Source organism: Pyrgilauda ruficollis, unplaced genomic scaffold (assembly GCF_017590135.1).
Source record: "Pyrgilauda ruficollis isolate IOZ18807 unplaced genomic scaffold, ASM1759013v1 scaffold161, whole genome shotgun sequence".
NCBI lineage: Eukaryota > Metazoa > Chordata > Aves > Passeriformes > Passeridae > Pyrgilauda > Pyrgilauda ruficollis.
In genome coordinates this window covers 726,462-996,035 of record NW_024514876.1, presented here as the reverse complement: position 1 = coordinate 996,035, position 269,574 = coordinate 726,462, and the positions used below count along the sequence as shown (strand labels likewise).

General features: G+C 54.2%; 23 protein-coding genes across 45 annotated transcripts in view; 8 read left to right on the top strand and 15 right to left on the bottom strand.

Moving 5' to 3' along the window:
- LOC121351043 (keratin, type I cytoskeletal 17-like) overlaps positions 1-1,299 on the bottom strand; it is a 5,633-nt gene extending 4,334 nt beyond the window's left edge. The window contains exon 1 of the mRNA XM_041462881.1: positions 622-1,299. Within this exon, the coding sequence (XP_041318815.1) occupies positions 622-1,299 (678 nt within the window). The remainder of the gene's footprint in view (positions 1-621) is intronic.
- Positions 1,300-8,207: 6,908 nt separating this feature from the next.
- LOC121351044 (keratin, type I cytoskeletal 9-like) lies at positions 8,208-13,635 on the bottom strand. Its single transcript, XM_041462882.1, has 9 exons — positions 13,045-13,635; positions 12,873-12,955; positions 12,065-12,221; positions 11,491-11,652; positions 11,087-11,212; positions 10,243-10,469; positions 9,638-9,945; positions 9,083-9,184; positions 8,208-8,233 (listed from the first exon to the last, which is right to left on the bottom strand). Exons 1-9 carry the CDS (start codon positions 13,633-13,635, stop codon positions 8,208-8,210), a joined length of 1,782 nt encoding a protein of 593 aa, XP_041318816.1.
- Positions 13,636-22,716: 9,081 nt separating this feature from the next.
- On the bottom strand, positions 22,717-26,761 carry LOC121351053 (keratin, type I cytoskeletal 10-like). The gene is made up of 6 exons (XM_041462904.1): positions 26,273-26,761; positions 25,315-25,397; positions 24,649-24,805; positions 23,689-23,850; positions 23,108-23,233; positions 22,717-22,947 (listed from the first exon to the last, which is right to left on the bottom strand). Exons 1-6 carry the CDS (start codon positions 26,759-26,761, stop codon positions 22,717-22,719), a joined length of 1,248 nt encoding a protein of 415 aa, XP_041318838.1.
- A 4,561-nt stretch (positions 26,762-31,322) lies between these two features.
- LOC121351087 (keratin, type I cytoskeletal 19-like) lies at positions 31,323-36,175 on the bottom strand. The gene is made up of 8 exons (XM_041462947.1): positions 35,606-36,175; positions 34,601-34,683; positions 34,109-34,265; positions 33,745-33,906; positions 33,182-33,307; positions 32,851-33,077; positions 32,420-32,565; positions 31,323-31,669 (listed from the first exon to the last, which is right to left on the bottom strand). Exons 1-8 carry the CDS (start codon positions 36,173-36,175, stop codon positions 31,644-31,646), a joined length of 1,497 nt encoding a protein of 498 aa, XP_041318881.1. The 3' UTR covers positions 31,323-31,643.
- Positions 36,176-42,979: 6,804 nt separating this feature from the next.
- Positions 42,980-46,325, bottom strand: LOC121351090 (keratin, type I cytoskeletal 19-like). Its single transcript, XM_041462952.1, has 7 exons — positions 45,801-46,325; positions 45,377-45,459; positions 44,990-45,146; positions 44,743-44,904; positions 44,317-44,442; positions 43,995-44,221; positions 42,980-43,067 (listed from the first exon to the last, which is right to left on the bottom strand). The coding sequence occupies exons 1-7, from the start codon at positions 46,323-46,325 to the stop codon at positions 42,980-42,982; spliced, it is 1,368 nt and encodes a 455-aa protein (XP_041318886.1).
- Positions 46,326-52,113: 5,788 nt separating this feature from the next.
- LOC121351101 (keratin, type I cytoskeletal 14) lies at positions 52,114-66,130 on the bottom strand. Of its 4 annotated transcripts, XM_041462975.1 has the most exons (10): positions 65,821-66,130; positions 63,955-63,961; positions 55,947-56,259; positions 54,278-54,360; positions 53,847-54,003; positions 53,440-53,601; positions 53,234-53,359; positions 52,921-53,141; positions 52,550-52,599; positions 52,114-52,361 (listed from the first exon to the last, which is right to left on the bottom strand). In XM_041462975.1, the coding sequence occupies exons 1-10, from the start codon at positions 66,107-66,109 to the stop codon at positions 52,264-52,266; spliced, it is 1,506 nt and encodes a 501-aa protein (XP_041318909.1). In that variant the 5' UTR covers positions 66,110-66,130; the 3' UTR covers positions 52,114-52,263. The 4 variants fall into 4 exon arrangements, with proteins under 4 accessions (XP_041318909.1, XP_041318908.1, XP_041318906.1 ...); XM_041462974.1 differs by lacking the exon at positions 63,955-63,961 and having other exon boundaries at positions 55,947-56,235; positions 65,832-66,130; XM_041462972.1 differs by lacking the exons at positions 63,955-63,961; positions 65,821-66,130 and having other exon boundaries at positions 55,947-56,456.
- Positions 66,131-85,228: 19,098 nt separating this feature from the next.
- On the top strand, positions 85,229-86,419 carry EIF1 (eukaryotic translation initiation factor 1). The gene is made up of 4 exons (XM_041463018.1): positions 85,229-85,400; positions 85,719-85,882; positions 85,971-86,072; positions 86,201-86,419. Exons 1-4 carry the CDS (start codon positions 85,370-85,372, stop codon positions 86,243-86,245), a joined length of 342 nt encoding a protein of 113 aa, XP_041318952.1. The 5' UTR covers positions 85,229-85,369; the 3' UTR covers positions 86,246-86,419.
- Positions 86,420-90,450: 4,031 nt separating this feature from the next.
- On the top strand, positions 90,451-91,699 carry LOC121351136 (gastrin/cholecystokinin-like peptide). 2 transcript variants are annotated; one of them, XM_041463024.1, is made up of 3 exons: positions 90,451-90,700; positions 91,208-91,408; positions 91,525-91,699. In XM_041463024.1, exons 2-3 carry the CDS (start codon positions 91,210-91,212, stop codon positions 91,647-91,649), a joined length of 324 nt encoding a protein of 107 aa, XP_041318958.1. In that variant the 5' UTR covers positions 90,451-90,700; positions 91,208-91,209; the 3' UTR covers positions 91,650-91,699. The 2 variants fall into 2 exon arrangements, with proteins under 2 accessions (XP_041318958.1, XP_041318957.1); XM_041463023.1 differs by lacking the exon at positions 90,451-90,700 and having other exon boundaries at positions 91,153-91,408.
- Positions 91,700-92,558: 859 nt separating this feature from the next.
- Positions 92,559-99,090, bottom strand: HAP1 (huntingtin associated protein 1). Its single transcript, XM_041462982.1, has 15 exons — positions 98,994-99,090; positions 97,040-97,116; positions 96,827-96,943; positions 96,629-96,729; positions 96,314-96,422; positions 96,099-96,177; positions 95,873-96,003; positions 95,724-95,798; positions 95,501-95,638; positions 95,357-95,424; positions 95,112-95,279; positions 94,584-94,897; positions 94,278-94,496; positions 93,755-93,857; positions 92,559-93,047 (listed from the first exon to the last, which is right to left on the bottom strand). Exons 1-15 carry the CDS (start codon positions 99,088-99,090, stop codon positions 92,660-92,662), a joined length of 2,184 nt encoding a protein of 727 aa, XP_041318916.1. The 3' UTR covers positions 92,559-92,659.
- A 6,093-nt stretch (positions 99,091-105,183) lies between these two features.
- LOC121351125 (junction plakoglobin) lies at positions 105,184-122,676 on the bottom strand. Of its 3 annotated transcripts, none has more exons than XM_041463010.1 (15): positions 122,614-122,676; positions 113,084-113,316; positions 111,877-112,130; positions 111,421-111,659; positions 110,839-111,040; positions 110,300-110,444; positions 109,709-109,812; positions 108,423-108,761; positions 107,842-107,997; positions 107,580-107,699; positions 107,283-107,433; positions 107,053-107,174; positions 106,673-106,712; positions 106,211-106,378; positions 105,184-106,026 (listed from the first exon to the last, which is right to left on the bottom strand). In XM_041463010.1, the coding sequence occupies exons 2-14, from the start codon at positions 113,307-113,309 to the stop codon at positions 106,233-106,235; spliced, it is 2,244 nt and encodes a 747-aa protein (XP_041318944.1). In that variant the 5' UTR covers positions 113,310-113,316; positions 122,614-122,676; the 3' UTR covers positions 105,184-106,026; positions 106,211-106,232. The 3 variants fall into 3 exon arrangements, with proteins under 3 accessions (XP_041318944.1, XP_041318942.1, XP_041318945.1); XM_041463008.1 differs by lacking the exon at positions 122,614-122,676 and adding an exon at positions 122,532-122,557; XM_041463011.1 differs by lacking the exon at positions 122,614-122,676 and adding an exon at positions 122,450-122,473.
- LOC121351076 (basic proline-rich protein-like) lies at positions 113,500-124,089 on the top strand. Its single transcript, XM_041462935.1, has 4 exons — positions 113,500-113,595; positions 120,802-121,056; positions 121,947-123,243; positions 123,986-124,089. The coding sequence occupies exons 1-4, from the start codon at positions 113,500-113,502 to the stop codon at positions 124,087-124,089; spliced, it is 1,752 nt and encodes a 583-aa protein (XP_041318869.1).
- An 876-nt stretch (positions 124,090-124,965) lies between these two features.
- P3H4 (prolyl 3-hydroxylase family member 4 (inactive)) lies at positions 124,966-129,069 on the bottom strand. Of its 2 annotated transcripts, XM_041462980.1 has the most exons (8): positions 128,531-129,069; positions 126,978-127,127; positions 126,692-126,863; positions 126,492-126,620; positions 126,239-126,384; positions 126,069-126,155; positions 125,793-125,934; positions 124,966-125,704 (listed from the first exon to the last, which is right to left on the bottom strand). In XM_041462980.1, exons 1-8 carry the CDS (start codon positions 129,038-129,040, stop codon positions 125,694-125,696), a joined length of 1,347 nt encoding a protein of 448 aa, XP_041318914.1. In that variant the 5' UTR covers positions 129,041-129,069; the 3' UTR covers positions 124,966-125,693. The 2 variants fall into 2 exon arrangements, with proteins under 2 accessions (XP_041318914.1, XP_041318913.1); XM_041462979.1 differs by having other exon boundaries at positions 126,692-127,127.
- Positions 129,070-130,551: 1,482 nt separating this feature from the next.
- On the top strand, positions 130,552-136,913 carry FKBP10 (FKBP prolyl isomerase 10). The gene is made up of 10 exons (XM_041462870.1): positions 130,552-130,990; positions 132,242-132,387; positions 132,700-132,889; positions 133,293-133,438; positions 133,543-133,732; positions 133,942-134,087; positions 134,571-134,760; positions 135,363-135,505; positions 135,664-135,827; positions 136,535-136,913. The coding sequence occupies exons 1-10, from the start codon at positions 130,770-130,772 to the stop codon at positions 136,718-136,720; spliced, it is 1,722 nt and encodes a 573-aa protein (XP_041318804.1). The 5' UTR covers positions 130,552-130,769; the 3' UTR covers positions 136,721-136,913.
- A 961-nt stretch (positions 136,914-137,874) lies between these two features.
- NT5C3B (5'-nucleotidase, cytosolic IIIB) lies at positions 137,875-142,621 on the bottom strand. The gene is made up of 8 exons (XM_041462934.1): positions 142,405-142,621; positions 142,182-142,280; positions 141,696-141,765; positions 141,249-141,295; positions 140,725-140,810; positions 140,472-140,559; positions 139,226-139,390; positions 137,875-138,892 (listed from the first exon to the last, which is right to left on the bottom strand). The coding sequence occupies exons 1-8, from the start codon at positions 142,405-142,407 to the stop codon at positions 138,752-138,754; spliced, it is 699 nt and encodes a 232-aa protein (XP_041318868.1). The 5' UTR covers positions 142,408-142,621; the 3' UTR covers positions 137,875-138,751.
- A 1,804-nt stretch (positions 142,622-144,425) lies between these two features.
- On the top strand, positions 144,426-147,103 carry KLHL10 (kelch like family member 10). Its single transcript, XM_041462871.1, has 3 exons — positions 144,426-145,617; positions 146,047-146,196; positions 146,704-147,103. The coding sequence occupies exons 1-3, from the start codon at positions 144,454-144,456 to the stop codon at positions 147,073-147,075; spliced, it is 1,686 nt and encodes a 561-aa protein (XP_041318805.1). The 5' UTR covers positions 144,426-144,453; the 3' UTR covers positions 147,076-147,103.
- A 271-nt stretch (positions 147,104-147,374) lies between these two features.
- Positions 147,375-153,563, bottom strand: KLHL11 (kelch like family member 11). 9 transcript variants are annotated; one of them, XR_005954754.1, is made up of 5 exons: positions 153,049-153,563; positions 150,201-152,864; positions 149,640-149,675; positions 149,369-149,403; positions 147,375-148,855 (listed from the first exon to the last, which is right to left on the bottom strand). XR_005954754.1 is itself a non-coding variant. In XM_041462869.1 (2 exons), the coding sequence occupies exons 1-2, from the start codon at positions 153,561-153,563 to the stop codon at positions 151,268-151,270; spliced, it is 2,112 nt and encodes a 703-aa protein (XP_041318803.1). In that variant the 3' UTR covers positions 147,375-151,267. The 9 variants fall into 9 exon arrangements, 1 of the variants encoding a protein (XP_041318803.1); XR_005954756.1 differs by having other exon boundaries at positions 147,375-147,767; positions 148,768-148,855; positions 149,369-152,864; XR_005954752.1 differs by having other exon boundaries at positions 147,375-149,403.
- A 1,084-nt stretch (positions 153,564-154,647) lies between these two features.
- ACLY (ATP citrate lyase) lies at positions 154,648-180,564 on the bottom strand. Of its 4 annotated transcripts, none has more exons than XM_041462957.1 (29): positions 180,458-180,564; positions 175,124-175,293; positions 173,661-173,783; positions 172,217-172,279; positions 171,486-171,676; positions 170,474-170,553; positions 169,896-170,026; positions 168,124-168,242; positions 167,489-167,625; positions 167,033-167,094; positions 166,751-166,868; positions 165,918-166,072; positions 165,038-165,128; positions 164,594-164,623; positions 162,770-162,911; positions 160,859-161,027; positions 160,399-160,503; positions 159,978-160,174; positions 159,742-159,823; positions 159,288-159,398; positions 158,639-158,766; positions 158,353-158,446; positions 157,949-158,103; positions 157,447-157,597; positions 156,800-156,943; positions 156,506-156,619; positions 155,937-156,019; positions 155,626-155,702; positions 154,648-155,471 (listed from the first exon to the last, which is right to left on the bottom strand). In XM_041462957.1, the coding sequence occupies exons 2-29, from the start codon at positions 175,280-175,282 to the stop codon at positions 155,377-155,379; spliced, it is 3,306 nt and encodes a 1,101-aa protein (XP_041318891.1). In that variant the 5' UTR covers positions 175,283-175,293; positions 180,458-180,564; the 3' UTR covers positions 154,648-155,376. The 4 variants fall into 4 exon arrangements, with proteins under 4 accessions (XP_041318891.1, XP_041318892.1, XP_041318894.1 ...); XM_041462958.1 differs by lacking the exon at positions 180,458-180,564 and adding an exon at positions 179,734-179,821; XM_041462960.1 differs by lacking the exon at positions 180,458-180,564 and adding an exon at positions 179,277-179,429.
- A 168-nt stretch (positions 180,565-180,732) lies between these two features.
- On the top strand, positions 180,733-191,648 carry ODAD4 (outer dynein arm docking complex subunit 4). Of its 2 annotated transcripts, XM_041462962.1 has the most exons (12): positions 180,733-182,047; positions 182,691-182,822; positions 183,204-183,357; positions 185,556-185,617; positions 186,293-186,449; positions 187,763-187,987; positions 188,301-188,508; positions 189,984-190,070; positions 190,265-190,461; positions 190,627-190,727; positions 190,941-191,019; positions 191,451-191,648. In XM_041462962.1, the coding sequence occupies exons 1-12, from the start codon at positions 181,940-181,942 to the stop codon at positions 191,519-191,521; spliced, it is 1,581 nt and encodes a 526-aa protein (XP_041318896.1). In that variant the 5' UTR covers positions 180,733-181,939; the 3' UTR covers positions 191,522-191,648. The 2 variants fall into 2 exon arrangements, with proteins under 2 accessions (XP_041318896.1, XP_041318897.1); XM_041462963.1 differs by lacking the exons at positions 185,556-185,617; positions 186,293-186,449.
- A 243-nt stretch (positions 191,649-191,891) lies between these two features.
- Positions 191,892-197,928, top strand: LOC121351093 (2',3'-cyclic nucleotide 3' phosphodiesterase). Its single transcript, XM_041462956.1, has 4 exons — positions 191,892-191,950; positions 193,874-194,543; positions 195,072-195,214; positions 195,755-197,928. Exons 1-4 carry the CDS (start codon positions 191,948-191,950, stop codon positions 196,205-196,207), a joined length of 1,269 nt encoding a protein of 422 aa, XP_041318890.1. The 5' UTR covers positions 191,892-191,947; the 3' UTR covers positions 196,208-197,928.
- DNAJC7 (DnaJ heat shock protein family (Hsp40) member C7) lies at positions 197,865-219,331 on the bottom strand. 2 transcript variants are annotated; one of them, XM_041462954.1, is made up of 14 exons: positions 219,206-219,331; positions 211,819-211,907; positions 211,451-211,575; positions 211,251-211,364; positions 210,858-210,932; positions 209,166-209,284; positions 207,790-207,943; positions 206,492-206,656; positions 205,361-205,452; positions 204,265-204,338; positions 203,781-203,927; positions 203,441-203,593; positions 202,906-202,968; positions 197,865-202,594 (listed from the first exon to the last, which is right to left on the bottom strand). In XM_041462954.1, exons 1-14 carry the CDS (start codon positions 219,298-219,300, stop codon positions 202,557-202,559), a joined length of 1,503 nt encoding a protein of 500 aa, XP_041318888.1. In that variant the 5' UTR covers positions 219,301-219,331; the 3' UTR covers positions 197,865-202,556. The 2 variants fall into 2 exon arrangements, with proteins under 2 accessions (XP_041318888.1, XP_041318889.1); XM_041462955.1 differs by lacking the exon at positions 211,819-211,907 and having other exon boundaries at positions 219,206-219,326.
- Positions 219,332-219,553: 222 nt separating this feature from the next.
- Positions 219,554-221,661, top strand: NKIRAS2 (NFKB inhibitor interacting Ras like 2). Of its 2 annotated transcripts, XM_041462970.1 has the most exons (4): positions 219,554-219,725; positions 219,882-219,959; positions 220,057-220,123; positions 220,505-221,661. In XM_041462970.1, the coding sequence occupies exons 1-4, from the start codon at positions 219,632-219,634 to the stop codon at positions 220,599-220,601; spliced, it is 336 nt and encodes a 111-aa protein (XP_041318904.1). In that variant the 5' UTR covers positions 219,554-219,631; the 3' UTR covers positions 220,602-221,661. The 2 variants fall into 2 exon arrangements, with proteins under 2 accessions (XP_041318904.1, XP_041318903.1); XM_041462969.1 differs by having other exon boundaries at positions 219,562-219,725; positions 219,882-220,123.
- Positions 221,662-223,332: 1,671 nt separating this feature from the next.
- ZNF385C (zinc finger protein 385C) lies at positions 223,333-266,837 on the bottom strand. Its single transcript, XM_041462967.1, has 9 exons — positions 266,805-266,837; positions 262,972-263,220; positions 234,291-234,433; positions 229,730-229,840; positions 227,566-227,737; positions 226,853-227,182; positions 225,264-225,451; positions 225,003-225,101; positions 223,333-224,710 (listed from the first exon to the last, which is right to left on the bottom strand). Exons 2-9 carry the CDS (start codon positions 263,216-263,218, stop codon positions 224,486-224,488), a joined length of 1,515 nt encoding a protein of 504 aa, XP_041318901.1. The 5' UTR covers positions 263,219-263,220; positions 266,805-266,837; the 3' UTR covers positions 223,333-224,485.
- Positions 238,522-244,001, bottom strand: CUNH17orf113 (chromosome unknown C17orf113 homolog). 2 transcript variants are annotated; one of them, XM_041462966.1, is made up of 4 exons: positions 243,924-243,990; positions 243,136-243,225; positions 241,621-242,245; positions 238,522-240,689 (listed from the first exon to the last, which is right to left on the bottom strand). In XM_041462966.1, exons 3-4 carry the CDS (start codon positions 242,137-242,139, stop codon positions 239,157-239,159), a joined length of 2,052 nt encoding a protein of 683 aa, XP_041318900.1. In that variant the 5' UTR covers positions 242,140-242,245; positions 243,136-243,225; positions 243,924-243,990; the 3' UTR covers positions 238,522-239,156. The 2 variants fall into 2 exon arrangements, with proteins under 2 accessions (XP_041318900.1, XP_041318899.1); XM_041462965.1 differs by lacking the exon at positions 243,136-243,225 and having other exon boundaries at positions 243,924-244,001.
- Positions 266,838-269,574: the final 2,737 nt, after the last annotated feature.

Genomic DNA, 269,574 nt, shown 5'->3' with positions numbered 1-269,574 from the left:
TATTGAGAGAGATGAGTTTATTGCTTCCAGGTAAAAGAAGGTGCCTTTACTGTTAAATATCCAATAAAAATACCTTGTTGGAAAGAGTAACTAAATTAACTCCTCATATTCAATAAAGAAAAACCAGACAAACAAAAAACTCCAACCCAACCAACAAAAAACCGTGGGAAAGCAGAATCTCCATTACTTTTGAGAACAGCCATGTTCACACAAGAGATACATGACTGTTAAATGTCTGAGGGCTGGAATGAGACTAACTGCACATGCTGGCTCATCCTGTATATTCACAAAAACATCCAATTAATATGGCAATAATAGCACAACACCAGCAAGGATGAAGCCTGCAGTTCAAGACTGAAGAACGAGTGAGCAGCAGCAGCCCAGCATTGAAGGGAGCATGGCACGGGCCATGTGATGGGGCACTGGTGCTGATCTGCCTCTGCACCCAGCAATGCTTCCTGCACCAAATACACGTGTGGACAGCAGCTGGTCCCCACACCACTCTGCTTCCTGGCCAAAGCCCAGGAAGGGGAATATCACCCCAAACAGGGTCCTTGTGCTGCATGAGGAAAGCGCCATTCCAATAGGAACCTGTTCCCATTTAGTCAAAGTACATCATACCTGGTTTTGCAGCTCTTCAATTGTCCTGTAATATTGGCTGTAATCCTTGTTCTGAGAGGGAGCTTGACTTTTGTACCACTCCCTGATCAGCTGCTCAAGTTGGGAATTTTCCTCCTCCAAGCGTCGCACTTTATCCATGTACGACGCCAGGCGATCGTTGAGGTTCTGCATGGTCAGCTTCTCGTTTGTGGAGAGCAAGCCAGAATCCTCCCCAAAGCCCATGCCACCAAAACTGCCTCCTCCATAGCTGCCACCACCACCAAAGCCACCACTACCCCCAAAGCCACTAAATCCACCTCCTCCATAACCACCTCCCATGCCCCCAAATCCACCCCCTCCTGATCCAAGTCCTCCTCCCATACTTCCACAGCTCATTCCTCCTCCATAACTGCCACCACTCATTCTGCCCCCATAGCTGCTGCGGCTGATCCTGCCACAGCTGCCACTGCTAAAGCCTCCCCCATAGCTGGTCCTGGAGCCTCCTCCACCAAAGCTTCTCCCAGAAAAGCCCCCGCTGCCTCCAGAAGAGGTGTATTTTCTTGAGGACACTGAGGAGTATCCACCAGACCTACCCCCTCCACCACCTCCACCACTGCATCTTCCACCACCACCACCTCCTCCTCCTCCTCCACTACTAATTCTAATGGTACTGGTCGAAGATTTGGTGCCACAGCTCATGGTAACAGCAGGCAAGAGACAAACCGCAACCCCAAATTTAGCTGCACAGCCTGATAAGCTTCAGGACTGCAAATGTTCATCCCCAGCCCTCTCTATTTATACATTTGACACTGGGTGTCACCATCAGGGTGTTTCCTTCTCCCAGGGCATTTACCAAACTTCTTGTTTGTGCCAAGAATAATTTGCTGAACAGTATTTTTGTGCAGCTATCTCGGGCAATCCAGCCCACATCTGGGCTTCTGAGGCTTGGATGAATTTGAACATCTCACTTCTTTTGGGTGACATATTCTTTTCATTGAGTGGTTTCTGGAATAGGTACTTCCTCTGCTAAGGTTTTGTAGCTGCTATTGCTAAAGATTGTTTTGTTCATTGTTTGTTCTCTTTTGTTCTTTCCAACTTTGTGCATTTCAGATTTTCTACACAGCTTATGTTCCGTTTCTCACCATCCGTGCTAGGGCAAGGGTTTTATTAATAGGATTGTGTGACTTGTCTGTGAAGACTGAACTCCTGTATTCCTGCCAGCACTTAGAGAACATCTTATTTAATATGAGCAGGCTATTTCAAACAATGCAGAGGGATTCTTGTTTAAAAATTAAAATCCCTCCTTTGTGAAGAAAGCGCTAAGGCAGCTCACAACCAGCTAAGTCCTAGAATTCAAAAAGAAAAATAATACTGAACTCTTTTCATCAAAGCACTGTTGATCTAAAATAGAATGAAGATCAAGGATGTGTTAATTGTATTATAAAGTCAATTGTATCCCAATTAGAAGTTGTTTTATTTCAGACAATGATTTAAAAACTAGTGTGTGGGAAGATTTTTTATCATTAATATAAAGCAGCTCACTCTCTCTATTGTTAATGTGTCAAATATTGTAGGTGATAAAGTAATTATATCTACTGTTCTTAAAGCAAAGATCCTTGAGATTAAAATAGCATCCCAAGAGAAAAGCTGAAAGACTTTTTATACAAATCAGTAAAAATCAGACTGTTGAGACCACAAAAGAAATTACCCCACACTTCCGTGTTGCCCTGATCCCCAGAAGCTGACCCTGGGTGGAAGGGTTTCCATCCTCACTAGGTAGGTTGGATGCCAAAGCCAAGTGTCTGAAGGCAGATGTGCAAATTACAGCACAACCCCAGCATTTGTGTCTTGCTATAGATGGACCCACAGTGTCCCCATTTTGCCCAGAAGAACGTGCACAGTTTCCCAGTGACAGTTCTGTTTTTTCTGAAATGTCTTCATCTCCTGCCCTCCTCTCTGTGGGGTTATGGAGCCTTTAATGACTGTAGGGAGTTATGAAATGTAGCAATCTCCCCTAAACCTCAGGTGCAGGAGCAGAGGGCTCCTCCAAGGAACTGCCATTTGTGCTCTGCTCTCCTTCTCCCAGCCAGGACCTCTTGCAGATGACAATGCAGCACATTGATTTCCAAAGGCTGCCTTGGTGGGATGTTGATTGTAAATTCAGGATTATTTAACATTTCCTGACCACATCCTTTGTGCTGCCATGTGTGCACCAGCATTGCTCTATTGCTGCTTATGCAATTGCTTTCAAAACCTCCTGATTTTATCTTGCAATTTGATCTCTCAATGGCTGAAAGATGATGAAAGATTCCGAGCACTTTGGTGATGGAATAATTTCTCCTGATTCTCAGCTGTAGGCTGGTAGTGACACCTCAGCAGCATAAACAGTTTCTGGGCTTTAGCACAGTCTGTTATTGGTGCAGAAAGAGGGAGTTTGCTACAGGCAAAATGGTTTTTCTTTTTTTGTGCTGTTTTGCCTCTGGGTCTGGGTAATGCTGCTTTGCTCAGTGGGACCCTTTGTCACAAACTCTGCTGTGGTGAGTAAAATTGATTATCATTTTCAAATTCCCATCAGTGATTCCAGGGATATTCCTTAGACATGCTTTTCACAGCCAAGATAGAAGAGCTGTGTGTTTGTTAGTGATAGTAAATACAAAATTCCCTGGAATTATTAAAGAAAGAGTAAAAAAATTGCCAAAATAATATTTTAATCCTTCTGACAATCCACATTATTTCCTATTTTATTTACTGGTGTCTTTTTCCATATGTAACTATTCACAGCAGGGATTTGTACATATGGAAGAGTTCTTCTGATAAGGGCAAGTTTTATTTCAGGCTTGGAAAATACTTTAAAAAATAACAACAATGAAAGGAAATAAAGGTTCAAACCACTAAGGGTGGACAACTTTTACTCACCTTGACATTTCATTTTAGCTTTGTGTAGTTACCACTCTTTGTATATAAAGGAGGATCACAAATCACAGAATTTGCCTGTAGATCTAAGGTAACTTTTAAGTCACATGCTCATAGGGTGCTCTTGTTTTGTCTTTAGCATTGCTGCTATTTCATTTGTGGTAGTAGTTCCACCTTGATGTGGAACACCTTGGTTTACAGGAACCCTGCTGGCCATGAGGCTGGGCCATATCCCTGTGTATTCCTGGAGCTGAGGACTGCCCTTGGGATGTTTGGTTTCTGTCACAGTCACTGTGTGTCTCTCTGGAGCAGGACACTGAAGTGCCTGAAAAATGCAGGTGAACTATGAATCCTTCATCCTCCTGTAGAGTTGCACACACTGAATTCCCTCCTGGCTGATTTTTAAACATTTTTTGATTATTAAATATTTGACTGTGCAAATACTTGTAAAGCAGAGATCTGTTCTGTGGACAGAACGAATCTTTCATTTCTGAGCTCATCAGAAGTGCCTTTAAAGATTTTGTTCTCTGATGCTTTTCACTAATATATTATATAGATGGTGTAAATTTACAGAATTACCTAAAAAGGAACCATCAGGTTTAGGACCATCTCTCATCTGTTTCCCATATGTGATGCACAGTTGAACCATTAATGTTTCTGTGTCGATGCAGCATCCATACCTTATATAACATTGCTGTTTCCCAATGGGAGCAGAGGAAGGACCTTTGTTACTCCAGTCACCAGCAGTGCCTGGCCTGCAGAGTGCTGGAATGTTCCAGTGTGCTGCCTCTGCTCGGGCTCAGCCCAGCCATGTTCCTTCACTCTCACTCTGTTATTGCTCTCCTTTTAATCAGGCCGCTGTGATCCTTATCAAAGTGACTTCCAGCCATCAGAGTGGTGGCAAACCCTGGCAGCAGCCCACGCTGCAGAGCTGGGAGACTTCTCCTACAGGCTGGAGCTGCTGCATTCCAAACAGACCTGGAGAAAATGTGTTCTCCCTTTTGTGCTTGTGTGCTGAAAAATTGAAACATTTCCCCTTAATTCTATGTCATTCTGCTGCCTCAGGCAACTACCAGATTTTCTTTTCATCTATTTAATGACCTCTTCCCATCATTCTTACCAGAAATTTTTATAAGAAGAGAGGGTCTGTTTTCACCTCAAAGACTCCTCATTCCTGCTTCAGCTCAGAACGTTCTAGTGAAATCGCTGTCGTTTCTGAAGAAATTCAAATTAGACCCAGCAAAGCAAACAAGAACTCCTAAGGCAGCAGTGGGCTTGCCTGTGAAGTTTAAAACCTCCAGCACTCTCCCAGCATGACCTTTTGTGCAGGATAACCTGGACCTTCCATGCAAGGAGGCTGATGGGAAGACCAGCTGTTCCTCAGATCCCAAAAATGCTCATGTGGGTTTTGCCATGTAGCTGTGAGAGCTGTGGGTCAGGGTGTGTGTGCCCCAGAGCTGGGGACACTTTGCAGGCTGTTAATTCCCTCCTGTCAATGTTTCTAGCATTTTCTGAGCCACAGTCAGAGTGGTCCCACTGCCATTTCCCCAGTCTCCTACAGGGTGAAGGCAATTAGATTGGAATAATTCCTTTTGTTGGTACCAAAACAGAACAGCTGGAGGGCATGGTCAGAGCACCTGCCAAGGTTCCTGCCTCTCTCTGAGGTTCAGATACCTGAGTCCATTTGGGCTGTGCAGCCTCATGGCCCCTCAGAGCTGTGGCACCCACACCTGGCTGGCTCTGGTCAGTGCCGTGCCCTGTGAGATGGCACATGGAGAGTGGCACTGCTGTGGCACCTTCTGCTACTGCAGCTCGTGTGAGTGGGGAAGGAGGACATCCATGGCATCTGCTGTCCTTGCAGCCTAGCAGGGGAGGAAGGTCCTGCTGGGCTGAGCTCTGCAGAGGATTTCCACACTCGGGGACAGCCCAGGTGGGCTCTGCCTTCCCCCACAGCACAGTGATGTGATGTGCCTGCTGCACTCGTGCTGCAGCCCATGAAGGTGGCCTGGGAAGCATTTGCCAATTAACAGGGCTGACAATGAATGCTCAACAAAAGAGACATCAGCACAATATACACACAGGCAGTTTGGAAATGACATCTGTGCTTCCAAATGGACACATGGATTGCTTGGGAGCTCTGAAGGCAAACACACAGGAGTGTGTGCACGTTGCTTTTTGCCTAAGGTTGCTCTGAAGGTCTTGTTCCAACACGTACCACAATTACCTTCTCAGAGCACTAATAGGAACACCAGATAAGTATCCGAATTGCAACACTTTGTGCTCATAAAATTAAAGCTTATTATGCTGATTAGTGACTAATGAGATGCATGCAATTAAAAAGTGCAAAGTTCTCCTCACCCCTCAGTATTGCTGCTGCCCTACTTTGAGCCTGCCCTAAGCTTTGACACCTGACACTACAATGTTTGTATTTTTTACTCCTGCTTTGCAGTGGTTTGAGTTTTCCAGCTCTGTTCCTCCATGTAAACCTGCTTTCTCAGTAAGCAAGTGCCAGTGATAACCCAGGTGCAGATTTTGTAATCCAAAATGTCAAAAGGAAAGAATCCTTAAAACTGGCTTTTTCTTCTGGGGTCTGGTAAGAAACCATCTCATTTTAGTCTGCTTTTTGTCTGTAATGAGTGCTAATGCCATGATTCAGTAGGGGGTTTTGTGAGTTTATCAGTGGTTTGCATTTATTTTGTCACATACCATAGCATGCAATAAACCATATTATGAAGCTGCTTTACCTTGTAGAAGATGCAAACTCATTAAATGTATAAACATTATAAAAACATCTTGTTAAGAAAGCCACAGATTTTAGATAAGGAAAAGCCAGTACAATCAATGCTGAGTAGCAAAAGTAGTAGTGTATTATTTAACCTTATGGCTCAGAAATTGTTACTTACATCAAAATAAGCATTTAAATCAGCAGCAGAAGTGCACTGAGTATTGCAACACGCTGCACCCTGGTACATGTCTGTGCTCAGCACTGGGTTCTCAGCCCCTGAACTGCCTCACTGCCCTTCCCACGCTCCAAATTCCAGTTTCTGCTTTGCTCCCCCAGGGGTCAGTTCAGGAGAATTTCTTCTGCAGGGTTAAATTCAGAGATGCCTGATAACCAGCACTAAAATACTAAAAGTAAGTCATATTTTTGGAAAGAAGGACAGGAGCAAGAGGTGTCAGTGGTACCACAGTGGCAGAGAGCAGTGAACTCCAGCATGGACAGGCTGCTCCTCTGAGTAAATCATATCCCACCATCCCAACAGCCCCCTGGGTGTCACTGTGAGGCCAGGGGCCAGGTGATGGCCTGTAAATCACCATGGGACAGCCAGGAAGCAGGCACTGAGCAGGAACATTTTTGAGGTTAACTTGGCAGGCTCCTAGGGGAGGTATGACAAGCAGGGCTCCTGGATTGGGAGTATTCCTTAATTTGGGCTGCAGGTTGAGTACCCTGGACAGACAGGTCTGAGAAATAGCTGTCACCACGTGCCAGGGGTGGAAAATGAGCAGAACAATTAGAGAAAGAAGGCTTGGGGGACAGGTAGCAAAACAGAGACAAGTGTGATGTGATGCTGCAAGGGGTTAAAAATGAAGAAGGTGATTTTGCAAGAGGTGGGAGTTGGGGGTATCCTGACAAACAATCCCCACCATTGCTGTGTGTCAGGTCAGGTGCATCAGCACGTGTTTGTGTGTGAGTCCTTCATGCAGGTGAGCTGGTTCCTCCAGTCTCTAAAGGGACACTGGTCAGGAAAAAAAAATCAGATTTTTTTTTTGTTTTCCCCAATCCTAATTAATGGCTGAGAGCCCAGCATAAGGCAACACTGTGAATCACTGGCACAGATCTGCCTGGAACTCAGGAGTTTGGGATTCCTGTTCCCACGGTCTCCCACTCAGTCTGGGTTTCCCAACATTCTCCCATGGGTGATGCCTTCTTCAGAGGGAAAAAACAAACCTCATGGTTGTAAAACTGAAAAACTCATAGAGTGATTGTTCTGTTTGGGCTTAAGCAGGTGAGGGGAGAGGCGTGCAGGAGAAAGGATGAATCTGTGAGCAGGTGGTGTGTGAGAAACCCTCTGGTTTATTTTCAAGTGAGATTCCCAACAGAGATCATATTTTCAAGAGGTTTTATAGGGAATAGTCAGTTCCTTAAACCCATCCTCTTGTCCCTGATGGAAGTCAATAGCAGAAGGGTTTTGACTGAGTTTCCTTTCAACAGAGCATTGTTCCTGGCAGTGCAGACTGCAAAGTTTTGCCCAGTGAGTCTTAAGTAGTGAATATGTCACAGATAACTTTGGGTCTTATGGGTTATCTGACACATCATTGTGTATTCCACAGGTAGATCTTGATATCTGTTACTGATTCAAACAAAAATCTCTGCTAAAGGAACTTGGACCAGACACAGCTTTCTGGTTGCATCAGAGAGAAGCAAAGATTTATTAGCATTTATTCCACAGGAACACCAATCACGGTAGAGATTAACTCAGGTAACAGTGATTTGGAGCAGAAGCACAGATGGAGGAAGCAGACAGGACATGCAGAGAGCTCTGAAGAGCCCCTGGAGTGAGCAGTGTTGAGTAAGTTGGACAAGTGTTCACTGCTGCTCGTGGCAGGGGACGTTCAGCCTTGCTCAGTAGAGTCTTGCTTGGTCCAAAGGCCTCACTGGGAGGTTCTGCAGTGGAAGATGCTGGTCTTGCTGATCACTCCTCAACCTTTCTAAAACTCCCTGTTGAAAGATGGAGGAAAGAAAGAATTTTTTTTAAGAATTCAGCATTTTTAACCTTATGTTACTTCCTAAGTATCATCTGTGCAGTTCTCAGTGCATCGGGGTTGTTCCCAGCCTTCTGGAAAGGTCCAGACAGTGTCACACCTGAGTTTGTACAGTGTGTGCAGATTTAGCAATTAACTACCTGGATCTGCTTCTGTTCTCAGCCATGGCAGTGCAAATTACTTTAATTTAGTGTGGCTGCAGCACTACAAACCAAATACAGGTGAACTTAGAATCTGCATTTGTGTGTGTACAGATATTTACAGTAGATTTTTATAAGTTAAAGAGAGATGGCACATAATATGCTTTAATCTTGCCTACCAAGCATTAATATATGTTGGAGTGTTGCAGGGCAGAGGGGATGTTTGATCCGAGGAATAAATTTTCGTGTAGGAGTTTGCAAAGCCTATGTAGGAATTATTTAAAAACTAGAGCTCATCTACACCAAATTTTACCAAATAATCTTCCTCATGACACAAAATGCTCCTGAATTCACTGTCTTGTTTTCAGCATGGGGAGCATCTGTGCAGGGTTCCTACTGTTTGCACTGATGGCTTCAGGCCCTTTGGGTGAGAGCCAGCTCCCATGTCATGACTGACTGTCAGTCTGCAATGGAAACTCTGGGGCAGAGCCTGACTGCACCTGGTCATTATAAGGAGTAAATGGAAACCTCAAAGCAGGACCATTTTCCATCTTTTCATAAAAAATCAGAAGTGGAATTGAATCTTTCTAAAAATTTCATCTTCCTGCTCATTTTCATCACTTTCAGGCTTTTGTCTGAGGTGCTGCCTGGACCTGGGCCCTTACCCCGTCTCATGTGTTTTATGGCTTCAGACACTTCCTCCATGGTTGCTCCTCTCTCCAATGTTTTATTTCCTTCCAGGCAGAGCTTCATGTTTTCAGCACTTCCTGGAACCAGAGCCAGGAAGTCAGATATGGATCAGACCCTTTGGTCATCTCCATCTTTTGCTGCTTCAGTATTTTGCAGCCAATGCCCCTTATATTTTAAATGTTTTGAGTGTTCCTATTATTCTACCCTGCTTTAAACAACCCCTGCTTAATGCCAGTCACATTTCTAACATCTGACTTTCCTAGTTCCCTGCATACTTTGGATTTGGCACCATTTTCCCTTTTCCCCCTCCATCTCCTCTTTTCACCCATCCTCTGACACAACTCTTCATGCCATCCTTCGTGCTGCTCGTGTTGATTTGTCACTATCTAAGAACAAATGTCAGAGTGGCCTTAAAACAAGACTGGGAAAAAATTAGTAAAAATATTTCCAGGAAGGAAGTAGTTATATCCTTTCCTGCTATTCAGAGAGAATTGTGGATTGCAGGATGTATTTTTTAATTCCATTTTTACCTGGGCTTTCACAAGAGTCGCCAGGCTGGGACTGGGAAGATGAAGAGCGGGAGAGGCAGGATTTACCCCCTCCTCCTCCTCCTCCACTGCCACCTCCTCCACCTGAAGTTTTACCACAGCTTCCACCTCCTGTACTTCCTCCACTCCCTCCTCCTCCACTTTCAGAAGAGGAAGTTCTTCCATAGGATCCTCCGGTTTTTCCTCCGCTGCTTCCTCCACCTGAGGACCAACAGCTTCCTCCTCCACTACTTCCTCCATGACCTCCTCCTCCTCCTGAAGATCCACCACCAGCTGCTCCCTGTGAAGTGCTGTAAGGAGGAATGGGTGTGTTATTTCCTTTTTACCTTTCATTTTCCCAAATAATGGCACTTCCTGATGTGCCATCGCTTCCTGATGGCACTTAGGGGAAGAAATGGCAAATTACAATTCTAAACACTTTTATAAAAGTACAGCTTTGCATGCTGCCAGCCAAGATTTAGATTCCATGTTAATTCTTGTACTTGTAGTAAATATGTTGATAATTAATCCCTTGCACCAGTTCCTAATGGAAATATTCCTCTTTCCCTGATGGCATTGATAGAAAGTTAATTAACTGTTGTCTGTACCTAATGCCATGCTGCCCCTCCTGCAGCAGTGCCCGGTACTGCTGGATCTCCTGCTCCAGGCGGGTTTTTATGCCCAGGAGCATCTTGTACTCCTCGTTCTGGCTCTCCATCTCACAGCGGATGCTGGCCAGCTCCTCCTCCAAGGGCCCGATCATGCCCTGGATCTGCTGCAGCTGCATGTTGTAACGGCGTTCCGTGTCTTCCAGGTTGGATTTCTGAGAGTCAATCTGCAAAGGGAAAACAAAATGGGAATTTTTTGTTTCTGGGAATGGGGCAGGATTAGATCATTCCCATGCCCAACATGAGAAAAGTCCCACATGGTGTCAGATGTGCCAAGGATCCTCACTAGCTGTCAGACATCCTGGCATTCCAGCAGCTTCTGAATTCTTTGTTTACCAGGGGATTATTACTGTGCTGGGAAGGGCCCAGCAAAGGAGGAATGATGAGGAGGACTCCATCTTATCAGAAGGCTAATTAATTACTTTATTATACTATATTACATACGTCTAAACTGAATCTGCCAAGCACTCACTCTGCACACAACTGCACAGAACTGCACTCATCTCCTGACTCTCCCTTGACTCTCTCGTGACTGTCCAGACACACTCACACTCTTGGCCCTGATATGCCAAGGGAGCAAAACACCATCACTCTGGGTAAGCAATCTCCATATTGCATTCTCCTTTGGCACAACACAGGCACAGCAATGAGATACACATGGTGTTTTCTTTCTCTGATGTTCAGAGAATGTGAAACCCAGAAATATTCTTGGGAAGAATTGTGCCTTGCTTTTCTCCGTGAAGAGAAATGTGGCGACAGGGGATGAGGAGCAATTGTTACCTACCAGACTGATCTGCGACTGCAGCTCAATTTCCAGGCTCTGAAATTCACGTCTCAGCACAGAGATCTTTTGGTTGCTTGATTCTATTTCCTGGCCACTTGAATGGACTTGTTTACTCACTTCTTCCATCTGAAAAAATTAATGTAGGGAATTGCAGTTTCTGAGTTTTACTTAGAGTGCCAACATGGCAGTTTATCATGGGACCATCTGGAACACAACAATTTGCAGAAGGGCCACTGGTAGAATGGGGCTGTTAAACTTGCTTGTGTGGCTCTGCCAGAGCAATTCAAGCCCACTTGTGATTTATTTCATTTTGACCAAAGGGACTCTACTGTTATTTTGTAAAATCAATGGATGTTGTGTCATTCCTTTATAGGAAATTCTTAACAAGAGCTATCACCATTTACCTTGCTTTCGTACCACTTCTCAACCTCTGCACGGTTTTTCTGAATAATAGCTTCGTATTCTTGCCTCATCTCATTCAGTTTTTTCAGCAGATCCTCTCCTGGAGCAGTGTTTATCTGCACATTCACGTCCCCATTGGACTGGGATTGCAGCAGTTTCATTTCCTGCAGAGAAAACCCAGGCCCAAGGACAATGAACACAAATTGAGCTTTTCAACAACATATATATGTATATATATATATATGTGTGTGTGTGTGTGTGTGTGTGTGTGTGTATGTATATGTATGTATATACATGTGTATATATATGTATATATATATATGTATATATATGTATGTATATATATGTATGTGTATATATTTATGTATATGTATATATATGTGTGTGTATATATATATATAATATATATATTTGGAGGGTTTGTGTTGCAGTTATTCAGCCTTGACTTTCCAGTCATTGCTTGTTGAGAGGGCTGAGCTCAGGGGCAGCCTGGAGCAGCCTGGCCGTGCCCCTTGGTCACTGTTGGATGTCAGCTTCCCCCATCTCCAGTGTGCATTTCAAGGAGCTGGCTCTTACCTCCTCGTGGTTCTTCTTGAGGTCGATGATCTCCTCCTTCAGAGACTCAAACTGCATTTCCAGGTCGGACTTGGTGAGGGTCAGGTTATCCAGCAGGGGCCGCAGGCTGTTCAGGTCGCCCTCCACGTTCTGCCGGAGCCCGCTCTCCATCTCGTACCTGGCCAGGGACAGTGCACAGAGGTCAGCCCTGCTCCTGGCACCTCGGCTCTCCTCCTAACTGACATTATTTATGGAAAATTCACCTATTCCAGAATCACTGTCTGCTTTTGTGTCTGTACTTTGGAGTTTGCGGCATCTCTCAGCCGTCAGAATTAGGAAATCATCAATATTTAACATTTAATGTTAAGTTTAAGCCAATACTTAGTATTTAATTAATAATATTACTTAATAACATAAAGTTATTGCTCTTTATACTAAATAAATACAAAGTTTAATACTAATATCAAACTTTAATATTAAAATGTGTTTCGTGGTCTCCTTCCTTGTCTCTTCTTACTACAATTGTGTGCACATTCCATCTCTCTGGTTAACCTGACTTTCAGTGACAGAAAATACCAATTTTTATTTTCTTATAAATAAAACTTTTTGTGAGCTCTGGCTCTGCAACCATAGGCAGCATTCCCATCAAAGACCACTCTAGGAATACTGAAAAATTTGAAGTTTCACAAATTATTTCAGTTGTGCTGCCATGGAAGCAGGAGGAAGCCAAGTCCCTGTGATATTTGTTTATGGAATGAATCTATGAAACTAAGTTCAGGAAAACAGGAGGAAGGAAGTCAGTGCCTGTAAAAGAGCAACATATATTTACTTTATTCTAAAGTCTTCTGCAGTCATCTTTGTGTTATCCAGGTCCAAAAGTACCTTATGGGTTTCCACAGCTGCAGCCACAATCTAGAAGAGACACAACACGTTAGGAAAACATTTCCTGTGAATCTCTCAGTCTGTCAGTGCTTCAACTTCTCCAGCAAAGAATATCCTACCTGCTTCTGAAGTTCTTCAATTTGTCCATAATAGTGGCTGTAGTCCTTTGGGCCAATAGGACCTTGCTTCTGGTACCACTCCCTGATTAACTGTTCAAGATGAGCATTTTCCTTTTCCAAATTCCTGACTGTCTCCATGTAGGAAGCCAGGCGTTCATTAAGGCTCTGCATGGTCAGCTTCTCATCGTAGGAGAGAATTCCCACATTCCCTCCATGGAAGCCACCACTGCCAAAGCTGCCACCACTGAAACCAGCCCCACCTCCACCAAAGCCCCCAGAGCTTCTCCCAGAGCTGAAGCCCGTTCCCATGCTGCTGTGGCCCATTCCCCCTCCATAACAGGCACCACCCAGGCTCCCTCCACAGCTGCTGCTGCTCATTCCTCCTCCGTAGCTACTGCGCCTGCCATAACCACTTCCTCCGCCACAGCTGCTCTGGGAGCTTCCTCCACCACAACTGCTGCCAGAAAACCTGCCACCACCACTTGTCCTGGAGGTGACTGTCCTCGAGGAGGCCGAGGAATGAGAGCTGCCCCCTCCACCGCTGCTCCCCCGCAGGCAGCTCTTCAGGGGCTGCTTGGAGCCACAGCTCATCGTGGCAGCAGCAAATAAGTCAGGTGAAAAGTCAAAGCTGGTCCTACAGTTGTTCTGGAATCATAGCTCCAAGTTCCAGCCAGCCTCCTCTGCATTTATACCTGAGACAGTGGGTGTCACCGTGGAAGGGAGTACCCGCTTTCCATGTGTGGTTACAAGCCCTAATTTGCCAAAAGGAGATGCTTGGCAGTGGCAGGAAGCTTAACCCTTCCTCTAAGTGTTTGTGACCTTTTGTTTATTAACACAAAACATGTAATTTCTGTTGGGTGGCTCTGAATTAGGGAGATCTCTGTTGAGATCTAGTGCACTGGCTCACAGTCACCCGAAACAAACTCATCCCACTCACCTCGTCCTGGTCACAGCCCTCTCAGCACAGCACCACACTGCCACAGCACAGGACAGCAGTGGATGTTCCCATCTCTCTTCCAATGCTCAGATATTTGTCAAGGAATTCTGGTTGTTTTTTCTATAGCTAACTGAGATTTTCATAGGTTTATCATTATCCTATGCTGCATACTCCTTATTTGCAATCCTTTATTACCTTTGGAAAGCCCAGTGCAGGATGCGTGTTGTGGATACACAGAACCACTCTGATTTATTTGTAATATCTCATAAAAACTCAGTGAATAATGGCGAATATCACATGTCAGCAATTATTTCAATCACACCTCTATAATTGTGTTTTATAAATAACGAATTAATTGTGGAAAATGGTATCACAACAACTGCAGAGCTGCTCTGTGTCAGGCTGAGGGAAGGAAGTGTGGCAAGTTGTTGCAGGGAAAAACCCTTGCTTGGGCCAAGTGGAAGTACAGGGTGGTTGAGAGACCTGGGAAAGCTTTGAGGCTTGGGGCTGGTCCCTCCTGACAGCTGGGAGTGTCATTGGTCATGCTCCTGAAGGGGATTCAGAATTTTATCAGGATGTTTTCCCTATGCAGCACAAATACAATACTTGGATGAGAAAGGTAAAATTCCTGGTTTGGGGATTAAGTCAATAAACTACATCAAAACAGCATTTTTCCTTCAGATTTGGTTTCCATTCACAGACACAGCATGACCAAAAGTAGGAAATATTTGTTGTGTTCCATTTTCTTCTTTTAAGACTGTATCTTTGCCCAGTGCAGTGGATAGTTCAGCTGTACATCTGCCCTGTGAGCTCTCAGAGCACCCTGAGCCTCAGACTGTGACATTTCTCCCCTGGGTACCTCTCCTCCTGCCCAAGAACCTGATCCTTAGCAAATCCCAGTTTGTTATCTGTCTCACCTTGTAGGTGGAACTGGTGTGACACCCAATTTCCGGTATTGATTTGGGATATTACTGTTTTCTCACTCAGCCTTTGTGGTGGTGGTTGTTGCTAATTAGGTTTTGTTTGTTACAGCTTTGTTTGTGGAAACAGCTTTTGGTAGAGGCCCCTCCCAGCACACCCTGGCCCACGCAGAGGACATGCCTCACCTTCCACCTGCTGCTCCACTTCATCTCTGGAACATCTGAGGGAGCAAGGCTTCCCCTGCATTGCAGAAATTTCAATGGTTCACCTCAACACTCACTGGAGTCTGGGGGATAATTTTCTCCAGTGAGAAATCCTTTTCTCCCAAAGGGAATGAAATTATTTTGTATACTTGCAGCTACTTTGGCTCAAGAAGCACCTGGGTCATGTTCCATTTAACTGTTGCTTTGACACCCCTGGTACAGAGACATGGGAACAAATCAGTGTTGCTCTGTATAATTCTGAAGAAAGGGTTTGTTTTGTTTTTCAAATCTGGAAGAATGTTTATTACATCTTCTGTATCAGTCATTTCTTTTATGAATGACTTTAGGTTTTCCTTTAGGAAGACCAACATTCCTGTCTTCCCTTAACAAACGAACATTTTTGGATGGTTTGAATATCGGAGAGGATGCTTGTGTGCATAGCTTCATTTTTAATACATGAAAGGAAGATTTCTTGCCATTTTCCCCCTAGAACTTGTGCAGGCAATGTGCTTCAAGAGTGAAACTTAGCTCCTTAAAACTGATGAAGCCTGACAGATCCATCATGTCTGGAAATCCTGGCCAGGATCAGAGATAGAAGTCACAGAACAAATGGTTCCTGAAAGGAAAGTTTTATTTCAGAGCTGCTGTAAGGTGGAAGCTGGTTTATGAGGTGGTAATTTTCTCTGCAGTTCTGTCTCATTGTATTGTCCTTGCAACACACTGAGCTTCCTGGGTATCTTAGATCATGTTCCAGCAAAATCCAGAGATGCTGCTGAAGTGCAACTGGAGGCCTGGGAAACCTTCACATAAAAGTGATTGCAGTAAACTTCAGGAGCTGGAAGGATCCCCAGCAGTACCTGTGAAATGGGAGAATGAAATGTTACAGAGTCTGGGGCTGGTGCTGCTCACTGCAGCAGAGCCAAAAACTGGGATGGGGGGATGGAGGGTTTGGGGGATGTGGAGGAGGAGGAGGAGGAGTAGGCAGGTGGCTCCACGGTTCTTTGCAATGAGGCCTCTCCCTTTTCCAGTGATGAAACTGTTACGAGCTCTGCCCAAAGTGGAGGATGGACTATTTGAGCTCTGCCCAAAGTGGAGGATGGACTATTTGAGCTCTGCCCAAAGTGGAGGATGGACTATTTGAGCTCTGCCCAAAGTGGAGGATGGACTATTTAAGCCTGAGCGGCTCACCCAGCGCCGGCAGGAATTCTCCCGGGATGGGCAGGAATCCACTCAGCATTTCAAAGGCCGGGTTCCCTTGTGCTCTGCACGGCCCAGATGTGCTTTGGCTGAGGCTGCCGGAGAAATTTTTCCTTTGGGAGCGTGGCAGCAGGAAGGGGCTGTGGATGGGCACGTGCCAGCTCCTCTCAGCCCCCAGGACCACCTTCCCCAGCTCCACACCCTCCCCACACTGTTGTGTTTGGGAGAAACCACTGAGGCTGCTGAGCACATTTGTGGGGTCACAACTGGACTGTTGTCCCCCTTTCTGGTGCTTCACTGGGATCCTTTTCCATCCTTCCTGCTTCTGGTCAGGTCTTGTTGGAAAATTCAATTCTTGTATGTTGCTACATAGAGAAAAACTGTGAAATATTTACCTGGGGAATATGACTCATTGTCATAATTATATGTTATAAAATAACTCCCATTATATGATCATCAAGCAGTTTTATTAGCACCAGATAATCCCATAGGATTTCTCCATAGTAGAAAAGAAAGCCAGACCGTGCAGTGTGACTGCGTTGGAGGGTGAACATCATTCTTGTTTGCATTCTGCTCTTCATTCCAGTGAGCTTCAGCTGCCTGACACTTACCATTAAGCTGTTCTCTTCCCCATTAAAATTTAAATTACTAAGATTTTTTTCTTATCCAATAAAAAGCTAGATGTTTGGAAATGGAAAAATCTGATTTAGATCAGTTGTAATGCATTAGAGCTCAATCATGCTTATTCTTTCAATAGTGGATTAACTGAAAGTTCCAAGCAAAAAGTAATTCCTACCCAACAATTCATAATTGTTCACTCTGTAGTGAGAGTACAATGTGTTTGGAATCTTTTGTCCCTCCCACTAACACAGCTGTGGGTGCCTGGCAGCAGTTCCATCCAGAAATATTTGAGGCTGAAAATGCTCAGTTCCAACAATTTCCCGTGAAAAGTGTGATTTTCTATAAATGTGTTTTTATAATTAGGAGTAACTCTGTCAAAAGATGGTGCCTCATTCTTCTCCAGGCATGGGGCTCCTAACCAGAGTGCTTGGGTTTGTTCCCAAACCCAAAACACACAGCATTGTTTTAGATCTCAGTGATATTCTGTGAAAATCATCTGCAAGTGGTGGCCTTGGCAGTGCTGGGTGAAGGGCTGGACTCGAGGATCTTAGAGGGATTTTCCAACCTAAATAATCCTGTGATTCCCTTCTGCCAAAAACTATTTAGGCTCTATTTAAGCGATGGGTTTTAAAATATCTGTTTTGAAGTGAGAAAGTCCCCACCTCTCCTGAGCTATTCTGCAAGACAGGGTGTAATCTTGGTGTCCACCCACACCCCAAGGTGTGTGGCCACAGGAATATCCCTGGAATCTGTCCTGTTGTGTCCACTGGTGCTAATGCAGCATGTCCACCCACTGGTCAGTCAAAGCTGGACTTGGCGTGGACAGGTGACCTGGGGAAGGACAGTGGGAGAGTCCAGGCAGCAAACATCCCTCCTTTAGGAAAAGCATAATTCCTGCCTCCATTCTGCCCGATTTGTTACTCATTCACTGTTGCAGAGCCGAGCAGTGATGAAACATTAAAGAGCACCTTCAAAAGCTCCACCACCCAACAGAGCGATGGTGGTTGTGATAGGAGCAGTAATTAGGTGAGTCAGAGCTGGAAGAGACTTTCAGAACACAAACCCTTTGGTTTGGAGCTGCTTCACTGTGGGTCCCAAACAGCCCCTGGCCCGGCTGTCTCTCTGGGGTCTCAGCTGCAAGACCCTCATTAGCAAAGGGTCATTACAGCACATTTACAACCCCTGAGGAGACGCTGGCTTTCACTGTGCTCCCACCTAACGACACAATGCAAAATACTCGGGTGCCGTTTGGAAAACAAACAGGTATTGGCAAAGCGGTGAGCGAGTTTCAGTCTGGTGCCCATCCCACACACCCCCACACGGGAGAACACCTGGGACCTGCGGGAGGCAGGGGGACACCTGCACCATCCCTGAAGCCACAGGCAAAACCTGGTCACAGCAACCTCACTGAGAGTGTGAGCATTAAATTGCGGGGAACTGGAGCGGGATGCCGGGGCTGGTAGCGCGTTCCGTGTCCGGGGCACTGCGGTGTCCCCAGCGCATCCCGCAGGCACCGCTTCACCCGGCTGGGAAGGGACGAGCCGAGACTCCGGCAGCTCTGTGGGAGCCGAGTGCCCTCTAGAGAGCACCTGCAGCCCAGGGCCGGGATCGTTCACCCTGCATCTCCAAAAATTCTCCAAATATCCCGTGTGCTGACACGCAGAATGTGTCGGGATCCCTCGGCATGGTGGGCGAGGAGCGCTGCCCACCCCACTGCAGGGCAGGGGGGCTGGACAGGGCTGAAATTGCTGCAGATCGTGGATCAATGCGTTTTTATATCATTTTAATCACATATTATTTTACTTCTGTTGGATAGGCTAACAGCAATTACTTCCACTTAGCCACAGTCAGAATTAGTTCTCCATTAACTCAGCGTCTCTGGGCCCCTTAGGAAAATGTAAGCTCGGTTTTAAGCAGAGTTTCAGACCTTGTTTTCACACCTGGGGCAGAGCAGGGACTGGACAGGCTGGGGACAGGACAGGGCTCGGGACCAGGACACTGTTTCCTTGGGATCTGCCAGCTGGGAACAGCTGACACCTGATGGGGAGAGCTGGGAAGTGCCAGGATTCCCCAGGCACTTTCTCCATTTCCTTGTTTTTCAGCACAAGAAGCATTTGCAGGCAGTCAGGATTACTAATTATTTCAGCTGCTATTAAATTTTTATGTGACTTTAAATACAGAAATACAGTGTTATTGGCAAACCTCGGCTTCAGGCTCGGCCCAGACTGGACAGTTTTTGGATTGACCAGTTTTGCCCTGTATTCTCAGGCAATCTCAATGTCTCTGTCCTCTGGAGAAAAATAAAATAAAATAAAATAAAACAAATCCAACCCAGTATAGGTATTTTAAATGTCTCTTTCCTCTGGGAAAAACAACCAAACCCAACCCAGCGTAAATATTTCCACAGGTTCTTCATTCTGTGCTACAAGAGGGGCAGTGCCGATGGAGCAGAAGGTGAAAAGTCAGATGCCAAATTCCCAGGATTTTAGTTTAGATGAGCATCTGCCTCTCGCTCACGGAGGATCTGATTCACGCTGTTCTGCTGGGAGGAGCGAGCAGCAGCTCCGGGGCGTTGTTCAAGGTTTTGGGCAGGGAGAAATTCGAGTGTGGGAAGAGCAGGGGGAGACCTGGCCCGGCCCCACCAAGGCAGCGCTGCCGGCAGGATCCCCGTCCGCTTCCTCCGCTGTCGGGATGAGCATCTCTGGTCGCGCCCGTCCCCGCCGCCAGGGATCACCCTTGTCCCTTCTCCGCTTCCTCACAGCCAAAATTCCGCCCTCCCTCTGCCGCTTCTCTGCTCCAGGTTTATTGCACTGCAGGAACAGGTCGGAGCAGACGCAGAAATGCTCTTTTGCACGCGTGTGCCACAGTCAGGAGCGGCACTTGGAGAAATGAATTTGCCTCTATGTTTCGAATGGTTTTTAATTTCTCAGCAAAGGAATCCAAAATATTCCATACGTGTTTAGGTGTGAGGAATCTTTGTACCGTGTCACATGAGGTACAAAACCGGCTTCCAGGCCATCAGCTCTTTCCGTCCTGTGGGTGTCTCTGCACAGCTGTGGATGCCCAGTTGTCTGAAGAGCAGAGGAGCTGAGGACATCTGCCACCTCAGCACCTGCTGCCCTGCTGACACTGTCCTCGCAGGGTCCCTCCCCGGCAGTGGCTGGACACTGAGGTGGGGCTGCTCTGCCGAGGGGCAGCCCCCTGCTCGGACGTGCTCACACGAGTCCGGGAGACAGGCAGGGCCAGGAGACCCTGCTGGGATGTGTGTGACAGACATCATGCTCCCCAGTCTCGGGTTTCCTGCTCTTGGGATGACCCCGAGAGTTCTTTTTTTCCCAGCCCGATGGTCGAAGAATGACTCGGGATTCTTCAGCTCCTGTTCACAAGGTTGTTTATTTTCTATTATCTAAAATATTTTTTCTCAGACCTTCAGAGGTCTGATCTGTAGGTCTGTCAAGGGCACACTGCCTGCCCCTGGGCTGGTGCTGTCTTTTTATACTAAAAACTATGTGTACTTTATTTACAGTTATTTTCCAGTACCTATTGCCTATGTTAGACTGTCTACTTCTACTCTAAACCAATCTAAAAATGCCACCATCACCAAGAAGATGGAGGTTAGGAAGAAGAAAGAAGAAGGACAGGGAACGCCCAGATTCCTCCATCTTGTGACTCCAAACCCCATTCTAAAAATCCCAAAATTCTACTTTTCACCCTGTGACAACTACTTAAACTTTTGTGACTTGTAATTCTTCATACAAAGTTGGTGATTTGCTCCATGGGTTAAGATGGAAATCCCAAGTGTCTTTGGCTTCCTGCCAGGGTCTCAGAGCCCCTGCCAGGATCTTGAGCCATTCAGGGCACCCAGAGGGGTGTCTTGGGTTCTGACACACCAGCACATCTCCCAGTTTAACACCTGACACATCTGGAGAGCAGCTGGAGATGTGCACCAGAGGTGGCTGCTCAAGTGGTACCTGTGTGTGGATACACACCTGCCTGAGCCTTGGAAATTTCTGCCGCTGTTCTTTCACGGATGAGCTCCAGCTCTGCTGGCCTGTCTGACTCCTCCTGTGCCACACAGGAATGGGCAACATCTGCCTCAGGCTGTGACAGCAGGGAGGAGCTGAACAAGACCTGCCAGGTCAGCAAGGCCACTCTCTCCTGCTGGCAAGGCAACTTTGTTCCCAGTGCAGGATGGTCCTGACCAGTTTAGGTGCCCCTTGCTCATGATCAGCAGCTGGTGCTCGAAAGAAACTCAGTTTCAGACACAGGTTCTTGATTGCATTAGGCAGAAGCAAAGTTTTATTAGAGGACATCTGCCACCTCAGCACCTGCTGCCCTGCTGACACTGTCCTCGCAGGGTCCCTCCCCGGCAGTGGCTGGACACTGAGGTGGGGCTGCTCTGCCGAGGGGCAGCCCCCTGCTCGGACGTGCTCACACGAGTCCGGGAGACAGGCAGGGCCAGGAGACCCTGCTGGGATGTGTGTGACAGACATCATGCTCCCCAGTCTCGGGTTTCCTGCTCTTGGGATGACCCCGAGAGTTCTTTTTTTCCCAGCCCGATGGTCGAAGAATGACTCGGGATTCTTCAGCTCCTGTTCACAAGGTTGTTTATTTTCTATTATCTAAAATATTTTTTCTCAGACCTTCAGAGGTCTGATCTGTAGGTCTGTCAAGGGCACACTGCCTGCCCCTGGGCTGGTGCTGTCTTTTTATACTAAAAACTATGTGTACTTTATTTACAGTTATTTTCCAGTACCTATTGCCTATGTTAGACTGTCTACTTCTACTCTAAACCAATCTAAAAATGCCACCATCACCAAGAAGATGGAGGTTAGGAAGAAGAAAGAAGAAGGACAGGGAACGCCCAGATTCCTCCATCTTGTGACTCCAAACCCCATTCTAAAAATCCCAAAATTCTACTTTTCACCCTGTGACAACTACTTAAACTTTTGTGACTTGTAAAGTTGGTGATTTGCTCCATGGGTTAAGATGGAAATCCCAAGTGTCTTTGGCTTCCTGCCAGGGTCTCAGAGCCCCTGCCAGGATCTTGAGCCATTCAGGGCACCCAGAGGGGTGTCTTGGGTTCTGACACACCAGCACATCTCCCAGTTTAACACCTGACACATCTGGAGAGCAGCTGGAGATGTGCACCAGAGGTGGCTGCTCAGGTGGTACCTGTGTGTGGATACACACCTGCCTGAGCCTTGGAAATTTCTGCCGCTGTTCTTTCACGGATGAGCTCCAGCTCTGCTGGCCTGTCTGACTCCTCCTGTGCAGGTATGGCTCGTCCTAATGACCCCTCCACCAGTTCCAATTCCTCCTCCATGACTAGTGGGATAAATTTGGTGAGAGAAATAGGGAATTTTAGAACTTTACGTGACACTGCTGACTGACTACATGACACAAAATCTCAAACTATGGTCTTTATAAGTGTTACAGTATTTTACATTAAATTTTCCTTCACTTTCAGAGTTGCTTTACATTTGTGCTCCCTCTTGGCATGGACAGTTCTCACCCATCTCACTATAAAAAAGGGACTGTCACAAATGCTGATATAATGCCAGGAGTGACATTGTTGTCACCAGCAGCTAACAGATTTGGTGTTCTACTTTCAGATCCCGAGGACTGGCATTTAGTTTGGATTGGAATGTTCATCACAAGGAAATTGTTCATGAGGCAACTTTTTAATCTCAGAGAAAGCCTCAAGAAGGACTGAAGATCAGGTGGGATACCCAATCTGTAATGCAGATCCCTGACATTTTCATTTATTCTCTAGTGGATCTGGAGAGGTACTTACATGAGGTCCTGCTGTCCTCCTTCCAACAAGCACCGGTAGGTCTGGATCTCCTGCTCCAGGCGGCACTTGACGTCCAGTAAGGTCTTGTACTCTTGGTTCTGGCACTCTATTTCTGCTCTTATTTCAGCCAACTGCTGCTCCACACACGTGATCTGGTTCTGTAGCTCACTGAGGAGACTGTTGTACTGGCACTCCGTTTCAGCCAGAGATGATTCCAAGTTATTTCTCTGATAAGATAAGGAAAAAAACAACAGTCGTTTTAGTGTCACCCTCCAGTCCAAAAATGAACTACCATTCACCACCATTGTGCTAGTTGGTGGGTCTGGCTGTTCATGCTAAGAAACCCAGCAGTGACCAGTTGGAGCTGTGAGTCAGCTCGTCACCCACCTGGCTGAGCTGAGCTTGGAGATCGATTTCCAGGGCTTGCAATTGGCGTCTCAGTTCAGTCACCTGGTTGTTGCACGTCTCCACCTCCTGACCGCTCGTAATAACCTCCCGATTCACCTCCTCAATCTGAAATCACCAATCCAGGATAAAGAGCTTTAGGGATATCTGGGTATCCAGGGAAAGCTTTTACAGGAGCAGAACATGGTGAGTGTTCAGCAAAAGGAAACAGGGAGCAGGGCAGGTTCTCTGTGCACAGGGTGTTCCCTACCAGCTCCACTGCTTGTTCTTTTTACAAATCCCCTTAACCTCGTGGCTATTAAATCTCTTTAATCCAAATGTGGAATATCTCTGTTCCAACAACACACCACAAGCCTTGTGGCAAATGCTGCTGTTCCAGATGGGACATAACAAACTGGTCAGACAGGCCTGTGGCTCCTGTGGAACACAGGGTATTATGAGTACTGCTCTTGGGCTTCACTGGGAAGGAAGAACTGCTTATTGTCTCCATGCCTGGTCTCTGAAAGGCTCCTGGGCCTGGGGCTGTGTGTGTCAGTCTGATTTGCAGCACAAAGGTTGCTTACCTTGCACTCGTACCAATCCTCGACTTCCTTGCGGTTGCGCGCTATCAGTGTTTCATACTGGCATCTCAAATCCTCCAAGATTTGCCTGAGATCTGGTCCCGGGCAGGCATTGACCTCCACACTCACATCTCCAGTTGATTGTTTCCTCAGGCAACTCATCTCCTGGAAATAAATCCCAGATCAGATCATACTGGTTTTTGGAAGGCAGCACAGAAGAGCAAAGCTCAGTGGCCAAGAACTGCCCTCCCTGTGAGACCTTCCTCCCTGCTGTGGCTGTGAAAGGCACAGGAGGATGGTGCAAGTGTTTGCCCAAGGAATCTGTTGGCTAATTTGTTTCTTCATCCACTGGAATCAGCAGCAGCTTTCCCCTCTCTGGAGCTCCCAGTGTGAGCACAGCCCCAGGAGCATCGCTGCTCCTGCCAGAGCTCCCTTCCCTTCTGAGGCTGAGTAGTCTGAGCCCCAGAAAGTTTGGTGAGAAAGCTGTGGCCTGCAAGTGGACAATTTAAACTCCAAGCACAGTGGCAATGCTTTCTACCAGGACCATTGTGGTGTTGCATTTTAGTTAAATGGTATGCTCTGTCTCACCCCTCGAAAATGTACGGTTTATTCCAAGCTGTGTTGCTGCCCTGGATTCTCATGTATCTGTAACCCCATTGGCCCAAATCTTATTCTGCTCCCACTTTGAATCTCCCTCTTAAGCTGTGTGAGGTGGACCAGACTCTCTTGGCCCTTCTCCCCCTAGGCTCTCCCTCTCTCCCCCTCCCTTCCCCCTTCTCCCTCAGTAACCATGCTGCTCCCGGGGGTGGGACCCCCAATAAACCCTCATCTAATCAGCACCCTCAGAAGCCGTGTGGAATCTCCTTGCCTGCCTGCTGCCACCAGCGAACACACAGCTTGGGGAGCCCCCTCAAACCAACTGCAACAATCCACGATGCTCGCAGGGGAGAGGGCAGGACCTACCTCCTCATGGTTCTTCTTCAGGCAGCAGAGCTCCTCCCGCAGCGACTCCAGCTGTGCCTCCAGGTCAGACCTGCACAGCGTCAGCTGGTCCAGCACCTGGCGCAGCCCGTTGATGTCGGCCTCCACGCTCTGGCGCAGCGCCAGCTCCGTCTCGTACCTGGGTTGTGTCAGAAAGCACATTTCAGGATGGGGACGTGCCACATGGGTTCTGTTTGCGCCACGATCTCCTTGCCCAGCTCCATGCTTTGACCTGCATTTTGTTGGATTTCTGCATGCCTTGGATTTCCGCACCACTTCATGTCATTACATGAAAGCTTTTCTTTCTCAGGTTTTTTTTCCCTGCTCCTGCTCACTGTATATTCGGTATCACTTACTCAGCTGCATTTCTGCTTTGTTGATCTCATCTGTGCTGGTCTGGGGTGAAAATGGGCCACTCCCTGAGCTGCCTGTCCCCAGCCTCACCACAAACGCCGTTGCTAAATGTTTTACCCAAGAACACTAATTAAGGGAGGGCTGGTGACCAGGAGCAAAATGCCTTTCATCATCCTGCCCTACCAAAGTGGTGTGGAGAGACGTGTCTGGAGCCTCTGTAATTAGTGCTCTGAGCCTCCCAGGGAGGTGGAAAGGAGCAGGGGGGAGGCAGCAGGTTCTTAGAGGGGCACTCACTTCACACGGAAGTCATCAGCAGCCATCCTGCTGTTATCAATGTCCAGGATGATCTTGTTGTTATCAATGGTTGCGCAGACAATCTGGAAAACAGCAAACCATGAGAGATGTCTCCTCTCTCCTGTTTTACTCCATAGGTTTTTCTGCCTTGCAATTAGGTAGGAACTCTTCACATTTCCCTTTTTCTGTTACCTTCTTACCTAAGTAACCTTGTCCCTTGAGCAGAGAAGTTGAAGGACGTGGCTTTGCCTCCTTTACTCACAGAAGAAAGGAGATCAACCACATAGAACTGGGAATTAAAGAGCTGTGGGATGGGACTTCCCAGTTTCAAGATCTGAAGGCAAGTTCCAAAGAGGCTTCAAAAAATAAACCGGAAGAACCTTCCTTAAGATAGTAAATCTCAACTGACATTCAAGCTGGCATGTTCTGGGCTTCAGATTTAAGGACCTTCAGGGAACATGGAGGGAAGGTGTCTTTAAGCCTTAGGATCAGCCGTAACTTTCATTGTGGACTTACTAATATTAGGCTGTTTGTGTCACTGTGACAATCAGTTTCAATTCTCAGCTTTCTCACCTAGAGATTTATAATGTTTCATTTGATAAAGCATCCAAACTGTATGTTTTTGATTGTCCCATAATTTGCTTTGCTCTTCCTGTGGGGCTGACACCACTACATTTCCTCAGAGTACATTGGTAATATTACATTGATAATATTACATTTACAATTGTATAGTCAAATACAATGTACCAAAGCATCCTTTTCCTCTTTCAGAGCATTTTCCCACCCATACCACCTTACAGCACGCACACTCAGCAATATCTTTGAGGAATTTGCTAAAATTTCTGTTTGCAAAGACATTCACAAGCACCAGAGCTCCCTCCATCAACTGCAGTAAGTTCTAAACACAAACTCAGGAATAAGCTTTCAAAAGGGGAGGAACAAGCCGAGGGGGGATTACCTGGTTCTGAAGATCTTCAATCTCTTTGTAGTAGCAGCTGTAGTCGCGGGGCTCGCAGGACAGGCCCTGTGTTGCGTACCACTCTCTGATCCTGCACTCCAGCTCAGCATTCTCCTTCTCCAAGCACTTCACCTTGTCCAGGTAGGAAGCCAGGCGGTCATTGAGGTTTTGCATGGTGACCTTCTCATCGCAGGACGAAAGCAAGCAGTCGCCACCAAGACCCCCAACAACCACCCCACCTCCGATGCCAAACCCGAGGCCATTGCCATAGCAGTTGCCACCTCCATAGCTCCCACCAGCCAAGCTACCAACGCTCAGTCCCCCTCCATAATTCACTCCACCGCAGTAACTCCTTCCAGAAAAACCTCTGCCACTGCCTATGCCAAAGGAAGAAATCCGTGCTCCACCACCACCACCAATGATGCAGCTGCCACCGCTGCTCCTGCCTTTGCTAGACACAGTAATAGTCTCCTTAATGTTGCAACTCATGGCGACAGCGGTTGGAAATGCAAGCAGAAGCCCAAAGCAAGATGCACAGCTTGATACGAAATCAGACTGCAGGCTGGCCGTGGCCGCCGATCCCTATTTATACCTTCCACAGTGGGTGTCACCACTGCTGCTTCTTCCCATGAGGCTGGCTACTCCAGCCATTGGTGCCAAGAATAATTTCTCAAAGGGAAGGTTCCTTTCAAGAAGCCTGGTAGACAAGGAAGATACTTTACATGTCTCTTGCTAATTTCAAAAATACATTAGCAATAATGTTTTATGAATCATCAGCTTTTTGTTTATGATGCAAACTTACAGCATTAAGCCAGGAAAAACACTGTCCTAAATTACATACCAGGAAGAAATCATTAAAGGTTATTGCATCAAAGAGGTCTTTATCTCTCATTAATTTATTTTCATTTTATTTTGACTTGAATAAGCAGTTTTGATGCAAGGTGCTGAGGTTGGAATATGTAAGATGAAAAAGAAAGAAGAAATACCAAGTTTGCTTTTCGAGTGATGTATGAAGAATGATGTAAGAACTCTGGAAAGATCAGAGACACGGAGATTAACCTTTAAATCTCTCCACTGCCAAAATGACAAATCCAAAGCACTGCTGTGAGACAAGTGAGACCAAGGAGGGATCTTGTAATGGGCACGGATGAAAGGTTCTTCATACATGATTGTGGCTCTCCAGTAATCCACAAAGGATTTGTTTCATTATGTGGAGAGTGTAAAGGAAGGTAAAAGTGCTTTAAGTATTTCCTGTTGTTCAGTGAAAGATAATTTCTGCACTTCTCCTCATTATGGATTGTAATTGTTGCTGGGAAAGGGTGGTTTTGAAGCAGTGGATGGGAGTAGAAACATCCTATGGCAAATTTCTCTGTCAATACAGGCTGCATTTTAATCAGAGCTTTGAGATTGCTGTCCTGGGACATATAAAGACAGAATTCCTGACAGAGCTGCAGAGCAGTCACTGCCCTGTGCACTTCTACCTGGGCTGGAGAAGCTGGATTTGCTACAAACTAGAGGCTCTCTATCAGTAATGGTTCTAAATCTTAATTAAGCAAAGAAAATAAAAAGTAAGAATCCTTTTGCACTTTTGTAATCAAAATTCAGGCTAAGCTTCTTTTCATGAGATGTTTTGCTGAGGTTCCAGAGCACTGGCCTCCCTAGGGAGCCCCTTTCCAGTGGCCATGGAGCAAGGGGCAGGCATTCCATGGCTTTCTGAATCCAGCTGTTCCTTCTATGAAATTCTCCAAACCTCCTTCACCAGGGAAAAGTGAGTTCAAACTCTTGTTGAAATCCTCACTCAGTGTCAGGATTGTGGATTGGAATAGCTATTGTTATGGCACGTAAATGATCCCTTTACTTAAGGACTGACTTATCCCAGTATTCATGGATTTACCAACATTTTATTACTCTTATTTCTCTTGGAAAGATGTCTCCCCTTTTCTTTGCCTCCTTGGATGTTCCTTATCCATGCCATGAAAGGCAGAAGCATTCCAGTGATCTCTCCAGCAGGCTGGAGACAGGTGTGGAGAGGCTTCCCAAAGTGATTTACTCCAAGCTGGCCGAGCTGCAGCTGACGCACTGGGCCTCCCTCTGGACCAAAACACACAGAAATAAAACTCAGAATAGGTAAAAGCTCAAACAAAGTTATTGTGCAGAGGAAGGAATCACCAGATTTCATTCCTAGGACTGGAGAACATAATTGGGAGTCAGGGTGTGGTGGCAGGAGAGAACCGAAACTGCTGTAAGCTGCGTCGCTGGAAGCTTCGCCTGCTCTGCGGATGATTCCTCAGGAATTTCCCAACAGCTGCGTGCAGCAAGCATCTCCTGAGTGAGCACACATTCCTTCCCCAGCCCCGCAGTTATCACACGGGCACATCAGTGTAGCTCAGGCAGAAACACGGGATGACTTGTACTCCGTGGGAGTGGAGGGTGTCTGCAGGCTGGGGACGCTCCTGCCCGTCCCAGACACCTCGGTCCCCTCTGCCCCCAACAGCTCTGTGTGCCTGCAGCAGCCCCCTGTGCCCAGGAGCTTTGCTCTGCACACACACTTCCCTCTGTCTTGTTATTTTTCCTGTTTGTCTCCAGGAAATGAGAGCACTAGATAAACCAAGACAAAACTAAGTAATTGTTCCGAGACCTTAAAAAATTAAATTAAGCTTTCCCTCGTGTTTTCATTCAGTTATTTGAACTCATGAGCTTCCTGGGTCTGTCTCATCAGCACAAAGGAATAGGGAAATCTTATGGAAATGTAGCTTCCAACGTTTGCAGCTCCATAATTTGCAGCTCTTTAATAAATGAAGTGTTTCCAGGGTGTTTTCTGCTGGGGAACTGTTAATCACAACCTGCCTCTCCTGAGCTGCCTTCCAGACTCATCCCAACTTGTAGGTCCACAAACAACATCAGAGCGTCCCAGAAGCTGAGGCTGTACCCTCCAGGGGCTTTCCAGAGGCATATTCATAATTTCTGGATCACTAGAGTCTTTTTCTGGCCGTGTCATTAGTTCTCTTTCACCTCTCAGGAATTCAGGACAGCTCCTTTATGAAAGTGGACCTGCTGGATGTGGTGGAAAGGGTGGGAAGGTCTTTGATATGAGCTCAGGGAATCTGGAGGAGCAGCTAGATGTCAGTAGCAGTTCGCAAGAGGAGGAACCAGCCCACAGCTGGTGGGAATCAGCTGGGGCTGCCAGCAGAGACTGGGAAGCTTTTACCTACCATAGGTAGCCAGGAGTTTCCAGAAGACTGGAAACTGGAAGAGTGTCAGTGCAGTGTCTTTATATTTCTAGAAACAAGAGTGTGAGGACTCAGATTGGGAAGGATTGAGGCCAAAAAGGGCAGCAGTGGGTTATCTCACTGCCTGTCTGCACTGAACAAGGCAGGAGCAGACAATGGGAATGGAAACGGAAAGATTTGCTTTTCAATTTCTCAGCCAGAGCTCTGAGAACAACTAGGATATCCACTTGATCCAACACAAGGAAATTTGCCATTATAGACACTATTTGTATCTCTTTTGATCTCTTGTGAAGCACTGGCCATACATGAAGAATTCTTCAAGTCTCCATCAAGTCTGGGGCTTCCTGTAGGGCTGGAACTAAACTTTAAATAAGGCTTAATTTAGTCTTGGTTTAAAAACTTCTACCTTTGGCCACTCCTCTGAGTCATTGCAGGTGTTCCAGGACTGCATTATCGTGTCTTGTCCATGGATACTATTAGTGTCTGGTAGGTGAAATAAAGAAATATCACTGAAACATCTTCTCTCTGTGTCCTCTCACAAGGAGAAGGGCACCTTTCACCTGCTCCCTGAGATATTAGTGGTTGAACTTCTTCAGGCACTTGCTACCATGTTAAGTAAATTTCTGTTTCATCAGAGAAATTGGTGTCTTTATAAAAGAACAGGCAAAAGAAAAGTGTGCCACACTATACTGTATGTCCAGTCCTGAAGTGGTTTTGTCTTTGTACCTGCTCTCCTCCTGTCCTGAGTCTGGCTGTTCCATAACCTCCAGCCTTTGATGGAAAAGGAATAACCAGGAGTTTTGCTTTACTGGGTCATCTCACAGGTGAATGTGACCTTGTAACAGCCACACCACTACCAAAACCACCATTGCTTGGCTTTCTGGACCAACAATTTAATCCTCAAAACACCCTCATAATACTTTGAAGTGCCAGTTGTCCAAAGCCAGAGTGACTCTGCCAGCTCACCGTGGCCCAGGGCTGCTCTGGCAGGTCAGGGCCAGGACAAAACCAGCTCAGCACCAGCTACACAGCTGCTGGTCAAGGCCAGGGAGGGCCTGACCTGCCTGCTCTGTGACAGTTGGGTGGCTCTGGGTGTCCAAACCGAGTACCTGGCTTTTTTCTCAATTCTGTTCTCTCATAAGCTGCACTTTTTCAGTTCCCACTCTGCTCTCTGCAGCTCCCCAGACAAGGTGTGTTTAACGCAAAGATGATCTTTCAACCACTCTTGATATTCAGGTTGAAACTCTTGGCAATCAGAGGATGACCAGTAAATGACTCAGTCACTGTGTGAAGAGAGGAGATAAAGCTTTTGCCTCCAGTCCTTTTCCCAGTGTGAAGATTCCCATAGAATGAAAGGGATAGGTTTGAATATGAGCTGTGTCAGCAGAAATTGAATCAGTTGTGGAGACCAAGATTTCATCCTCAACAGTCTCCAGGCTGTGGGATGGAGCATGAGAGGGCTCAGCCCAGATCCATCAGCACTAGACTGGGACCAAGGCAAACTGTCTCTGGATGTTCCATCACTGACTTTCAAAATTCTTCTAAAACTGTGTTTCAGCCCAGTGCTGTGTGGGAAGGACACCAGCCTCTGCCTGAGCTGCCTGTCCATGGGGGCATGTGTCACACAGGAATGGGCAACATCTGCCTCAGGCTCTGACAGCAGGGAGGAGCTGGACAAAACCTGCCAGGTCAGCAAGGCCACTCTCTCCTGCTGGCAAAGCAACTTTGTTCCCAGTGCAGGATGGTCCTGACCAGTTTAGGTGCCCCTTGCTCATGGATCAGCAGCTGGGGCTCAAAAGGAACTCAGTTTCAGACACAGGTTCTTGATTGCATTAGGCAGAAGCAAAGTTTTATTAGAGACATTTTTCACCAGCAGGTACATAAGTGATCATAGCCCTGGCTGACTACAGCAATAGTCTTGGTGCTGGGCCACACACAGCAACACAGACTGAAAAGCAAATAGCAAAATAAAGCAGAATGTGGCTCAATGCTCTGCTCATCCCTCTGACACATTGCTTAGCATGGCTGAGCAACAGACGAGCACGCTCCGTGCTCTCTGCAGACACATGCACTAAATATTCTCTCTCTTCATCTGTAGCTCTGCTTCAGGCTTCTCTTGTTGGATATTCTCGTTTCTCTGCTTAATCACAAATTCTTCGGCAAGGCACTGGAGAGATCAAAGGAAACATTACTGTGTTTATAGCAAAAATAGATTCTTTCCCACACTGTCATTCCCTACACGTGATCGTTTCACAAGCCAATTCAATTAGAATTTCAGATAAATACTGCCCCTTCCTGGGAAGATCTGATGGCTCCTGCCAGCCTGGCAGATGGATCTGTCACTGGCTGCAGCACAGACTGCCTCAAAATGCCAAAAGGTGGAAGCTGCTGCAGACACTGCTCCAGCAGTGATCTGGATGAGGGAATGGCATTGGGGTCCTTGATAAATCAATGCCCCTGCTCATGTCGTTCTCCTGGACCAACTGTCACTATATTTCCTTCTTTTCTTTTCAGTTTGGCTGGAAGTTTCCCTTTGAATTAGGGCTACTAGTTATCTGCCAGTATTCCCACGATTCCTGCCTTTTTTTTGCCCACCTGATTTCTGAGTACATTTCTTTTATCCCACATTTCACATCAGTCCTTCCTCCATGCTCTCCATGGCTTGCCTGCCTGCTGGCTCTGTTCCTCTCCCTTCTATCCCTCTTTTCTTTGGCAATTCTCAGCAGAGTCCCAGCTCCCAAAAGCTCTCCTCTCAGCCACTCCTCTGTTGCTCCTGTCCTATATTTCCCAGGGGCCCCACAATAAAACTTTCAAGTAGCACCTGTAAGCTACATAGGAAAGATCTTTCTTCCAGCCCATCAGTGTTGCATTAGAGCAGAGAAGACTCTGGAAACGTTTAGAGTGGAACAGTTCTTACCTTGGATCTCCGCAGCTGCACAGGATGGGATCTGGGCAGACGAAGTGTAAGTGTGGCTTGTCCTAATGATGCCTCCTCCTCCTATCCCACTGCTTCTTGCAACTCCTCCTCCTAGACTTGAAGACTGACCAATTCCTCCTTGCTGACTGAGGAGACAGGAAAATAACATCTTAGTGACAGAAATGACAGATAAGATAGAGCTACAGATTGTCAGCATCGCTACTGCTCTCAGTCTGCTTCCCTTTTCAGCAGAAAATTGGCAAAATGTTGCAATTCTCCTTGTGGCACCAATACCACCTTGACACCAGGCAGGCCAAATAGGTCAGTAAGGGAGAAGGAGCTCAGCAGGTCCTTCACTTTGCTCTTATGTTGAAATAACCAGGACACAGGTATTTTATTGTATTTTTTTGCTGTGTCTCAAGCCCACTTACATAAGGTCCTGCTGGCCGCCCTCCAGCAGGCAGCGGTAGGTGTGGATCTCCTGCTCCAGGCGGCACTTAACGTCCAGCAGGATCTTGTACTCTTGGTTCTGGCACTCCATCTCTGCCCTCAGGTCAGCCAGCTGCTGCTCCACGCAGGTGATCTGGCTCTGCAGCTCAGCAAGGTGGTTGTTGTAGCGACACTCTGTCTCCGCCAGCGAGGACTCCAGATTGTCCCTCTGAGGAGCGACATGGGACATAAGACAAATACAGGCAGGAGAAACGCTGCATTTAGCTATGACTTCTGTGAGATGGATGAGGTTTGCACCAGCTCGTCACCCACCTGGCTGAGCTGAGCTTGGAGATCGATTTCCAGGGCTTGCAATTGGCGTCTCAGTTCAGTCACCTGGTTGTTGCACGTCTCCACCTCCTGACCGCTCGTAATAACCTCCCGATTCACCTCCTCAATCTGAAATCACCAATCCAGGATACAGAGCTTCAGGGAACGTGCAGTATAAGTTGGACCAAGTATTAAGGAAAGAGCAAAGAAGTTAGCAAAGACATGAAACAAGAAAGGTTTGGGTGGAAACTCTCATCCTAATGGTAGTGTAAACGTGGCTGGTCATTCCTCTTGCTTTTCTAATAATGCTGCTTCCAGATCTTCTCACCACTTACTGTTTTGTAGAGAATTCTTACTGCAAGTCCCACCAACATGCAGCACTTCCTTCAGCCCATGACAAGGACACAGGGTGGCAGTGTCCCTCCCTTGTGTCACTTGGTCAGTGTGAACAAACACTAAATATTCTTACAGTCTTTTGTGTGGTTTTTACATGCAACAGATCCCTGTGGGATGATTGCCGGGGTGTTAGCCAGGGAAAGACAGAGCTGTGGGAGTTATTTACTCACCTTGCACTCGTACCAATCCTCAACTTCTTTGCGGTTGCGTTCAATCAGCGTCTCATACTGGCACCTCATCTCCTCCAGGATCTTCCTGAGGTCTGGGCCAGGGCAGGCATTGACCTCCACGCTCACATCTCCAGTCGATTGCTTCCTCAGACAGCACATTTCCTGGAAACACCAGGTCAGGTTTAAAACAAAAGAAAGAACTGAGGGAGCCAAGTTCAGAGCCCTTCAGAGCCCTTCTCTGATGAACCTGCGCAGCTCCAGGGTCACACGATGGTCTCCATCAACCACTGCCCTCCGCAGCAGCACCCCGGAGTGATGGATCCCACAGGAGCGAATGCTTTGTACGGGAGAGGGCAGGACCTACCTCCTCATGGTTCTTCTTCAGGCAGCAGAGCTCCTCCCGCAGCGACTCCAGCTGTGCCTCCAGGTCAGACCTGCACAGCGTCAGCTGGTCCAGCACCTGGCGCAGCCCGTTGATGTCGGCCTCCACGCTCTGGCGCAGCGCCAGCTCCGTCTCGTACCTGCCAGGGAGGAAGCAAGAAAGAGCAGTCAGTGTCTGACACCACCAGCATTTCTGAGCTCTGACAGGAAAACCTTCCCCTCTGAAAGGCAGCACATGCTGGAACAGCAGCTTGGCTGAACCCTCACTGCTCCCAGTCTGCAGATCCCTTCTGCTTCCTTTAATGTCTACTCTAAACCAGCCTGGCATCCCAAACTCCCCCTCCTGGAACTGCCTCTAATTAGACAATGGATGAGAGAATCCTTCTGCACAGCCTCCAGCCTGTCCTGGGTCACAAGAGAGCAGCTGAGAGCCCTGAGGGCGGTGACAGAGGAGGGGACAGCCCCAGGTACTCACTTCACTCGGAAGTCATCAGCTGTCATCCTGCTGTTATCGATGTTCAGAATGATCTTGTTGTTGTCTATGGTTGCACAGACAATCTGGAAAAAGAACATTTGTTCCTGGTCTCTGCTCCTTGTCCTTGGGCTCAAGGCACCCACTGCCTGGTGCAACTACACTCTCCTTCTCCCCCTCTTTTTTCAAAATCCTGGGTATTATGGATGGGGATCTGACAGGTGCAGCACTCTCAGGGATGTTCAGGGAAGGGCAGTGAAATCATTAAAATTATAACATACATGGTTCAGGTGCAGAGAGTCCAGGAGGTGTAATTACTGTCCAGCACCTGTTACAATCCACCTCAGCCTCTTAAATCTAAATCATGAGATTTAAAGTTTTATTTCAAGAATTAATGATGTGCCTATCTTATTCAGTCCCTTTCCTGGATTCTTTTCTCTGTATTCTTTGTGCATTGACATCTTAAATCTTTGCCAAACACTTTGCAAAGATTTTGAATTTTAAATTGCCCATTCTAAATGTGTTATGGCCGTGTTCTCTTTTTTCTTGGCTTTAATTAGATGTTCTATATTTCCCAATTCTACATGAAAGAGTAAACTAATAAGGAAAAGGAAATAAAGTTTAACTGAAATTCTGCAAGACTGATGACAATAACATAAATTCAGGCAAATTAATGTGATCCATTATTTATTTATCTTTTAGTTCTTTTCTTGCCATGTATCTATTTGACCACCTTGGCACAAAATAAATTCATAAAGACTACTGAGCCCATCCAGATGAATTCCACGAAGTAAGATTTTCCCCTTCAATATGTCTGATGAATAACAGCAACAGAGACAGCCCACAAACTCTCCAGTTTGAGGTCTGGACTTTCCACAGGCAGAAGCTGTAATAGCTGCTTGCAAAAGGCATTTTACAATGATTTCTTACTCCCTATAATGGACTGAGTTATGAACCAGCACCAGAGAGAGCCTTGCAAAGGAGAAAGCAGCTGGGAGGGGATGTTACCTGGTTCTGAAGATCTTCTATTTCTTTGTAATAGCAGCTGTAGTCCCGTGGCTCACAAAAAGGGCCCTGCTTGGCATACCACTCCCTGATCCTGCACTCCAGGTCAGCATTCTCTTGTTCCAGGCACCTCACCTTGTCCAGGTAAGAAGCCAGGCGGTCATTCAGATTTTGCATGGTGACCTTCTCGTCACCAGAAAGAAGAATGCCATCACCAGCAAAACCACCTCCACCAAGACCCATACCCATGCCACCTCCCATGCCACCGCCAAAGCGAGCGCTGCCACCACTGAATCCCATGCCTGGACATCCTCCGAGGACAGCGGCTCCTAAGCCACCTCCATAGTTTCCACCGACCAAACTGCCGGTGCTCAGCCCTCCTCCGTAATTCACACCGCCGCAGTAGCTCCTCCCGGAAAACCCTCGGCTACCGCCTATCCCGCAGGTCGTGTATCTTCCAGAGGAGACCGAGGAGATCCGCGCTCCGCCACCACCACCGCCACCGATCACACAGCTGCCCCCGCTGGTCCTGCCCCTGAGAGAGCCAGTTGTCTGCTTAATACTACAGCTCATGGCGAGGCCCAGCTGCAGCGCCAACCCACAGCCCAAAGCAAGATGCAGAGCGTGATACTGAGTCCGACTGCAGGCTGGAGGCTGCTGCAGGTCTCCATTTATACCTTCCAGAGGGGGTGTCACCTGTGGGGTGTTTCTTCTTCCCACGGGGCTGGCTAGTCTGGCTGTTTATGCCAAGATTAAATAGCCCATAGGCAGTTTCCCTCTAGAAATCCCAGTTCACAAGGAAGATACTTTACATGTCAGCAGCTTATTCCAAAAAGTAAAATAGTGTTTTATGAGTCATCAGCTTTTTGTATGATGCAAACTTTGCAACAAGTCAAGAAAAAAAGTTGCCCTAGATTATGTACAAAGAAGAACCATTGGTATTTATAACATCAAAGTGCCTTTTATCTTTTATTAATTTGTATTTATTCTTAGTCCAATAACCATTTTTATATCACATGGTAGAGCTTGTGAAACAAAAAATGGAAAACTAATAGAATTTCTCACTTTCTGAAAAGTGTGAACAGTTGTGACTGTAGTAGAGAACAGACCACGAGCACTGTGGTGTGGATGTTGGTCACCTGGCACAGCTCTAATACCTGCTCTATTGTGAGACTTCCAAAATCACTGAGGTAAATCCCCCATGGATTTAGTTTCCTATTTATAGCTTAAATGTCTTGACACAAGAAGTCAAGTTGCTCACACTGCGAAGCTCAGGCCTGCTCAGTGTCCCCTGTGCATGAGTGACACACGGGTTGATGTCAACTGCATGAAGGACCTTGCTGAAGTTATTTTTCAATTGCTTTAATTGCTGTCCATGCTTTCTCAGTTTGTGGTGACGATAGATAAAGACAGAGATGACAGGAAAGGGAGTATCCACAGGTGATATATCCAGATCCCTGGACTCAGATGGGACTCCGCAGGTCTTTGCCATTACGAAGATTGTGCTGTGCACCAAATAAGAAGGAGAAAAGCTTTCTGCATTTCTTATGGAGTTTTTCTGAGCAGTGGCAGGCATCAGCACAGCCTGGCTGATCAGAGGAGCACAACCTTCCAACCAGGCAGGCAATAGCCAAGGGAGAATTCAGAGAACTGGCTCCACCAGTGCCAGTGTCCTTCTCCAGCTGCCTCTGTAATGAGAGGATATTCCGCTCTCCGGGGGACGACGGCTTCTGTTCCCTACAGCGTGGAATTTCCACGCAGCTCTTACTCACAAAGCAGCCTTTGACTGGAGGACGTCCATATGTACAGGAGCAGTTGTGACAGATCCCTGTTGGCAGTGAGGGTGACACTGAAGGAGCTCTGAGAGCAGCATCACCCCTGGAAGGAAGAGCAGAGAAAACCAGCGCTTATACCCTCAGCCACTTTTACTCATCAGAAGTTGGTGACTGCTGTCACCATGGTAGGAGAGTGTCCCCAAGCACATTTAGATAGGATCATCTTCACACCAGCATGAGTTAAAGCTCTCCACTCTCCAGTGGGATAATTTATTTCTTTACTTAGATCAAAAATGATAAAAAGCTGCCTACCCAAGGCTGGCGGCATCCAGGAATATTCATTATTCATATGGTGCAGGGAAATAACTTGCTTAAGGACAGAGCTGAAGTCTGTCAGAGCTCAGATTCCTCGCTGAGACTGCAGTGCCTGAAATACAAGTCCATCCTCCCCCAAGACACAGCCCCTGTGCTCCCCACACAGCCTAAACTCACAGTCGGGAAAATCAAGAACAAAAAGGAGGAGAGGGAGCAAATCTGGCTTTCATCCGTCATTTTGAGGAATATAATTGAAGACAGGGTGTGGCTGTTGGAGCCAAGAGAAATTAATATAATGCTTGCTTGGAGCTTCGCTTCTGCTGGGGAGGTTTTCATGAGTTACCCAAGAGCAACCTGCAGAGATGGGGCTGGGGGTGCATTTCTTTCCTTTGCAGAGCGTTGGGTTCAGGAGGAGACCCTGCAGATGTCGGGCATTTTTCTACAGGTGGGCATAGAGCACCCACCCCTGCTTCCTTCAGCAGTTCTCTGATGGGAAGAAGGAACAGGTCGTGCTCCACAAAACAAACAGCAGCAGCACTGTACAGCCTTTCACTCATGTCCTGGTGGAATGGTCCACAGACTCTCAAATCCCAATTTACCCATGAAGATTAGACATGACCATACAGTTCTTCTCAAGAACTCATATTTAGGATGCAGTTGCATTCTTTGGAGTTTTTCTGGGCTCCTGCCAATGTCACTGGGGCATGGAACATGTGTTTGATACAGCAAATGCACCCAGCAGCCGGTCCCTGACTAACCTGGTTGTATCTTAAACACAAACTGTGGTGTTCATGTCCTCATGGCCATGTCAGGGCTCCAGGGCTCGGCACTGAGACAGGCACAGGCTGTGTTCCCTCAGTGCTGACTTTTTTCCCCACTAAACTGATTTATTTACCTCCACTTTTGTTATTACTGTGTTCCTGTAGCCTTGGGACACAGCCTTGAGGCAGAACAGAGGGAAGGGACTGTGCAAGTCTAAGACATAAACGTGTCCCTAAAGTATTTACAACCTCAGTGTAGACTGGAGGAAACAATTGGTTTCAGGTGCAGGACTGGAGGAAACAACTGGTTTCAGGTGCAGGAAGCCACAAGAGGCCCCACAAGAGGCCAGGACAATCAGCAGTGGTCGCTCACAACATCAGTGCCACGCTGCTGAGTCTTGTGGGCTTGATGGATGAGAAGAGAGAGTGAAAGGGGAGGAAGAGGGGATAAGGGTGAATTTTGGTGCCCAGGCATGGAGGAGGCAGGAGGATGCCACATTCCCAAGGGGTGCTGTGGGCAGGACAGTCTGGTGCTGTGGGAGCTGTGGCTGTCGCTGTGCCCAGCCCGGCTCCACACGCTCACCTCGCTTTGCTTATCAAAGCTGATAATGTTTTCTTGTGTCAACTACAAGAAAGGTGTGTCTGGTTCAACAGAACTTTGCTTTCATAAGCATTGCCTCAGTGATGTTTGTGCAACCACACTGGAATATGATTTTATCTTGTCACTTGTAATTACCATTAATAATTTGCATAATGGCCATTAGGCATCACTTATTAAACTCTCCTTTGATGTGATACTGAGCCGGCTCCAGGCCCCATACTCCCATCTTTCAAATGCAGACCACGACTTTTTCCTGACTAGTGACTCACTGGTTTATACCACCATGTTTAGCCAAATCCTGTAAGGCAACTGAAATAATTACCACAGTGGGTTTGGTAACAGCACAGCCTTAAATACGCCTTGGAGACCGAGAGCTTTACTCTGTTTCAGCTTCTTTCTTGCTGAGTGTTCACATCTGCAGACTCTGAGCATTTGCAGTGCTGAAGGAGAAGTCCAGCAGGACATGGAGCTGGACACAACCAGGTTTCTTCCTACCAAAGTTCAGTCTCCCCTGATTCACTTGATGAAGAGTATTAGATCCTTCCAGAACCTGCCAGGTGCTGACAGTGCAGTCAGGCCTCCAGCAGGTGCATCTCTGGTGGCACTGGAGGTTATCACAGCAGAGGAGAGTCCTGGAGAACTTAGGACATATGGGAGTTGTGATGGGTGATGAAACTGCAGCAATTCACTGCATGGAGAGCTGAGCACAGTGCAGGACAGGAGGGAAACCAGGGCTTCAGCCTGTGGTCTCTGCTGCAGAGCCACAGGATCAGGTCACAACTGGACAATCTGGAGTTTCAGGTACTTCCTGCACTCAGGCACTGTCCAGTGGTGCAACAGAGCCAGGCAGGCAAAGATGCAGGGCAGCCAGAACTCCCCAGACTGTCTTCTTTTATCTTCAGATCATACTTGTGCTAAAAAGTCTCTTAATTTCAATACACTTTCAATATATGGCTCATACTGGTAGTTTAGGTTATATTATTCAGTGCACTGAACTGAGAAATCTCCTGTTGGGTTACAACAGCAATTTGCTCATCTCTTGTAATTCTTTACAAATGTTACATAGCCAATAAACAAAAATCTAAACGCCACAAATAGTTACTGTGGGTGTTAGTCTGTACCTGTCTGCATACTGTATGAAACAGACTTTTGTAGAGAAATTACAGTTTGTGCATCACAGCAGAACATGGCCTGCTTTTCCAAATGCACTGTGCCTGTAATCAGAGATAATTGTCTGTGCCACGCAGTCTGAAGCTCATGGCTGATTTCCAGCATTGGTAATTTACAAAACTATTTGTTTTCTTCCAATTTCTTCACTGCTCCCTTAAACCTCTGGTGTGTTAATTCCTCAGGGGTTTTTCCTGATGGTGGTGTAATTCCCATGTTCCTGCTCTCTTACAACACAGACGCATCTGCTGGAGCTGTCACAGTGCGTTTCACTGTCTGCTTGCCAGCCCAAGTGCTGCTATCAGCCCTGCTCCTTTTGGGGGCATCCACCCTTGCTCTTTGTATCCTTGGGTTCCTCTCCCTGCCCTGTACCTTCAGCCCAAGTCTCTCTGTCTTGAAGTTGCTTGTTTGTTCTTGCTTTGCAAGATTTGCATGTCACAAGAGGACAGAGCGAGCTCCTTTTGAGCTGCACAGCCCATGAGCTGCTGTGCAGTCCAGGTCCCAGGTCACTCCTGTTCTGCTGTTCCATGCACTGTGTCCTCCCCATTTCATTTATTTTCCCTTCCCTGTCTCTTCCTGTGCTGTCTCCACAGCTGTCACCATTCCCCATCACTTATAAACACTGGGCAGGGAAGGCAGAGTTGTGTTTCTGCACAGATGCAACGCAGTGACCTCAGAGGTGCTGCGTCAGCACTGAGGTGGCTTAAATCACCCCAAAATGCTCTGCATAATTAGTGCTGCAGGAATGGGAGATGCAGAACCGAGCAGGGAAAGTAACACAGAGCTTGTCCAGGAGCTCATTAGAGCAATTACTCCACAGGGCTAACAAGTGTCCTGGACAGAGCCCAGGAAGAGGCCATGGCCGAGCTGTCTGAGCTGTTTCTCTCTTTAGAAACAGACACTAAATCAGACTCATTGTATTCCCCAAAGCCTTATTGTTAGAAACCTTCATGTCAGGCCCCTGTCTAAGGTCAGTCACCAAACCCCATCCAACATCTCATGAGAGAAAGAGCCCCACAGTGAGGAGCAGGGGCTGTGCCACCACTCCCAGCCCATGGCTCGGACGTTGCTGCCAGCGAGGAGGGACAGGCTGGATCCTGAGCCTTGGCTTGCACACACAGCAAAATGCAGTTGTGTTCCTAAATGTGTTTGCCATTCCCTTCTCTGGACTAATAAAATGACAACAGCTTTTTTTTTTCTTTTTTTTTTTCTGTCTGTCTGTTTATTGTGTCTCGCTTTTAAAAAAATTCTCTCCCACATATTAATTTGTCTCACCCTTTTATCTTCCCACATGTTGCCAGCTGGTTCTTCCTGTTTGCCTTTTTTACAAATCCATTTAGAGGTTCTTTATTTAGTGTTTTCTCTGGGAATTGTTTTCCTCCACCAGAAAGGTGTGGAGAGTCCAGCAGAGCCTGGCTTTCAAAATTCCTGCTTTGGTATTATTTGAGAAATCTTGTTGTTCTTGATTTTATCCTGTTAGAGTGCATCTGTAATAACTCAAAGGTGTTGTGTATTACATTGTACTATGTGATATTATGTATTATATTACATTTTATTATATTATATTAGCATATGCCTGCTTAAGTGAAGACTCCCTTTTCTTTGCAAGGTCTCTCTCAGTCGCAGACTGTCAGTCAGACAGCCCTGAGATCCCTCCCTGCCCTCTGCCCAGCCTCCCTGGGTGTTTCTTTCCTCACCACCTTCTGCTTCATGTCTTGGCTCTTGCTTCCTTCTCTGGTAGCAAATATCCCTTTCCACAACATCAGCTGCTCCTTCTCTCCACCCTCCATCCCCATCCTCAGCCTCTGAGCTCAGCTGGAGCACTGATGGGAACATGGCTTGTTTTCCTTTTTCCCTGTAGTGATTGCTGTGTGGTTGGAGACTGAAGGTGGATTCATAATCTGTATTTTTTAAATACTTGTATATTGATTTACTTGTAGAAATTATTTCCCAAGGCTGTATCAGCAGGAGCAAAGTTTTATTGGAGACAAGCCTTGGTTGCTGTTGGAGAATGGCCACAACCCAGGGAAGCCTGGGTGAGGGGCAGTGGTGGGATCAGAGCAGGGTGGCCAGGAGGTGCCATCCTGCAGAGTCCCTTTGACTGCTGCTGGAGCACAGCTGACAACTCCCAGGTTATTTTTGCCTTGTTTTTCCAAAAGACTTTTGCTTCAGAGAGCTCCTCAGGGGATGTGCAGTGGGGCTGGCAGGGACTCTCTGGTCTGCAGTGACCTGAAGAAGAGGGGGAAGAATTTTTTCAGGGGGGTCTGCATCCTGTGCCTTTCTCTTACACCACTTTGCTTTTGTACTGACCTTTCTCTTTCCCTCTTCTCCCCAGCTTTGCTAAATTTTATCCTTGTTGAAAGACTTGTGACTGACTGATTCCCCTGCCAGTTCCTCCTCCCCATGTTGTGCTGAAAGCCTTGTTTAAACACACATTTACTGCTGGGCACCCCCCAGTGTCAACACAACTTCTCTGCAGAGGTTTGTAAATAAATATCCCATAGCTGCATCCCTTATCTCTGCTTCCCACCGCAGCCCAGTCAATCCCAGTGCCCTACCACCAACAGTCACAGCTGTGATCCCGAGCGTCTGACTCCAGCCCAGCCTCTCTCCAGGGAAAAGCCCCTCCAGCCTCTCTTCATCACCCAGAAAAGCCTGGAGACCTCCTGTTGTGCAGGTACCCAGCACTAAAGAAGCAGTTCATGGTCCCCCTTCCCTGGAGGCCCCCTCACCTGACAGTCCCTGGGCTGCCCAGGGCTCAGGGCAGGCAGGGCTGGCACAGGCTGGCTTTCAGCCCCGCGCTTCTCCCAGCTGCTGCGGCACCGACTCCTCTTCCTGCCGACCCTCTGTGGAAAAAGACAGCTCTGGACACCCAGGCCGCCAGCACTGCCACCCTGGAGGTCTCCCCCTGCCCTCCTCACTGCTTTAGCTCTGTCTCTTCAGTCACAGTCACAGTTCCCCCTCCCAGCCCCGAGGTCAGCTGCAGCCACCACCCACCTCTGTCCCTCACCTCTGTCTTTTGGCACATGATGCTTTTCCATCTGGCACTCAGGATTACTCCAGGCAAGCACCAACAGTGCCGCTTCAGCCCTTGCAATAGGTATTTTGGGACAAAAACCTGATTTTCTTGTAAATAATTTAGGACTGGAGAGTCCAGAGGAGCCCACATCAGGGCACCACCATTCCAAAGCCTCCTCTCCCAACAAAACAAAAGGAGTAGGTGGGTGCTCAGGGCAGTTTTGTGTGTGTGCAGCCATGTCTGGAATTAACAGCCTGCCTGTTTCAAAACCACAGTCAATGGAAGGCAAGGCAGAGCCAGCTGCTTTGCATACAAATTAAACTTCCAAAACTTTAATTAAACTTGTTGTGCGAAACTGAAAATGTTTAGATAATTCATCGTTTCAGTTAATTTACCTGCTAGTCCCTAATCCTGTCTCATTCTGGCAAGCCAATAAAACTCAGTTACATGGCTGTTTGTCCAGCTGCTGGTGAAGTTGCCCTTAAAGAGCTGCTGAACTGTGCCAGGAGCTGGGACAGCTCTGGTGGCTCTCCCAGCCTGTTCCCTGGCCCAAAAATTGTTTTTGGTGTGCTCCCTGGACATTTATCAGAGCCAAATCCTCAGATGCCTCATGGTTTTCTAATCAGCCCTGTCTGGAAGCAGGTCAGCACTAGCTCCTCACCACAGTGTTGCTTTTCCTACCAGGATCACGAATTTTCATATCCCTGTAAGGCAAAGCACAGAGATTTTAGGGTGCCCAGCTCTGTTTGCATACATGATGTCGTGTTGGCCACCCTCCAGCAGGCAGTGGTAGGTCTGGATCTCCTGCTCCAAGCGACACTTGACGTCCAGAAGGGTCTTGTATTCCTGGTTCTGGCACTCCATTTCCGCTCGGATCTCAGCCAGCCGCTGCTCCACGCAGGAGATCTGGTTCTGCAGCTCAGCCAGGTATTTGTTGTAGCGACATTCGGTCTCCGTCAAAGAGGATTCCAGGTTTTCTTTCTGAGAATAGAACAAACACACAGGTACCTGGGTTTGACACAAGAACAGCCCTGCTGGTGGGAGCTGGAGCTGTGAATCCTTGTGGCATCGCCTACCATAGTGAGCTGGGCTTGTACGTTGATTTCCAGGGCCTGCAGCTGACGTCTCAGCTCAGTCACCTGCTTGTTGCTCGACTCGATCTCCTGGCTGCTTGTGACAACCTCCAGATTCACCTCCTCCACCTGCAAGGTCAGAAAAGAGCGACCCTTTCCTCACCTCCCCACTGCATCTGGTGGTGTCCAGGACCTCCCCTCACCCTGCAGTGCCCCAAGCACGTCCAAGGCTGACACCCTGTTTATTCCATTCTGACCCAGTGACCCAAGTGGTGGTGCCTCTGCTGTGGATGGAACACAGAAATCAGGCAGTACAATTAGATCTGAGCACATCTGTGACACTTGTTGTTATTAGGACACCTCTTAATCGCTCATTTTTTCCCTTCCCCCTTGGGGCAGAGCTGGTGCAGCTCTGCAGACACGAGGTACCTTGCAGGCGTACCACTGCTCCGTCTCTTTGCGGTTGCGCTCCATCAGCGTCTCGTACTGGCACCTCAGATCCTCCAGGATCTTCCTGAGGTCTGGGCCAGGGCAGGCATTGACCTCCACGCTCACATCCCCAGTTGCCTGTTTCCTCAGACAGCTCATTTCCTGCAGGAAATACGTGGCTGTATCAGTAATATCCATCCACCCTTGGGGAGACTTTCCTTCTTCTCAACTCCCTGAGAGAGCTGACCTCCTCGTGGTTGGTCTTTAGGCAGCACATCTCCTCTGTCAGAGCCTCACACTGCAGCTGCAGGTCGGTTTTGCAGCTGGCCAGCTGGTCCAGGACGGGCCGGAGGTTGCAGATGTCGGCATCCACGTTCTGCCGGAGACCACACTCGGTCTCGTACCTTAAACCACAGGCAGCAAACAAAGGTCAGCCCGGCAGCAAAGCAGGGCAAGGCCTTCAGTTGAGGTTGGGGGAAAAAAATCAGGATCAAGTTCTTTCACTTCAGAACATTGCCAGTGGTATCAGAGATCTGTTTTACTATGCAGTGTGACAGGCAGAGGGTTGGCAGGGGGATCTCCCCGTCACCCCCTTCACCTGCCCTTCCATGGGCCAGCAGGGGACTATACTCACTTCACTCTGAAGTCATCAGCAGTCATCCTGTTGTTATCAATGTTCAGAAGGATTTTGTTAGTCTCCATGGCTGCACACAGGATCTGGAAAAGAAATTGTAGAGGAATATGTGGGCTTGCAGCTTCCTGCTTCCTCTGCCTCCAGAAGACTCTGGAGGAAACACCTACCTGAGGTATTTTATAATAATTCCATATATTGGGGTTATTAACCAGTTATGTTGCATCACAGCAGGGAAACCCATGCGCCAGCTGTGTGGACCTGGCCTTGCTGAAGCATCAGTGCTCAGTAAATGCAGGATGCCCCCTCCCACAGACCATCATTTCATATAAACCATTGCTTCAGCTGCCCTTTGACAGGGCTCTGTGCACATGTGAAAGCAAAGCCCAGAGAAATATTAGGATTTTCTTAACAAACAAGGGTTTACCTGGTTCTGAAGGTCTTCAATTTCCTTGTGGTAGCAGCTGTAGTCCCGTGGCTCGCAGATGGGCCCCACCTTGGCGTACCACTCCCTGATCTTGCACTCCAGGTCGGCATTGTCCCCCTCCAGGAGCCGCACCTTGTCCAGGTACGAGGCCAAGCGGTCGTTGAGGTTCTGCATGGTCGCCTTCTCGTTGTTAGCAAACAGGATCCCATCCCCACAGCCAGCCCCAGCCCTGGGGAAGCCACCTCGAGTGCAGACGCCTCCTCCGCTGAATCCCAGGGCAGAACAAGCCCTCTGGCCGGCTCCGAAGCTCCCGCCGGCCGCGCTGCCGGCGCTCAGCTGCTTCCCGAGTAATCCCTCGCTTACGCTGCCGCCGGAGAAGCTGCCAACCACAGCACCCAAGTCATAGGCAGCGTGTCTCCCCGAGGAGGCAGAGGAGACCCTCCTGGCAGTGCCAGCTGCGTTGCTGCCTGTGCTGCCCCTGCCCTGGGTGCAGGTGGTGACGACCTGCCTGACAGTACAGCTCATGGTGTGGGTGCGGAGCCAGCAGAGCCCAAGGCAAGCGCTCAGGTCGCTGCAGGATCCAACTGGGATACCTCTGTCCCCTGGTCCTCTATTTATACCAGTCCCTGTGGATCGTGCCACTGGAGAAGGGTTGTTTATTCTTCCTCCTTGTGACCTGGCTAGGAGGTGTTTTCTTTTTTTTTCAGCCGGAAATAATTCCCCAAAGGCGTTTGTCTCCAGAAATCCCACAACAGAAAGATGCTTTGGTTAACAGAAGCGTGTTTCAAAACTACATCAAAAATGTTACTTCCTGAATCATCAGGTCTGACTTGTGATGACAACTCAACAACAGTGACACAAAAACCCGACGATACCCAAGAGTGCCCGGGGAATGAAGCACCACAGCAATTATCCATCCCCGCCGTGGGCGAGTCTACCCGGAAAGTGAAAGCTGTGGGAAAGGCACCCTATCTGACAGAGCCTGTTCGACCCCTTTGTGACCAGAAACGAGGGTGTCCCCTCACTCAGCTGGCCTCAGTCCCTGGGAGCAGGGCCAGGAGACCACCCTGGGCCTGCAGCGAGGGTCTGTTCCATTCCACGTGGCTGTTGGAGTGAGCCCCTGGTCTGGGTCTTTAGACCTCAAATGCTCCAGGAGAGCACAGAGGAATATTGCACTGGAATGTACCAGGGCTGGTTTATCCCTTCTCTTTATTCTACATCCATCAAAACATCCCCTTGAGGAGGTCTGGGTCGTTTTTCTGCTTTCAAGGGTGGACAAAATAGTCAAGTATTAATCCAAAATATGAAAGGATATTTGCTGGACACCAAACATGCAGTCCACTGAATATTCACTGCCACACAGGATGTTTCATAAGATTTCTGAAACAGTAATGTAGAGAATTTCAGGAGATGCATGACTCTACAGAAGTCTGATCCAGTTCCAACCAGCGCCATGAAAACTCTCCAATACAATCTAGGTGTTAAATTTAGAAAGGACAATAGAAAAGATCTTTTTAAAAGTTTATTAAACTAATTTTTTAGTCCTGGAATGCTAAATTGAGGAAGAAGGGAAATAATTAAAATGTTTTGTCATCGGAATCTTTCATTTTATTAATAACATTAATATAGCAATGCTAATATTGGCTGGCTCTCACCCACATGTGGTTCCTCCTTGGGTTTGGCATCCAGGTCACCTGGCCATGTGGCATAAAGAATGTGTCAGGTGCAGCCTGGCTCACAAATACTGCTTCTGCCATTTGGGCAAGTTCATTAAGCTAAATTTTATCTTGACACTGCAAATCCAGCACTCCTGAACTGCGGGGTGGTTCTGTGGGTGCCCATCCTTTGTTAGAGCCATCGTCAGGAAGGGAAGCTGGAGTGCTCTGGTGCCACAGTGGTGGCCAGAGCCTGCCTGGAGCCAGGGATCAGGGTCAGGCAGGGCTGCCTGGAGCCCACCTGCAGCCTGGTCACAACTGGTCTTTTTTCTACCAAAGAATTATAAAATTACTGTGGAGTAAACATTTAATTTCATTTAATTGAGATTTATATAGTCCTTCATTTTTCAAGGCCAGGTTGGATGGGGCTTGGAGCAACCTGGTCCAGTGGGAGGTGTCCCTGCCCGTGGCAGGGGGTAGAATGAGATGGTCTTTAAGGTCTCTCCCAACCCAAACCATCCTGTGGGATTTTTTCAATGAGGAAAACACCCACAATGAGTAGAGGGGTTTTTTTCAATTACTGCAAACTAAGCAGAGATGTCCATATCTTTATTTCTCTTTCTTTTCTTTTCTTTTCTTTTCTTTTCCTTCCTTCCTTCCTTCCTTCCTTCCTTCCTTCCTTCCTTCCTTCCTTCCTTCCTCTCTTTCTTTCTCTCTCTCTCTTCCCTTCAGACTTTACCAAAGGTGATTAGAATTCCTACAGCTTTTGTAAAGGAGAACAGTAATTTTTTACTATTTTCTTGGAATTGTGTGCTCTTCATGGCAGCTTTTTTCCTTTCCAAAATTCAAAACTTTATTTAAAACCAGCTCTTGCTTTTACATCAGAACAAACCTCAAGCCCTGCCAGCAGTCACAGCCCTCATTTTATTAAAGCCATTTTCACTTTGTGATGAGGAGACCTGCTAATGATGGGATCTCCATGCCTAATGGAAGGCTCTTTCCAGAATTAGCTTTGATTGACTTCCTGGCTGGAGTCTGCAGACGGAGATTTGCTCCCCACATCCTTGCAGGCAGCCGGGGGCGATGCTCTGATGAGCTGTCCTTGGCTGACTTGGGAGCCCCTCGCAGGCAATTGCTGCAAAAAGCCCCTTGCTGCACCCCAAGGGAGGAAGGGGAGCAGAGGAATGACAGGGGAGCAGAGGAATGACAGGGGAGCAGAGGAATGACGGCTCATGAGGATCTCCCGTGGGCATTTCAGGAACAGCAGCACAGGTCTGACCAGGAAAAATTACTACTTCGAGTAACAAATGAGCAGAAGAGCCTCCCCCAGGCAAAGGTGTTGCTCCCATGTAATGAGCTCTGTAAAAAATAGAAAGGAAGGGATTATTTTTCAGGTTTCCATCTGCGTCCTGGGCTGTGTGACAGAGAGTGGGGTGGTGGCAGAGGATGGACATGCTGGAGTTATTCCCAAGAGTCTTCTTCCCAAGAGCAGGATTATCAGACTCAACAGGGCAATGGAAATGAGAAAGATTATATTTCCCTGCAGGGAAATCCTTTGGGAGTCTCAGGATATCTTTTAAGGCTGAGGACTGTTTCTTAGGCTAATGCAGATGAAGTTTAATGTGCCCCCAAGAAGGAGATCCAGCATTTCATGTTACTACAAACACTCCCTGAATCACCAGGTGTTTTCAGGTCCAAGAGAACTTCCTCGGGGACTCAATGACTCAGACACAGCACCAAACCCCAAATCCCTGCTGATGCCCAGGCACAGGAGGGCCAGGAGAGGAGCTGGAGCCAGGCACTGCCAGCACCTGCCAGCCTGGCCAGGGACAAGCTCCTCTCTGCTCACTGCTGCTCACTGTCAGCTGAATTTCCATGTTAACCTATGGAAAATCCTGTTGTTCTCAATTTACTAAGTATTTACAAAGTATTTGCTTATCTGGCTGGTGATGGACCTGTCACACCACTTTCTGTCAGCCTGTTATTGGCTGTACTGAGGCTGATCTCCATCTTACTGGTGACACCAAGTGCTCCAGGGTCTGATCCCAGCTTTGCAAGTCACCCCAGGCAAATCGTTCAGCTCCTCCAAATCTCAATTTCATGCTTTGTAGGGTGGAAAAAACAATAACAACTATCCTCCTCCTTGAGGGTGTTGTAAAAACAACTGTCTGAGGAGCACATGGGGCGTTAGAGATGGGAAAGATGGCATTTAATTCAGTATTATTCATTGTCAGTGTTCTTGTTGTTTTATATTAGTCTTGACACAGGCACATCCCATCGATTTCTCTCTATGTCTCCATCAGGAAATACTTTTACAGGATGTTCATAGTTTCCATTTTTGTTGTCCATAAAGTTTCACCATCATTCACTGAGGTCTTGCCTCTGTAATTCCTAACTGAATCCTAGAAAGACCTTCTTTTCTTGTACTTGCAGCTTGCAGCAAATCTGTAAAATGCTCTCCAAAACCAGTGTTTGTCCATCTCTTGGAGATGCAATTTGTCCATGTTTCAGACACAAATGTGTGTAGCAAGGGGTAAATAACAAGCAATAAGTTACCTTGTAGTTCTGTGGTATTTTCCTTCTTCAGAGCACTATAATGTCACACAGAGACCATTTGTGCTGAGCTTGGACTTTGCTCTTGCCTGTGATAACAGGGTTACACTGAGCTGTATGCAGAATTAAAGCCTTTTTCATTGATGCAAATATGTGTTGATGAATATCCCCTGATAAGGTCCTCCCAGGGGAACTGAATCCACTGATTACAAACCAGGCTCTTCCATCAGCTCTCCCAGCTGTTTCTCCCAGCTCTCCTCAGGATTTCATCTCAGGCTGCTCCTGCTGATTCCTGTAAATATCTCAGCACGGGGTGACAGATCCCAGAGATGACTGAGTGTTCTGCTGGATCCATCTCTCCCCGTGCCCTTTTGGCTGCAGAAGGGGCCACGTCTCTGTGCTGCCAGCAGAGCAAATTAGTCTTGGACTGACGTCTTCTTTTAGCCTCCTACTTATATTTAATCAGTTATATTTGTGGTTTGCAGAAAGCTTTTCAGTGTTCATACACTTGGGGCATTCTGCAGATGGTTCAAGACTTAAAAAGCCATTTACAGCTAAAGTATAACAACTCTCTTCTGATGCCAAAAAAAAAATAAAAATAAAAATTAGCAGTTTGCTCAGAATTTCCAGCCTGCAGCTTTGCCCACTGCCAGAGAATCTTAAACAGCTTGAGGCTCAGGTACATTTTTCCTTTATCTGCTCTTCATTTTTGAGATAGCTCTGGTTTGCTTGGCCTGGAAGACTTTCCCCAGGGAAGGTCTGTCATCCCAGCAAAGGGAGAAGCACAATACCGTCCATGAACTCTGCACTCTGCTGTGTTTCGTTTCCTGCCCTTTTCTGTAATTACTGAATGATGATACAGGGTGATAAAATCTCACACTCCCTTCTCTGGAAAGACCTGGCAGGTTCCCCACTTCTTCGATCTCCTTTGCCTGTCCTGTCATGCCCAGCGTGACATCATCAGCTCTTTCCAAAGCTGCTGGGGCCAGGGAGCACCCTGGGGAGTGCTCATGGGACTGTGATGCTGTGGGGAGACTCAGGGAGGATGAATGAACCACTGATCACCCAAAGGATGAGCGAGCTGAGCCTCAGCTGCAGGAGCCTCTTGTCCATTGCTATAAGGGAAGCTGATTTAATGCAAACTGTTCCCTCTCACTTTGGTCTGAGCCCCAGATCTGTATCCTTGAGGTGTGGGATGGACATAAGCTGATGCACAGGGCTCCCAGCTACCACAGACTAAAAAGCATGAAGTTGGGTCAAAGTGATTCCATCAGGCTTTTGGCTCTAAAACGATTTCCTCTCCTCTCTGGCCCTGCCTTGGTCGCTCTCCAGCAGGCGAGTGGGCACAGGCACAGCCAGAACCTGCTGCTGCCCAGCTGAGTCACTAATCCTGAGCAGCAGCTCAGCCTCAGGCGTCATTTCTACCTTGTGTGTTTCAGGAAGGGTTTTAGCAGTGATCTGTTACACACGACAGTGATAGAAATTATTGCTGCTCATCCCTGTGCAGATTAAGCAATGGTTACTTTAGTTCCTCAAGTGCAGCCCTGGGGCAGCATGAATAGCTCTGTAAAAGTTTTGTGCCTGATAGTGTGATTTAAGAGTCAAAAGAGACAGAAGGCCTGTAGGGATGAGGTTTGCCAACCAGCTGGCTGCTGGGCTCATGTCTCAGAGAGAGCACCTGACAGCAGCAGTCTTGCTGAAGCTATCCAAGTTCTGCTTACAGGAGAAAGTGACTTTTTATGATCCTAAGAGTTAGAGAACTGAGCTTTATTTTGTTTGCTTTAATTACCAGTCTTGTGGCACACTGACCTCAAACCTCATCATTCCATAACTGCCTTCATTTTGTATCACACAGTTTATGTCTTAGCCAATCCCATGTACTTACAAGCACTGAGTTCATTAGAAAAAACTGTCTCCAATTATGTTCATCCCAGGCAGAGCCCCTGTCCCTCCAGGTGGAGCCCATGTCCCTCCATTCCCCTCCTCTCACTGGCTTCTTGTGATTTCGTACTTTCCCTGGCAGGAACACAGAACCCAGAGGCTTTGAGGGATCACATGTCAATGATCAGACAAGTCTGCAGTTGCACGAGCGAGAAGAAAAAGCTTTATTAAGTGTGTCCAGAGACACCTGCATGGAATGAGAGCAACACATGAAGAAGAGCAGGTGAAGAGAGCATTTGGGAACACAACCCGACCACGCATGGCCTCAGGCACTTCTTGGCTTAGCCTGATGCTCTCCCGAGCCAGGGGCTGTCCTAGCGAGTGGTGAGGGCGACCTGCTCCCGGGAGGAGACCACCTTCCCGTCCTGCACCTCCTCGACGATCGTGCGCACCTGGCGGGACGTTGTCGTGACTGCAGAGGAAAGGGCGACAATTATTCACGGCAGGAAGGAGAGAAATTGCTTAAAACATTATCACATATTGCACATTCTTCAAGAGCTGGTGGGAATTCCAGAAGGGAGTGGAAAATGCTGCTTTAAGCAGCCCTGCTTTGACTGGGAAGGGGAGAGAACCAGGCTGAGAGGAAAGGTGGGTTCTTACCATCTCTGCCAGAGTGTGAGGACATGGCTGAGGAGTACTGGGAGGAGATGCTACAAGAAAAGCACAAAACCAAAGAGATGTCAGGGACAAACATTGCTTGTTGCTCCTACACAGGCTCTGTGTCCAGACAGGAGAAAAACAGAGGAGGCTCATGGAGATAAAAGTGTTGCTCCACTTGGCCTCTCCTGAGGAATGGAGGAACCACAGCAACATCCCACTACCGCCAGACACCAGGGACAGAGCACTGGGCACCCACAGCTGGTGTGAACAGAGAAACCAGCCCTGACAGCTATGAGGACTGACACCCTTGGCACTTTGTGTCTATGACCCATCTCCTCCCAGCCTTCCTCCCAGCAAAGCCCCTCACGCACTGGGCGTCCTCTCCCTCCAGCAGCCGGCGGTACGTGGCGATCTCCTGCTCCAGGCGGCACTTGACGTCCAGCAGGACCCTGTACTCGTGGTTCTGGCGCTCCATGTCGCAGCGCAGCTCGGCCAGCTGCTCCTCCACGCCCGTGATCAGCATCTGCAGCTGGGCCAGCTGCGTGCCGTAGCGCGCCTCGGTGTCGGCCAGGGTGCCCTCCAGCGCCGCTTTCTGTGGGATGGGCACAGGGATGAGCCCACAGGATGGGCTCAGGGTGCAGCTCAGTGGGCACAGCCCTCATCCCAGCAGCCCAGCCCTCGTACCGTGCTGAGCTGCGACTGCAGGTCGATCTCCAGGCTCTGGATCGTGCGCCGCAGCTCCGTGATCTCCGTCTTGCCGCTCTGCAGCTGCTCCGTGTTGATGGCCACCTCCCGGTTCAGCTCTTCTGTCTGCAGCGAGGCAAAGCCGTGCCCTCAGAGCCCTGGCAGCAGCCACGGCCCCGGCCCCGCGCTCAGCACCAGCTCCTCACCTTGCTGAAGAACCACTGCTCGGCGTCCCTGCGGTTCTTCTCCGCCAGGCTCTCGTACTGCTCCCGCATCTCCGCCAGGATCTTGGTCAGGTCGATGCCAGGAGCAGCGTCCATCTCCACGCTGATCTCCCCACCCACCTGCCCACGCAGGGCAGTCATTTCCTGACACAAAGAAGACACAACACACGTCAGAGTGACATGGCATCTTCCCATGGTGAGAAATTTCTTATCTGCACCCAGCACAGGAACCCCACAGACTTCCTGCATGTCCTGCCTGAAGGGATTATTTCTCTCCCCCTTCATGCTCAAATGTGTCCTGACAGCCTTGATTCCAGAGACTCCTGGCTGTTTTCCTGGTGGACAAGGAATGTTTATAGATCCCAATTTGAGCCCAACTCTCTGCTCACCTCCTCGTGGTTCTTCTTCAGATAAGCCAGCTCCTCCTTCAGGTTCTCAATCTGCATCTCCAGGTCGGCTCTGGACAGGGTCAGCTCATCCAGGACGCGGCGCAGGCCGTTGATGTCGGCCTCCACGCTCATGCGCAGAGCCTGCTCCGACTCAAACCTGGGGACACACACACAGTTGCATATACCCACCTGATGCAGCATTTTTCTTGTCTTTTCCTTCCCCAACTCAGTGTATTTTTGCCAAGAATCTTTAATTCCATGTGCATGCACAGGTCTCACAGTGCAGAAATAGCAGTGCTGTGCTCAGGAAGAGATGAACTATTCCCAAATGTCCCACTCCAGTGGAGCAATCCCAGGTGCAGGTAAAAAGAACCTTGAACAGCCTGGCTTTCCCCCTTTTTCACAAAAGCTCTTGGAGGTGTTGGACTCACTTGGTTCGGAAGTCGTCTGCTGCCAGCCTGGCATTGTCGATCTGCAGGACGATGTTGGCATTTTCAACAGTTGCAGAAAGAATCTGATGGGGGATAAGTGAAAGAGTTAAAAAGTAATTTCAAACAGTCTGAGTGATCCCATCCAGAGAAGGACTGGAGCAGCACTGGGCCATGGGGCTGGACTTCCATGTGGGCTCTACAAAGAGGGAGAGGGGGTGCTCGTTTCCATCTCCCAGCAGCACAGGCTCGGTGCCCTGGGAACAGTGCCCTGGGCATGTCACCCTGCCCAGGTGGCACCTCCAGCTGCTCTCACCATGCTGAGCCCTGGCAGCACTCCAGCCTTTGGGAATGGGTGCAGCCCAGCTAGGAAGGAAAAAAGGGTTGAGGAAGGAAGGAGTGCCTTGTGCCTACCTCATTTGGCTTTCATAATTACACCTGAGGTGCAAGTATTTGCTCTGACATTATGAAAATGATTGGCCATTTAGTGAGCAGGAATTTCTGTAGCCACGAGCTAATGAAGAGCTGTAAATTCTCCTGCTTCAGGGGATATCCAAGGAATAATCCAGGAATATTGATGTGGTCATTTCCCAGCTGAGGGGGGAGAGGGAGGGAAGGATCTGCCTTCCCCTGGATCAGGCGCAGAAGGTTTCTGTGAAATCCAGCACTTCATCACTCAAACCCAGAGACAGCTCCTGCCTCCAGATGTTTCACCAACATGCTGGAATCTGCAGAGGAACTTCCTGCATCAAGGCAAGCCCTTTCTCCCAGGGTGAAGCCCAAGAAATTTTAGGAATGTGCGTTCCCCCCAGGGGCTGACCCTGCCCCATTTCCCAGGAATTTATTCTTACAGACCAGGTATGACATTGCCCAACCGCCCACACCTCATTCCCTCAGTGAGCCTGAGCTCACTGGGGATGAGTGATAAGGGCTGAGGTGGGCAAGCAATGGCAGGCCAGGGAGGGATGGGCAGATTCTGGTGTTTTGGCTGAAGGACTTTTGTTTAAAATCATCCAGGGAGCTGCTAAGAATAAAGAAATTACCTTGGCCATGACTTCATCTGCTGCATTTTACAGCAGGGCACACACCTGATTTCAGCACCTACCAGAGCCCAGTGTGTTCCAACCCTGGATTGGACTCTGTGTCTGCAATTCCCAAAGAACAACCATCCCATAGGACAGTTTCTTTCTATTTTAACCTCTACCTTTACCCTCCTCACAGGATAGGGGGGAGAAGTCTGATTTGTAGGATATTTGTGAAAATGACAATTCATCTCCATCTGCATCTCACTCAGCACTGAATAGGGCCAGGACATAACAAGTCCTGCCTGCTGAGAGCTCCATCAGGAGCCTAACAGGGAGCAGCTATGGGGCACAAGTGTTCAGAAGGAAGGCAGGAGGTGACAGTGTGGCAGCAAGTATCATCAGCTAACCTGAATCTATCTGCCTCCTTTCCTGCCCCATCTTTCTCCCTACACCAGAACAGTCAAGAGAAAACCCATTCTGGTGCTGGTGATCTGCTATTCATAGTGACTGTTATTCCAAAGCTCTGGTTTTCATTTCAGACTAATGACCTGCTATTTGATAAGCCTCTCCCCTCCAGCTGTTACCAACAAGGTCATCTCTTCACAAGTGACTTTGATGAAGATGTCACATTAATCCCAGCATCCTACCTTGTTCCTGAGCTCCTCGATGGTCCTGTAGTAGGGGCTGTAGTCACGCTCAGGACCAGGTCCCTGCTTCTTGTACCACTCCCTGATCTTCACCTCCAGGTCCGTGTTGGCCTCCTCCAGGGCTCGCACCTTGTCCAGGTAGGCGGCCAGGCGGTCGTTGAGGTTCTGCATGGTCTCCTTCTCCCCCGCCGGCAGGATGCCGTCACCGCCTCCAAACCCTCCAAAACCTCCTCCAAAGCCGGCCCCAAAGCCGGCCCCATAGCTGCCCCCGAAGCCCCCTCCTGCGCTGCTGCAGTAGCTGCCCCCAAAGCCGCTGCCGAGCCCCGAGACCACGCGCGAGGAGACGGAGTAGCTGCCGCAGCCCCCGTGCACGCTGGGGGCCCGGTACCCTCCTCCCCCGACACGCACGGAGGAGAGCCTGCTGGAGCCTCCCCCCAGGCTGCCGAAGCCCTTGAGGGACGTGGAGGAGGAGTATTGCCTGACTGTGGTGCTCATGCTGGAGGCTGGACGTGCGGGCACGGGCGGCTCGGCGGCGCAGCAGCAGCAGCAGCAGCAGCGAGTGCTCGCTCCCCTGCCTCGGGGCTCTTTATAGCCCGGCCAGGAGGCGTTGCCTCACTTTTTTTTTTTTTTTTTTTTTTTTTTCTTTTTTTTTTTTTTTTTTTTTTTTTTCTTTTTTTTTTTTTTTTTTTTTTTTTTCTTTTTTTTTTTTTTTTTTTTTTTTTTTTTTTTTTTTTTTTTTTTTTTCTGCATTCCCGACGATTTTCATCACTCAGAAAACCTGAGCCAACTTCCAGAATCGTCATTTTCGCCTTTGTTCTAGTCATGCTTTTTGTCATATTCCACTTGAAGCTTTTTCTCTTACAAAGGGCATCTTTATGCTTCTTCCGTTTCCAAGTAAATTGTCAGGTGTGATTAAAAGGAGGAGGCTCCTTGCTCAGGGCTACGATTTAATTCCCTCTGCACTGTGAGTTTTGAAAGAGAGCGGTGCAGGCAGCATTTGAGGGAATAGCTCAGCATCTCTTCTGCTATGGCTTTTTGTCCCAGCTACAGTTTCCTGTCCCTGCTTGGGCTGCACACACACACCTGCAGGGACAGCAGTCGTGTTGTGAGGCCCTGAATGCACCTCCAAACCCCGTGAGTACAATGGTGCTGGAAGGAACTTGGCTCCCAGTCCTGGAAATACAAGTCCGCTCTTTTATCCGCAGGGAGAGAGGGATGATCAGTCGTGAAAAAGCAATGAAAAGGGAATTTGTGCTCCAGGGCTCACTGGAGTCTTCACTTCAGAGACCACCCAAGAGTGGGGGACTGTGGAAAAGTGATAGGATGGTTTGTTTTCTTTGTGAACAAGCACTAGCAAACCATCCCAAAAGGACAGGGCATGGTAGTTAGCTAGAAATTATGAGATCTCCAGGGAAAATCTGGGATAGCAGAAAGTAGATGAAGGACATAAGGAAAAAGCTCCTGGTGTTAAGCCCTGTGAACAGGAGCACAAAGCTGACAGGAGCACAGCTCAGCAGTGCTCAGTGATGTCTTCTGTGATGTTTTTCTGCCAGTTGTGAGCAGGCAGGACAGCTTCACTGTGAGTTTGGAGTTTACAGCTCCCACCTAAACGGAGCTTCAGGAGAGACAGAGATTGTCTCTGGCAAGCAAAAAGGTTCCAGAACTGAGCACAGTGGTGTGGCCAGGCCCTGCTGACCCACAGCACAGGCAGCACCCACCAATCTGAGTGTGCCTGGCTCATCCTGCGGGGTGTGGAGGGGAAGGGATTGCTCATGTGTGCACACGGTGGATTGTTGGGCTGTCTCTGCAGACAGGCCCCAACAGCCCCTTCCCAAGAGCCAAGTTCTTCCTTAGATCATTTGCCAAACGAGGGGAGAAAGGGTATGGAAGGAAGAACAAAGGTACATTGCTAAGGAGCTCAAAGGGCACAACTCCCTCCCCTCCATCTGCAGAAAGCTGGAGACGGTACAGCAGTGGAATGTGTCCTTGGAATATCAGGAGTTGGCTGCTGTGCAGAAGTGGTTCCCTATCTTCCCATTTGCTACTGGGGGATGGAGACAAGTCTGTGCAGCTCAGAGAGCTGGAGGATCGGGGTCCCTGGAGGACTGGAGTCACTGGAGGTTCAGGAACCCTTGGAGGTTTGGGGTCCCTGGAGGTTCGGGGTCTCTGGAGGTTTGGGGTCCCTGGAGGATCAGGGTCTCTGGAGGTTCAGGGTCTCTGGAGGATCAGGGTCCCTGGAGGTTCGGGATCCCTGGAGGATCAGGGTCTCTGGAGGTTCAGGGTCTCTGGAGGTTTGGGGTCACTGGAGGTTTGGGGTCCCTGGAGGATCGGGATCCCTGGAGGATCGGGGTCACTGGAGGATCAGGGTCCCTGGAGGATCGGGGTCCCTGGAGGATCGGGATCCCTGGAGGATCGGGGTCACTGGAGGTTTGGGGTCCCTGGAGGATCGGGGTCCCTGGAGGATCAGGGTCCCTGGAGGTTTGGGATCCCTGGAGGATCGGGGTCACTGGAGGTTCGGGGTCACTGGAGGTTCGGGGTCCCTGGAGGTTCAGGGTCTCTGGAGGTTCAGGGTCTCTGGAGGATCAGCGTCTCCTCCGTGCTGGCTCTGGCTGTTCTGTCCCCTGGAGTCAGCGTGTTCCTGTCGTGTGAGCGCCAGGCACAGCCCCAGGGGACGCCCACTCGCTGCTCGTCCTGCCCAGGTGCAGATGGAAAAGGTGCAGCAGCGCGGGGGCGGCCGGGACGTGTCTCTCCCAGGAATGTGCTTCGTCCCCAGCTTCATTTCCTCACCTCTGCCCGGGCAATGCCGCGGTTTGTCCTCTCTGATCGCAGCAGTGATGTGGGGAAAGGGGAATGCCGGAGACAAAACCAGTACAGAGCCCCTTTGTGAGTCCAAACGCTCAGGCTTGCCCTGAGCAAAGCCCCTCAGAGTGGCACAGTGTCACACTGTCACCTATGTGTCACACAGGTGATTCACGGCTCTTCCTCTATGTGGAATTGCCTTTTCTTTCATCTTTTGTTTGCCATTGATCTGCTATGCCATAAAAACACACGTTGCCCAGAATATCTGTGATACTTTGGTAATGCCACAGGGCAGCAATTGAAATCATGAGCATTAATTAAGACTTAAAACTACATTAACCACTCAAGGACGTTATTTCCATGACCTCCCATTGAACACAACCACAAGGACTGCATGTTGTTTCTATCACACCCTTTGAAGTAAAAGGCTCAGTATTAAACCAGATCCTGCCTCTCTTCTTGAGCACGTGCACGCTGTGAGCCCATTTTTAATATTATTCAAAATCAGAATTCCAGTTCTGCAGCATAACAGGAACTTCATGGTAGCACAATGGTGTTCCAACATACAATTGGTCTTACTTTGGGGGGAAAATGGAGGTGAACTTCTGGCTCCAAAATTACATATCAGCAGATGCTACCTGGATAAAACCACTTCCCCTCTTTTTATATATTTATAAAGTTTGCCCTGGAGTCAAATTATCATTAAAAAGTTCCCTAAAATGAGCTGAAAACCACGCATTAATGTCTGTTTCTAAAGTGGTCTTCTCTGTCAGAGGAATTCAGTGTTGCCTGAGAAGTCAAACCATCTTTCTGAACTAAATTCCCACTTTCTGAGAGCTGCCTCAGGCTGCCACTGCCTGTCAGCGTGAGCCACCCCTGCATCTCCCTCCTCTGTGGGGTTTCCTAAGGTCAGGACTAATTATTAATGCTCAAGGCAGGAGAAAATTGACATCTGTTTTCCACACCTCCCTCACACTGTGCAGGAATAATTAAAGCAAAGTGTTATTTGTTGTTTCTATAGGAACACAGGTGTGCCAAGACTTTTACAGGAGGAAAATATAAAGCAAGGGTGAATTCCAGAGAGGCACCTCAGCATCCCTGCACTGGGTGTTGCAAGGGCAACAGCCAGAGGGGCACAGGCATGGCAGGGGACTCAGAGGAGCTGCAAGATGTGTTGGAGGTCCCTGCACCACCTGTGGGGACAACAGGGTCCCTAAGAGGTGACCTGGAATGGGGTGTGGCCGTGCAGGCTGTGACTGTCCCAACCTTTCTCAGGTATCTGATCTTGAGTGATTCAACCCTGTTTTTACCCAGCTCTGGGACATGAATTCCCCCAGGGAGGGTCCCTGGGCTGCTCTGGGCTCCCTCCTCAAGGCTGAACCGTGGAGGTGCTGGGGCTGGAAGTGCCTCAGGTTGGGAGGGTTGGGAATTGTGCTGCTGCTGACCTGTGGGTCAGCCATGGAGCTCCACGGGGATGTGCAGCAGCCTTTATCCCGACCCCGCTGATGAGCTCACGGATCATCAGCACCAAACTTCAAACCAGAACTCGGTCTCCTCTGGCCAGTGGATGCTGGGGATGCACAAGGGTCCCAGGGGTCTGCTCCAAGGGGACAGGGGGACACAGCCCAGGCTCTGGGCAGAGCTGCAGGGCAGGGGCATGGGGGTCCTTGAAACTGTGGAGCCCTGCCAACCTGGCTGCAGGGCAGATGATGCACTGCAGGCATCATTCCAATGTTTGGGGAAAAATAAAGAATGCTCTCTTATCTCCTCCTGCATTCCAGACAGATTTCTGGAGAAGGGTCATAAAGATGTGTGGCCAGCTCTGCTCTCACTCTCACTTTAGTTGCGCTGCTCTGATTCATTTCATTGAGTTAGAAGCTGGATTTACAAAGTAATAAATGTGTCAGAAAGCAGCCAAGAATGTGTCTGAACTGGCTTTCCAGGAACGCTGGGCCGGCTGACGGCAGTGGGAACTGCTGTGTCAGGAGCAGCCACCGGCAGCCGGAGAGTGCCACAGGAACTCCCTGAAGAATTTTAATCCTTTTTCTTGCACAGACCATACCCTCCTCTTCCCATCACTGTTTTCTTCACCCTTCAGTGGTGCCTTTGGAAGCAGGAGCCCAGCTGAGCTGAGTGTGCCTGTCTGGGGGGACAGCAGCCCTCCTGACAGATCCCTGTCCTGCCTGCAGCTTCAGACCATTTCACCCCAAGGTTTGGGATCCAGAATGGGGAGCAGCTGCTGGGGGAGAGCTGGGGCGTGGCATTTGCAGGGTCCTGTCTGCATCACTTGGGCTTAGTTCACTTGCTTGGCCTCTCTGGGTTAAAGCTTCAGCACTGCTGTTGCTGGGCATTGCAGCAGAGCTTTGTCCAAACAGGTATTCTTACAGGCTTCATCTGCCAAGACCTGTGGGATCAGCTCCTTTCTAGACTCCCCCTACACCCTCTCCCCTGAAGCTGCCAGGTCTCAGGAGTCACAGGGGTGTGGGTGTGCAGGCCCCACCAGCAGGGTACCAAGGATGGAGAAGGTTGCTCCATCCAGGGAGGAGCTCTGACCCACAGCTGCAGGGGTGGGACAGCCCCAGAGCATCGAGACCAGACCTTGGTTTGCAGGACTGCAAAGAGAAGCTTTATTTGATTTCTGTGTGTGGCACAGAGCTGAGAGAAGGGTGAGAGAGGGTAAGGAATGGGGTAATAGTGGGAGAAGGTGCTTTTGGTGATCCATATGGCAAGAGCACGTCAGCTGGGATCTGCTTTGCTGTGCTGGGCGAGGTTTGCAGCAAAAGAGGCAGTGCCTCAGTGGGCAGCCTGGGTGATCTGCTCCCGGGAGGAGATCACCTTCCCATCCTGCACCTCCTCGAAGATGGTGCGGATCTGGCGGGTGGTTACTGGTCCTGCAGTGGGGAAAGAAGGAACTGTTACTTCCAGGGCAGCAAGGAGGAAGTGTCTTAAAGATCTTAGAGATTTGTTACTACAATAATCACATCAGAAACCCAATATAGCACCACATTCCCACTGCTAAATTGTACAGATTCAGTCTGTTCAGATAATTTCTGACACATGTTTTGTTATATCATAATACTTGTTATATAATAAATTTGTTATATCATAAAATTTTGTACATAAGTTCAAATTTTCAAAATATAATCAAATAGTAACTTTAGTAGAAAAGTAAAAGGAGTCTGTGCTAAGAAGGTGGATGAGGGTATGAGAGCTGTGTATGATCAGAGCTTCAGCCAAAACCTGTTCTTACCTTCTTTCACAGGCTGCGAGATGTAGTGGGAAGACATGCTGTGGGAGGAGAACAAGGAAAAGGAGGTGAGAAACAGGAAAAAGTGAGTAATCTCCAAGATGAAATCATCATTTAAACCCTGCCTTTATATTTTGTACCAATACATGATTCAAATGCTTCTGGAAACCACCAGTGTACCAACTGAAGGAAGAAACTGTTAAGGATGGGTGTGTGACACAGGAGTTCAGACACCAGTGCAGCACCCACCAAGCTGCTCCCTGCCTGGGATGACACTGACATGGAAGGATGGCAGGCAGAACCCAGGGATGCTGCAGGGCTGTTACAACCACTGGGCTGTTGTGGACTGGTGGGACTGTAAAGAGAGACCCCGTTGCATGCAATGGGTCAGGGAATGCACTGAGAGAACCCTCCAGGGGATGCAGGTGGTTCATTTTCTGTTTCCTCTGCTGTGACCCATCTCCTCCCAGCCTCCCTCCCAGCGAAGCCCCTCACGCACTGGGCGTCCTCTCCCTCCAGCAGCCGGCGGTACGTGGCGATCTCCTGCTCCAGGCGGCACTTGACGTCCAGCAGGACCCTGTACTCGTGGTTCTGGCGCTCCATGTCGCAGCGCAGCTCGGCCAGCTGCTCCTCCACGCCCGTGATCAGCATCTGCAGCTGGGCCAGCTGGCTGCCGTAGCGCGCCTCGGTGTCGGCCAGGGTGCCCTCCAGCGCCGCTTTCTGTGGGATGGGCACAGGGATGAGCCCACGGGATGGGCTCAGGGGGCGGCCCAGTGGGCACAGCCCTCATCCCAGCAGCCCAGCCCTCGCACCGTGCTGAGCTGCGACTGCAGGTCGATCTCCAGGCTCTGGATCGTGCGCCGCAGCTCCGTGATCTCCGTCTTGCCGCTCTGCAGCTGCTCCGTGTTGATGGCCACCTCCCGGTTCAGCTCTTCTGTCTGCAGCGAGGCAAAGCCGTGCCCTCAGAGCCCTGGCAGCAGCCACGGCCCCGGCCCCGCGCTCAGCACCAGCTCCTCACCTTGCTGAAGAACCACTGCTCGGCGTCCCTGCGGTTCTTCTCCGCCAGGCTCTCGTACTGCTCCCGCATCTCCGCCAGGATCTTGGTCAGGTCGATGCCAGGAGCAGCGTCCATCTCCACGCTGATCTCCCCACCCACCTGCCCACGCAGGGCAGTCATTTCCTGACACAAAAAGAGAAATACGTCATCATGCAGTTCAAGAACCAGCATATAAAATGTTCCTCTTCAAAGAGAGTTCTTCAGGAAAGCGAGCATTTGGGGGCTGGTCAAAAGGGAGCAAATTGGGGTATTTGCTCCAGGACCACAAATAAAATAATTCAAATTCTTGTGAACTCCCCACTGCAGTTAATTCTCCAGAGAATAAAGCAGTGCCTGTAGCTGCTTCATTTCTCAGGGAACAGACCTTCCCAGCCAGAAGCTGCAAGGGTTGTTAATAAACCTCTGACAGCCACAGTGGGTATTACTGATGTGGCAAGTGGTGAATGGGAGTTCCACAGGCTCCAGGGAGGATGTGCTGCTGTCCAGAGTGCCTCACCAGCACTTCTCACCTCCTGCCCAGCAGTTCAGAACTCAGCATAGCCTTAAAGGCTTGACCACAACTCAAATTTCAGTGCCCGGGGTGGCCTTTTCAGAGCCCAACTCTGTTCTCACCTCCTCGTGGTTCTTCTTCAGATAAGCCAGCTCCTCCTTCAGGTTCTCAATCTGCATCTCCAGGTCGGCTCTGGACAGGGTCAGCTCATCCAGGACGCGGCGCAGGCCGTTGATGTCGGCCTCCACGCTCATGCGCAGAGCCTGCTCCGACTCAAACCTGGGGACACACACACACACAGGGTCAGCAAAGCTGCACCAGCCCTGCCAGCTGGGCACACAGCACCTGGCTTTGCTGCCTGCTGCCTCCACACACTGCTGTTGGCATTGTGGCAGAGCTACATGGCCTCATTGACAATTTTCCTAAGGGGAATTCTGAGCAAAGTGGGAGGAAACTGATAAAGTGTCCACCTGAGTCCATAACACCACCCTGCTCCTGGCACCACCAGGCCTTGGTACTGGCCCTGGGCTCTGTGGAGTTGCACACACACATTAAGGGCACAGTGAGGCACAGGGCAAGGTCTCTGAACAGGCTGTACCAGAGATAAACCAGCAACAGGAATAAAATGGTGGTTTTGGATGGAAGCAACATAATCCCTGGGTGCCTGTAAGGCTGAGAGAACCATCTGCTTTGGAAATTGCACCCTCATTTTGAAGGCTTTGCTTCCACATTGCCTTTCTGGGGTTTGGATGGGGATTTTCTTCTCATTTCATCAAACTTCCCTGCAAGCTTTGCTTCATTTTTTCCAGGAAATGTGTCTTACTTAGTCCTGAAGTCATCTGCTGTCAGCCTGGCATTGTCAATCTGCAGCAGGAGGTTGGAATTGTCCACTGTGGCCACCAACACCTGGGCAGTGAAAGATAAAAGAGTGTCACAGGAATTCCTCCTGGCTGAGTGTTGGGACAGGAACAACACTTTTGGGGAAGTTTGGCATTTCCTTAGCAGAAGTGTGTCTGGAATCAGGACAAGTGAAATGCAGCTGAGACTGACTGCTGGTTACTCCATGACCTCCCTTTCCAAAAATCCATCACTAAGTGATTCAAAAGGCAGAGTGAGGCCACAAAAGATGTGTGAGATCTGATGGTGGCCTTTGTTCCTGTCCTCCAGGGCAGGTGCTGTTTGTGGAAAGGTCAGAGGGACCAGAGGGGTGTCTGTGCTTGGCACACCTTGTTCTGGGGTGGATTTAATTGGTTGGCAACAGAAATGGAGCAAAAGGCAGTGAGCAGGTGCCTACAGATTCTGATTTTCATATTACCAAAGTAGGAGCAAATAACCCACACTGGGAGGAGAACTCTGTTGAGGAGAGGGGGGGAAAAATGAGCTCCCTGCATCCTTTGCCAGCACTCCTGCAGCTCCAGCTGCCCACAGCTTCTGGAATCCCTGGGGGTAATTCATACATGGGAAGTAACAGAGAACAATGTAAAATCGAGCATTTCCTCCAAAATGGTGTGCTGGGACTCAAATCAAACAGAGAGGAATCCCCCTTGAGCTGCCTGGGCTGGGGACTTCGTACCAATTCCAGCCCTGAGGCAGTAATTACCAAAAGAGGCAAAAACCTCGTTATTGGTCAGTTCCAACCTTTTATCATCTAATTCTCCTCAACAGGAGGAGCTGAAACAAGTTTGCAAATTCTTTGCCTGAATGTTTCCAAATATGACATCAGTGTTTCACAGTTCGCCCAAAGCTGCAAATTTCCCTGCACCTTAAACTCCCAAGAACCCACATGATCAGTGCAGACTTGTCCTGTTTTCTTCATTTTTGTGTTACGTCCTCTTAGATCTGTTCCTGCCAGTGAAAGCTGCCACTTGTCCCACTCGGGAGGATGTAACCAAAAGCTGTCATTGAGACATCTCTAATTCCCAGCCGGGCACTCCACACATGCCACTGGGACACTTTTTACGACATAATTACAGAGGTAACAGTCATTGTCTCTGACTAATTACAGAGGTAACAGTCATTGTCTCTGCTTCCTCTCTGACACGCGACATCCCACTGTGATAATCCCAGCATCCTACCTTGTTCCTGAGCTCCTCGATGGTCCTGTAGTAGGGGCTGTAGTCACGCTCAGGACCAGGTCCCTGCTTCTTGTACCACTCCCTGATCTTCACCTCCAGGTCCGTGTTGGCCTCCTCCAGGGCTCGCACCTTGTCCAGGTAGGCGGCCAGGCGGTCGTTGAGGTTCTGCATGGTCTCCTTCTCCCCCGCCGGCAGGATGCCGTCACCGCCTCCAAACCCTCCAAAACCTCCTCCAAAGCCGGCCCCAAAGCCGGCCCCATAGCTGCCCCCGAAGCCCCCTCCTGCGCTGCTGCAGTAGCTGCCCCCAAAGCCGCTGCCGAGCCCCGAGACCACGCGCGAGGAGACGGAGTAGCTGCCGCAGCCCCCGTGCACGCTGGGGGCCCGGTACCCTCCTCCCCCGACACGCACGGAGGAGAGCCTGCTGGAGCCTCCCCCCAGGCTGCCGAAGCCCTTGAGGGACGTGGAGGAGGAGTATTGCCTGACTGTGGTGCTCATGCTGGAGGCTGGACGTGCGGGCACGGGCGGCTCGGCGGCGCAGCAGCAGCAGCAGCAGCAGCGAGTGCTCGCTCCCCTGCCTCGGGGCTCTTTATAGCCCGGCCAGGAGGCGTTGCCGGCGCCTTTCGACACCCCTGACAGCCAAAGCCAAATTCCAGAATCATCATTTTCCTCTCCTTGATTTCACATCTTTTGTCACATCCATCGGCTCACATGGCACCTTCTTCCTCTTTGATTCCCAGCACCTGGCGTGGTCCAGGTCCCTGCTCCGGGCTGTGTTTTGGCATTCCCGGTGTCCATTCCAGCTCCACCCGCTGCTCCCTCATGATTAACACAAGTGAATCCTCTGTTATCCGCCAAGTCACCTGCAAATATCATTGCAAACATCTACAAATCTGTTTATTTGTTTTATAAAGAGTTTAAAGCCAAAGAAAGCTGCCACTTAAGAGCTCTGCACATCCATAATCTTTGTAAAGTCCAAGCCAAAGCCGGATGGAAACTTTCCTGCCAGGACCTTTATTGCAGGACAAGCACAGACCTGGCAGGATTTGTGTACTGATACAGGATTTGGCAGAAATCTTATAGCCCAAAAGAGAATAAACTCCAACAATTTCTGCTTATGTACCAGCCTGAGCTGAATTTCCCTACGGAGACTGGAAAGTCCCTCCAGTGGTGGGTTTTCAGTCACTTTAAAGGGCAGATGAGTAATGTTTCCCAGCAGTACCTGCTATGCTCCATCACCTTCCCCAAATCCCACACAAAAAATCCTGTGCCACAATTTCTGCTCTCTCAACACTGAGGCAGGGTTTAATGCTGAAACATTCCAAATCAGAGGAGAGGAACTGAAACTCTACCAGACACAGCCAGAGCACGTTACTGCCATTCCTGATGGGAAGAGAAGGATCAATCCTTATCAATGGGAAGAGTAGGATAAATCCTTATCAGTAGGAAGAGTGTGATCAATCCTTATCAGTGTTTGTGCTCTAGGCTTTTTCCTACAGATTTGCAGCTGAAGACAGCGATGCCAATGGTAGCAGGAGCAGCATCACCTCTATCAAAAGTGTCCAACACACCCAGCACTGGGGGTGAGGAGCCTGCAAACACCGAGAGTTTCACCACACCAGCACGGAGGGGAGGCACAGTGCTGGCCACACCTGCCCCAGGCTACTGAAGGACTGAGCAGAATGATTACAGCAGCACAGCTGGACAGGTATTGGTGTGAAAAAAGCAGCAAAGAAGCAGGAAATGTGGGACTGCTCTGTTTTATTCTTATTTGGGATAAAAGCCCATTGCTGATGTGACACCAGCTCTTGTTGTGCGCAAGAAAATCGCACACCCAGCCTGGCCTGCCTGGCTCCAGCCATGGCATTCTCAATAAAAGAAGTTATTTTAACTTTTCTCAGAGGTGCCTGTGAGGTAGTGAAGGAGTTATAGGGATTAGGAACCCTTTTGTGTTCTCGCTCATGTTGTGATCTCCTTCCTCCCCAGCCCCCTCCGGCTGTTTTCACATTATAATGCACTAACAGATTTTGGAGGTGCTCAGATGTTCCCAGAGCCTCACCCTCGGTAATTCATGCTGCCTCCTTTCTTTCATGTTCCCCGAAGGACACAGTAACAACAAGGCTTTATCTGGCTCCCGTTGGATCTCAGGACTTCACAGCAGTCACGCTCCCTTTAGCAGCTCCAGGGCTGTGGGGTGACTTTCTGGGCAGCCACCAAGGAAACAGCTCCTCTCATTCAAGGGCTCTGCTCCCTGGGCAGCACTGCCTCACGCCCATGGGCTTCAGATTTGGAATTCTGACTCCCCAAGCTGCAAAAACTGGGAGTTTGGAATGCACACGTTCCCCATCCCTCAGAGAGCTGGGGAAGGAGGGGACCTGGGCACAACCCAGCACTGGCAAAGGGCAGAGTGAGCAGAGGACAGGGCTCAGCTCCCAGCACCATCCTGAGTGTTGATCAGCTGTTCTTGGCCCGTTTCCCTCTGCAGTGGGGGGTACAGGATTACCCAACAGCCTTCGTGTGAGATTTGTGCTCCAGAGCCATCCTGGGCCACCCCTGCTCCCAGCTCTTCCAAACGTGCTCACTTTGCTCATGTTTGCTCCAGCAAACACCCTCCTGCTCCAGGCAATTCCCTCCTTGGCCCTGAGCCTCCCACATGGGTTTAAACCTCTGCTGGGAGGTCTGACCCCCCTCAGGTCACCCTCACATTTCAGGCCAAGTTGCGAGTCAGCCTGAAGGTGACAACTGCCCTCGCAGGAGGCAAAGCCCTTCCACAGCCCGCAGGAAGGGGACACCTGGCCTCTTCACAGCTTTTCTTGTATATTATGAACCTCAGCCCGGGTTTCAGTTCTTTTACCATGTGTGGCAGATGTCAGACAGACAATCTGGAATTTGTCCTGCAGTATCAGCTTTTCCCGGGTCTTTTCTGACCAGTGCTCAGCTGCTGCCCTGGCCCTGGCTGAGCTCCTGAGCAACAACCCCAGCCCCACTCTGACATCAGGAACCCCAGCACAGAGCTCCCCTGGGCTGGCTGCTGATGGGACATCAGGACACAGAGGAGCAGTCCTGCTTCAGCTATTTCATGTTACCAGAAGAATTCAATCTCCCAGGCTTTCCTGAAGCACTCACCCACAACAAATTCCCTTGAGATAAAAGAGAAAAAGAAGACATCAGGAGATGGTATCGGAGTCTGTTCCAGCAAGAAGCACGCTGGAGATGCTATCTCTGCCTCGTGTGCTGCAGTGGGGAGGAAAGGGCTGAACTCCTTGGTTTGCACTGGAGGGGAGGTGACATTACCTGTTGGGGTGACCACGCTGCACCCGCAGTGCCCAGAGTGGGGAGGGCTGCTGTGACACAGCCACGGTCAGTGTGTTGCATTTACCTCAAACAATAGCAGCTAATTGTGCTGCTAATGTCATGAATAAGAGCTAATTAGGAGTCATTGCGTTTCCCCTGTGGGCCAGCTTCTCCCAGTGCCTTCCACAGCAATTCCCAGCTCGGTGGGAACTCGCTGAGGGTTGCAGGTCTGGGAAAGGAACGTTCCTGAGTGTGAGAAATGGCAGCACAGGCTCTTCCCCGGCCGACGGCTGTGCTCTGTGAGTTCGAAAAACAGAAAATAGGGAACAAATATATCAAGGTGTGGAGTGACAGATGATGTCTTTGTTTCTATCTCAGCTGTCGATTCTTTACCATCTGCCAGGACGTGTCCTGACGGCCCCCCCACATTATGTGGAAAAAGCCATCGCAGATGCTATTACCATGAAAGGAAAGAAAAGGTGCCTGTGTGCAATGGAAACTCCCTCTGCGCTGCCCGGGGCACATTGCCATCAGCCAGCGAGCCCAGCCTGGCTGCCCGAGCTGCAGGGTGGGGCTCAGGGGTGATGCCACCCCCTTTAATCCCTCCTGCCCACACCAGGACACTGAGATGGACAGCACAGCCCGGCCCGGCTGCTGCAGAGGGGAAGAGGAGGTAAAGGAGGCAGCAGGGAGAAGAGAAGGACAAGGGGAGGGACTCTATTGTCCCTCTCCAGGCTCCAAACTGGAGCAATGAAGTCAGATATTGCTGTGCCACTGGGACCCTCCACCTGCCCCACTGGCAGCCCCGTCAGGGCCACTCTGGGCTAGTGATGAGCTCTCCTCTCCTCTCCTCTCCTCTCCTCTCCTCTCCTCTCCTCTCCTCCTGTGAATGTGGAACAGGGTGATGTTCCTCCGTTTGGCCCAGCTCCTGAGTGGTTTGCAGAGCATCAGGTGAGGTCCCAGCCCTGTGTCACTGATGCTTCATGAGCCACCTCCACCAGTGAGGGCCATGAGGGCACAGACCTGCTCCCCAGCAGAGCCCCTCGCTGCCTGTTTTGGCACAGGGTGCACCAAGGGGATCCCTCAGAGTGACTCCCAGGGAATCAGCACTGCTGACACAGCCAGCCCACAGCTCTGCTGCTCATCCAAGTGCCAGGCAGCGTGGGGCAATGGGATCTCTCTGCTGCATTCAGGGATCATGGGCCCATCTGGCACAGATGGTCTCTCCACAGTTGTTGAAGCTCTTCCCCCCAGTCCCTGTGCAGTTGTTCATCCCCGTGGCCACCAGGCACGGTGACAGCCCAGCCCAGGCTGAGCATGGCCTCTGTGCTGGCACATCCTAGCCAGGAGGATCCTGAACAAATTGTGATCACCGCTCCAGCCTCCGAGGGCTGGCTCAGCCCTCCTGCCTCTGCCTGGGGAGCAGGGACTCACTCCAGCAAGCCCAGTGCTGAGCAGTTTGGCTCCCTGAGGGCTGTCTCTGGTGACATCCCAGCCCGTACAGTCCAGCCTGGTGACAATGGTCACAATGACAATGGTGACAAGAGCAGATCTGGGGGTTCCCTTGTCCAGAGCTGTGTGGGACCAAGGCTCTCCCTGTGAATCTCCCCCAGCTGCAGAGGTGTGACCAGGGTCACTCTGGCAGGCAGAAGAAGGACAGACAGACATACCTCAGGGCTTGTTTTACTCAGACAGAAGAATATTTCTATGTCTGAGCAGAGCCAAAGTCCCAAGCCACCAGGAATTGCTTGAGCTCCATCTCCATGACAAACTCCAGCCTCTGGAGTTTCCCACGTTAGCTTTTCAGCATCTCTCTTCCAGGTAGCAGCAGCTCTTGCGTTTTCTCATGCCTCATTCCTCGGTGTGGCAATAAAATCACACCCTGTCTGCTCATTCTTCTCCCCTCACTGAGCATGGCAGAGCTGGCAGGGAGCCACAGGAACATTCTGCTGACTGTGGGCAACAAACAGCAGCTCCCACACTCATCCTGCACCCACACCACCCTCAGGGCAAGGTCTTCATCCCGATGGGAATCCCGGCTTGGGACACCTGTGACGTTGGTGGTGGGGTGAGGCAGGTACCAGCATTGGCCTGGGGACACTTGTGCTCACAGAAGGGAATCGTGATTTAAACCCCACTCTGAGGTGAGGCCAGTCACACCAAAGGACCCAGGGGGATGTGACAAACCTGCTGGTGGTGACAGGGGCTCCACCAGCCCTGTGACTCCTCCACAGGAGCCTCTGCTGGCATTAAGTGCCCTCCTGCATCCAGGCCTTGTCCTGGCCCCACGCAGACCCTCCCAGCAGCACAGCCCTGCTGACCAGGAGGATGGGCAGGAGCAAGGGGAACAGCCCCCACACACTGTGATTTCCAGTCCCCACAGACTGTGATTTCCAGCCCCCACAGACTGATTTCCAGCTGCCCCCAGGGAAGCCCCTCTCCTCCCTGGGACCCCAGCTGTGGTCCCAGTCCCCTCTGGAAGTGGGCTGTGGTGTGGCCCCTCAGGTAGGACGTGCTGTGTGCCCTGGATCTCTCTGCCCTCCCTCTCCCTTGCTCCTCGAGGGCTGATGGTTGTGGCAGGTGTTGCCCTTGTCACCTTGTGCACTTGAGGGGACAATGGGGCCGTGCTCCCAGGAGGCCACCAGAGCTGCTGGGAGGAGAAGGGGCTGCCCAGCCCTTGTGCTCAGGAGATGTCCCCCAGAGCAGTCCCTGTAACCGGGCTGTGCTGTCACTTCCCACACCATGGTAATGACTTGGCTGCTCCTTAATCTGTACTTGGCAGGGAGTTTTATTAAGTCATTAACAAGACTGAAACAGGCAGTGCCTACCAGAGGCCCCTGGCAATAAAACTGTCCCATCCCTCCCTGGGTCCCCCCCCCAAGGCCCTGAGCCCCCACCCCAACCCTGCTAAAGCCCCTGTTGGGACCCCATTCCTGCTCCTGCCATGCCCACGGCACTCCTGGCCAAGTGCCACTGCTCCACCCTGGAGCTCTAATGACACTAATGATTTTCTGAACACGAGTTGGGAGTGCAGAGCCAAGGCCCATCAGCCGTGGCTGGCAGGAGGTGATGGCTTGCCTGGGCCTGGCACACGCTGGCCCTGCTCTCGCCCGGAGCGCGGCGGATTCTCCGATACGTAACACTAATTACACGCTGCAGCTCCTTAAGAGATTCACCTCTGTTATTATTCTCTTAATCCAAACCTCTGGCTCAGCCCAGTGCTGCAGGTCCAGAAGAGGCTTGGGATAAGCTCTGCACACTGCTCAGTGCATGGATGTAGTTCTGCACCTCCAGGGCTGGGCTGAGGCTCCCGGGCAGAACCAAATGCTGGGAGCCCCGGTGGTGCCAATGGTCCTGGTGGCCCTCGTGCCCCAGAGTCCCACTGATCCCGGTGGTGCCAATGGTCCTGGTGGCCCTCGTGCCCCAGAGTCCCACTGATCCCGGTGGTGCCAATGGTCCCAGAAGTTCCCATGCCCCAGTGTCCTGGTGGTCCTGGTGTCCTGATGGTTCTGATGGTACCTATGGTCCCAGTGGCTCCCACGTCCTGGTGGCTCATAGTCCCGTGTCCCGGTGCTGCTGGCGGTCCCAATGCCCCGGTGATGCTGCTCACCCCGCGGGAGCCCCGGGTGTGATGGGACTGCAGCTGGGCATCTGCGCTGGGACCTGCCCGGGGGAACGGTGCTGGGATCCCGCTCTGGGCTGTGGGCCGGGACAGAGGGACCCGGTGGGACCCCTGGGGCCGGGAGGATCCGAGGGGACCCGGTGAGACCGGGGGACCGGTGGGGCCGGGAGGATCCGGGGGTCCCGGAGGTACCCAGTGGGACGGGTTGGGACCGGGGGTACCCGGTGGGAGCGGGAGGACTGGGGTGCCCCGTGGGGCCGGGAGGATCCGGGGGTCCCGGTGGGAGCGGGAGGACTGGGGTGCCCCGTGGGGCCGGGAGGACCCGGGGGTCCCGGGGGGAGCGGGAGGACTGGGGTGCCCCGTGCGGCCGGGAGGACCCGGGGGTCCCGGTGGGAGCGGGCGGGACAGCGGCGAACCCGGCCCGGGAGCGCCGGGCGTGCCCGGGGAGCGATCGCTGCGCACGGGCTCCCCCTGCTGGCAGCGACAGGCGCGGCGGAACGGGAACGGGAACGGGAATAGGAACGGGGATGGAAATGGGAATGGGAACGGGAATGGGGATGGGAATGGGAATGGGAATGGGAATGGGAACGGGAATGGGAACGGGAACGGGGATGGGGATGGGGATGGGAATAGGAATGGGGACGGGAATGGGAACGGGAATGGGAATGGAAACGGGAATGGGGATGGGAACGGGGATGGGAACGGGGATGGGGATGGGAACGGGGATGGGAACGGGGACGGAGACAGGAATGGGAACGGGGATGAGAACGGGGATGGGGATGGGAACGGGGATGGGAACGGGGATGGAAACGGGGATGGGGACGGGAACGGGAACAGGGATGGGAACGGGAGTGTGGGGCAGTTCTGGGGTGTTCAGGGGGTACTGGGGTGTGCAGGGCTGTTCACAGGTGCCCTGTGGGCAGCCGGTCCCTGCCTGCATCCTGCCCGCGCTGCCCCCGCGCCCCAGCAGCTCCTGAGCCCCGGTGCCGGTGCCGGTGCCGCACGGCCGGGCCGGGTGCTGAGCCAGCGCCTGAGTCTGGCCGGGCAGAGCCGGGCGGAGAGGGGAGGAGAAGAGCGTGATCAGGTGTGTGAGGTGAGCACGCTGCTGCAGTTCTGACACGCACCCGAGGCTGCTCCGCACACACAGGCTACCGGGAGAGCCCCTCTGGCACCGGGCACTGCCCCAGCCCCGTGCCCGTGACCAGCCCCAGGAGCACAGCACAAGGGTGAGAGCCCGGCCTCAGGGCACTGTGCAGGGCTCCTTCCCGAGTGATTCCCCTGGGGATGCCCCCAGCAGGCTCACCCCGAGCCCCTGGCCCTGAGATGCCGCTGAGCACTGCTCCGTGTCTAGCTCCTGCTCCTGCTCCAGTTCCTGCTCCTGCTCCTGCTCCAGCTGCACAGGCTCCCCTGAGATGGGTCCCACCCTGTCAGTCCTGTGCAATGTCCCTCAGTTTTGACAGCCCCGTGAGCCAAGACCCTTCAGAATCCACTGCCAGCTGCCAGGAATACGTGCACTGGCCCAGTGACGACGTCCCAGGGATGATGGCAGTGGAATTGGCCAGGGTGAGGGACACCAGGGGCACAGATCAGACCAGCAGTGCCCTCAAACTGTTTTCCCAGTTTGCTCCCTCACAGAGCCAGGGAGGCACCTTTCTCCGGGGTCTGCTGAGACCCTGGGAGTGGGACATGCTGGGATGCCAGCAAGGTGTGTCCCCTGGGGGAGAGCAGTGTCTGGCCGATCAGCCACCCCAGGTCCAGGCTGAACACGGGGTCCCGGAGCTGCAGAGCCCAGTGCTGTGCCCCCACCCAGCAGCTCGCTGCCCCCGCGGGCCCCGTGAGTCACGGCACGCATTCCTGGGGCAGGAGGGGACATGTGAGCTGCAGGGACAGGCCGGCCGCGTCATCCCCTCCCTCCCATGCCCCGGGCCGGGGCGGCCCAGCTCCAAGCTGAAACTTGTCTGACAGTAATTACAGGGGAGACGAGCACTTCAGAGGATTTACATTCCTTTTGGGCCACACCTGGGAAAGAACTTTCACCATCAGCCAGTTCCTGAGAAATAACTTTCCACCTGCGTGGCCCAGCCACAGCCCTGCCCAGGGAGCCCAGTGGGGCTGGGGGGCTCCTGCCAGCCCCATTTTGGCTTTGTCTCTCTGCAGACAGCCCCAAATCCCCTCCTGCTGTCCCCAGAGCTCCTGCAGGCCGGGGTGCTGGTGCCTTCTTTCCCTGTGTGGGGTCAGTGCAGCTCAGTGCCCAGCATGGCTGGGGTCTGACCATCCTTCCCTGGGGGTCAGAAAGCGTGGTTTTGGTGACTGGAAGCTGGGGTGAGGGGATTGCACCAGTGTCCCCAGGAGATTGGAGTCACATGGGTGGCCAGTCAGACTCTTCAATTGGAGCCTTGTCAGGAGGCCTTTCACCTTTGCTTTGGCTAAGAACAGCTCCCCAGTGACTGCCTGGGACCCAGGGCTTTGACCCAGGCCATTGTGAGGAACTGGGGGACTCGGGGGACACATGAGGCTCACTGGGTGAGGGGCCATATCTGCTCAGGGCATTTCTGTCACCCCCAGTGACACACAGCCTTCCCAAATTACAGACAGGGCTGGACCCGCTGAGACCCTTGGACACATTCTGTTCATCCCAGCTGGGAAAGACCTGAGATCCCCCCATTCCTGGGCTGTGTCTCTCCATGTTCATGGCTAACAGGGAGAGCCCTGTTACCCATGAACATGGAGAGACACAGGCAGCCAGTTCCTGAGCCAGCTTTGCCAGTGTCTCCTGCCTCCTCCTCCAGCCTCTGCTGTTTCCCACCCTGTGCTGGTGACCCCTGGGGGATCCCTGGGAGGCTGGAGCTGCTCTCCTGCCTCTGGCCCTGGCCCAGCTGTGCTGCAGCAGCTGTGGCAGGGCTCTGAGCCCTGACCACTGCAGCTCTCTGCCCTGTGCCGTGGCTCACTGGCAGCACCAGGGACACGGGTGACCCCAGCCAGGCCAGTGTGGCACACGGCACAGTGTGGCACTGCCGTGCTTCATGTCCTGGGCCTGGGAGTCGAGCTCCATGTGCAGGGCAAGTCCTATGGCCAGGGCTGCCCCACATCCACCCTGTGGGTCCCTGCCTGTGTCCCCTTATGGCCAGGGCTGCCCCACATTCACTCCTGTTCCTGCCTGTGTCCCCTTATGGCCAGGGCTGCCCCACATCCACCCTGTGGGTCCCTGCCTGTGTCCCCTCTCCATGTCCCTTGCACTGCTGACAGGGCACTGCCACACCAGCCCTGTGGGGGTTCAGAGCAGTCTTTGCAGGGTCCCGGGGCTCTCAGCTGCAGCCCAGCGAGGGCAGAGGGGCCATTTCAGCCTCCAGGAGCTGCTGGGAACTGGCGGCGTCAGCACAGCACCGAGTCCAAAGTGTTTTGCAAGCAGAAGGGCGCGGGTTCTTTCCTTATTTGGCACACCTGGCTGGGGCACACCTGGCTGGGGCACACCTGGCAGCGCCCGCTGACGCGGGATGGGGACGGGGCAGGACCCGCCTCGCTAATCACAGCCCAGCGCCGGGCGTGGGGACACGCCGCGGCAGGGACGCGGCCCCGCAGCCAAAACAACGCCGGTGACACACCTGCAGCTCAGCCCAGCACCCCCAGCCCGGGGGTCTCCTGCCCTGGGGGTCCCCTGGGGCCGCTGGGCTGTTGGCACATTTCTCTTGACAAAGAAAAACAAAACACAATTCTTGCCAAGAATATTTGTGAACGTCACATTCTCCGAACATCCGAGGAAGAAAACACAATTCTTATCTCGTTTGCTATACCTGTGTTATACCAAAATAGAATAAAATATAAAGATCATTTATCCAAAGTAAGAATGTACTGTTTCCTTGGCCTATCAGGGCCAAAAAAGTGTATGTGTCAGACTGCCACAAGACAGTCATGAGAAAATCAGAAACAAGTGCAATTCTATGCAGTTGTGAGCAAGGGTGAGTGTGAAGCAGATTCAGTTTAGATATAATGCATATAGCATAGTATAATAAAGTAATTAATTAGCTTTCTGATGATAGAGTCAAATATATAATTTTCTCTCCCTCACCCACCTCAAAATCACCCTAACTTCGATACTGGGCAGCCCCTGGTCCCTGTGCCATGTTTGTTTCCAGCGAGGCTGGCAGGCTCAGGAAGAGCCCCTGAGCAGGGGAGGCTGTGGTGGGGAGTTTATTCCTGCTCCTGGGTCAGGAGTGAAGGAAAAAAAAAGAGAAATGCAACCAGAGTCTGCCCTGGAGCAGGGGGACAGCTGGGGAGCCAGGCAGTGCCCACTTCTGATCTCAACCCTGCAGGGTTTGAACACCTGGCCCAGCCTGGCAAGAACCTGCTGTAGGGTTGGGAGGTTCAGGGCCAATATTAGCCTTGGCACCCCAGCCCTGGCCTTCCCTGTGCCCCCAAAATCCACTTGATCTGCCAGCCCTTGCTGCCCCACGCCGGTGCAGCCACTGTGGCTCTGCCTCAGTGCAGGACTGAGCCTGGGGCACAGGCACAGCAGAATGTGGAGCAGGGATGTGAAAGGCTCCATCTTGACCTGGTTTTCCCAGGAAGCTCCATGCCAGGGGGTGAGTGCTGCCAGGCAGGCCACGAACACGGCAGCTGAGCAGTGCTGTTCCATGGAAATGCCTCTGCTTAGGGGTCCCTGCCATGCCATAGCCAAAAGAAGGGGCTGTCACCGAGTGCTTTTACAGCTGCAGCCCCAAGGCAGCGCCTGCTGAGGTTTCCCTGTCCCCCTGCCAGGCTGGCACTTGTGGTTTCTGAGATAAGGTGACCAGGCAGCTCTGGGATAAACACACTGCTCCTGCACCTTCGGGGTGCCAGGGGAGCCCCAGGAGTGTGCACAGCACAGGGGGCCGGGCTGCACAGCCACAAACACGAGCTGTGGCTCCCAAGGACCTTGAGCTCCCCAGGGGCTGACGTCCCCTCGAGTGTCCTCTGCCACTGTGCCCTTCCCAGACCAGCCTGTCCCAGCGCCTGTCTGCCTTTGGGAACGGGACCACTGGGACCCCAGAGTGTGGCCATCCCACCCCTGCTCCCATCTCCAATTCCCAGCCCGACAAGGGAGTGCCACGGCCGAGTGTTTCGTAAGAGGCAGATCCCTGCGGTGCCAGCATCATGCCGGGACGGGCAGCCGGGCTGGGCTGGGCTGGGCCGGGCTGGGCTGGGGCTGGCAGCGCTGGCCCGTGGCCAGTGTTTGGCCCTCGGGGAGTTGGTGTAGGCAGCGATGAGTGTGCCCGGCCGCGGGGCAGGGAAGGGGCCGGGCTGCGGCTGGAGCTGCGTGGGGATGCGCTCACACCCCGCCGGGTTTTGCCTCGTAAGGGAAATACGAACCGGAGCGAGGCAGGTGCTGACCAAGGTGTTTGGCCTGACCTGCCCCTCTCTCTGCTCGAGTCAGCAGAGTGGGGACAGCTCTGCTCTGTGCTCATCATTCCTGCTGCTGTTACCCCAAAAACCTCCTGGCCCTTACCCCCAGATCAGCAAGAGCTGGATTCAGCTGGATCCATCCCTGTCCCACCAGGGCAGGATGAAACCCCTGAGCTGTCTGGCAGCCAGGCTGGCTCCTCCCTTGGAACAGGGAGGGCACAGGGGCAGTGCACAGTGGGCACTGCTTCTCCAGGCAGGGCAGGGGCTGCTCCTCTCAGGGCCTTGCAGCCCCGGACACGGAGAGCTGCTCAGAAAGGTTTGTCCCCTCTGCCCTCGCTGTGCCAGCACAGGGGACTCTGCTGTGACCCTCTTTGTGCCAGGCAGCATTGGCAGCACGGGGCAGGTGTCAGGGCACCTGGGAAGGTCTCCCAGTGCTTCCCAGTGCATGTGGGTTGTTCCCGTTGCTGGGCACCCACCATGGCAGGAAAGGGCCCAGTGCACCCATCCTGTGTCCAAAGACATTGCCATGCTGGGGCTGGTGATGAGCTGGCACATGCCAGGAGCCCAGCTCAGGAGGGCCCTGCCTGGCACACAAGATTCCAGCAGAGGCTCATCCCAGGGTCTCTTCATGGCCCAAATTCTCTCCCTGGCATGGAGCAGGGAATTCCTTCCAGATTGGAGGGGACCTGCCTGGCTCAGGCAGAGTGGAAGGGCAAGAAGAAAGCAGGGGGCTATTATATTTACAGAGGACCTCCGTGGCAGGGAGGAATGATGAATGTGACTCCATGTTCTCAGAAGGCTAATTAATTACTTTATGATACTATATTATATTAAAGAACACTATACTAAACTATACTAAAGAATACAGAAAATATACTTAGTCAATGCTAAAAAGAGAATAATGAAAACTCGCGACTCTTTCCAGAATCTTGACACAGCTTGGCCTTGATTGGCCAGAGTCAAAACAACTCATACCAAAATCCAGTGAAACAATCACCTGTGGGTAAACAATCTCCAAACACAATCCACAGGTGAGCACAACAAATAAGAAGCAAATGAGACAAGAATTGTTTTTATTTCTCTGAGGCTTCTCAGCTTGCCAGGAGAAAAATCCTGGATAAAGGGATTTTTTCAGAGAATGTGAATGCCACAGGAGGCAGCAGAGCAGGACAGCTGCATTGCCCTGCCCAGATGGATCATGGAATCATGGAATCCCAGAAGGGCTTTGGTTGGAAGGGAAGCTCATCCAGTTCCTCCCCTTGCCATGGGCAGGGACACCTTCCACTAGATGAGGTTGCTCTAAGGGCCCATTGAACCTGGCCTTGAACACTTCCAGGGCTGGGGCATTGGGAATGGGTGGAGCAGGGCTGGAGCTGTGCAGGGCAGCACTGGGAGATGAGTTATGTCTCCAGCTGGACCCCGTGTCTCAGTCTGCTCCTTGCTGTGCTGGCTGACTGGATTTGCTGCAGCACAGGAGCTGTGGGAGCTGAGCCTGGTACCTTTGCCCCTTCCTGCGGCACTGGAGCAGTTCTGTGTCCCATGGCCCAGGCGTGACAAACTACAGCAAAGCAGGAGGGGTCTGGCATGTGCACACAGGCTGTGTGGGGCTGACAGCAGAGCTGCTGTGCAGGGATGATCCACACTCCCAGCACAGCCCATGCCGAGGCTCTGAGTCAGCCCTGGCTGTGCCTGGTGCCAACAGCTCCTGAATCCATCAGGAGAGGGAATGAAAATCCCATCATGGCTGTGCCTGTCCCTCTCCCAGCTGCTCAAGCTGCCCTCGATGCCTGCTCTGGGCTCTTCCACTGCAGAACACCCTCTGGACCTGCTGCCTGTCACTGGGCAGGGGCCAGTGCTGCCCAGAGGTTCTGGGGGTGTCTGTTGGAGAGCAGAGCTGCTGCCCTGAGCTGCTCCCACCCTTCCTGGTCTTTGCGATCCCTGTTCCCAGTCAGGTTTGCTCCAGGCTGATGCCAAGGCCCCAGTGACCCCCAGCAGGTGGATTTTATTTGATACATCCCTGGGATGTGAGCACGGAGTGATGCCTGCACAGGGCATCCCCTGGCCAGGGGAATCCCCATGGGGGGAGGAGAGAGCCCATGGGAATGACCCAGGAACTCGCCAGAGCTGCAGCAGGGGGAGCCCATGGCATCTCCAAAATCCTGGAGAACCTCCCTGAGCGAATTCCCCAGCCCCGGCCGGGAGGGGCAGAGCTGAGCCCCCCGTCGCTGTGCCCAGGTGCCGGAGGAGCGGGGGCTGAGCCAGCTCCCTGCCCCAGCTCTGCTCCTGCTCACCCGCACCAGCAGCAGGGCGGCTCAGCCTGTGCTCGGAGCTCTCCTGGCACCTCGCGGAGAGCAGCGGTGTCACAGGAGGGAGGAGGGACGTGGGGCCCTGCCAGTGCGAGGCAGGGTGGATAAATACTTTAAACACAGTGGTTGTAAAACACCCGGGGCCACGTCCGTGCCTGGACTGGGCTGACAGGGACCAGGATGTGCCCGTGCTGTCCCTCTGAATGTGTCAGATTCAGTGCCTCCATCCCATCCAGGTCCCCGCTGCGGGTGGGCAGCAGCCAGGTCAGCAACACCCCGGGGGCTGCAAATCTGGGATAAGAATGCCAGGAATAGTTGTGTAAAGAAAGGGAACGCAGGACTTGATCGGGGAATCCCTGCAGTGCCTCTGCTCCGTGACAGCCGGGTCACCCTGGTGCTCTTTCCAGGAGCAGGTTAATCACCAGGGCTGCCCGCGCTGATTAATGGGATCAAACATCCCTCAAACATCCAGCTCATCCCGAATGCCCGTCCTGCAGTCACACAGAGGCTGCAGGAAGGATGTTGGAGGAGAAAAGCTGGTTTCTAGGAATGTCCCAGGCCGGAGGGCATGGCTGAGCTGCGGGAGAAGCAGCAAAGCCAATGCCAGGATGATTCCTTCCACTCTGCTGCACTTCCCAGCTGGGCTGGGGGTGGCACCAAGACCCCCCCACCTCAGAGCACAGGGTGAAATGGCCCTGCAGGACCCAAAAAGGACAGAGAGAGACCTGCAGTAAGCACAGGCTGTCACCCAGCAAGAGCCCCAGGGCCGCTGCTGCAGGACCCCCACACAGCGTGGAGCTGCATCTCCCCGCGTCTCCGGGTCTGTCTGCGCACACAGGGGCACCAGGGAGCCTGAGATCCCCGGGGCTGCCAGGGGCACCCTGCCCTCGCCACCAGGACGTTTCCTTGCTGCCAAGGAGCACAGTGGTCCCCAGGAGCCCCCCCAGATGCCTTCCACCTCAAAGCAGTGACAGCACAGGTGTCACAGGCGGCTCTGGGCTCGCCCTGCTCCTCCTGCTGCCCCTGCAGCTCCTCTGCCAGGCTGCCCGGGCTCTCTGCCAGGCGCTGCCTGCCAGGAGAAGGCAGCAGCTCGGAGCTGCTCCTGCAGGAGACCGGCATTGCCACCTCGTGGGGAGCCGGGAGTGTCACCTCCGCGGGCAGGACGGGTCGGGAGCAGCTCGCAAAGACGGGCGGAGGAGAGGAGGATGCAGGGGAGCAGCCGAAGCCGCTCATGACTGCAGGTGCCAGCTCTGAATCCTGCTCACAGCAAAAAAAAAAAAAAAAAAAAAAAAAGGGATGTTAACACTTCCCTGAGCTCACCAGTGACGGGTTCAGCTCTGGTGTCTGACACGCTCTCACCCCTTCTGGTGTTGGACCAAAGGCTCTGGGGGCCCCGTGGCGAGGACACAATCAGGATGTGTAGTGTGGACTGTGCAAATCAGAAGTGACACTGATAAATCGACTCTCTGGGGTATCCTGGCTCAGCAGCAGGGCCAGCCTGCCCACAGCTCACATCAGACTGAACGTCTGATGATGATGATGATGATGATGATGATGATGATGATGGCTCTGCTGGAGTGTTTGGTGCTGGTGTTGAAAATGAAGAGCAGCCCTTTGGCTGCAGTGAGGACTTGGAAATGCCTCCAGCAGAAAGAGTGCAGTGCAAATCTCTAATTGCTTCTCCTGTCTGGCTACTCCACCGTGCGGCTGCTAGCGACAGCTCCTTCCCTGGGAGAGGAGGAAAATCTGATCAGAAACAGAGGAGAGAGAAGAACCATCTGCTCGTTCATGGTGGTCATGGAGCAAATTCATATTCTTAGGAGAATTTCAGCCAGTTTTCCAGCTGATCTGTCCCACGCAGAAGAGACAGATGCTTCAGAAACACCAGAGAGACACAAACACAGCAACGCAAACAATTCCCTCTGCCCGGTGCAAGAGAAACATTTACCTTTATCTTAAATAAAACCCCCAAGAATGATGCAACATCCGACCCACGTGGCGTGTGCCAGAGCCACAGATGGCAGCACCCAGCTGCCAATACCCTGTCAAACCCACGTCGTGCCTCAGAGACGGCTCCAGAGCAGGGCAGCAGCACCCACACAGGGAGCTGGGGCTGCAGGGATCCCAGGGGAGCTCCAGACACAGATGCTCAGCCCAGCAGGCCCAGCAGGGCGATGCTCCTGCTCCCTGCATGTCCAGGTCTCTGTGCTCGAGGTGACCCCAATGTAGGAGAAAGTTTCTTTTTCCCAGCCCTGCCACCAAAGGAGTTGGGATTCCTCAGCTCTGCTTTTCAAGGTTGCTTGTTTTCTCTTGTCTGTTACATTTTCCCCCTGACCAGCTGAGGTCTGTCCAGCAGGTCGGTTCGTGGCACACTGCTGGCTCTTGGGGGGGTGTTAACATTTTGTACTAAGAACTACCTGTACCTTATTTACAATAATTTTCCAATACCCATCACCTATGTTAGACAGTCTGTCTCTAAACCAATCCAAAAGTGTCACCATCACAGCAGAAGATGGACACTAAGAAGAAGCAGGAGGAAGGACAGGACATGCTCAAATCCCTCCATCTTGCCTCCTGAACCCCCATACTAAAACCCCAAAATTCTAATTTTTCACCCTGTGACAAATTAACTATCATTCTACTCAAACTCTCGTGTAAATCTTCACACAAAGCTGGCAATTTTCTCCATGGACTAAAATCAAAGGCACAGGTGTCTTTGACTCCAGGGCAGCCAGAGGAATGCCCTGGGTTCTGCCACGTGCAGCTCTGACCCCCTCCCAGAGGAGAGCTCAGGCTCTGCCTGGATCTAGGTGCCTTTTGACCCCATTAATTGTCAGAGATTTACTGTTCCTCGTTTCTGGAGTCTCAGGGTATTTTTAGTATTTTTAATCTTTTTAGTATTTTCAGTATTTTTAGTATTTTACCATGTCTCTGAGCAGGAGGTGATGTTCCTGTGGCAGCAGCCCCCGTGCTGGCTGGGACACAGCAGGGACACCCCCTGCACTTTGGGGGTTTTATGGAGGGGCTTGACAGCTGGCCTGCAAGCAAAGCTGAGTTCATAGAAGAAATAACAATTGATGATTTTCGAGTGTATCCATAGCAAGGAAGAAGACACGGCTGTCTTCTAACAGTGATAAACCCCAACAGTGACAGGGTTTATCCACGGAAAGCCACGGAATGGCCGTGTTCAGCAGCTCAGCCCAGGCTCCAGGCCCTAAAATCAGGACTCAGGATTAAAGCTGAGATCACTGCCGTGGTTTGGGCCCTTTGGGCTCACTGAGCTGCCTGCCAAGAACAGCTGTGTCTGTCACTGCACCAGGACAGGGACTGCCCCTTCCCAAGCACGACGGGCTCGCTGGGATGTGCTGACCCCCAGGAGCCAGGCTGGGCTGGGCTGCACTCGGGGCACACAGCAAAAACGGAGCTGAGCTCACCCTGCTGAGCTTTGCCAAGGCCTGCCAGGCTCAGCTGGGCTGCACTGAGCGCCAGGGGACTGGTTTAAGGAGAAAAACCTTCCTTTCCTGTCAGTTCTGGCCTGCTCCAGAGCTGTGCGAGCAGCCTGGGAACAGCACCGTGCTCTCTGCCAGCACCTCCCTGCGTGCTGCAGGTGAAGTGACACACCCACACTGCTCTCTGTAATCTATTTCACACTTTTGTGGGTTCCAGTCTATCTTGAAGTTTCAGAAACTTCCTCCACGAATGAGGGATCCTGACACCGGGATGTGAAAAAGGCCAATCACTTGTTTTTAGAGTTTTAAAAGTTTAATAGTAATAAAATGGTTATAACAATAGGAATATGGTTAGAGTAATAAAAATTTGGACAATTAGGATTTAGGACAATACGAGACAATAAAAACAAGGAGTTACAGACAGTCTGGGTAGCTTTTTCTGGACAAAACAAGCCCGAAAAAGGACCCACATTAACAGAGGATTAACCTTTAAAAGCAGCAGCCTGTTGCATATTCATACACCTCATACAGGATGCATAAATCCCATTCAAACAAAGGATTCTGTCTGGTCAGTGTCACCTTCTTCCTCTGAATCCTGAAGAACTCGATAAGAGAGCAATAAATTCTTTTTCTCTGAAAGATTTGGGTGTCCTGCGGCTGCTGTCCCAGTGTGAGCCCTCTCTTTAAAAAAAAAGCATCTTACACAGTTTCTATTTTATGTTGCAACCTAAAACTACGTTTAACACACTTCTTAAGAAAATTAACACGGCGTAACTTTCGAACACAACACATATAACGTTCGTTTCAATATTTGCGAAAAGCCAACCATAAAATACGCATTTTTCACAGGGAGATGAAGCCCTGGGCAGCAGCACCCGGGGGCTCTGCACGTGGCTGGGTGGCCAGGGAAACACTGAGGTGGCCACGGGAGCCCCAGAGGGGGGTCTTGAGGGTCCCAAGGGAATATTGGAGGGATACGGAGTCCCAAGGAGATTTTAGGGAAGCAGAGGAGGAATTGGGGGTTTGGGACTCCCAGGGAAGCTCGGGGGTCCCACAGAGGTTTTGGGGGGGCATAACGAGGGTGTTTTGCAGAGGGTTGGAGGCTCCCAAGAAAATCTGTGAGGGCTGGAGGGGCTTTGTGCCCCCCTGAGGGCTTCGGGCCGTGCCGAGCGAGTCCCAAGGGGATCCGGAGGGGTTTCAGCGCTCCCGGGGAGTATTCTGCGGTTCAGGGGGGTATTTGGAGGGTCTCGGGGAGGAGAGTGGGCGCCCCAGGAGGATTTTGGGGGTCCCGGGAGGATTTTGAGGCCTCCGGGGGTCTCGGGGGGCGGCGGAGGCGACCGTGAGGGGAACGGGGGTCCCGGGGGTCCCGGCCCGGCCCCGGCGCCGCACTGCGCACGCGCCGCCCCGCGCGCTGCCGGGCCCTCCCTCCCGCGCGTGCGCCCCGCTCCCCCCGCGCCGGCCTGGGCGCGGCCGCGTCCGCCCGATGCGTCCTGACGCCCCCGCGCGGCGGCCAATCATCGCCCTCGTTCGCCGTGCGTGATGGCGTCACGGAGGGGCGGTATATAAGCCGTCGGCGGCAGTCCCGCCCCCCTGACACTGCCTCGAGCCGCCGCCGCGAGAGCATCCTCCGCCCAGAGCCGCTCCCGCCGCCACAGCCGCCCCCGTCGCCGCCGCCGCCGCCTCCGCCGAGGGAAGGGAAGCGTATCGTATGTCCGCTATCCAGAACCTCCAGCCCTTCGGTGAGGCCCTTTGTGCGGTGGGGCCGGGGGAGCGCGCGGGCCCCGCCCCGGCCCCGCCCCGTGGCGCAGTTGCTATTCCGGGCCCTGTTGCGTCAGCCGCGGGGGGGTGGGGGCGCGGCCCAAACCTGACGGGCAGGCGCGGCGGCCAATGGGGTGGGAGCAGGGGCGGGATTTACCCATGACTGGCAGGAGTGTGGGGGCGGGGCTGGGGCGTGACGGACAGGCTCGGCGGCCAATGGGGCGTGCCGTGCGCGTGATGGGCGGGCGAGGCGGCCAATGGGGTGGCGGCGGGACGGGGCCTGACGGCGCTCCCCGCAGACCCCTTTGCGGATGCAAGTAAGGGTGATGACCTGCTCCCGGCCGGCACTGAGGACTACATCCATATAAGGATCCAGCAGCGCAACGGCAGGAAGACCCTCACCACAGTCCAGGGCATCGCGGATGACTACGATAAAAAGAAACTGGTGAAGGCCTTCAAGAAGGTGGGGTTTTGGGGCTTTGTGGGGGGGGGCAGCCACGCCCAGCAGGGATGTTTGTGGTGCTAAGGAGGTTTTTGTGTGTTTGCTGCAGAAATTTGCCTGCAATGGTACTGTAATTGAGCACCCCGAGTATGGAGAAGTGATTCAGTTGCAGGGTGACCAGCGCAAGAACATCTGCCAGTTCCTTGTGGAGGTAGGACACCTTCAGCCTCGCTGAAATCAGCACAGATTTGTCAAAAGCACACAGATCCCTGGGTGGGGGCAGCGTTTGGGTGCACAGGGGCATCACCCCATGCTGTGAATGCGTTTTCTGTCTTGCAGATTGGACTGGCTAAAGACGACCAGCTGAAAGTCCACGGGTTTTAAGTGCCTGTGGGCCACTGGAGCTTTATGCAAGAAGATATCCTTACCATGAAATTCCCACCTGTCCCTTGTGATAAGTTTAAAACCAGCCGGTTTGTGTAATGTAACGATCTTGGGTCCACTGTTGAGTCTGGACTGTTGTAATTGGTGATGTAATAAACTGACACGAGCCCATGCTATCTCGTCTGGCTGTCCCTCATTTCCCAGAGCTCACACGGGTGCTGGCACCATCCAGCCTGAAGCCACAAGCTCCAGCTGAGCCCAGGGACTCGGCCTGTCCTGATGGCTCCTCAGTCAGTCCAGCTGTGCTTCCGTCCTGGCAGAGGGGACTCGTGTCCTGCTGGTGCCACCCGGTCCCTCTGGGCAGTGCTGGCTCCTGGAGGCAGAGGGATTTGGGCGAGCAGTGACAGAAGAGTGACCTGGAGGCACGATGGCTGCAGCTCAGGTGCTGGAACCTGCGAGCCCTGAGGTGCCAGGTGCGTGGAGGAGCTGTCCCATGGGTAAAACCCGTGCCAAGGGCTGCGTGTTGGACTAACACAAGGAGCATCCCTGCAGCTGCAGAGCCTTGTGACTGCTGCTCGTATCCTGTGCAGTAACATGGCTTTGGTTTCATTTCTAATGTTTTATTGTAATGTATTTAAAGTTATTTAAATAAAACTGGTTTTCAAAAGTCCGTGTGTGGTGGGTTCCATCACTCCCAGGGGCCAAAGCACCTTCTCCTGCCAGCAGTGCTGCAGCCTCAGTGCTCATTGGGGGCCTGGTGGGGTTCCCTGCCCTTGGGGGGCCTGGGGGTTGCCCCCCACTCTGGCCCACTGCAGGAAGTTCCCTTGGTGCTGTCTCTGCTGCTCCTGCTGGGAGCTGAGGGAAAGCCGAGGAGTGGGTGGGTGCTGAGTCATTCCCTGCCCTGTGCTCGTGTTCTTGTCAGTCCCGTGAGCAGGGTCAGCTCTTCTGCTTCCCAGAAACTGCTCTGGGAAGGAACAGGAGGTGCTGCCACCCGGTCAGGCTCTGCCACAGGTGCTCTCTGTTTTCTGTTGAGCTCGAGCTCAACATGCAAGAATGAAATCTCAGTAAAAGGCGCTGGCTGAGGGCAGTGATGGTCCTGGGGGCTGGCAGATGCCTCTGGCACAGGAGCAGTGTGACGTGCACTGAGATGCTGAAGAGTGCCCAGGGAATCCCTGAGCTTATCTCCCACTGCCCCCAGCCCCTCTGTCCTGCAGCAGGGAGGGCCAGGGTGTCCTGGGGTGCTGCTCCCACCCTGGCCACCTGCTCATGCTCCTGGCAGCCCCCCAGAGCAGCTCCTGGCTCTTCATCACTGCCACAATGACCCCATCTCCCCTGTGCTGCTCAGAGCACTGAGTTCGCTGCCACTTCCCTGGGAGACTTTGCTCTTGGAAACAGAATTGCTGCAATTATGCAAAACAGCTGTGAGTGCACCAAGGGTGACCTCCAGCCCTGCCTTGGGGTGACCTCCAGCCCTGCCTTGGAGTGACCTCCAGCTCTGCCTTGGGGTGACCTCCAGCCCTGCCCATCCCTTAGAGTGACCTCCAGTCCTGCTTGTGCTTCGGAGTGACCTCCAGCCCTGCTCATGCCTCAGAGTGACCTCCAGCCCTGCCCATCCCTTTGAGTGACCTCCAGCCCTGTCTGTGCCTCAGAATGACCTCCAGCCCTGCCTTTGAGTGACCTCCAGCCCTGTCTGTGCCTCAGAATGACCTCCAGCCCTGCCTTGGGGTGACCTCCAGCTCTGTCTGTGCTTCAGAATGACCTCCTGCCCTGCCCATCCCTTAGAGTGACCTCCAGCCCTGCCTGTGCCTCAGAGTGACCTCCAGCCCTGCCTTGGAGTGACCTCCTGCCCTGCCCATGCCTCGGGCAGCACCAAGGCCAGCATCCACACCAGGGTGTGCGTGCGTGCCCACAGCCTGACACAGCCCAGCCTCTGCTCTGCCAAGAATGCCCGTGCCCCTCGTGTGTCTAGGCCAGACTTCTCCCTGGTGGACTTGCCAGGCTGCCAACAGATTTGGCCACTGCCAGGACAGCTGGCACCAGCCAGGTAGGGGTGAGGGGAGCTTGGTCCATCCTCCAGCTCAGCCTTGGAGAAGGGTCCACCCCAAGGCTTGGTAACAAACCTGCGTCAGGCTGATGCCAAGCCCGTGGCCCTGGAGGGAGCGGCCGCCGTGTCCCCATCACCCTGACGGCTCATTTGGTCCAGATTGAGCCATTAAAAGGCAGAAATTGGAAAACAATTTGTTTGTTCCTTGTGCAAGGCGCTCGGCGGAGCGAGCGATCGATGGCCGCGGGGCGCTGCATGGCTCCCGGCCGTCCAAAGCCCATTTGTTTGGGGGTGTTTGTTTGAGGAGCACTGACACAGCTCCTTGGGGACAGGGGACAGTGACGTGCCCCAGCCCAGGATGTCACTCACAGGTTTGTTGAGGGAAGGAGACAAATGGTCTCTACAAATACACGGATGGGGGGTCAATAGAGGCAGCAGGAACCGTCAATATCCAGCGGGGGTGGGTGGAAAAAGACAGGAGCTTCAGGGGCTCTGACAGGGGGGCCCTCTCTGCCACAACACCCCAAAGCTGCTGGGGTGCAGGGAGAGATCCAGAGCTGCTGGATCTGCTCTGGGGTCTGTGTCTGGTGAGGGGCCTCACACACTCTCACAGACACAGCCCCCCAGGTCTGCACAGCCCCCAGCCCCGGGGCACGGCACGTTATAAACGTGTGCACACACCTGGGTGTGGGTACAGACACACAGACACACATGTGAGAATGCACGTATGTGCTCACACAGGCTTCTGTGTACACGTATATACGTGTGCATGTGTGTTTATACAGATATATGCACTTATATTGCTATTTATAAATGTAGATATGTGGGTATGTGTATGCATGTATGTATAAATGTGCACATATTTAGATATATGTGTACAAATATACATATATATACACACATATACATAGACATATATACATATATATACGTGTATATATATACATATATATGTGTATATATATATACATATATATACACATATATACACATACATGTACATATATATGTATATATATACATATGTATACACATATATACACATATACATATACACACACACATATATATATACACATAATCCCAGAATCATTTAGGTTAGGGACTCCAAAAATCATGGAGTGTGTATATGTATTTGTGAATACTTGTACATACACATGTATATAGATATGTACATATAAACATATGCATATATATGTGCATTTATACAAACATTCATATATATACATATATCTGTGTTTCCATACATACACACACATATATATCTATATCTAATCTATATATCTATATATATTTATTATATATATTTGTGAATACTTGTATATACACATCTAATAGAAATGTACATATAAACATATGCATATATATGTGTATTTATGTAAGCATTCATATATATACATATATATCTGTGTTTCCATACCTACATACATGCATATATCTATATAATATATATATATATAAATATAAATATATTTATAAAATATCTAAATATAAAATATATAGATATAGATATATATGTGCATGTATGTGTGGATACATATATAGAGATGTGTCATGCTATTCCTTATGCATCCATCCCCACCCTCCATCAATCCATGATGTACCATTTCCTCATGCAGTCATCATCCCTATAAGCACACACGTGTGCACACGTGTGTCCATGCCTGTAGCTGTGATTCTGTGTCCATGTGCACATATGGATACCTGGATGTATTTACATAGATTCATCAGCCGTGTTATCTGTTAGAGATGTATGCATATGTATCTGTATTTTATACTGTATAAAGCCTTTATATTATACTGTATTATTTATGTGTGGCTGTGCGGGTCTGTCTGTGTGTCTGGGTCTGTCTGTGTGTCTGTCTCTGTGTGGCTGTGTGGGTCTGTGTGTCTGTCTCTGTCTGTGTGTCTGTCTCTGTGTGTCTGTGTGGATTTGTCTGTGGGTCTGTGTGTGTGTCTGTGCGGGTCTGTCTGTGTGTCTGTCTCTGTGTGTCTGTGTGGGTCTGTGTGTCTGTCTCTGTGTGTCTGTCTGTGTCTGTGTGTGTCTGTGCGGGTCTGTCTGTGTGTCTGTCTCTGTGTGTCTGTGCGGGTCTGTCTGTGTGTCTGTCTCTGTGTGTCTGTGTGGGTCTGTGTGTCTGTCTCTGTGTGTCTGTCTGTGTCTCTGTGTGTCTGTGCGGGTCTGTCCGTGTGTCTGTCCCTGTCTGTGTGTCTGTGGGCACACACAGGTGCCCGAGGCCCCCCGGCGGTGGCTGGCTGTGTGTGGAGCCGCCCTGGGGCGTGGCAGCCCCGGCAGCGCCTTTAAAAGCAGGACTGAGCTGGGCTGGTCTTGGAGAGAGAAACCCACTGAGACCCCCAGTGGGACCCCCACCAGGACACCCACAGGACACCCTGCTGAGCCTCAGAACCCCCAGGTGAGTCTCACAGGGCTCTGGCACTGCCTGCAGGTGACTTGGGGGGAAAGAGAGATGGAGAAAAGCCGAGGAGCAGATGGGAGGGAGAGAGCAGCTCAGAGACCCACTGAGAGGAGCAGAGGGGATCTGGGGCCTGGCCGTGCCCTGGGGAGGAGAAGCTCCCCAGCTCTTGCAGTTCAAGGAGGAGCTGGATGATGCTCTTAGCCACATGCTTTAGTTTTCAGCATCCTTGCAAGGAGCCAGGAGTGGGACTTAATCCTTATGGATCCCTCTGATTCTAGGGGAACTCTAGGGGAACTGGGGACCAGCCAGGAGAGAGGGATGGAAAAGACTTGGGGAGAAGGTGAAAGGGATGGAGGGGACTTGGGGACCCAAAGGGAGGGACAGAGGAGACTGTGAACTGTCCATGGGCTGGGGCTGAGTGCCCAGGCCGCCCTCACCACAGGCTGAGCATGTCCCAGTTCGGGAGCTGCAGCTGCCCCACTCCCCCCCGTTGTGTCCCCACAGCCATGAAGGTGACGCTGTGCCTCGGGCTCGTCCTCGCCCTCGCCGTGGCCTCCTGCCTGTGCCGGCCACCAGCAGAGCCACCAGCTGCCCTGGGGGACCCCCAGCAGCCCCTCCCCAGCCTGGCCCGGCGGGACTGGCCCAAGTACCTGTCCCAGGAGCAGCAGCACCTCCTGTCCCAGTTCCTGCCACACGTCCTCACAGGTACTGGGAGCTCAGGGTGGGCAGCCCTGGGGGGCGCAGCCTGGCCCCTGTGAGGGGATAAAATTCCAGCAATTTCCAGCAATTTCCAGCTCTAACTGCTGCCTTTGCCCTGGCAGAGCTGAACAAGCACGAGGCCTTTGTGCATGAGGATGAGGGGATGGAGGCTTTGCACGACCACTTCTACCCCGACTGGATGGACTTTGGCCGCCGCAGTGCTGAGGATGAGGCTGGTGCTGTGTAGCTGCTGGGCTGGACTGGCTGGGCAGAGCACTGCCACGCTCAGTGCGTGCCCTTTCCTCAATAAAACTCTGGCACCATGGCCTCTGCACTCCTGGCTGTGCTGGGGAGAGCCTGGGAGGGTGGGCAGAGGGGATTTGCCCCCAGCCCCAGAGGGCAGAGGGGATTTTCCCCCAGCTTCAGAGGGGATTTGCCACCAGCCCCAGAGAGCAGAAGGGATTTGCCCCCAGGCCCAGAGGGATTTGCCCCCAGCCCCAGACAACAGAGGGGATTTGCCCCCAGCCCCAAAGGGCAGAAGGGATTTGCCCCCAGCCCCAGAGGGATGCGCAGGACAGAGACTGAACTGGGCACAGCAGCACACACAGAACGTGGCAGCAGACACAGCACACAGCAGCTGCTCTGTGAATTCACATTTATTTGCCAGGGGATGGGGCACAGCTTGGAGGAAGGGACACAGCTGGGGGGAGCAGCAGATGCACCCCCAGAAACATCCCAAGCTGTGGATGCTGCTACTATTGCTACTGAGTGAGCAGGAAAGAGCTAAACCACCATTCCCTTTAAAAGCCAGTCCAGCCCAGGTGCTGGCCAGGGGCCCAGCCCAGGGGGCAGGGGTCTCCCCCTGGCCCCAGCAGGTTGCCCCAGGACACACCTGAGCCCAGACTGGGATTCACCCTTCCCTGCAGCATGTGGACAGCCCCAAACGGGCCAAGCTGCCCCTCGCTCCGCAGACAGGCTCAGCAGAAGCAGGAACAGTTTTTATTGCCAGAAACTGGCTCCTGTGAAGGGTCCACACTCCCCCAGCAGGGACAGGGTCAGCCAGCACCCCCTGTACCCCCCATACCTGGGGAGCAGTGCCAGGTTCTGTCCTTGCAGCCAGGGCAAAGCCCCCCATGCTGGTGCCAGGACCTGGGGCAGCACCAGGAGCTGAGGCTGAAGCTTATCCTGTCTCCATTTCCCCACGGATGAGTGAGGAAGAGGATGTGTCACCCTGAGCCTGGGGGCTCTGCGGCAGTGTCACTTCTGGGTGCCCCAGGCCCCTCTGGGCCGTGGCTGTGCATAGGATGTCCCCCCTCTGGCCACCACCTTGTCCAGCCCCAGGCGCTGCAGCTTCTCCACCAGGTTCCAGCTGAAAGTGCTGCTCCTGCCTGGGGGTCCACCCTGCCCCCTGGGCACAGGGGGCTCAGAGTGCTGAGGGTCCTGGGAGTGGAGTGAGGGGGCCCACCGTGATCCAGTCCTTGGTGCCAAGTGGGAATCTCGCCCCAGCAAGAGCCTGAAGAGTCCCAGGGGGGTGCTCGGGGGTCCAGGGCCAAGCGCCAGCGTGGGGGGAGTCAGTTCTGGTGAGGGGCTGCTGAGGCTCAGCCCCTCAAAGGGCCCACAAGAAGGCACGACGGCATGATACAGACTGGAGGGGAAGAGAGAGCAGAGGGGGATCAGCTGGGGGCCCTGTCCTGGGGGATGCTGCTGAGGGGGCCAGGCAGGGCTGCAGGCAGAGCAGGACCCTCTGTCCTTCACCTAAAGAGCCTTGGGCTGTAGGAGACCCCCCAAATGGGGGCTGCTCCTCAGCAGCCAGGAGAGACTGGGACACAGTCACTGCTCCACCAGCAATTTCCAGACACCAGGGTTTTGTCTAGCAGTGAACTCCAGCTCACACCAACCCCCAACGAGCCTTAGGGGGCCTCATTAGGGCTAATCACCGGTGCTCATTAATGAAGGGACAGCCCAGCAGCCGGCTGCGAAAAGTTCCTGGCTGCTGCCCAAGTGTGGAGGGAGGAAAGCTGTGTGGGTTCCCCAGAGTGCCAGGAGCACTCACTGCTCCCCTACCCGAGGAAGGCTCTCCATTCATCCCTCCATCATCCATCCATCGGGGTGCTGCGTGCAGAGGAGGGGGCTGGCCCCAGCCCCTGGCACACAGACACCCCAGCAGCCAGATTTGGGGAGATTTCTAGTTGCTGGCACCTCTCAGAGCAGCAGGAGCTGCAGGTGGCCCCCGGCTTGCCCTTTCCTCGAGCTGCAGGGAGCCAGGCCCGGGGTGAGGAGGAGGAGGAGAGGGCTCGGGGGCACGGCGGGGCCGGTGCAGGCAGCGCAGGCGGCGGGGGCCACGCGCCTTACCTGGGAGTCACCGTGGTGATCGCGGTGGTGGGGTGGAGGATGTGGCAGGTGGTGATGGTGAAGGTAGACGGGGTCTGGGGGAGGCTGTTAACAGAGAGGAACACTGGAAGGGACAGGAGACAAGGGGTCAGGACACAGGTGCAGGGCACGGCGGAGGGCAGGCGGGACAGCCAAAGCTGGGCTGGAAGCTCCTTGCACAGGGCACAGATTCAGCAGCAACTGCGTCTGGTGCCTGCTCAGAGGGGGCAGCCAGCACAGGTGGGGCCAGGAGATGCCGTCTGTCCCAGACCGGCCCCTTCCAGGCAGCGGAGGGGCAGCAGGGGCTCGCCAGGGGGATGGCGAGGGCTCATCCCGCCGGGGCAGCTGCCCGAGAATGTTCCTTGTGCAGCTGCAGGCGGAGCATCCCCGTGGGGACAGGCGGGTGGCAGGGACAGGCTGCGGCAAGAGGGGAGAGCCAGCCGAGACAGGAGGGCAGGGGCACCCCGGGGGCTGCTTCCCCTCTGTCCCCTCATCCCCAGCTCACCCCTGGGGTGCTCCTTGGCTTTGGCGGGTGTTGAGGTAGGGAGCAGCTGGAAGGAGCTGGGGTCCAAATCATCCTCCTCCAGGTCATTGAGGCTGTAGACTTCCTCCAGGTCGATGTCCAGCTGCCTGAAGTCTTTGGTGAGCACCCCGGGACGGGGTACCAGGATCCCGCCCAGGTTGGGCTGTGCCAGCTGCTGCCAGTGGTGGAGTGTCACAGAGCCTGGTGGGGGACACAGCCGGGGGGAGCTCAGGTGGGGGTGTTGGACCCTCAGAGCGCCTGCAGCTCTGCAGCCCCTCTGCCCCTCACCTTCCAGTGGCTTCACAATCTGCAGTTTGTCGGGTAAGTAGGTGAGGGAGCCCAGCGAGAAGCCGGAGCCGGCGGTGAGCTCCGAGCCCCCCGAGCAGTTGGTGCCGGTGGAGACAACGCTGCCCTCGGGGGTGAGGAAGCCGCTGGAGCTGTCCCCATCTCTCAGCCGCCAGAGCTTGCGTTCCCTCTCGGCCTCGAAGAAGGAGCGCTCCTCGGAGCCGTGGCTCTGCTGCCGCACCGAGAGCCGCTGCACCGCCGCCTCCAGGTCCTGCCGGCCCGGGGCTGCCCGGCACTCCTCCCCGACCCCCTCGGCCCTGCTGGGGGGCACAGCGTTAGGGCTGCAGCCCTACCCTGCACCTCAGGCTGTGCTGGGCCCCAGCCAGACCCTGCTCTCCCTGCCCCAGGCTGCTTCCAGCAGCTCACCAGCAGCCCAGCCCCTGTGCAGGAGCCGTCCCACCTGGCTCGTTCCCCCCCACCTGCCCCATTCCCCCCCCACACCTGCCCCATTTCCCCCACCCCAGCGCTCACTGGGCATCCTCCGAGCCGGAGCAGTTGTTGTGGGGGGTGCTGGCCCCCCCAGAGTGGGCAGTGGACAACTGCTTGGAGCCTGGAACGTGGTGGGGAGACTCAGAGCAGGACTTGGCTTTGGCTGCCTGGTTCACGGCCTTCACGGTCTCAAAGACGCGCTGGTAGCTCCTGTGGGCAGGAAGCAGCTCAGGGTGAGCCGGACCCTGCCCCAGGGCACAGCACCAGCCCCCGATGGCAGCACTCACTTGTAGTCTGAGGAGGAGCTGTCCGTCCTCTTCCTCATCATCCCCTTGATCTCGGCCGCCAGCGAGTCCTGGGGACAGGGGTACGCAGTGTCAGTGCCGGGGGGACAGCGGGGTCACCCCCCTGGCGCCCGGCCCCCGGCTCACCACGGGCAGGAGGCTGGCCGCGCTGTAGCGGCTGACGGTGCTGTTGGGCAGGCTGCGGCTCCGCAGGCTCTTCACCTCCTCCCGGGCCTCCTGCAGCATCCCGCCGCACTCCGCGTACTTCTCCTGCAGATCCCGCAGCTGCGAGGACACCGAGGGAGCTGGAGCACGGCCCCGGGGCAGGACCCCGCACCAGGGGGGCACCCAAAGCTTGTCCCGGGCTCACCTCCAGCCGGAGCTGCTGCTGCACCTCCTTGGCCGCGGTCAGGTGCTGCTGGAGCTCCTCCACCTCGGAGCCGTACTGCGGGCAGGAGCGGAGGGTCAGGGCGCTGTGCCCGCATCCCCCTCTCCCCGGCACGGGCAGGGGACCCTCACCGTGCGACACTTCTGCTGCAGGTCCGCCACCTGCGCCAGCAGCTGCGTGATCTCCTCCTGCTGCCGCGCCGCGTCCTCCGCCCTGTGCGCCAGCTCCTCCGAGAGGTGAACGACCTGCTGGCTCGCTTCGGCTGCGGGGGGGCCGGGGTCCGTCACCACCGGGCACGACCCCCAGCCGCAGCCCACTCAGCAGGGCAGTGCCTGCAGACCCCCGAGCCCTACGTACAAAACTGCTCCACGCAGTCAATCATCAGCTGCTGCTCCTGGTCCTCGTACTGACAGGTCTCAGTGGCGATGTTGGTGGCCTGGGGGAGAGGGTTGGGGGGGCTGAGCTTGGCAGGCAGGACCTGCTGTCTCCCTGAGGGGGCAGCTCGGGTGTCCCCCAGAGAGAGCAGGGCACAGGTGGGCACCGAGGGGCATCCACCAGCTGGCTCTGCTCACCTCCATGCGGAGCTTCTGGTTCTCCTCCTCCAGGCACCGGAGTTTCTGCTGCAAGGTGTCGTACTGGAAGTACTGCTGCAGGGACAGCGAGGACTCGTGCCTGCGCAGCCTGGGGACAGCAGGGATGGCCTGAGCAGTGCAGGCAGGGTGGGGCTGCCCACTCTGACCCCTACCCACTCCCCCAGCGACCAAGCTCTGTGGGGTTGGACCCACGGCCACCAAGGGAGGGAAGGGATGTGGCCAGTGCTGCCCTAGGGATGGTGATGGCTCCTGCCCAGCCCACAGGTGAGTGGCAGGACAGGGACTCCCACTCACGGTGTGGAGGTGGTGGTGGCAGGCTCGCTCTCCTCCGTGGTGGTGGTGTAGAAGTGGAGAAGGTCATCCCGCATGGAGACCTCGTGGCGCAGCTGCGCGATCTGGAGAGAACAAAGTGCTTCAGGACACGGCCAAGGGGACCACAGCTGCCCCCAGGGGGGCACACAGGGGCCCAAGGCTGTGCCCAGGAGCCGTTACCTCCTCTTTGGCCAATTCCAGCTGCTCCTCCAGGAGCTCATTGCGCTCAGTCAGGCTCCGGTTCTGCTTCAGCAGGGACTGCCCAATGCGTGCTGCTAACTCCAGGTCCCGCTCTTTCTGCGAGGGGCAGGTCTGCCTCAGCTGGGACTCCTCACCTACCCCTGTGTCCCCAGGGTCCCAGCAGCCCTCACACTGGTGGGATCTCCAACGTACCTCATCCAGCAGGTTGGTGACAGCGTCAATATCGTGGTAGGTCTTCGTGATCCTGACCACCCGCTCAGCACACAGGACTGGGGGAGAGGGCCAGAAGGTGAATGCCCACACTGTGGGAGTACTGACCCAGGGGTTCAGCACTATCCCCACAAGGCTGCCTCAGGCTGCTGTCCAAAAAGGACATTTTGTCTGCTGGGTGGAAACTCACACAGTGCCAGGCAGGGATCCCCACAGCTGGGACAACATCATGGGAAAAAGGGGGCTCACACCTCACCCCCGACCCTGCCCGCACCTTGGGGTGGCAAGAAAAATGTTGGGTCCCCTTGCTGACCCCACGACCACAGCACAGGCACAGTGCCAGCCCCACTGCAGGACTCACGGACAGAAAGGGGGGACGGGGAAGGACAGCAGCAGAGACAGGATCGGAGGTGACATCTCCAGCAGAAAGCAAGCTGGAGCTCCAGCTGTGGGTGGCACCGTGCCGAGCCGGGCTCACAGGCGGCGTCCCCTCCAATCTGTCCCTAGCCCCCTCCCCCAGATCTCCCCCCTGCCCTAGTTTCTCTCTGGGGGAGGGGATGCTGCAGCCCGCACCCACCCGGTGCCCCTGCAGCTGCACAGCACAACGCACAGAACGCACACAGCACCGGAGGCAGCTGCGGCCAGGACGCTGCGGGCACGGGCAGCTGCCCACCGCGTCAATCCGGGCCCCAGCGACAGCTCTGCCTCCCCCGCTGCTCCCTGGGTCTCTGGCACGGAGAGGAGGTGCAAGCACGGAGACGTGGGTCCCCCCGGTGCGGATCCTGCCAGGCAGCGCCGGGCACGCACCCAGACGGCGGCGCTGGAGCCGTGCGGCCGGAGGGAGCCGGGAGCAGCCGCAGGGCCCCGAGCCCTGCCCGCACCCCAAACCCTGCTTCCAGCCCGGGACCTGCCTGTACCCACACCCTGCCCACGGCACGCAGCACTCCCGGTGTCCTTTCTGCTGCTCTGCTGCCCCGAGGGTGTGTGCCTCAGTTTCCCCTGGCAGAGCAGCGCTGGCTGCGCTCAGGGCCCCCACCCGCGTCCCCAGGCAGAGCCACCCCCCAGTCGTGCAGACGAAGTGGGTTAACGGGGAAGCTCAGCCACACAAATCCCATTAGGCCTCCCCAGCTGGGGTTGTGTAATGGTGAGTGTGTTGTCATGGCGATGCCCCCACTCGCCACCCCGGTCCCGTCCGCTCCTCGCTGCCCCGGCTGCTGCCCCACGCCCCAGAGGGCACGTACCCCAAACACGGCCATGCGGAGAAGGGACAGCCCCAGCCTCACCCCCCTCTCCTCACCCCGACAGGCCCCCTCTCCGCGGGGGTCCCCAGCCGCACCTCGTCAGGCCCCTGAGCCATTAATTGGAAATAATTAGAGCATGAGCATCGTTACGGTTGGAGCGAGCGGCTGGCCCTGGGAGACGGGGGCTGCAGCAGCGCTGGCGAACACGTAAACATCCATCCACGATGGGCCCGACCCGGCGGGGTGCGGGAGGGGAGGACCCCGTTCCCACGGCAGGAGGGACGCCCTACCCCACGGGCACACGCAGACCTGGCAGGGCCCCTCTCCCCGTCCCTCCCGGCGTGGGGACAGGTCTCCTTGGGGTCGGGGTGACCCTGGGGGTCCCCAAGGGACGGGGCGGCGGCAACCCCGAGCCAGAGGGAGGCGAGGGGACCCGGGATTGAGGAAACGCACAGGAGGGGAGCACACGGCAGCTCCCGAGGGAAGACCCCGGCCCCGACCGCTCCGGACCAGCCCCGGCCCTAGGGAGACCCCGGCCTCGTCCGCTCCGGACCAGCCTCGGCCCCGGGGAGACCCCGGCCCCCGCCGCTCCAGACCAACCCCGGGGGGAGCCCAGCTCTGCTGCAGCCCCATCCCCATCCCCATCTCCATCTCCATCTCCATCCCCGGGGCGGGACCACCCGCGCCGCCCTCACCTTCCTCCAGCTCCCGGGCGATGGGGTCCGCGCCGCCGCCGCGCTCCGCGTTCCCGTTCAACTCATCGTAGGCGGCGGGGCTGCTCCAGATCTCCATCGCGCCGAGCCCACCGCGGCCGCCCAGCCCGCTGTGCCCACCCAGCCGTGCCGTGCCGTGCCCAGCCCAGCCCAGCCCAGCCCCGCCACGCTGAGCGGAGCCGCTGCGGCCGCTCCCGCCCCTATTTATAGGATCGCCCCGTCCCCCGCACCTGCCCGGCGCATCCCCCGGCGGCGGGGCCAGGGCCGGGGCCGGGACGGGGGCGGAGCCGGACGGGAGCAGCGCGGGGGCGATGCGGGGGTCGGGGGTGCCCATTCCGCCCCGTTTTCCAGGGCTACCCCAGGGACACGATCCCCATCAGGCACCCTAGGACTGGGCTGCTTGTGGGGAGCCCACCGGGACAATCCTGCTCAGCCCTTGGGGGCTGGTGCAGGTGTCACACCTCTTGTCCCAGCTCATAGCCCGGGGAGCCCGGGCACATCACACACCCGCGGGTGGTGGTGACTGCTGAGGGACACCGGGGGTCCCTGAGCAGCAGCTCGGCAGTGTTGACGCTGTGGGTCACGCACAAACAGCAGCTTCTGCCCCTTGGGAAGGACAGGGAGAGATTTTGGGCCCTTCACACAAAGCCATGGGGTCCCCATGAGAGTCAGGGTACATTTTTCTGGCCAGCCCTGATCTGCCACCCTGCTCTGGACTCCCCATCATCACCCACGCCACAAACCCTGCACCTGCAGTGCCCATTGCAGTGCTGGGACCTGCCAGGCCCCTGATCAGGGAAGGGCTTTTCCATCCCACTCCAGCCTCCCCATTCACCACCTCTGGCTCCAAGCATGGGCTGGCATGAGCCTGGCATCCTCTGTGCCCCACCCAGGATGCCCCACACTCCCTGGCTGGCACCCTCTCATCCCCACAGCCACACTGGCGCAGAAGCAGCACAGAAGCAGGAAAAGTGAATAAATCATGGTGTGCTGAATTATGGAGGAGCTGGCAGGCACGTAGCACAGGCCACGTGGGTGTGATGCTGGAAATGCCAACGTGCTCTGTCCTCATCACCTGCCCCAGTGCCCATCCTTGCTAGCACCCAAACAATCAGTGAAGGGAGGCAGCTGCCCCTCACCATCACACACCTTTGCCTGCTTGACTCCTTCCTGTTGGAAGGATCCTGGGATCCTGACCCCAACTGCATTCTGCCATAACCCCCAGTCCCCTCTGGAGCGAGGACTGGAGCAGGTGCCCTCAGTCCCAGCCTCTCCCTCCTCCTGGAGCTGCATTTTCTCTTGGTAAGGTCTAGGATGACACAGCCAGCACCACCAACTGGGCACCCAACCTCCAGGGACCCCAAGGACTCAAGCACGCGTCTCAGCATGGACAGGCAGGAGCTGCTTCTTCCTAATCCCCTGCCCCAGGATTTGCTCCTCTGGGCAGGTTCCCTGTGCCTGCAGAAGCAGATTACAGGGGACTATTTCTGACGGCAGCTTAGAGGTTTGAGTGAAGGAATGACGCCCTCCAGCACATGCCAGCAGCACTGGAGGCCTGGGTATCTATGACCTGCAGGATTCTGGGACTGAGAGCCACTGGCCCTGTGGAGCAGGGCTGGAGTCCTGTGGTGCTGCATGTCCCTACCCCATGGCACAGAGACAGAGTTTGGGGCTCAATCCCTCGTACTGCCACTGCAAGGGGCAGTGCTGGTGGTCCCCACCTGCTGAACGGAGAGGGGAGCAGCCACAAGGGGAGGGCTGCAAGCACAGGCAAGGCATGGTGAGGATGATGCTGAGCCTGACATGAGCAGGTGGGTGGAGGCCTCGGCCCCATCTGTCTCCCACTGCCCCACATCCATCCCCCAGCCCCTTGCTCTAATCCTGCCCCCGCCACACGCAGGCCAGAGGCACAAACAAAGCAGAGATAATCCGTCTGTGCCCCCCGCTGAACCCCGACCTCACCCAGGGGTGGGCCACGTCACAGTGCCACGGGCACTGCCCCTGCCTGGCCGTGGGGGCTGCAGGGATCTCCCCCTGGGACCACCACAGCTCTGGGGGCTCTGCTGGCAGCAGGGGCCCTGAGCCCTGCTCCAGGCTGGCATTCTGGGGCAGCAGCAGCCCTGGGATTCACTGGCACACCTTGCCAAGCCCACCGGTGCCCCAGCCCTGGGAGCCACGGCACAGCACAGGGGAGCAGGGACATGCAGGGGGTCCCGGGAAATGATGGGGGCTCTCTCCCAGCATACAGCTTGGCTCAGCAGCAGCTGCTCCCAGAATTAGCCCGGGATGTTCTGGGTGAGGAAATCCAGCCCGTCAATCCCATTAGCAATGATTAGCGCCCAGGCTGCCCCCACCCAGGCTGTGCCCACCGCCCTCGCCAACCCCGCTGCCTGCGGGCACTCACGGAAATACTGCAGGGTCTCCTCTATCTGCTGGGGGGTCAGGGGGGCTACGGGCTGCGGGGGGCCGCTGGGGGCTCGCAGCCAGTCGCCGTGGTCATAGCCGAACACGGTGTCAGCCCGCAGCGTGTAGCGGGGCAGCTGCTCGCCCAGCAGGCTGACAATCTCCACCTCGGGGGCATCCTCGCTGCACAGCTCTGGGGACACAGGGACACGGTGTCAGCCGAGGGTGGGGGGCATATGCGGGGAGTGGGCTGCACAGGGGGCTGTGCAGGGGAGTACATCCTGCACCCCTCACCCCACTCTGTCCCCTGGGGGTTTGGAGCTGGTGCCACCAGCTGTGTCTGTCCCCAGAGCCCCCAGTGTAGGGATTAGGGGGTCCCCCGTAGAGTGGCACTCAGGGACCCTTCCCCAGCTCTCTGCTCCCCCCATCGCCCGCTGCCTGCGGGCAGGGTCCTGCTGCCATCTCCTGGCCGCGCTCTGCCCGCCCGAGCGGCGCTGGGGACAGCGGGCGTGGGATGCAGCGTGCGGTGAAGGATGCCGGGACAATGGTTCATCTCCGGCCACAGAACGGAGACAGCATGAAGGAACAGCCCAAAGGACACCCAGCTCCTCACCCCTCTCAGCCCAGTTCCCCCGGGGTCCGCTGGCATCCTCAGCTCTACCCACCAGTGATGGTCGCGGCATCGCGGCGTGTGCCCGTGTCTGAGCGCTGGGACGCTGGGCTGGTGTGGGGACAGGCAGTGACAGCTGAGTCCGGGCTGGGCTGGACGTGGCAGGCGGGTGGGCTCTGGCTGGGGAGGGTCTCTCGTGGGACCGGGGTGTCCAGTTTGGCTGGTGTTACGTGGGGGCCTGGCTGCCATGGGGAGAGGCACCGTCCGCCCTGCCTCCCTGGAGCGGCGCTGGCGGGCAGCAGAGTCCCTTCTCCGGTCCCTGCCTGGGGGGAAGGAGCTGTTCAGGTGATGCTGGAGGGACCAGGGACACATCCTGAACCCCCACATCCCCCGCAGGACAAACACCTTCCTGGAGGCAACATCTGCCAGCCCGGAGGCCGGACGGCATAGCCAGGGCTCAGGTATCCCTGCTCCCTGCCGATGGCACAGGAGAGCTGTGGGAACAGAATCCAGCTCAGCTCCACCCCTGAATGTGGGGCAGGTTTGGCAGAGGCAAGGGGTCAGCGTACCTGGTCTGCGGTGCCTGCTACGTGACGCGGGGGGCTCAGCACCAAAGCAGCGCCAGGGCCGGGCACGACCGGACAGGACAGGACAGGACCCTGTCCCGCGCAGGGTCCCTGCGGGGTCGCTGCCTGTGGAGCGAACAGGGAGGAGCTGTCGAGTTGCCCGGCAGTGGGCAGACACAGCAGCGGTGCCAGGGTGAGCCCTGGGGAGCTCCACCTCGAAGAGCAAAGTCCAGCTGTGAACCTCCACCCTGTCAGCACCACGATGCAGAGCAGGGAGCTGCCGTGCCGTGCCGTGCCGGGCAGGGCAGGGCAGGGCAGGGCTGGGCAGCTTCTGCAGCTGCCTCATCCCAACCATAAACACATCATGAGACGGGCCATAAATCCAGCATATCCCTGCTCTCTGGCCACCTCCAACGGCTGTGGCTCAGGCTGCAGCGCTGCTGGCACTGCTGCCCCTCTGCCCTGCAGGGCAGGAGCCTCTGCACAAGCCCCGTGCCCCATCTCCAGCCCTGCTCCCACCTCCACCATCGTGGGGGCTGTGGTACAAGCAGCCCCTCGCTCCCGGCTCATGCCAGGGCATGGCTGCCCTCTCTCCTAGCACATTCTCAGGGTCGCTGCCACATGCACAGCACCCAGACCAGGCCACCCTGCTCCCCCCTGGCACACAGAGACAGCACAAGGCAACACACAGACCCCAAAGCACACCCGCAGCCTTCCCCAGCCCTGTGCCCCCTGGCACTGGGACCACCAAACCTCAGGGCCCAGTCCTGCACCGTGCCGCCCAGAAAGCAGCTCCCCGAGCCCTCAGACCCTCTTGTCCCCAGGGAAGGACGGGGACCCACCGTGCGGAGGTGCCGCGCTGCCGCTGGCTGCGGGGAGGGAGCGCGGCCGGTGAGTCAGCTCAGCCGGGACTGCCAGAGCCCTGCAGAGCCTGCTTTTGGCCCGGCTCCTGCACGTACATTTACTCTCCCCGGGGGAGCCTTGTTCAGACACGTGCCGAGCAGCTCCCATCGCCCGCTGCTCCCACCGCCCCCCGCTCTCGCTCACCCCGGACCCCACTGTCCCTCCCTCCACGGGGACCTGCCCCGGGAGCTGGGCGAGGGCAGGACGGTGGGACACGGGCCAGGAGGAGCAAGGTCCCGGCTCAGGCCGCCCCAGGTACCTGTGCAGACTCGCTCCTGCCCTGCCCGGTGCCGTCCTGCACCTCCTGCCCGGGCACCTCCCGAGGAGCGGCCGAGCGCCGTGAGAAGGGGAGAGACGGAGGAAAATTCTCCCGGGGATGCGGCAGCCGCCCTCAAATTGTCCGGGGAATGGAGGGGACCGGCTGGGCACGGCCCGGGGGTCGCCCGCGGGAGCTGCCCGGGGATTTAGGGTGCCCGAAGGACGTGGGACACCGTGAGAACCGGAGGCAGGGCGCACCCGGTGACAGCGGGCACAGCGGAGCTGGAGCGGGACACCGCGGGAGCCCAGGGCTCGCTGCACCGGGAGTGCGGGAGATGCCGGGTTTGGGGTGCAGGGAGATGCAGGTTTGGGGTGCAGGGAGATGCAGGTTTGGGGAGGGAGATGCGCACACTCTGGGCGCTGCTCCCGGCGCGGCGGCGGCTGCGGAGCCGTCGGACATCGCTCCCGGACCCGCCGACAATGAGAGCCGCTCCCGGCAGGCGCGGAGAGGATCCCGCACTCCGTCCCGCCGCTCCCGGGGGACCCCGCAAGCAGCTCCGGTTGCTCTGGTTCCAGGTGTCCTCTCGCTCTGCTACCCCACCAAAATCCCTTACAGCCCCTGGCAGCTCCGCACAGGGGACCTCGGGATGTGCATCCCTGCCCCAACATGTGCGGAGGGCACACCCCTGCCCGTGGCTCCAGAATGGCTGCAGGACCCGACCCCTCCTAGGGCAGATGTTCTGGGGCATCTCCAGACCCGCTGGCACTTTGGGGACAGCCAGATGTGACAGCAGGAACATTGCTGCGACCCGCAGCAGGGCTGACTGGCAGCCACGAGGTGGGGTCCAGGCTCAGCACAGCCAAACCCCCATCCCAGGCACACAGGGCTGCAGCCAAGGCCTGTCACTGACTGTCTCCTGCTCTGGCAGCAGCTGCAGCAGGCCAGGGGCTGGGCTGGCTGGCCCCCAGCCTCATCCCATGAGCCACCCCAGCCCCACTGCCCTCGGGAAGTGCACTGGGTTTTGCTGGGACTGCCCGGAAAGCAGCTGTTGTTTTGCTGTCCTGGCACGGGCTGTGGCAGGAAGCAGATCCATTTCCCTGAGCACTGGGCTTGGCTGCAGCCACAGCACCGAGCTCAGGCAGGATGTTCCCCCCAGTCCCACTTCCCAGGCCAGCTCCTGCTGCTTTGTCCCCGCTTGCTCCTGTCCCGAGCACGGCACATGAACCTCGGTATCCTGCCGTGCTCTGGGGCAGCCTGGGCCCACGGCCAGGCAAAGCAGGTGCCAAGCATGGGAATGAGTTCCTCAGGATCACTCTGGCTCGTGGAGGGACTCACCATGGGCTCACAGAGGGTGAGGGCTGTGCCTTCCCCTGGCTGCCCCGAGGGATCGTCCCCAGCCGACAGAAGAACAGGCTCAGGGCAGCACGGGGCTGCAGGGGTTATTTTATTCTTTGCTTTGGTCTATACAAAAACAACTTACAGAAATAATAAAATCTTCCATTCCTGACCCACACTCCAGTAGCTGTCCATCCCTTTCCAGCCGGAGTGTTAAACCACCATCAGATCTAAAGCCTCTTTTAAAAAATGCATTAGATAAGGGAGGAGGGGACGGAAACACACCACTCACCAAAGAGAAGGGAAACGGGTTAAAATGTGCAACAAAGATCAGTACAAGGACACAGTTCCTAATGCTGGAGTCACTCCTCTATGGGGACTGGCAGGACAGGGACACAAAGTCAGCTCCCAGCGGCTGATGGGAAAGAATTAAACCTCAGACACCCCGAAGGTCCTGGGACACGGACCCTTTGCTTTCAGCAAACTGGATTGGCCTGATTCAGTTGGAGCTTGCAGGAAGCAAAAGGTTTTTCCATGTCAGATTCCTCTCCTAGAACACTAACACGCAGAACAAACCGTGGGGAAGTTAGAAAGCACAAACTTAAAGACGGCAAAAGCCGTTGGCACCATATTAAAAATAAAAAAGAAATATATATTCATAGAAAAGACTATTTTGCCAATGAAAGATCACTAACGGTGCAAGGTTTGTGTTTTAAAGCTTCAGAAACAGTATCTTGGATGCTGGATGTGGCAGTAGGTGCTCGAAGCAGTCCCAGGAGGAAGGACCTTCTCCACAGACCCACAGCGAAGAAAACAAATCGGAAAATAAAACCTCTCGTGGGAATGGAAAAGTTTTGTCTTCTCAGGCACTTCTGTCTCCCAAGTCCTTCTCGCGAATGCTCAGCTCTGGGGCCACCCTCTTCTGCATGGAGAGAACACCTGCAGCGGCAGAGAACTCCTGTCACCCACCGAGGGGGGATTTGGGAGGAGACCAGAGTGCGGGACCCCCATGGCCCACAGGGACATTGATCCATGGCAGCGCCAGGGACCCCGTGGTGACACCAGGGACCCCCCCCAGCACGGCAGGGGCCATCAGCCCCCGTCCCAGGTGTGCTGGCAGTACCTGGCGTGGGGCTGCGGGCGGGTTAGGCGAGCATGTGGTCAGCGAAGGGCGCTCGGACGCCGTCGCTGTAGGCGTCCATGGGGTAGTCCCCATCCATGTCCATGTGCATGTCCATGGGGTCCAGGGGGATGTCACCCGAGTACATGGGGCGGTAACCAGGGTCCAGCTCTGCAGGGAAAGCATGTGGCAACCTCAGCTCCCATCAGATCCTTGTCCCCTCACTCAGGGCAGCTGGTGACATGTGGTGCTGTAAAAGGGCCCAACCACCCCCAGCCCAAGGGCATGAGCTGTGTGTGCTCCCTGGGAGCTGAGCATCCCAATCCCCAGCAGACTGGGCTGGCACTTGACTGACAGCCACCTGAAAAAGGTTTTAAAACCAGCCTGGCTTAGTGACACGAGGCAACTGCCTCCCCAGAACCCAGCCCATGGGGACCCTGCAAGGAGGGCTGGTGCCACACTCACCATCTGAGTAGGGCTCGTTGATGGGGATCATGCTCTGAGCCTACAAAAGAAGATGGCACAGTTGAAGGGATTGATGTTCACGATGCCCAGGGGCCATGTGGTGGCAAGCCCTGTCCTAGGTGGTGCCATGACCAGGAGCTGAGGCCACAGCCCATCTGCCTCCCACCTCCCACCGTCTGACAGTCACTCTGACAGTCTGAGCTCTGGTTGGAGGTGCTGGCGACAGCTTTTGGAAGCAGCACAGAGCCATCCCTGACCAGGAGCTGAGGCCACAGCCCATCTGCCTCCCACCTCCCACCGTCTGACAGTCACTCTGACAGTCTGAGCTCTGGCCATCCCCTGATGCTCTGGCTTCCCCAGGGAAAAAATCTGGTTCTCACCGCTTCCCAGGCTGCCGGGTCATGCTTGAAGAGGGAGTTGGTGAGCTCCACGGAGACACGTTTCCTGTAGTCAGGATTCTTGTCCTCCGAGATGCGGAAGAGCACAGCGGCCGCATAGGTGGCTGTAGGGACGGCCAGCAGCCTCAGCTCCTGCTGCCACGCAGCATCAGAGCCCAAAACCCCAGCTGGGACAGAGCGCCCAGCACAGCCCCCGGCGTGGCAGCACTCACCTGTCCCCTCATTCCGGGAGTGCAGCAGCTCCATCAGGGGAGCCGAGGCCCCCTCGGCATCGATGGCATCTGCCGCCTCCTTGTCCTGGGCCAGCTCGCAGAGCACGCCGGCTGCCACGCGCTGGATGTTCTCCACCGGCGAGTACAGGAGCTGTCAGGGGAGATCAGCGGCCGTGTGAAGCAGCCAGCAAGGAGCCCCTGCGCCCTGGGCATGTCCTGATGCATGGGGCCACCAGCCCAGGGCTGCAGGCTGGCAGGAGGTGGCCCGTGCAGCCCCTGTGTCCCCGCAGCCCTGACCTGCACGAAGAGAGGGATGGTGTTGAGGCGGAAGATCTCCATGCGGTTCATGGGGTCCCGGGCCAGGATGTGCAGTGCCCCCGTGCAACCCTCCACAATCTCTTCCATCTTCACTCCATCCTGGCAGGGAACAAGAGCTCAGACAGAGCCCTCACACACACAGGGCACGGCCACTTGAAGTGTGGGCACAGGTACCCCAGGGACGGGCTGGGTTTTGGGGTGCCAGGCTGTGCTGGGAGCGGGGCAAAGGGGTGGGGCTCACTGTGTAGGGCTGTTGTGTGCCAGCAGCTGCGTGTCGCTGGGCATCCTGGTGAGCCTTGACCAGCAGCTGGACCAGGCGGGGGATGACAGCAGCCTCCTGCAGCGGGGCGTGGTTGGCCGGACACAGCGCCAGGTTGCGGATCAGGCCTATAGTAGCCTGGAGGAGAGGAGGAGGAGGAGGAGGAGGAAGGAGCAGTTTATCTCAGCTGTGGATCAGAACAGCATGTGTTCCCCAAGAGACCCACTGGCTGCACCCCTCCCAGTCTGTCCCACCCCATCCCCTCTGTGGTGCGGGCTGACTCAGCTTTGCCCTGCCCTGGATCCATCCTCTCCCCCAGCTGAGCTTCAGTTCCAATCAGCAGCAGGCTGATTGAGCCACTGAGCCACTTCCTTCATCAGCTGCTGTCAAGGACACGACCCACCAGGAGCAGGGCTGTGGCAGCAGCAGCCACCACCCCTCTGTGCACAGCACCAGCTGCTGCCCCCCTCAGCAGCCCATCCCACCACAGAGCAGCAGCCAGGAGCTCACTCCAGCCCAGGCACCGGCCTCCTCCTGCCCCCAACACCCCTCTAGGCCTTTACCTTCACCAGTGGCCACTGGTTGGGCTGGTTGAGGAGCTTGACAATGGCGGGGATGCCGTAGTTGAGGCGCACTGAGTTCTGGGCCATCTCGGCCTCGGGGTGCCGGCTGGTGAGGTGCCGCAGGGCGCACACGGCCGGCTCGGTGATGTCCTCCTTGTCACCCGCCCGCAGGATGGTGTGGATCAGGGCCTCCACCCCGTTGGACTGCGTCACCAGGGTCTTGTTCTTGCTGTTGTTGCAGGTCAGGTTGGAGAGGGTGCCAGTGGCACAGGTCAGCACGTTCACATCGTCAGAGCTCAGCTGGTTCACCAGGATCTTGAGGACGCCGTCCAGGCCCTCCTGCAGGAGTGGGATGGGAGGTGGGAGCAGCACACACAGCCAGACCCAAGTTCCAGCCCCACATCCAGCCCCACAGCAGGCAGTGATGGGGGGGCCACAGTGCTCCTGACTCCCACACAGCTCCTTTTCCATCCCTCCATGGCTCCTTTTCCATCCCCCACAGCTGGAGCTGCTCCTTCACAGTGAGCCCCAGCCACTCTTAACATGTACAGTTTCACTCAGAGTTTAATGTCTCCTGCTGGAATCACACTTCCAATGCCCCTGCCAGCACTCCCCACACAGTGATGGAGTGACCCCAGTCCTGGCTGTGCTGGCCAGCAGCCAGTAGCAGGTCAGGAAGGAGTTAAAGCACCATGACCACATCCTCCTTCAACCCTTCAGTCATCAGAGCCAGGGATGGTTCCATGACAGCCAAAATAGTTTCCAGGCTGCATCAGAGCTAATCCACATGGAGCAGCCCCAGCAGATGGGAAAACTCATCAGGAGGCAGCAGAGGGCTGGGAGAGCAGACCCAGAGCAGGGCTGGGGTCACCTCTGCACCAGCTGCAGGGCACAACAGCCTTGGCAGCAGCTCTGCCAGCAGCTCCCCCAGGAGCTGGGCATGCAGCCAGCCCAGGACAGGCTGACAGGGCTCCCGAGCCAGAGCAAACTCTGGTGGCACCGCTGAGTGACCGCAGTGGTCTCGGCCCAGCACTGGGGACACGCAGGAGTGCTGGCAGCCAGCTGGCATGGGCAAGGCCACAGGCAGGGAGCAGCACCCCGGGATGCAGGGCAAGCCCTGCTGCTGGGTGACTCGGGCACAGCAGGGCATCCCCTCGCCCTGCCAGGCACATGGAACAGGGAACACAAGGCTTTGGACTCAGCCTGGCATGAGCCAGCCAGCACCGGGCATGGACACGGCTCCAAAACGTGGCACCGAGGCACAGCCAGGGGTCCTGCACACTCACCTGTTTGGTTGCCACGTCAGAAAGGTTCCTCAGGGTCCACAGGCAGTTCTGGACCAGCCTGGGGCTGGAGCTGGTCAGGTGCTTGCCCAGTGCCTGCATGCCACCTGCAGGGAAGGGGACAGTCCTGTGAGCAGCCCTGGCCATCCCAGCAGGAGGAGGAGAGAGCAGCAGCAGGGCTGGGTGGGCTGGGCATGGGCCAATGCTGCTGCACACAGAGCAGCCTCATGGCTCAGTGGAGGCCAAATGTGGTGTGTGAAGAGCTCTTGGACAGCCAGGATGGATCCTGCCCACACACAGTGCCAGGAACATGCCTAAGTAGCCTCCAGAGCAGGAATCCAGGCTTCACTTGGTTGTGCAGACCTCTGCCCGTCCCACAGACATGTGAGAGGACATGTCCTCAGCCACATCTCCCTTACACCACCATTCACCCTCCTCCTGTTTTTAGGTGCCTTAGGAGTGTCCCAGGAAGCTTCTAAAAAGGTTCATTTTATGCTTGGAGCTCCTGGCATGTCCCCAGCTCCGTGCAGGGTGTGTCTCTGGAAAGGGTCTTGAAAAAGCCTCCTCCTGTGGCTCTGCCCCAGCCTCTCTTACCAGCCTCAACGATGGCAGGTTTGTTGCTGGGACACACCGACAGCACCTTGAGCACACGGCTCGTGGTCCAGAGCAGCTTCTCGTAGTTGTAGCTGCGCATGATCTGCACCAGGGCCTGGGGTCCTCCATTGGCCAAAATAATCAGCTGCAAGACAGAATCCCAGAATGGTTTGGGTTGGTAGGCACCTTAAAGAACATCCAGTCCCACCCTCCACCAGAGGCAGCAGCACATTCCGCTAGATGAGGTGGCTCCAAGCCCTGCCCAACCTGATCCTGAACACTTCCAGGGATGAGGCATCAAAATGGAGGGTTGGGGTGTGGCAGCCCTGGGCTGCTGGGACCCCCTTTCCAGATTCCCCAGCTCATGCCAGGACACAAGCCAGGCAGGAGCTCCAGCCCCTTGGCAGGCAGGAATGCTCTGGACACACCATCAGGGATGCACGAGATGGTGGGGTCTCCACTGCTGCCTCCTGCACATCTGTGAGCTGCGAAGTTGGGCAACCAGCCTCCCTCCTGCCTGTCTGGGATCCCCAGCCCACCTTGCTCTCCTGGTTCCCATAGGCCAGAAGCTGCAGGCAGTCAGTGGTGATGGCCAGGAACTTGGGGTTGTTCTTGTTCAGCAGGGGAACCATCTTCTGCAGCCCATCAGCCAGACGCACGGCCATCTTGGCCCCCTCCTGGTACAGCAGCAGGTTGTGCAGGGTGGTGATGGCGTAGAAGAGAACAGACTCCACGGGTGAGCTGTGGGCAGACAGCACACACCACGTCAGGGCAGGAACTACCCCACACTCACACCAGGCTGCAGTAGAGCCCTCAGGGCTGCCCTGAGCCCAGCACCCACATCACCCTTCAGCATGGCCCCAGGGAACGGACACCTCAGAGCCTGAGCCCCATCTCTGTGGCCAGGGCAGTGTGGGTGAGGTAGCTGCTCCCCTCCTCCTGCCCCCATGCAGGCTCCACACAGCAAACCCCAGGGGTTTTCACAGTTTCACACCCTCCCATTGCTTTGGTGAGCATGAGGACCCACACTGAGGACAGCATGAGCCCTCCCCTCCTCTGCCCCCATCCCAGGAGGGGCAGCCAGGCTCTGCCACCCCCGTGGCGTCCCCACCACCGTGCACCTCAGCATCCTGACGAGGGCTGGGATGCCACCAGACTTGAAGATGGAGAGCAGGCCCTCGCGGTGGTGCGAGAGGTTGTGCAGGATGCTGGTGGTGCAGCGGGCGGTGTCCAGGTCGCTGGTGCTCTGCATGGTGCGCACCACGGCCGCCACGATCTGCGGCGACTGCATCAGCGCGCGGCGCGACGCCTCCTTCTTGGACAGCTGGTTGACAATCATGGCTGCCTTGCTGACAACCACCTGGAGGGAGAGGAGCCGGCGTCTGGGAAGGGGTCCCGCAGCAAGGACAGGAGGTGAGGTGACGTGGCTGGGCAGGGGTGAGCTCAGTCCTGCACCTCAGTCTGGTGCAGGGTGGAGGCAAGCAGGAGTTTGGCCAAGGGGAAGGAGACAGACATGGCCACAGAGCCCCACAGGTGCAGCAGCTGAAGAGACAAACACAGCAAACATAGCTCCTTACCGGGTCCTCATCGTTGAGCAGCTTGGTGAGCTCTGGGATGGCACGTGTGGCCAGCTCGGCGTCATCCTGGTAGTTGATAAGGTGCACGATGGCTGACTTCAGCATCTGGGAGGGCTCTGCCAGGCGCTGCACGTTGGTCTGCTGCCCCTCCAGCTGGGTGGTGATGAGAAGCGAGCGGTCCTCCACTGTCTCGGGGTACATGGCGGCCCGGACACGCTGGGCACGGGTCATGGCCAGCTGAGCCTCCATGTCCGCTGCAGGGGGGGACAGGGAGGCAGCGTGAGGCTCTCTCCAAGGAGTGCTCCCAGCCCTGCTTGCCAAACCCAAGGAGATGAGCAAGAGCTTAGCACAGAGACACCGGCCACGTCAGCAGTCCCCGCACGCTCTGCGCAGAGCTGGAGCTTCAAAGTGTAAACAGATCCGGCAGCACAGAGATAAGACAACACTCAATTAGGCAGCATGATGGGGCAGTTGTCACACAAGGCCCATTAATTAAAAAATTAAGGATATTTGCAACTTGGGACTAGCTGGCACTGGTAAAAAGGAGAGCACTGAGGCCTTCCCCATCGAGGATGCTGAGGTGCGATACTGCGGGAGCCACCCATGGTCACCATCTCTGCACCACAAGGACTGCACAGGGTCCTGTGGGGGGCTCTGATCCCCATGGGAGCTGTCAATAAACCTTCCAGAGCCTATTGCCCACAGGGAACTGCAGAGCAAGCAGAGCAAACCAGCCCCTCTGAGGGGATAAAGCTGGGGGAAGCATCTTCCTCACTCCAGGCTGCGGCTCCGCATCGTCCTCGCCTCAGCGGGAGAAGCCGTGGCAGTGCCACGGTGTTACGGCACACACTGGCAGCTCTGGCAGCCACACTGGGACAGCTTTCCCAGCAGGCAGACAGGCAGTAGAGCAGGTGGCAGATCCGTGGGATGGGATCAGCTGTTCCCATCTCAAGCCAACCCCCTGGCACGCTCGGATGTGCGCGCAGCTCAGCTCCAGCGCGGGCTGACCGCGCGCCACCCCCGCGCCGGAGCCTCTCAGCGCCGGGGAGGAGGACAGGAGGAAGCATATTTTAGGCAGCAACAACTCCCAGGGTGTGGAAGCCAGCATGGAGGAGTACCCAGAAGCAGCATGGCTGCGGGGGAGGAAGAGGAAGGCAGGAGCTGAGCAGCTGAGCCTGCGGAAGTGCCGGGCCTCACAGCCCCTTACCTTGCGCTTGGCTCTGGCTCTGGCTCCCTCCCTGGCAGTAACTCGTGGTGGTTGTCTTCTTGATGGTGTACTGCTTCCCATAGACCTCGTCATCATCCGCGAGGCACTTGCTGCTGACGGAGGGCACCTGCGTGTTGACGCCGGAGTGGATTCCGGAGTCGTAGGTGTAGGTCTGCTGCCACTCCGTCACCTTGATCGGCTGCTCCATCATGTTCATCACCTCCATGGCTGCTCTGCGGGGTGGGCAGGGCAGGTGTTACACCTCCAGGAGAGCCTAGGTATCCGCAGGACCCTCCTTCTCCTCTCCTGCCCCCGAATGGCACGGCAGGCCCCGCGCAGCAGCCGGCCCCCACGAGCAGATGGAGCCGATCCCTATCTGCCCTCCTCCCCCGCCGGAGATGAAAGGCGGCACCGCGATGACGAACCCGAAGCTCAGCACTTTGTTGCTCGTGTTCAGACATGAACGGCGGCTGCGTCTCGCAGCGCCGTGTCTCACCACTGCCACGGCCAAGGTGTGGGCAGGCTCTGCCCAGCACAGTGGGACACCACAAGCTCCGGGGTCCCTGGCTGCCCCTGAGCTTTTTTAAGACCCTTTCCAGAGACACAACCTGCACAGAGCTGGGGACACGCCAGGAGCTCCAAGCTCCATATGGCTGGAGCTCCAAGCATAAAATGAACCTTTTTAGAAGCTTCCTGGGACACTCCTAAGGCACCTAAAAATAAGCAGGCAAAGCCCCTGGCTCAGCTCTCCCACGGGTGCTCAGCACGACAGGCGCCCACGGCGTGGTCCAGGGCTGGGCACTCCTCACTCAGTGCCAGGACAGGGCAGCCCGGCACATCCCAACACTCAGGACAAACCAGCCAAGGTTGCTGGGAGCAGGGCTGGGATTTCCTTGTCTTTAATTTGGAGATACAGGGGGAGGGAGGACGGCTCATGGATTAATGCCTGAGCTCACTCAGGGCTGTGAGTCACCAGCCCTGCATCCAGGCCCCCGGCATGACCAGGAGGGATGGAGGCAGGCGGGGAGGGAGGGCTGGAGGCAGGCAGGGAAGGAGGGATGGAGACAGCACCCGCCCAGCCCTCCGCTGACCCATCACCCAGGATTCCTATCCCTTCCCGGCCGCGCAGGAGAGGAATGAGTCAGAGTTTCAGAGGCGATAAGCAGCAAAGGGAGCAGCTGCCGCCCGGCATACCTGGGCGCAGCAGCACCCATTCCAAACAGCCTAATTACCGCCCGCAGCGGCCCCGATTCCCGCGCCGGGCCGGGCCGGGGCGGCCGCGCAGCCCTGGCTCCGCTCCAGCCGCCAGCGCAGCGCGGGACCCGCGGGGACCGGCCGGGCTGGGGCGGCAGCTTCGGGCACCAAAACCCTCCCGGGGGAGCGAGGACACGGAGCTGAGCCCCCCGCCAGGCCGGCGGCTGACTCAGGGCGTCGGGTGGTGGCCGAGGACGCGGCTCGGCGGGGCACGGCGCGCACGGGCTTGGCACGGCTTGGCACGGCTCGGCCCAGCGCTGCCGGCTGTTCCCAAGGAGCGGCCGAGCCCCCGGCAGCTGCACAGGGAGGAATCCCAAGCTTTCATTCGCAGGAGCAGCGGCCAGATGGGAAACAGGAGCCCGCCACGCTTGTCCCCCCCGGGTAGGGGCATCCCCCAGCCCCAGGCGCCTTCCCGGAGCCGCGGCAGGGCGCTGCTGCTGCCAATCCGATATTTTTTGAGCTGTCAAGCAGCACTGGCAGACTCAGAGCAGCTCTAATGGGCTGTGCACAACGCACGGTGGTCAGGCAGCGGAGGGCGGTGGAGGCAGAGCCGGGTGGGAGCCGGGGTGTGGGATCAGTGGGGCAGGACAGCGTGTGACACATGGTGCCAGGGGCGAGAGGAGAGGCAGCTCTGCTCCCCACCCCGCGTCGCAGCAGGGATGGGCCGTGAGAGCCCCGGAGCGGAGCTGGGAGTGCCGCGGAGCTGCACCCGGGCGCTGCTGCGCTGGGATTTGGGAGGGCAGCTCCTTCAGCTGGATCATCCCGGCCACGGTGGCAGAGTCTAAATTGTGTTGGGAAACTCAAGAGAAGCAATAGTCGTGCCTTATGAAGTGTGGAAGGGGTAGGCAGGAGAGGGCTCTGTGGCACTGGCCGGGCTCATCACCGTGGTGCTGGGTGAGCTGGCACCCCTCGCACCTGCAGAGCCCCAAGAGCCCAGGCCAAAACTGGAAAGCTGCCCTGGACAAGGTGGGCAGGGGGAGAGCAGAGCTGAGGGCAGTACAGACCACACAGCCAGGGCAGGGACCCCAGGCAGCAGCTGACAGAGCTGGCAGGGGCTGATGCTGCTGCACCACTGTCAAACACTGACATCCACTCCACAATTTAGAGGCATCAGACAGGCACTTAATTTTCCAAACCTCCAGGAGCTGGGCTCAGACACCGTACAGAGCCCTGCATTATGCATGAGCCACCCCTTCTGTCTGCACCACAGCACCCAGGGACATCAAAAGCCAGCAGAGCTCCTCGAGCTCAGACACGAGCTCTGGTGATCGGCCCCAGACGAGCTCCAGGCAGGAGAGCAGGACCAGGAGCCCCACAGAAGGGACACAGGCACCTGTCCTTCCCCTGAGCATCCCCCCAACAGCATTTGCTCATGGCCACAGGGACCAGCGAGGCCAACAGCACCCGAGGTGACAGGGCCAGTGCAGCAAATGCCAGACGCTCCCACGGTGAGCAGTGACATTTTCTGAGCCCTGTGTCAAGCGTGCCCTGCTCATCACTCCGCGAGGGGCAGACACTGACACAAGCCTCTCCCCCGTCCTCCACAGCCTGGCTCTGTCCTCAGATGTCCCCTCTCATCCCCAGCAGGAGAGGGGTGCTGGTTACCCCTGGGCTCACCTTATCAGGAGCCATTTCCTGGCAGTGTTTCTAGGGAAGTGCTGTAGCAGGGAGGGACCCTCATGCTGGAGGGAGAAGCAGGGTGTTATTTGGGGCACAAGTGAAAATACCCACACTGAAGGGTCAGCCACAAGCAAGGGGCATGTTTGGGTGGGCTCCAGCCCTCCCACATCAGGCCTGTGGGCAGCTCTTACCTCCCCCACCAAGCTGGCAGAGTGGGAAGGGGAGAACAGTGAAAGCAGAACAAACCCACCAGGCCTCACCTGAGCCCCACTCCACACAAACCTAGACCCCAGGAAAATAAGATTTGCTCCTGGGAACAGTGAGAAATCCCCCAGAAAACAGTGAGGCAGCTGTGGGGGACTGTTCAGAGGGCCCAGCAGGTTTGGGGAGAACCTCCAGCCTGCTCCTACACCACAACAGGGAAGGGGCCAAGACACCTGAGGGGCTTCAGCCATGGGATGCAGCACAGGCAGGGTCTTATGTCACTCAAGCAGGGCACTGCCAGGAAAAGGTTAATCCCTCTCCCACCACTTCCCTCAGCCAGGAAGGCAGAGGAAGCTCCCGCAGGCTGTCGGGCACCGGCCAGCAGCTCATCCGCCCCCGGAGCCATTTGATCAGCGTCCAAGCAGCACAGCCCCCCGGGACACCGTCTGGGAGGAAGTCTCTGGCAAACATGCAGCCCCAGGCCTGACCAGCCCTTCCCACCAGCTGCTGTGAAGCCTTCAGCCTCACCAGGCAGGACACAGCCGGCAGACAGGGCTGAGCTGCCCAGAAGAGCAGCAGGAAAGCAGTGAGTGCTGCTTCATGCAGAAATATCCACTGCCCAGGGGCTTCTCGAGGTCCTGGGGGTGAGCAGCCGTGATCCCCAGCCTGGGGTCACCCCAAGGGGAGCAGGTGGGGGGGCACAGGGCACCCTGACAAGCCCCAGGCAAGGGGCTGCACTGGACCAGGCACTGGGTCTCAGGGTCAGGGGGTGTGAGGGGCAGCCTGAGCTCACTCAGGCAGGTCCAGCCTGCCCTCAGCCCGGCATGGAGCAGTGTGGGTGCCAGCAGGGGGCTGCCAGAGCCCCCCAGAACCCCACCCTTGCTCAAAGGAGCAAAGAACAACAGTGCTGGGGGGTCCCCTCATGCAGCCACAGCATGAGAGGGGCTGAGCTCGGTGTGGGAGCGTGCGAGCGGCCGCAATTAGAGTCGCCAAGGCTTTTAAGGAAAGGGAAGAGGCAGTTAAGGCAATTCAATAAATGCAGCACAAGAAAAGACTCTATTTTAGAAGCACTTACACTACACACAAGCCATCTCCGGTCCCCCCCTTCCTGGAGCAGTGGGGATTAGCAACTGCCTGCTCAGGCAGCGCTGGCCTGGGCAGCCACAGCAGCTCTTCCCACACAAGGGCACCCTGTGCACCCTGGAGAGCTGCACCTCAAAGTCCCCCAACACCCAGAGCCCCTGGCCCAAGGTGCTCCGAAGCGACACCAAGGGCTGATGAAGCTGGGGCAGCCGCTAACGAAGGCCCTGCAGACACTGCACAAAAGCTTCAGTGGTTTTGAAGAGGATCCTCGGGAACACACAGCGGGAGCAGGCAGAGAAAGGAGCTTGTCAAGACCTCACCAGCATCAATGGGAAGCGTTCGAGTCAGATCTCAGCACCAGGAGCCCTTTCAATGGGGCTTTACAGGGAAGATGAGTGGAAGAATTCAAAGGGGAACGAGAGCAGCTTGAAGTTTAATGAGGAGGAGACAGCGGCGGGGGATCAGCCTCTCGTTAGAGCAGGCAGAACCACTGGCCTGGCCTTGCACACAAAGGAGCCCATGGCCTTTGTGTGTGGATGTAGCCTGGTCCAGAAGGGCTCCTGGCTGCCCCACCAGCTCTGGGCACTCAGGAAAGGCAGCAGGGGGCAGGAGCTTCAGATCCAGGCTCCTTCACTGGAGGGGGCTCCAAACCTTTTTTATATTCCAGCTATTGTGATGTTGTTACATTTGAGCTGCTGAATGCCTCATGCAAAGCTCCAGCTCCTCTTGCTGGGGGTGCTGCATCCCCCTGAGCACCAGACCAGGCTCTGGCAGCAGGGCAGACCCAGAACGTGGCAACTGTGCCACGACCTGCTGCGCTCAGCTGATGCTCTCCATCAACCCAGACCGTGTCCCCGAAATGCCTCGCCTGCACCTGAATTAACAGCTCCTGACAGCTCCAGCACACGCCAGGCCCAGGCTGTGATGTTTTGGCACTTCACATCACAAACCAACACAGTATTATCCATCAAGTGCTCTCCTGCTGCAAGCACACACTGCACTGAGCATGACACCCACCCCCTGCTCCTGTGCAGGCTCACAGCAGGACCCTCAGCCCAGGGAAAGCTCTCCCAGGGACATCCACCTGCCAAAATCCCACTGCGGGGTCTCTGGCAGCTCATCATCCCCCTCCCCACATCACTAGTTGTTGGCACAGACACCTCCACCTGCAGGATCAGGAGGACCCACATGGGCTCATCTCCTCCTCACAGTTTGCTGATCTCATTAGAATCACGCCCAGGAAAGATGGGAATTTGCCACTTGTCCACGGAAAGGAGAACTGGCATGGTGAGATTAATCACAATTACTCCATCTGGATAAAAAAAAATCAAAAACCATTATTTTGTTTCAACGAGCACAAAGAACAAGTTGTTCTTTAAGCACGCTATAATTGCAGGCTCTGAACCTTGCTGGCTGTTCCCAGCTCCAACCACGGTGCCCAGGCTTTGCCACCCAGCCCTGCCAGAGGAGCTGGGGCAGCGAGGAGGGGCGCAGAGGTGCTGAGCCCCGGCTTAATTTCTCCATCCAGTTGCATTACAGCTGCAAAGTTCAGACGCTTCACAAGAAATTATCACCAACAGCCGTCAGCACCCGGCCTGTCGGAGCAAGTTAATGATTTGTCACCAGGGCTCTGCCCGCGCGTCACCGCGATTACAGCAGGCTCTGCCAGCAGCCAAAGGTCTCTCCCCCCACTCAGAGGAACGCTTTTCACCCAGCCCCCTACCCCCAAAAGCCACACGGCACCCCAGTGTACCCACCCCACGGGGTCTGTGCCCCGGCAGCGGGGCAGCCCCCCCGGAGGGCACTGCCACGGTCACCCCCTCCCAGATCTGCCCACCCGAGCGTGGGATATGGGGAAAACACCGAGCATTCCGCCTCCACCCCGCCAGAAGCTGGGAAGGAGGCCCGGGGACTGGCTGGGAACAGACAGCGCAGATGTCGCGGGCTGCCCGACAAGCCCCGGCAGCCGCGGTGCGAGGCTCCTGCCCCGCTTCCAAAGCCATTCCGGAGCTGAGAGTCCAAGGCGTGCCAGGATGCCTCCAGGCCCGCCAGCAGCCGCCGCAGAACCCATCGGGGATGGCGGATTTAGAAGGGTATTTCAAACCTCTGCTTAAATAGAAACATCTTCACCTCCCCCCCCACCCCACCCCGCGCAGCCATCGACAAACCGGGTGTGGCTGCAAAGCCAGCCCTGTTTAAGCACAGACATGGTGCTGAGGTCAAGTTTTAAGCTTTTTTGGAGCGGCAGTACCTGCACCTTCCCACGCCCTTGTCCGCCACTTTTTCAAGTATGTCCATCAGCAAAGAGGGGTAAAATCAACCCTCCCAGAGCAGAGAATGCGATTCAAGGCACGGATGCAGCCCTGGTGTCCTCCCGAGCTGCCATCCCCAGCCGTGTCCATGCACACAGACCCACCTGGGACACCCCACGGGGCTGGGACTGACCAGCTGCCCCCAGCCCTGGGTGATGCTGGGTGCCCACACACCCTGTCTAGGTGGGGAAGCACCAGCTGAACCTGAGGTAGGCTCGTACTGCTATAATAGACACGACATTTCATTTTAACTTCTGTTAATTAGAAGCCAGCCTAATTTAAACCTTCAAAACCAGCACAAGCGTCGGTACAGATGCTGCAATTAAAGTTCTGCAAGTTCTCCGTGCAGAGGCTCTGCTCCTCCAGCCTGCGGAGCGGGGCCAAGGGCAGCTTCGCTCCCAGGCTCTGCCATCTGCGAGCGGCAGCGCGCCCGGCAAAAGCGCCGTCTTAAATCCCGGAGATCTGGAAGTGTGATAAAAAGCCAAATCCCATCAAGCGCTCCCACACCAAACCACAGTCTTGAAGGGAAGCCGTCCTCGCAGGAACGGGCTGAGCTGCAGGAGCCGTGCAGCTGTACCGCAGTGCCTGCCCGGCTGCTGAGGAAGGCTTTCAGGTGGGGGAAACAAAGGGGTGAGTTAATGGGATTAGGGCAGCGCCGAATGATACGCTGAAATGCGGCACCAGGACCAGAGGGGACATCCCCCAAGCCCCCCGGCTGCAGCCCGGCCACGATTCACCCGCGCTGCCCCGGGGGCTCCAGGCACGGAGCACAAACTACTCGCACACCCAGCCCCAGGAGACCCCTCCCAGCAGCCCGGCTCGTCCCCCCACCCCCTCCCGGGGATGAAGGCGCTTCCTGGAGCCGGCAAGGACACGGCACATCGCCCAGACAATAGACTGTAACGCCATTGTCTGAGAGAGGGCCCCGCACGGCCGCCCCACCTTTCCCCAGCGCCCGGAGCCCTGGGGAGCCGCGTGTGTCCCCGCTCCGCACAGCAGCCACGGTGCAAGGAGGGAGCACAATCCTCAGCCACAGCTCTGCAGCGTCCCCGTCCTCATGGCCAACTTGTCTAAGCCAAATTAGCAGTAAAATGGGTTTTTCATGACACTTCATGGAAATCCTCCAAAACAATGAGCGATAACAGGCTTCAGATGTGCAAACGCAGTTCCAGTGGTGCCCTGCACCCTTCCAGCCAGCTCCGACACCGACAAGGACACAGAAATGGACCCCTGTAATTTTCTCAGCCCTGTTTCCGGCTGGACCGGACACTCCGAGAGCGGAGCCCGGAGCAGCCCCCGCGGACACTGCACCTGCCCTGGATGCGGCTGCCAGCCCGGAGCAAACGCCCCCGGCACCGCTCCAGCCCCATCCCCGCGGCAGCTGCCGGGGAGACGCTGCGCCCCCGGCTCCCCAGCAGCCCACGGCAGACGGACACCAGAGCGAGCTGCTCGGGGCTGGCACCAGCGCCAAAACCAGCACGACGTGGGCTGGAGCAGGAGGTGAAGCGACTGGGGGGGGCTGTGTCACGGGGCTGTGTCCCCAGCCCCCACCACCCTTCTGGTATGGGGAAGCGGACAAGGGAACATGAAACCAGACATGGGACTCACCCAGGCACCCCGACAGCGTTATGGGGGTGCAGGGGTGTCCAGCCTGGCCGGAGAGGGTGCAGGCTGATGGCCTCACACCCGGGCAGGCACAAGGGTGGCGCAGGTCACCCTGTCCCGTCCCCTCCTGAGCGTTCACGCTCCTCTCCCAGCACACGCCGCCCGGCGTTGCTCGTATGACAGCCCACGTTTGCCTTCTCCGGGCAACTCCCAGCAACATTTCAGCATTATCCTTTCATCTGCGCTGTAAACCTGATTAATTAAGCTAATCACTCAGCTAACGCAATTAGAGCGCTCTCTCCTCTCCAAACATCAGACAAACAGCCAAGTTTCGCTCCCCCCGCCGTGTCCCGGTGCGGATGTCCGCTGTCCGGGGCTCAGCTGGGACCCCCCGTGCGCACTGTGCCCGGCACCCCTCACCCCCGGGGGCTATCCGGGTGATGCCAGGTCACCCGCACCCCCTCAGCCCCCAGACCTCACATGGCAGGCGGCGGGCGAATGGTAGCTCCGACCCCTTCGATGTCGGGGCGATGCCGAGGTGACCCGAGAGCAGCACGCGGTGTCCCCAGGTGTGGCTGTGGGCACGGAGCAGCCCCGTTTGCGTAAGAGCCCCGGAGCACCGGGCGAGCGCCGTGCCAGGGCCTCGCCCGCGCAACGGCAGCTCCGGGCGGGGCCGGGGACAGAGTCACCGCCTGGCACCGGAGCGCGGAGCCGCGATTCCCAAACTGGAATCGGCACTGGGATAGCCCGGCTGCCCACGGGGGAAGCCCCGGGGACCCGCCCAGTCGGGCCGAGCTCACGGGCAGCACACGGGGAGCCCTGCCCCAGACGGCGGCAGCGGGACCGAACCGGGATGCCCGGTGCTGCCCGGCCCGGACATCCAGGTCCTCCCCGCCCCGAGCGCGGCCGCTCCCCAGCGCCGCACGGCGGAGTCCGCACGGCTCCGCTGCAGCCCAGCCCGGAACGACCAACGGCCCCGTCCCGGCCGCTCCAACTCTGCTCACCGGACCACTCCCCGCCGCCAGCCCGCTCCTCCGGACCCTCCCCGCTCACCGGAGCGACCCCTGCCCGGTTCCGCCAGCCTATTGCCGCTCACCGCCGGTCCCCCATGCCCGATGCTCGCTGACTCGGCTCCACTCACCGTCGCTCCCGGTGCCCCGCCCCGCTCACCGTCGCTCCCCGTGTCACACCGAGCATTCCGGCGTGCCCGGCACCCCTCACCCCCCCGGTGTCCCGGCCGCGCTCACCGGCCCTCCCCGCCCGTTCCCAGTGTCCCGGCCGCGCTCACCGTCCCTCCCCGCCCGTTCCCGGTGTCCCGGCCGCGCTCACCGGCCCTCCCCGCCCGTTCCCAGTGTCCCGGCCGCGCTCACCGTCCCTCCCCGCCCGTTCCCGGTGTCCCGGCCCCGCTCACCGTCCCTCCCCACCCGTTCCCGGTGTCCCGGCCCCGCTCACCGTCGCTCTCCGCCACCCGCCCGCTCCTGCCCGAACAAAAGGCGAGCAGCGCCCCGCGCACCGCCCCGCCCGCCTCAGGCCCCACCCCCGCGCCGCCCCTCCGCTATTGGCTGCTCCGCACGCCCATCAACCCCCGGGCGCGCCGGGCTCCGCCCCCGCCGGACGTGTTTATCCGCTCCCCATTGGCGGGGGCGCGGTCGCCCCGCCCCCTTCCCGCAGGTGATTGGACAGCGGGGCGCGGTGGGCGGGGCGCGGCGGCGGCAGAGCAAGGGCGCGACCACGAGGGGACCACCTGGGTGACGTCAGTGGGCGCGGCCAGGTGGGGCCGGGCCCCGCCCCTGGGCAGGGCTGGGGGCGCGGGGACCCCCGGGCCGTGCGGGGACCCCCGGGCCGTGCGGGGACCTTGGGCCGTGCGGGGACCCCCGAGCCGTGCGGGGACCCCCGAGGCAGGAGCGCGGGGGCGGCTGGAAGCGGCATTCGGGAAGGGCTCGGGGCTGCTGGCGCTGCGTCAGCCCGGTCCCCGCCGGACCGGTCCAGCCGGGTGCTGCCGCCGCGTCCCGGGCGAAGCCGCCGTCACCCAGTGCCCGAGTCATCCATCGGATATGTCCCAGCCCACCCCAGGACCCCCAGGTGCGGGGAGCAGGAGGATTCTGCCCCGGTGAGGATGAGGAGGGAGCATCCTGCACCCCCGCTGCCTGTACGGTTCCGTGCTACGTCTGACAGCGAGCGCTGCCAGGCGGGGATTCTCAGCTCCCAAGGGAGGTGAGAGACAGCGCTTCCACCGCCCCTGCAAGAGAAAGGGAATTAATTCATGGCTGTGCGCTGAGCGGGAGATCCGGAGCACAGCGACAGAGCTCTCGGCACAAGGAAATGGGCACACGGCGCGGCACGGCACGGCACGGCAGAGCGCAGCTGAGGCGTCGGCCAGAAATCTCATTCACGCTCCCCTCCTGGTCAAGGTCGAGGGTGTCAGGGAAGCGCGAGATGTAACCCAGCTTCCTGCATCCCCTGCATCCCCTGCATCCCACCCCCGTGTCCCCAGCCAGTCACTCTGCACCCCGGCACTGCCCCGCAGCTCGACTCTCCCTGTCCGGGGGGACAGGACGGTGGCCATGCTCCCCGTCACAGCCACCGCCGGGTCACACCGCCGCTCCCAGAGCTCTGCTCCCGCCTGGCACTGCCGGTGGTGGATGCAGGTGGGAGCGGGGAAGGGACCCCAGCTCACGGCTGCGAGGGGTTTTGCCTGGTGCCAGCAGACCGGTGGGAGAGAGGAGCTGTCTTCTCGTGAGTGTGGGGCTGGGGAGGGGACACGGTGCCCAGGTGTGTCAGAGCAGGGCGGAGGCCACCTGGGCCCAGTGCCACCCTCGCCCAGCTGTTGGGAAGATCCGCAGGCCTTTGTCCCCCGGGCTGCGGTGCCAGCGCCGCTCATCCACCGGCCACACCCCACCGGGCTGGCTCTCCCCTCCCGAGATGTGACCCATCGGTGACAAACACAGCTCCTCCCAAGTGACAGGACAGCCATGTCCCGGCACAGGGTGCAGTGGGTGCCCCCTCCCAGCAGTGCCTCCCCGAGCTCTGAGCTTTGCCCACGGGTCTGGGGGCTCAGCCCCTGCATCCCACCCGCTGCCCTGCAGAGCTGGAAAAGCCCCGGTGCAGGGGTTCCAGGCAGGGCAGGGTGGGGTGCTGGCAGCCTCTTGCCACCCTCTTCCTTCCATTCCCATCCCTTCCCTCCCCCGGGGCCAACGCTGTGATTCAGCCTCTCAGTTTCAGTCCTCGTAGCCAATTTCCACGCGAGCGGGAGGGAGCACGGCAGGGAGGAGTGGTCGGGCACGCACTGCCCGGGATTGGCACAGGTTTGTCAGCACCAACAGAGACCCCCAGCGGGCCCCAAAAAGCCCCGATGCAGGCAGGAGGGGGTCACCCCACCCTGCCACCCCCATCTTCATCGGGGGATGCATTGCACCCTCCAATCCTGGATCAGGGTGATGCATCCCCAAGGAGCAGTGTCACAGCGTTGTACCCCAAAACAACCATCAGCTCATGGATATCACACCCCAAAGACCCTTATGGGGTAGGACATGCTGCCCTCCAGCCCCCTGCAGCTCCCCCCAACCTCACCTGACAGTCAGTGGGATCAGGGATCCCATTTGGGGTCCCCCTCAGGAACCCAGAGCCTCACAGGAGCCTGGCTGCTCCCATGGCCTCCATGGGTCCCCAGCCCTACGAGTTCCCCCAGGTCATCTGTGGGGACATCCAGGCCTGAACTCATCCCTTCCTCTCCCACAGCAGGGCCTCTCCTGCTCTGAGCTCCTGGATCCCACGGTGGCAGCACATGGAAGGTGGAGGCAGCCATGAAAAGACCAGTCTGGATTTTATTAAAAGTTCAGCACCAGTAAATACATAAAAAGAGCAACTGTGCAAGAAGGGAAATCTTAAATTAATGGAGCTTAAGGCTAGAGAGGGCTGGTGTGGCAAAATTTCAAGGCACGGGCAGAGCACAGGTGCCACAGCCTCACCAGGCTGCAGCCCCGTGGTGACATGGGGACATGGCACACCAGGAGCCCCTGTAGCACCAGGCTGGGGAGTCCAAGGGGAACTGGGCTATGGGAGCTGGCAGAACAGGAGCAGGAGCCTCAGGGAGCCTCAGGAAGGGGCAGGACCAGCTCCAGCAGCCTTGGGCATTGCTCCCTACTTTGCCCTAAGCCCCTCAAGACAAGACAGAGGTCGATCCTGGTGCATCATCCACAGATCCTGGGGAGCAGCTGAGGGACACAGAAAACCCCGGTGCTGTGGGGCATCACTGCTGGGGGCACTGGGGACAGGGGTGGCCCGGGCTCCTGGGCAAGCAGGAATGTTCAGGGCTGCTGGTGTTCCACTGATGGGAATTGGGCTGTGCCAGCAGACATCCAGGTGGCAAAGGCAGCCCTGCTGCAGGATGCCAGGCAGGATTGGCCCCTCCCCGTGAGTCTGAGTTTCTACCGGTGGCTGGGAGGAGCCCGAAGCCCGATGTCCCCAAGATGGCATCACAGAGCCACCACCATCCAGCTCAGCTGGTGCTGGCTCCCCCTTCACGTGGCTCATCATAGGATCTCTGCAAACAAGGAGAGTTTGGTGGCACCAGGGCTGTGGGCAGCAGACCCCCACCCTACAGCACAGCCCCCAGCCCTGGTATCAGGAACCTTGGTCGTCTTTGTCTCCTTTGGTCTTGGGTTCCTGCCACCACTCTGAGAAGAAGCCTTCCTCGTAGTCACCTTCACCCTCGAACTCGCCATCGGAGGGCAGGTCCTGCTCCTGCAGCCCCTCACCACCATCCACCTCCATCTGCAGCACACGAGGGGCAGGAGGAGGCTCGGCAGCCTCATCTGCAGTCTGCTCCAGCGGGGCAGACCCCCCACCTGAGGAATCACCCAGCACCCCCACCCCCAAAAGCACCATCTGCACCCCACATCAGGTACCTCGTCATCATCATCCTGCAGGTACTGCCGGGCGAACTCCAGCATCTTCTTCTGAGCGGCCGTCTGGTTGTGGTACCTCACGGCTTCCTGGGCACAGGGGGGACAGGGGCTGGGTCAGCCCCTCCCTGGGCGGTGCAGGGCCGCAGGATGGGGGGCTGGGGGGTCCTCACCGGCCGTGGCTCGAAGTCCTCCTCGCGCAGGCGCCAGCGCTCGCGGTGGAAGCGGTAATAGACCAGGTTCTGCTGCATCACGGTGTCGCCCGGGTCGAAGAGCATGTAGCTGGAGACGCTGCGCACCGCGTCCTGCACGTCGTTCACTGCGGGGAGCAGCGCCAGCTGACACGGGGGGACACCCCTCGCAGGGCCCACAGCACCCCAGGGTGCCCCAGGGCACACAGAGCCCCCCGCTCACTGCGGCACTCACGCTTGTAGTAAGCGAACTGCAGGTAGTGGTACATGGTGGCCACGAATTTCTCCATGAAGTAGCCGCCCACGTTGGGGGTGAGCTCGGTCTCGCAGTCCACCTTGCATTGCAGCACGCTCACAAAGTGGTCTGGGGGGAGACGTCGGGTGTTGCAGCCCTGATCACCTCCCCAAATGTGCCGTCCCCCAGCCCTCCAGTACCTGCGATGGCAGGGTAGAAGTCCTTGAACTCCTGGAGCTCGTAGGCGCCCTCGCAGCCGGCCAGACAATCCTCGTAGGCCTTGTAGTACTCGGCCAGCGCCTGCTCCATGTCGGCTGCGCTGCTCCGGAAATCGCCGCTGTTGTACAGCTTCACTGACCGCACGAATATCGGCTGCGAGGACCGCTGCTTAGTGAGGGACAGCTGCTGCCCTCGGGCTTTGGGAGCCCAGGTGGGCTTCAAGCCCTGGGGAACCCCTCTCCTGCCCCAGCCCCATCCTCTCCTTACCTCAAAGGGCTGAGCTTCCAGGTCGACCAGGTATTCATCCACATCCAGCATCGTCCTGTAGTAGTTCAGGTACCTCAAGGTCATCTCATGCTTGGGGTTTTTCTGCAGGAAGGTGTGGGCAGCAGACACGGCTTTCTCGATCTTATTTGACTGTGGAGGGAGGAGGAGCCGGTGCAGAGACCTGCTGCAGGGCAGCCTGAACCCACACTGCAGCCAAGGGGGCCTCAGCTCCCAGCCAGACCCCTGGGCTGCAGGAGAGAGGGCTGATCCTTGTGGGGAACAGCCCTGAACCCACACTGCAGCCAAGGGGCCTCAGCACCCAGCCAGACCCCTGGGCTGCAGGAGAGAGGGCTGATCCTTGTGGGGAACAGCCCTGAACCCACACTGCACAATCATCCACTAGCAGTGATGAACAGACAGGATCTGGGAACGTGAAAATTGCAGGTAACTCCAGCCCCATCAACCATGATGGGCACAGGGACAGCTCAGCCTCTCATGGGCCCCCACATCCAGCCAGGAGTGATCCTCGTGGTGTGAGGTGGATCCTCGTGGTGTGAGGTGGATTCACGTGGTGTGGGTTTGACCCACACATCTGCCCTTCTCCAGCACTGCCATCAGACCTGGCTGCCACCCCTGCTGCTTTATGGGCTCTCGGGTTGCAGCTTCAGGGGAGTGAGCAGGGAGGGAGGGTGATTTGACCAACCCATCCATGAAATGGGTTTGGGCCAGAGCAGCAAGAGGAAAAGGCATTAAGGATGAAGCCAGGCAGTCCCTTGCCACTGCCAGGTGAGTGGGGCTGCAGCGCTGAGTGCTAAAACAGCACCCACAGTGGCAGGTGGCCAGGGACCAGACCCTGACCAGAGCACTGTCCCCTGCCAGAGGCACTCTGGCCAACACACAGCATCCCCCTTATGAAACCTCCCTCCACAAAACCTCCCTCCACGTCTGCACTGTGAAGCTGAGCAACTCCTTCTTTCTCATGGAGCATCCAGACACGTGTCCCACCACAATCACAGAGGCACTGGACCCTCCAGCTCAGGCCCCTCAAGCTGGAGCAGCCCCTGTGTGCTCTCTGCCTGCCCAGGGAGACCTTGGAGCACCAGGGCACCACAAGGTGGGGTAGAGGGATGCAACCACAGGGGCCCCCCAGTCGTCCTGCCTGATGTGTCCCAGATGATGCTGACGTGCCACGGCTCAGGGGCAGTATGGAGGAGCTGGAGGGGGCTGCCAGATGGGGAGGGAAGGAAAGGGGAAGCACCTGACAGCAGGGTGCAGGATGGAGCGGGGCAGGGTTCAGGGGCTGCAGAGACAGACAGGAGTGGGGTTCAGGGTGGGCAGATCAGAGGGTGCAGGCTGACAGTGCAGGACGGGGGCACAGGATGGGGATGCAGAACGGGGGTGTTGAAGACGAGGTCTAGGATGAGTGGCACAGGAAGAGACCCGGGAAGGGGTGTGCCCAGCCAGGGTGCAGGATGGAGGAGAAAGATCAGTGGTGCAGGATAGAGCAGCAGGATGCCCCCGACCCCTGCCCCCTGCCATTTGCCCCGCCTCACCTTGAAGAGCGCGTAGTGCAGGTACTGGTAGGGCTGGCGGCGCTGGAAGTCGCGCAGTGTCTGCGCCGGCGGGTAGCGCAGCTGGAACACGGGCAGCTCCCGCTTGCAGGCGCGCAGGCAGCCGGCGCGGAGCAGCAGCCGCCCGAAGAGCCGCATCTCCCGCTCCCACTCCCACGCGGGGTCCCGCTCCCCGCGGGGCTGCTCGGCGGGACCCTCCCCCGCGGGGGGCTGCTCCCCGGCGCAGCGGCGGTGGCAATGCGCCTCGCTGTCCCGCAGCAGCCTGTGCAGCCGCAGGCTGGCCTCCAGCCCCTGAGCGCTCTCCGCCCATTGCGCGTCCGCGTACTGCTCCAGCGCCCGCTCGTAGGCGCTCTGCAGCGGCTCCAGCGCGGCCGCGGGGAACCCGCGCACGCTGTACTGCTCGTACTGCGCCGCGCACCGCCCCGCCGCCAGCACCGCCAGCAGCAACGCCGGCACTGGTACCGGCACCGGCACCGGCACCGCGCCGCCCATCCCCGCTGCCGCGCACTGCCCGCGCACCGCCCGCGCACGGCCCCGCGCACCGCCCCGCGCAGCGCAGCGCTCCACGCCGGGCCCCGCGCAGGGGGCGGGCGGCGGCGGTGGGCGGTGTGGGCGGTGCGCGGCGGGCGCGCAGGGTCTTAGTGCGGCTCCGCCGGCCCCGCGGGGGATGCGCACCACCGAGAGGGATGGCTCCGCAGCGCCGTGCGCGGGCGGGCTCTGCAGGCCGGCGGTGGCCGGAGGTGTCCCCGGCGCTGGCCGGTGCCAAGCCCGAGGCCACACGCTCTGTGCCGTGCCAGATCCCGGCCCCAGAGCTGTCCCGTGCCAGGCCTCGGCACGGCCACAGTGGCCCCGGCCCAAACCCAATGCTTTGTCGCTGGCCGGACGGTGGCACTGAGGGATGTGACACCGCGGGGCAGGAGCCAGGACACTGCCGAGGTTTCTAGAGGCTGCTGGCTGTGGTGCCACCACCCCTGTCAGCGAGGCCGTGTCTCCGAGCCATCGGGAGAGCCGCGTGTCCCCCAGGCTGCTCCGAGCGGGACACTGAAGATGCTCACCCGGGTTTGGGGGCTGCACAGCGCCCCGGGGCTGAGCTGGGGGAGCTGGCGGTGCTTTGCTGGAGCTGTTGTCACTGGTAGAACTGAGCCTCAGAGGAGCTGGGCTGGGATTTGGGTTTGGGTTCACAGCCCGTTTTATTTCCCACCTGGAACTCACCGAAGGCTCTTGCAACGGGACCTGTTTCTTGCCGATGGATTTGGGGGAGCGGGGATGTGTGGGCAACACCTCCTGAGTGCTTGAGGCTGTGTTTGTCTGGGAAGGACTGCTGGGAGAATTTCACATTTTTCATGATTGCTATTCACTAAAGGCTCTGCCAGCAGCAGACTGGTTATTAAAACACTCAATTCCTTTTATTTACTCTCCCGAGCTGCTGGGACTGAGCAGCAATGAGCTGGCAGGAGCAGAGGGAAGAGGAGGAGGAGGAGGAGGAGGCACAGCAGCGCTAGGACCGAGGGCCGGGCAGGGCAGGGCCGGGCTGGGCCTGCAGCCGCACAGCCGCTCCCCAGTGCCTCCGTCAGCTTTTCCTTCGGAGGAGGAATTGCTCAATTAAAAAAAAAAAAAAAAGAGAGAGAGTGAGTAAATAATGAGAGGGGGGAGAAAAAAAAAGGAGAGGAAAAGGGGGAAGGCAGGAGCAGAGGGAAGAGGAGGAGGAGGAGGAGGAGGCACAGCAGCGCTAGGACCGAGGGCCGGGCAGGGCAGGGCCGGGCTGGGCCTGCAGCCGCACAGCCGCTCCCCAGTGCCTCCGTCAGCTTTTCCTTCGGAGGAGGAATTGCTCAATTAAAAAAAAAAAAAAAAGAGAGAGAGAGAGTGAGTAAATAATGAGAAGGGGGAGAGAAAAAAAAAAAAAAAGGAGAGGAAAAGGGGGAGAGGGAGAAGAGAAATAAATAAAGGAGGGGAAAAACGAAGAGGAAAAACAAAAGAGGGGAAAAGAATAACCCCTCCCGCCGTGGATCGCTCCCTGCCGCGGTGTCAGCTCCCGGCGCGGGGGGAGCGCGGGGGGCCCGGACACGTCTACAGAAATTCCGAGAGGGCCGGGCTGGGCGGGCGGAGGGGAAGGCACGGGAGAGCGAAGGCAAGGGGCGTCCCGGGCAGGAAAGGGGCGTCCTGAACCCCCCGCCCGCCTCCTTCCCCGGCCGGGCCCTTCCGCCGCCGGAGCCCCAGCGCCATGGCCACGGCCCCGGGCAGCCAATGCTGCCTCCTCCTCCTCCTCCTCCTCCTCCTGGGCGTCCTGGGGGCCCCGGCGCTGGGCGACCCCGGCCCCTTGGAAGACGTGGTGATAGACAGATACTATATTCCCAAAATCTGCCTGCGGGAGGCGCAGATGGGGGATTTCATTCGCTACCACTACAATGGGACCTTTAAAGATGGCAAAAAGTTTGACTCCAGGTATCGCCCGCGGCTCCGTGCCGGCTGCATGCGGGGGGCAGCTGCGGCGGGACCCTGCATGCCTCCCCCAGGCCCCAGCCCGCATGCCGGGGCAGGCAGGCGGCTGCGGGGACCCCGCATGCCGCCCCCAGCCCCGGGCAGCGGCAGCCAGGCCGGAGACAACGCCCAGTCCCCCCGGCTGTGAACCGAGGAGGGGTTTTGGTGGGTGCTGGGGTAACACAGGAGCCTGTACATGTGTCAGCCTGAAGCGAACCCCCAGCCCAGGCTGCAGCCCCCCAGCCTGGGCTGTCCCACAGAAGCTCCCAGCCCTTCGAGGAGCCTGCAGCCCTGCAGCTGCACAGAGCTGGGGGACAGCCTGTCCAGGGCACAGGCAGGATTTGGCCCTCATTGGCACGCTCTGCACGCAGGAACACGTATGTGCATGTGCTGCACAGGCAGAAAATGCTTAGAGCACTTTGAGACGTGGCAGCAGTGAAACCTTTCATTATACCAGAGGCTTTGCTCTGCTGGCCTCAGAGTTCCTTGGCCCTGCATCGTCCCTGCTCTGCTCGTGCTGGCTGGGAATCAGGGTTGGGGCAGCCCCTGGTTTGCAGCACCATGTGCAGGAAGGAGAACTGGGGACACAGGAATAACTGGAGCCATGTAGCAATCAAAATTTCCCAGGCAGGTGTTGTTTGGGAGCTCTGGAAAGCAAAGGGGTTCACAGTTTGATGTGTCTTATCTTTCTTGTGAGCATCAATGGGGGAGAAAGTAACTGCAGTGGGAGCCTGGGGACACTGCTAAAAGAATTCTCTGTCAGGAGGACATCTGCTGCCCCAGCAGTTCCTTGGAGTATTTTAAGGTTTAAAAATAAAAACAAATTTTCAGTTTAAAAACGAGGCCGGGATGTCATCTTTCCCCATCACTGTGCAAAGCTCCAGTGTGCTGTGTACAAAAGGATTTGGAAGCAGCAGGAAGCCCCAGAGCTGCCAGCCTCCAAGCCCAGCCCAGTGGGTGAGATCTGGGCAGGGTGTGGATGGCTTCTGGGGGTGCATGGTCAGGCTGAAATCCTGACCAGTGCCCCAGGGGCCAGCTGCCCTCCAGCAGCATGGCACTGAGCCCAGTAGGACCCACATTTTCGAGCAATGGGCGCTGCCTGCAGCACAGGGACCAGGCTGTGATGTGAGACCCGTGCACTGCCCCACCAGCACGGGCAGCTTTGGGAGCTTCATCCTTTCTCTCAGCTCTGATGGCTCTGTCCCTTTGCCCCAGCTACGACCGAGGGGCCACGGTGGCCGGTGTGGTGGGCGTTGGGCGGCTGATCACGGGCATGGACCGGGGGCTGCAGGGCATGTGCGTCAACGAGCGGCGTCACCTCATCGTGCCACCCCACCTGGGCTACGGCAGCATCGGCGTGGGTAAGGGCCCCTGGCACGGGGGGGCTGAGGAAGCAAAGCCCCCAGGGCTGGCCTGAGCAGGGACAGGGCTCCAGTGCCCCCCTGGAGGATGCAGCCTAAGGGTGGCTCCATTGCCAGGGTGAGTGGTGCTGAAGTGGGGCTTCCCTGGGAATGAGGGTCCTGCCCCCAGCTGGACCGTGCTGCCTTCCCAGGGGCTGCCATGGGTCTCCAGGAGAGGGTTCAGGAGAGGTTTCAGGGGGCAGAACCCATGGCTGGCCTGGGCTCAGTGTTGGTCCCACTTAAGGTGCTCTGTCCTTGCTGCTGCCCCTTTAGCGGGGCTGATCCCCCCAGATGCCACCCTGTACTTCGATGTCGTCATGCTGGACATCTGGAACAAGAATGACAAGCTGCAGATCACCACCCTGTCCAAACCCGAGCGCTGCAACCGCACGGTGGAGAACTCGGACTTCGTGCGCTACCACTACAACGGCACTCTGCTGGATGGGACCCCCTTCGACTCCAGGTATGGACCCCTGGGATGCACCCTGGCCTCAGGGCACCTGTGGGGCTGGGATGCACCCTCTGCCTCCACACTGGGCTGCTAGGGGTGGCTGGGACCCAGGAACACCAGCCTGAGCACACGGTCAGAGCAGCCTCACCCTGTACTCCCTCCCTGCTCCCCAGCAGGGCTGCTGCAGCTCCATGACCCCCCAAACCAGCCTCTGGCACAGCCCTGCTCCCTCCCTGCTCCACAGCAGGGCCGGTGCAGCTCCTTGACCCCCAAATCAGCCTCTGACACAGCCCTGCTCCCTCCCTGCTCCCCAGCAGGGCTGCTGCAGCTCCATGACCCCCCAAACCAGCCCTGCTCTGGCTGGGGCTGCTGGTGTGGCCCCAGAGCCACCCCCACCCTCATTCTCCACCACCAGCTACAGCAAGGGCAGCACCTATGACACGTACGTGGGCACTGGGTGGCTGATCAAGGGCATGGACCAGGGGCTGCTGGGGATGTGCGCTGGGGAGAAGAGGAGCATCATCATCCCCCCGTTCCTGGCCTATGGGGAGAAGGGCTACGGTGAGCCAGGCACCACCCCATGGTGCCAGCCCCTTCCCTCCCTGCTCTGACCAGAGCCCCCTGGTCCAGGATCCTCCTTGAGGCTGACCCGTGTCCCCTCCCAGGGACGGTGATCCCACCGCAGGCGTCGCTGGTGTTCAGCGTGCTGCTGGTGGATTTCCACAATCCCAAGGACGGCGTCTCCCTGGAGCACCTGGAGGTGCCGGAGTCCTGCCGGCGCCGAGCTGTCACCGGGGACTTTGTCCGCTACCACTACAACGGGACACTCATGGATGGGACACTCTTCGACTCCAGGTGTGGGAGGAAGTGGTAGGAGAGCCCCTGGTGTCCTCTCCTGCAAGGAGAGGCTGGAGAGGGGAAAATGGGCATGAAATAGGGTAAAAAAAACCCCAATATCTGTTTGTTGCATCTCTATGGGCAAGGTTTGGTTCCTGGGGGAGCAGGAGAGGGTTTGGGGTGTGGGTGCTGGGGCATTGATGGTGCTGGGGGTTCTCTTGCTGCAGTTACTCCCGCAATCAGACCTACAACACCTACATTGGGAAGGGCTACATCATCCCTGGCATGGATCAGGGGCTGCAGGGGGTCTGCGTGGGAGAGCACCGGCGGGTGGTCATCCCCCCACACCTGGCTTACGGGGAGAATGGTGCAGGTATGTGCTGGTTGTGAGGGTCCCAGGATAAGGGAGGAGATTAATCTGACTCCATATTCTTAGAAGGCTGATTATTATATTATATTATATTATATTATATTATATTATATTCTGTGTTAGGATATTATATACTATATTATATTACATTATTATATATTATAATATATTATGATATTGTATTATATTATGACATTATATATTATATTACATGATGATATATTGTATTACTTATATTATATTATATTATTGTATTATACTACGATATAATATATTATATTACATTATTATATATTATATTGTATTATATGAAATTCACATGGAACCAATCAAACATTCAGCTACCATATTCCAAAATGGCAAAACAGGAGAAGCAAATCAGATAATTATTATTTACGTTTTTCTCTGAGGCTTCTCAGCTTCCCAGGAGAAGAAATCCTGGCGGAGGGATTTTTCATAAAGTCCCTCCTCATCCTCCTCTTCCAGGGGATAAAATTCCCGGCTCGGCCGTGCTCATCTTTGATGTTCACATCATCGACTTCCACAACCCCGCGGACCCGGTGGAGATCGAGACCGTGTTCCGGCCCGAGGGCTGCAACGTCACCACCCGCCAGCGGGACTTCGTGCGCTACCACTACAACTGCTCCCTGCTGGATGGCACCCGGCTCTTCTCCTCGTGCGTGCCCCAGCATCCCCGGCCTTCCCGCTGTGACCCCGGCCTTCCCGCTGTGACCCCGGCCTTCCCAGTGTGACCCTGTCCCTCCTAGTGTGACCCCAGCCTTCCCGCTGTGACCCCAGCCTTCCCGGTGTGACCCCATCCCTCCCGGTGTGACCCCGGGCTTCGCAGTGTGACCCTGTCCTTCCCAGTGTGACCCCAGCCTTCCCGCTGTGACCCCGGCCTTCCCGCTGTGACCCCGGCCTTCCCGGTGTGACCCCGTCCCTCCCGGTGTGACCCCGGCCTTCCCAGGGCCAAACCGCGGCTGGCACCGGGCTGGGGCTGGGCGGGCACCGGGCAGCACTGGGACCTGCAGCAGGAGGGTTCAGGGGACACAGTGAGATGGACGTGGCTGTTCACAGAGGATGTGGAAGTTCATGGCATATCAGGATGGAGGATGTGAAAGTTCATGGCACACCAGGATGGAGGATGTGGAAGTTCATGGCATGCCAGGGTGGAAGATGTGGGATTCTGGGCCACGGTGGGATGGAAGGGTTGGGATTTCAGGGCTGAACACCCAATCCAGGGACTTTTCTCACCTGTTTCCTCTGTGCCTCCTGCAGCCATGACTACGAGAAGCCCCAGGAGGTGACTCTGGGGGCCAACAAGGTGATCGAGGGGTTGAACAGCGGCCTCCTGGACATGTGTGCAGGGGAGAGGCGCGTGCTCATCGTGCCCCCACACCTGGGCCACGGCGAGAGCGGAGGTAGGGGAGCAGCAGCTGATGTGTGCAAGCAAAATGGGTGGTTCAGCCTTGCTGGGCTGGGCTCCATCACCCCTCAGCCTGCCTGGGCCGTGGGGCTCAGGGCCAGGGTGCTGCCCTGCTCCCCGTGGTGCTGGAGCTCCCCTGTGCTGTGTTTCCAGCCAGGGGGGTGCCTGGCAGCGCCGTGCTCCGCTTCGAGGTGGAGCTGATCTCCATGGAGGAGGGGGTTCCTGAGGGTTACCTCTTCATCTGGCACGGGGAGCCACCAGCCAACCTGTACGAGCAGATGGACCTCAACAAGGACGGGGGGATCCCTGCTGAAGAGGTGAGTGGGTCCCAAGTGGTGGGGTGCAGGAGGAAATGGGGGCACAGGGGACCCACCCTGGGCAGCAGAACTTGAAGGGCACTGCTGGCCCTGGGCACCTGGGAGGCTGCAGAGCTGTGCAGGAAGAACACCCCAGCCAAAGCATTGCTTTGGTGTGTGTGGTGTTTGTGAGATGCCCCAGACAGGGGAGGAATTGAGAATCTGACTCCATGTTCTTAGAAGGCTAATTTATTATTTTGTTACTTTATTGTATTATAGAATGGTATACTAAAACTGTACTAAAGAATAGAGAAAGGATACAGACAAGGCTTAACAAGAATGATCATGAAAACCCATAACTACTTCCAGAGTCTCGACACAGCTGGGCTGTGATTGGTCATTAAGTTAAAACAATTCACATGAAACCAATCAAAAAATGACAGCTGGTAAACAATCTCCATACCACATTCCAAAGCAGCAAAACACAGGAGAAGCAATCAGATAATTATTGCTTTAATTTTTCTCTGAGGCTTCTCAGCTTCTTCCAGGAGAAGAAATCCTGGCGAAGGGATTTTTCCAGAAAAAATGACAGCGACAGCTGGGTGTGGGCAGTGTCCCCGAGGGCAGCCCCTGCTCCGGTCCCTGCCTGTCCTTGGCATGGGCTGTGCTCTCCCTGCCCTGCCTGGTGCTGGCTGTGCAGAGCCAAGCAGCATCTGTTCCCTCTGCAGTTCTCCACCTTCATCAAGACGCAGGTGGCGGAGGGGAAGGGCCGCCTGATGCCCAGCTCCGACCCAGAGAAGGTCATTGCTGACATGTTCCGGAACCAGGACCGCAACCAGGACGGGAGGATCACACCCGAGGAGCTGAAGCTCAAGTCGGATGAGGACCAGGAGAAGATTCACGAGGAGCTCTGAGGAGCAGTCCCTGCTGTTCTGGACTCATCCTTGCCATGTCAGGGCCTCGCTCCCACTCCGGGGATCTGCCCCTGCCCCTCCCCAGTCCTGCAGGGGGCCGGGTTGTGATTTTCACCTCTTATTAATTGAGGGTGTTTTGATGTGTTCTCCTGAGCAGGAAAACTCAGCCCCCAGCTAATAAATCCAGACAAGATGTCCCCTCCCTAAGCCCCTTCATCCTCCACCAGGTCCAGCTCAGCCCCCTCACCCATCTGTGCTGCAGGCAGATGTAGGGGGGGATCCCCCTCACCTCCACCATTTTTTTGTAGTTTAGGGTTGGGGATTGGGTTTTTTATATATACACTTAAAATTCTTTTAGACAGAAGAAAGAGAAGGCTTTTGTCCCAGTCCCTGCTCTGCCCCTGCTGCCATCCTCCCTGGGACAAGAGGCTGAAGAGGGCTCAGGTTCCCACGGTGAAACCCCAAACTCTGCAGGCATCTGCCATCCCAAAAGTCTGGCCCCCTGGATCTGTGGAACCTGGCAAACCCCTCATCAGCTGGGAGAAGGGAAACAGACCCTCATTCCAGCCCTCAGGGAGCAGCACTGTCCCCCTTCACACCCTCCCCACCTCCCAGCCCCCAGTGACTGAGACAAATCAGAAATTGTTTAATTTCAGTGCCTAAATGCAGGTCACAGTGCTCAGGTCCTCCTGCTGGGACCAGCACAGCTCTGGCACCTGCCAGCTCCCAAAACCTCTGCAGTGTGTCCTGGAAGGGACAGAAGGAATGCATGAGCACAGCAGGGCAGAGTGAACCCCTCAAACAGGGACTCTGCCTCACACCAAATAAATAATTCCTCCAGGTTTCCAAGGACTTTGACTGTGTTTGGTTGCTTTGCCATGAAACACTGCCATGTGTTGGGGCAGGGGCACAGGGACCAGCTTCACCAGTGCCCAGGGGGATTCCAGGCTCCAACATCCACTGGCTCTGGCAGGAGAAACCAAAATTCCTACCTGGGATCCTCCAGCAAACCCAGCAGGGCTTTAGTTCCAGCACCCAGTGAGGGCTGGGGGCTCTGGTGGGATGGGGAGCTGGGGAGCAGAGGCAGCTGCCAGTGCCAGCCAAGGGAACAGAGCAGCTCCAGCCCCTCAGTCACAAACCAGCTGTGACCCAGCTTTAGCCAATTGTGGTTTTATTCCAAAACAGAACAAATCTGCTCTTCCCAAAGTCCCACATAACCAGAGGTTATACATTAATAAAATGGTCTTTTCCTGCTGCTGCTCTGAGAGCCCAGGATCAGCCCAGAAATTTATTACACAGACAGAGTCAGGTAAAACATTGTTTAAAACTCAAAATTCTGCCACTGGCCTCTCCCCCCCATTCCCACCCCTCCTCTGATCCCTGGCAGACAAACTTCTGGCTTTGGGCAGCAGCAGCAGCTGAGCTCTGGGGCCTTTTTTTTTTCACAGTAAGAGCTGTACTGGTGCAAGAGGGACGGGTGAGCTGAGACACGAGGCCAGAGCTGCTGGTTTCCATGGGGAATGTGGGGCTGGGTGATGTGATGGCCAGCAGGGCCACACCAGCCCAGTGGCTGCACTGGCACCAGAGTCAGCCCCAGAGCTTTGAAGCCCACAGAAAACAGGACAAGAGAGAGACTTCTTTTCTTAACCAGGAACATTTAAAGTGGGTCTGTCCTCAGCCCACAGTAAACTATCTCCATTCCACCCTCAGCTGCTGAAGGCAGCGCAGAACATCTCTCTCTGAGATGTGGAATGGTTTGTTGTGGCCTCAGGGGTGAATTCCCACTGGGATGAAGTCTGAGCAGGACAGAGCCAGTCTGGGTGGGAAACTGCAGAGCCAGGCAGAGCTGGGGGAAAGGGAAAGGAGAAGCTTCCTCCACCTCACCTCTCCTGCTCCAGGGCTGGCCAAGGGCATTAGTGAGGTCAGGATGGAGCCCAGCCAGCACCAGCAGTCCCCTCCAGCTCTGTCCTGGGAAGGACACCCCCTGCCCAGTGCCTGCTGTGTGGCTGGAGCTGGGACAGTGTCCCCAGCTCATGTCTCAGCCAGGATGTACCGCAGAATGCCGTTCACCACGTCCAGCGTCTCGTCGCTCTCCAGCACAATGTCGTAGGAATCCAGGTACTTCCTCCTCCTCTCTTCCACCTGCCAGGACAGTGAACAACCAACAGCTGAGGGTCAGGATGACCAAAAAGGGGGTCATTGACTGCTCTGACATTTCCCAGACACAGCAGGAGCTCAGCAGACACCCCCAGGTCCCTCTGTGTCAGAACATATAATGTAATATAATATAATGTAATATAATGTAATATAATATAATATGATATGATATAACATGATATAATTAATATAATATAATATAATATAATATAATATAATGTAATATAATGCCTTCTAAGAACATGGAGTCAGATTCATCACTTCCTCCTCTGACAGGGGACCCAGAAAATACCACACCACACTGCTCTCCTCGCACACTCAGCACACAGGTGCAAGGCAAGAACTCACATCATCACTGAAGCCCATGTAGTTGGACACCACATTGACATTGGAGTGGAAGACGTTGGCCTGACGGATGATCTCCTCCAGGATGTCACCAACTCCAGCAGAGAAGATGAACAGGGGGACGTTGTTCTTGTGCAGCTGATCAAAGAACTCCTCGAAGCCATCCCTAGAGCAGCAGTGTCCATTGCACAGGGCTGTTTCCAGCTCCCAGCGTGGTACCTGGTGCCCTGTGCTGGCAGCAGGCTCAGCCCAGCTCCTGCTCCTGCCCACCACTTCCCAAACACACACAGGGAAGCTCTGCAAACAGCAGGAGCTCTCTGTGGCACCAGCACACCCTGTGCAGAGCCCCAGAGCTCTGGGTGGGCACTTGTGGGAGCACGGAGCACTCCAGGTTTTGCCTGGCATCTCCTGAGCACATCAGCAGCTCAGCAGGGGCACAGGGCACAGCCTGCCCACACACACCCACACGAGTGGGAGATGTGCAACAGCTCAGACTGCTTGGGAGGATGATCAGAACAACCTGTGGCTGCCCCAGTCTGCCAGGACACAATTCCATGCAGAAGTGGAACTTGGGTTCATGAAAAGCCATCTCCTCCCTGAGCCTGGCAGCAGCCTGGCAGAGCCCAGCTCCCTGAGCCAGCCTTAGGGCCACAGCTGCCAGGTCAGCTTTAGCAGCAAGTTCTAGCACAACATTTTTGTGCTGTGGGTGAGATGTGCTGCTGAGCCAAGGGCCTGCATAAGGCTTGGCAGTTCCAGGGCAAAGAACACAGCTCTGCTGGAAGCAGGGAGCTGCAGGCTACCCCTGCACCCTGCCCTGCAAAGGGGGAGCTGTGCCCAGCACCAGCCCCTCAGCTGCTCCTTGCCAAGGCCCCAGAGAGGGGCTTGGTTTCAGAGCAGGCAGGGAGCAGCCTGCAGCCAAGGAGTGAGCTCAGGCTGTGTCTCATGCTCTGATTTAGCTTGAACTCAACCTCAGGGAGTGAGCAAGGGAGGCTGGCACTGGTCACATGGCTGGAGACCAGTGAGCAAAGCACTGGCTATATGGGCAGGAGAGAAGGGCTGTGGGCAGCCAAGCTGTACCTGAGCATCACACCCCCGTCCCCAAACCTCAGCATCACATCCCTGTGTGCCCAAACCTCAGCATCACATCCCTGTGTGCCCAAACCTCAGCATCACATCCCTGTGTGCCCAAAGCTCAGCATCACATCCCTGTGTGCCCAAAGCTCAGCATCACATCCCTGTGTGCCCAAATGAGCATCGCTTCTGACTCTCTGACGATCTGGGCTATGTCACTTTTGTGGATCTTCTGCTGCACCAGCAGCTCATGGGCTTTGGTCCACCTGTATTTGATGAGGGAAAGGCAGAGTGACAGAGCTGCAGGCAGAGTCACAACAGCTAAACCCTGTGGGATCCCTGCCAAGGCCAGGGATGATTCAAGCCCCATGTCCTGTATCCTCAGGGACAAGAGGTTGTCAGGACAAGGCCTCACCACAAACAGCACTCACCACTCCACCATGAGGGGACGTTTCTCTTCCAGGGTCCGGTTGGGATCTATTTCAATGGGATAGTAATAGTGGAGCAGATCCTTCAGCTGGAGTGTCACACAGAGGGAAAAGGAACAAAGTGAACATCAGCTCTAAAGAGACTAAACAAAACTAGCATTTCTGAAGTTCTCCAAAGCATTGCTCTTCCCAAACACAACCAAAACCTTGTCACTGAGCAGTTTCCCTCAGAGCACACCTGGAACTCTCAGCAGCCTGGCTGGCCCTCACCTCACTCCAAGTGCTGCAGGTACAAACAGCCCTCCCTTCTTCCTCTTATCAAACTGAAATACCCACAGCTGCACATGCAAATTTGAGTTCCCTTTTTAACTTCTCCTCTGTCACTGCTGGCTGAAATGCAGCCTGGACACTTTCTCACTCCATTCTGGCAGCCACCACAGCTGGGAGAGCTGCCACAGCAGCCCGTGTGACCTCCCAATGACAGGTGACAGGTACAACAGCCACCAAGCCTTACACACAGCACCCACCTTCTTCTTGCCATCCTCGCTGATCACACGGCTGGTATCAAGGATGTCTGCAAAGAAAATAAAATGATGTAGCACAGAATCATAAAGAGGCTTTCTACAGCACCTCCCCTGTGTCTCAGTGCTGGCTGCTCCCAGTACAAGCCGTGGTGACACCGTGACCTGAGCACAGGCTCGCTGAGGGGTCCCAAGGCAGTGGCTCCCACTCTGAGCCCCTGAGCAGCCTCGGTGCCCGTGGGCAGTGGGATGAAGGCAGCCAGCCCAGGAGCTGGCTCCTGGCTCCTGCAGTGGGCAGCTGGCACCAGGCAGCGAGGCCCAGACCTGCGAGGGGACAGGACAGAGCGGCCAGGCTTGGCAGAGGAGGGCACAGGGGATGACAGGAACCACATCAAGTACAAACACAGAAACCAAACAGAACAAGCAACAGTAAAAACAACGGCTTCCACTCACTGTGAGACGTGGGGCAGCGCCTGCCATTGCAACCAAACCTGCTCAGCGTCATGTCAAAGTCAGAAATGACCTGGAAGAGGGGAGAAAAGCACAAAGCTCGTCCCTCCGTGACCCAGCACGTTCTGCGCTGCCCAGAGTGAGCCCAAGGCGCTGCCACCTGCGAGAACTCGCACCCAGCACCGCTGATCTCCCGTGGCCACCCCTAGCAGCCACGAGGCAGACAGATGATGTGCTCACCCTCCCACCCCGGAGCTCTTATCGCCTTCATCCCGCCTGGGCGGAGCAGGGCCCTGGGAGCGGCGCACAGTTAATGTCCATAACCGGGAGCCCAAAGGTCGGGCCGGAGGGAGCCACCAGCCCCTTCCCCCTCTCCTCGGGGGCTTCTCCTTCTCCAGCCGCAGGTGCTTCCCCGCGGGGCTGGGAGAAGCCGAGCAGGAACCGGGGGACGAGGAAGGGGCGGCTAAGGAAAGGACGGAGCAGCGGTACCTGCAGTTTGGCCACCCCCTGCTCCCGGAGGGAGCGGATGATGCTCCGCACCCGCTCGGGCTGCCGGATCCGCACCGTGCCTTTCTCCAGCTCGGGCACCTGCAGGCAGAGACCCCGCTCGGTGCCGCCCGGAGCCCCTCCCCAGCTCCGGGGGCACCGAGACCCTCCGGGCCCCTCTGTCCCCCGGTGTGGCCGCGCTCCCGGCCCGCAGCCCCGCTCTCACCATCTCGTTCCGCTCCGTTCCGCTCCGTTCCGTTCCGGGCCGCGCAGCCGCGGGGCGGGACCGGAACGCGGGGCCCGGGGGCGCCGGGCGGGGCTCCGGCCGCGTTCCGTGGTTGCTGCGGGCGGAGAACCGGAGAATCCTCCCGTGCTCCGCCCCGCGCCCGCTGCGGCTCCTGGCGGTTGAGTTTCCCAAGCGACGAGCCGGGAAGGCGAGATATAATAAATAAAATAAATAAATAAATAATTTTTTTTAAATTTAAAAAATAAAAAAAAGTCATTCGTGCCCGCAGGGCTCCCGGCACCGAACCGCTCCGCAGCCCCGGGAGCGCTGAGCGCTGAGTCACAGAACGCTGGCCGAGGAAAAGCCCTAAAGCGCTCAAAGAACCATCCCCCAGCATTGCCAAGGCCGACCCTAACCGATGTCCCTAAGTGCCACATGCACAAGGCTTTTAACCCCCTCCAGGGACGAGGATCCACCGCTACTGCCCTCGGCAGCCTGTAACATCGGGTGTTACAGCACCCTGTTACAAGGCGGTATTAAGAACATAAAAAGTTCTAATTCCTTGGGACTGGGTTTGTTTTCAGCCACCAGAGTATTCCACAGCACACAAGATGAGCCAAGAGTTTGGGTTTTAATGCCAGGGCTAAACAGGCCATTCAGGAAAAACAATTCCCAACATTTCCAATACCCAGCCCAAACCTCCCCAGGCACAACGTCAGTGACAAAGCAGCAGGGACAGTGTGTGTGACAGCACCGACATGAGTACCTCAGCTTCCTCCTGGGCGAGGCGGCACAGGGCTCTTCAGCAGAGGTTCATGCCCACATTTGGGGGCAGTGAAATATTACTGGAGGGCTGCCAGGGGATCGAGCACGTGGCTGGTTCTGCTCCATCAAGACAGTGCAGGTCCAGGACCCAGCATAAGCCGGGCTGTGGGGAAGCAAGGCCTGGGGGCAACCACAGAATGCTGGGCCTGGGTCACCCCTGCATCTGTGATGTCATTATGGGGCACAGTCCAGAACCAGCAAGGGGGTTCAGTGCTGGATGTTTGGGGACAACACCAGAGTGCTCCACACACCTCAGCAAGGTCCACTGCCTCTGGCTCCAACCTGCGGGATAGCTTGGCACCTACCAAATATTCATCCTCCACCATGGAGAGGAAGATGAGCGATAGGAGTTGCAGCATCTCCAATGAACTCCGCCTGGAAGGGAGATTCTGTGATGTGATCATCAGTGTAGATGGGGTGGAATTCAAGGCTCACAAGCTCATCCTCTCTTGCTGCAGTATCTACTTCAGGTCAGTCCTTGAAGCACAAGGGGATGGGGACAAACAGTATGCCCTGCTTGAGGTCACCCCACCTCAGCACTTCTCCAGGACTTCCACCTGCCCTGAACCTCTCACCAAGTGATTTCTCACAGTCCTCACACCTCCCTGAACACCAGGATTAATCCACATATCAGTGGCTCTTGGCAGTGGTGTCCGAGGAGCCCCAGACACAGTGCAGGGCTGGAGTCTGGCCAGCCTGGCCCAGCTTTGCCTTCCCCACACCCTGTGACTCTCTGGGGTCCAAGACCAAGTGTTGGTGCTGCACCTGGGTTGGGGAAACCCCACCCCAGTGTCAGTCTGGGTTGGGGGACGAATGGAGTGAGAGCAGCGCTGGGGAGAAGGACTTGGGGTGCTGGTGGGTGAGAGGCTGAACATGCCCTGGCTGTGTGCACTGGCTCCCAGAAACCCTTCATTGTCCTGGGCTCATCCCCACAGTGTGGGCAGCAGGCAGTGGGGGGATTCTGCCCCTCTGCTCCTCTCAGGTGAAACCCCCTGCCCTGCTGCCTCCAGCTCTGGTATGCTCCAGAGGCTGTGTCTCCTTTTTCAAACAGCCAGCAAATAAAACATTAATCAATAAACCATGGGGCCTCCCAGAATGGCTCCTACCAAGGCCAAAACTGGTGCCCTTGGGGCAGGGGGAGCACAGGCGATTCAGGGGCAGGGTTTAACTCAGCAACACCATGTTTTCAGGACCCTGTTTACCAACTGGGACAGCGCAGACAAGATGGTCTATCAAATCCCTGGCATTTCAGCTGAAATGATGGGTCTCATCATCAATTACGCCTACACCGGGACAGTACCGATCACAGAGGACAATGTTGAGAGTTTGCTGGCTGCAGCAGATCAGTTCAATGTCATGGGCATCGTCAGCCTGTGCTGTGAGTTCCTCAGTTCCAGGCTGTGCTTTGAGAATTGCATTGGCATTTGCAGACTCACTGACTATTACCACTGCCCCGACCTGCGCGCAGCTGCCTGCGTGTACATCCTGCACCACTTCGAGGAGGTGTCCCAGGTGTCCGAGGAGTTCCTAGACCTCTCTGCCGAGGAGCTGGCACACATCATTGAGAAGGATGAGCTTAACGTGCGGCGAGAAGAAGCCGTGTTTGAGGCTGTGCTGAGGTGGATCGCTCATGACCCGCAGAACAGGAGGCAGCACATCGCCTGCTTGCTCAGCAAGGTGGGTGCAGCGCAGCTTTGGAGCTGTCCCCAAAGGCTACCGAGGGGGAAACCATCACTGTCAGTACTCCAACCTCCTCCTTGCGTGTTTCAGGTTCGACTGGCACTCCTACAATCCGACTACTTCATGAACAACGTCAAAGCTCACGAGTACGTGAAAGACAATGCCAACTGCAAAGATCTCATCATCAGTGCCCTGTCCGAAATCTACGACCTGAACTCCTACGGCCAGAGTTCCTCAGTCAACGCCAACCCACTCACCCGGCCACGCCTGCCCTACGCCATCCTCTTTGCCATCGGGGGCTGGAGCGGGGGCGGCGCCACCAGCGCCATCGAGACCTACGACGGCCGCACTGACAAGTGGCTGAACATCCCCTGGGAGCAGGAGAGCCCTGTTGCCTATCACGGCTCGGCTTATTTGAAAGGCCACGTCTATGTTATCGGTGGATTCGATGGCACAGATTATTTCAACATCGTCAAAAGGTTTGATCCCCTCCAGAAGACATGGCAGCAGGTAGCGCCCATGCACTCACGGCGCTGCTACGTCAGCGTCACCGTTGTGGACAACTTCATCTATGCCATGGGAGGGTTTGATGGGTACATGAGGCTCAACACAGCAGAGCGATATGACCCAGACACCAACCAGTGGACCCTGATCACCCCCATGCACGAGCAGAGGAGCGACGCCAGTGCAACCACGCTGAATGGAAAGGTAAACTAATCCCAAATAAGAGAGGTTGGGGTTGCAGCATGAAGAAAGTTCACATAAACCTCCACTAAATTTGTAACACTTAAATTCATAACAGTTCACTAAATCCTGGAGCTACAGATATAAAGCAGCCTGCCTGGTGTGGCAGTGACCAGGAGTACAAAAACTCTTCCAGAGCTGCTGCCAACCTGGTGCCCGACAGCCCTTTTCCTGGCCACAGGTGCAATACCAGGCTTGTATGCTTCATGCAGCTTGGAAAATCAAGGGTAGAAATCTTGCTGGCATCAGCTCTTTGCACAGCTGCTGCTTTGAATCCAGGATGACCATTCCCACTCTAAAACACAACACCCCAAAAATCCTGCTTCACCATTCATTTTCTCTTCAACATCAGCAAGGGTCTAACCACCCCATTCACACCTCTCCTGTCCCCAGGTGTACATCTGTGGTGGGTTTGATGGTGATCAGTGCCTCAGCTCAGCTGAAGTGTTCAACCCCACCACAAACCAGTGGTCCCTGATCGCCCCAATGAGCAGCAGGAGAAGCGGAGTTGGGGTGATGGCGTACGGGAACCAGGTGTACGCGGTAAGGGCCAACACCAGCCAGCACTGCAGTCCTGTGGGTGGCTGCAGCTCCCAGACCTCCAGGGTGGCCATGTGTTCATGTGAGGTTTCGGGAAGTCAGAGCCAGAACGGTCGATGCACTTCCTGAGAGTGTTATCACCCATTTTTGAGTATAAAAAGGGTGTTTGGCAATGTTTAAGCAGCTACAGCAAAGAACATAATTTCTGCTGGTGCCAACAGCATCAGCAGCACAGAGCACGGACTTGGGCCTGCTCATCCATTGTTTACCCTCTCCATGAACTGCATCCAGCCTCTGGAGAAAGGTCAAAATTGACAGTTGCATAAAGTGCTTTGGAAAGCTCCTCAGAGAGCAGGGAGCAATAAGCAAGAGGCATGGTGGGAGATCTCGTGCTCTCCGCCATGCTCAGACTGCAGCCAGGGAGGCAGGAGCAGTTCCCATCTCACTGTGCCTGCCAGGACCTGCCTGAGGAAAGGCCCCTTTCAAGCTCTGTCCCTTTGGCATTCACAGGTCGGAGGGTTTGATGGGAACAGCCGGCTGCAGAGCGTGGAAGCCTACAACCCTATCGCCAACGCCTGGCACGCCGTGCCCTCCATGCTAAATCCACGCAGCAACTTTGGCATTGAGGTGATGGACGGCCTGTTGTTCGTGGTGGGGGGCTTCAATGGGTTCAGCACCACCGTTGCCACCGAGTGCTACGAGGAGGACACCAACGAGTGGTACGACGCCCACAGCATGGGCATCACCCGCAGTGCCGTCAGCTGCTGCGTGGTGCCAGGACTCTCCAATGTCATGGAATACATCGCTAGGCAACACTACTACCAGCACAGCTCCTCCATGGACATCTTGTTCACCAGCTCAACTCGGAGCTCGCCGTTGTAAATAGTTCCCCTTAGCTAGGAGTGTTGTGATCAGCCATCACTGGATGCTTGTGTAAATAGTTCTGCGTATCTAATAAAGTCTTCTGAGCATCCCATCACTGGATGCCTGGGTAAATAGTTCTCCTTAGGTAATAAAGTCCCCGTAGCAGCAAGGGAGAATGTTCTCTTGCTCTAAAATAGAAGTAATTGTAACAGGCCAAAAGGATCATTAGGATTTCAAAATTTCACTCAACAGCACTACCCAATATATCAGCCACACCCTATACATCAACTTAAAAAAAAATCAAAAGCACAACAGAATGCTAGAGAAATAAAAGGTTTATTTTCATTAATTCACCTCTTACAATAAACTTTAGTACAGTGTATTTAAGGTCAAGAAAGGACAGCAGGGTCTGTTTCAAAGGGCCTATGACACACACAACTTTACCTCACAGGTAAGGACAGGAGAGCTGCTCCCCAGGAAACTGGTGTCCCTCTGTTAATATGACAGGAGAGCAGAGCTGCTGCAACCCACAGTGACATGGACCCACGAGGAAAATCTGACTATTAATGGTCATCAAACAGCTTGTTAGTTCCACACTCTACATTCATATTAGTAACAGGGTTAGATCCTCAAGAGCACCTGTTTTATCAGATTTCATCCAGGACTGTCAAACAGGAGATGGCTTGTACCCCAACCTAAGGTGGACAGAGCTGAAAATAAATCCAAGTCACAGACCAATTTCTTTACACTTGCTTTTCAAAGCTCACTGGATGTTACAACATCCTGTTACAAGGCGGTATTAAGAACATAAAAAGTTCTAATTCCTTGGGATTGGGTTTGCTTTCAGCCACCAGAGTATTTCACAACACACAAGATGATCCAAGAGTTTGGATTTTAATATTTACTGTAATGGAGAAAAATGTCATTGCAATAGTCAAGCAGAATGCTGGGTACAGCTGTTCACAGCACATGTAACATGGGGCTGTTTGCTTCATCTCTGGAATGGACTCCCACTATGTGCAAGGGAGTCATTAAAAACACAACCCGTGGCTACTAATGGAGTATCCAGGTAGTTATAAAATATTATGTACACATGTGACCCCTGGGAGTTACTAAAGTGATCACCAGCACCTGGCAGGTGCCACTGGTACTTTGAGCAGAAAGCCAGGACATGACACATGTGTTTGGTGGCAGATATCAGGACAGCTGTAGAGGTGTGATTGTCCTAAGGAGGAGGAAAACTGCCCTCAAGGTCCTTTTCCCTCAGTGAGGCAGCAGTCAGCCTTCTCACCCTTACTGAACACACACTGGGATCCTGCTGCCAGCTGACCTACCTCCAGAAACACACGGGGGGGAATTCCCAGGCTTTTGTTTATGGGATCATTTGATAAACACCCAGCAAGATATGGTGGTCAAGGGCACAAGGAAATTGTTATGGATTCACAGGCTTGTGGGCTAAACTGCAGCCAGAGCCAGAAAGCAATTCAACACCTCATGTGATGCAGTGGATTATCTGACCTATCAGTCACAAACCACATCAGTGCCACTGATCCCCTGGGATTCAAGGCTAAAAAACCCCAACTGCTTTAAACTATCCCAGAACTGGCAGAGCAAACATTGAGAACAGCCTGTGCTGCTGCCAGGCCCCACCCCAAGCACATGGAGGGACAGCAAGGCACACACAGCATGCGGCTGGCACACACGGGTTACCTGTTCAGGGATGGGGCTGGGCTCACACTGGCTCTGAGGGGACTGCTTTGAGTAAATGCCACAGCTTGTCCATCAGCCCAAAGTCCTCCTGGGAATTGCAATATCAATTCTGCTTAGAAAAAGCAAGACTGCAAGGTTTGTTCTCGCCTCTTTGTTGCACGGTGCCATGCATTAAATACTCAGCTCCTATTCCAACTGAAAGAACCATCTTGGTGTTTCTCCCTACAAATTGTCTGTATTTGATGATAGACTACAAGAGAGCTTGGAGAGAGCTGTGGTGGTGACCAACCACTGTCCAACTGCCTGTTAAATCCTGCCAGCTGGTTCTGCAGGGTGGAGGACATGAACTCCTCTCCATTGCTTTGGTGCAAAGTCTGGGAAAGCATCTTAAAATCAGCTCCCACAAACTGCTGTTACATTGATGGATTCAGCACCAGAGGCATTTGCACACAAACTGCTGCAGGAGCAGCAATTCTGCACCTACTCCAGCCAGACCTGCAAGAGTCCAGGAGCAAGACTCCATGGATCAACCCCCAGCTTATAATCCTGCAGCAGCTGCTTGGGAACAGCCACCTGCAAACATCACCTTAAACTCACCTACCTCCTCTTGCATGAAGCCAGTAGCATAGACTTCACCTGCCCCAACAACCAAACAGGCAAAGAAAATAAAACATGGTTACCACAGAGGAGTAAGCTAAGACAAACTGTTCAGAATTTCAAGTTGGGTACTATTTTTTTTTAACTAAGGCTGGAGACTCTCTCACAAACAGACAAGTTGCTGATATCAAAGTGGCCCACAAACCACAGAGTGGAGCATTAAGGGACATACACATCAGAGAAACCTTTACACACTGAGTGGTGGAAAGACTTACCCCAAGTTTCAGATATGATCTGGGCTGCCTGTTGAACTGGAAAAGGAGAAGGAGCAGCTCAGGAAGTAGAACAATTAAGACCAAAACAAACCCCAAACTGGTTAAAAGTTCTTTGCAAAGAACTCACCCACAACAAAACCACTAGCAAATCATCAATGAACCAAGAACAGTAACAGATTTTCCAGAAAGATTTGTCTACACAAATTTTGTAATACCCAGGTTACTCCTCCCATTCCCTTCCCTAAGATCCTGAGTTAAGACTGCATGGAAAAACCTGGAACATTCAAAAGAAGGGAAGGATGGGGAGAAAAGGAGGTAGGAAGTATGCACTGAAACTGTTGGTAAATGAAAGGGTCCTGGAGCTTCTTGGACTGGGGAGAAGGAGTGTTCAGTGGGACAGAGAGGCAGGGATACTCCAAAGGGACTATCCCACGTTTTGTTCCCTGGGACTGCAGCAAGAGCCAACCAGAGCACTTGCATGTACAGCCACCTCAAAATGCCAAAAGGTGTTTAAATGAGCTTAAATCTCAGCCTCACAGCAAGTGGGAAAAATTCAGATACCTGGAGACTCTGAAAGCCCAGCTCTCCCCCCTGCAGGAGCACTCGTGCCAGCTTGGTACAGAGCTGCAGCACAGCTGCTGGGAGTCCCTTGGGACAGCACAGGAGGGCAAAGGCTTCTGATTGTCAGAGAGAGGCTGGAACAGCAGGGGCTCTTTCATCACTTTTCACTAGAACTAAAACGTACAACATTTGAGAAAAGACCTACGAGTAGCTCAGGTTTCACTGTATTCCCATGAAATAATCCCACTCTCACTGATCCACTCTGACAGAACTGAACAACCAGTGTGGGTGGGTGGCTCATGGTCTGGTGTCACTCCTTCGCTCAGACTGTTGACCCAAATTCTTAAGTTTGAGTCACAGACAGACTCAAACCTTCAAATATACCTGAAAAAAAATTCATTGCCTCAAGCTCTCTTTTAGCAAGTGTCTTGTGTCCAACCAATCATCCATTTATAAACAAACTCTGCAGCCTCTCTACAACACAAATACAAAATATTTAATACACATAGAAACATCCTGAAGTAATTTCATAAAGAGAGATTGTGCTTTTGTTTCATACAGAACTATTGCACTTGCCTCCAGCTTGGGAAAGCCAAGTACACCAACACCAATCCTGTGAAGTTTAGTCACTGAGGAGAGAATCAAAGGAATGTCAAGAGATAAGTGCAAATGAAACAGGTGCTTTCAAGCACACACAAATGTAACCACTAAATTATTAAGAGAGAGATCTTTGATTTTCCAAGCAGAACTGTTAGAGACTAACTCTACAGAAATCCTTAGAACCAAAGATCTGAGGAAAGAAGTAACAGGCTTAATGCTCCCAGAGACATTTCACAGCCCGATACAGGCTACAGCTTCTCCCTGGGTATCATTAAGGAATACTGTTGGATTCATGGAGTGTCTCAATTCCCACCCACCCTCAACTTCTGAGTTTCTGAATTTTCAGTACACAACAGATGCCAGTTTTATGCATCAAATCAAATCCACACCCTCATGTCTTATAAAGACACATGAAGCCTAACAAATGGGTTTATTTCCTAGGCTCATCAGGAGTGATATTGCAGACACTAGCACTCGATCTGGGAGCGCGGCATCCTCCGTAAGCTCAGGGAGTATCGGTGTATCTCCTGCATCTGCCTTTCCTGCATCTGCCTTATTCTATCTTTTTGCCACATGAGATTTTGTGGCATGGGGTACCTCTGTGTTCCCTGCAGGCACCTGAAGGGGATTCTCACGTGGCAGGCAGTGGCTCTGCAGCGGGGCTGTGGCATTGGGGGCAGGAGCATCCAGCGCTTCCGCTCGGCGCAGTAGCGATAGGCCTCCTTCCTGTACTGCTTGTCAATGTCATCGCTGTTCTTCCACCCCCCAATGATAAACACGTCATCTTTGTAGTAACAAATAGCTGCTCCTTCAATGCTCAGGACCTCAGGGGGCAAAGATTCCAGGATTTCATCCGAGGCCCTGCTGGAGATCTTCCCCTTGGCCTCCTCGTTGTCTATGGGGTAACTCTTGGGGCAGCACGATGCCGTGTGGTAGAAGTTGGTGCTGGCAACAGACATCTGGAAAGAGCAGTAGTTGTCGATGAGGGGCAGGGACTCCACGTCCTGCCACTGCCTGGTTTCAGCATCGTATCTGATAATAACAGCCCTGAGCCCGTCCTCGCTGTCACTGTCAACCGGGGTGCGGGCAGCCAAGTACACATAGCGGTCCTCCACGGACACAGCTTTGACATCCCGCAGGATCTTTGGTGCCGACTCCAGGTTCAGCCATTTGTCCTGCTCAGGATTATAAATGGCCACATCTTTAAAGCCTGGACTGAAATTGCCGTGTCCACCAATACTGTACAAGTTGCCTTTCACTTCAGTAAGGCCAAAGGAATGCTTCCTGGTGATAAGGTTTGAAACCTGCTCCCAGATATTTCTGTTTGGGTTGTACCTTTCCACAGTCTTGGCAAAGCCCGGCTCCATGGAGCCAGCCACATACACGTAGGACTCTGTCACGGCCACGGCATGCCCATCCAGGTGGTTGTGGATGTGAGGCAGGTTGACCCACCTGTCCTCGTCGATGAAGTAGCCCACGCACTCGCTCAGGTAGTCGCCGCCCTCGGACACGCCGCCAATGACCATGATGACGTCCATGTTCTGGCCGAAGCGCGGCAGCAGCGCGGCGGGGCAGGCCGAGTGCTGCAGGTTCCCAGACTGCAGGTTCTCAGAGCGCAGGGCATGGCTCTCCACGGCCTCGGACACCAGCTTCACACAGGCCTCGCTGCTCGACACCAGCCGCTCGGATTTGACGTGGCGAGTCAGGTACGTGGGTTTCATCTGAGACAATCGTAGCAGCTTAAAGAGATCCTCAAAGTACCTCTCTCTTTCCTCAGGATTTTTCTGAACCCACTTCAAAACAGTCTCAAAGAGGATTTCTTCAGAGTCCACCGTGATCTCCGAGTCTGAGAGCCAGTCCCGGACAAGGTGAAATGGCAAAGTGTAGAACTCCTCATCTTGGATGACTTTGTGGAAGTTTCTCCTGATCATATCCTGCGCTTTGAGGGCCAGCTGATTCAGGGAATACATGTGGGCCAAGCTGTGAACCGCCACACAGTTGGAGAGGTTCAGCTTCTTCTTCAGAAACTCTCCACAGAAGTCCTTCAACCGGGTCAGCAGAAACCTGCAGGACAAACAAGGGAGTTTTACATCCCTGGAGATGTTCCAGGCTAGGTTGGATGGGGCTTGGAGCAACCTGGGATAGTGGAACGCGATGAACTTCTAAGGTCCATTCCAACCCAAACCAGTCTGTGATCCTCTGATGCTGTGACCCGGTCCCCGCCAGCCCCCGCCAGGGCCGCACTTACCTGTCCGCCATCTCCAGCACCTCATGGACGTTGCCGGGGCTCACGCGGATGGTGCCGGTGTACATGAAACCGATAACGGCCTCCACCGTGTCGGGGTCGGGGCCGCCCTCCGAGCTCCACTTCTGCAGCTCCACGCGACCCGAGCGCGACTCCGCGAACCCTCCCGAGAGCAGTGGCGTGAAGTATTCGGTGGCGGCGGCCAGGACGGAGCGGTGCGCCCGGTACTCGCGGGCCATGCCCGCGCCGCCGAAAGCCAGCGTGATGTCGCAGTACAGGCCGTGGCGGCGCTGCTCGTTCTGCCGCCAGGCCAGGTCGGAGCAGTGCGCCGGGCACCCGAACTCCTCCGCCTCAGCCTCACCGTCCGCCGCGCTGCCGCGCGGGGCCCCGCGCTCCGCTTCCGCCGCCTGCGGGCCAGGACCGGGACCGGGACCGGGACCGGGGCCGGGACCGGGACCGGGGCTGGGACCGGGCTGCGGCTGCGGACAAGCCGCGGCCGCCGCCATCTTCTCCGACATGGCGGGCGGGGCACGGCGCTGCCCCCTGGCGGCGGGAGCGAGCCGCTGCAGGGCAATGGCGGCGGCGCCGTGAGGGGAAGCGGCCAGGGCAGCGCCCGGGAGCCGCCGAGACACCGTGGCTCCCCTAGGCGCGGCACCCCACGAGAGCCCGCCTCCCCTTAACTCGGGACCCCCACGCATCCCCATCCCCTCAGCCCGGGACCTCAGCCTGGGGCCGCCTGGGGCATCGCGTCCCCTCGGGACTTCCCCGTATTCCCCGTCCCCTCAGGCCGGGACCCCCCCGGATCTCCATCCCCTCAGCCTCAGCCCCCGGGACCCCCCGGATCTCCATCCCCTCAGCCTCAGCCCCCGGGACCCCCCCGGATCTCCACCACCCTACCCCGGACCCCCCGGGACACCACGTCCCCTCACCCCAGACCCCTCGGGACTTCCCCGTATCCCCCGTCCCCTCAGGACGGGACCCTCCCGGATCTCCATGCCCTCAGCCTGAAGCCCCCGAGACACTGCGTCCTCTCATCCCGGACCCCTCGGGACTTCCCCGCATTCCCGGTTCCCTCAGGCCGGGACCTCCCGGATCTCCATGCCCTCAGCCCCAGGCTCCCCGTTATGGGGGTCCCGGTGCCACGGACCAGAGCCAGGCCCTTTCCACTCGGAGCCTCAGGCAATCCTCATAATTTTCTTCTTCCCCACACCCTCCCTGCACCCGGGCAATTAGGAATTCTCTCACTCCATGGTACATTGGGTTTTTAATTACAACGCAGTAAGCTGTATAGGTGGTTATTTCATGTTTGCTATACACACAGTGCAGTTCTCTAACTCTTGTATAATGCTATCCTAACTAGCTTGTGTCCTTCTGTTTATTCTCTACTTAACTACATTTTTATCTTTTTGACCTACTCTGAAACAGGCAAGCTGAAGTCTATATGCAGTTTGATTTTTATTTCTCCCCTTTTAAATCACCTGCTAAATAACAGACCCTGAGGAGTAATTGCTTTGAAGGTTATTTTGTTAAATGACAACTTGTCACACATCCCCTTAGACACCGTTCAGGGACAACTCACAGAAGTCACACATGGAAAAAGAATAAATTAGTAATGTGTATTTATTTGCGTTTGGTTACAGTACACAGACAAGGAGGACACAAATTATTACTGAGATATTTTTGCAGCTGCAGATTACATGAGTGACAGTGCACAGAGCAGCAGTCAGAGGAAAGGAGAGGTTTGCATAAATACAGACACTGGAGTACAGGGATTTCACAGTTTTCACAGCAGTATGTTACAACTTTACACTTTAAATTACTACACCAGCTTGAGTAACATTGGTTATACTTTAGCAGTGGTCCCAGGATTCAGGTACAGTCAGACCAAGGATAAGACCATGGTAAACAAATTGAAAAACAACAGACAACAAAAACAAAAAAAAAAAATCCAAAGTGATGGCTTATGGGAATGACAGGCACGTTCCCCTCATGGGAAAGGTACAGCTTGTTACCAGAGTTCAGTAAGGCATACCTATGAGCCAAACTCTACCCCCCAAACCCTAAATCACTCCTGGAAACAAAATGAAATGAGAATAGAAAAAAATAAAAGTGTGAGAGACGGTATTAAATACAGCAGGTAACAGAGGGAATAGCACAAGTTTTGGTTTTATTAGAGTAAGTTTCTATCCTTATAAAACAGTCGCTTTGCACAGTTTGACCAGGCAGCTCGACGTCTCTGTCCCAATAATCATCTTTATACATCACAGTCCCACTGTGGCTGTCCCCTGGCCAGGCTTCTGTCCTGGAGCACTCCAAGGCAACAGCAGCTTCTCACATGGTCATGTGCTCTGGTAGGACGTAGGATATGTCATCCCAGGGGTGACGGTACAGGCCCTGCTTCAATCTCTTCTGGTCCAGGTAGTGTCCTGAAAGGAGAGTGGTTTATGTTACAAAATTCCCATCCCTCCTCTTAGTCTCTGCCTTGAGCTGGATTTCTGAATCCCCCTGGGTTTCAGGTTTGTCTGGTGGTCCTGAGGCAGGGCAGCCCCAGAAGGGGCAGGGAGGACAGGGCAAACTCACCAATGAATCCCATACTCCTGCCCAGTACAAAGATGCCATTGAGAGCTCCTATATCAATATATTCATCTGCTTCTTCCCTGCAAAACAAAGGAAAATAAATGGCTCCTGGTAATCATCTGTTTAAGGAATCAATCTCAGATGGGCTGCCACCTGCTCTAGTGCCAGAAGCCACACAAATTCCCCTGGCAGCTTTCTGCACCCAAAAGCCAAATCAGGCTGTTTCCTTCCCATGTCATGGAATTCTGCCCCTCAGGAGCTGGCAGTGCAGCTTCACAGGACCACGATCCAAGAACAGCTTCCCCTCAACTCACCGTGTGAAAGAGCCACAATTCCTGAGCACATCAACAAAGGCCACTCCAATGAAGCCATCTACATTCAGGATAAGGTTTGGTTTCTGCAGGAAATAAAACACACCCCAACAAAGATGTCAACAGAGTGCAAATGGTGTCCACATGGCACCTTCCACTGGTGATCTGAGGGCTGCCTGTAGCTGGGGACACACCAGCCCAGCAGCCTGAGCAAGGGCTACACTCAGTGGGAATGCTGGAAAATCAACCCAAAACAAGGGGTCCCTTGGTTCAGCCCTCAGAGGTTCCCTGCCAAGGGCCAGCAGATGTGCCAACAGCCTGGGATTTACACCCAGCAGTGCCAGTGTGGACACTAGCCACACAAAGGATGGTTTGGCTTGTTCAGCATTTCCCTGGTAGCCAAATGCCTTCAGCCTTCCCAAACTGCAGCTGTACTTGGCTTCAACTCCACCCCAGACACAATCCCCAGCAACAATTTATGAAGCACTGCACTGAAAACACAGCTAAGGCCCAGTCACTTTCCCTGCCATGAGAAGCAGCGCCCAGAGCAGTTCAGAGCTGGTGCCCTTCACCTTGGAAGTTGTGATTTTTTCTACTTCAAGCGCGTAGTCCAGCAGCGGAGTGGCTGGGAAGTGCTGCTTCACGTAGTCCTTGAGAATCTGAACTCTCATGTCAGGGTTGTTTATCTGCAAGTTCAGAGCACATTACAGTCAGTGATGTTGCCTCTTACTGCTACTCTTTGTAGATTTGGGAGAATTTGGTCAATAGCTGCCTCTGACACTTGTTGATTTTCTTCCCTTTGTTTTCGTTCTTCCCCCACCCGTCCCTAAAAATCCCTCCAGTTTGTCCTAATGCAGTTTTCTTACTGATTTCACTCGGTGTCCAATGCCCATGATCAGCTTCCCTTCTTTCTTCATCTTATTCACAAATTCCATGGGGATAATCCCACTGTCAAAAGCTTTGCTGAACATTTTTGCTGCAGCATCAAGTGCTCCCCCAAACCGGTCACCCTGGGTGCAGAACAAAGGCAATTACATCAAAGGACTCGACAATTAAGATACAAACCCAAGATTATCTCCCCCATCCACCCTGCTGGTCTCTGGCATTCATGACATTAGAGTTGGGCAGGCACCTGAGAGAAAGCATTTGCTTATCTCTCACATGAATGCCAGTTTGGAGCCAGTGCATCTTTGCTAGAGACAACAGTGGGGGAAAAGGCAATCCAGTGTCTGTTTTAGTAACTCTTGTCAGAGTTCCGGCAACCAGAGTCAACACTGACAGAAATTTGGCTACTAAGAAATATTTCTAAACTCAAAGGAGACAAACTAGTTTGGCTTACTGAAAAAATGGATGAGATTTGAAACCAAAACCAAACAATTAGAGTTGAAATTCAAAGTGTGAGTGGACAGACACCACCAGTCTGTGACTCTGCAGCCATCCAAAAATTAGCAGGAATAAAACCTAGAAGAGTAATGAGTAGCAAAGCTAAACCTCCTGAATATCAGGTACTCACAATAGTAAGAAGGCCTGAAGTGAGGCTTGAAACCAGATCTTTGCCAGCCCTGGCACAAACAATGGTGTTGTGGGCTCCAGACACAGCTGGCCCGTGGTCTGCTGTCACCATCAGGCACATCTCAATGAACTGGCAGGCGTACCTGGGTAACCTGGGCACAGACACCACATCAGTCAGGGACAGAACACAAATGCAAATGTTTGTAAAGTCCCCAGCCTCACCAGAACTGAGGTGACACAAGTAGTCACAGAGTGTGAATCAGGCCTAGAATACAGAATGCTCAATGCACCACAAGACTCATGGAAAACTTCATCCTGAGATTAAAACACACTGTATGCAACCCAAAATGCTGATATAGTGTCAAGGAGGAAATACAGAGATGGCATTCCAGTGAATCTACCCTCACAAAGGAATCCTGGAGTTGCTTATTAATAGACTTTTAAGCAAAAAAAAGTAAGAAAACCCACAAAGAATCTGCAAGCTTTCACAAGAAACACCTCACCTCCTCTGAAACCAGAGCAGGCCTAGAACCCCTCCAATTCCCATCTCCTCTTTGAAGACCTCTGTGATGGGCATCCCAGCATAGATCAGCTCCTGTCCTCGCTCGTCACAGATGCTGGTCATGAAGGAAGCCGGTTTGCGAATCAGCCCCAGCTCCTGGAATTGCAGTGTAAAGACAGGACGTTAAACACCCCACACCAGCAGAGAGGGGCAGCACAAGGCAGAGCAGGCAAACAGCCATGCTTCAGGTTTGCCCTCAGAGCAGCTTCCACAGCCCAGAACCAGCACAGCTCACAAGTAACACCACAAAGCACAAGGTATAATCCCAGCGTGGCATCCAGAATCACAGCCAATGCCCTGCCTGATTCCAAGAAACCCAAAAGCAGGTAAACCAGCACAGCTCACCCTTGCCCAGGAGTAATCCATTGGCACAGTTGGAGGAGGCACTTCCTCAGCTGGTTCAATCACTCTTTTAGCCACAAGATCCTGGTACACAGACCTAGGGAGAGAATCCATTCAGTAACTTTGGTCCTTCTAAGAGATCCAAGAGAGGAGATCTAACCTAGACTTTAAAACCCCACAATAAGTAGAATCTGCTTTCCTTAAGCAGAAATATATTCCCTATCAGGCCAGGATCAGTGTCCTGACAGCTTTTGTCCACTGCTGAAGGTGCCCTGTGAGAGTGACTTACTGAATGACCTCTCCCAGCTCATCGAAACTCCGGGGAACAAACACCCCAGCTTCCTTTAAGGCTTTGTTCTTCGCTACAGCAGTTTCAGAGGCCTGGTTGGCACAAGCTCCTGCATGGCCAAACTGCACCTACAAACAGGAAAAGAGAGCACTAAGAAATACAGATTGTTACTTGCAGAGAGTGCAACAGAACAGAGCCCTGACTGGGAACACCAGTGGGTGCACATCTGTCTCCTCTGGGCTACCGAAACTCCTGGATGCAGTCAGAGCCAACAGGGCAATCACAGGGATGTTCTGATCTGGAATCCCTCCAGGCTCATTCACTTTCTGCCTCCCTAAACTGCCCCACTTCAGTGCTGCTTAACACAAATCTCTGCCAGCCCCATTCCAGAAACAGGCAGCTATTGGAATTTGTTGCTTTTCCCGGCATCTTTGGGCTCCCTTCACAAGTAAGCAGAATCCCCTGGAAATTTCCTGTGACAGAACTATAGAGCACAAGATATCTTTATAATTTGTATTTATGAATTTTTACACATTAAAGTTACTAATGCCAGTTCTGGAAGGTTTAGGTACAATGAGTGAAGTCGTGTTTTCCTTCCTGTTGTGGATATATTCCAATTTTATGCATTTGCCCCCATTTTCACACATACCTCTGAGGAGAACATGGTGGCACAGGTGCCAATGCACCAGCACACCACTGGCTTGGTGATCCGGCCCTCTTTAACACCCCTGCAGATCTTGTACTCTTCTGTGCCCCCAATCTGCAGGGAGAGAGAGATGGTTCCGAGCTGCACTTTTGATAAAACCAGCTCCAACACATACAAAGAAGCATTGCTGGGAGTTTTTCTCTTTTTTTTTTTTTTTCACAGAATAATGGCTGAAGTGTCAGAACAAACCTCCTGATTTATCTTTTTTTTTTAATAGGGAAGACTATGCTTGCCTGTGGAACACATTCAATTTCTTTTGATGAAAGCAGCAAGAAATAAAATTAGGAATATTCAAGAACAGTAGAAGCTACTATTTAGCATCCTTGCAACAAGGTCAGATGCTCCCAAAACAAAAGCCACACGCAGTTATTTCTCAGAGTTAAGTGATCTCACTCACCTCCCCCAGTACTACAATCATCTTCACTCCTGGAGTATCCTGATAACGCAAGACATGATCCATAAAAGTTGAACCAGGATATCTGTGTGCAATCAGGAGAAATGGTAGAAATTTATATAATATACTTTCCTGAAAGAAAAACTAACACCCAACCTACTCTTCCTTCTCCAAATTACCAACAATTCCTCTGCTGACCAACTCAAAAACCATTGTCTGCTGAAGGTACCAACTCATACCTGTCTCCTCCAATGGCCACCCCCTCGTAGACCCCGTCAGTGGTCCGGGAGATGATGTTGTTGAGCTCGTTGGACATCCCTCCAGAGCGGGACACGTAGGCCACGCTGCCAGGGCGGTACAGCTTCGATGCCAAGATGTTATCCAGCATGCCTCCTGTGTTGCCTATTTTAAAGCAACCTGGCTTGATCCCACCAACCTATAAGAGAAAGGTGTAAAGCCCTTTAAAATCATGAAACTGAGGAACATTTGTGTAAGGCAGCATTTCCATAGAGAAGGGAGGATGGCAAAGACTTTAAGGTGAGATACTGGCACACACTTCCTGTGAGCAAAGACAAAGTGGATTGTAGGATACACTTCATCCATTGCAGAAAGCTGATCTGAAGGTTAAAAAGACAGGAGAAGGTGGCCATCAGTACTTACAGTTGCAGGCCCAATGATGGTGACTCCCTTTTTGTCAGCTGTCTTGATGAGTTTGCGTGTCAGGGCCTCCGGAATGCCCTCGGCAATAATGGCAATGGTGCGGATCTGCAAACAGTGAGAGAAAGAAATCCACTGGTACCCCACAGAGCTGCCTCTTGTGAGGCCCTGGAGGTCACACTTGGGAGGTCACTCTGTGCACTCTATTATAGTCAGCCTGAAGTAGTTACTGCTAACCCAGAAGCACCAAGATCCTCTTAAACAAATTGCAAGTCCAGCATCAGGATTTACCAGGGACCCTCAGTATCCTCCTTACATTCTGTAAAGAGTTAAAATTGGGGATTATCTGCTAAGTCAGAAAACCAAGACAATTTGCTAATGCCATCATGGTTTAAGAAACACCAGTACCATGCTGACAGGGTCTTCCTTCTTCATTTGGGCTTCTTCTGGATCCTGCACTCACCTGAGGGTAATTCATGGTTTCAACAGTGCTGTCGTAGGCAGAGCGCAGGGATGCAAAGTTGATGAGAACATCCACCTCTGGGTGCTTCCTCATGGCATCTGACATGTTCTTGTAGACTGGGATCAGGATTTCTTTGTGGCCCCAGTAGAACTTTTGCCTGTGGTCACCGCTGTGGGAGAGAAGATGGGAAAGCCCTGACCTGAAGGCTGCTGGAAAGGCAAAGGGACACAGTGCATGCAGACAGAGGAGTTTACAAACCCCATCCTCAGTCCCTGAGCTGACTGAGACACTCACGAGCACGTGAGCATGTCTGGGGAGGGACCATATGACAGCAGAAGGTTCTTCAGAGAATAGGACAGAGCAGCATATGGAAGGAGACGGGCTAATGGGGACAGAGGCATCCAGCAAGATGAATAAGCTCTCCCACAGTGAAGTTACCAGAGCCTTAATTCTACTCCAAGCTGGAAGACAGAATGAGGCACAGAAAGAGTAATGAATGAGAGGCAAAGCTGTGTCACTGGGCTGGTGCTAACACTGGACTGAGGGAACAGCAAACCAGTAGCTGTAGTGAACAGCCAGGACAGCAGTGGAAGGGCCAGTCAGCTTCCCAATCCTGCTACAGAGGGATTCTGCTCATCCCACAGGCACTGGGGGGAAGCACCTGGGAAGGTTTCACTGTTGGTATTTGTACACAGTAGATGCTCTGAGTGGCACTGCAGTGAAGTCTGACTGGGCAGGCATTTGAGTGTGTGGATACTGGCTGTGCTCCCATACCAGTACATTCCTGACAGAACATTCCAGGTTTTGCCAGCCTGGCTCCCTCCAAAAGGTCAAGCAGAATCAGGTAATTACAGGTAGCCTTTAACTTCAATTCCTATTGCTTTTTCCTCCTTAATCAAGTGCAGCACTGCCAGAGGCTGTCACTCACCTATGGACATGGGTGTGCCTGCACTCAGTACCCCAAGGTTTGCACTTGCTGAGAAGTCATTACAGAGCTGCAATTACCATCAGAGCTGCAGAATAACAGTACAAGGTCTTAATTGTCAAGAGGAGAAATTCTCTGCAGGACAGAGGCTGATTAGACATCAGTTCTCCAGGATGTCTGTAAATACCACAGGAATGAACCAGAGCTCCTGCCTGGCTCTGGGCTCCCACCTCACTGTACTGGAAGCAACAGCTGCTGTTTCCCTTCTGCTTGCTTGCCCTGTCCCACAGGGAGACCCCCACACTGAGGAGGTACAATAAAACAGCTCATGCACACCCAACAGCCCTTTTCATCTCTGCAGGGATGAGTAAAAGGGGGTAAATACCACAAGGGAACTCTCTATCCCATCAAAGGATCCACAGGCTTCCTGCCTGCTAAGAAATCCCTGCTGCTATTGGAAAGAATATGAACAAGATTTTTTTTTTTAAAATTTTGTTTGGTTGCATACCTGCTTTGGTTTGTCAGCAGAGCTGCCATGATTCTGGGTGATATTTGGAGGGGTAATTCCTGCTGCTGCAGGCACAAATCAAGGTGTCTTAGACAAGCACACAGCCAACAGCAGGTGAGTGGAAGAAGCCTTACACAGCCTGCTTGCCTTTGCTGAGCCAGGGGGCTGGAAAGAAAGCCCAAGTAGCCACACCTGCCTTAATCACTGAGTGAAGAACGGAATTTGGATATATTTTAAAAAGTGGAACTTCAATTCTGTGGTGAACACTAAGCTGTTTCAACAGCACAGCCCAAAACCAATGGTTGAAGAAAGCAGCCTACAAAGCCAACCCAGGGGTGGAAGGGAGCAGAGAAGATGTTCCAGCAGGGACAGAGACCAGGGCAGAGCCCCACTAAAGAACCACAGACACTGAGAGAAGAGGAAGGTCACAGAAGAGCTGGAGGGAAATGGAAAAGTGACACAGTCACAGGCTACTCACGTGAAGGGATAAACCATGGCAGCCACTGAGGGCTCGTCCCGGGAGCAAATATAATCAAAGTCCAGCATTCCTTGGACAGCCCGGGTCTGCATCCCCCACACGATGGCCTTGGTGTGGCAGCTGAACAGGGTGGTGGCTTTACCTGCTCAGAAAGAGGGGGAAAAAAAAACCCAATTCAGCTTCAAACCTGAGCAAACACAAACTGCAACTTTGCCAAATGGCTGCTGAAAGGCTCCAGGGTGGGTGTATTCCCCCTCCTCCAAACTGAACCCAGGAGATGAACTGCAGTTTGCAGGATGGAGTAGCCACACTGTGCAAATTAAGAAACTGTAGATGAATTAGTAATTCCTTCCTTGGATTCTGAACACAACAGCCAGGTTTTGGGGTTCACTAAATGGGCAAGTGAACCACAGGAGGGAGCTGGGAGAGAAGTAAAAAGTGCCTCTCCTCTCGTGAGCCTTTTATATTTCTCCCAGTTTTCTTATGCAAAGCTGAAGAGAACTTTGAATTTCATGTATTTATTTGCAGGTAGCTCACAGTCTGGGTGAACCATGAGAGGATAGTCAGGGCATCATAGCAGAATGATGGAAAACTTTAAAAACATAAAGGGCAGGAAATGGGGGGACAAAGAAAATAAAAGGAGCTCAACATACTTGGGTTTTCTTTTCTGTTTTTTTTTTTTTTTTTTTTTTTTTTAATTACCAGAATCCAACACAAACTTCATGGCTCCAAGAATTTATACATGGCCCAAAACCTGGCTTCAGGGGACAGAGTCACAGGAAAAGCAACAGTTCAGCCAGTGAGGATGGACTGTTGGCTTAAAGTCTATTTAAACCACTTGTCACAGCACAACAATGAGTCTCTCCTTCTGACTTCAGGCAGAATTAATTTTAAAACTTGTAAAAACTCAGAGCTGATCCACCTGCTGATGCCAGCTTGGGCTGCTGCTGAGTTCTTCCTGGATTTGGATCAAAGGTAAACAGCATTAGGGATTAAACAGGACACTGTTCCTCTGGCTTAAAAAAAAAAAAAAATCAGTCCTTGCTCTCCAGCCCTACACACTCACAGCTCAGATTCACTGCAACATGACTTGCTATTAGGAAACTGAAAATTCTGTTTATCTTGCAGGTGCCTGCAAGGAGGTACCATGAGTGTTCCTAGGAACACCAAAATGCAGACCCAGAGAGGCAATGATGTTTGTCTGAGAGCAACAATCCAAGAATTCCCCTTCTACTGTCCCTCCTCATGATAAGGGAGGTAACCTGAGCTCTGCTTTGTCTCCAGTTCAGCAGTTCACTCTCACACAGCCCAATAGTTTTAAAGTCCCAGTAAAATAACCTCACTAAGCACAAGCTTTTAATGGTTTGCTGGACTGTTAAGGCAACATTTAGTTAATTTGTGACTTCTCTGTACTTTCCAAACCTGATAACCAGGTCCCCTGCACTACTTTGTTTCCCTTTGATATAAGATACCAGTTATTGGTCGCTCCTTTTGGAAAGCAAAGAGAACAGAGCTTTTCACTGCGTGCCTCAGGCTGTTCTCTGTGATGGTTGTGTGGGGGAAGGGAAGAAAAAACGAAGTTTGTTTGAGACCTGGCCCTCTCTCCCCCAGAAATACGAAATATTTGTGTAGAAGCATATGTGATCTGCACTTGAAAAAACAGATGAGAACTTCACATGGTGACAGCTAAAAATGCTGGCCAGGAGGAAAGGACCAGACAACACAGCAAACTTTAGGAGAGATAAAATAGCAACAAAACTAAGAACCAAAAAAAGTCAGCTGCCAGTGAGGCCAGGCACATTCAGCAGGTCACACAGGTCCTACCTGAACCAGGTCTCGAGGCTGGGACTGAATCTGTTGAAGAGAGAATCACTCATGCAATGGCATGACAGAGCTGACTGCTGCCAGCCTGCTGGCCAGGCACCCAGGCAGCTGCTGCAGCAGCCCTCCTCTCCTCTCCTCAGCACTCAGGGTTTCTGGGTTTGCTCTTGTTAAAAAACAAGCAGACTGGAGCCCTCTCACTGTACTTCCTCTCGTTGTGCTGTTCCTGAACATCCCAGATCAGGGCAACTCTGACTTGCTGTGTGTATGAGCTCATGGCACAAGTGAGCTGCTAAACCACTTAACTACACTCAAGAGAAAGATAGCCAGGTACCACAAAACTGCTTCCTTTTATAGCCAGGAAAAAAAAAAAGCATTTGTCTCATGCCCATCCTGCCTTTGGGAACAGCAGAGCATTGCCAGCAGCACTCCCAGGGCTGGACTTACCAAGAGGTGCTGTTGGTTTTGCCTTCTTAGCTGGAGCAATGCCATCTGGTTTGGACTCAGAGAAGGAGGCAGTTCTGCTCGGTGCAGGAGTCTGAAAGATTCAGAAGCCAAGTCAGTGAGAGACAGTGCTCCAGGTATGGCCTGGAGCACAGAGGAGGAGGGGGCCTTGTCACTGTCATATTTTCTCAAAAATCCCTTCACCCAGGATTTCTTCTCCTGGAAAGCTGAGAAGCCTCAGAGAAAAATGAAAACAATAATTATCTGATTGCTTCTCCTGTTTTTGCTCCTTTGGAATGTGTTTGGAGATTGTTTGCCCACAGGTGTTTGTTTCATTGGTTTCTGCTGTGGGTTGTTTTCAACCATTGGCCAATTAGTGCCAAGGTGTGCTGGGACTCTGGAAGGAGTCACAAGTTTTCATTATTATCTTTTTAGCCTTCTGTAAGTATCCTTTCTGTATTCTTTAGTATCATATACTTTAGTATTCTTTAATATATATAGGAACATAAAATAATAAATTAGCCTTCTGAGAACATGGAGTCAGATTCATTGATCCTTCCTGCCATGGAGCACCCCGCAAATACAATACTGGTCTACTACAAATAAAACCAAAGAAAATGAGTTTCCAGTCAAGCAACAGAAAATTGAATGACCCAGTAGATTCAACACTCTCACTGCCAGCTTTGAGAGGCCACATTTTCTGCACAAGTGAGATGGGCACTGGGGTGTCCTCTCTGGATAAACCACACCAGCAGAGCCACGTTTGTTTCCCTAAACCATCCTACAAATACACTAGTGGCCAAAATGCCTTTGCAGCCTGTTTGGACGGGCAGCTACCTTCAAGGCTCCTCACCCTGTCCCCTTTCAGTGGGAGGGAGCTCACCGAGGGGCTGCCGCTGGCGTTGAGGAGGAAGTTGGCGGTGTGGGCTGCGGCGGGCGGCTGGTTGGGGATGGGCCGGTGGCCCAGGGCCATGCCCACGATGGCTGTCATGTGGGTCTCCGTGCCAAACACGTGGATGGGGATCCCTGTGGTCTTCCCTGTGGAAGTACACAAGAGGAGTCAGCATGCTCAGGGGAAAGCTTGGCAGAAAGCTGTGGAAACCCAGGGCACCGAGGGAATATTTCTCTGTCTGCTCTGGGGTACCCTGACCCCCAGGGGAGCACTGACTTTGACTCTCATGCAAGAAGAAAGTTTCCTAGACTTCAAGATAGACTAGAATCCAGAAACATGTGAAATAGATTATAGAGAGTAGTGTAGGTGTATCACTTGGTGAGAAATTTAGGTTTTGGGATTTTTAGTGTGTTGTGGATGGAAGCAAGATGGGGGGCACAGGGTGTCATCCTGGGTTTCTTCTTCATGGGTTTGGGTGGCATTTTGTAATTGGGCACAAAAGTCTGCATTGTGGGCTCTTTAGGATCAGTTATTGCGTTAAAAGAGAAAACAATTTAGGTGTCAGTTCTTAATTGGATAGTTTAGTTTTAAAGGACCTTGTACCAAGAGATGTTGGCCATTTTGTGCCTTCTAATGAAAAGCTGAACTCACAGTCATGAGACGGTTTCACAGATAAGAAATAAAACACTTGAGTCTGAACATGAATTACTGTCTCAAGTGCCTTCAATCCAGACCCAGAGAAACCAACAACTGAAACCCCCAGAGAAAGCCAGTGGAAGAAACAAGATGCAAGAATAAAACTTAAGGACGAGCTTGGTCCTTACCAACTTCTCCCATGACACGTAACCCTTCCTGGTAGTTCGGGCCTCCTCTTCGTACAAAGATCCTCACCTCATGCTCCTTCAGAGGGCCTTGGTAATCCTTAATTGCTCTCACAATGCCCTAAAAGAAACACACAGGACAGGTGACCCAGGCAGCCAGACATTTACCCTGTCCCATCATCTCAAACTCCTGGAAGAGATGGACGATGGCCAAGCATGGAATTGGGAAGAAGGGCTGGGGGCTGACAGCTGTGTGTTTGCTGATGTTTGAGACTGGCCACTTACTTTGAAGGTGGCTGCTACATTGGTGAAGTTTGCAATGCTGCCTCCGATAATCAGGATCTTCCCTGAGGGAACAAACACAGGTAAGTGAAGCCATTTCAAGAGCAGAGTGCTCCTAGATCAGGAAGCAGTTAAGGACATCAAGTGAAACAAAGTTTCAGAGTAACCAGCTGTATTTAGCAGAAAAAACAACCCTAAAGCAGCTGAGTTTAGTAGAGCCTGCAAGATAAGAGCTTTGTACCAAGCAAGAATGTCTGATAAGGATCTCTCAGGCCCCATGAAAAACCACAAGTCCTCTCTTTGAAGCAAAAGCTAACAGAAATCCAGCCCTGATTTGTTCAGAAGGCAGAAGTACATTGAAAGCTCTGCCAGGGAAGGCTAAGCATAGTAACAGCCCAGATTTATCCAGGTTTTTCTGTCAGACAGGTTCACAGCTTTGGAATTGAGCAGCTCCCTTACCTTCTGGGTGCTTCTCTCGGGTCATGAGGGAGAGGATGGTTTTAGCATAGTCATAGGTCTGCTGCTCACTCGGGGCTCCTGAGTACTCCCCGTAGTTGGCCAGTTCATTCACACCCCCCAGGTCACAAATGGTGTCACTAACAACACAAAAAGCAGTTATTTAAGAGATTAGTTATCATTTGAGTCACTATAAAGTTCCTAAAGTATTTCAAATCCCTGGGGAAGTGGGATTCTTAACAGAGGGACAGTGCTGTCTGCTGAAAACAAAGCTGCCCTCATCTTATTGCCAGCCACGATTAATCTTGTCATGCTCCCCAGAAGCAAACTCAGGGGCCACTACAACAATCATGTTACCCTCAACAGCCTCCACCCAGCTTGTTTCTTGGTAAGTCAGAAAGGAACTGTATCTCCGTAAGAAATTGTATCTAACCATAACCCTTCCAAAACTAAATTCCATAGCTGACACTATGTTCCATAGCCTGGTGAAATATCTGCACAGCATCATCATTCTGAACAGAGATCCCAAACATCACAGTACAGGAAAATGGCTTTAGGAGAGTCTACTTTCCAGAGGCTGCAGCAATTATGTTCTCCCAGCACATGAAATCCTCCTCTGGAAACCTCACTCCCATTACCTGTACACCACTGAAGCACCACCACCAGCCACCATGGTCCAGATCCTGCCTTTGGGGTTCAGGATTGTAAGCTTCAGGCTGGCCCCACTCTTGGCATCCAGGTCAGCAATGTAGGCTTCCTGCAGAGAGAGCAGCACAACCTCAGCTTCCTCCTGCACCCTTTTCCATCCCAAGGCTTCATAGTGCTGGGTGCATGTGGAAACACAGAGCAATCACACCTCAGGGACAGCAGAGCTACAAACTCAGCATTTGTCAGGGACAGCTCCATCCCTCCATCACACAACAGGCACAAAATCCAAACAGAACTGTAAACTCTGTTCTGGCCTCGTCCAAGACTGAGACCTGAGGAAATCTAAAAATCATCTCACCCATGGTGAGCGCTCTGGCTGTGCTGGAGCCAGGAACACAATCACTGAGAGCTGTAATTTGGCTCAACGTGGTGCCCCTGCAGCCCAGCGTGCCAGACTGCTGAGCAGCACTTCATCAGAGTTCATTAACATTCCCAGCAAAGACTCTGCCATAACAACCTTCCCAGGGACTCAGAGAGGGATGATTCAGAGACAAAAACTGAACTAATCCTTTTAAGAGCAAACTGAGTTGAGTGCTGGCATCCAGCAAGCTACATGGAAAGGAACAGCTAAATGGATTTTCTGGCCACAGTACAAAAACCTTCCAACTGAAGCATAATTATAATAATTAAAATGAAAAAAGTCAGGACAGAAATCTTTTTGGAGAGAAAAGAACAGACCCCTGAAATAAGTAACAGAATAATTAAGGAGAGAGCTCTACTTCCAACAGCCTCTGAAGCTGCTGGGACCTGTCTGCAGCAGTGCTTGTGCATCCAGCAGTACAGAGCCAGGGAATTTGGAGAGGGAACAGGCACTGCTAGCTTTATTGTAAAGTGCTCATTGTAAATTGTCCTCACTTTTTGGAAAAATAGTTGCATTAACATCTTCTTACTTATAAGTTCTAGAAGTGGTGATTATTTTCTCTGGATTCACCCTTGGATGCAGCATGTGCACACAGCTGCTGCTCTGCTCTCAGAGCTGTCACTGAAACACTGAGGGAATGTCAGCTCCCACAGGGCTCCCAGTAACCACTGCTCCAGGAGAAAAATAGTGATGCTGAGGGGAACAACGTGGGCAGGAAGCACAAAAGGAAGCTCTGCACAGGCACAGAGCTCTGGCACACAGCTGACAGAAGTTAAATATCAGCCTCCATTAGAAAAAAAGTCAATTTTGAATTAAAGAACTGACCAAACAGAGCTGGGAAGCAACTGCAGTTCAGAGTGTGATTCTGAGCAATCCTAGGACTGCAGCTACTCATGGACAGCACTGCCAAGGGACTTGAGACACAGCAACAAAACCACTGGAAACAGCAACACCATGGATATGGTAACCACATATCCTCTGAACAGAGACATAGCTCTTTCCCAGGATTTTCCTGGGAAGCTGTGAGAAAGCTCAGAGAAAGAATTAAAACAATTATTATCTCAACCTCTGCACCTGGCAGGCAATCTCTGTTTGTCAAAGATGTTTACAAGAAGAAGTTGACTAATAAGTGAGAGAGATTCCTAAAGGCCAATCAGGTCTTAGGTTCAGCATTGTTTCTGTAAGAGCTGTGGATTTCTAATAACAAAGTGCCTTTTCATGCCTTCTGATGATGGAGTCTCTGTATCACCTTTGTCTGTCCCTGACACCCCTTCAGTGATACATGGCATACAAGCAATGATAAATTCAGGACACAGAGAAGGAATTCCAGCTGTCACTTGCCTCAGGGTAAGCTTCCCTGCCAAAAGGAGGGGGGAACTCCACATCCCCCCACTTCACTTTGCAGATGTAGTCAGCCGTCGCGTCAATCTTCGCAGCCAGATCCAGGATGTAAACACCATCCTTAGTCACCACTGCAGTGAAAAACATCACAATTAGCTCTGGGCTGTACAGAGACATATCACAGATTTACTCCAACAGCTGGTACCACACAGGCATCATTGCAAAAGCTGGGTGGCTGCTGTTTACCCTGGCACTGGGCAGTATTGACCAGCCCCAGCAAGTTCCCTGAGGAATTAACCAGTAACTGTGGCCATGGCCCAGGCTCTGTCTCAGGGGCTATTTTGTTCTACAGTGCAATTTCTATATCTTCAGCTCTGCCTTAACATCCCCTTCAAGGGAATTTTTCATTTCCTCATTTTTAATTCACTGAATGAACAGCTCAAAGCCAGATCACTGCCACGTCCATACTTCTGCACATGGCACCTGCTGCTGTTGTGATTTACAGAAGCAAAGGAAGGATCAAGAACACATTTCAGTAGTTCAGAACAGACAGTTCTGCTTCCCAAAATATTCATTACCTAATGGATTGATCTCAAGGTACGTAAAATACAGATCTTCATAAAGGTTGAACAGGCCACAGATGAAGCTGGCCAAGATGCTGGAAAAAAAAATTAACACAAGTTAATGAAAGCAGCCAAATCTAAGTACAGTCTGCTTTGTTCATTGGTATTAGTGGCAATCTGCAAATCTACTTGGCATCAATTTCTTTCATTCTCATTCATCTTCTCTGGATGAAGCCTGGGTGATGGATGACTCAAGGGAAGGAAGACCTTGATGACTCATCTTAATTACCCTCCACCAAACTCTGCTGAGGACACAGTTGCTCACAACTGTCAGAGCTGTGCTGTCTGATTTATCCCCCTATAAGACAGAGGCACATCTTTGCCTCCCTGCTGATACCCATCTTTGTCAGATCTGAGCTTCCTCAGCTGTGATGGGGAGGAGGCTGCAGTGAACTGGTGGAGTGACAGACTCCTTCACCCTTCAGAACTGCACAATGTCAGCAAGGACTAAGCTGTGTTTGGAAAAATCATGACTCATATTAGGCTAACTAGATATGGGCATCTAATTGAGGGAGATGCAGAAGGCTTGAGATCCACAGATAAGCCTGCAGAAGGAGGAACAGGAGAATAACTTTGGAGATCAGGCCAGAGCAAGGGAAAGGGAAGTTCTGAATTAGCAGTCAGAGCCACATCTCATCACCAGTTCACTAAACAAAAGAAACTTCTGTGCTGGCACAAAGGATCAGAATTCAGCACATGTCTCCAGTCTCAGGTTGAGACCTAAGCAGGCTGACAAGTGCTGCTGCCAAGTAAAGGCTCAGCACCAGGAAACCTTATTTTTGGGTTTTACAGGCAGCTGAGATAAGGTCAGAGAGCTTGGATTCAGGATGCATGGCATATTCTGGAGACCAGCAAGAAGGGCAGGAGAGTGAGCTTCAGAGTTAAGAAAATAGAGGGATGTGGCACTGAGATAAAAGAGAGCAGCTGCTGCATGGCTGCTCCTACCCAGAACTGCATCTCTACTTACTCCTTCTTGTCAGCTGGTGCATGCTGCAGGAGATGCTTCTTCACATCTGATTCATTGAGCTTCTCATCCACTGCCACGAGCAGCTTCTGAGCTTTGGCATCCACATCTCCCACATCCACACCTCCCTCGTGGTGGAAGAGCACATAGTCTCCCTCACGGGCAGCGTAGATGCACACATAGAACTCTTCCTCCTGTGCCACACAGCAGGGACAAGGATTTAGCAGTGACCCTAAAAGCTCTTGTGACAGTGCTGGGATTGGGGAGGTTGAGCACAAAGTCAAGCTTCCCAAGAAGCAGCAGTGCTAGAGCGGCCCTGACACTGAGAAAGACTCACCAGTCATTTTTATTTGAATCAGGAAAAGGAAACAGTGATATTATCTCAGCAATGACTATAATTAACAAAAAGATCCGTGTGCAGAAGTGTCTGGCAGGCCCTTCTTCTAATTGCAGTTTTATTTGTTTTATAGTGCCCCTGCTATGATGTACTCTCTTAGGAGTTTTCATTGCATTGGCAAACTGATTAAAAAATTATGATGAATATGAGAGTGTATTAATTTATTTTCTATTTAAAATTTCAGTAGGGAAATACAGATGATGTTTTTGCCTGGAGTGTGCAGCAACACTGTCAGCTCAACAGCACACTCCCAAATTTCTGCTTTCTCCTCTGTACCAATCCAGCTAAGCATGCAAATCCAAAGAGATTTAAAAGCCTGCTTTGATGGTGTACTAACCTGCTTGTGAGGGACGAAGGGTTCAATCAGAAAGTTCTTTAGGACTCCCTTGGCATTAGCAATCTGGGGACAGAAAACAAGATAAACACCCATAAACACTTGTCCAGCACATGGAAAGCTTTGAGAGTTAATCAGCACTGCTCTAAAATTGCTCCCTCTGCCTGCTGCACTCCTCCCTGTCCAGCACAGCACTCAGCACTGGCACCCCAGGATATCTGCTTACAGGAGTCAGTCACCTTTCCCATTCCTAACAGGACAGAGGGGTATCAGAATTACACCAGGACAGCTGCTCTCCTCTCCTGTCCCACAGACAGCTCTGTCACTGTGCTCAGCACAGTGAGGCACAAGGGCTGGAGAGGACTTGGAGTAGTGGAAAATTCAGAAGTGAGGAATTCCTGAGGTAGTGGCAGGAGCAGAGGCCTCAGAGCCTGAAATGGTATCAGGGAGCACAGAAGAGCAAGAGAATCCTTTAGCCTCTTCTTATGGGTGCAGGAACTGTTCTGTGTAGGCACTTTCCTGTTATCCAAACCCAAGAGACACTGGAGGACACTCCCTGCTTCTGAGGATACCAGTGGTCCCGAGTCTGTGGCCCAAACCTTGCTTTTGATATTGTTGTTGTGTTGTGCTAAAGGAGTAATTTCCACACCCATGGTTTTCCCAACAGGGAGCACTCACAGTGCTGCTCCTGCTGTTTCCCAATTCCTGCTGCACAGGCTCAGAGCCAAATCAATCTCAGCAGGGCCAAAACCATAAATTCCTTGAGGCAGCACAACTCCATCAGCTCCCAACACACAGCAGCAGGGATGGCAGGCACTTCATTATCATTAGCTCTGCACTGTCATTCCCAGGAAAATAAATACTACGTGGTAGCACTGTATAGGAATGTGCCTCCTGTTGACAGAGTGACAAAACTATCCTTTGTCCCCTTAAAAAGGAAATAAGCCCAGAAGTTTCTCTCCTCAATTAGGTGAAAAGACATCTCATAGGACCTGGGGGACTTGACCTCAAACTTAAGGATAGCTAATTGGATGGAAGCCAAAAAGTCCAGCCTGAGCAATTTACTAGAAAAAGAAAAGAACAAAAACTAATGGCTTTTGTGAGGTGTTTTACCAGGAGCAAGAACCTCTGGCACCTGGCTCGGTTTTTCTCTGTAAAGAGTTTTGTTATTTTGCCTTTTATTAAAACCTTTTTGTTTCCAACACTACCACAGAAGCCATCCTGCTGATTTTATGCCTTCTGAGGTAGCTGAGCTATCTTGGGTGTGAAATACATCTCCAAAAGCTTATGACACCTGACTTGAGGAGTCCCATATTTCAGCACTGAGTTAAAATAAGGGCCTGAAGTAACACTCAGTCATCAGCCAAAACACAGGGGCTGGCTGCAGGAGAGAACCAGGGATTTTACAGCTTTTTTCCTGTCCTGGGAACAAAAGTGAAGAACTCACCGTGGTTTCCTGGCCCAGGCGTTGCTTGAGCCAAGCCTTCACCTGATCCAGAGTGAGGTTAATCCCAACCAGTCCAAGCTTCCCACGTCTCTTAATGAGCTGGTCTGGCTTCACCACTAAACGCTGCAGAGGTTGGGCAAGAGATTTAAAGGAAAAAGCATTAGAAAGTGATTTTGGTCGAGTGGTTCTCTGCAAATAGTGAAGTAAAAAGTTAAATCAGTTCTGCACAGCATCCATCCTTGTAAAATTCCTTTAATCTTGGCAAATCCAGCTCCTGATACAATATGCCTGCAAGTTTGGGTTTTCTTATGCTGCACTTTGAGAAAAGCTGTCTTGTTTCTACTCAGCTGTAAGCAGGCATCAGAGGCTGAGGTGACAGCTTGTTATTTTTTTGATGAAAAACCCAATAAAAGTCATGACAGACACAGACAGTTGCTAACAAAAAAAACCCAAAAAAACAAAAAAAAAAAAACAAAAACACATGCTCCTGCTGTCACTACATTTTGCTTATGAGAGTGACTAAAGCCAGGGTCATGCACATTTCAGCCAGCTGACTGTGGCTCTTGATAAGATACCCATGGATAGCTGCTCCTGGGTTATACACATCTCTAGCTTGCAAATATCCTTTTAAAGAACCAAACTAGAACTGGGTGTCATTCTCCTGTACCACTGATATGTCCTGGAACTTCAGTAACTTAAGAGTCAGAACACACTGTGCTGCAGGAAAGGACACTGAGCATGATCTTGCTGTTAGACCTGAAACCCTTTCCAGCCTTACAGAACCTGTCCTAAAGGCCCAAGAGCAACCTTGCTCCCTTCTGGCTTCCTGCAAGGCTTTCAGAAGCACTGCTGATCTCCTCCTGCAGTTCATTCAGGCACTTGAGCATGGAACATCTAATTAGTGCAGGGCTTCTATCAGTCAGTCAGTCAGTCAAGGACTATGAGACATTCACATTCTCCAGCCAATGACTTAATATAATTAACCACTGGAAAAGAGCCAGCTTGGACAGCTAATAAAAAAGAGCTCTGGGTATGTTTTCTCTACAGAAAGTGTGAGGATATGAAACACAGAGATAAATTATTTTGGACTGAAAAACTTTATGAAGGAAGTTTTCCCTGACATTTTGCTTGGATTCAAAAAAACTAAGCAGTGTCCTAACTTGACATGGGGAGAGTACTCCCTCATTTCAGAGAGCAAGGCTTTGACATCTCTGCCTGAATCAACCTCCTTCACCTTCTGTGCAGTTATGAGCAACTGCTTCACAGCTCTCTCTGCTCCTGTATTTCACACTCTTAAAGGAATAATCAGCCCCCCATGAAGTGATACCGAGCCTTGAAGAAAGATTTGTTGTTTCATCAGGCTTGGGAGTGACTGCAGCAGAGCAGCAGCAGCGACTGCTCCTTCAGGAAGGGTCTGGAGCAGTGCTCAGGGGCTGCAGGAAGGCAGATCCTGCTGTCCTTACCTCGCTCAGGAGCCAGGGGTGGTCCTGGGTGAGCCGTGCCCAGTCCGTGGCTGGCGTGACCCGGGCATACTTGAAGCGGTTCTGGATGGCAGAGGACGTGCAGATGTATTTGTACAAGAACTCCTTCCCTGTCTGCTCAGAGATGGCTTTGGCTGACATGGTTACCTAGTCTGGATGGGGAAAAAAACCAAAAACCCATGAGGAACAGAGCCGTGTTCTGGCAAAGAACTGAGCATCACTCAGCTCAACACAAACCCAAAGCAAACCAATTACATGTAAGATCATAAAACTCCCCAAAATAAGCAAGAACTACTCACTTTGCTTAAAACTTCTACCCCTTCCCCTGCCATGCACACTGGGCTGGTTTTCATCCAGCCCTGTCTGCAGAATCCCTGCAGCTTGTCCCAGCCACCACCAAGCCTTTCCCAAACCCACAGCTTGGAGCATCCCCTCACATCCAGGGCAGCACCCCAGGACTGCTCCTGGTGTAACCCACCTACCCCTTTTCCTGGTGCATTTCCAGGGAGGGATCCCCTCCCTCCCACTCACTTCTCTAAGGTATCCCATATTCCCAGCCAAGCCTGACTGTGGGCATGTCAGCAATCCCCATCCCTTTTCTAAAGGGAAAAGAAAACACTGCCAGGATTACCAAAACTAGAATAGGTTTACATCACTGTTTTTTTCTTGTTTCAGAACCAGATTTCTTGGAAAGAGCTTTACATCTGAGAGAATAAGATGCTCAAGACAACAACAAAGATGAAGTTTAGACAGTTTGTTTTGGTTTTGGGGTTGTTCTTTTTAAGAAAAATTTCAAATTCAGTCCCTTTCCTATGGATGGTTTTCTTCTCTTTTCGAGTATCTTCCAAACTGATGTAAGCAAATGATTTCTGGCCTCAAGAGTGCAACTATTCTTTTTGGTAAGGTGTCAAAGATCCATTTATTTTTAGCTGCCATAAACACTTATTTAAAAGAATACTTCATCCCAGTGACCCTGTCTGCATGTGTCACACACCAGAGCCGAGTGCTGTGACCAGCCAGCAGGTTTGCTGTGTCTGGGGGTCAGACTGCTGACAGGGAGGCTCAAGCAGCAGCTCCTCCTGCATTTTGAGTGACTGGGGTCACGTCACTGTCTCCCAAGCACTGCCAGTGTGGCAGGAAGCAAAAGCACCCTTGGGATGGATTCTGGGAGAGCTGCAAAGCAGAGGTGCACCAACACAAAAAAGAGGAATTCAGATTCCACCTGAGCACCTGGACAGCCAAGTACTAGAACTGCTCAGTGAGACTACCTGCCCTCACAAAACACATACCCCACTGCAGAGGGAAACAGTTAACAAACTCCAGTTATTTCTTGTGCTGCCCTCTGGGCAACAACCATTAGTAATCAGCTGGGCTATTCATCCTATAAGCAAACACAGAACAGGCAGCGATTAACTAGCCATAATTAAAATAAAGAACTTTTCTCCCTAGAGCAGAAAGGAGGAGGTGGGTCCATCCCAACTCCTACTCCATAGTAGAAGGCAGATTGCATTCCCTGAGCTTCCAAAACCAACCAGGTCAGACTAAGTGCTATTACTGGAAGCTGATAACTGTGCTTAAGGACCAGCAGTCAACTTTGCCAGTGCCATCTTTTCAAATGCAATTCCAGGGTTAAAAATCACAAAGCTACAGCAAAGGCAAAAGACAAAAGTGCAGTCCCACTTTCAAAGAGTTCTGATGTAAAACCCGAACAGGATTGCAGCACAGCTTCCAATTTAATCCCATTTCAAAACAGCATCGGGCAATGTTTCTGCAGCACCCCATCTTTCATCAGACTCAACCCCCACTCCTGCCACTAGAAACACCTGCCCCAGCTGCCTACTGAAACAGCTCTGGTAGTTTATTAGCCCCAAGGTGGCCTGACAAGAGAGGAGCTCTTGTGAGCAGCCAGAGGACACCAAACCCCAAACCAATCCTGCAGGCACACACAGACACGGTCCCACAGCACACACACACCTCATCTGTACTGCAGAGCCCAAAACTTTCCACTGGAATTTGTACTTTAGGCAGAGCTATTTCTGAGAGCAAACCTGCTCCCATAATACCTGCAGGCACCATTTGTTCTGCCTGAGAGGGAGCTGCAATATTCCTGCTTCAAACCCCTTCAAAATCCATCAATTCCACAATCTGCTCAGGGCCTGTCCCACAGAAACAGCGTCACATCTCACTGCAGCAGAAGCAGATGGCTAAAAGAAAATGGCAAACATATTTCTTTAAGAAACCTAAGTATTTGTCATTACTCCAGGGCGTCACAGAGTCTCTGAACAGCCCTGCAGAACTTCAGTCCACAATTACAAATTAAACCACTCAGGCTGATGCTGGCTATGCCAATGAATACCCTGCAATTGCAGGACACTGGAGCTAGGCTGTCCCTCAGGTCTTATTAAGAACAGTCCTGTAAAAAAACCTCAGTGGGAACAAGTGATATGCATGGGATTCCTTAAACCTGAGGGTCACAAAGCAGAGCTGTTCCCTTTCCAGAACCATTTCTGGTCTTTTTTTATGTTGCTCCATTCTGCTGCTCCTTTGGTTTCCCTCACAACTTCATCACCTCATTTTTGCAGTAACACTACTGGGGGAAAGAAAGGAAACTACAGAATTCTTACAATAGCAGTAGATGAAAAATAACACCCTCGTGTCATGGCAACAGAACAGCAGGAATGAGGCTGTTCTGACCTTATCTGCCAGAGTTTCACATCTCCTAAACATTAGCAAGTCTTTAATCACACCCCTCACTCAGTTTTTCCACTGTTCTAACCCTGCCTTTCTCGTGGGACAGGGAGTACAAAGCAATTGCTTCAGTCTGCTGAACTGCTAAGCTAAGAGATCAGCAGGAAAATAATCCATAGGGCATCAGCAATTCCTGGCTGTGTGTGCTCGTGCAGGTCCATTAACTCACTGCATCTGCTCTGCTAACACCAAGCAGGGTCACTACAGAGGCAGAGGAACTGAATCTCCTCAGTTTCCCAGGAATGAGACAGGTTCAAACTCTCACCTGTCAGAATTAATCTTATTTTCAGTCGTGTTAGCACCTGCAGTGCTGGGGAGAGCACAGGCTGCACCTCTGAAGGTAAACTCAGGGAAAATGTCCTTTTCTCTGCCCAGAACAAGCTGTGGGAGGGATAACAACGTTCTCTTCCACTGCTCTGTTCAGCACGCATTAGCCAAGACTGATCTGCAATTTTCGCAGCATTTCAAGCCCCAGACCTTGCACCCACCACACACAGGGGCAGATTCATGTCAGCAGGACAAGTGCCACAGATTTCCATGAATTATTTGTATTCATTTAATGAGGCTCCAACACCAACAGCTTCCCTGCAACACCTCAGAGACGTTTCTCTCATCATCCATACTCACTGATCCAAAAAGAGCTGAATTCCAGCTTTTGCTAGCAAGTAAGTGACACGGATTAGATCACATTTTCAGGGGCTCAGCAGCACTTATTCCCTCAAAACATCACCTGCCAAATAGATGCAAATAAGTTGATGCTTGGGGAAAGTTTCCTGAGTGTATTGACAAAGAAAATCAGGAGGATGGTGGCAAGGCAGGCAAGAGCCCTCGAGCTGGATGTTGTGTTTGCTGTGGAACAACTGATATATCTGCTCCAATATATCAGCAACCAGCTGAAGGGTGCACCCAAAAAATCCAAAGGAAACACAGATGGAGAAACAGGGAGGCATTCCTGTCACAGAACTCAGGTGGAGTCTCCCTGACTCCCAACAGATCAGGGATGTGGCACTGCTCAGTGTGACACGGTCTGCTCTGCGAGGGGAGAAAAAGTATTACAGACATTGATTTTGTTTGTTTTTCTTCTAACCAGAAGAAGAGGTGTAACTCAGCTCCACCAGTCTGTGTTCACACAGAATGTGGTGCTCATGGAATTCTCTGAGATCCAGATTGGTACTGTGCTCCAGTTGCACCAGAACAACACTTCAGACCAGGAGGAAAGGACTCCTTCTCCAGGGAAGGCTTGACACCCACTCTCCCCAGAACTGTGTCAACAAACCCACACCATAAAGCAGCCCCTCCCCTCCTTTCTGGGTAATTTATTAACACAGTTCAAGCCAAGCCAGTATTTTCAGCCCATGGCAGCATGAAAAATTACATCAGCTCCCACCTGGCAGACCCGTGTGTTTCATCAGAGGATGGTGAGGGCTCAGAGCTGCAGCCAACATGAGGTCATGGTCCCCCAGCTGTGGTTGGGAAATGCTGTGTGGGGTGATGCAAACAGGTGCTGCATGCCCAGCTCTGGGGGAGGCTCCTGCACACACACAATCTGAGAGAAAAACGGCAGCCAGGGAGGAGCACAGACCATGGACTGGTTACATGTGGCTAACACAGACCTGGTGGGCACCCAGTGCCACAAGGGGGCAATTTGTGGATCCTGTCATTAAAGATCATCTTCTTCTGCACCCTTAGGGCTCCTTAACAAGCTTATTCCTTAAATCACATGCACAGTGAACAGCAGTAAAGGGCTCCCTGACCACCATGGCTGGGCAGGACTTCCAACTGTGGCTGTCCTTGTTTGGGAACCACTTCAGGCAGTGCTGGAAGCATGGGAAGAGCCCTGATACCTGGGGAGAGCTGCAGAGTCTCACAGGACACCCAAGAGGGTTTGGGTAGCAGCACCGGAGCGCAGAGCTGATACTCCGAGCTCCAAACCTGCTTAGGGATCAGAAAGAATACAGACATCCAAAAACAGGATAGTCAGGGCGCAGCTCAGTTTTCAGCCTGCAGACAACAAACTGTTCAACACAGAGAAGGGAGAGTCTGCAGAGCAGGATGAGAATTTCGAAAGGAGCAAGGCAAACAGGAGGTGTTTGCAAGCAGCAAACAGGACAGCTGGAACCCAGGGGAGGGACACGCGGGCTGTGCACGCTCGTACAGGAACAGCGCGATCCCGACACGGGGCTGCTCCTCCAGCATGGCCACGAAAGGATTTTCCTCACAGCACCGAGGAAAGCGCTTTGGCCAAAGCCCCCTCGGACCAGGGGGAAACAAAATGCGTAAAGCCGGAGCCTTTGCCATCCCCGCGGTAATCCCTGCGCCGGGACCACCGCACACCGCCCCGGCCGGCGCAACCCGCGCGGGGAGCATCAGCACCGCTGCCCGTCCCCGGCCCCCCCGCCACTCGAGCGAGCCCGGGCGCTCCCTCAGGCTGCGGGCCGCTCCCGGCGCTCGCCCGCCATGGGGGCCGCGGCCGGCCACAACCAGCGCGGCTCCCGCCCCGGACGCGTGGGCGCCGCCGGCAAGAGAGGCCGTGCGAGGCCCCGGCGCTGCAGCCGCCCCGGCACTCACCTGGGCCCCGCTCCCGCCCCGCTCCGCTGCCGCTCCGGCCCCGCTCGCGCCGCCGCCGCCGCCTTTTGTTCGCGGAGCGCGGCCTCCCCGGCCCATCGGGCTACGGCCGCCGCCGCCGCTCATTGGCCAACGCCGCTACCACGTGCGCGTTGCCTGAGCGCCCGCTGCGCAGCCATTGGCCGCCGCCGGTGGGGTGCGGCCGCGTAGCCTTGTGGGAGTCGTAGTTCCGGCACCATCGCCACGCCCTCGGCGGAGACCGCGGCCGTGACCCCCCACGCCGGGCCCGCCGCCGTTGACGTCACCGGCCACGATGACGTCAACAGGCCCACCGGCCAGCGTACCGGCGGCGGGACGTGCCGAGAAACCTCCCACGGGCGTGCTGTGCCCGGCGGTACCCACGGGGCAGCGGCGGCATTGCCAGAGCCCGGTCACCGGTGCCTCCCGCAGCACCGGGAGCGTGCTTGCTCACAGCCTGTCGGGGCAGCCCCACGGCTCCGCCGCTGCCTGGGAACCCCCACCCCACGCTCGCTTTTCCCCGTGACTAAGGGCTGAGGGAGCACCGGGCTGGGCACACACTGCCACAGCCCTCACGAACACAGCGTTGCTGGGGACGGCGTTCCACACCCGCCGGTGCCGGTGGAGCGGGGGAAATCTCCCGGCAAAGCAGCTCCCGAGCGCTTCATCTGCCTGAAATCGCCGGCCCGGCTCCCCGGGGACGGGGCGTGTCGGCCCGGCCGCCCACTCCCGAGTGTCTCCCCACCCTGGCGTGACCCCCAGCCCGCCTCCCGCCCCAGCGGGGCCGGCCAGCGCCGTTGGGCCGGGGCCAAGCCCCGGGCAGCGCCCCGCGGTGACGTTAAATGTCGCCGGTACCGAGCGGGACAGGCGCCGCCCGCCTCCCCCGGCCTGGCTCTGAGTCACTTGGCAGGAACAAAGTGTTTCAAGCGCAGATCTCGGCGGAGAGTCCGGACCAGCGCCAAAATAAAGTCAGGGCTGGAGTGCTGATGGGAGTGAGCCCGCCGCGTTCGCCGTTTATCCGGCCAGGATCGCAGCCCCGAGCGGCGAATCCGGTACCGGGGCCAGCGGCGGGCACCGAGCCTCCCTGTCCCAAAGCATTCCCGAGTACCGAATAACCGGCTGCAGGGCGGTGTAACCTCGTGTTGCCCCTGCGGAACGCACGGGCCAGCGCCCGCCGGGGCAGAGGAACCGGCTCTGCCCGGTGTTCCGCCGCCGCCGCCGCGGCACCGGCCGCGCTCCCGCCCCTCCCGGCCGCGGAACGCGCGTGGAAGAGCGGAACCCCACGGGCACGGAGCCGGGCCGGGTCAGAGCACAGCGAGCACCGGAGCGCAACCGGGACCGCCCGGCACACCGGCACCGCACGTGGGCAGCGGCGGGGCGCGCCTCGTCACTTCCGGGGCGGGGCAGCCCACCGGAAGCGGGCGTTACCCGGTAACCGTTGCTTGGCAACGGCGCCGCGGCGCAGCCATGGCGGACGATGACCTGCCCGTCGTCTCCTTCGGGAGCCTCATGACCGAGGGGACAACCCTGAGCCGGCGCGGCCAGCACGACAAGGCTCTGGGCTGCTTCAATGACGTGAGGGCGCCGCGGTCCGGGGGCACCGAGATGCGCACGGCGGGAGGGGCCTCGGGGGGGGCCGCGGCGGCGGGACCCGGTTCGGTTCAGGCGGGGACCCGCGGCAAGAGGGGAGGACACGGAGGGACGTGTCTTCGAAACTGTTCAGTAAAATCCTTGTAGTTTTCTCCTCATCCGTCATCAAAATCCACGTGGGAACTGCGGCATCACCCGCACGTGTTGATCCGACGGGGACTCCCGGGACGAGAACCTTGACTCCATGTTTCAGAAGCCTGATTTATTATATTATGATATATATTACATTAAAATGCTGTATTCAAACTATACTAAAAGAATAGAGAGAAAAGGATTTATCAGAAGGCTGGAAAGAACAAGAATGGAATGAATAACAAAGGCTCCTGACTCCCAGAGAGTCCGAGCCAGCTGAGTGTGATTGGCTGTTAATTAAAAACACCAATCACAGATGCACCTGCTGCATTCCACAGCAGCAGATAGTTAATTGTTTACATTTCTTTTCTGAGGCTCCTCAGCTAGAATAGGAGAAAAATCCTAGCAAAGGGTTTTTGATAAAATACCGTAGCTACACTTGTGTGTTTGTGGTGTTGAGCCAGCACTGGTGACGTGTCCATGTCCGCGGTTCCAGGCGCTGAAGCTGAGAGCAGGAGACAAGCACTGCCTTATCACCCGCTCCAGGTGTTTTCTGAAGCTTGGAGACACAGAAAACTCCTTGAAGGATGCTGAAGCCTCGCTCGAAATTGACAATACGTTCTACGAGGTAACCAGCAGGAGGGGGGTGATCTGTGAGACCCTGCAGGCTCTGAGGCAGAGCTGTGAGGAAACTCCAAACCCTCCTGAGATTTCTGCTGCTCTCAGAGCTGTTGGGGTGCTCAGGCACCTCCACATCTGGGGTTTAATGTATGCAAACTGTGACAGCTCTGGGCTCTCACACGTGCCTGACAGGATTTACTTGAGATCCATCAAAATTTCCCTCATTTTATTAATTTCTTCCCCCAAATGTCATTTTAGGGGCTTTACCAGAAAGCAGAGGCCCTGTATGCCATGGGGGATTTTGAGTTTGCACTGGTGACAGGATTTACTTGAGATCCATCAAAATTTCCCTCATTTTATGAATTTCTTCCCCCAAATGTCATTTTAGGGGCTTTACCAGAAAGCAGAGGCCCTGTATGCCATGGGGGACTTTGAGTTTGCTCTGGTGTTTTACCACCGAGGCCGAAGGCTCCGCCCTGACCTGCACAAGTTCCAGCTGGGCATCAACAAGGCTGAGGAGGCCATTATCAACTGCATTGGGAGTAAGTGTCACTTTCTGGCCCCCATGAGCCTGGACAAGGCTGTTCAGGGCACAGCTGATGGCAAATCAGCTCTGCAAGTGACCCAGGAGCCCCACAGCAGAGCCTCCCTGCTTCTGGGCTCTTGTTCTTTGTGGCAGATGAATCCAGAAGCACCAGGAGGCAGCACAAAGAGCCAACCCTGCTCCTTTTTTTTTTCTTTTGTTCTTTCTTTCTCCCCTGAATGCTGTTCATACACAGTGCCTGGTCCCTTTAGTTCTGTAGGTAAATCCTGATGCTCCATTTTCCAAAATCATCATGGAAACTTTCCAGAGGATACAGACCAGAGCAGCTCGTCTAATCCGTGACCTGCTCGTGGCCTCCCACATGAGGGGAGCTGACAAGGAAGTTGGAGACACTTTTTACAAAGGCCTGGAGTGCCAGGACAAGGGGGAATGGCTTCCCACTGCCAGAGGGCAGGGTTGCCTGGGATCTTGGGGAGAAGTTCTTCCCTGTGAGGGTGGGGAGGCCCTGGCACAGGTTGCCCAGAGAAGCTTTGGCTGCCCCACCCCTGGAAATGTCCAAGGCCAGGTTGGATGAGGCCTGGAGCACCCTGGGGTAGTGGAAGGTGTCCCTGCCCATGGGAGGTGCAATTCCAGGGGGTGGAATAAGCTCTGAAGTCCCTTGCAATCTAAACCATTCTGGGATTCCATGATTCTATGATCTACCTCCAGCCCTAATGACAGAATCCATTTTGAGACCTTTATCCCTGTATTCAAAGCTTGGAATGCAATGTGCCATGCTACCTCAGACTGGCCTCCTGAAATCCTGACTCTCCTCCAAATTTCATTGCAAAAGAGCAGTGAAACTGTTGACTCTTGTAACGAGCTCTGCTTTCACCATTCCTGGCTCAGACCACTGAGCAGGTCCTGGAGAGACAGGAAAGGCCAAGGACCTCGTGGGGTTTAAAGCAAACAGAAAACTCATCCCTTTTCACTTAGTTTGTCTCTCAGCCCTGCCAGCAGGCAGGGACAGGACGTGTCCCAGTGTGGGCACAGGCACACCTCACCTGGGGCTGCCACCTCTGCCATGTGAGTGCAACACGTGTGCAGGGCTCCTCTGGGGCTGCCAAACCTGTGGGGTGGGTTGGAGCCTGTCCCTGCCCAGCTCCTGGCACACCCCACTCACACCCTACACACATTCCCAGGTAGGCCAGGGCCACCCTCTCCCAAAATTTCAAAACTTCAGCCCTCCCCCAGTGCCAGGGTTTGACAGGTGCCAGTGGCACCAGAGCCTGCAGCGCTTTCAGGTGGGAGAGTTGTTTAAAAAAACGGGGAAGGTTTCCAGATCTGGCTTGCTCTCCTCCATTCCTGCTGCTTCCTGAGCTTAGCACAATGCTCAGATATCATCACAGCTCCAGCTGAAATCTTCCCAGCTCAATGTCCTGAGCCAAGAGCTCTAACCACCTTTGGACCCCCTGGGCTGCAGGCACAAAAATGAATTTTAAAAAATAGAAAACTGATATTTACCTAAACATAACTAAACTAATATAACTGCTATTCAACTGATATATAACTAAAAATATTTTCAGTCAGTCAATAGCTGTGAGATGCAGGGAAGCATGGAAACACATGGATGTTTGAACAGTTGGGAAGTGCACACACATTAACAGGGCACATCCCAAGCTGCTTCCCTGGGTGGATGGGAACACCTGCCCCTGTGACCCCCCTGTGTTTGTGCTGCTGAAGGGAATTCTGCAGCAGCCTTGGCAGCTCTGTCCTTCCCTCAGACCAAACAAAGAGCTGTTCCTCACTCTTCCTTCCCAGGGTGCAGACAGATGGTGGTAAACACAATGGGCCTTTTGCCCTAATCAATGCACAAACCTTTAAAATACCTTTCCACCCATTTTGTGTTCCAGCTGTGATCCCCCAGAAGAACCTGCATCCTTCTCCTTCAGTTTCCATGCAGGATGTGCCCTGTCTGTAGGAATATTGCAACAGTGAATGCAATATTCACCCCTGGTGCTGTATGAATTGAAATCCCAAGAGGAGCTGGTGGCATTCCCTGCTCCCAGAACACACCAACACCCCCTATTCCATGGGAAAGGATGAGGAAAGTGGTTGAAACAGAACATTTTGGGCTTGGCACCTTTATGGGAATTTCACTGACAGCAGCCTGCATGGCTGCTGTGCAGCACTAACACAGATCCTCTGTGTCTGCAGATCCATCCTCGGTGAAGCTGGAGACCAAGGAGGAGCTGTGCTTTGTGAGCAGGCAGGCAGAGGTACAGCACAGGGCTCTGGCTGGAGAAGCTTCTGGAGTTGCTGTAATGCTGAAATGGGCACCAGAGGAGTGACAGTCCCCTCAGGGATGTGGCTGTGGCAGCAGTGGGCCTGCTGAAGGGCCTCTGGAGCATTAAAACACACTGGCCTGTCATGAGGGTGTTTGTCACCTGCTTCTAATGCAGGTCTGGCTCAAGCCACCCAGAATTTAAAGGGGAAGGCAGAAGGGCAGGAAGAGCCTCCATGCAGGAACAAAACCTGGAATTTCTCCTCCAGCCCATGTCTGGGGGTGTTGCCAGCCACCATCTAATGAGTAACAGCCCAGGGGTCAAAGAGGGCACAGTGAGCTCCAATATTAACTTTGGGTTTACCTGATGTTTAAGGGTCACAGCTTTGATAATGGACACTTTCTTTATTGCTTCACTTTTGGGTGCTCCATTGCAGTAGTGTTGCTCCTCTGAGAGGCCAGAACTAGTTCTTACCCTTTCTGTAACACCCTTGTGGTCCCCAGGGAGCACAGTTGGCTGCAGAATTTCAGTTGCTCATGGCCAAAGCTGGTGAGACACTTTTTGCTTTTATTTAAAAAATAAGTTGTGTTATATGGAGTATAAACAGAATTCTGCTCATTCCAGTGTTCCCCACTGATGTCCCCCACCTCCTTTTGTTTTTTTTTCTAGCTCCAGAGCAAAAGTAACAAGCAAAAACAGCAAAACAAACCAAAGGACCAAAAGGATCAAAAACAGACGAAGAAGCAGAGTCCAAAAACAGAGCAACAGCTTCTGGGGCAGCTTTATGCTGACAAGGCATATCTGGAGAAGTTGCTCAAGGATGAAGGTGTTTCTCCTTCTCAGCAGATTCTATTTTTCTTTCATCCCTTTTTTATTCTTCTTTATTTCTTTTCTTCTTTTAAATCCCTGTGACTCTTAGTTATACCAGAGCTCACAGTGGGGGGGACACAGGCAGGTGTCTGCTCATGGAGCTGTGACTCCTCTGTGGGTTTGTTATAAATGCTGTTAAGATCAAGATGCAGGAATTGGAGAAGTAGCTTATTTTAGAAAAAGGCACAAAGTGGACGCTCCTTTAGTCATATTTCTAGGGAACTTTTCACCCAGAAATAGAGAAGTGATTAAGGTTTGGTTTGCTCACAGGTTTTACAGTGTTGCCAGCACTAATTACACATGTGAGCAGTCTGGTTTGAAGGCAGGTAAAAGCCCTCTCAGTTTCCATCTGCCTGATCCACAGCACTGTTCAAAGTGCCCTGTCAATACAGATGTGCCATGCAGATGTTCTGTCCCAGAGCACAGGTGCTCAGCACAGCTGGCCCCACTTACTGGGCCCCTTTTTGGCTCTGATCAGCAGAGAAGGCAGCAGATATGAGGCTGGAACACCAGCTCAGCTCACTGAACCACATGGGCAGCAGAGTTTATTGTATTTGCAAGGTGCCCTGATGAAGGAAGGAATGATGAATCTGACTCCATGTTCTCAGAAGGCTAATTTATTATTTTATGGTATTATATTAAAGAATGCTATACTATACTAAAGAATACAGGAAGGATACTTATACAATGCTAGAAAGATAATAATAAAAACTCGTGACTCTTTCCAGAGTCACAGCTTGGCACTGATTGGCCAAAGAGTGAAAACAACTCACACCAGAGACTAATGAAACAATCACCTGTGGGTAAACAATCTCCAAACACATTCCAGACAAGCAAAACACAGGATAATTAAGTGAGATAATAGTTGTTTCCCTTTTTCTCTGAAGGCTTCTCAGCTTCCCAGGAGAAAAATCCTGGTTGAAGAGATTTTTCAGAAAATGTGAATGCCACAGAGTTTATTGTTAGCTCCCCCATTACCTCAGCTCTGAGGAGCAGGGGCCACTTCCATGTCCAGGACTGTCTGTGTCAGAACAGAAAAACGTTCCCAACTCCCAGGAGAAAAATCCTGGTTGAAGAGATTTTTCAGAAAATGTGAATGCCACAGAGTTTATTGTTAGCTCCCCCATCATCACCTCAGCTCTGAGGAGCAGGGGACACTTCCATGTCCAGGACTGTCTTTGTCAGAACAGCATTCCCAATCAATTCCCCACTGAGCTGCAGCTCAGATCTGCTGATTCTCACCTGGGTTCTACCTTATCTTATTCCCAGACTTGATGCAGAGCAGCACAAGGCAGGGGGTCAAAGTCGTGGACCTGGTTTTGGGTGGCATCTCCTACCTGAAGCAGCGGCGGGACTTCTGGCAGCAGCAGAAGCCGATGTACGCGCGGCTGTACGAGCGCAAGGTCCTGCGGCAGGGCCGCGCGCGCGACAAGAGACAGAAACCGTCCGACATCGCCAGAGCCATCGCAAAGGAGGTGGAGGATATTGAGCTGAGTAGGTTCCTGGCTGGAAGCTGAGTGCTTCCCACTGTTGTGGGGAGGTCTGTTCCTGAGCTTTGGCTGAGGGTTAGCCGCTTCACCAGGTCTCAGTTCCCGAGTAACAGAATCCCAAGATGGTTTGGGTTGGAAGGGACCTTGAAGTTCATCCTGTTCCACCCCACTACCGTGGGTAGGGACACCTTCCACTGTCCCAGGTTGCTCCAAGCCCCATCCAGCCTGGTCTGGAACACCTCCAGGGATGGGGAATTCACAACTTCTCCATGTCTCTGTGTCACACCCCAGTGTCAAACTCTGCTCCCTGTCCCCAGTGCTGGCCAGAGGTTCCGCTGAGGAAAGCTGCAGGAAAGCTGAGCGTCTGCTGAAAAAGATACAAGCCTGGTCAGAGGATGAAGTTCCCAACAAGAATGAGCTGATTGGGAACCTCCACAGCCGCATTGGGGATGCACAGTTGGCAATGGGGCAGATGGAGGCAGCTTTGCGCAGCCATAAGATGGATCTGGATTGTGCCAGGCAGAAGTAAGTTCTGGGAAGTTCAGGTGGGTGGAGAAAGGGGAAAATGCCTCTCTGGGGGTGTTTTAGCATTAGGTAAAGGAATTCTCACCTGGGAGGTTTAAAAGGGTTACACATTCAGCTCTGCACAAGTATTAGGGTCTGTGGTAACTTTTTATCTTCACTATTTCAAAATAAGGAACCTGAAGCAGATTTTTAAGGACCCACAGCACAGGGCACATCAAAACCTCTTCTGTAGCAAAGCAAAAGAACACAAGTCCCAGTCTCAGCACTTTAATCTTGAGCAGGTACTTTCTTCTCAGGAAGATCAGGGTTGAAATTGCTCCAGTTTTCTGCTACATTTTGTTTTAAACTTCTTTTCATAGAGACCATTAAGCATGGCTTGAAATAAAGGTCCCTTCCAGGTGCACTTAGCTGTCTGCACCAGACACATCCCACGGCTCTTCCAGCTGAACAAAATGGAGCAAAACGTAGTCTTAGATGTAGCAAGAGTTTGCAAATCATATCAGAAATCGTGGAACAGTGCCTTGAAGTGATTTAGGACTTTTTTGGCAGTAGTGCTCTGAGCTTTTCAAATGTCACTGAGTGGTTGTTTCTCATTTTCAAAAATCCTTTTGGAAGTGAATGTTGGTTTAGGAAAAGGCTGCCTGTCTCCTGGTGGTCGCACTCCCCGAGCAGCCCGGGTAAAGGCAGGAATTAGCAGGAGAGAGGGGGAGGAGATGCCGGCTTTGGGACCCCGCTAACCCGGGGTGCGGTGAAGGACCGGCGGTGACGGGCGGGCTGCGCTCTCTGGCGGCTGCCGCTGGAGACGCCGCTAATGACTCGTTAATTACTCGCGTTAATGACCCCGTGATGGGGATTTGAGCTGGGTGATCCCTACGGTCCCTTCCCACCCAAACCGCTCTGTGATTCCATGACTCCCATGGCATTTATCTGCTCCTCGCACAGGCATTTCCATCTCTGAGGTAAGGGTAGGCAAAGCTGCTTCTGAAGATGAGAAGGAGGATAATTAAGAAAAAAATTAAAACCCACAGGGCTTTATTGCAGAAGGAGCTGCCTGTAGCATGGAGCAAAGCTCGGTCCAAGCACAGGATCAGGGCTGGTGTCAGGAGCCTGCAGACACCTTTTTGTGTCTTTGCTTTGAAAAACAGAAATCATCCATGAGTTGTTCCCACAAAGGGAAACAGAGGCAAAGAAAAGGGGAAAGACTTTCCCAAGGGCTGCCAGATTTGCACAAAAATTAATAATAATCAAAGGCAAAGTGAAACCATTTCCCCTGTGTCTCATGGGGTCAGCTGCCAGAGCTGTAGATAAAATCAAAAATCAAACTTGATTTCATGACTTTCAGCCTGACCTGTGCCCTTTACTTCCTAACAATTCTCTGAGGGCATGGGGAGCACCAAGGGGACCATGAAGAAACGCAGAGTGAGTGAGGAACAGGAGGATGTCAGTGCCACAATCCCTTTGTCTCCCTGTCTCAGCACTCTGACAGACGCCGTGTCCCGGGCCCTGGACAACATCGGCCACGTGTACGCCCGAACTGGCAAGTTCCAGCAGGCCATCAACACGTATGTACAGCCCAGCAGCAGAGGCAGCAGGGGTTGGAGTGACCCAGGCCGTGGTTTTTCAGTTGTGTGTTCTCCCTGCAGCCAGGCCTGGGGAAATTTTCACACCTGAACCCTTTGCTATCAAATCAGTGGTTGAGTTGTAACTGTACCTAGTGAGGGTTGGTAAAGGTTTGTCTGTCTTACTCTGCTCGAAGCTGGGAGGAGAAGATTCCACTGGCCCAGTCCAGCCTGGAGAAGGCCTGGCTGTTCCATGAAATTGGGCGGTGCTACCTCGAGCTGGATAAAGCTGAAGTAGCCCAAGATTATGGCCAGAAGTCCCTGCAGTCAGCAGAAGAAGAGGGAGATGTGGAGTGGCAGCTCCATGCCACCGTGCTGGTGGCACAGGCACAAGGTAAAGATGTGGGCACAGGTTTTACTTTCAGGGTGGAGAAGCTGGTCTGAAAACATCTCTAGGATTTAACAGCCAAAGTAACAGCTGAGATCAAGACTGGCTTGATTACTTCTTGCTGTTCTCCTGATCCTGGGCTGAACCAGCTGATATCCTTGTCTGTTCCAGTGAAATTGAAAGATTACCGGTCTGCAATCCTGAATTTTGAAAGGGCTCTGGAGAAGGCAAGGCTTGTGCCCAGTGAATCTGCTCAAAATGGCATCATTGCGGTAAGAGGGCTGCTGAGGGGAGGAGGAGCTGTGGGCAGCCTCTGTGAGTAGCTGTTATCCCAGCTGGGATTCTCCAGCCGGTAATGCCAGGAAAATGCAGTTTTACAGTAGGAAAGGATTTGGTAATGATAGCAGACAGCAAAAGAAAACAGGAAAATGTTGGGTATGTAGCTGCATTTCTGGGGCTTTTGTTAAGAACTTCATTCCTTTCAGGCCTTGGATAACGTGAGCAAAAGCTTCATTGCAGAACTGAACAAAGGCCATGAAGATGGAATGATTTCCTCACGTGAAGGTACTTGTTGTTCACACCTCTGCGCCCAAAAATGGGAAAAAACCCCACTCTCCCCTTCTGCACATCAGCAGCACCCTAGAATTCCCACAGCACCCCTTTCCTTGCAAGTATTGAATTAAAATCTTGGTGGAGGTCCAGGATTGCTTCAGCTGCTCTCCCAGCTCCGGCCGTGCCCAGCTTAGGGACAGCAGCGCTCCCAGAGTGTCCCCTGCAGGCTGGCCCGGTGTCACCGACAGCCCGGCCCTGCCCCAACCCTCCTGGGCTTCGGGGAAGGTCCTGGCAGGGCGCTGTGCCCGCAGCTGCCCTCAGTGCAGCCCAGGACCTGGAGGGCAGTGAGAGATTCCTGGTGAGGGTAAGGGAGCCCGGGGGCCTTTCTTGTGTCCAGCTGCTGAGTTCTAGGACTTGGCTTAAGTTTCCTTTTCCCTTCCCAGATCGCCTTTTCAGCAGTGAAAGCATAAAAACCACCACTGATAATGTGGAAGAGGAGGAGAAAGAGAATTGAGATAAAAAGCCGTAAGAGGAAGCCAGAAACGATGCATAAACAGACGGAAACGTTAAAAGGGAGAAACGGACAAGGAAGGGGAGAAATGCAGTGGGGAAAAGTAGAGCCTAGGCGGGAAGTTGAAATAAATATTGAGCAAGCGTCGTACCCAGCACTGGAGCGGTGTGTCCCTAGCAGGGAAGGAGCTGGTCCGAGCCTCCCCCGGCCCCGGGACTGTCCCGGCAGCATCCCCGGGACTGGTTCCTCCCCGGCCGGGCGGGGCTGAGCCCCGGGGCCCCCCCGCCGCCCCGGGGAGGGTTCGGCCCGGCCCTCGGGGGCGGGCGAGTCCCGGGGCTATGAAAGGAGCCGCGGCCGCGCCCGCCCCAGAGCCGCTTCCCCGCCGCGCCGCTCCGCACCGGCGGCCGCCCCGGAGCCGCTGCCCTCACCATGGTAAGCGGGACCAGCGGGATGGGGATTAGGATCGGGACTAACATCGGGGCTAGCATCAGGACTAGGATCGGGACCGGACTGCAGCTCCTCCCGGCAAAGGTTCCGATTTCCCGGAGCGCCGGCGGCGTTGCCGACATGTGGGCGCTGGGTCTGCGGGTGCGCGGAGCCAACCGGGCCCCGAGAACGGCCCCGGGGCCCGTGGCTCCGTCCGGGGGTCCCGGGACACTCTGGGGGCTGCCGGGGCACGGGCAGCTCGGGACCGGGAGCGATGGCTCCCTCCACGCCAGCCCCCGTTCCGTGGGGAGCGGGAGACAAGCGGGAGCTTTGTGGGGGCGGCGGGGGGGCCGGCCCGGCTCAATGGGAGATTGTCCGGCCAGACCCCGCTGCCCCGGGCTCTGCGGAGCCTTTGTCCGCCCGGCCCGGCCCGTGAAGGCGCCCGTTGTCCCCGAGCCGGCGGCGAACAATGGTCCGGGGGGGCCGCGATTGTTCCTTTGTTCACGGGGCTGAAAAGCGCCTCAGTCCCCTCGGCAGCTGCCGCGGCAGAACAGCGGCCCCGGTCCCCGCCCGCGGGACAGCCCGGTGCGGGGACAGCCCGGCCCGGGGCTGCGAGAAGGAGCAGCGCTGCAGGTAACTCACCGGCTTCCTCCTGTGTGAGCACTTTGAGCCCCGAGTGTGCGGGGAAAGCAGCACGGGGGTCGCCGGGGAGCCCACAGGTCCCTGCTGCTCTCAGTTTGTCCCCGGCTGGGTGTGAGGCTGCAGCTGAGCCCAGGGCAGGCAGTGCCCGTGGGAAATGTGGGGTCCTGCTCCTGCTCCCAGAGCATTTGGAACCAAAACCCAGCTGCATCTTCTGGAATAAAGAGATGAGGAAATCAACATCTGAAAAGTATCTTTTAAAAACTGCAAAATGGAAACATTTTTCTGGGCCAGGCAGAGCAGTTATGTTTTATGTAAAACTTCTCGATTTTTGCATCGAAGGCAAAACTCACTCCTTGGGCATCACTCCCACGGTCCACTGGATCCCAGGCTGGGCTGGCCCACAGGCAGCTGGGGGATGGAAAGTTCATGTATTGACCCAACAAACAATGTCTGCCTCGTTGATGCCATTGAGGACTTGCACAGCTGAAGAAATCCCACGTTTCCTTTCAGTCCCGTGTTTTCCCAGGTCTACTGGGAATTAATCTGGGATTCCACTAACCGAAGCTGCTGGCAGGAGGGGAGGGACAGCCATGCCAGCTCCCAGAGGCATCTCCCGCTCGCTGTGCCAGCCACGAGTGTTTCATTTCCTCCAGCACTCGAGGTTTCACTTTCGAGTTCTGCCTTGCAGCTGCTGGGAGGAGTTTGGCTTTCCTGGAAGCCGTCTCAGTTGCTCTTCCCAAGAGGAGCCCAAATTCCCTCCTGTGAGGCGCTCAGCTGATCCTGACAGACAGCACCATCCTTGTGCTGCTCTAGGAAACAGCCTGGGAACAGTTTGTGATTCAGGTGAAGGGACAGGAGTGTGGCAGCTCTCAGCCTGCTGGGACTTTCATTTCCCCCTGGGCTCCTCCAGGGCTCACTGCCCTCGCATCCGGCAGCCACAGGTGTTTGTTCAACTGCTCAGACTAAATGTGCCACATGAGGAGCTCTGCCCGGGCTGGGGCTTTGTGGCAGCCTGAAAAACCCCTTCCTAGTGGGGCAGGACTGCAGCTGCCGAGGCCAGAGCGGGGAGCAGGGCTGAACCTTCAGCCCTTGGGTGGGATGCAGTGGATTCCTGCTGTGCAACCAGGCAGAGCAGTTGTGGGAGAAGGTGTCAGCTGAGCAGGGCACCCAAGTGAGGCAGTGTGGGGGAGATGCTCCCTGTGCCCATCCTTTCCACTAAAGGTCCCAGCAGGGCCACACTGTCTCTGGGGTTCCTGCCCTGCAAAGTGTTTTCTCCTTCCATTTCAGAACAGAGGTTTCTCCAAGAAGAGTCACCCTTTCCTGCCTAAAATATTTAGAAAAATGTCTACTCAATCAGCGAAAGAGAGACCCGAGAGTTTGCATTTCCCGTTCCTGGACGACGAAGACACCATCTCCACGCTGAAAGAATCCAAAACCTTTTTCATCCTGCGGGGCCTGCCTGGCAGTGGGAAGTCCACCCTCGCCCAGGCCATCCACGACCGCTACAAAGACGCCTGCAAGGTCATCTCCGTTGATCACTATAAAATTACACCATTAATAAGAAGCTCCATTCCCGAAGAGTACTCCAAGGTGGATGAGGATCTAGTTGACTATTGCAAACGGGAGATCAGCGTCATTGTTTTGGATGACACTCACCACGAGCGGGAGCGGCTGGACCAGCTCTTTGACATTGCTGACAAGTACCGCTACAAAGTCATCTTCGCCGAGCCCAAAACCCCGTGGCGCTTGGATTGTCCCCAGCTAAAGGACAAGAATCAATGGAAACTGTCTGTGGAAGAGCTGAAGAAGATGAAGCCAAGCTTAGAGAAGGAATTCCTCCCCATGTATTTTGGGTGGTTTTTGAGCAAAAGAAGTTCGGAGATCCTGAGGAAGGCTGGCCAGGCATTCTTGGATGAGCTTGGGAGTCTCAAAGCCTTCAAAAAGGAGAGTAAATACTGTATGTATTGATGTTCTCTTACCACATTCTTACCTGCTGATGTTAACGAGTCTGATTAGCTTCTAAAGTCAATTTCTAACACTGCCAACAAGAAAAGCTTTTTAAAGCTACTAACCTGGTGTTCATAGTTGACAAAGTTGCTTTTATAAGTAAAAATAAAGAGCTTTTCCCAAGTCTGTTTAGGTCTGGCCCCACAGGGCACTGAGCTCAGGTGGCAGCAGCAGGACATGGGATCCTGGGTGTCCCCTGGTTCCAAGGGGTTGGGTGGGAAAAAGGCAAAGGGAGAGAAATGGGAAAGGCTGAACAAACCACCAGGTTTAAGATGAGCCACGATGATGCACAGGAGTTTCTGGTTTTTGGCTCCATCTGCAGTGAGCCTGGGAGGAGGGAGGGGTTTGGTTTCCCACCCAGCAGTCAATGAGATGTGAAGGCTGAGGTAGGGAAGGGAGCTGAGATGGCACCAGGGCTCGTGGGTTGACCTCAGGGGGATCACTTTGTGACAGTGACGTTGTTTACCTATATCTGCAGTTCCTTCTGCTATCGAAGATCCCAAAATAAAAATAGATCTCACCAGCTACTTTGTGAAGAGGCCACCTGGGGTCCTGCACTGCACCACGAAATACACTGAGTTTGGAAAAGCAGCTGGAGCTGAGGAATATGCGCAGCAGGAAGTGAGTGTTGGGGTCCCACCTCCTCCCCACACCCCCATGTCCCCTCCCTCCCCTTTGGGGTGTCCATGAGTCTGGGAGAGGGTTGGGAATAGCTTTGATCTGACCCAAGAGGCCAAATATAGGGACAGGAACTACATCCACGTGGCCTGTGCAGAGAAAACTCCAAACTGTGGATACGGTGATTTTATTTCCTATTTCCAAACAAAACGCTCCCACTTTCCCCAATCAGACATGACTTCCAGCATCATCTCTGACAGCTTGACTGAACGATGATGAATTGAGGTATTTAGATCCCCAGATCAATTATTTCATAGCACATAAACCCAGGTTAAATATTGGAATTTGTGAAGGACAAAGACATTACCAGCTCCAGATCCACAGAGCTGGGACATCAGGCACTGACCTTCTCCTTGCTCTGGGTATTTTGCCTATGTCACAGCAAGAGCTGCCACGAGCAGCCACGTTGTCCCCAAACCTGGGGACAGTGAATCCCCCCCACAGGCACTAACACTGTCCCGTGTGTGTGTCCCTCTCCTCCAGGCCGTGAAGTCTTCTTACGGCAAAGGCTTCACCCTCTCCATCTCGGCGCTGTTCATCACCACAAAGACTGTCGGGGCTCGCATCGAGCTGAGCGAGCAGCAGCTGCTGCTCTGGCCCGGGGATGCTGACAAGATCCTGCCCACGGACAACCTCCCGCGGGGCAGCCGGGCCCACATCACCCTGGGCTGCGCCAACGGCGTCGAAGCCGTGCAGACGGGGCTCGACCTGCTGGAGTTTGTGAAGCTGGAAAAGGCAGGGAACAAAGGGGAGCAAGTGGGGGAAATTGGAGGAGGGAAACTGCTGTATTTTGATAATGGTATGTGGATGCTTGTCCTGTCTAAAAAGATTGATGTGAGGGCGATATTCTCGGGGTACTACGGGAAGGGAAAGCTCGTGCCCACGCAGAGCACCAACAAACGGGGCGCTGCCTTTAGCTCCTGCACCATCATCTAGGAGCACAGGCAGGGCAGCTCCTCGGTTTGTTTTTAAAAGGCAAGTAACTCCTGTAACCTTAAAAGTGTAAAGAGAAATAATTCTACCTTTACTAAAGTCAACCCTCCTGCCCACCCCAGCGTGAAGCCTCTGGGGAGTTATCAGCCTCAGCAAAGGAAGAAAACAAGCAACTCTTGACTGAAACTGTCACGGATTTTAATGTGAGTTTTGGAGGGAACCTGCTGGGGCGTTCTGCTTGTTTTCTTCCTTGGAGAAAGATCAACTCTGGGGCTTTTATTGCTTCCCTCTGAACCACAATCGTTCGATCTGTACCTGCTGGCACTGACCAAAGCCTGTCAGTCGCTGGTCTGAAGCCAAGGGAACTGCAGGATGTCCCTCCCCTCCCACACCCAGGGACTGACACTGGCCGTTCTGGCAGCTGATTACAGGGTCAGAACTAGCGAGACCCAGGCGTGGGTCACTCCTGTCAGCAGTCCTGTCCTTACCAAGGGTTTGGCCCCTAAGGACAGCCCTTGCTGAGGGCAGCAGGTCCTGGCAGCCCTAATCGCAGCTGCCCAGTGGGCTCCATCCCAGCTCTGGTCCCTCACAGCACAGATGCTCTGGGGACAGCCAGGAGGAGGGCACTGTGCCAGGTGATGCCTTAAAGACACCAACTTTGGGGAAATCAAGTGAAACACCAGGACAGGGAGCCAATTCCCTCCACCTGGGCTGGACCAAGCACCATCCTCTGTCCTGTAGGGAACAATCCTGCCTTGGCAGGGAGTGGAAGAGATGAACTAACATCTTTTCCATCTTATTTGATAGAAACTAAAATCATGTCTGAAGTACACAACTGGACTTCATGCAAGATTTTACTCCCTTCCTCTAATGCACTTGAATGTTAAGAGTTAGGCTGGAGTAACCCTGTAGTGTAAGAAGTGGAGGCACTGTAACCTTGTAACTCACGTCTGCTCGAACCTAAACCCCAGCTGGAAGTTACTGACCCAGCACTTGTGTCATTAAATGTGTTTTATTGCAACCTGGGTTTGTGCTCTGCCAGGCCCTGGCCCAGCTCCTGGGCATGGTTTAACACAAAGCTCCACTAACAGCCCCAGGTAAGGTCCCAGCTCGACCTCCTGCCCTGGCTCAGGGTCTGGGGAGCAGCAGAGTGACATTAACCCAACTAACACTGTAAATACTGACTGTGTTTGAGGCGTGGGCTGGGCTGGGGCTGGGCACAGCTCACCCCGAGTCCAATGTTGCTGGGGCAAGGAGCATTTCTCTCTGACTGTTGAGGCCAAAAGCAGGGAGAGCTTTGGAGCTTTTGTGGTACCAAACACAAAATACTTCCTGCTGATCAGAAGCAAAGGATAAGAATAAATTCTCATTATACCATAAAATAGTGAGCTATAAACCCACCCAGAGCACCTGTGACCCTTCTTGGAGAAATCCCTCCAGCCTTCCATACTGGCAGCAGCTGAGTGCCCAACGCTCAGCCAGGGCCTCTCCTGACAGAACCTCAAGGGTTTGTTCCACCAAAGCTCTACAAGGGATTTGCCAGCTCCTGCTCAGGGGCTGCCTGAGCCCACACCCCCAGTGCCCAGATCACTCCAGCATTGGAATACACAGCTGGAATATCTCCTTCATCTGCCTGTTCAAGAACAACAGTGACATTGTCGTCGTTTGAGTTTTTATTAGTTTGTACATCATATACAGTTTATAATAAAGTAAAACCGATTGCATATGGGTCTGCTCAGGCTGATTTCCCATACAAACACGGCATCAGGAGTTCTGCTAAGGAAGTAAACAACAAATATTCACATTTTTACCATTCACATCCTAGAAAGGTCCAAGAGGGACAGCTGGTACCGATGCGGAGCCCGGCTGGGAGAGGATGAGGAGTTTGGCAAAGCAATGGGACAGCGATTGCTCCATGCAATTCCCCTTTCCCCCCAGGGAAAGGTTGAGCTATGTACACTGAGGTAAACATTCCGAATTCCAATTCAGATAAATACGGCAGCACAGGGACAAGCTCCTCTCCAAGTGGCTTCGCATCGGTGCCTGGGTTTGTCCTGACTAATCCACAAAGTTGTGACCCACGTGCACTGGGGGGCTCTGGGTGCTCCCCCCGCGGCCCCTCGGATGCTGCCTCACCCACACTGTTCACAGGAGCCATTAGGGGACACTGGGGACAGGGCTGGGCAGTCGGGCTGGCATGGCAGCAGGGCTGCTCGTCCTGCTGGGCTCCCCAAGGATCCTGCCCTGCCGGGCCAGCCCTGAGCTCCAGCTCGGGTGCAGTGTCCCAGCTCCCAGCAACAGAGCAGAACTGTCCCTCCAAGCTCGGATCTGCGTGAGGGAAAACGCCCAGCACTGCTCCAAGAAGGGATAACCCCATCCATGACGGTGGGAGTGGGGAGAGCTGGGCCTGGCCAGGAAGGCCAAAGTGTTTCACATCAGCTCCCACAGTCATGCAGGGACCCAGAATGGCCCCACAGAGCCAAGGGCAGGGACAGCCACCAGCTATTGCCACCTACCCCTGCCACAGCCCTGCCACAGCTGCGAAGGGACTAGCACTGCTCCAGGGTGGGTGCAGCACACAGTTGTCCTGTTCCCTAGGGAAAAGGAGGGGAAAGGACAAGGCACGAATTTAAACAGGATGAAAACCATCCATTAGAAATAAGAGAATAGCTGGAGTTATTACTGAAACTGAGGAGGTCATTTGGAAATGGCAAAGCAGCACGTGGCCCAGCCCTGTGGCTGTTTGATGGCTGCAGGTCCAGGGCCAGTGTGGCTGCACAGGAACTGGCACCAGCCTCCATGTCACACACACAGCAGCACAGCAGCATCCACTCTGTCTCAGCAGGTACAGAGAGTTGAGGGGCCTGCTATTCCATGGATAATACTCTTGTACCTGAACAATTTGTCTTTCTCCCATTTTCCAACTTGCATTTCTGCATTTACAACAGCCAGCAGCACTGGGGATCCTGCTCACTGAACGCTCCCAGGATCAAAACCAAATCAGGTAGGTTTTAGTGCAGCCAAAGCAATGAAGAACCTTAAGAGGGTGGCCAGAACCTCCTGAATGGACTTCACAGCTTTCCAACCCAAACTCTGAGCATGGCCAGACAAAACCACATCCAAGGCAAAGCCTAACAGCCACACAATTCCTGATCTCCTTGCCAAAACTGCAGTCCTACAGCAGAGCCCCCACATGCCAGCTCTGCCCACAGCCACACTCCTCACACACTTCTCTTCACAACTTTCCCAGGGAAGCTGACAGCCACTTGCCAGCTCTCGAGCTGCTCAGACCATCTTCTCCCAACTTGGCCGGTGGAAGATGTCCCCTGCCACACCAGCCTGGTCTGGCTCTCAGCCACAGCACCTCTGCTCTTTCTAGGCCCTTCTTGTTGGCAGCAGCTCTCACAGCACCAGCCATTCCCCCTTGGAGAGCCCAGGCAGGAGCTGCCAGGCTGAGAGTCACACCAAAGCGTGTCCATGCCACCACAGCCCACCTCCTGCACCTCTGTGCGCTCTCTGTCCTTCTGGGAACAGCACGGGCACAGCAGCTCTTGAAGATGCTCATTTGTGGTCTCTGTGGCAAATCCCTGCAGCCAGTGGCCCCCCTGGGGCTGCAGGACACACAGGAGGGCTGTGAGCAGCTGGAGCACTGGCACTCAGCTCCCCTGCAGCTACACCCAAGCACGACCCCTGGACAATGTCCTGGAACCACCATGTGTGGAGGCAACACTCCAAGCAATGCACAGCTGAGTCCATTTTTTGGAAAATGCAGAGTTTTGTCTCCCCAAGCCGTGCTGGGACACGGTGGAGGTCACAGTGCCACTGGACACTGCTGCTGCCCTGAGGTGCCAGGTGCCACCAAGCCCTGCTCAGCCCTGCTCTGTGCCAGGGGGAACAGGGACTGCACAGGTCCTGGGGCACTCTGGGCTAGTGGGAAGTGTCCCTGCCCATGGCAGGGGGTTGGACTTGACAGCCTTTAAAGGCCTTCAAGCCCAATCCATTCCATGGTTCCATGCATTTGCCTTCACCTTGATTCACGTGCTGTAGAAAGTCTTGGCACTCACCATATGAATATTTAACTACATTAAATCATGCATTCATGTACAGGTTATAAATAGCTGCTGTATACATTTTCTCTCCCAGAAGCAGAGCCATTCCACTCCTGTGCTCCAAGGAACGGGCTCAGTCAGCTTAGAGAGAAGGAAGGGAGGAAGGAAGCTGGTCACACTTCCCTGGGGCAGGGGAAAATGAGAATAAACCCACTGACAGACACAGAACATGGCTCTGCTCAGCAATGAGACACTGAGAACAGCCCAAACTGTACAGTGACATCAACAAACACACAGGACGAGATGTCATGGAACCAAAATTCCACTAAACTCTTGTAAACTCAGATTACAGTGCCAGGAAAGCTGGGGAAGCATCAGTGTGCATAGACCAGTATTTCAGTTCCCCACGTATTCACCACTTCAGAGCCTGAAAAGTGCCAGGCCCCAGCTGCTCTGGGTGCACCTGGGTGGGTCCATCCCTCACACTGGTGTGAAGGATGGCAGATCAAACGTGGGAGAGTTGGGTTTTGAAAGTATTACTCAGCCCTGGTTCACTTAGAAAGCTGAGTTTCAAACGAGTTATTCTGCAGTGCTAAAATTTAAGCCCTTAAATTTTCCCTCTGTGAAAGCAGATTGTCAAGAATCCTGACCGAACACCACAGCAGGACCACGACAGCGCTGGGACCTCGTGGTCCTGCGCCAGTCCCTGTCCTGCTGGAGGGCACACCCAGCCCTCGGGAGGAAGACAAAGACCTGGCACTCCGAGTGATCACCTCGAGCAATGAGCTCCCTGCAGTGCTTGCTGTGCTGCGGGAAGGCAAAGCAGCTGTTACACAGAGTCACTGGGAGGTTCTCTCTCACAAACACCCGTTCTCTGAGCAAACTCCAGCCTCCAGCGGCCCCACACTGCCAGGGTCAGCCCAGGACCTGGCCACAGCCCCTCTGCTCCTCACTGAGCACCAGCCCAGGACCCCCAGCCACGGCCCCACTGCTCCCCTCCCATCCCAGGCTGAGCACAACCTCCTGGGACTGGGCCTGACAGCACCAGGCTCCAGAACCCTCAGACAGGAGCTCACACAGGGCACCTGGACAAGAAGGTGCTGCCCATGCTGTGGAGAAAAGGGGGGAATCCCAGGAGCAGAGCTCTCCCCCAGCTGAGACCCTGCTGTAACACCACCTTTCAGGTGAAAATCAAACTGCTAACAGGCAGTGCCCCACACCAAACCCACCAGGACACAGCTCCAGGCCAGAAGCTCATCCATCCCTCCAGCTCCTGTCCTGACACTGCACAAGAGAAAGAACAGACTGCCAGTTCAGAGCTGGACTTTGCATTTTCTTGCTGCTTTGGAGGAGTAAATCACTGCCAGAGGAAAACCACTCAGCCAGGTTAACTAAACACACAGCTGCTGCACATCCCAAACCACCCAGGATCCCTGCCTGGAATTCACTTGGCATTGAAAGACTCACCCACATCATGGATCAGTAACAGGAAATCACACATCAAGCTCAACAAAATCAAGTTTAGCACAAATATAAAATATTCAAGTGGATTAATTTAAAAAAGTACAGTGAAGGAATTCAGCCCAGAGCAAATTCAATATTCCCTTAAACAGGACAATCTTGGGAACACAAAGCCCTTAATTCCAGCTGCATCACAGGGAATTCTCACATAAGCTGCTCTTTGAACTCTAAGCAGCATTTCTCTGATACAGAATTGTAAGCTCACATGTTATCACAGAAGTTTAATGCCCAAGTGGGCCTTGCTGGGAGAACCATGGAAAAAAATAAAAAAAAAAAGAAATAAAAAGAGCAAAGAAGCCAGGCTTGCAGGTGAAATGGGATTGTACAAAACTGGATTGAGCCTTGGCAGTATTTCCAAACGATTAACATAACTTACAAGTTACTCCAAACCCTGGACATGCTGCTTTGGAAGCAACCAGAACAAACCAGGAATTCTTTCTCCCTCACACACGTGGAGATTCTGGGAAGATTCCAGGAAATCCTTCGTGTTGAGGGGCAGAAGCAGCTGAAAGCACGGGCCAGCATGGAGGGACCAAAAGATTCAAAGCTTTATTTTTTTTTTTTTTTTAATAAAGTTAACAGTAAAACAAAATTCACAAGCCTTCCCCTCCCGAGCTGGTTTCCTCTTCACACACACAACACACAAACAGAGGCTCCAACCCAGAAATGAAACTGCTCTAAGGACAACGAGACGTGATGGAGGAGGAGTCTGGGGCTGTCCGTATTCGAGGTTAAAAGAAGCAGATCAGGTATGTGTGGTTTGATTTGTGTTTGTTTGCTTCTTAGCCAAACTGGAAAAAGAAATTTCCAGGCCCAGAAGCTGAAAAAGAAAATGGAAGATAATCAGGACTTTTCAAATCGAAATTGGTTTAGTGTAATCCTAAGCAGCACATGGGTGGCCAAGCCCACACACAGCTCCAGAATGAGGAGTGCCCAAGTTCGTGGCTTTGGAACCCAGAAGAACCAGAACCAGCTGACACTGTGCAGGCAGAACTTGGAAAGAGCTCTTGGATTTGTGCAACAGCCAAACGCTCTCCTGAAGCAGCAGCACATCCACTGGGAGCCCCAGCTGCCCTGCCAGGGGATCTGTGTACTCACGATTCCACGGCTGGAGGAGAACATCTCACCTACCTTCAAAGCTGAAGCCCCCTGGCCCGCTGAAGAAGGCCTTGAAGATGTTATTTGGATCAAATTCTACAGGGAAGAGAAGGAATTCATGAGCTGCAGAGAAACAGCCATCACATTCCCACAGTTCAGGAGCTGTCAGCTCACTGAGGCTCCAGAGTGTCTCAGAAGGGGACACAGGGCTGGCTCCCAGCACCTGGGGCCATGTAGGGACCACAAACAGGTAAAGCAGCTGTCCCAGAGAGAACCTGCCACAGGGCAGCCCAAGGATCTGGATAAGCAGCATTTAGGGACTCACAATGGCTTTTTACCACATCCTGTGACAGATTTCTGCCCCATGGCAGCTACTGCCCACCAGCTGAGCCAACACCCAGCAGTGTCCCAGCCTGCTCCCAGCTGCAACCACTCAGCTCATGCCAATGTTGTCAGGGACTAAACCAAGTAAATTCATGGAACCATTCCCAGCAGCAGGCTTGCTTTAGGCAGATTCTAAAGGGTCTGATCTTGTGGCAGGCTGCAGAGTGTTGTAAAGAACACTGACCTCCCATGTTTAATCCATCCTCTTCCAAGTCCTGCCCGCTGTCATAGCGGGCCTTCTTCTTGGGATCTGACAGGATGGTGAAGGCTTCACCAACCTCCTTAAATTTCTTCTCCTCTTCCTTCTGTACTTCTGCACTTGCTCCACTGTGTCGGTCTGGGGATACACAACAAGCAGAAAAAACTTTTAATTCCTAGTGCAAATGGATAATGTTAAACACTCCTTCCCAGATCATCTCCAGATATTTGGGGTCAGAGCTGCTATTTCCCAGAAATTCCCTCTTCCACGCACATTAGTGCCTCAGTGATGGCTGCACAGGGCACGTAAGGACAGCTGGGGGTACCTGGATGGTGCATTAGTGCTCGTTTCCTGTAAGCCTTCTTGATCTCATCTTCAGAGGCGTTTTTGTTCACCCCCAGGATTTTGTAGTAGTCTTTCCTTTTGCTCTTTTTCAGTTCCACCTGTGCATTCTTTAGGAGCTGCTTGTGTTCTGGAAAGGAGCACAACACCAGGGGAGGAGTTACACCATCCTTTCCACTTCAGGCCACTCAAAAAGCAAGGGCACAGTCAAGACAGGAACCAAAACCAGACATTCTGAACCCAGTGCACTGCCTCACACACAAGTTGAATTATCACCTCAGCATTCAGAGCTGGCAGAGAAACCAGACCAGAGACACGGATTTCCAGTGCTTCTGAGGGCTTTTCCAAATTGTCCTGCTGGGGTATTAGGCTGCAAATCACAGCATATTGTGGGTGGAAAAAAGGAACAACAAAAAAATTACCAGTTCAGGGAAACTTGTGCACACACAGAGTGCTCTTGTGCTCACCTTTTGTTTTCTCTGTCTGATAAACCTTCTCATAGTCTCTTACAGCATCTTCATACTGCTCTGTGTCCATGTAACTGTGGAAAGAAACACAGGTGGCCAAGGTGTCCTTCACAGGAACATCAGAAGGGGTTCAGTGCAGGCTGTCTGGGTGGAGGTGGATTAAGAGAAGTGCTCTGGACTGCAGCAGATCAGACCTCAGAGGAGCCCTGACACTTGTGGGAAACCCTGTCACAGCAACCTGCACTCTGGGCTCCAAGAGGACACTGTAAACTCCTTTGGCAGCACAAGTTCTGCTTTAACGACCTGATAATTCCAATATGCAGCTGCAGGAACTGATCCCAGCCAGATCCTTGAGCTCCAGGAAGCTGGTGCAGGGTCAGAGCTGGCACAGAGCTTCACAGTGACAGTGCTGGTCAGGAGTGACAATCCTGGCACCTCCAAGGGACACGTGTCTGTCTCTCACCCCTCAGCCTTACTCACACATTGCCTACTCACTGTAACTTAGCAATTAGAGATGGAAAAGATTGAAAAAGACCTCCAAGCTCAATCTCTTTTCCAACCACTGTAAACCTGCAATTGCAGACATGGAGAGGGGCTCTCTGGGACAGAACATCTATAAACAGTCAGTGTCTACAAACACAGTGAGCTGAGTCAAATTTTAGAACAAATCCTCCCTAAATCCTGTTCAGATCATATATGAGGAAGGATTTCCTCACTGAAAGGGTGGTCAGGATTGAAACTGGTTGCCCAGGGTGGTGGTGGAGTCACCATTCCAGGAGATGCTCATGGAACAACTGGATGTGGTACTCAGTGCTCTGGTCTACTGCACAAGACTGTAATTGGTCAAAGGTTGGTGCCAATGATTTTGGAGGTCTTTCCCAACCCAAATGATGCCATAAATACACCATCAAGAGGCAGTGCCAGACCCAGGCAGGCAGGAGAGGCCAGAGAGAGCTACCCCCATCTCCTCAGAAGCACAAGGAAGAGGAATAAATTCAAAGCTCCACCCCTTCTATTCAGTCAAGCTCCAGATTTGTGATCCTGTCCCTCAGAGCTGCCAGGAGGACACTGGTGCCCCGTGCCAAGGTGTACTCACCACTGTGCCCTCCTCAGGTAGGCTTTGACGTACGTGTCGTCCAGCTTCACCGCGTTCGTGCAGTCGTCGATCGCTTCTTCGAGTTTCCTAAGCTGCAACATCACACACAAGAGAGTGAACCCCACACAGAGAACAAACTCTGCACCACCACTTCAGGCTAATGAAAGGTGTGAAGGATCTGGGAAAATCTCACTGTTTTCTGGGTCTCTGTCTAGGATTTTTTTTTTCTGGTTTCCCACAAATACAGAGCTTTTGTTCAATGGGAAAAAAAACCAAAAAAAACATCAGAGGCTTGGCCAGTGACATGACAGAGCTATGAGGTGCTTCTGTGTAAGAAATGCACTCAAAACAAGGGCCCTTCTGATAACAATCCCAATTCTGTGTCCAAACTAATTCCTGGGCAGGAAGATAAACCTAAAAATATTTAAAATAAATCTTTTTTAGAAGAAGTGTTGTTTGTTTTCAGACACAAACATGGAAGACATGCATTATGTGGCCTCCAGCTCATCCCACTTCCCAGGTTTTGGGAACAGCCTGTGTCTCTTGACCAGGTAGGGGTGTCTGGGGAAGCAGCATCAACACTGGGGCAGCAGAGGAAGGAAAATGCCCAGAGGACACAGGGTGGGAATTGGGAGCACTGTCCCATGACTGGCTGTTTCTCTGGATAGTGCAGGACTAAAATTCAACAGCAAACTGAAGAAGTGTCATGGGGCTTTAAATTAGGTTGTTTTGTTTTTTGGATTTTTTTTTTTTTAACATAAAAACACAAAGCAAGACATGATTTATAAAAAGAATAGGAAAATAAATCTGTTCATTCCTGGGAAGGAAACAAACAGAGACAGGGGTGCTTTTTGCTGACTAAGATAAGGCTGAAGCATGTCCCTCCTCTCCCTCCCACTCTGTGCAGCCCAAGTATTTCAGTTTTGTTTCTGCAGGAGTCAACTGCTGGCTGTTGGGAACTGATCCAAGTATTGTGCAAGCACAAAACCCTGAAACACTGCCCATGGCCTCAGAGATGCAGCTGCCCAGCAGCCAGGGGAGGCTGTGCTTTCCAGAATAACTGATCTGTGGTTTGTCACTGCCATGGTGAGGGATATGGCAACAGCTACCTGCCAGGGGACCGTCCCTTACCTTTGAATTAACCGTGCCCCTGTTGCAGTAGAGTTTGGCATTTGTTTTGATATTATTTGGGTCTATTCCTAGTGCCTCTGTGTACAGTTCATATGCTAGTTTGTAGTTGCCTTTCTTGAATGCTTTATTCCCATCTTCCTTCTTCGCTTTAAGTGCTTTGGCATTCTGAAAGGAAACACACCTGGGTAAGGACATGAGGTCAGGGGGGAGGACACCTTGTTCTGCCTGACAAGGGTCCTGAGACACAACAGTTCTGCTCTGCTTTCACACACTGCTGCAGGATACAAGTCACAGCCTTGCTCCAGCAGCTGAAATGATCTCACTTTGCCTTTCCCCCAAGAGAAGCACTAAGGAACAGCCAGTGCCAGTTCCAGGCATCCTCCACAGGAAAAAGGCTGCCTAATTTTTAAGAAGGGAACATGACAGTGCAGTAAATTTATGGATTAAAATAAAAGGACCAGGAATTCACTTTTAGAGAACACATGAACAGATTTAAAGTCAGTCGAAGAACCACACCAGGGAAGGAGCAACACGAAGGAACAGTGCTAAATGAAAGTCAGGGTATTTGCCTGGATATTGGATCTGAAAGTCAGGAGGTCCTTTAAAACCAATGTATCTGGTTTTATTGCTGCTCTGTCTGACCAGGGAACAAAGAAGAGTGAAGGGGAGGATGCTTCAAAGTATCTGCTGAGAAATAGTTCCTAGGAGCATGGTTTTATCTGAGGCAGCAGCTGGCTGTCTTTGGGAAGGGTTGGACACACTGCCTGCTCCTGGAGAGCTGGGAAAGCCAATTGTGGTATTTGCTGGGTCCCCAGGACGAAGGAGGAATTGAGAATCTGACTCCATGTTCTTAGAAGGCTAATTTATTATTTTATGATATTATATTATATTATATTAAAGAATGCTATACTAAACTATACTAAAGAATAGAGAAGGCTTAACAAGATACTAATAAACTCATGACAGCTTCCAGACTCCCAACACAGCTGGACTGTGACTGGTCATTAAGTCAAAACAATTCACATGAAACCAATCAAACAACCACCTGTTGGTAAACAATCTCCAAAGCAGCAAAACACAGGAGAAACAATCGGACAATTATTGTTTTCATTTTTCTCTGAGGCTTCTCAGCTTCCCAGGAGAAGAAATCCTGGCGAAGGGATTTTTCCAGAAAATATGACAGTGACAGCCAGCGATGAGGGCGGGAGAAGGGATTGATCCAACAGAACCAAACTACGTGTTAAGTAAAAAAAAAACCCAATTCCTGGTGATTTTACAGCCCCATCTCCAGCACTTACCCGGCAGGCAAGACAGGCTTTCTCGTGGTCAGGGGCCATCCTGAGGGCCTGCACGAAGAACTGCACGGCCTTCTCGATGCAGTCCTCGTAGTACAGGCACAGCCCGCGCACGTACAGCGCGTCGGCGTTGGTCGAGTCCATCCGCAGGATATCACTGCAACACAGCAACAAAGGACATCCTCCCTGCTCCTGCTTCCTCCCCAGACACAAGCACTCCCTCCACTGAGGCACCCTTTGGTTGAAGCTCTGTGTGAGGAGGCTCCCGGGATGAGCGAAGAGATGTGAATCTTGACTTTACGTTTTAGAAGGCTGATTTATTATATTATGATATATGTTATATTAAAATGATCTATTAAAACTATACTAAAAGAATAGAGAGAAAAGGATTTATCAGAAGGCTGGAAAGAACAAGAATGGAATGATAACAAAGGCTCCTGACTCCCAGAGAGTCCGAGCCAGCTGAGTGTGATTGGCTGTTAATTAAAAACACCAATCACAGATGCACCTGCTGCATTCCACAGCAGCAGATAGAAATGTAAACAATAACTTTCTTGAGGCTTTTCAGCTTCTCAGGAGAAAAAATCCTAGCAAAGGATTTTTGATAAAATATCATAGCTACAGTACCCAGGTATTTTAACAAGTCTGTGGTACAGAAAAGGCAAAAGGACAGAAGACTCCTCGAGCAGGACGGTTGGTGTGAATGGGGTTTGGATGCAGCTTCCCATGAAGATTAATGGGGATAAATTCAACCACTCCCTCCTCATCACAACATTTGTTGGATAATACCCTTTTCCTGACCCAGAGATGGGGCAACTGAGAGGCATTTAAAAAAATTTCATTTTATTTATTTAATTTATTTTATTTTCAGTCTTATGTGAAGGGTGAGACAATACAGATAATTCATGCCATCACAACCACAATCCAACTATTTCCTAATTATAATACACTATAAGGGTTTCTTGGCTTATCAGCTTTTTGCCACACCATGCTGTAAATGCCTTAAAGGCATTTACATCATCTAAAATTACCCCTCGTGGGTCCCACCACAAGGCATCTTGCATAGTTCTATTTCTCCAAAATATCTAGTCTTATTTGCAAGGCCATCTTTTGAAACTTTCTTCTAGCTCCATTTCTCTCTCACCAATATCTGTCTCAAAGTTTTGACAGTTTCTCAGCATTTCTTGTCTCAAAGATTCCATGTGGATGCACACTGTGTGCCTTCTGTCAAGCCCTAAAAGCTCTCTACAAATCCATTTCCCACAAAGATGCACTAAGGAATTTTTGTATTTTCTATTCCCTCACTTATTCCATGCATGGAGCACATAGAGCCAGGACACCCAGCAGGTTCTCCTCAGCCCCAGCCCTCAGAAACTCACCTGGCCACAGACTGTGCCTCGGGGTACCGGCCCAGCAGTGCCAAACACTCAGCCTTGAGGATCTTGAACCGGTGACAGGCGGGAGCGAACTCCAGAGCACGATCCATGCAAAACACAACCTGGGGTGGGAGAAAGCACAGCCCTGAGCACAGCAGAGAGCCAAGGGCCTGCTCTGAACACTTGAGGTTTGTCTTTGACCAGGAAGGTGAGCATGCACACACCCACCTGCACTGCTGCTGGAGACACATTGCATTGGAAAATTTTCCTGCTATGCTTTTCAAAGTGCATACCTTTTTCAAAGGTTGTGCTATTTTCCTGCTAGGCTTTTCAAAGTATATACCTTTTTGAAAGGTTGTGCTATTTTCCTGATGTGCCTTTCAAAGTACATATCTTTTTCAAAGGTTGTGCTTTGTGGGTCAAGGTCTGAGGCATCTGCTGTGTTACTGTGACAGAGCACTACAAATGACCCCAGGGACACCTGTAGGAGGTCCATCCCTTTAACTCTTCTAAATTGCAACCCTAAAGAAAGGGCCAAGAAGGACAATCCTGCCCCTGTTTCCTGCAGTATAGAGCCATGTGGGAGGAACAGAAATTCAATAGATTGAGACAGTTTGGACTGGACAAAACACAAAAAAGTACAGTGTAAGGACTGATCTTCCACTGGCCTGACAGCCATGGGCAGGGTGAGCTAATGGGTCTTTTCCATCCCTGCACTCTGGTGGGGACATCTGGGCAAGAACGGGGCATTGTTCCCCAAGGTTCATCTGCTCCTCAGCCCGTGACATCACGGGCTCCTGCTGTGGGAAGCACTGTGCTCCAGAGCCAAGGGCTCCTGGTGAGGCAGGAGCAGCTCTCCACAAACAAAGATCATGTTTCATGTTAGCCTCCCCAGTGAAGTGGGACTGGGGAAGTGAGGGACAGATGCAGATGCCCAGGACGTGCCACACAGGCAGGGCAATTCCTACACAGGAAATTCACATTGATCACACATCCCATTTGCTCCTTAGAAACAGGTGATACAAAGCTGGGATTTACCCTTCCAAAATCTTGAGCTTAACCTAAGAGTAACCTGAACAATGAGCTCAATGTACCAGACATTCTCTTTCCTGGGATAAATCTGAGCCTTACATGCATCCACAGCATAGAAACAGTTGCAATGAGAAGTGCTTGGTGCCTTTCAGATTTCATGTTGTCATTTCTTGTTCTATCAAGTCAGTACCAGCTGCATCCTGCTACAATCCTTGGGAAGAAAGATTTGGAAACTGTAAAGAGAACGCCCCATGCAGATCTGCATTCCTCCTTGTATGACCTGGCACACAGCACGCCTTTTTTAATTTTTTTTTTTCTTTCAAAGAGTTGAGAAAGAAGAATCCTGGATATGCATTTCAGGAGCAAAGCTGCTAACAAAATCTGTCTCAAACAACTCAATCATGACTCCACTCACCCTGCAAAGCAAGCAGTGACAGAGGGTTGGCCTGAGCCAGTCGCCTCCTCACTTGTCCTTTGGCCAGTGCTCAGGGAGCACGAGCTCTGCCACTTTCAGAGCTGACACAATTCACCAGCCAGCCCTGCTCCAGGAGATGTGGCACAGCACTTCCAAATACCCAGCCAGGAAACCAGCCACACACCTGCCTGGGCCATGTCAAACACACCAGTTTTTGTATCAGACCACAGCAAACAAGTCGATCTCACCTTCCTGAAATCCCGTTTCTCAAAATCCACTTCAGCTATTTTTTCATACTCAAGCACAGTCGTGGCATTCTTCAGCTGAAAGACAGAACACACAAGTGCTGCAGGACAGACTCTGCTCTGAAATGCCACCAAGCAGCATTTGAACCGCCAATCCCTGAATGTCAGAGCCAAAACTACTGCAGATCATGGATCAATAATGCAGGTGACATGAATGCTTTTCCCAGCATTAAATTCGGTTTGAAATAAAGTGACTGAACTGAGAGTCCAGGAAAATGTACCCTGTGAAAGAGATGCAACAGTGGCAGCTGCCTTACACCACCATCCATTCCTCCTTTGGCCAGCTCAGCCTCCTGAGCATCTACTGGGCACAGTTCAGTCTGAGGATCCTCTTACCTCCTGCTGTGCCTGGGTATTCTTATGATCCAGTTCTAAAACTCGCTGAAAGCAGCGGCTGGCAGCCATGGCATTCCCTAGGGAAAGGTGGCACTTCCCTTCCCGGAGATGGCCCTGGGAACACAGAGAAAAGGGATTTGCAAGAGCTGTAACAGGTGCAGACAAGGGACTGAACGAGGTGCTTGAAGCTCTCCACGTACCCGTACAAAGCTGTCGTCCAGCCTGACTGACTGCTGAGCATCCTCCAGCGCTTCTCGGAACCTCCCCAGCATCATGAGCGTGGCAGCTCTGTTCCCATAATAACTGGCATTATTGGGACACGTATCTGGAGACAATGCAAGGCTCATTATCAGCGTAATGCAGCAGCTGCACAACTCGTGGCACTTAAGAACATTGGCCCTGACTGGCATTATCGATCTGGTGACATTTCCCAAGGTAATTAAAGCAGGCAAGAGGTTTTCATTCAGCATGTGCTGTCAGAAACCCCACTGGTGTGTTTGAAATCAGCAACCAGCTCCAGTTTTAGACATGGTGTTCAGTAAAGATTGATATTATCAGCTGTTCTCACCTATGGCTTTTGTGTAGTAGTTGAATGCTTCGTTGTAATCTTTCTTGGCATAGTATGCATTTCCCTGCTCCTTGAATGCCTCTGCTTCTCTGAAAGGAAGCAAAACACCACACTTTCAGAAGAACTGAGCACCAGACAGATTGTGACCATGATGAGCATTTGACCCCCAAGCAGTGTAACTGTTTAATGCTCCAAATTTAAGCTGGCTCTTGTGAGATCTCCTCAGCACCCCCCATTTCCCGCTGGCTCCCAGCTACTCCAGCATTTCACCTGGGATACTCAGCAATATTTCCTGGCCAAATTTTACAGGGATGCAAGAGAAGCCTAAAGCCACCTTTGAGTCCCCTCGGAGAGTCCAGCAGAACACCCTGGTATGGAGTTCATCCAACAGCCCCCTCCTGCAAGGTGCTGCACCTCAGAACAAAAGAGATAGTGCTGGCTCTTTCAGGAGTCCCACATACTCACAAACCAGAGCCAAGAACAATTTCCACATTCAAAAGACAGCTAAATCAAAGAGAAATATGGGTACAAGCCTGCAACAGAAGCCTGGCACTGCCTTGGCAACAGGTCTAGAAATAGTCCTCACACTCAAGAGCAAGCATTTGCAGAGACAGTTTGGGACATTTAAAAACACACAACATATGGTTTAAAGCAGCTTCCCTTAAACTCTCGAAAGCAAAGCTTCCCCTGAGGGAAACCAAGGCCCTTCTCTTCCCTCATGTCCCTTCAGCCTTTCACCTGCACAGGGCAAGAGGGAGAGCACATCACAGTGATGGAACAGCAAATGTGAGCAGTGCTCAGCAGGCTGACCTGGGAGAGAACAAAGGGAATTGTGTTGGAACAAGTTCCCATGTTTTCAGCCTTGCTCAGGCTGCCATTGGCCATTCCCACACAACCACCTCATGCAGGGGTTGTTTTCACTGAGCCATCACAGATTTCCCAGCTGGCAGAACAATGGACACTGGGAGCTGGGAAGTGTGCTCTTCACTTTCAGTTTTAAGTTTTGCTGTGTGCTACACCCCAGCCGAGTCCAGCCACAGCTCTGTGGGAGTTAAACCCTGGGAGGAGATGAGATGGGTAAGAACTGTGGCAGAGCAAGGGGTAGCACACACCCACTGCCCCCCAAGAGCCTTGTTCTGGCTCAGCTCCTCCCACCCCTGCTCCAGAAAATGATGAACTGGCCCACTGGAGATGGGAAACTGCCATCCCTCCTCTGCCACAGCCCTCCCAGCATCACAGCTGAGGCAGGTGCTGCAGCCTGGCTTTTCCTCAAGTACCCACCAGAATCCCAGGAGCTCTGCACTCTCCCAGCTACACTGATGTGCAACAATGATATGCCCTGGGGTGGATCCATATCACAAGCATGAGGATGCAAACTCTGCATGATTAAAATGTTTCCAAACACAACCACCTTTTTTGAATATTACAGATCAAATATCTAAATACAGTAGAAAAACTACTCAGCTCTTCTGCACTTTTGGAACCTGGGCAGTAAAGAGTTTCACTGTTCTCTTGTTTTGGTAATTGCAAATAGAAAAGAAAATCACAGATTCTATGAAAGCTCCTTCCCTCAGGTCTTTGCTGTACAGTTTAAAGAAATGGGTGAACAGTCTTAATGGCAGAACTTACCTGAGTCACCACCACAACCTGTCCAGCACAGTGGGCTGAATCACAAATCTTTTAGCCATTTTACCTGTCCTGTCATGAGCAATTACCATCTAATAGACACAGCTAAAGGCTGGCTGCCAGAGCACCCCATCTGCCACAAACTGCTGGGAAGAGCTGGGAAAATGGGAGAAAGAAAACATAACCCTGGCAAAACCAATTTTCAGAAAGCACCGGCACTGTGAGATGCCAGAGAAACACTCCCACACAAAGATTACTGTTTTCTACTCTTTTTTATTGGTCTGTCTTCCTTTTAAGCATTTTAATGCAGATCAATGTATCAACAAGTCACAGAGCCTCGGGTGACTCTGGCAGAAAGGAGAGCACAGGTATTTCTGCTGCTCACATGGCCTAAGGCTTAACCATGAAGATTGTGAAAGCAAATCACCTCTGCAGCACGAAGGCAAAGGACCTGCTGGAGCTGCCAGGCTGGGCTGCAGCTCCAGCACCAGGACAGAAGCAGCTCTGCCCTGTTGTGCCCTGATGACATACAGAGCACACAGCCCTTGTTTACCATGGCTCTGGCTCCAACAAGGAGAACTGCAGCCCCTGATCTCACTGGGGATTGTTTCAGCCCAACAGATGCTGTGGCCTGAATGAGCTCATTCTGCCTCCTGCGCTGCTGGGGCCTGCACTCCCCACTTGCTACTTTTGACACTGAAGAAGAATCGTGCTTTGCTAAAATACACCCCCAGCTGAATGGGTGCCTTTGTGACGGGGTTGGTGTGTTCACTGGGCTGCTCCATGCTGGACACAGAAACAGAGAAGAGCTGCACCAAGGAGCTGGGTAAGAAGCTTGTCTTTCATCACTCACATGCACCACAGGCACAGGAGGGGCTGGTGGGAGTGACTCTTTTTGCAAACTAGGCAATTATTTTTTTCTCTTTTATGGTATTTCTCAGCCTCTCTAATACTTGAAGCACTTTGGTCCCAGTCACCGCAGAGAACCTGTCACCACAGAGTCATTTGGGTTGGAAAAGCCTGTGAGATTTTAGACACCAATCACCACCTTGTTAACCAGACCAGAGAGCACAGAGTGTCATGTCCAGTCACTCCTCGAACATCTCCAGAGACAGGAACTCCAACTGCTCCCTGGACAACCCTTTCTGAGAAGAAATTCCACCCCATGACCAACCTGAACCTCTTCTGGCACAGCTGGAGACCAAGGGAGACCAGCAGCAGCTGCATGTGCTGATGCTCCCTCGCACACTCAAGCTCTGAGGATGGAGCTCGCTGCCTGCCTGGGGAGAGAGGAGCCAGCACAAGGCTCCTTCTCCTCCCCATGCCCTGTGAAAGCTCAGTCCCTGTTCGTTCCCAGCACAGCAGCTCTGGGAGAAGCCATCCTGTGCACGGTGACACAATCCCACGCTTGCCTAACAACTCCTGCCTCCTCCTCAGAGCTTCCACACGCTGCCCCCGCTCGAGTGCCGATCGTGGCTTCCACCTCCCACTCCAGCTCCCAATGAGACTCCTGCAGACACCTGATTTTCTGTCATGGGAACCTTCAGGGATCTGTAACCCAGCAGCTCTTGATCCAGATGTGCTTGGCACAGCCCCTGGGCAGGGATGTGCCAAGGCAATACCACCAGTGACAGAAATCCAACACCTAAGCAGGTGGCAGAGTCACTATCTCCCAGCTCTCCTGACCCTCACTCCCACTTCACTGCTTGCCTCCATTATGAAACGGTGGCAAAACCCTAAAATAACCAGGATTTAAGGAAGGCTCCAAAATCCTATCCTGACCAAGTAATCTTTCCTGTTATGCTCTGGCAATTTTGTGCAGTTCTTGCAGAGGCTTTTCCATCAATAGGATCTGGTGCCTTTATCAGGCATTTTTGGGGGTGAAATCCCACCCAGATTCTCAGCTGTCAGATGTGACTCAGCCGCTGGGGTAAAATAAGTTGTGTGATCTCAATTCAGTTTACAGCAGGCAGATGTCTAGAGCTTAAAATTAGCCATCATGTTTGCCCCTGGACATACAATACCCTCCCCTCCCTTCTTTCAGGACTTGGAAGAGAAACAAAACACTCCAGAAAGACACACAGGGTGCACTTTAGAGACCTGTCCTCAGGTGAGGTTTGACACTGAGTGAGGACTTAGGCATAAAGGAATATATATTTACAACTTCCTCATGGGGGGCTGCAGAGGGGCAAGCAGTGAGCTCTTCTCTCTGGTGACCCCTGGGAATGGCCGGAGCTGGGTGAAGGAAGGCTAGGTTGGATTTTAGGAAAAGATTCTTCTCCCCCGGAGGGTGTGTGGGCACTGGGACAGGCTCCCTGAGGCAGTGGTCACACACAGTGGTGTGTGACAGACTGCTGTGCCCTGCTGGGCAGAGCAGAGCTGATTCCTGGCACATCAGCTCCCCCCAACGCACAGACACCATGGCAGAGACTCCACACAGCCCCCAGCTCGGGAAATCTGAGTCTGGACATGAAAATATCTACGTGAATGGGCCAAGGACTCACCCATGGAAACGTAACAAAGGGCTGCCTCGAGCCTCCCCAAGAGCAGAGCTGAACCTGAACCCACAAGGTGCTCAAACCCTCAGAATGTTCCTCATAACCGAGGGCAAACTCGGAAGGCCAAAAGAGCCACAAGGACCAAAATATGCCACGAGAAATCCAAGAATTGACCCAAACCTTCCCTGCAGCCACGAGTGAGAAGAGCAGCCGAGCCCCAGCTTTAATTGTGCCGTTATGTAATTCCCGGAGCTCAGAATTAACCTAATTCCCAGCAATGCCCCCATCCTGCATGGCAGGGCCACAGCATAACTTTTGTGAAAATCCATGGAACGGTCTAGAATCACCCTGAGACTGCTTTTTTTTTGAAGGAAGCAATTCCTTTTGAATGAAGGAAGCCAACCAGCTTAAGAATTCCACAGGACAACAACTGCATCTACATTACGATTCACCTCAAAAAAGCACATTTCATGTTAAAGAAATAGGTTGAAACTGTAGGTATGGATCACCTTTTCCTACTGGATAAAACAGCTGCTTAAGTTAGATATTCAAATACTCTGCAGATGCACAGGGAAGCAAACAACTACCCAAGTACCTTGTGCTGCTTCTGGTATGACCATGAGATCACAAAATAATTCCAGATGAGTAAAATGGGTTTATCACCTGGGAAACCCAAGTGTCCATTTATGGGCAGAACAGGAGTAGGAGAGCCATTTCCAGGTTATCCCAGAACGACCTGGTGCCCCTCAGATGATTCACCCCCTCCTGCCAGCGCTGCCACAAAACTGGCCAGAAATTACATCTATTCTAGAGGAGCCTCGCTGTGATACACCTCACTCCATGCACTGGAAAAGCCTCTTGGTGCTCACCAACACCTGACAAGCTCCAGGGAACACCTGCAGACCTGGCCAGTGACCTTCAGCCTCGCCAGGCCAGAACCTCCAGGACTCTGTGTGGGCCACTCCGTGCTCATCACTTTGCTGTGGGAAATGTTGATGCCCCCAAAGAGGCACCAACACATCCCAAGCCTGCAGCAGGGGCTCTGCAATCTCCTAGCAGTATTTTCCAGACAGCTGGAGGTTTTTTAACAAAACAAAGTTTCCATATGTTCCAGTGCTGAAGAAGGAGGAGAAAGATCCAGCCTGGAGCAAGCATGGGAGCCAGAACTCAGAGGTGCCAGGAAGATGACAAGGAAATTCTCCCTGGCAAACCTCCAGGGGCCCAAGCTCACAAAGCAGCTGGGAGCAGGGAAAAACTGTTCCCATGGGTGAGAAACCTTTAAAATTAATGAAGAAACAAGTGAGGCCCAGTCCTGCTCATCAGCGGCTCTGCCCTGGCGCACCAACGGATAAAATTAACACAATTACATCAACACTTTCTGCCAGGACCCCAACAATCCATGAGGCAGCAGCAGACAATAATTATCCTGTGACCACACTCCATTCCTGTGCCCTGGACACCCTGGGAGCCCTCTGGCATGTCTGCAGCTGCTTCAGGGCGTTAGTTACAGCCATTCTGAAATGCAGATCTCCCCTTTTGCTCATTTTCTAACTTTCCAGTTTTATTAAGCTACAGAAAACACAATTGTACATTTGGACAAAGGTGAGTCCTAGAGCAAAATATCCATATTCTGCTCTACTGTAATCCCTAAACTGGACATGGAACCCTCATTGTTGAGTTATCCTAAGGATTTTGAAAAGGCTTCCCCTTACTTTTGCTGATTTTTATGGAAGTGAGCGCAGATACACCCCAAAGGCTGCACCAAATCAGTGTGTACCATGAGGAGCTCACCCAGCTCTTACCTGGCCTGGGATGCTTCACAAACACCTGACACCTTCTGAGCTCCAACTCCACACCAATAAAGCAGTTATTGCTCTGATTTCCACGAGAGCAACTGAGCTACCACAGTGAAACAGGAAGGGCTGGGGTAGGGAAGAGGTTAATGCACAGAACTGCAAAGAAATCGGGGTGTGCAGGGCTGGCTCCCCCAGAGCAACACCAAGGAATTAGCTCCCGCCCATATGGATCCATTTTAGCAAGGGAAAGGTCCAACATTCCCAAGAGAACACGAAAAGGAAACACTGTGAAAGCACCTAATGAAAGAGAACAGGAGCTGGAGGTCACTACCTGCAGACACCTGTGCCTTCAGCCAGGGTTTTACCTCTGTGAATTTCCACCGTTTCAAAGGCCACATTTCGCTTGCCCAGAGGGCAGGGATGTGCCCACACAGGCCCGTCCCAGCCCCGCAGGCTGGGCGCTGCTCTGCGAGCCCCAAGTGCCTCTTCAGCAGCTCCTCCTTTCCTGCTCAGCAGGATCTCCCCTGGGAGCTGCTCCTCGGGCCTCAATTCCACAGATTTCCTTCAGCCATCAACGGGAGCCTGAAACCACCACTCCTCAGAGGCCGCTTTTGGGTTTGTTTCCTCTTCTTCATTCCACTGCATCATCTTCCAGAGCAAACACCTCAGCTCCTCCAGGAACAGCTCTTTCCTTCCAGGGATATGAACCCAGCACCTGCCACTATGGAAAACCACTGGAGTTTCCAGGACAGGGACCTTCCCACAGCTCCTGGGGGGAAAACGTGTGGGAAAGGTGGGGATCCCACCTCGCCCTGCCTCAGGCGACACTGGCAGCTCCCCCGGGCACAGCACGGACAAACCGGGAGCTCCGGGATGATGGAGCATTCCCGGGGCAGCGCTCTGCATCCTTCCCGTTACCCACAGCAAGGCAGGATGGAGTCACTCGGGGCAGGCTTCAAACGGAACAGAACCGGGAGGACGCGGGGACGGAGCAGCAAAGGGTTCAGGAGTTTGGAGCCTCCTCTTCCCACGAGTTTAATCCTCCCCTCCCCAGCGAGGGGGAGGACGCTCCCCCGGCACCGGTGAGGCTGTGTGGCCTCGGGACACTGCATTTCTGGGCCACCCCGGTAACGGGGGGGTGTTCTAATCCCGGAGCTCGCTGGGACACACCGGCACCGCAAATCCAGCGGCTCCCGGGCCCCGCCGCGTGCGGCCCGAGGCTGTCACCGCCCGCCGGGCCCCGGGGCGCCGCCGCCCCCGGCCGGCCCGCACACAGGACTTTGCCCGCGGGGTCCGCCCGGGCAAGGACCGACCGCAGTCCCCGGGCGCGCTCCCGGCCCTGCCGAGCACCGGCAGCCGCCCCGCACCGCGGCCGCGGGCCCTGCGGCACTCCAGCCTCGCCGGGCCGCGGTGCGCCCACCGGGAGGGACACGGGCCGCCCTTTCCCCGCCCGGACCGCCGCTCTACCTGCGCGCCTCCTCGTCGCTGTCGGTCTCGCCGGGCCCGTCGGGCGCCGCCATGACCACATCGCACTCGGCCTCGGCCGCCGCCGCCGCCGCCATCTTACCGCGCGGGGCTGGGCCGGACCGGGGCGGGGCGGGGCGGGGCGAGGGCCGGAACGGGCGGGACCTCCGCCGGTGGAGCGGGGCGGGGCCCGACCGGCAGGGGGCGCCCGCGGAGGAGCCCGGCGGCGGCATCGGGAGGGGCCGGTACCGGGAGGAGGGCGGAACTCGACCGGGCGGTGGGCGTGGCTTATCCTGACCACGGCCCTTCCCATAGCGGGGCAGCGCCGGCTCTCGCGGTCCTCCCGCCCACAGTGGGGCGCTGTGGTGCCGTCGCGTCCCTCCCGCCGCTGCCGGTGAGGCTCGGCCGCGCCCGCCCCGGTGAGGCGGGATGGGCAAGAGCTGCAAGGTGGTGGTGTGCGGGCAGGCCTCGGTCGGGAAAACCTCCATCCTGGAGCAGCTGCTCTACGGGAACCATGTGGTCGGTGAGTGCGGCGCAGGGCAGAGGCCGCTCCGCGGCTCCCCCAGCGTAGCTGGTCGGGCCCTGGGCAGTGCTGGCTCTGGGGATCCCCCTGGTCACCCCCACACACCGGCCAGGGCCCCGGCAGCGTTCCCACGTGTCCCCTGCCCACCCCCGGCAGGCTCGGAGATGATCGAGACCCAGGAGGACATTTACGTGGGCTCCATCGAGACCGACCGGGGCGTGAGGGAGCAGGTGCGCTTCTACGACACGCGGGGGCTGCGGGACGGGCTGGAGCTGCCCAAGCACTGCTTCTCCTGCACCGACGGCTACGTGCTGGTCTACAGCACCGACAGCAAGGAGTCCTTCAAGCGTGTCGAGCTGCTCAAGAAGGAGATCGACAAGTCCAAGGACAAGAAGGAGGTGAGTCCCCCCGGAGAAGGGGCTGCGGAGTGGGATCTGCTCCCCTGGGGCAGGTTCTCACCTTTGTTTTCTCCAGCCTGTCACAAGATACTGATGGGTCGCTGATCTGGGAGACTCCCAGCAGTAAAAGGCTGTCTCCTGGCATGCTCTCTGAGCATGCAGGTGCTCAAAAGCTCCTTCCACTTTGGGGCTGGTTTGGGACACACAGACCCCAGCAGGAGGGGAAGGGAGCACTGAGAGCACTGGGTTTCAAAAGGCCTTGACATGGACGGGGAATCAGCGTCAGGGCCAGGCCCAGCACTGAGGGGCTCATGGCAGAGCCAGCCAGCCCTGCAGCTCTGCAGTTGGTCGTCAGGGGCCCTTCTCACCCTTTTGGAACAGGTCACCATTGTGGTTTTGGGCAACAAGTGTGACCTGCAGGAGCAGCGCCGGGTGGACCATGATGCAGCCCAGCACTGGGCCAAGGGTGAGAAGGTGAAGCTGTGGGAGGTGTCCGTGGCTGACCGGCGCACACTGATCGAGCCCTTCATCTACCTGGCCAGCAAGATGACACAGCCACAGAGCAAATCTGCCTTCCCCCTGAGCCGCAAGAACAAGGGCAGTGGATCCATGGATGGATGAGCCTGCTTCCCCTTCCCTTCCGTTGCCACCTCCTCTTCCTCACCTTCCTGCTTCCCTCGCACACACCTCCTGCTGAGTCTGGTGTCACGGAGCCTGTAGGAAGCAGGTGACCAGGAGGAACAATCATGCCAGGGCTAGGGATGGTCCTGGTGGACAAGAGAGGCAGTGGGACAGAACCACTCCTCTCCCTGCCCAGCCCCTGCAGCTGTCAGAGGTGCTACAGGAAGGTCAGGATTCACTCAGTGACCCCCTCTGCTCTCAGGTGCAGGCTGGGAGAGTGGAACAGAGGCACAGCACAGGCTGGCTGGAGCGTGGGCATCAGCTCCACATCTGGAGAGAACAACTCCCTCTTTTTGTATTTCCTGATAGCATTTGGGCAGGGCCTGTTTGCTGGCCCTGCCTCCAGCCAAGCAGCTCTCCTTGCCTCTGTGCTGCTCCCTGGCAGCTTGTCCCTTACCCTGGCAGTGTCCACTGCTCCTTTATGCACTGGAATATCCAGACATGCTGCACCAGGGAATGCCTAGAGCAGGGCAGGTGCTGTTCCTGAGGGCAGAGTGCCCAAATCCACCATTCCAGCCTTCCTCTTCCTGAGTGCAGACTCAGCCACGAGCTTGGAGGAGATGGGGTTGTGCTTCACCTGCATACCTAGATCCTTGGAGGAGTGGGACTGTACTTACCCTGCACACCCCAGATGCTTTGGGCTATGGCAGCTCTCACTGCCCACCTGTCACAATGCTGCCTCTTCTCAGAACTACCTTAAGATAAGGCACAGGTGTCCCAGCCTTACCCAGCAACACTTATTCCCTTCAGGTAGTCTGGATGTAGGAAAGGAATTGATGAAAAGCCCCAGTGTGTTTATACTTGTTCCTTTTATTTACCGAGTAACACAATAAAGCGATGAGATTCGGTTATCAAAATATTTTCCTTTTTTTTTTTTTCCCAACAGTTATAGTACATCAAAAAAAATATACAATGAACATTACAGGAGGGTACTGGCCAAGTCCCTAGAGTCTGGATATTCCATTTTGGGTTTGGTTTGGTTTTTTTTTTCTGGTGTTTTGAATCAAATTTCACATCACTCCAAGGTTATTTACAGAGGGGCACACGTTACCGAGCGCTATGGACTATCCCTACTCCTAGTACAGCATGTGCTAAGTCAAAGGCAGTAAATGCTTTGGAGAGCAGGAGGGGATTTGGGGGATGCCATAACGGGGGTTTCTTACGCAGCTCGTTGCAGTATTATTGTCTAGAAGGAATGGCTTTCACAGGGTTAAAGTGCCAAGAACAGGAGTGCGTCAGGACTCCACTGGTGAGGGACAAGGAGCAGCCATGGCTCCAGCACAGGCTTTTTGGAACAATGGAGGGGAACAGGCCCACTGGTGCCATGTGGCTCTGCAGGCTGGAGCCCAGCTGCTCCTGGCTCCCCAGGCTTCTGAGGGGCTGGGCATGGCACCAGGGGCTCATGGCACAGGAGGGGACCCATTGTCCTACTGCGGTGGCTGGACTGGGGGTGACCCCAAGGGCCTGGGAAGGGCACAGTGAGACGGGCAGGGGTGGCTGGGGACACCACCAGCCATGGGCTGCTTGGCACTGGGGGATGAGGACAGCGTCCCTCCTGTCCCCAGGGACCCCACCAGCACAGGCTCCTGTCCCCTGGGATGTGGGGTCCCTGCGTGTCCCCTGGGCTATGGGACCATCTCCCTATCCCTGATAAAGCCGTTTCTGCTGGGAGCCTTGCTTCCCTCAGCTGCGCTCCACGCCACATATCCCACCACTGCTGCAAGACCCTTCCACTACCTCCATGCACAGCTGCTAACTCTTCTCCTGGTGCCCTCTCCCCACTCTCCTCCTTCCCTGGGGAAGGGATGCCCTGAGCAGGTGAATTCATACCCAGGGGCTCCCTCACTCTCCTGTCTCCGTGGCAGGAGTGCAGTGGTGGCTCCATGGTTGGTGCTGCCCACAGACCCTGCAGGTGTGTGCTCCTTCCTGCAGCTTTCCTGCCCTTGCCAAGGCTCCAGCCATGGGAAGCAGATATGTTTCAGGCTCCAGCCATGGGAAGCAGATATGTTTCAGCCATCTGAGTCCCCCATTGGCCGCTTCCTGGTCACCTTCCCGTGCCAGGCCCCATCCTGAGCATCAGTGGAGCACGCTGGGCAAAATCCTTCTGAAATCCAGGCGCTGCTTATGGCCAAGACTTCAGATATGTGTGCTTGTGCGTGTGGATTCCCAGGTGCACACACCAACCTGCCTCTTCCCGAGGGCTGGGAGGGAATGGGAGTCACAGCAGAGGTGTGAACCAGCACCCTGGGCCAGGGACAGGACAGAGCTCAGTGTCATGTTGGTTCTTCTGCTGCCACCACGGCTCCAGCTGCAGGGATGCATCAGCACCAAAGGGAATCGCAGGCGGCCAGTGCGGCGGGTGGGTGAGCTGCCCCCTGGATTGCATAGATCAGGGTGGGGTGTTCCTCCAGAGAAAGGTCCATTTGGGATGCAACTCTCTCTATGTACAGCAGCGTGCTGGGCACCCAGAGCGCTGCGGTGACAGTCCCAGACAGGTCATGGTTGGGCTGTCTGAGCACAGTGAAATGCAGAGCTATGGCCTCGGGGTCCCTCCAGAGCCTGGCACTCTGCAGGCTATGGGTGCACCTGCCACCTGATTGTCCGGGCTGCTGAGGACACTTTTGATTTCGGGAATCATCAGTAACCTCCTGGAAGCTCCTAACTGGGATGGGATTGGAGGGCTGTGCACGGCAGGTGAGCAGCAGCGTTGCCTTTCACTGGAGAACTGAAAGTGCTTTAGGGACATTCACTCAGCCTCACAGCGTCTCCCGGGAGGTAGGGGCAGGGCTGTCCCCACGGTGGGACAGAGACAAGGACAGGTGCCAAGCACAGGGTCACCTCCTTGGGGAGCCAGCACTGGACAAGCCTGGCACCCCCGGCCTCGCTGGGCATGAGTGGGGCCCAGCATAGCCATGTGCCCATCGTGTGCTTCTGGGGCCAGGGCAGGGCCCGTGTGCTTTGGAGGGAGGAGGCACCAGCCCTGGGGTCAGCTATTGCTCTCGGAGTGAGGATACGGTCAGTGTGGCCGGTGCCTGCCACCACGGGGGCTCTTTGGCTGGTGGGATATAGGGAATTGTGGGGACGGGGGGCTGGTGGGTGGCACAGAAACCCCCTGCCAGCACAGGTAGGTGCAGGGCTGGCAAGGGCACAGCCAGCCCAGGCTGAGAGAGAAACTGTCAGCTTCCCACTTGTGCTGGGGTTGTTTCTCCCAGTAAGAGCTGTGCTGAGATTCCCCTCGCAGTTCCCTTCCGACTGCACTGGCAGGGACCACAGGGATGCTCCTTCTCCCAGGGACCAGCCAGCTCCTCTCCTTCCAGCCTGGTAACTGGGAGGGCAATGAAGAAACAACCAACAGGCTAAGGACAGGCAGGCTCTGGCCATGAGATGCTCCTGCTGATTTGGACACTGTCCCTTCCATGCACTGCCTGGGCTCATCTGCTGAGCAGGGGACCAGCACAGGCTGGGGGAGCGCTGGGGATGCGCGGCGGGGCTGGCCAGGCTCTGTCGGGGCACCTCTCTCCAGTGGGAGCCCTCTCCGAGCAAAGGAGAAGCCGGGGTTGATGTCTACGACTACGTTTTCCCACCAGCCAGGAGAGCAGGTACCAGGAGCGCTGCCCCCAGCGCGCAGCCCCCGCAGCCCAGCCCAGCTGCAGCGGACAGACCCTCGGTGGGCCGGCAGCTCTAGTAGGGTGCGAAGACGATGGGACCCGGCGTGGGGCGGACGTGGGCCGGCGGCGTTCGGAAAAGGGCTGGTCCGAGGATCGGGGCTTGGAACAGGGTGGTGGCAGCTGCTGGTCGCAAGGCAAGGGGTCCAGGCATGGCGCAGACGGCAGCGGCGGTGAGCGGGCTCGGCAGGAAACGGGTTGCCAGGGTTTTGGTGAGGTGCTTCTGCAAAGCCAGCTTGGACTGCAGGGAGGGAGGAGGAGACACCGTGAGACTGCAGAAGAGGTGGAGGAATCACAAGTGCTGCCATTGTGAATGCTGCTGCCAAAGCACTCCCAAGTTATCCCCGTGACACAAAACCCACCACCACAGCTCATCCTTCTTGAGGGGAGAAGCTGAGCTGTGGTGATGGAAACCAAGGTTTAAGAGAATCAGCTCCCGTAACTCACTGAAAGAATTGCTGATGGTGAGTGAGGCTCTGTGAACAAACTGAGAGAGTGCTGTGCAGGGAGACAGGTACCTTGAGAATACTCACTGCGAGGGCAGCATTCTTCTGCAGCTTGTTGTAGGGGCTGTACTTGGGCTTGGGTGGCTTCCCTGCCAGCCTGTCTTTGTGCCTCCGGCTGCTCATGTGCTGGGGAGGAAAACAGCTGGATCACTGGGAGCCAGGACAGCCGGGTACTGTGTGGCTCAGGTCTGTGGGGACACCATCACCCTGCAGGGGCCATCAGGTACCCACACCCTGAGGCCCTGCACACCCACACCCAGTGCCCAGGCACTCCCAGGGCATTGTCACCTGCTTGAGCTGGGTCTCAGAGTTGACATAGATCTCGCACACTTGGCAGTGAAATGCCTTGTTCTGGATGTTGATGCTGCCCTTGTTCCCGATCCGCTTGGACTTGTGCCCTGCCCGAGAGAGCAGCTTGCCCCGGCCTCGCCGCAGTTGGGTGCCGTGACCTTCCAGCATTGACTTGTGCTTAGCACCTGGTGAGAGGAGAGGGGACACTCAGCAAACCCAGCCCTGTGCCAGTGCCACAGCAGCAGGAACAGTGCCCTCCAACAGCACCAACCTGTGCCCAGCAGCACATGCAGGCAGAGAGGACAGGGAGCTGCCTGGGAGCCCGAACTTTTGCCATTCCCAAACCCTGCCAAACTGCACGTCGCAGGCAGAGCAGAGCTGCTCATCTTCCCAGAGACCCCCCCTCCATGTGCCAGCTTTGCAGAAGCTGCTATTTCCAGCGTGAGCTGGAGCCTGTCGCCTGTCCCCGGGCGTTAGCACAGTCTGCGGAGTCGGGCGCGCGTCGCCCGCCGTGCTGCAGCATCTGAGCCGTGCCCAAGGTCAGAGCAGAGCCAGGAATAGCTCAGCTGGGTCACAGCAGGTGGGGAAGGAGGAACCCAAGATCCCCACACACCTGGGGACAGGGCGCTCTGTCCTGTCCCTGCCAGCGCCGGGATGGCGAGAGTGCATGGGGAACAAGTAATTTAAGCCCCTGCTAATTCATTCTATTTTTTAAGGCGTGAAGCAAGGAGCTGTGTGGCAGCCACAGAGCAGCGCCAGCCTGCAAACGTTTGTTTGTTTGTTTGTTTGTTTGTTCTTTTTCCCCAAATCAGCTCCTGAATTTGTAACTGGAGCTGACAAAAGCAAAAGGACACGTCTGCAGCTAAGCCGCAGCAGTGTCCTGAGCCAACCCTGCACACGGCAGCTGCTGCTGCCCCAGCAGGCAGTGGGCTGGGAGGAATTGCTTCCCAGCAAAGGACCTTCCATTTAAAGTTGGGGTGCCCGACTTCAGCATCCTCTAGAGAAAGGAGCAAGCAAGGAGCTGGAACTGCAGGGCCTGCAGACCCTACTGGGGACCCCTGTAGCATGGCTGCCACCCCCTGCTACCACCCTGGGGGACCCTCAGCAGTTCCCACAGCTGCCCACCCCAAGGGGCTGCCCCACACAGCCCAGGAGTCGTTTTGGGCTATGGGGCTCCACAGCTCATTGGATTCCCAAGGTTCTTCTGCACACAGCCACAAGCCCAAACCACTGAGCTGCCTTGGGAAGTATTATTCCAGGTTTGGAAGAAGCCCTGGCTATCAGCTTCAAGACGAATAGAAAATAAAGCAGCGTCAATCACTTGATTAAATGTCCTTAATTGAGACATGAACAATAAAAGTGTTTGACCTTGTGAAAATTCACCCTAGAAGCTGCAGCCCAGGTAAAGCCCCATGACTTATCTGTGCAGGTCATTTTAATGAACGTTTTTTAATTACAGCAACACTCATTAATGCTCGCTACTTCATTGCAAGACTGCTTGGTTATGGGGCACGCTCAGAGCTTTGCTCAGAGCCGCGATGAAGTGGCAGGGGGCCCATCCCCCTGCCCCCCAGTAATGCCCTTACCGGTGTTGTGAGCCTCCAGCTGGGACAGGGAGTTGACGGTCACTTTGCAGGTGGGACAATACAGGTGCTGTTTGCTCTTTTTCCCCTCTTTCTCACTCTCAGGGGCCGAGCTGACGCTGCTGCCTGACTCAGCTGCCTGTGCCTCAGCTGCCTGGGCGGACGAGGAGGCCACGCTGGTGGCATCTGAGGTGCCCTCTGACAGCTCGGAGGCCGGCGGGGAGCCCAGCGGGGCAACAGTGCCTGGCAGCTCCACAGGTGACTCCTCAGTGCTGGGCACCAGCCCCAGGCTGCTGCCCTCACCCTCCGACTCCTGTGGGCTACTGGCATCAGCTGGTGGGAGGAGAAGGAAAAGGGGAAAGAGGAAAAGAAGTGGGCAGAAAGAGAAAGTTCTCCTGTGCCTGAACAGGTTTTCTGGATTTCAGGGAGCACCCCCATCTTCCCCAAGACCATCCCAGACAGCGTCTGCATGCATCCCCAGGTCTTTCCCATTACAGCTGTTATCTGTAGTGCAGGGAAGCTGGGCTCAGCACCAAACCCTGCTGCTGCCACAGCTCCCACCAGCCCCATCCCTGCATGTGGCAGAGCCCTGGGGATGTGTGGGACAGAGCTTCCTCCCAGAGACATCAAATCACAGGGAAAACAACCCCTGTTCCCCCACAGGAGCTCAGGTGGCACCTCTGCCACAGCCTCAGCCCCACACCCCCTCCTCGTACCTGTGCTGCCCAGCTCCCCACTGCCCACAGGGCTGGGGGCCAGGTCGGCCGTGCTGTCCTGGCCAGGGGTCCCTGCTGCAGCCCCCACCACCTTCTGCTTGTTCTTCATGGCCTCGATGGCCTTCAGCCTCCGCGCGTGCTTGTGGCCCTTGTAGTGGGCTTCAGCCTGGTTCTGGGGGGAGAGAGGGATGGCCAGGTCACTGCTGTGACAGACAGACAGACGGACATGGGCAGGGGATGGGCTCACACCCAGGATGTGGCCACTCAGGCAGGTTCCTAGTGCAGCCACCTTACCTGGTGGCACGCACCCCCAGGGTAGGACCACTGCAAAGGGGTGGTGGCAGTGGGGTGTAGCACAGAGAGACAGAGGTAGCACAGGGGGGTTTTTGGCAGTGGGGTGTAGCACAGAGAGGCAGACACAGCACTGAGGGGTTTTGGCAGTGGGGTGTAGCACAGAAGGATTTTGGCAGTGGGGTGTAGCACAGAGAGACAGAGGTAGCACAGAAGGATTTTGGCAGTGAGGTGTAGCACAGAGGGGTTTTAGCACTGGGGTGTAGCACAGAGAGGCAGATGTAGCACGGGGGGGGTTTTGGCAGTGGGGTGTAGCACAGAGGGGTGTTGGGAGTGAGGTGTAGCAGAGAGGAGGTGTTGGGAGTGGGGTGTAGCACAGAGGGATTTAGCAGTGAGGTGTAGCACAGAGGGATTTTAGCACTGGGGTGTAGCACAGGGAGGCAGATGTAGCACAGGTGGGGTTTTGGCAGTAGGGTGTAGCACAGAGGGGTGTTGGGAATGAGGTGTAGCAGAAAGGGGGTGTCAGGACTGGGGTGTCGCACAGAGGGGTGTTGGCACTGGGGTGTAGCACAGGGTGGGTGATGGGAATGAGGTGTAGCACAAAGGGGTTTTAGCACTGGGGTGTAGCACAGAGGGATTTTAGCAGTGGGTGTAGCACAGAGGGGTTTCACAGAGTCATTTCCCTCCTCTCCCCAGCGTGCTCTGACACCAACATGTTGAGGCCAAGGTATCACTCTCTAAGACATCCCCACATTGCTTGCTTGGCGAGATAAGGACCCCGCTCTGATTAAATGCATCAAGTCACTCCTAAAAGCAGCTTTCAGGCAAAACTTATGACTCCAGAAACGTACAATGAATTGTTGCTGTAAAAATGAAATAAAGAGGTTTTTTGGTGGGGAGGACACATCACCCACTGTATCCTAAAGGGTGTTCAACACATGGTTCATGTCCCCAGCTCCTCTCTCTCAGTGAACGCTGGATAATGAAGCGTGACTCTGATGGATTCGTGTCTGCACCAAACTGATAAAAATGGCCACAAAAATAACTCCCCTGAACACTGGTGTCCTCCCAGCAGGGACAATGCTGCATTGTCCCCCAAAACAACCCCGGTTTGGCAATTTATGGAGTGGAACCCCAGTATGAATTAGACACTGTACCCCTGAGTAGGACAGATTAATTTGCACAGCATTCCTGGGGGCCAGCTGAGGATTCCCGGGCTCAGCAGGGGGAAGCATCCTAGCCCATCCCTTCCCTTCCCTCCCCCTGTGGCTTTCCAAGGGCTGGGAACGGGGGCTGGGGCTGTGGCTGGTACGTGGGAAAGCAGAGGGCGAGTCCAAGCGTGGTGCCTCATTAGCAAAGACAATAAACTCCCCCTGGATAACAGGGCTGGAACGGGGCTGGGTGCAGCCAAAGTAGGTCACAGCCTCCGTGCTGGAACACCCACGGGCTGTGAGGGTCTGGGCCAGCCAGGGGGGACCTGGAGGGACACGGGCAGAGCAGGAACAGGGGCACAGGGTGCTTGTGGGGGCACGCTGTGGGACTGACCCTCCTGGCACAGCACCTCTAGCTGGGAAGCAGCCTGAAACAGGGAAGCAATGAGCAATGAAGGAAGCAATGCTTTTTCTGAGCTGTTTGGCCACGGAGTGGAATCACAAAGCCCAGAACCAGGGTTTTTTTGCTGGCAGAGCCAGCAGCAGCCCCAGACACTGCAGATCCAGCGTGGCCAGGCTGGGATGGCTCCTCTGTAAGCAAGAGCAGCTCCAGCAGCCCACAGCCCGCGTGGATGAGACTGACCCATCGCTGGGGACACCCCTGACAGGGGCTGGCCCTGTGCCCCCTCCTCACTCCCAGCCCCACGTGTGGCCCCACTTACGGCAGAGTTGAAGCGCAGGTGGCAGATGTTGCAGGAGATGAACTGCTTCTTCTTGAGCGGGGCTGGCACGCCGAAGGTGTGGCTGATCACTGCCTTCTGCACCGGGTCCATCTGCAAGGGGAGGGAGGGCTGGTGCTGAGTGCTGACGGCTGCCCCAGCGTGGCACCGTGATCTGGTGACCCTCATGCCTGTCACACTCCCAAGGAGCCGCTGCCAGTGCCGCAGAGCTCACGGGGGGGCTGCAAGGAGCAAGGGGCTGCATCTGCTGAGGAGCCCTGTGGCCATGGAGGCTCCCCTGCACAGGGCAATGTGCTGTGTCAACACTGGCTCCTGTCCTGCTTAAACCGTGCCTGAATCCATCAGATCCACCAGGTGTGAATGTCAGCTGTGGTCTGGCAGAAGGGATGAGACCTGTGTGTGCCCAAGTCCCCTCTCCCCCCACAAGGACATTTGTGTCACAGGTGGCAACTTACCAGTTTCTGTTTGAACCTCACTGGCTGCCCTTGACCTCAGCAGGAGCAGAAACCACAAAAATGGGGGACTGAGGTGGCCAAAACAAGCATCTGACCATTCATTCTCCATGTGCTCCTCACCAGAGAGTTGGGACGTCCCCATGCAATGCCAAAGGCATGAACAGGGCCATGTGTGCCAGCCCCTAGGACACTGACAGCCCACATGGGTGCCAGGGCAGGAGGGACAGCAGTGCTGGCTGCCACAGACACAGCTCACCCAAGACACAGTGCCCACAAAACCCCTCTGGGCTGCCCCACTGCTGCCCAACGTGCTTTTCACCCTCTCACACCCAACAATGACAGCTCGGTCACCAGGCTGGGCACACACAGAACCACTTCAGTGTCCTGCCAGGAGCCATGTCTGTCCTCCAGCCTGCCCAGGGCTGTGGTGGGGCCAAGCATGTGGCCAGTGCCAGGCCCTGGCCCTTCTGTCTCGCCTCGGGGCTCGGCCTCATTCCACAGCCCAAGCACCAAACTGCTTCCAAAAGCCATAATTGTTTTTAACAAAATGCATTTATTAAGGAAGAAAACATAAGAATAACCTCTTTGTCTGAGCGTGGCTCCAATCTATAATGCAAGTATTGTTCCCTAGCCTGTGGCACAGGGAGATTATCTTATCTGAGTCCTGCTGTCAGGAGAGCCCGGGGTTTGCAGCGATCGTATTTCTCTGCAAAGCTATTTCACTGCCGAGACAGGTGCATCAGTCTTCGAGGCACATGCCTGGACAACAGCACCATTATCAAGACCCCAAATTCCTTTCCAGGAGTGAGCAGAATGGTAAAAGCAGGTGATTAATGAAGTGCCTGTTTGCTACGAAATTTTACTCACTTATCTGGCATATAAATGAAGAGGCATTTGGGGTTCGGCAGAGACCTGGAGGAAGCTACAGATGGCCAAGATGCTGCTCCAGGCCTGACAACAAACATTGCTGTGTGCTGGGCTGCTGGGCCAGTACTTGTTTTCCAAACACCCACCTTTCCATTCAGAAAAGAAAAATGGCTCCAACCTTCCCAGCAGTGTCAGCCACCAGGTTCCAGCTGGTTGCTGCCACCAAACAACACTGGCACCCACCAAGCAGCTCCCATGGGCTCATCCACACCCTGAGCAGGGTGAGGATCAGAGGAAGATGCAGAGGAAAGGGAGATGCTGGCACAAGGACACAAATGAGACCAGGGACTGTCCTGGTCTCATCCAAAACCTGCCAGTGAAGCCAGTGGCAGCAGGGCCATGCCTGAGCCTCAACTACACGGTGGTGGTGCTGAACAGCCCCAGCACAGGGTATCCTCATTCTCCTGGGGTTGTGCCAGGGTGATAGCACCAACCTGGATCTTTCCACCCCCTGTTCTTTTGCCAAGTCCACCCTGCTCCACCCTGTGGCACAGCAAGGAGTTGTGTGCACCACAGCACCTGCTACTGCCCTGGCAGGCACAGGACTCAGGGGCTCCCAGGGGCTGGGCTGTTCAGCACACTCAGACCTGGCTGCTCACCCCAGCCCCAGGCATCCCAGCCAAGGCACGTGGTGGCCATTGCTGCTCCTGCTGTCCCAAAGGGAACACAAGCACAGTCTCAAGCTGCCCACCCCCACGGGAGCACACATGGTCCCAGGTGCTTTGCCAGAAGCCCAGCCCAGCTCCAGCCCACACTAAGCATATCTGAAGGCTGCTGCCACCTGAGAGCCCTCGTGCTTCTCCCCAAAACCAAACACAAACATGCCTCTATCCCTCCCTGCTGCATGCCCTCGCAGCTCTCTCAGACATGGAAAAGCCCCCCCAGCTCCCATGGGGCCACCTACCAGTGCCTGCAGCCAGGGATTGAGGCTCTTCCTGGTGGTTTCCGAAAGAATGGAGCCAGCAACAGAGGTGGCTTTGGGCACCTCAGTCTTGGGGAATAAAGATCCCGGCTTTATAGTCAATTCCTATTGACTCACATTACTTTATTTATCCCTGGATGTTCCTGCTGATATAAATAGCCATCCCTGTGCCGAGCTCCCTGCGGCCACTGGGGTCAGGGCAGGAATTCACAGGGATGCTGCATCCCTCCAGATCGTGTCTGCTGACTGAGTTTTACGAGGCGCTGCTGGGTCCTGGGGATTTGCAACATCCCAAGCTAAGGGAAGGGCCTTTGGAGCAAGGAACGTGCCTCCAGTGCTGTCAGGGGTTTTTTCCCCTGGTTGTTGCTCTAAGTGTCAGGAGGCAGCTTGGAAAGGTTTTGTTGGCTCTGGAGTAAAACATCTGCTGGGTTCATGGGAGCCCTGTGACCTGCTCGGAGTGCAAAGTGTTCTGCTGGGCAGAGCAAACAGCTCCTGCTCTGCAGGGCATGGCTGAGCCCTCACAGCATCACCAGCCATGCAGGGCACAAAAGGAGAACCTGAGATCCTGCTGCAGAGCAGCTCCAATGTGGCAGTGACCTCAGCAAAGGGCAGACCCTGACTGCTGCTTCCATCCCTCTCCCCACACTGAGGCTCAAGTGGAGCCTGAAAAGCCTGGCTCAGGATGCAGGGATGTCCCAGCCCTTCATCCTGAGGCAGGGAAGCTCTGCTCTGGCTCCTCCAGAGCTGCCAGAGCAACTCAGGCTGCAGGGATGCCCCAGCCCTTCATCCTGTGGGAGGGAAGCTCTGCTCTGGCTCCTCCAGAGCCACCAGCCTGCATCTCACCCAGCCTCCTGTAGCCACATCTCCAGCACAGACACACCCCAAAGGGCAGCTCCTGCCCCTGGACCATCAGCCAGCAGCACACACCAGGCTCAGGCCTGGGCTCAGAGTGCTTGACTCCAGGTCCCCACATGGCTGGGACAGCCTCCCGTGGCATCTCTGTCTGTGTCTGACCCATCCTCTGCAGCAGGAGCCCACATGGAGCACAGCAGCCATGTGACACTGCGTGGCTCCAGCAAGTACCAGATTCATTTTCCAAATTACTGATTTTTTTAAAGCAACAACCGTGGGTGAGCAGGCGCTGAGGCAGCGGCAGGTGGGAGCCAAGAGGAGAGGACAACAGGCGTTGGGTCAAGTTCACTCCTGACTCCAGCGACTAAAAAAAGAGTCCAGACAAAAAGCAGGAACTTTAATGGCATCAAAACCCCTCCTGTCCTGTGTTCCAGCTCATTAGCCCGGGGAGAGGCTGGGCTGTGGCTTCAAAAGAGCTTAAAGGACTCAGAGCCTGAATCCCATTCAACAGCAACAGGAATCCTGCACTTAATTTCTGAACTGTCTTTGAGGATCTCAGCGACAATTTGCACTTTCCAAGCACATTTAAGTTCAAAGCCACTCACAAAAGGCCAGTGAGCAGGGAGGGGGCTCAGGACAGTCCTATTTCCAGGTTCATGAGAGAAAACAACGGGCATTGATGAACCCTAAAACACCAGCACGCAGTGCCTCTGGGGCAGAGCTGGGGAGCCTTACCCAGAGCAGAACCTGCTCCACAACAATTCCAGGCAGCACCCAGGGGTTGCAGAGACCCCCACAGGGCTGGGAGCAGCCTGGGGGAGCAGTCCAGCATGGGGAGAAAACCATTTCCTTGGTTTTCTCTGTGTCCTTGGTCACATCCATGGCAGTTTAACTGTCTAATGGAACATCTCTAAAGATGTGTGTCATTGCCCACCCCAGACACCTGGGTTGGTGGACCAAAGTTGGGGACCTGGAGCCCAAGTGGGGGGTGGGAGCAGGCCCCCAGCACTCTCCCAACATCCACAGCACCAGCCACATTCCTCGTATCTGTAGTACATTCTCTTTTCTTTTCCTTATTTAATTTTCTACTAATGAACTGCTCTCCAGAGCTACTTTATTACTATTGATTCCAGGGGCAAAATCCAATTGATCTGGGTTAAAATGAACCATGTTTTTAATTCTGCTACTGACAGGCACTGGCTGGGCAGGAACCTCTCCAAGCTAAGGGCAAAGTGGGCATGTTGAACTGGCATCCAGCAGCCAAAGACCCCAGGAATTAAACCACAAGCTGCCTGGTAGGCTTCAAGGAGTGGTGCCATGCAGAGAAGGGACTGCTGTAGGAGAGGAGGGATCCAGCAGTCCATGCCCATCCTCCCTGGGGACTCACCGTGTTGAAGTTGGGGAAGAGGTTGAGCGGTGATGTCCCGTTGAGCCTGAAGGTCAGAAAGTGCTTGATGTCCAAGGGAGGATGAAGAGGCCGGCCAGGGATGGGCAACGACGCTAAGAGGGGGCTGCTGTGTCCGGAGGGACCTGGGCAGGCAGAGGGAGAGAGCAGCGTTAGCACTGCTGATCCCTGCTGGCAGCAGGACAGAGCACACCAGACACGGCACACGGGGACATCTGCCACGGACTACAGAACCCCTCCAGGGAGAGGCTCCAGCCCAGGGTGGCCCTGGGCACCCCTTTGCCTTCCAGGCTCCAAACCAGCACCCCAATTCCGGACGCCTCCGCATCCCAGCGTGGACACGCACAGGAGTCCAAAGCCTCAAAAAGTGTCCCAACCTCCACCAGGGAAGCAGCCCCTTCCCTGGGCTCCTCCACACCAGCACCACCAGGGCTGGTGAGGTTTTGGCTGCCAAAGGGCTGGGGGCAGAGGCAGAGCTGCCCCCACTCCTGCGGCACAGCCGCCACTCCCCGTCCCCCGCAAATGAACCACGCGCTCCAGCGTGAGATTTAAAAATAGCCTGGAGTTATTAATAATGTTCTGTTTCAACAGAAAACACCCGTGGGATAGAGGGAAGGAAGGAAGGAAGGGAGGCCAAGCAGAGATCTGTCTCCAGTCTGCTCCCCATCCCAGCTCGTGCTCATCACAGATGATGAGCACAGGGAAGCATCCTCCAGGTGGCAGAGGGAGTCCCTGCCCAGCTCTGAGAGCGAGGAGAGGAGAAAGATAAAATTTAAAAAATTAACTAATCAAACACAATAAATAAGAAATGGTTTCAGAGTGCTGTGAGCCAGAAGAGCCCATTCACATCCCACATGGCTTCACACCCCCTCCAACCCACCCACAGCCCCGTCCCTTTTCCTGCAGCAAGGACAAGGTTCCTCATTCCTTTGGATTTTTTTTGAGGTTTGGGCTCTTTTCCCCCTCAAAGGCATCCTGGATCCCTTGACCCAGCACAGCACAACCCCATCCCACCATGATGAATCCCCTTGTGGGAGGCTGACTGGCCAGCACCCACTCCCACAGCAGCAAAAGTCTCCACCAGCAGCTCCTGTGACAGCACCGAGCCTGAGACCCCCTCCAGCCCCACACCCTGGCGCCAGCCATGCAGAACCAGGCTGGTGCTGCTCCTCACTCTGCTCTGCGCCCACCCCATGCCAATCCCAGCTGGTGCAGGACCTGAGACACGCATCTGAAATTCAAAGTTCCAGAGATTCCCTGGATTTGAGCAGCCAGCGCTCGTCGCCAGCCCCACGGGCACCAACGACCTCTTTCTGGGCGAGCGCACGCGGAGGCTCTGCCACGGCGCCGGAGCCATCCCCGAGCCAGGCCTGACTCCGGGGAGGAATTACAGTTTGCTTCATCAGGCGTGCGCTGATCGAGTTAATTCCAGAGTCGCCCAGAAGGGAAATCTGCGAAACCGCTTAAAAATAAATAAATAACGTCGCAGCAGCAGCAGCGAGCAGCACTGGGTGAGGGGTGCATAATTAACCTTCTGAGGCGTGAAACAGCGTTTCTACATCAAATCATTTGAGGCGGCCGGGCTGGCGCCGGAGGAGCTGCCCTGAGACCCCCCAGCACACACAGCCGGGGCCCCACGCGACAGCAGCAGAGGCATTTGGGGCTGGATCGTGAGGGGTGCAACTCATCACAGCCAGGGTGGTTTGCATGGACTGCACTGGCCTTAAAAACATAAAATATAGATATACACACACACACATATACCTATATCTATATCCATATCCATATCTATATCTAATCTATATATATCTATAAATCTATATATCTATATATCTATATCCACACATTTTCGTATTTATGTATTTAATATATTTTATGTATAAAATAATAGATATATTTAAAATATACATATATATATATAATATACATACACACACACACACATATGTATATATATATATATAATATACATATATATATGGGAGGAACAGGAGGTGAGCGATCACCTCATCCCCAGAATCAGTGACTACAAGAAGGGATGCTGCAGCTCAGCTAATGCTCGGGCTGAAGGATTCTCTCCCTGGGGAGCAGCTCCTGCACTGGGCAGGCACAGGACGAGTGCTGAGGGGACACAGACTCCCAGGATCGGCCACTACCTGCAGCAGCTGCTGCCCACCAATGGTGCTGAGAAGATATGTCAACCTCTTTGGCACACCCTTGAGCTCAAATTTGTGGATTAAACACATTCTGGACTGGGATAAACCAAGCAGTTATAGAGAGCTCAGAAGCCCCTGTGAGACCCTGCAGATGGGCAGGTTTTTTTCTCACTTGGCTTTGCTCCTGAAGCAGACAGGACCCTAAGGAGCAGGGAGAGGGCTGAGGCCACCCCAGCATGTCACAACACCCTGCTGGGGCACCCACAGGATGCTCTTGAGGCACCTTTCCAAGGTTACAGGGCTATGGCATTGTGGGTCCTGCCTTACCTTTGCTGCAGGGCAGATTCCAGCAGCAGCTGAGGGCAGTATTTTTAGGTATTAATTAGACACTCAATTACAGAGATTTGCTTTTGGGCGAGTGGCAGGGTCCCAGGTCTGTATAGAATGACACGACCTTAGGCAAGGTGACAGGCATGGCCAGCAGCAGGTGGGTGAAGAGGCCCCCAGTGGTTCAGCTTTTTGTCACAGCCCCTGCTCTGTCGCCCCCCGTTTTGGCAGAGCCCCCACCTCCACGAAATGCTGCTGCTCTGGCACTGCGGGTCCTCCTGGGACAGGATGTGCTCCTGCAGAGCATTCCAAGGGGCTGCTGCAAGGAGAGGAGCACAGGAACCACGTGTGAGCACCTGCTGCAGTTTGGGGGGGTTGTCTCTGTGCCCCCCCAGTTGCACAGGCACAGCCCAGGCCTGACCAAGAGGTGTCAAAGCCACGATGTCCCTGATGTGGTGCTGCGTGTCCCCTGCTTGGGGCTCAGCCCTCTGGAGCTCAGCCCAGTTCCTGTCCCACACACAAGTGACTTTTGTAGGGATCCCTCACAATTTAAAGGAATTTTCAGCCCTACATTTAACCAAACTCACCCAAACTGTGTCTGCCTGTCCCCCCCAGCCTGTCCCCACCCCTTCACCCTACACAGCCACTGAACACACACCTGCAGCAGGTTTTTCTCCTGCTCCCTCTGAGGCAGAGCAGAGCAACTGTTGTGCTCTGTCACCTGCCTGTGTGAACCTCCCAGAGCTGCTTCTGAAGGCTGCAGGTTCTCATACCAACACGAGCCTGCCAAGGACCCATCCCCGCAGACGCCGCCGCCTCAGCGAGCATCTGGTGCAGAGTCTGCCCAGGCCAGATGGAGCTGGAGCTGTTTATTCACACAGAGGCTCCCTCCTGCTTGGGAGATGTTCTCAGCAAATTTTGATGGTGTCTCTAAATCCTCACCCAGGGATTTAAAGGTTTTGTCTCTGGCCAAGCATGTTTCCAGGAGGCTTCCCAGTGCCAAAGGCTGATGGCCAGAGAAGAACAGCCACCCCCAGTCACAACGCTGGACCATGATGGCAGCGCCAGTGCAGCCCCAGCACCTCTGGGATCTGCATTAGTAACAAACAGATTGCACTGCACTGGACTCCCAGAGCAACCAGACCTGGAGCGTGGGGCAGCAGATCTGCTACATCCTCCCATTCCCAGCTTTTGGCAGCCTCAGCAGAGGACCTGGCGCTCAGGATTCAACTGAGATAATGCTTCATGCTGCTGCACTGGGTTTATTGCTGATCAGAATCAGTCTGAAGTGAAGGAAACAGCCCTCCCAGTGAAAACCAGCAAAGCCCCATCACACTGGAACACACCAGCAGCACCCCAGCCCTGCGGGCAGAGGGGCCCGAGCTCCAGGCTGCTGCAGGCACCAACAGCTCTGCTCACCTTGGGACAGAGAGTAACACTGCAGAGCAGAAATATGAGCTGAACACCCCCAGCTGGCCCCAAAAGCAGGTGTTGAAGGACTTTCTCCCAGACTGCAGGTTGCCAAGAGCTCAGGGTGCAAAGGGAACTCGGGGATGTGAGGACGTTTTGGAAAGAACAAGAATTAGCTATTGATTGCTATTGGACCCCTGCTCATAATTTATTCTGTCCTTGCAAAAAAAAAAAAAAAAAGTCCTTTTAGATATCTTTATACTTTAAACTTTAGGAAAATTAAGATAGACCTTTTTAATATAGATATTTATATATGTATATTTATATATATACACACATACACATATGTACACAATGATACATTTAAAGTTAATATTTCCTCAGCCATTACAATATCACTCCCTAAATCTCTTGCTCTTCAAATGATCATGACTTGATGCCACTGCTAAAAATACCCTGGTGCTGTGTGCAAGGAACACCAACACGACACCGCCAGGCACGTTGGGGTCGGCGCAGAGCTCGGAGGATGCGCTGCCTTTTCTGCATTCCCTCTCCAGGCTCCAGAACAACACAAATCCCATATTTCTGCAGAGCATTAAGCAAAAGCTGCTGGGTATCTTTGTGCAAAGGCAACGTGACATTTGAGCCGAAGAGCTTTGCCTTCATCTCCCTAAAACAAAATGATGACAAACCCTTGGAAAAAAACTCACGGCAATTTGGGATCTCAGGTGGCCCCAGGATTCTGAATTCTGGGCGATTCAAACAGAGGTTTGGGGCATGAGGGAGGGGTGGTAATGGGACCAGCATGGCTTTGCAAAGGATCCTGTTTCTCTTCCCAGCACAGAAAGGTCACCATCCACTGCAGCTGCCCAGCAGTGACCAGTGATGTGGAAAGGCAGCGCTGAGCTCACCCTGGGGGCTGCCCGCAGGCCCCGGCTCCTGCCACCAGCCACGCTCACTTCACCTGCGCCACGATGAACCCAGACTCCCTCATGCTCTCGTAGTACTCGATGGCCAAGGCAAAGTTGAACTCGCTGATGGCCGGCCCGTCGAGGGCGATCTTCATGAGGTCAGAGAGCGCCTCGTCCTTGGCAGGGCGCGACCGGCCGCGCTTCAGCAGCTCCCGGCCCCGGCTGATCTTCTCGGCAAGGACCGAGCCCAGCGGCAAGGCCAGCGCAATAGCTGCCAGGACGGCGAAGTCTGGGAAGAGTTCGTGCATCTCAGAGCTGCTGTAGACCAGCTTGACACAGAGGTCCTTGAAGGAGAGCTGGCTGAGGCTGAAGACGATGCGCTTGAAGAGGGGAAAGTCGCTCAGTGCCCTCTCGCTCACCACCACCCGTGAGTACACCCGCAGCAGGAAATTCAGCTCGCTGACCCCATAGCTGCCAATGTCCTCCAGAGACTGGGGGTAGCACTTGGGGTTGAAGATGGCAGAGAAGGAGCTGATGGCCTCCAGGACGCTGCTGGGGAACCTGTCCAGCAGGTTGCCCCGCACCCTCTCCAGGTAGCTGTCCTTCAGGTGCTCAAAGTGTTTCAGGTGCACTTGGGAGCAGTTGGCCAGCTCAACACCCTTGTAGTAGAGGCGGCTCTCGCCCTCCTGGGCGTCCTGGGGGTGCTTGTTCATCTCGCTGAGGAACTCCCGGAGGTTCTGGCCACTGGTGCTCTGCTGGGCCTGCAGAGTGGTGGCTGTGGCTGAGACTATGGGCTTCAAGATGGAGAGGTCAAAATCCTCGATCTGGAAGAAACGACTGAGCTTCTGGAAGATGGGGAGGACATCCAGGAGGATCTTGGTGAAGGCCACAAACTGGAACTTCTTGAGCTCTTCGCAGAGGCCACGGGCCACGGGTGAGCGCTCCGCCTGGCTCTCCAGCAGCACCACCAGTGTGGGCCACGAGGAGTCGATGGCTTCTACAGCTGGGAAGATAGAAGTCCAGTGGATGGCTTTGGGGCTCCCCAGGTCTATCTCACAGAGGTCCAGGACTCTCCGCAGCTCCTGCAGGCTATTCCCTTCCCCCTGGAAGCTGGAGTAGAGCCTATACACGGCATCCACAGTGGTCTCATACTTCTGGAGGTACTCGATGGTGCTGATGCTCTCAGCCAGCAGCAGGGAGGTGCCGTGGGACAGGCAGTGCACCTCAGTGAGGAGCGGGCAGAGCGAGGTCAGCGTCGTCCCCACCCCGCTCAGCCGCTCGGCCACCAGCGAGGCACTGTCGGCGCTGAGCCAGGTGAGCTTCATGGTGGGGATGCCAAAGGAGCGCATCACCTCGCCCACCTTGCCTGCCACAGTGGAGGCCTCCCCGGCAGGCAGCTCGAAGCTGCCCAGGAAGGTGGTGGAGGTCTGCCCGTTGCAGGGGGAGACAGTGGTGGTGAACACGGCGAGGCTGCGGTGCTCCAGGACGTCCACCGTCTCGTCCACCACCAGCCCAATGAACGGCGAGGCTTTGATCCTGTGCCTGTCCTCGTTGTGGAGGACTTTGGCAATGGCTGCCTGGGCCATTTGAAGGAGGGGTGCAGGGAGGGAGAGAGAAACACAAATGAGATTCAGAGGCAGTGGGAGATGAGCAGCACTTGGCACAGAGTGAGCGGGTGGGCTCCCACCCACAGGCTCCTGCAGCACAAGAGCCCTGAGCCAGGGTAAAGCCCTTACACACAGAGGCTGGAAATCGCTTTCTTTTTCCCTAATAAGCTTTCTCCTCCTGCTCCTGTTTGGCAGCTCAAGCAGCATGGGAAGCTGCTGAGAGCTTGGGGGTTCCTGTCCTGAGCTTGGGGTCAGAGCCCCACAGATGCAGCAGGACACAGCACCACCAGCAGCACTGACCCCTCAAGCCCCCAACATCCCATTCCCAAGCCCCCACTTATGCTGGCAGTGAGGCAGGACACCAGGAACCCACCTGCCCCATTCAACTCCAGCAGTTCCACTTCTGGAGCACAGGCAAGAGCAGCAGCAAAATGGCAACATTTTTTTCCATCTTTACTCATCTACTCACATTCCCCCCATTTCAGGCAAACTCCCTGGTTTGGAGGGAAAACTTCCTCTGTGTGTGTGAGTGCTGCAAGGATCACCACAGGCTGGGAAACCTAATTAGTGGGTTTAGTCTATCAGTAGCAAAATAAGGCTCTGCAGAGAGCTGAAAAGCCTGGCAAACAGCCAAGACTCACTAAAAATTTAATTTGATTTTAGCAGGCATGAAGCGTTCGTAAAATTCAGAAATCCCTCTTAAACTCTCCGGCTACTTGATCTTTCTGATCACTTACTTCAGGGCAAAAGAGGCAAAACCCACAGTGCTAATTGAACTCCTGAGACAATTAGCTTTCATCCTGCAAAGCAGCCGGGCAGGCTCGGGGAGCTCGGTGGGCACGGGCACCGTCCCTGCCCTGCCAGGTGCAGCGCCCACCTAAGCGCAGCCCCCCGTACACACCTGCATCTCCCTGACGCTGCCAGGCTGGTAGAACTCGCTGTGCTCCGAGGCCAGCAGCGCCTGGCACAGGTTGAACTTCTGGAAGTTGAGCAGGGAGGAGCACTTCTCATCCGCGATCTCCTCCTTGGCCATCCAGTAGACCGTGGTGAGGACGGCCACCTTGGCAGGGTTCACCTCCACCTTGATGACCGAGCGCAGCTCGGGGTGGCCGTGGACACGGGTCTCGAAGGCCAGCTGCTCCCGGTTGACGGCCAGCGCCTGGCGGTGCGCCCCGGAGGTGACGTGCCGCAGCAGCGCGTGGCGCTGGAAGTTGTCCGTGCCCACGGTAAAGGCGTTTTCCGCTTTACCGTGCTTGTTCTTCACCAGTGCCTGCCGACACTCTATGCAAAACATGAGTTTCCTCTCATAGTCAAACTCCAGCCAGGTAAATTCTTCCTTCCAGTGCTCGTTGAAATAGCGTTTGCATTTTTTATTGGAATTGGAAGTTTCCCCAGCTGGCTTTTTCCCTGGAGGCACCATACTGCTGTGGCTGGGGAATCAACTAAGGCTGAGCCGCACCGTGCCTTGAGGAGCAGCGTGCACATTTAATTTAGTAAGAAGGTCTATTACCACTCTCCTGGTCCGACTGGAGATGAAAGAGACACAAGGGAAATGGGATTAGGGCCCTGCAAACCTCAGCTGGGGCTCGGCTGTGGTGGCACAAGCAACAGTGGCACGGTGACAGCAGCGGTGACAGCGGTGCTGAGGGCAGGTCAGGCTGTGCAACAGCCCCAGCACCGCACGTGGGGATCCCATCAAGCACCTCATCAGCACCACCAGAAGCTCTCAGTGTCACTGGTGGGACTGGCACACACACACATGGTCCCATCAGCACAGGAACATGCACACGCTTCCCCTCGGAGCAGCCTTCCCCACTGTGCTGGCACTGGGAAAGTGAGGAAGGCTCAGCGCTGGCTGAAACACCCAAAAAAGAGCGTTCAGCCCCAGAGGAGCAGCACCTGCGGCTGGCAGTGAGTGCCAGGGCCCTGGAGCAGAACATGGGTGACTGGGAGCTAGCTCAGACACACGTGCTTGTGGGCATGCATGTGCTCTCAGTCCTGCCTGGCTTGTCCCTCTGCCAGGGAATTGCCAAAGCCGTGGCAGGTCCCATGGCAGCAGAGCCATGCTCTGCACACTCAGTGGCATCCCAGTGTCCCTCTCTGGGGGTGACACACCAGACCCACTCCAGGCCAAGCTCCCAAATATCTACTGAGCTAGAGGCTGCAAAGCACTTAAACCAAATCAGGATCTGAAGGGTTTAAGCGTTCACTTGAGCTCCTCCCTACACTTCAGGCCCGCTGAGTCTGAAGTCACATTTCTCCATGAACCAGACTGAAAATCCAAACTGAGCCTTGATAAAGGTGTTGGGGACAGGAGGGGGAAGAACCCAGTGCTGCATGGGGAAAGGGGAGAACCAAAACGCAGAGGGAAAAAGAAAGAACATGGACACTGAGCAGCAAGAAAACTGGGGAATACCATCAGTCCACGTGACTTGATGAGACACCGATGAGGAACTTGGGGTTCTTCTGAAGAACAAGCCCCCACACCAGAGCCATTGCCACAGCACTGTGGGAGCAGGGGGAAGGAACCCTCACATTTCAGAAGTTAGAACACCACCACGACTCCCAGTGCTGCAAACACCCATCCCCACAGAGCCAGTGCCCTGGACAAGGCTGGCAGGTGGCCCTGGAGTGACCTGCACCACAGCCTGGCACAGCGACCCCATCCATCTCTGTGCCCACCTGCAGTGGCCCCAGGGGGAGCATTCCTGTGCTCTTTGCCTGTCACTGACCCCACTCTCTCCCAAATCATCCCCACAGCCACCCCCCAGCACTAGCGCCAGCAGAAGCTGCTGCCTTGGAAAGAAAAGAAAAGAAAAAAGAGCAGCAATTAGTGTGTGGGATGCACGAGGCCGGGGCGGGGGCTGGGATGGAGCAGAGCTCCGTGGCACCTCTTCCCACAGCACCATTCCCGCAGCACCCGCCGTGCCCTGGCACCAGCCCAGCGCCCCTCGGAGCGCTGCCCACGGGGGACAGCGCTGCGCATCCCGGGGGGCTCGGCATGGGGGTCACACTCCGATCCCCCCACCAGCCTGCTTCTCCCCGCGGCGGGAAGTTTGGGCAGGATGGGTATTTAGCTGTGAGAGGACAAGCCCCTGTCCCTGGAGCATCATCGCGGTCTCGCCGCGCCCGGGAGGATGAGCGGGGCAGCCCCAGCGCCCAGCCCGGCGTGCCCACCCCGCTCACCCGCCCCTACATACGTACCATGGAAAGGCTGCCATAAGCTTTGGGGTGGGGGGCTTGCAAACTTCCCAGATTTTAAATAGAAAAAAAAAATTAAAATAATCTAATTTGCTGCCATAAGCTTTGGGGTGGGGGGCTTGCAAACTTCCCAGATTTTAAATAGAAAAAAAAAAAAAATTAAAAATCATCTAATTTGAAAAAAAAAAAATCAAAATCAAAACAAAACAAAACAAAAAAAAACCCCAAACCCAGCCAAGCAACGCAAAAGCCAAAAATAAAACCAAACAAAAAAAAGCAGCGGGGCGTTTGGGAGGCGGCCCCGCAGCCCCCGCGGCCCCGAGCGCGGCGGCTGCGGGAACAAAGCCTGCGGCGGCCGCCCGCGCTCACCGGAGCACGGGAGCAGCCATCTTGCAGCGAGCGGGGACCGTCTGCCTCACGGATGCTCCCGGCAGCTCACGGCGGCAGTGGCCACTAGCGGTGGCCGGGATGGGGAAGGCCCCGCGGCCGTGGCAGGGCTACGGGGACGGTGGACGGGCCAGGGGGACAGGGGACATGGTGGCCTCACCAGGGGGACAGTGGATGTGGTGGCCAGACCACGGGGATGGTGGATGTGGTGGCTGGGCTATGGGGACAGGGGACGTGGTGGCCGGACTATGGGGGTGGCAGACGTGGTGGCCAGGCCAGGGGGACAGGGGATGTGGTGGCTGGGCCACAGGGACAGTGGACGTGGTGGCTGAGCCATGGGGATGATGGATGTGGTGGCCAGGCTACAGGGACAGAGGATGTGGTGACCTGGCCATGGGGACAGTGGACATGGTGGCCTCACCAGGGGGACAGGGGACATGGTGGCCTCACCAGGGGGACAGTGGATGTGGTGGCCTGGCCATGGGGACGGTGGATGTGGTGGCTGAGCCACAGGGACGATGGATGTGGTGGCTGGGCCATGGGGACAGTGGGTGTGGTGGTTGGGCCATGGGGATGGTGGACATGGTGGCCAGGCTATGGGGACAGTGGACATGGTGGCCGGGCTGTGGGGACAGTGGACATGGTGGCCAGGCTATGGGGACGGTGGATGTGGTGGCCTGGCTATGGGGACAGTGGATGTGGTGGCCGCAGCAGTCCCGGGAAGGGGAGCCCCCGAGCCGTGCCCTGTGCCTGCCCACGCTCACCTGCACGAGTGCTTCCCCCAGGTGCAGGGAGCGATGGGCATCAGGTGCCCGCGGGCTCCTCGCCTGGGTCTCTCAGCCGAGCTGGGTGAGCTGCAGGAGTGTTTGCAGCCAGCCAGGATGGGTGTTTGGGGGTTTTGGAAGTGCTCTGCAAGCAGCTGTGGGCAGAGCAGTCCCCCAGTCGTGGACACGGAGGTTTGGCAGGATCCAAGTCCAAGCCCTTTAGGGAATGCCACAAGGTGTTCCTGCCTACCTGCACTCCTGCTCCGTAGCGTCAGGGCTCCTTAATGAGCAGAGGGGCTCCTCACATCCCAAAAACCTTTCTTTTAGCAATAAATGGAGCCTCTCCACTACTTCCAGAAAGAGGATTTTGTGCCACCTTGCACACCTTGGATCGGCAGGATCCAAGTCCAAGCCCTTTAGGGAATGCCACAAGGTGTTCCTGCCTACCTGCACTCCTGCTCCATAGCTGCAGGGCTGGGGCACAAACACAGCCCCCTGCCCCAGGGCTCCCTGAAGAGCAGAGGGGCTCCTCACATCCCAAAAGCTTTCTTTTAGCAATAAATGCAGATGAAATTTAGAGCCTCTCAACTACTTCCAGAAAGAGGATTTTGAGCTACCTTTGCTCTTCCCAAACAAGGCTCCTGAGAACTCTGAAATCCCAAGTGGCACCAGTGTCCTGTGGGACCCCTGATGGGAACCTGGCTCCTGGTTTCCCAGCACACATCCTGTGCCTGGGAGCTGAAGGATGCTCCCACCCAGACTCGCCCTTCTCCCGGTGTGGAATTGGGCCACGAGGAGGGATGTGGCCCACCGGAATTTGAATTTGCCTGGATTAGGAGCTGCATTGTACCTGGCTCCGGCTGGCTCTGCACCAGGGGGGTCTGGCTGCCCCCGGTTAATTCCTCTGTTGAGGCTCCTCCACATATCCCGGGGCAAGAGGCTCTTCCTGCTCTGGGGACATTCTTGCCGAAGTGTCAGCCCAGGGTTAATGAGAGCAGGAGGTGGTGAAACCAGAGCCGGCTCCTGGGGTGAAAACACACCCGATTTATTCTTGTGCTAATGCCACGAGAAAAGAGGATTGAGCCTTTTTAATGAGTTTTTAGGCAGGAGCCTGCAGCATCCCCTGGTCCCATTCCCCGGTTCTCAGCACCCAGAGCAGGACAGCAAAGGTCAGGGACCCCAACACCACTTCCTATGGGGACCGCTCCACGGAGCCCCTGCAGTGGAATCCACGGTGGACCAGAGGACTCCAGAGGAGAACACCCTTGTTCTGCCTGCTCCGTGCAAGGCTCAAACCACCCACCCCTTCTCCCCTGCAAACCCATTCCTGCTGGAAGCCTCAATTTAACACGAATTTTGGGCAGCATTTGCAGGATGTCCCTGCCGAGCACTCTGCCCTCACATAGCTGCCGGATGTCAGACGTCCTTCCTAAAGGAACTGCAGTGGAGATACTCCTGTTTACCTCCACGCAGCACCAGCAGCCGCCTTGGCTCGACCATTTGTTGCTGTTTTTCCCCACTGTGCAGTGCCTGAGGAGCTGGGTGGGCAGGTGCCCAGAGCACCAGCACATCCATCATCCCCACAGCTCGAGGGTGGCAGCAGCCATGAGCCACAGTTTCCATCTGAGTCCCAGTTTCCACTGGCATCCCACACCTCGGGCAGCCAGAGCAGACCCCACTGAGCTCCCACTGGGGTGCTCCAGGCACCCCTTCCTGCACTCCAGCCCCACATCCATGGACGGCTTCCCCGAGGGTTTCTTACTGCTATAAGAAGCTGAACAGAAGAGACCAAAGCCAGTGATATTACCCCAAAAAAATTTTTTTAATCCCCGAGTCCAAAGATATTTATGAGATTTTGCTTCCATCCCTGCTCTAAGCCTGTCAGGCTCTGGGAAATGACGCACGCTGTTCCCTCAGGGAAGCGGAGGTGCTGGTGTTCCCAGAGCTGCTGACCCCAGGGAGCCCATCCCTGCTCAGCCCCCAGTCCTGCTCCACCAGCCCTCTCACCCCTGCCCATCCATCACAGGGCACGGGCTAGGAAAGACCCAGCACCCTGCAGCTCCCTGCTCACCCTCTGCACCCCAAAGCCCAGCTGTGCCAGCCCCAAAATGAGCGGGGATCCTGCAGGGGAGGGAGCACTCACGGGAGCTGCCCGGCTGCATCCCTCGCACCCGAAGGTGGTGACAGCTCAGCTCAGTCCCTGCCGTGTGTGGCGGAGGGGGAAGGCTGTGAGGAGCCTGTCTCATGTGGGAGAGAGCACCCGGCACCGTGTCAGCTCAGCCAAATTAAAAATACTCCTGCAGCCCCCGGGACGGGCGGATCTGGCAGGGACGGGGCATGCAGGATGTGCAGACACTGGAAGGGACGTGGGGAGCAGAAGGTGTTCCCACGCAGAGAAGGGGATGGGACACACACTGGGGGATCCCAGTGTTTGCCAGCTGTGTCCCAGCTCTCCTGCACAGCTCAGGGTACTCAGGGGGCTGTTCCTCCTCTGCTGGGGCTGCCCTTCAGCACCACTGTGGGCACAAAGGCTCTGGCTCCAGCACGCTCAGGTCCTTGTGGAGGGGCTTGGATGGGCAGTGGGCCATAGGTAGGGAGCCATGGAGTGCTGCTGGAGAAGAAGCCCCCAAATTGGTGACATGGTGCCCCCCACACACCCCACAGCCACAGCCAGCCTGCAGGATGCAGCCTCGTGCCTCGTTCCCCTGCACAGCTTTGTCACAACCTTCAGCTGCGTGACTGCAGCTGGCAGGGAACAAGCCTTGAAATAAACTCAGATGACATTCCTGCAAACTCTGGACATGGCCACAACAGGATTACTGAGCTGGGCTGGGGAGGCGGGGGAGCATGCTCATCTCTCCCCGCCGGCGACCCCACTCCGGGCTGAGGCTGCTCTGAGCAGCAGCTGAGAAGGGCAAAGCCCTTTTGTCAAGGAGCAGAAGCAGGGACAGGGTGATCTCGCTCCCTGGGCTTCCTCCAGTCCATGCACCTGGTCCTTGGGAGGCAGCTTGGCTGCATCTTTCTCCCCAGGAGCTACAGGGAACTCCACCCCACAGCACTGATATCAAGAACAGCTGCTGAGGAGCAAAACTGGATATCAGGCTTGCTCTGTTGAGCATCTGTTCATCCCTTGTCCACAAACATTGAGCTCAACTCCCTTTGGATTTTAATTCCCAGCACTCCCCATTTGCCAGGTAATGATTGAAAAACCAGCATTTAGGGATGTCTCCCCCAGCAGAGGTCCCAGTCAGCTCAGTGTCCCCCGTGTCACAGCCAGCAGTGCTGCCAGGCCAGTGCAGCCCAGCCAAGACCCCACTGACCTCTGCCACAGGGGCTCGGGAGGGATTTGGGCTCATTCTGACTGGAGGCAGCAGAAGGGAGGTGGCAAGCACTGAGCCCTGGTCTGGGCTCCACTGCCCACCCCTCCCTGGGTGGCGGGGGAGAGGCCAGGGTCCTCCTGAGAGACGGAGAGCTCAGGAGTGCACCAGAGCCCCCCATCAGTTCAGCCTTTATTCTGGACACTGTTTAAATTGTAAAAATTGCAGCCAAGTCCAATTCATTACAGCCGAGGAACGGCTGACAGAAATGAAAAGGGAGAAAAGCTCCTCAGATTGATGCTTTCTCACCATTCCAGTGAAATAACCAATTTGGAACAAATTAGGGGCTCCCGTCTCCACCAGCCTTTTGAATTGCCTCCAAGCCAACGCACATTTTTCATAGTGCAGCGTTTCTTCCATTAGCAGTGAAAATTAATGATTTCTATTATTGAAGCACCTGAAGGCAGGTGCCTCCCTCACACAGCCAGGGCTGGGCTGGCACTGAGCCCCCAGAGAGCCAAGAAGACCCACGAGAAGACAGCCAGCTTCAGAGATGGCCAGGGCCCGCTGGTGGGTCAGTGGCAGAGCCAGGCTCCAGCCAGTGGCCATCCCTGCTGGGCTGTTCCCTCTCAGCAGTGCCATCCCAGACGTGCCAGAGCACACAGACCACCGTGGTGACACTCAAACCACTGCGTGTGACAGTGTCACAGCTGTCCCCAAAACCCCCTAAGCAGGGAAATCACGTGGGCTTCAGCCAGTCCCAGCTTTGCTTGGGAAGGGGGAAAAGGGGAATTGCCCCAAGGGCACAACTCAGACTTCAGGAGAGCAAGTCCTGGGGGACCAAGAGGGCTTTCAAACCCCAATCCACTCACATATTTCCCCTCCCAAGCTATAGAGAGACCAAAGCCCTTCGCCTCCCCTCTGCTCCCAGCATTATTCCCGGAGCACAGCTCCCCAGCAGCTGAAGCACACAGCCCCCCTGCAACCACGGCTGCCCCACGGCCAGCGTGGTCATGCCTAGGCTTTGGGAGATGACACACGTCTGTCCTTATTTTTTAATTAGATTTTTATTTCCTACCTCTAGTATTTCATTGTAATTTCCGCCACTCCTACCCAGGCCATGCTAATGTAATCACTCTGGAGGAGAGTGGGAGCAGCCAGCCCACTCCTTCCAACATCCCGCTCAGGAAAGGCAAAAAAAAGCAATCTGCTAAATCCCCAGCCCCTGCAGTCATTACAAGCTCAGGGACATCAGGTGGGTGCTGAAACAAACCATCAAAGCCTCAGCGCCGCCAGCACCTGCCAGGAGCATCAGCACTGAGAAACTTCAAAAAAAAAGTTCACATTTGCTCAAAATACTTGTTAGCAGTTCATTACTGCAGCAAGGTGAGGCATAATTAAAAACGGACTAAAGAGATTTGTGAATTATGTCCTCGGCTTGATGCTGGAGACGCAGTGATATTTTTTAGCCCACATCATCCTGGAGGTCAAGATTAGATGACAGCTTGGTCTAAAAATACTCTGAAGGGGAGGCTGAGGCTGTTGGAGGAGGTCAGAGCCCCCTGTGCCCCCCTCCCAGTGTTGCTCAGGGTTGAAACCAGGGGACAGATGTGTCCCCCCAGGACATTGCTTGGAGCAAGCCCCAGTAATAAAAACAACTGCTGCATTTCCAGGGAAATCCACCCAAAACAAGCACAGGGAAAGCTCGGTCCCAGCATCTGCCAAAGGAGCCCCAAAGCCCAACGCAGCAGCTCAGTGGGGCCAGGCTCCCCACACTGTCACCCCCACAGGTCCCAAGAGGGCTGGAATCACCATGAAAGCACCACGTTCTTCCCCCTGGAGCAACACGGTCCTGGCATGGGGAACATCAACGAGCCCAAGACACGGCGGGGTCAAAATTGAAGCTTTAGTGGCTATTTAATGTTTCCTCCATATCTGAGGCCGCAGAGTGAAAAGCAAGCTCTGGGGTTGGACTTTAGTTTGTCTTTTAAGCCTGCTTTGCCTGACAAGTACTCCAGATAAATATCCCGAGTACTGTTACACGTTCCAGAGAGACAGGGAAAGACATTTCAGAGAAAAGATTGTGTTTCAAACTATTAGAAAAATTAAACTGATCCACGGGAGACAGCTGGGGCCAGCCTGATCCATGGGAGACAGGCACCCCAACATGGGCACTGACTGATGTGCCAGGCTAACAACATCCATGTTCCTGGCTTGGCTGCCCTTGGGCAACCACGGGCACCCACAAGGATTCCTTATCAGAGGAAAGAGAGTGCATGGCAGCCTGCAGACGTGCCCGTGCCTACACAGATGTGCAGAGCACACACACACACAGAGAAGTGGCAGCCCCATCACTGCCAGCAGCCACGCTCCCTCCCCAGCACCTGCTGCAAAGTTAATGCTGATAATAACAAAACCACTAAAATTACCAGCCCTGAATGCACACGGAACCAAGAACAGCGTCACGTTCCTTTTGCTGCCGCTTCTCCCAGCCTGGCCACGGAGCTCCACCGCTGGCCACCCTCACAAGGACGCTGCTGGTCACTCTCCCCCAGCCCCACATCACACAAAAATCATCGAGCGTTTGTGTCGCAGGTGCAGCAGGAACGCAAGTTGGAGCTGACACCCAGACAAAGAGCAAGGGCAAAATCCAGCCCCGTCAGCACACAACCTTTTCCCTCCTCTTTTTGCAGCCCTGGGAAAAATCAATAAGATGCAGTGAGTCAAACTCAGCTTGAAGCCCGTAAGTAATTAGGATTAGCAGGCTGGGAGCCGAGGGAACAGGCTGCCTATGTGCTGGGCGGGGAGGGACCATTTTGTGGGTGTAGGGTACAGCCTCAGCTGATGCAAATAACACGAGCAGCTCTTAACGGGGTTTTCAGGCAGAACGGCAATAAGGAATGGGAACGACATCATTTGCTTAGAAACAAGAAAATCTCACGAGGATAATTTGGGGTGCCGAGCCGTGCTAGGAACAGGATGGGGACCCCACAGGTGAATCAATAGTTGAGTTTGACGCCGAGCCCATTCACAGCCCCTCACTCTGAGCCCGGACTCCTTGAGTACCGCTTATTCCCGGCGTTCTTTCCCGTCAGTAAATAACCCACCTCAATGTATTAGAATTAAGTTAGTGGCCAAAATCGCAAAGTGGAGAAGAATCCCCCCCACACACACACACATACAATCTGCACAGAGCTACCATCAAAATAAGAACCCATTCGGTGTGTTTCTGTCCACGAAGAACAGCTCGGACGCTGAAAAGTGCCCTTTCCTCCCACTGAAGGAACCCGGCAAAATTCGGGAGCGGGGAGCGGTAGCCCCGGGACAGCGGCGAGGCGATCCCCCGGTCCCCCTCCCCGCCAACCCCACCGACCCCCGAGCTCCGCGGCCGCCCCGGTCCCGCTGCACCCCCGAGCAGCGGCTCCGCCAGCAGCGAGCCGGGGGATGAAGGAGCGATGGAGAGGAGAGAGATGGAGGGCGACGGGGAGAGAGGCGAGGCTGCGGGAAAGTTGCGTTTCACCCACCTAGAAGCATTTTGGATGCGGCTGCGTCGCCTCCGCGCTGCTGGTGCCTCCCGCTCGCCGGGCAGAGCTGCGGGCAGGGCCGGGCGGGCGCAGCCCCGCTCCCGCCGCCCCTCGCCCCGCGTCCGGCCCCGCCTCGGCCCCGCAGCGGCGCGGGGGGAGCGGCTGCCGGTGGTGCCGGGTACCGGCGTGGAAATGGGCGGGGGGACCGAGCGCTCCCCCTCCCCGCACAGCCGCCCCCGCGCCGGGGCTGCCCGAACCCCGAAACTTGGGGAGAGGGGAGGGAACCCTCAAGGGCTCCGCGGCACCCCCGGGGCTCGCCCGGAGAGTCCTCTCAGGTGGCTGCTTTGGGGTGACACTGCCGAAATGTCCTTGTGGGTCGGGGAGGGCAGACTCGGCGGCAGACACCCGCCCCGACCCCCGGGAGAGGCTCGGCGGCAGCAGGGACCGTGTCCCTCCCTGCTGGTGACCGCGGCAGTGGGGCCCTGCTCGTTCAGCCCCAGCCCTGAGTGCTGGAAGCACACAGGGTCTGCCCCAGCCGTGCCATCAGCTTTTGGGGTGGCACGAGTGGACACGGGCAGCCTGGCATGGCTGGGGTGCTCATCTCAGTCCCCCCATGACTGGGGTGCTCATCTCAGCCCCCCACGATTCGGGTGCTCATCTCAGCCCACCATGATTGAGGTGCTCATCTCAGCTCCCCATGACTGGGGTGCTCATCTCAGCCCCCCCATGGCTGGGGTGCTCATCTCAGCTCCCCATGACTGGGGTGCTCATCTCAGCCCCCCACGATTCGGGTGCTCATCTCAGCCCACCATGATTGAGGTGCTCATCTCAGCTCCCCACGACTGGGGTGTTCATCTCAGCCCCTCATGATTGGGGTGTTCATCTCAGCCCCCTATATGGGGGATTTCATCTCAGCCCCCCCGTGATTGGGATGCTCATCTCAGCCCCCCCGTGATTGGGGTGCTCATCTCAGCCCCCCATAATTGGGGTTTTCATGAGCCCAGGGCTTGCTGCTCTCCCCATCAGTTCCTCAGCAAAGGCTGTGGCAGTTGGGCTCCTCATGGCAGCACCTTCTCTGTGCTGATTTTTGGCTTCTTCTCGGGAGGTGAGGCTCATGACTTGCTTACATTGCTGCCCTTTAAACAGGGAAATTAAAAACCTGCTTGTGAAAAGGGGAAACAATCACCTCCCCTGCCTCCCTGAATGGGAGACACGAACAAGGAAGGAATGAAATATTTTTCTCAAGTCAGACAATACAAGGAGTTGGGCAGAAATCGCTGGGCTGTAAGCAGAGTGAAAATGAAACCTTTTAAACCGTGAGATGCCCGAGTCCCTTCCCATGTGCCACAGCTAGATTAGGCACTTTTGGGGTTAAATACAGAATTTTGGTCCACTAAAGCCATCAGAGATCCTCTGGGTGCTGCTGCTGGACCAGGGCACACCATGGGTCTTTCTCCCAGACTTCACTCTAGCTAGACCAGGCACTTTTGGGGCAAAATACAGAATTTTGGTGCACTGAAAAGCACTAAAGCCACCAGGGCTCCTCTGGGTGCTGCAGCAGGGCCAGGGCACACCACGGGTCTTTCTCCAGACTTCACCCTGGCTCGGCTGGCACCGGGGCAGCACTGGCAGAGCCCAGGGCAGGGTGTTGCTGTCAGGGTCGTTAACAGCAGCAGTAAGTTTAGCCGGGGCACTCGCTAATCCGGGATTGACAGCTGGCCCCGCAGCCTGGCCCGGCCTCCCGCAGGCTATTTAAACCCGATATTAATTTGTTTAATGTCATCAGCAGTTTGGTGTTACTGCAAGGAGCAGAGGGAGCTGGAAATGTAAAGACTGGGAGGAGCAGGGGGCTCCTCCATCCCAGAACGATGGCTGGTCTCCTTTCCCCGGGGATAACCATGAACAAGTCTGGCATCTCCTGACCTCCAGCCCCTCTGGACCGATGTACAGCCCCGATCCCCACTCCATCCTCCATGCCTGACCAGCTCCTTCAGTTCTCCCCAGCAATTCCCTCAATAAATCCTCTCCCAGCTGTGGTTCATGCTGCATTTATCCCAGCCAGGCGAGCAGGTCCTGGCCGGCATCGCCGCGGCTGGAGGGGCACGGAGGGGTGGGAGGGAGCAGCGGGGTGTGGGATGCTGCACTTTGTGGCCGAGCCTTTGAGGCCAGCTGGAGCGGAGGCTAATTGCAGGTGCTGATTACAGCCCCTGCCATTAACGCCTCCGGCACTCCCAGCCCAGCCCAGCCCAGCGCATCGCTGGAATTTCCCAGCTCGGCGCTGTGGGTCCCTCCGGTGCATAACTTGCTATATTTGTCCGTGCACCCCAGAGCTGGTGTAGGGCAGCAGCACAAACCCTCCCACAAGGTCCAGACCCACATCCCCCTGCCAGTGGTGCTGCCCCCCATCCCAGGGAGCAAAGCCCGTGGCTGCAGCTCCCCACAACCTCCTCTGTGAGATGAAGCTGCTGAAACATCTACCCCGGAGTGGCTGAGAGGTCGTGTCAAAAAGCTCCACCATCCTGTGGGAGGCCCTAAAAAAGCCCCAGAGCCAACAGGGGTCAGGTGGCACAGCCCCTCGTGGTCACCACTTTCCAGCACAGGTTGATATCCACGTGTGGGACCCTGATGGCTGAGCATCCCAGAAGTGTGGGGATGGAACCAGAGGGTTTCTTGTGAAATGGCCCCAGACCCCAGCCCTCAGCCTGCAGATCATCACACCCACCCCGGGAGAGGCAAATCCCAAACACGCATTAAGCTGGGCTTGCTTGGGCAGGTCTGCTCAAATCCTGCCTGTGGCTTAAAGCACGAGGGAGGGCAGGGGGAAGGGGAGGGTGCTCGGGCTCAGCTGTGCCACCAATGTCACCAATTCGCTGGGTTCTTTGTGACAACAGACTCCAGGAACCACAACAGAGGGATTAATCTGAACCCTGCTGAGGGCAGAGTTAAATTCTTTGCTGGCTGAGGGATGTCCAGGCTCTTCCCAGCCTTAGACTCCAGCCTGGAGTCTAACAGTGACCAGAACTGGGCAATGAACACCTCAACAAAGGAGGAGGGAGCCAGGGATAAAAGCCCAGCCAGAACTGCTCCCCTGCCCCAGTCTGCTGAGCCTTCCAGAGCCTTTCTGGCTGACTTTGTTCGCCAAGGATTTAGGGTATAATTTGGGGGTGAAAGACGCCAGATAGGATCAGGACTGATACACCTGGAGGATGTGTATCGGTTTTCTTCTGCTGTGTAACCTGAGCCCCGTCAGAAGCAGAAGGCTCCGGCTGAAGCTGCCGCCGGCGGTTCATCCCTGCCGGGCCAGGAAGGCGGGCGCTGACCTTTCCTGCTCCTGAGTTTGCTCAGGATTAAAGTAACATTTTTTAAGGGCTGAATCCTCCTCCCCCGAGGGGCTTCCCACACAAAGGGAGTGGGGTTTGTGGCTGACAGTCCCCCACGACCCCCCTGATAAACAGAGACTTGCCAAACTGCTGAGTTCACACTGCCCACCCAGATGATTTTTTAATTAATCCCCAGTATTTTAATGAATCCTTCATGCAGATTTCTGCTTTTATGAAGAGCAAACCTGGGAGCTTTGTGTCAGTGGAGGGGTCTGGCGAGTCACAAACCCCCAGCTCTGACCCCCAAGGATGAGCCAAGGTGGGCATGGCTTTGGTAGTGCAGCAATGGGCTGTGCCTCCCACCTTCATCATCTTTCCCAGGGAGATGGCTAATTACAAAGGCATCCAGGACACGTCTGTGAATAGGGTGGAGAAGCTGGATGACCTAGAAATATTTAATTATCAAGAAAATGGCTGGAAATTACACCTGGAAATAGTTCCAGAGAGAGAGAGAGTGTAAGATTTTCCATCTAATTGAGGAGGGCACTCTTGGAGGGACAGGGCAGAGGGTTCCACCTTGCCACCACACTTTGGTTCCCCCAGCCCAGTGCAGATTTCCTGGAGGGCCAAGGGGCCCATATGGAGTTTGGCATGGAACCAACTACCCAAAATCTTCTGGATGCTTAATTAGCCAGGGGTGATGCTGTCTCTGGTCTTGCCCATCAGGCTCCTGCTTAGCTTTGGCCCCTCAGGAGCTGCTGGTGCCCAGGGAGCTCATCTGGGCAAACACTCTGGTGCCACAGCTCAGACCACACCGAGACACTCCAGCTGGCACAGCAACAGCCAGATAAATGAAACTGTTCCTTGTAAATCTGTGGCTGCAGAAAACACCAGAGGTGAGCTGGAGCAGTGTTGTGGGCAAGCTGTCCAAAAGCAGCACTAACTCAGGGGCATGAAAAAGGAAGGGAAGTGAATCTGAGGTGATCAGGCAGTGCCTGCAGGCAGAGGCAGCCCTGCTCCAACCTCTCTGACAACTCCAACAGCTCTGACAACTCCAACAGTTCCAACAGATCCAACTCACATGCTCCAAAAGCAGAGTTGGGGGCAGCCCAGGGAGGCTGCAGGGAAAGGCCATGGTCCTTGTGCTGGAAGGATACACAGCTACCAACACCAGAGCTCTCCAGAGCATCACCAGCTCTCCCAGCAGCACCAGGACCAGAGAGCAGGGCCCTGGATCCCCCTGGATCCCCAATCCCAGGCTGTGGACAAGGCTCCAAAAGCCAGAATCTCATTTTCTCCCTCTGCACACCCGCACTGACACCACCATGGGGTTATGGAAAGGAGAGCTCACTCTGGGAAAGAGGCAGAAGCACGACGAGGGGAGATCATCTCTTCAGAGAAAATTTTATATTGCTTACGACTTACTGTCTGGGAACATAAAACAGTTTAAGCAGCCGACCCTAAATCACAGTGACAGCTCTACACTACCCACAACCCCCAGCCTGCCCTCCCCTCCCCGTTCCCCTGGTTCCAGAGCTCGCTCCTCCCGTGGCCCCGGGCAGCACACGCGTGTGCACACACACACACACACACAGACACACACACACAGCGGGCACGGAGAGCAGCCCGAGGCTGGAGGCTGCAGGGGGATGAGCAGCGTTTCCAGACGCGGATAAATCACTTCACCCCTCCGCAGTTCCCCCCCGTTCAGTCCCGGTGCTCTTTGGGACGGCGCCGGGGCACGGCACAGCCCTGGCACGCACAGCCGGGCACGACCTGCTCCATCCAGCCCCTCTAATCCCCAGCGACAGCCGGGCGGGAGCGGGATGCAGCTGCGGGATGCAGCAGGATGCTCCCGTGTCAGAGCAGGACGGCGGCTGCCTCCTCCCGAGAGCAGCAGAGCCCCCCGGGGGTGCCGAGGTCCCCCTGGGGGTGTTCAAGATATAGCTCCTTGCAGCTGTGATCAGCTAATTGAGAATTTAATCACAAAGCAAAGATGCCAGTGTGACAATTTACAGCAGCCCTGCAGCCCCCAGGTGCTCAGGGGCAAAGCCAAGCACTCCAAACAGGATGAGTTTGGATCCCATGCCTGGGGTGGCCACAAGAGCCTGACCCTAGAGCATCCCCAGCACCGGGCACCCTTCCTAGGGGACATCACCCCATCCTGGGGACCTCACCCCCTGCTCAGAGCTGCTGATGGAGCTCTGGAAAAGGCTCCTTCAGGCTCAGAGCAGCTCCTCAGACCAGCAGGTGCCGACAAGCTGGGACACGCTCAAGGTTTAGCTGCTGCTTTGACCATTTTTTTCCCTGCTTAAAATAAAAACCTGCCAGGTTTCCTCTTCCAAATCTGCTGAGCTGATGCTACGTGGGAAATTGTGAAATATTCCATGGCTACATGTTCCTCGTTGTTCTTAATCCACTTCTAATTAATGTCACGTGCGTGGCAGCCCTGAGCTGAGTGGCCGTGAAACGCTTATTGAGGCAACTTGACAGCAAACCCACTGGAAGAAAGTGACAGCAAAATCCGCGATTAAACAGGAATGGCTCACAACTGCAGGGCTTAAAAATAACACGAGGCAACTTCCTACTGATTTTTTTTTGGGAAAAATCTCCACTGCCAGCAGCGCAGCACAGCCTCTGCCAGCGCCACATCAGTGGCAGCCTGACACTCCCATGGCCCAGGCAGCCCCCACCAGCCCACAGAAAGATGATATTTGATTTATCTTATCTGACTTTGATATCTTTTGGCTCTATATTTCTCTGTATTTCTTAAGCTGGAGCATCCACCTGAGCACCCGAGCTCCTGCCATGGGAGGTTCCCACCTCCTTGATGCCCCAGCAGCACAAGAAAAGCCCTGCAGCTTCTCTGTAAGAGTTTAAATGTAAAGGATCTTTTTGGAATAAGTGTGTCAAGGAAAAATATCCCTGAAGCTCTGACCAGAACTGGGGTGCAGAGCCAGAGGTCAGTCCTGGGGGGAAGGCTCCACACCACAAAATCCTTCCAGGCAAAGCTGACCGCTAATCAATTCATTTTCTATTAGAATTTACTGACTCAATAAAATCAGAGATTAATTATGCTACAGTTATTAATCCACAGAAAGCTGAATAGCTGGGCTTTTCAGAGGGACAGCAAGCTAATGGGGTATTTTCTGAGGATTTAGAAAGGGAGCAGTTTGCTCTGGATTCATGGGCCAGCACGAAGTTGATGTGCAGGGTCTGGGCTCATGTGCAGCCTCTCACATGGCACCCACAGGTCCCTTCCCCCACAGAAACTGGGGGGTGTTTTTTGTAAAAAAAAATAAGAGCATTTAGTGAAACAAGGATTTTCTGCCAGTTCCCTTCTCAGCCCTCCCAGCTCTGTCCCCAGGAGCCCAAGGGACATCCCTGTGCCCCATCCCTGTGCCCCAATGGGAAGGGAGAAGCCTTGGAGTGAGCAGAGGGAAGGAAAATGTACAATTACCCAACTCAGCTTCTTCAAATTATTCCTGATCCCAGCCAGCATCTTTAAGACATGAAAAAAAACCCCATTCTATTTCTCCCACTGAGATTCCAGGTTATTCAAATCTGATCTGAAAAGCTATTTTTGCTCATCTTTGCTCACAGATGAAGGGAGAAGCCGAGGCCAATGGAGCAGGAGGACTCCGTATGTTTGTCCTTCATAAATTCACAGAAGCTTAAAATCTGAACCCTGGTGCTGCTTGGGCACAAGGTATTGATCAGCACCTGGCAGATGCAGGGTTTGTCCCAGCCAAATGTTAAATCCCCTTTAGGGATCTGCCACTGGGAATTTTGGGAGAGCCCGATGTGCTGCCAGTGTACCTGGTGATGGATGCTGTGAAGTGGCTCCCATGCCAGGCAGATATTGGCCTGTCCCTGCCAAATTTGTCCCAAAAGTCCCCAAAAGCAGGAGAGCAGCAAGGAGGAAGCAGGAAAACATTTCCTCTGGCATTGCTGGAGCAGGCACCAAGGCTGGGCACGGCTGGGAGCTCCACCAAGGGCAGATGTGAGAATGTCCCAGCCCCAACCCAGCAGTGACATGACTGCTGCACCCCGATTAGTCCCAATTAGACCCTAATCCCACATGTTTGCAAACTATTTAAATCAATACCTTGGGATTATTGCAGACAAAGCCCAGCTGAACGTGGCTGAAAGGGACTGGCACCCGTTTGCTGGGTAATGAACAGCTGAAAGGCTGCCACAGCAGAGGGGGAAGGAGGAGGGAATGCAGCTGAGAATGAGGTGCCAGAGCACACAGAGCAGGGTCATGGAGAGGGAACATGGCCCAGGATCACGGAGCAGCAGCAAGGAGTGGGATCACACACCCACCAGTGCCATGGTCAGACCCACCAGGTCCCCTCCCTCTGCTGCTGTCCACCCCAGCTGCTGCTCTGGGTGGTTTTCGGGAGCTGTCTCTCAGCAGGGCTCTCCCAGACCAGCCAAGAGCACAACCATGGGCTCCTTGGTCAGAGCGACAGCCCAGCCCCAGTGCCTCGGGCACTGCCACCCAGCTCTGCAGGAGCCATGCAAGGGGAGGGGGTTCCCTGCCAGCTGCCAAAACCAGGGAGCTGGGACCCCCTGTGAAACACAAGATAATCCCACCAGCAGCTGCCAGCCCCCTCTGACTCCCAGAGGCTCCCCTGGGGTCCCCACGTCCCTGCCAGGGGCCCTGCTCTCTGCTGCAGGCCCCGTGATGCTGAAGCTGTCACAGCGATTTCTCTGCTCATCTCAAACCTCTCTGCTCCCAAACACGCACGGACAGACATTTCAGTGGATAATTGGGAAAACCAGGACCTTTCCCTTTGCGAGGAGCCGTTGTTCCAGGGCTGTGCTGCCGAGGGGGAGGACAGCCCCAGTGTGAGGCAGGGTGACAGCTCTGGGCAGGCAGGGAGAGGGTCAGGGCACACAATGCCACGGGATGCTGGAAAGGAGGACGGGTTTGTGACACAAATCAGCCCCAGGGCGCAGCTTTCTCCGGGTGCTTCGGCCCTGCCTTGGCATTTGGGTTGGGGGAGCAGCTCAGCAGCCTCCAAAGCCCAGAAAAGTGGTTTGAGTTGGGCTCGGGGCTTGTGTGAAGCCTCCTGGGCACAGGAGATGCCCGAACAGCGTGTCCTTCCCTGGCCAAAGGGGCATGAGCTGCTGTCAGCTCAGATTTGCCGGGGAATTGGTGCTCCAAAGGAGAGTGCTTCCCACTGCCTTGCAGGAGGTGGGGGCTGGCAGAGCCCAGAGACAGTGCTCTGATAGCAGCGTGCACGAGCTGTTCTTTACACCCCATGGCTTTTTTGAGACACTGGTGGAAAGGACTTTTAGGGAGGGCAATGAATCAGGGTGTAAGTTTTGAAATGCTCCAGCTCAGCCTGTCCTGTGGTGGGAGCCCCAGAGATGATCCAGGATGAGGGGAAGCAGCAGCCCCCTGCCCATGCTCCCGCAGCCCATTTTGGGGTGGCTCATTTTGGGGTGGCTCAGCTCTTCCTGCTCCAGCACCAGGCTGTGGTTTGGTTCCTGAGGACTCTGAGAGCAAACTGAGATGGCTTGGGCTCCCTGGGAAATCACAGGCAGTAATTAAATCACTCGTGACCCAGTTGGATTAGAGCTGGCATCTGCAGCACGAAAACGTCTTTCATCTGTGGCCACCCTGCATCTAATCACCACCTTCCCCAGGATTCCACACAGGACAACGAGGATCTGGGACCTGTCTTGCAAAATGAAAAGTCTAATAAGCAATCATTTGTTTCTCAAGTTGGGGACTTTCTGCTACAGAGCTAATGAATTGTAATGACACTGATTAGCATGTTTGCCAGAGCCTCTCCTCTGCAGCTTTGCTGCACGAGACGCCAGCAATCACAGCCTGTGCAGGAAGAACAGATCCCAGGAGCCAGAGGGGAGCAGGGAGACTGAGTGGTGAATGGGAAGCTGCCTTTGATGTAGCTGTAGATGTCAGCATGAGACAGAGATTCCAGCCCAGAGGAACATCCCTCAATTACTCATTACTCAATTACTTCATTTAATCCACTGTCTTTAACCTCCCAAGGCTCCCCCAGTGCTGACACGCCGCTGGAGACCTGTGCTAGCCATTCCTGTCTGTGGGCTGTGCCAGGCTGTGCCCAGCTGCCCAAGGAGGGGTGACTGTCCCAGGACTGCAGGCAGAAGCATTCTCTCAGCAGCCAAAGGTGCAGATCTGGTGGAGGGCTCCTCGAGGAGTGTGATGAGGCAGGGCAGGGCTTCCCCAGCACCCCATGGCCCTGCCAGCCCTGCCCATGCACCACAGCCCAGCCAGGAGCTTGTCCTGCTCTTGTCCTCAACACAGGGCTGGTCCCCTTTGCATTTTGGGGGGACCCATATGGCATAAAGTGGCACGACCGGTGCAGAGGGGACACAGGAGTCACATCAGTCAGTTCCCAGCCAGGCTCAGGAGGCTGGGGAAGGCTCACAGTGACAACGCTGGAAGTGACATTTTTAACCAAAAGTGCAGGGAAAGGTCAGCTCCAGCGGGAACAGGAGGGACAGGGAGGCACAGAGAGCAGCTGCTGCCTGTAATTTCTCCACACAAGCAGATCAGAGCCCTGCACACTCAGGAGTGACCACGGCGAGGCTGGCAGAGTGCAGAGTGTGGGGCTGACAGCACGGGGCCCCAGGGGTGCCACACTGGCAGAGGTCAGGGACGGTGCAGAAGCACAAAGAGCAGACTGGCATGCCCCAAAGATTCTTTGGCTCAGTAGGAAATGCATCCCTGGACAGCCTCCCATCAGGCCACAGTGAGGGGAGAAGCTGGAAGCTGCAGGCTGGAATTTATGAGGCCTATCCCCATTAAAATAGCCGGCGATATTTCCATCTGTCAGTAACGCTGATGAAGAGACCTGCTCCTTTGCATATCCCAGGCTTTACCCAAACAAAACCAGCACCAGTCAGGGCAGGATTTGGCACAAAGATGACTATTGCCATGCTAGGAATTCATGGCTCCAGCCTGCCCAGTCTCTAGGAAGAGCAGAAGCAGGGAACCATATAATCTTTCGGGTCCCTTCCATCCCAAGGCATTCTGTGATTCTGTGCAATTCCCCTGGTTTCCTGCTAACGACAATCCCTCACAGCCAAAGGCTCAGCCAGAGCAGGTCAGCCACGGTGACAGGGTGACATTTCTGGGCACGTTTCCCTGCTTTTGTGCATAAAATCTGCAGCAGCCAGCTGGGCCCAGCCAGGTGAATGCTGGCAGATGGCACAGAGGGCAAGTGAGTCCTTGCCCTTGCACAAGCTCCTGCCCAGCAACACAGCACCTGCACGTGGCAGCATTCCTGCCACAGCCAACAGGTGAGGGGCCTCAGCACCAACATCTGAGCGGAATTTTGGATCAAACTCAGTGCAGATACAGGAGAAATGCACAGCAGGAGCCTGGGGGACACGCTCAGGTTGGCACCTGCAAAGCAGCATCCAGTATCCCAGCAAGTGACAGCCTTGGGGATGCTGCACAAACCAGCTACACAACTCAAGGAGATACCCACAAAGACAGAGCAGCAACAACCACGCTTGCACATGGACAGACCCACGTGTGTCCATCCCTCCGCTGCTGCAGCGTGGCCTCCTGGGCCCCAAAACCACCTGAGGGCTGAAAGCCCTGCACTTCCAGCCAGTGACAGACGCCAAGGACAAAACCAAGCACTTCCAAACTTTCCACGAGCCCAACAGAGCAGCTGTGCCAGAGCAAGGGCAGCCTTGGGGCAACCTGGACCTGCTGGGTGGGCTCCTACCTTGGGCTGCTGGCATCTTCCCCTTGTTTAGCTGCTTGAGGCGCTTCTGGTGGGACTTGCCGTTGTAGTGGATCTGCGCCTGGGCAGCGGAGTTGAGCTGGATATTGCAGACCTCGCAAAGTGTGAACGACTGCTGCTTCTTCTCCCTCTTCATGCGCTGCTCGGGCTGGCTGGGGGGGCAGCTGGCCTCCTCCACCAGCTGCACTGCACTCTCGGGGCTCTGGGATGGGCTCAGGGGTCGCTTCATGCCTGCGGGAGGAAGGACAGACCCACTGTGAGGACAGAGGGACAGGGACGGGTGCCAGGTGAGGCAGGAGAGGCCAACACAGGTCCCACGCCTTTGGTGTGTGAGTCTGAGGGGATCCCTGAGCAAGTGAAACAGCGTTTGGGCAAGATGACCCGAGCAGCAGCATTCCCAGGAGTGCTGGAGCAGAGAATAACCCACTTCTTCCACGTTTCCAGCTCTAGACGACACTCCTTGTGTCAGGTCAAGTCTCTGTTCACTGGTGGGCAGCACTGTGGGTTGGCCAAGGCAGAGTTAGGATGGAACCAGCTCTCAGCAAGCGAGAGATTCAGCTGGCAGGACTCGTGTGTGGTGAGGGCGTCCCAGAGCCTGTCCCCACCACGGAGGAGAGCGGCTGGCGCTGCCACCATCAGCCACCAGCAGGGTGAACATGGGGCTCTGTGGGACCAGCTCGCAGCAGGAGCTGGAGCCCCAGACCCACATAGCGACACCACAGAGAAGAGCCGCCCATGGAGAGCCTGGGGTCAGCTGGGGACAGCCCTCCAGCGGCCTTTGCCTTGCAGGGACACTGTTCCTGCCGCCCGAGCCCGAGCCGGGCACCGCTGCGACATCCAGAGCAGTCTCGGAGGCGCGAAGGTCACCCGAGCCCTGCGATCCAGTTACCGCCTCGGAGCCGGCAGCTGCGGCTTGCTAACACCCGCAGGCACGGCAGGGGCCAAGGCAGGGGCCGGGGCGTCGGGGGATGGCCGGGCAGCACCCAAGGGTGCCCTGCAGGGATGTCCCTGGCACCCTCGGCAGGGCTGCACCGCCAGGACTCAGTCGCCCGCACGCCCCCCGGGCAGCTGGGACGCACCGGGGGCTCGGGCTGTCCAAACCCCGCTGGGGGTGCCCTCGCCCCAGCTCGCAGCACCCCCCAGGCTACGAGGGCTCGGTCTCCGGGCCCACCGCGAGCTCGGTTCGCTGCAGCCCCGGCCGCGGCCCCGCGGTGGCGCCGCCGCTCCGCGTCCGTCCCGCGAGTGGGAGCCGCGAGCGGGGACAGCGGGACCGGGGACAGCGGGACCGGGGACAGCGGGGACAGCGGGGACAGCGGGGACCGGGGACAGCGGGGACAGTGGGACCGGGGACAGCGGGACCGGGGACAGCGGGGACAGCGGGACCGGGGACAGCGGACACCGGGGACAGCGGGGACAGGGGGCAGCGGGGACAAAAGGCAGTCCCACTGCCACTCACCCACCCACCCGGGTGAGCTCCCCTCTCCTCTGCCCCATCCTGCGCCGCCCTGCAGCCCGGAGGTGGCCGCAGTGTCCCCATCAGCCCAAAGGAGCTGAGGTGTTCCACTAGCTGCTAACAGAGGCCTTTCCCAGGAAAACCATTAACAGAGCAACCGGAAAGCAGATCTGGGAGGAGATCAGCAGCAGGAATGTGAGACGGGGCCTCAGGGACACGCGGCACGCTGTGGGGACACAGCCGAGGCAGGTCGCCGGGTGCCCTTGGCATCCTCCCCCTCCCCGGGTATTTTTAATGCAATTACATCCCAGGACGCAGAGCTAAAATTGGAACATTATGTGGACAAAGTATCCCCAAAGTCTCCCTCGTCTTTGAAACAGGCACTGCTGTTGCTCTGATTAGGCAGCAGCTCCTGTCCCGGCTCCCGGGGCAGCGTTTGAAGCTCTGTCCTAATTGCACACACACTTGTTGTCTCATTCACTTAATTTCTTCTGTGCCTGTTCTGCTTCTCAGGTGTCAGGGCCACAGGCGGGTGGCTGGTGGCTGGGACAGGTCATGGGGACAGCTCGTGGCACGTGTGCAGGCTGGCAGTGCCCTGACTGATGCCTGCTTTGGGGCAGATGTCAGCTTTTCAGCAAAGCCTTGAGGAACTTTTGGCTAAGGGATGGGGGGCTGTTACCTTTCATAGCAAGGTGGAGGTTAAATGACACCCCCAGGGTGGCTCTGAGTCAAACCCAGCTCAGAACAGGCACTCACCACACCCCAGCCCCACCACCCATCCCACCCCAGCAGCCATGAGGTTTTGTCTCCACCGTGCAGGAGCATCACAAGCAGCTGCAAATTTTTGGATAGTCTTCCCAAGGGTTCTCCTGGATGGGGTAGATCAGCTGCCACCCACCCAGCACTGCCCAGATCTGACCTGCTGAGCAGCACCAGTGGCACCTCCCAGGACCTGATCACACCCTGCACCTCTTGCTGCCCTTCCCTCGGAGCCAAGGCCTCACGGGGGATGTTCCTTTGGCTGCTGATTTCCTGAAGGGTGCTGGGCCATCCTTTACTCAGCTCCTGAATGCAAAGCAAACTCCAGAATGCACAACTTGCTGCACAGGCTGCAGTCACTGCAAGCGGCTCCATGCCCACACACTGGGCTGAAGCAGCACCCCACAGGATTCCACAGGATTCCACAGCAGCCCACAGCATCCTACAGGATCCCACAGCACCCCACAGCACCCCACAGTACCCCACAGGATTCCACAGGATCCCACAGCACCCCACAGCATCCTACAGGATCCCACTGCACCCCACAGCACCCCATGGGATCCCACAGCATCTCACAGCATCCCACAGCACCCCACAAAGCCTCTGGCTGGGCATGAGACACATCAGCAGGGCACTGGGGCTCTGGCCAAGCTCCACAATCCTGATGAGGGAGCAGGTTTGATGCAGGTCAGGTCCTTTCCCATTATTCCCATCATGATTCCCATTATTTATAAACCATTTCCTGTATTCTGAACAACCTGGGGCAGGCCCATAGAGGCCACGCTGGGCACAGGGGGTGCTGTTATCCCAGCCTGGAGAGAGGTTCCCATGCACATGCAGCCTCACATCTGTGCAGGGATGTTCCCTCAGTGTCCCACCCCAGCAGGGACCCTGCTGCCATCAGCACCAGCTTGTGTCCCATGGGATTTTTATTTGGGCTGAGCTCAGGAGAGCCAGCACACATGACCAGAACCTCCCCCCAAGTCAAACTGCCTTTGTCACAGAGCTGAGGGGACCTGACAAGAGCTAACTGGGAGATCTCTCCATTCAGCAATTTGTGATCAGGGAGAACACCACCTGAACAGAAAGTGCATGAACTTGGTAAGAGAGCAAGAAATCTGAGCGGAAAAAAACCTTATTTCAGTTCACTAGGTTACTTTCTACTGAATCCACCTTCCTTGCCTCCCACTGAGTACACACAACAGTTAAAAAAAAAGCAACAGAAGTAAAAGAAAGTGTTGGCACAAAAGTGGCCACAAAGAGTTGTCACAAAATTCCCTCAAACCCCCTGAGCAAGGACCAGTTTCATGGTCCGCACCTGCAAGGACCCTCAGGAAAGCCAGAGCTGCCACAACACCACAAGCCCGACCCAAATCTGCATCCCATCGCCTCAGGGCTTGCACCGTTTAGCAGCTCCGTGACCCTGCCACGCGTGTTTGCACCAGGACCCCTGGCTGTGCCCCCCTCCAGGGACCCCCAGACCCGCTGGAGCAGCAGCCCCACCATCCTCACAGACCCCCCAGCACCGGCACGGGCAATCCCAGCCCAGCCAGCCACCAACGCCTCTCCCAGGCTGCCCCAGCCTGGCACAGGAGGCTCCTACCTGCTGCTGGTGGCGGCACCGCCGAGCCCTGCCCTTGGCACCTCCTGCCCTTGTGCCACAGCCCGGGGGGCACCGCGCTGCCCGGACAGCCGCAGACGCTCGTCTCGTATTTCAAGGAGCGCTTCAATCGCCGTTCGATCGCCACTAAATCAGCCCTCATCAGCAGGCTCCGGACGCAGCCGGCACGTCCCGGTCGGTGCCCGCGGCTCAGCGAGCTCCCGAAGAGCCCCCGGCGTCACGCGGGGCAGCGCGGTGGCATGCCAGCTGGCAGGGGTGCCACCGGAGGAGCCACCTTGAGCCAAGAGCAGGCGGATGCACCTGACAGCAGCTCTCAGTGACAGGGGAGATGGGGGAATGGGGCAGCTTTCCGGGCTGCCTCGAAGGCTGGGCCCAGAGAATTCCCTGGGTGATTTGATGAAGAGGCTCTGGATGCTGGTGGAGGGGTGGGAAGGGCACAGGGGGCTCTGCCCTGGGCATGGAGGTGGCCCGGGGGACCTGATTTAGCTTCAGGAGACGCTTCAGAGTGCTGGCCTGAGGGCTGAGCAGAGCCAGGCAGATTTGCAGGTTTTGGAGGGCCTGGCCATGGCTGCAGCACTTCAGCATTTCATAACACTGCATCAAACCAGCTGCCCCCAGCCCTGACATATGCTCTGCTAATGCCAGAGAGAGGCACGTTTTAGGATCAGCCCATAAACCATCCGTTGTCAGAGCAAGGATTAGTGTGAGCTGTCTCTCCTCAAGGGCTCTGGAGTGCAGGCTGGCTCCTGGCACGGGGACCAGGGCACACGCAGGGCTCACACCACTCACAACCCTCATTGTGAACCCCCAAATGCCCAGTTCTTACCCTCAGATGCTCTTGGGGCTCCCCTCAGCCCCGTTCCCACAGGCTGAAGGGCAGTGGGACATCTTGCAGCCTGCCGGGAGGGCAGGGAGCATCCCACGGTGCCGCTGCCCGTCCTCTCCTTTGCACAGCAAGATCATTAACACCGCATTCAGGGCTGAGTGTCCCCTGAATCAGCAGATCCTGCTCCCGGGCAGCCAGGACAGCTGAAACCCAGCTGAAGGAGACACCATGGAGGGAGCGATGCTGCTCCTCTGCATCAGGGCAGGGAAACAAAACCTGGGCAGTGCCGCCTGCTCTCGATCCAGCAGGGAAAACAGCAGAGCAAACAGAGGCAGGGAGTGAGACGTTCCATCCCAGGGCCCGGCTGGAGGTGTGAGCACAGCGCAGGGAGCAGTGGGAGAGGAAGGATTGAGGATTCACCCCCCTCACTGTCCGTGCACCCCCTGGATGAGGAGAATCTGAGGAGATCACAGAATCCTTCAGGATTCTTGTGGGCAGCACAAAGGTTAGGCAGAGCCACTGTGTGCTCTTGGGAAATAAAACACAGAGAAGCAGGTGATGCCCAGGGAGACTGAGCCCTGCCAGCACCTCATGCTCCCCTTGCTGCTACAGGAAAATTCCCAGAAAAGATGATTTTCCACAAGTGCAAGATCCAGAATGAGATCCAGACCCCACTGTGTTCTCTTGGGAAATAAAACACAGAGAAGCAGGTGATGCCCAGGGAGACTCTGAGCTCTGGCAGCACCTCATGCTCCCCTCACTGCTACAGGAAAATTCCCAGAAAAGATGATTTTCCACAAGTGCAAGATCCAGAATGAGATCCAGACCCCACTGTGTTCTCTTGGGAAATAAAACACAGAGAAGCAGGTAATGCCCAGGGAGACTCTGAGCCCTGCCAGCACCTCGTGCTCCCCTCGCTGCTATAGGGAAATTCCCAGAAAATATGATTTTCCACAAGTGCAAGATCCAGAATGAGATCCAGACCCCACTGTGTTCTCTTGGGAAATAAAACACAGAGAAGCAGGTGATGCCCAGGGAGACTCTGAGCCCTGCCAGTACCTCGTGCTCCCCTCACTGCCCCCCAGAAAAGATGATTTTCCACAAGTGCAGGATCCAGAATGAGATCCAGGCCAGCTCCTGGGGGCCTCCACCCCCACTGCAGGCACGGACAGCAGGGTCAGCAGCGGTGCCACTGGACACACAAGGCCACAAACATTGGCACAAACACCACGGGATGGCAGTGCCAATCCCCTTCCCCACCCACGTGTTCTCATGGCAAAGCTGAGCACACCCACCACGAGCACTTACAGTGATGAGCAGGGCTCCAGCAGGTCCCACAGCACAGCTGGGCACAGTCTTCCCTCCCAGCTCCCCTCACTCTCACATCTGGGTCAGGAGCTTTTCAGGGCAGAAATTGGATTTTAAGTGAATTTGTGGAGAGCTGCTGGCTAACAGGAGACCTCCAGCTTAAGCTGGAGCTCTCAAAGGCTCCTCTATTACAACGCAAATTAAATATTTGATAGTGCTAAGCAAGTGACATTTGCAGTCTGGTCACGCCAGGGGTATCAGATAGAGATATTTGCAACGGGATCTGTTTAAATCCATGTAGTGCTTTGGATGTGTCCATCAAAACAAGCCCAGAGCTTTATTAAAATCAATGTTATCAAACACCCTGCTGGGGGAGGCTCTGGAGCCCACGTGGTGGGGCTGGGGGGCAGCTGAGCCCTGCTGAGCTGCGAGGCTGCGGTACAGTGCAGCTTTGGAAGAGATTTTTCTTTAAAATTAAAGAGGAGTGAGACTTATCCCTACCTGCAGCTGTGGGAGGGAGATTTGCTGCAGCAGAAAAAAGGGAAAGCATTGACCCAGCCCCATATAGCACCTGTTTTCAATCAGATCTCTTATATATGAGAGATTTCTGATACCTGA

What these genes read in the sequence shown, in the direction of transcription:
- LOC121351044 (XM_041462882.1), bottom strand. Translation starts at nt 13,635, where the DNA reads ATGAGCTGTGGCTCCAAGCAGCCCCTGAAGAGCTGCCTGCGGGGGAGC. An exon ending in TTGAAGAACTTCAGAAGCAG is followed by an intron (nt 12,956 to 13,044) that starts GTAGGATATTCT and finishes TGTCTCTTCTAG; the next exon opens with ATTGTGGCTGCAGCTGTGGA. An exon ending in TCAAGAAGAACCACGAGGAG is followed by an intron (nt 11,653 to 12,064) that starts GTAAGAGCCAGC and finishes TTTTCTCTGCAG; the next exon opens with GAAATGAAACTGCTGCAATC.
- LOC121351053 (XM_041462904.1), bottom strand. Translation starts at nt 26,761, where the DNA reads ATGAGTTGCAACATTAAGGAGACTATTACTGTGTCTAGCAAAGGCAGG. An exon ending in TTGAAGATCTTCAGAACCAG is followed by an intron (nt 25,398 to 26,272) that starts GTAATCCCCCCT and finishes GCTGTTTTCCAG; the next exon opens with ATTGTCTGCGCAACCATTGA. An exon ending in TGAAGAAGAACCATGAGGAG is followed by an intron (nt 23,851 to 24,648) that starts GTAGGTCCTGCC and finishes ATTTATTTCCAG; the next exon opens with GAGATGAGTTGCCTGAGGAA.
- LOC121351087 (XM_041462947.1), bottom strand. Translation starts at nt 36,175, where the DNA reads ATGAGCTGTAGTATTAAGCAGACAACTGGCTCTCTCAGGGGCAGGACC. An exon ending in TGAAGAAGAACCATGAGGAG is followed by an intron (nt 33,907 to 34,108) that starts GTAGGTCCTGCC and finishes TGGTGTTTCCAG; the next exon opens with GAAATGTGCTGTCTGAGGAA. An exon ending in AGGATTGGTACGAGTGCAAG is followed by an intron (nt 33,308 to 33,744) that starts GTGAGTAAATAA and finishes TGGTGATTTCAG; the next exon opens with ATTGAGGAGGTGAATCGGGA.
- LOC121351090 (XM_041462952.1), bottom strand. Translation starts at nt 46,325, where the DNA reads ATGAGCTGTACTGTCAGGCAGGTCGTCACCACCTGCACCCAGGGCAGG. An exon ending in TAAAGACCAACCACGAGGAG is followed by an intron (nt 44,905 to 44,989) that starts GTCAGCTCTCTC and finishes TATTTCCTGCAG; the next exon opens with GAAATGAGCTGTCTGAGGAA. An exon ending in AGCAGTGGTACGCCTGCAAG is followed by an intron (nt 44,443 to 44,742) that starts GTACCTCGTGTC and finishes CTGACCTTGCAG; the next exon opens with GTGGAGGAGGTGAATCTGGA.
- LOC121351101 (XM_041462975.1), bottom strand. Translation starts at nt 66,109, where the DNA reads ATGAGCACCACAGTCAGGCAATACTCCTCCTCCACGTCCCTCAAGGGC. An exon ending in TGAAGAAGAACCACGAGGAG is followed by an intron (nt 53,602 to 53,846) that starts GTGAGCAGAGAG and finishes TCTTTGTGTCAG; the next exon opens with GAAATGACTGCCCTGCGTGG. An exon ending in CTCACACTCTGGCAGAGATG is followed by an intron (nt 52,362 to 52,549) that starts GTAAGAACCCAC and finishes TTTCCTCTGCAG; the next exon opens with TCACGACAACGTCCCGCCAG.
- EIF1 (XM_041463018.1), top strand. Translation starts at nt 85,370, where the DNA reads ATGTCCGCTATCCAGAACCTCCAGCCCTTCG. An exon ending in TGGTGAAGGCCTTCAAGAAG is followed by an intron (nt 85,883 to 85,970) that starts GTGGGGTTTTGG and finishes TGTTTGCTGCAG; the next exon opens with AAATTTGCCTGCAATGGTAC. An exon ending in TCTGCCAGTTCCTTGTGGAG is followed by an intron (nt 86,073 to 86,200) that starts GTAGGACACCTT and finishes TCTGTCTTGCAG; the next exon opens with ATTGGACTGGCTAAAGACGA.
- LOC121351136 (XM_041463023.1), top strand. Translation starts at nt 91,153, where the DNA reads ATGTCCCAGTTCGGGAGCTGCAGCTGCCCCACTCCCCCCCGTTGTGTC. An exon ending in CCTGCCACACGTCCTCACAG is followed by an intron (nt 91,409 to 91,524) that starts GTACTGGGAGCT and finishes TTGCCCTGGCAG; the next exon opens with AGCTGAACAAGCACGAGGCC.
- HAP1 (XM_041462982.1), bottom strand. Translation starts at nt 99,090, where the DNA reads ATGGAGATCTGGAGCAGCCCCGCCGCCTACGATGAGTTGAACGGGAAC. An exon ending in TGCAGCAGAAGTGTCGCACG is followed by an intron (nt 95,799 to 95,872) that starts GTGAGGGTCCCC and finishes TCCTGCCCGCAG; the next exon opens with TACGGCTCCGAGGTGGAGGA. An exon ending in ATCACCACGGTGACTCCCAG is followed by an intron (nt 93,048 to 93,754) that starts GTAAGGCGCGTG and finishes CTTCCCCTCCAG; the next exon opens with TCTGTATCATGCCGTCGTGC.
- LOC121351125 (XM_041463010.1), bottom strand. Translation starts at nt 113,309, where the DNA reads ATGGAGGTGATGAACATGATGGAGCAGCCGATCAAGGTGACGGAGTGG. An exon ending in GCACACAACAGCCCTACACA is followed by an intron (nt 107,700 to 107,841) that starts GTGAGCCCCACC and finishes GTTCCCTGCCAG; the next exon opens with GATGGAGTGAAGATGGAAGA. An exon ending in CCATCCCTCTCTTCGTGCAG is followed by an intron (nt 107,434 to 107,579) that starts GTCAGGGCTGCG and finishes CTCCCCTGACAG; the next exon opens with CTCCTGTACTCGCCGGTGGA.
- LOC121351076 (XM_041462935.1), top strand. Translation starts at nt 113,500, where the DNA reads ATGACGAACCCGAAGCTCAGCACTTTGTTGCTCGTGTTCAGACATGAA. An exon ending in TCACCACTGCCACGGCCAAG is followed by an intron (nt 113,596 to 120,801) that starts GTGTGGGCAGGC and finishes TAATTTTCTCAG; the next exon opens with CCCTGTTTCCGGCTGGACCG. An exon ending in GACGTGGGCTGGAGCAGGAG is followed by an intron (nt 121,057 to 121,946) that starts GTGAAGCGACTG and finishes GGACCCGCCCAG; the next exon opens with TCGGGCCGAGCTCACGGGCA.
- P3H4 (XM_041462979.1), bottom strand. Translation starts at nt 129,040, where the DNA reads ATGGGCGGCGCGGTGCCGGTGCCGGTGCCGGTACCAGTGCCGGCGTTG. An exon ending in TGCACTACGCGCTCTTCAAG is followed by an intron (nt 127,128 to 128,530) that starts GTGAGGCGGGGC and finishes CTCCCTCCACAG; the next exon opens with TCAAATAAGATCGAGAAAGC. An exon ending in CTTCTACCCTGCCATCGCAG is followed by an intron (nt 126,621 to 126,691) that starts GTACTGGAGGGC and finishes GTCTCCCCCCAG; the next exon opens with ACCACTTTGTGAGCGTGCTG.
- FKBP10 (XM_041462870.1), top strand. Translation starts at nt 130,770, where the DNA reads ATGGCCACGGCCCCGGGCAGCCAATGCTGCCTCCTCCTCCTCCTCCTC. An exon ending in GGGACACTCTTCGACTCCAG is followed by an intron (nt 133,733 to 133,941) that starts GTGTGGGAGGAA and finishes CTCTTGCTGCAG; the next exon opens with TTACTCCCGCAATCAGACCT. An exon ending in GGCACCCGGCTCTTCTCCTC is followed by an intron (nt 134,761 to 135,362) that starts GTGCGTGCCCCA and finishes TGCCTCCTGCAG; the next exon opens with CCATGACTACGAGAAGCCCC.
- NT5C3B (XM_041462934.1), bottom strand. An exon ending in GCGCTGCCCCACGTCTCACA is followed by an intron (nt 141,296 to 141,695) that starts GTGAGTGGAAGC and finishes TTTTCTTTGCAG; the next exon opens with ACATCCTTGATACCAGCCGT. An exon ending in ACATGGGCTTCAGTGATGAT is followed by an intron (nt 138,893 to 139,225) that starts GTGAGTTCTTGC and finishes TCATCCTGACCC; the next exon opens with TCAGCTGTTGGTTGTTCACT.
- KLHL10 (XM_041462871.1), top strand. Translation starts at nt 144,454, where the DNA reads ATGGTCTATCAAATCCCTGGCATTTCAGCTGAAATGATGGGTCTCATC. An exon ending in CAACCACGCTGAATGGAAAG is followed by an intron (nt 145,618 to 146,046) that starts GTAAACTAATCC and finishes TCCTGTCCCCAG; the next exon opens with GTGTACATCTGTGGTGGGTT. An exon ending in ACGGGAACCAGGTGTACGCG is followed by an intron (nt 146,197 to 146,703) that starts GTAAGGGCCAAC and finishes TGGCATTCACAG; the next exon opens with GTCGGAGGGTTTGATGGGAA.
- KLHL11 (XM_041462869.1), bottom strand. Translation starts at nt 153,563, where the DNA reads ATGTCGGAGAAGATGGCGGCGGCCGCGGCTTGTCCGCAGCCGCAGCCC. An exon ending in GTGCTGGAGATGGCGGACAG is followed by an intron (nt 152,865 to 153,048) that starts GTAAGTGCGGCC and finishes TTTGTCCTGCAG; the next exon opens with GTTTCTGCTGACCCGGTTGA.
- ACLY (XM_041462957.1), bottom strand. Translation starts at nt 175,282, where the DNA reads ATGTCAGCCAAAGCCATCTCTGAGCAGACAGGGAAGGAGTTCTTGTAC. An exon ending in AGCCTCGAGACCTGGTTCAG is followed by an intron (nt 162,912 to 164,593) that starts GTAGGACCTGTG and finishes CTTTCTGAGCAG; the next exon opens with GTAAAGCCACCACCCTGTTC. An exon ending in CTGCTCTGGTTTCAGAGGAG is followed by an intron (nt 157,598 to 157,948) that starts GTGAGGTGTTTC and finishes GTCTGTGCCCAG; the next exon opens with GTTACCCAGGTACGCCTGCC.
- ODAD4 (XM_041462962.1), top strand. Translation starts at nt 181,940, where the DNA reads ATGGCGGACGATGACCTGCCCGTCGTCTCCTTCGGGAGCCTCATGACC. An exon ending in CTGGATTGTGCCAGGCAGAA is followed by an intron (nt 188,509 to 189,983) that starts GTAAGTTCTGGG and finishes TCCCTGTCTCAG; the next exon opens with CACTCTGACAGACGCCGTGT. An exon ending in AATGATTTCCTCACGTGAAG is followed by an intron (nt 191,020 to 191,450) that starts GTACTTGTTGTT and finishes TTCCCTTCCCAG; the next exon opens with ATCGCCTTTTCAGCAGTGAA.
- LOC121351093 (XM_041462956.1), top strand. An exon ending in CAAAAAGGAGAGTAAATACT is followed by an intron (nt 194,544 to 195,071) that starts GTATGTATTGAT and finishes CTATATCTGCAG; the next exon opens with TTCCTTCTGCTATCGAAGAT. An exon ending in AGGAATATGCGCAGCAGGAA is followed by an intron (nt 195,215 to 195,754) that starts GTGAGTGTTGGG and finishes CCTCTCCTCCAG; the next exon opens with GCCGTGAAGTCTTCTTACGG.
- DNAJC7 (XM_041462954.1), bottom strand. Translation starts at nt 219,300, where the DNA reads ATGGCGGCGGCGGCGGCGGCCGAGGCCGAGTGCGATGTGGTCATGGCG. An exon ending in AAGCCTGTCTTGCCTGCCGG is followed by an intron (nt 206,657 to 207,789) that starts GTAAGTGCTGGA and finishes GTTTCCTTTCAG; the next exon opens with AATGCCAAAGCACTTAAAGC. An exon ending in GGATGGATTAAACATGGGAG is followed by an intron (nt 202,969 to 203,440) that starts GTCAGTGTTCTT and finishes TCTTCCCTGTAG; the next exon opens with AATTTGATCCAAATAACATC.
- NKIRAS2 (XM_041462969.1), top strand. Translation starts at nt 219,632, where the DNA reads ATGGGCAAGAGCTGCAAGGTGGTGGTGTGCGGGCAGGCCTCGGTCGGG. An exon ending in CTACGGGAACCATGTGGTCG is followed by an intron (nt 219,726 to 219,881) that starts GTGAGTGCGGCG and finishes CACCCCCGGCAG; the next exon opens with GCTCGGAGATGATCGAGACC. An exon ending in AGTCCAAGGACAAGAAGGAG is followed by an intron (nt 220,124 to 220,504) that starts GTGAGTCCCCCC and finishes CTTTTGGAACAG; the next exon opens with GTCACCATTGTGGTTTTGGG.
- CUNH17orf113 (XM_041462965.1), bottom strand. Translation starts at nt 242,139, where the DNA reads ATGGTGCCTCCAGGGAAAAAGCCAGCTGGGGAAACTTCCAATTCCAAT. An exon ending in GCAGCGTCAGGGAGATGCAG is followed by an intron (nt 240,690 to 241,620) that starts GTGTGTACGGGG and finishes CAAATGGCCCAG; the next exon opens with GCAGCCATTGCCAAAGTCCT.
- ZNF385C (XM_041462967.1), bottom strand. Translation starts at nt 263,218, where the DNA reads ATGAAGCGACCCCTGAGCCCATCCCAGAGCCCCGAGAGTGCAGTGCAG. An exon ending in TGGGGAGCTGGGCAGCACAG is followed by an intron (nt 227,183 to 227,565) that starts GTACGAGGAGGG and finishes TCCTCCCACCAG; the next exon opens with CTGATGCCAGTAGCCCACAG. An exon ending in CTGAGACCCAGCTCAAGCAG is followed by an intron (nt 225,102 to 225,263) that starts GTGACAATGCCC and finishes TTTCCTCCCCAG; the next exon opens with CACATGAGCAGCCGGAGGCA.